Source organism: Bos indicus x Bos taurus, chromosome 25 (assembly GCF_003369695.1).
Source record: "Bos indicus x Bos taurus breed Angus x Brahman F1 hybrid chromosome 25, Bos_hybrid_MaternalHap_v2.0, whole genome shotgun sequence".
NCBI lineage: Eukaryota > Metazoa > Chordata > Mammalia > Artiodactyla > Bovidae > Bos > Bos indicus x Bos taurus.
The window spans coordinates 27,045,422-27,333,779 of record NC_040100.1 but is presented as its reverse complement, the minus strand read 5'-3'; the positions used below and the strand labels follow the sequence as shown (position 1 = coordinate 27,333,779).

Here is a 288,358-nt window from a genome sequence, read left to right as displayed (position 1 = left end):
CATGGATAGAAAAGCCTGGTGGGCTACAGTCCATGGGGTCACAAAGAGTCAGACATGACTGAGCGACTAAGCACCTATACTCTTTTTCATATCCTTTTCCAATATGGCTTGTCACAGGATATTAAATATATCAGTAGGGCCTTATTGTTTATCCATTCTATACAATGGTTTGCATCTGTTAATCTCAAAGTTCCAATCCATCCCTCCTCCAACACCTTCTCCTTTGGCAATCACAAATCTGTGATTTCTCTATGTCTGTGAATCTGTTTCTGTCTCATAAGTATGTTCATTTGTGTCATAGTATCAAAAACTTTTGTTGTTAAAACAATCCTAGACAACGTATATGAGTTGTGCATAAAGGGGGGATAACACATATATGTTAGAATAATTACGACAATCTCAACCTGGAGAACAACCGTCATTCCCTCAACTGTGGCCACTGAACCATTTTTCTGAATGGATTTTGTGTGTATTTCACTGTATTCAGTCTTTCAGCTTTCCAAATATTACAATTTATTAGGAAAATTTTCTGCCCTTGTTACAACAGGGTATACCAGGAACTCTGTGTGTTGGCATGTCTGCAATCCTTTCCCTTTTCTTCTTTTGAAAAGCCATCAGCCTTAGGCTTCAGACAGTGAGAAGGGAAGTTAATTTCTCTTGTTGGATTCATCTTGTTTCTCTCTTCTTCTTTATTTTTCATAAAATAACAGTAAGTGTAAGGTGTTACAGCATAAGACACATGGTAGAGCTTAGATAGGCAAAAGGTTGATGAGCTAACGCTTTCATAGCTGAAATGCCCAAGAAATTAAATAGTACCCTAAGAAGTTTTTAAATGGGAAGGCTGACTTTCCAGATTGTTGTGAGTTCGAGTCATGGCTGCAGTGAAACTAGGAGCCAAGATCTGGGAGGGGTTTTAATGGATAAGGTCTAACCAGCTCATTTGATAGTGGGAAGGTTCACAGAGGGTAAGTAAATCACTTCCAAGTCAAGGAAATTTCTTTCAGCACTGGGAGAAGTAATTTGGTAATGGAAATAATATTTTAAAATATTGCTTGTTTGTTTTCACCATCTACCACAAGAATCAAGACAGCCCTTGTATCATTAGAGCCCGAGGGAAGACAAAAGAAAAAAAATTACCCCAGAAAAGAGCAGGATAAAATATGGGAGAAATCCTCACATGACAGGAAAAAGTGGAATCCCCGTCTCTCTTTTTCTGGCTCAGTATGGTTTGAGCTAAGGAGAAAAAAGATATTGGGAAACACATAGGTTCTTATCATCTCTTTTCAGGATTAAGCCAGGAGGTAGTTTGGGATTTGGGAACTTAGACACCTCCCAAGATGCCCCTACACCAATAGGTAGACTTCCACATCAAAGTGGAACAACAAGATTGGAGGACAAGGGGGAGGCCACGCCAGCATCCTAAAGTCACCCTAGAGGCCCATGATGTAGAATGGACAAAGAGATTTTCCCGTCCATCATGATGGGAGAGGAAGAGTGTGGCTAATAGTATTATCTGGGGTTTACCAGGATGAGACAAATTACCCTGCTACTGGGAGCTATGGCATTCCTAGACCTGGGGTCACATTAAAATCAAATATAGCCAGCCCTTCCAACAGCTAACATGAGGCTGAGTCAGAATTTGGGTCCTGACAACATGGGAAAACAGGTCATGAATTTAGCAGTCCTAGGCTTCTCCATCAGATATTGATGCTGACCAGTGAGCAGTTGGGCACAGTGCGTTGCCATAGAGAAAGAGGGATCAGAAGTATGTAAGCCACCCAGAGTCCTCCTCTTCTTTCCTCTCTTCCCAATGCCTGAATATCTCTTGGGAATGATCGGGAAGAGAGGAAGGAAGTTGGAAAACTCACACTACTAAAAAAAGAAATGCAGAAGTTTCCTATAGAAATTGTTTACAACATTAACCAGCACTGTGCTGTGCTTAGTCGCTCAGTTGTTTCTGACTCTTTGTGACTGCATGGACTGTAATCCACCAGGCTCCTCTGTCCATGGAATTCTCCAGGCAAGAATACTGGAGTGGGTTGCCATGCCCTCTTCCAGGGGATCTTCCCAACCCAGGGATCGAACCTAGGTCTCCCACATTGCAGGTGGATTCTTTACCAGCTGATCTATCAGGGAGGCCCTAAAAAGGACTAAGCTTAGTGTATTTGGATGAACCTTAGCAATCCCTGCCCCAACTCTAGTTTACCCACCAAAGCAAAAGAGGGAATTCTTAAAGAAGTTAAGACAAGTCATAGAAGATAACTAAGGTGCATGTATCTTTGCACACCTCCTTTGCACAAATGTAGTAAGAACACATTTGCAACCTGGCTATAAGTTTTAAGTGCTGTTGCACTATCCATCTGTTTCAATTCAGTTTAGTGCCACAGGCAGGTGCTTACTCACAGGCATTACTTAGTGAGGCTCGTTGGTGAGCCTTGGAGATGCTATACATGCCAGAAAGTGAATAAGTGAAAAAAGGTCATTGATTCAGTCTTTTTGTGAATGAGCTTCTATATCCCTGCCATGAAAAGTGGGCATGATGGACACTTTAATGCCATCTTCCCTTTCTCACACCTCGGAGCTTACATTGAAGCACAACTCCATGTTCCCCTAGAGCAATGCCACTTTTGTTCTTTAAGATAATCTTAAAGATTATCTACTCCAGTCCCTTCATCTCACTTGGGGAAACCAAGGCTTTGTGAGGCAAGATGGTTTTTTGTCCCTGGCCATAAAGAAAGTTGCAAATACAAGGCCCCTGGTGCACCTGCTAATCTATGTTTTCAACCTTCCCTATACATAAAAAGATCACACTCAACCATCTGGTCTACCTGACTGAAGCATTTGCCAGTAGCAGATGGGAGGCTGAACCCGGATGTTTCCTGAGAACTCTGGCAACTCTCTGACCTGAGACTCAATTCCATGCACTTTTCCCTTGAGTTTTGGCACATCCCCAAACGTTGTGCTCCTAAGAAGAAGATGCCACACTGTCACTGGGACTTGCAAAATCCCAAGAAAACACTGACATGTGGACAGCAGGATTCAGTGTTCTCTGTCTTCTCAAATGGAATCCACAGGATGCCAAAAAGACAAATGCATTTTTCTCCTCCAAATTATTCCTCCTACAAATGCTAAGTGTCTCCATCTGGGAGGCATTTAACATTTCAAGCAGCTATCACTGCTCTGTAGGAGGACTCGCCAAGTATCAACTGTCTCCCTAAAATAACTCCCCTTGTTGCTGCAGGAGCCGCTGAGTTCCAACCCAGGCAGGAGGAGAGGCACAGTGTTTCTGGGGAGCCCCAAAGTTAGAGGAAAGCACAGACAACCCTCCCCTCACCTGGGTCCACCCACTGGTATCTCTTCAGAGGTGTGTTTTGAGATAGTGTACAGATGGCATTGCATCCCTCTCCTGGGAGGATGGGTTTCCAGAAAAAATTTCATCAGTGACATTCCCCCAGATGACAGTCTCACGTTTCTTCTGACACCTTAAGTTCATTCAGATACTTACAGGAAACCATACATAGTTCCTGCAAGGCTGAGTTAAAACTCATCCCAGAAAAGGCGGCAGTGAGGAGAATAGCTGAGCTCTGAATAAGATCCAAGAACTTGTCTTTACCACTTCCCCTTCTGCTCAAAGTTTTGAAATCTGACCACAGGAGAATAAACACTGGACTAACAATTTCAAACAACTAATCCTGCATCTATCCACTTATCCTTCCTCAGTTTCTTTATTATCTACCCTGTGATTGTCGCTGAAGAGTCCCCAAGACAGAGGAGACACACAGCCTCTGTCATCAGTCAGTTCAATTCAGTTCAGTCACTCAGTCATGTCTGACTCTTTGTGACCCCATGAATCGCAGCACGCCAGGCCTCCCTGTCCATCACCATCTCCTGGAGTTCACTCAAACTCACGTCCATTGAGTTGGTGATGCCATCCAACCATCTCATCCTCTGTCGTCCCCTTCTCCTCCTGCCCCCAATTCCTCATAGCATCAGAGTCTTTTCCAATGAGTCAACTCTTTGCTTGAGGTGGCCAAAGTACTGGAGTTTCAGCTTTAGCATCATTCCTTCCAAAGAACACCCAGGGCTGATCTCCTTTAGAATGGACTGGTTGGATCTCAAGAGTGCATCAATTAATGAGGGGGGTGTATAAAATATGTTCACAAACATCATTCAATCTGGGTAGGATGGTGTGGGAAATGCTGCTAAAGAACTATAGAAATTGGAAGGAGGAGATGTCATTGCTTGCTGAGTGACCAGAGGGAGACTTCGTGGTGTAGATGGCATTTGTCGTAAACCTTCAAGGAGGGGGATTAGAGCACGTGGGAATTAGTAAGGGAAAGACATCTCAGGTGTGTGGCAAAGGCAGTTCAATGTTGTAAAAGCGACCCGAGCTGAATTTCATTTATTCATTCTTCCCTTATTCATTCATTGAAAGTGACAGATATTTACTGAGCACAGAGTGTGTTCTGGGTCACAGAACTAGGACTTGGGCATATCAAGATATTGTAAACATGACCTCAAAGAATTTTATCAAGTGGCTAATCAGAAAAATTGAGTAGAAAGTACACATAGGGTGATGAGGACAGTAACCAAAGAACCACTGGAGACTGTGGGAGAACAGAGGATGGGCTCTTGACTCAGACTTGGGAGTCAGAAGACATCCTGCAGGGGGAGAAAGCAGCCAAATGCCAGCTATGGAAGGAGAAATGCGTTTCAAGGCATGCTCAGTGTGGACACAAGCTCCGTGGTCAGAGACTAGAGGGCAGTGTGCCAGGTGGGAGGGCGGCAAGAGAGTGGGACTGGATTCAGGAATTTGAAGGCATTTCTTAGCACAGGGAGATCCTCTTGCCCTCCTTCTACTTATGCTGCTGCAGTAGAAAGAGTGAGGGAGTTGATTCACAGCAATGCTGGGAGTCCTGCTGGCAGCCCGTGACGGGTGGGAAGGTCTAGCTCTGAAAATGTGCAAAGCTACTGTCTACCACTTGTTTGTTAGTATGCATATCCCATTTTGTGCTATTGGTTCCCTTTTCCTGATGTGTTGGTCTCAGTTGCCAGTGACTTTATTGAGGACAGGAAATAATCCCTGGGAGCAACTAGCACAGGACTGAGCTATGTGGTAGATGCTCAGTGTGAACTCAATGACTTATTGGCAATTTGTGTGCGTGTGTGTGTGTGTGTGTGTGTATGTGTGTGTAACTGAAGGAGTGCTGGGTATGTGATTCTGTAGGAGCTGAAGTATGGGCTCATTCTTGTATTTCTTCATCTATTATTGTCATTGTTGATTCTTCCTTTATGTACTCAATCCTTTGTTTTCTTCCTTATGAAAGTTAATTGATTGGCTCTGAAGATAAACTTTCAAAGAAGACATTTTTAGATAATATATGTACTTGTGTGCATGTGCTCACTCACTCAATTGTGTCCGACTCTTTGTGACCCTGTGGACTGTGGCCCTCCAGGCTCCTCTGTCCATGGAATTTTCCAGGCAAGAATACTGGATCCGGTTGCCATTTCCTACTCCAGGGGATCTTCCCAACCCAGAGATTGAACCCGTGTCTCTTGTGTCTCCTGCATTGGCAGGTGGATTCTTTACCTCTCTGCCACTGGGAAGCCCAACACGTGTTTAAATGTGGTCACGTGTTGATGAATGATCATCTCAATGTCTGTCACCGGATAATTTAAAAATAGAAAAGTATCTCTTGCAATTTCTTTGGAAATTGAGAAATTTGTTAAATTCTATGTGTCATCTAAAGGATAAAAAAGTATTACTTTATACTAAACATTCAAAAGTATTGTTGAATATTCCAAAAAGATTTTAAAAAGTTTAGAAAAGTAATATCTCTGTGGGGCTTCCTGGTAACTCAGCTGGTAAAGATCCTGCCTGCAATGCAGGAGATCCCAGTTTGAATCCTGAGTCGGAGAGATTCCCTAGAGAAGGGATAGGCTACCTATCCACTCCAGTATTCTTGGGCTTCCCTGGTGGCTCAGAAGGTAAAGAATCCGCCTGCAGTACGAGAGACCTAGATTCAGGCCCTGTGTTGTGAAGATGCCCTGGAGGAGGGCATGGCAACCTACTCCAGTATTCTTGTCTGGAGAATCCCCATGAACAGAGAAGCATGGAGGACTACAGTCCATGGGGTCACAAAGATTCAGACACGACTGAGTGGCTAAGCACAAGACAACAGTATCTCTGTAATATGTTAATATGCTGTTGCATATCTTTTTATTCCTTTATGTATACATATATCATGTTATATACTCATTTACCGGATACATTTTAAAATGACATAAACAGCGTGTAAAGACTAAATTCTTTTATGTAAACATAATTTTCAACATGTAGCTGCATAGTCTGGGAACTTAGGCCTCAAGGGGAGAATAGGCATTAATCCAATAATACTCCAAATAAATATGGAATTCCTGTCATGAGAAATGCTGCAAAGGAAATGCTCCAGTTAAGAGTACATGGCAGGGGATTTGACCTGGAGGTCAGGAAAAGCTTCTACAAGAAGGTGATGACTGATTTGAAATCTCAGTGGTAATTACATGTTGTTGCCCGGCAGGGACGGGCAGAGAGGGAACGAGCAGGTCCTCCAGCAGAGATGACAGTGTATGCAAAGTACCAGCGACAGGTAGCAGGAGGACTTTCGGGCACTTCTATCTTCGAACTGATTCTCACGGCTCCATGTATGTCTTCACTTGCCTCTGGCCATCTTATTAAACTCTCTGTGCTTCTAATTATTTTTCAGTTGAACTCCCCAGGTTTTCTAGAGATACACTCATGCTGTTTGCAGCTAATCATAAGACCTGTCCTGACTTCCGCCTTTGCTGTGTGTCAGGCATCATGCCAAGGGCTCTGCCTGTGTCTGCATGTGTAATCCTCTCTGTCCTTTATCCAGTGGGCTGACTGTACACAAGACGCTGGCCCCCACCAGCTCAGTAATTTGCCAAAATGGTGAGTGAAGCAGCAGGAATCCAAACCCAGGTCTGAGGCCAATGTGTGTGTGTCCAGCCTGGCATTAAACTAACTTTTTTTTTAACATTTAAATAATTTATATTTGATTCTGAACCTTTGTACTGGAAGTCAAAGCATCAAATAATTTCTACTTTCTTGTATCAAGTAGGAGATTATCTTTTCATTGTGGAAAGAACACTTAACATGACATCTACCCTCTTAACAGATTTTTAAGTGTGCAATATCATACTGTTATCTATAGGGAACAATGTTGTACAGCAGATTGCTAGAACTTGTTCATCTTGCAACACTGAAACTTTATACCCATTGAACTGATGCCTCTTTACTCCTCCCCCGTCCCTGGAAACCAAGTTTCTATTCTCTGTTTCCATGAGTTTGACTGCTTTAGATGCCTCCTGTAAGTGGACCATGAAGGGTTTGTCCTTCTCTGACTGGCTTATTTTCACTTAGCATAATGTCCTCAGCTTCATCCATGTTGTTGCATGTAGCAGGATTTCACTCTTTTTTAAGGTGGTGTAAGATTCTGCCACACCTGTACCACATTTTCTTTATCCGTTCATCAGTTGATAGACACTTAAGTGTTTCCATATCGTGGCTATTGTAAATAGCGCTGCAGTGAACATGAGGGTGCAAATACCTCTCTGAAATCCTGACTTTAATTCTTGTGGATGTATGTCCAGAAATAGGATTGCTGGATCATATGGTAGTTTTATTTTCAGTTTTTGGTATATTGCTTATCATAGTGGCTACACCATTTTGCCTTCCTACCAACAATGTACAAGGGTTCCAGTTTCTCCCCATTCTCTCTGACGCTTGCTATCTTTTGCCTTTCTGATAACAGCCATTTAAAAGGTGAGAAGTGATAGCTCATTGTAGTTTTGGTTTTTAAACTAACATTTTCTTTTCTACTTGAATATCTGAACTTTTAAAAAGCAAGGACCCTTGTTTTCCCCCCAGCATTTTAATGGGACTGTTTCTGATGTTTCGTAGCTGGATAAACTGTGTGCTTGTGCATGTGTACTCTTGTGTCTGACTCTTTGCAACTCTTTGCAACTGTACCTCTGTCCATGGAATTTTCCAGGCAAGAATTCTGGAATGGGTTGCCATTTCCTACTCCAGAGACTCAAACCCACATCTCTTGTGTCTCCTGCATTGGCAGGCATCTTCTTTACCACTGTGCCACGTGGATAAAGTGTGGTGTAGCTGTTGATATGTGAGAGCTCCTCTTTACAAGGTTAGCTAAGTATTCCTCTATTCCAAGATTTTTGCCTTAAAAAAGGCAAAAATGTAAGATATGAATATTGAATTTTGTTGAAAACCTTTTTGGTATTTGATTATTGTTTTTCCCCTTTGACCCACTGACAAGATACATTATGTCAATAGATTTCTAAACATTAAATGATTCCTTATATTAAATCATCCTTGGTTTCCTGGAATAAAATCTCTTTGGTCATGGAGAATTACTCTTTGAAGCAAACTGAATTAGGTTTGCTGGTATTTTATTCAGCATATTTATATCATATCAATAAATAATATTTTTCTCCTTCTTTGGCTGTTGTTATTAGATCTTACCAACAGACTCCTGTCAACCCCACTAAAGAAATCAGTTTATCTTTTATCTTTTAATTTTCATTTTATCTTTTAATTTACATTTTATCTTTTAATTTTCTCCTAAATATTTACATGTCATGGGAATTACTTATTTTTCAATTTTTTGAAATAACTAACATTTAAAATAATTTAGGCCTACTATCTTTTTTAGTAATGATTTTTATATGACTTATTAAATCTACCAAAGTTACTGTTATACTCAGATCTCCACTGCATCAATTTTTATAATTTATATTTTTCTAGAAAACCATCAGTATCGTGAAGACTTCCAAATTTATTTGCATATGATTATATTAATATATTTATTATACATTGCCTTATCTTATAAATAGGTCTTTCCAGAAAGAATCTGCCTGCTGATCCAGGGGATGCAGAAGCTCTCTGGGTTGGAAAGATCCCCTTGAAGAAGAAATGGCAACCCACTCCATTATTCTTATCTGGAAAACCTCATGGACAAAGAAGCCTGGTGGGCTACAGTCCATAGGGTCACAATGAGTCAGACATGACTGAGCAACTGAGCACAAACACATCTTTTAAATGATCAGTGTGTGAGTTTTTATTCTGTTATTACTTCTTAGTATTGAGAGGCTATATAAAGCACTGATTAGAATTCAGTCAAGGAGCAGAATGGCAAGATTTTAAGCCCACCTCTGCCACTTGACACTTGGGTGATCTTGGGTGATCACTAGTTCTCCCGTGTCTTCCTCAGCTTCTTCATTTGTAAAATGGGAATAATAACAGTACCCTCCTTTTGCAGCATTGTTAACACCTTAGCCACTGTCAGGCACATACCAGTCATATTAGCCAATTTTCTATTTTTTGAATAATTGTTTTTACAAAGACAAATAGCATTCAGATTACATGTTAACTATACAGGGTGTTCATTTTCTTCCTTACATCGTTGGGATTTTAAAAATATATCCTTCATTTCTTTCTTACACTTTTCTTAGTTTTCATTTGCTGCTTCTGAAAATAAAATCTCCTTAATGTACCTTTCTTAGTTAATTTCTTTTCATCATTTCTTTTTTAATAATAAAATTTCAGGCTGAAATCTTGGACCATCACATTTTCATATTCTGTGTTTTCTCAGATCATTAATTTCTAAATACTCTATAACCAGTGTTTTAATTTTCTCTTTGATAAATATATTATTTAGGAGAGAGATTTTCAATTTGTAAAGGCTTGGGTTTCTCTAGGTTAGTTTGCTTATTTGTTTATTTATATTTTGAAGAGTATTTCATATTATATATTCCCACAAAAGAGTATTTTATATACATTTCTGTATACTCTTCTAAATTAGTGCTTTCCGTATATGCCCAGAGAATGTGACCTGAACTAACTCTTCATATTTTGAATGTGTAGGACCTAATATTATATAAATCTTGAAAATTGTATTAATTGATCTCTTGAAAGAAGTTCCATTATCTTCTTGACATGATGTTTGAGACTCCATTCAATCAGTATTGATTATATTATGCAGATCTCTTATATCCATATTTATTTTTATCTACTCAATCTGTCAAGCACTCTGTATTAAAATTTTTTGTCATTTGTCTCTTTTATTGCTGGTAATTTTAGCTCTAGGTATTTAATGATTTCATCAAGTAAACATTTATGACTGTTGAATCTGCCTTGTGAATTGCATATTTACCAGTATAAAATAATTTTGTTGTTCTATTTTAGGATATTTTACTTGAATTCAGAAGTGTCTAATATTCATTTTTTGCAGCTCTGGGATTAGCTTTTGTTCATATTATATTGGCACCTCTTTGTTAATTCTTTTGCAAGTAACCTAGATATAGAATTTTGTTTTAGAACTGGCCAGTGTAAACAGCATAAAGTGAAAGTGAAAGTAATTCAGTCGTGTTTAACTCTGTGATCCCATGGACAGTAGCCTGGCGGGCTCCTTTGTCCATGGGATTCTCCAGGCAAGAATACTGGAGTGGGTTGCCATTTCCTTCTCCATGGGATCTTCCCAACCCAGAAATAGAACCTGGGTCTCCCACATTACAGGCAGATTCTTTACTGTCTGAGTCATAAGGTTGCATTTAAATTTTTGACAGTCTCAGAGTTTCTGACTTTAATTGAGAAGATTAAAAGATGTACATTTATTGCCGTAAAAGCTTTGTTTACATTTGCTTCTATCACTTTGTTTTCTAGTTTTCCCAGTTTTATCAGCTGCACCTTCATTTATTTTTTTTTATAGGTAGCATGATAATGAAGTAGTTAAAAATAAGCCTGGATCAACCTTCAGCTCTTTAACAAGCTGTGGGTATTGTGTCCAAGAGTCATATAAATTACTGATGGTGCATCCAGAGAACTGTGGCCCCTGTAAAAATTGCAGCATATTCTTACATGAGGATTAGATGAGGAAACTGGCCTGAGGGAAAAGCTGAGGAGCAGCTTGTCCTGTAAAAAAAAGGGGTGGCGAGAGAATGGGGGGAGAGAGAGAGGGAGAGAGAACAGTTTGGGAGTGATTTTGTAGTTTCTGGATCAGAATTCTAAACAATATGTTAGTTCCAGGAAGTCAAGACTATGAAAAAATTCTGAATTTGGACCCTGTTCCTCCATAAATGTGTGAGTTCACAATCATTAAAAGTGAAGTGAAAGTGAAAGTGAAGTGAAAGTGTTAGTCACTCAGTTGTGTCTGACTCTTTGAGACTCCATAGACTGTAGCCCACCAGACTCCTCTGTGCATGGAAGTCTCCAGGTGAGAATATTGGAGTGGGTAGCTATTCCCTTCTCCAGGGAATCTTCCTGACCCACGGATGTAACCCAGGTCTCCTGCATTGCAGGCAGATTCTTTACCATCCGAGCCACCAGGGAAGCACTCACAATCATCAGAGCGATGCAAGAAAAAACTGGACAGCATCAGAATAGATTTTAGCTAATTCATAATTTGAGCAGAGACTGCAACTCATTAATAACCCAAATCGTTCAAAACTCTGAAGGCCTGTAATTACTTGAGAAATAGTGACATTGACAAGACCTTCTAAATTTGTGGTCTTTCAATCTTCGTAGATGGGAATTCTGACTAATCCTATAGAACTGTTTTCAAAAGACAGTCTCATGCCCAAGTATCCCATCTGGACATGTAGTTTGTATGAAGGTCTATATGTATACATGTCTACATAGACAGGGTTCTTTACCTTGGAGTTCAGAATATTAGAACTGGTTGGGGGTGCTTTAAAAAAAATTCCATTGTCTTATCCCCACTCAGGGTATTTGATTTAACTTCTCTGAGGTTGGAGTCTAGACATTCTTTTTTTAAAAAATAATCTCCCTAGATGATTCTAATCTGCAACCAACATTATGAATCACTGGCACAGAGGGTGTTATCATTCATCTTCAGCTGAGCAAACATAGTAAGCATTTGTGCTTTGCTTCTAACACATCCATATCTCCATCTTCTGACCACAGCTCCCTATTTTACTTGAGAATCTGTCACTTCCATCTTCCCATTCATGCAGTTTTGGAGGTGTTGACTCCTTGATTGATTCTGGATGAAACAGAGCTCTCAGATTTCAGTCAGAACCTAGGTTCTCCAAGGCAATCAATAAGCATCAAGACTTTTTAGGATACTTCTTCCTTTCACCTGGATTTAAATGCAGTAAGAGGCTGGAGAAACTGGAGCTAGCCCAGATCCCAAGAATGAAACTTGCACAGAAAAAGGTTGGGTTGAAAGATGGAGAGAGATAGAATTCTGATGACATCATTTGATCTGTTAATTTAGTCATGATTATGGTCATTGTTAGGACTTCCCTGGTGGCTCAGATGGTAAAGAATCTGCCTGCAATACAGGAGACCCGGGTTCGATCCCTGGGTTGGGAAGATCCCCTGGAGAAAGGAAAGACAACCCACTCCAGTATTCTCACTTGGAGAATTCCATGGATAGAGGATCCTGGCAGGCTTACAGTCCATGGGGTTGCAAAGAGACAGACATGACTAAGTGACTAACACACTTCATAGAAAGAAAGAAAGTGAAGTCTCTCAGTCGTGTCCTTACTCTTTGCGGCCTCATGGACTACCAGGTTCCTCCGTCCATGGGATTTTCTAGGCAAGAATACTGGAGTAGGTTGCCATTTCCTTCTCCAGGAGATCTTTCCGACCCAGGGATTGAACCCAGGTCTCCCACATTGTAGGCAGATGCTTTACCATCTGAGCCCCCAGGGAATGCACTTCATGGTCATTGTTATCTCTGTTTCACAGATGAGAAAACCACTGCTGGGTGGGGTTAGATTCATTGTCCCAAATTCCACAGCCCATCAGTACAAGAGATTGAATTTGACTTCTTAAGGTCAGATTTCAAAAGTTAAGGAATTTCTGCTCTCCACACTGCCGCAACTAGTAAACACAACATCTGTCTCCTCTACTTCTGTTAAACTGAATAATTGTGAATTTAAGAAAACAGAAGGTCTGTGCTTGAGACTAAGGAAGCTGCATGCTCTTGGACAACGCTTGTATTCTATGTGCCCAATACTTACTTCCTTTTCTTAGGATAATTCAAGCTTTTTATTTGCTTGCTTTTTTGCTTACTTTCAACAGAAGGGATCCTAACCATTATAGAAATGTGAATACATGTTTTTAAAATCATCCTCTTGGAATTTTTCTTTGGGTATAATCTGGCTGGCTCCCCAAACGTAAGTGCATAGTGGAGAGTGTGTGTGCCTGTGTGTGTGTGTGTGTGTGTGTGCATGTTAAGTCACTTCAGTCGTGTCCAACTCTTTGTGACCCTATGGACTGCAGCCCACCAGGCTCCTTTGTCCATGGGATTCTCCAGGCAAGAATACTGGAGTGGGTTGCCATGCCCTCCTCCAGAGGATCTTCCGCACCCAGGGATCAAACTCATGTCTCTTGTGGTTGCTGCATTGCTGGTGGATTCTTTACTGCTGAGCCAACTAGGGAAACCCAGTGGAAAGTAGGAATTGCTTTTGAAAGATTGGGAAGAGAGACCCAGGAAACAATAAAATGTAGACTACAGTTTGTGGATTCTGTTTTATACTCTTTAGAAGTACGTCTCTAAGGCATCTCAATAGAGCCTGAAAATAACCCTCTGGATAATAAGTGGGATGGGGAAGCTAGGACATAACAGCAACTTGTATTGAACCCTTACTGTGTAGGCAAGTGCCGGGAATGGGATTTGATTTCCAAACACAGAAGCTGTCTGTTACACTCCACAGCTGCAAAAAGCATTTCTCACTCCATCACTTGCTGATAAGCAGAGTTGTTATGAATTTTAAGATGATCAGAGTTATCTTGAAGGTTATCAAGTAGATTTTCTGTTCTTTTTGGTGATGTTTATCAGGCTAACCTTGAAACTACTCAGTAATAGCAGACAGAATTGTTCTCTAGATCTTGAGATCTGGAGAGTCAGGCCTGAGGATTTCTTTAAAAAGAAAGAAAAACAAATCAAGGTTCAGACAGTTCCCCAGCTTTAAGACTCATGGTGTTTAATTCTCATAGGGAATCAGATGAGAAAGGTTGTATCCATAGCCTGTCCCAGCAAGCCCTTTGGTGGGCTCTTCTGGTATTTCACAGTGATAGCATCTAGTGACAACTCTGAGCAAGGCCTCCCTTGAAGCAGTTGTGATTAAAAGTCCAAGAGGCAAGTCCAAATGGTAACACACTCTACTTTACAAACCAATTTAATTAACCTGAGTAGTCATGGGAAGTTCCACTCAACTAGCTGGTCACCAGGATAACGTGGTTAACCAAGGACAAGGCCAAATTAGACCTGGACTCCAGAGGCTAAGTCTCAATTCCCAGCTGTGAGACTGTTCATATTTTCACATTTAATTGAAGTTTAATCCTTTAAAGAATTATGTCCAATTGGTTTCTGTCTGTCTGCATTTGTAAATGTCATTCTGCCCAGCATGTGTTGTACAGATTAGCTGTGTTTCATCGTTTTGTTAGCATGAATCAATAACGTGGGATTCTTGGCTCACTGAGTTTTTAAAGTCATCTGTGAATCAATGTAAGCGATTTGTGCAGCACCCCTTATAACATGCTAATTTGATATTATTGGATAAGATGCCTACTTTTGGAAGACAGTTATTGAAAATTTGAAGATTAGCTTAAAGGTTAGCTTAAGCTAAAGAAAAGAGATGCTGTGGTATGTTACTTTGCTGATACACTTGCATGGGTTCCATCCCTGGGAAAGGGATAAAATTAAATTATCAAAATTGATAGTGGATTATGAATAAAAGCATGATCTGAGAAAATGCAAAACAAAGGCCCCTACAGTGGAACCCTCATGATGGACTCTTCAGAATATCCATCAATGATTCAAAACTGCCTGGCTCTTGTGAGATGTAGCAATGATGCTAGAAATTACAACCTATGTGGAAAACAACAGGAGTGTAATGCATTTCCTGGAAATTGCACTATAAAGGAGGTTCATCTTTCCCCAAAGTAGATGAAAAGCAAGTAGTACTTATATGGTAATGCTGCAAGTTTGTTAATATTTTTTTTTTTCCATTGCAGAAAATCCACAGTCAGATTACATTATGGGCTGAGCTTCAGTATAGCCAAACCCTTCCTCAGCCTGTAGAAATGGGCATTGGTGTAATGTTATTATAATCAATAAAATATATCCTCTGAGAATATTCCATGTCCTTAATTGTAAAACAGAACAATGAAATTTCTCAAACTAGTAAATACTGGAAAATAACATTACAGATGTTGAGGGTGGGTGATTTACTGCTGGGAAGGGTTTAAATTTTTGCCATCTTTCTGACAAGCTGTTTCATAAAGGTATCTGATGACTTAAAATGATCTTACCCTTTTAACCTAATAAATCTGGTTTTAGGGAACATTCAAAATTACAGACAAATGTTTATGCTTAAATATGTTTGTTTATCATTGTGTTAATTCAAATAACAAAAAACTGTGGAAACAACCAAAACATCTAACAAAAATGAATGATTGAAATAATTATCATCTCGCCCTAAGATAAACTACCCAGAATTCATAAAAAAAAAAAAGAAGGTTTGCAAAGAACTTCTAATTTCCTGGGAAAATATGTCAATGTAATGTTAGATGAGAAAGTAATGATATAAAGCTATATGCATCATAAGACCTTACCTATGTGAAAATGCATTTTGGGAAAGCTGCTGGAAGATAATATACAGGGATGTTAATAGTCATTCAATAAACATTTGTTGTCAGGCATTACTTTTTTGGACACTGGTCTAGAACCAGAGATTACAGTGATGAACCAGATAAATCCTTGCCCTGAAAGAAGCTTACATTTTAGTAGGAGGAAGGCAAAAATATTAAGGGACTATCTAGTAGTGGTAAGAGTTATAAAGAAATAAAATATACAATATCCTGAATGGGGCTTTCCCAGTGGCTCAGATGGTAAAGAATCCTCCTGTAATGCAGAAGACCTGGGTTCAATCCCTGAGTCTGGAAGATTCCCTGGAGAAGGGAATGCTACCCATTCCAGAATTCTTGCCAGGAGAATTCCATGGACAAGCAAAATCTGGAGGGCTACACTCCACAAGGTCTCAAAGAGCCGGCCACTTTCACTTTTCAACGTCCTAATTGAAGTTATCACTGAAGGGCATGGTGGAGGGCTTCAGATGGAGTGTCACTAAGCTTCTTTGAGGCCAGAACAAGATATTTATTTATCTTTCTTCCAGTTTTATTGAGATATAATTTTATGTAGTGCTGTAGAAGTCTGTGTACAGCATCATGATTTGACTCACCTACAATATGAAATGATTAACACAAGTTTACTGAACATGCATCATCTCATCTATCTACAACCTTAAAGAAGTAGACAAAAATTTTAATTTGCAGTGAGAACTCTCAGGACTTACTCTCTCAAGAACGTTCATATATAACATGCAGCAGCGTTAACTGTATTTATCATGTTGTACATGACACCCTCAATTCTCATTTATCTTGAATCTGGAAGTTTGTACCTTTCAACTGCCTTCATTAAATTCTCCCTCACTCGACCCTCTTCCTCTGGTTACCACGAATCTGATCTCTTTTTTTGTGTGTGTGACTTTGTTTTTGAAGTATAACTGACCCACAGCACTATGTTAGTTCCTATTACACAACATAATTGTGTATCAACATAATTATAATTCTATATTAATATAAATATAATTCTTTATTTCTATACATTTCAAAATGATCACCAAGATAAGTCTACTTATGATCCATCACATAATTATTTCATAATTATGATATTATGTAATTACTGACTGTATTTCCTCCATTGTAAATTTCATACCCCTGACCCATTTATTTTGCAACTGCACTATCTTGATCCCCCTCACCTATTTCTCTCATAGCCCACCCCCTCCTCTGACAACTACCTGTTTGTATCTATGACTCAGTTTCTGTTTTGTGCTGTTTGTTCTTTTGTCTTGTTATCTAGATTCCACACATAAGTAAAATCTTGTAAGATTTGTCTTTATCTGTCTTATTTCCCTTAATATAATACCTTCTAGGGAAGGAGTTGTCAGCCCCCAGGCAGCAAACTGGTACCTGTTAGTAAGGCCTGTTAGCAAATAGGCTGCACAGTAGGAGAGGAGTGACAGATGAGTGAGTGAAGCTTCAAGAATGCTGTTGCCCATCGCTCCCCATCACTTACATTACCGCCATAACCACCCCCGCTTCCATGGAAGAATTATCTTCCCCTCATCCCTGGTGCTAAAAATGGCTAGGGACCACTGCTCTAGGGCCATTCATGTTGTTGCAAAGGACCAGATTTCATTCTTTTTATGGCTGAGTAATATTCTATTTTATATATACCATGTCTTCCTTGTCCATTCATCTATTGATGAGCATTCAGTTTGCTTTCATGTTTTTGCTATTATAAATAATACTGCAATGAACATATATGGGCAAATATATTTTCATATGAGTGTTCTCAAAATCTTCAAGTAAATACCCATGAGTGGAACTACTGGATCATATGGTAGTACTACGTTTTTCATAGTAACAATACCAATTGACATTTCCACCAACAGAGAATGTCGCTAGGGTTCTCTTTTCTCCACATTCTTTTTTTTTAAAAATTATTTTTAATGGAGGATAATTGCTTTACAGTGTTTTATTGGCTTCTGCCATACAACAACATGAATCAGCCACAAGTATGCCTATGTCCCCTCCCTCTTGAACCACCCTCCCACCCCCTTCCACCCTGTCCCACCCCTCTAGGTTGTCACAGAGCACCAGGTAGAGCTCCCTCTGTTATACAGCAACTTCTCATTTGCTGTTTACTTTAAATATGGTAATGTATATGTTTCAATGCTACTCTGTCAATTTGTCCCATCCTCTCTTTCCCCTACTATGTCCAAAGTCTCTTCTCTATGTTTGCATCTCTATTTCTGCCCTGCAAATGGATTCATCAGTATGGTTTTTCTAGATTCCATGTATATACATTGATATATGAAATTTGTTTTTTTCTCTCTGACATACTTCACTCTGTACAATAGATTCTAGACTCATCCATCTCACTAGAACTGACTCAAATGCATTCTTTTCTGTGGCTGAGTATTATTCCATAGGTACCACAATCTTTATGGCAGAAAGTGAAGAGGAACTAAAAAGCCTCTTGATGAAAGTGAAAGTGGAGAGTGAAAAAGTTGGCTTAAAGCTCAACATTCAGAAAACTAAGATCATGGCATCTGGTCCCATCACTTCATGGGAAATAGATGGGGAAACAGTGGAAACAGTGTCAGACTTTATTTTTCTGGGCTCCAAAATCACTGCAGATGGTGACTGCAGCCACAAAATTAAGAGACACTTACTCCTTGGAAGGAAAGTTATGTCCAGCCTAGATAGCATATTCAAAAGCAGAGACATTACTTTGCCAACAAAGGTCTGTCTAGTCAAGGCTATGGTTTTTCCTGTGGTCATGTATGGATGTGAGAGTTGGACTGTGAAGAAGGCTGAGTGCTGAAGAATTGATGCTTTTGAACTGTGGTGTTGGAGAAGACTCTTGAGAGTCCCTTGGACTGCAAGGAGATCCAACCAGTCCATTCTAAAGGAGATCAGTCCTGGGTGTTCTTTAGAAGGCATGATGCTAAAGCTGAAACTCCAGTACTTTGGCCACCTCATGCGAAGAGTTGACTCATTGGCAAAGACTCTGATGCTGGGAGGGATTGGGGGCAGGAGGAGAAGGGGACAACAGAGGATGAGATGGCTGGATGGCATCACTGACTTGATGGACGTGAGTTTGAGTGAATTCCGGGAGATGGTGATGGACAGGGAGGCCTGGCGTGCTGCGATTCATGGGGTTGCAAAGAGTCGGACACAACTGAGCTGAACTTATTATTTATTTAAACAAAATTAAAATAGAAGATGAGCTTTCTTGGGAATTTGGGAAAGAGATAATGGAGATATTAGAACAGTGGCATTGTAGGCGGAGGGAAGTTGATAGAATTAGGATGTGTTTTATAGCCCAAGTCTATAGAATTTGACTGTGAGGATTAATTGTGAGATTTGAGGGCAAATCTAAGATGATTCCTAGTATTTTAGCTTGAGAAACTGAGTGACTGTGATAATTCTTGGATTGGAGAAGGATGGTGTAAGAGGTAGTTTGGGGGGAAAACACAGAAGTCTTTTAAAATCTTGTTAAGTTTGGGATGATAAAGATGTTCAAGTAGAGATCAGATAGACAATTGAATGTAGGATTCTGGAGATCAAGGTAGACATTGGATCTAGAGATGTAAATTGAGAGTCATCAACGTATAGATGGTTTTTAAAGTCATAGGATTTGATGAGATTAGTCATTGACTGAGGGGTGTAGTGCCGAAATGAGGGCTTCCCAGGACAGAGCCCTGTGATGCTTAATATTTTAAGTTGGGAGGACAAGGGAGATTCAGAAAAAGATATGAAGAATCTAGGCTGTAGAATTAGGAGGGAGACTAGGATTTTTGATGACAGGGTAATCAAGAGGCAAAAATTATGTATTTTGAGAAGGAAGTGATTATCTATGCCAACTGTTGCTGGGAGAGAAAACAAGAACTCAGAGAAATGACTATAGGTTTTGTCAACATGATGACAGTTGTATATTTAGAATAGGGCCACAGTCTGAATAAGTATCTAAAGAAAGATGGGAAGTAAAGAGGTAGAAATAGTAACTCAAAATTGTTCCTTCATGAATTTCAAAAGGAAGAAAAGAATCAGGAAATGTTCAGAGGTCAAGAGCTTTTCTTTTTTGTAAGATGGGAAATACTGGGACATGTTTGTGTGCCAATGGAAATGGTGAAATAAAAAGAGAAAACTGATGCTGAGGAGGGGGAGTACTGATTATTTCAGAACCCAAGATTGGACAAGCCTTTGAGAAGATGAGAGAAGACAGGAGCCAGAGGCAAGTAGAAGGGTTGATCTTTGAAGGAGGCCTCTCTTCCTCCATTTTCAATGTGCCTGTCACTGGAAGATCAGGCTAATGGGGTTGTTATTGCCTCAGTTTTCCTCATCTGAAAAATAGTGAATATATGGTACATACTTCATGAGATAAAATAAAGAACAATGCCTGGAAAGTAGCATACTCTCAGCAAATATTAGCCATTTTTATTATCATATTTATTCTATGTGTTTCAGTGCATTCCATATTAGCAATCTGCTAAAATAATGTTAAAATATATATTAATGTCCTGTCATATCACATTCCCTAGTCAATGTGAGTAATGGAAAAGCAAGAGTGACTCAGAAACCCTTAGGAATCCAAGACTTTTTCAGCACCAAGGACAGCAAACTGCATACTATTAATAATTAGCACACACAAGATTCCAGTGTAGGACTGCCTAGGGCCCAGTCGCTCTCATAAATACATAAATGGAAGGGGGACAAATATAGCAAGTCTTAGACTGAGCCTTGTGGGAAATTCCACTTCACATTTGCAAAGTACAAGGCTAGGCTCTTTCTTTGTGGTGTCTTTGACACTTGCAGACAATTCTGGCTTTGTATGAGGCACTGTTCGCTATCTCCCGGGAACCCAGAGTGTTTGTATGGGCTTAGAGAAAAGCAAGGGAGAGTGGGGGAAATCAGAGGCATGTTTCAGAGGCAGTCTTTCAGGACACCTGCAATGCCAGGAGAATGGCAGATTACATTGGGATGCAACTTGGACCTGAGTTCTGAATGTGTTGACTTTATCTTTTAATAATGCATTTCATTAGGAACAGGGGCTATTGATGTACCTGGCAAATGAAATGCATTCTTCACAGGCAGCCTCACTTTTCAGTAGCTTCTTTAGCAGAGGGAGAACAAGCAATGCTTGACGGCTGTTTCTCTTATTAAAAATCACCCATCTCTGCCTCTGGGGAAGGGGATCAGAAATGACGAGTGAGGAAGGGAAGAGAAACTAATCTCACCAGGCTCTTGTTTTGAGGCAGACACTTCACACAGCTTAGCTCACGTAAGCCTCTTCACTACCCTTAAGGTAGCATCGGCTCTGTTTGTACAAGGAAGAAACCTCTGAAAAATTTTATAACTTACCCATAGTCATAGAGCTGATGAGTAGTTGCCAGTTGATACTTGAGATCAAGACGTTCTTCCTGTGTTTAGCACCTGTTCCCCTGCACCAGGATTTCACAACCTTGACACTACTGACATTTTGTGTTGGGTGACTGTGAGTGTGTATGTGTGTTGGGGAGACAGGACTGTTTTGTTCACTGTAGGATATATAGCATCATCTCAGGTGCAGTAGCACCCCACCCCTATTTGTAACAATCAAGCATATGTTCAGACATTGGCAAATGTTCCCTGGGGGGGCAAAAATCTCCCCAGACTGAGAACCACTGACCTACATCATTACTGCCTGAAGAATGCGTCTACAGATCACAGCTCAGCATCACTTTTCTAGATTGTGGTCATAGATCATATTTGTGTGTTATGTACATTCATTCTTTCATTCTCTCAGTCCTTAAACTGTTCATTGATAGTTTCCTGAGTGTCTACTCTAAGCCAGGCACTTAGCTAGGTACTGAGATAAGAAGATAAATGATACACAGTCCCTGGCCTTGTACTATGCAGTCTGATAGGGAGACAGATAAACACAGCATTAGTGTGGTGAGTTCAATGCCAGTGGCAGCCCAAGGAAAAGACATTTATCCCAGCCTGGGGATTGGGTCTTTGAGTAAGAAGAGTGTACTATGTATGCAGGCTCTTTATAAAACAGAAACAGATTCAGACTCAGAGAGCTAACTTCTGGTTACCAGTGAGGAGGGATGGGGGAAAGAGATAGTTAGGGAGTTTGGGATGGACATGTACACACTATTATATTTAAAATGGATAACCAAAAAGGACCTGGATGGGATGGGAGGGGAGTTTGGGGGAGAATGGATACATGTATATGTATGACTGAGTCACTCTACTGTGTACCTGAACCCATCACAACTTTGTTAATTGGCTATCAGTTCAGTTCAGTTCAGTTCAGTTGTTCAGTCGTGTCCAACTCTTTGTGACCCCATGAATCGCAGCACGCCAGGCCTCCCTGTCCATCACCAACTCCCGGAGTTCACTCAGACTCATGTCCATCAAGTCAGTGATGCCATCTTATCCTCTGTCGTCCCCTTCTCCTCCTGTCCCCAATCCCTCCCAGCACCAGAGTCTTTTCCAATGAGTCAACTCTTCACATGAGGTGGCCAAATTACTGGAGTTTCAGCTTTAGCATCATTCCTTCCAAAGAAATCCCAGGGCTGATCTCCTTCAGAATTGGCTATACTCCAATATAAAATAAAAACCTAAAAAAATAATCTTATGTTAAGGGATTCTGCTTAGGGGTTATTCTGAGTTTCTGTTGAATGAATCTTTAGTGACTCTGAGGACAAGATTTGTTTTGTAAAATATCTTATTGAGTTATACATAGAACAAAGAGTACATTTCTTAGGTGTAAAGCTTGATGAATTTTTACACATGTTCATACCCATGCATGCACCACTCATGGTCAAGATACAGAACATTTCTATCACCCCAGAAGTTTCCCTTATGCTATTTCATAAGTCAAAACCCCTGCAATGATAAACAGTATATAATTTATATCAGATTAATTTTGCCCGTCCTTGAACTTCACATAAATGGAATTGTTACAATGTGTTTTCTTCATTGTCCGTCTTATTTATCTCACCTTTAGATTTGTGAGTTTTTTTACACTGGTATACAATAGTAGCATTTCATTTTTTATAGCTATATAGAATTCCATTGTGTGAATATTGCCAAAATATATTTATTGACTTTCCTATTGATAGATATTTAGGTTATTCACTGTTTTGCTTGTTATTAATAAAGCTGTCATAAACATTTTCACTGATGTCTTTTGATGGACATAAACACTTCTTTCTTTTGAACCTAGGCATGGAATTAATGAGTTATAGGATAGGTAAATGTTTAGCTTTAAGAGACACTTCCAGGCTTTTTCCCCAGAGATCCCGTGCCAATTTATACCCCAAGCAGCTCTTGGGCTTCCTAGGTGGCTCAGGGGTAAAGCATCTACCTACCAATGCAGGAGACACAAGAAACATGAGTTTGATTCCTGGGTGGGGAAGATCCTCTGGAGGAGAAAATGGCAACCTACTCCAGTATTCTTGCCTAGAAAATCCCATGGACAGAGGAACCTGGTGGGCTATAGTCCATGGGGTTGCAAAGAGTCAGACATAACTGTGCAATTGAGTACATGTGCACACAGTAGATCTTAAGAGTTCTAGTTACTGTCAGGTTTTTTAAGGCATCAAAGGTTTATGTCATGCATAAGTAAGGCAAGTATTTTAACCCTAAGGCTGCAGGCAGCAGGAGATGGGTTGGGAAGAAGGGGGACATCTCTTTGTCCACTGGCTTAGTCTCTGTAACAATCCTCATACCTGGCTGTGAGAGAGAGACTTGGGGGTCAGGCCCTCTGATCAAGAGCTGGATGAAGCTGCCTCCCCAACTGTGAGATGCTGGAGAATCATAGCAGCACTATAGGGCTCATGAGAGAAATCAAGGTGAGCATGTGGGCCAGCCCAGTTTCTTTTCTGCCTGGAAGAGACCCAGATCTGAGTTTGGTTCTGTGATGCAGTGAAGACACAAAACTCTGAGGTAACACAGTGTTTGCAAAGAGCTTCAGGGGTTCTGTCTCAGCTCTGCTATGGGACCAGGGGAAACCAACCTGAACTGTCTGAGATCGTTTCCTCACTTTCATACCTGCCCTGCTCACCTCTAAGGGTTGTTGAGAGAGCAACTGATAATATGTACTCAAGGAGTAGTGTTTATGTGAATGGATGATTGTTTTTTCCAGGTTGTACTCTGGCCACCTCTGCTGTTGGTCGCAAGGGTCAAGAGTCAGGGAAAAGCTGTGCACAATGATTGAAGGGGTATGGGACTAACAGTAGTGCCTTTGATCACTTACCCCTGGAGGGTCTGGGTCACCCTGTCTTTCTGCTCCCCAGTGTGCCCACCTGTGAAAACGTATCTTGGACCAGATAATCTCTGATGATATTCCCCTGGGGGCACTGGGTATGTGACACAGATGGTAAAGAATTGGCCTGCAATGCAGGAGACCTGGGTTCGATCCCTGGGTCGGGATGGTCCCCTGGAGAGGGGAATGGCTACCCACTTCAGTATTCTTGCCTGGAGAATCCCAAGGACAGAGGAGCCTAATGGGCTACAGTCCATGGAGTCACAAAGAGTCAGACATGACTAAGCAACTAACACTTTGAAAGGTAAGTATGTAAATGACCTCAAACCACTCCGTATTATCTGCTCAGATCCCCTTAGAGAAAACTGTGTTAGCTAATTTTTACTGAGTGCTGGGAACTATGCTAAGTGCTTTAACACATCATCTTATTTATTTCTCACAACCAAACTTATGAAGACACCATTAATAGTCCCACTTGTCTGATGAGGAAACTGAGACAAAGAAGACTTAAATAAAACTTATTGAGGTCCCACAATGAAGGTAGTATCTCAGCCCACACAGACCGATTCCTGAGGCAAGATATTAAGGTTGTGATAGAACAAGCAGTCTTAATGGGCACCTCCATTTTATGGGAAGGAAGGGAATTGAGTGAAACAACTAAGAAACCAGGTAAACCTCCTTGCTTTTACTCCCTGTGTGCTCTCAAGCAAGTGCCTTAAGCTCCATGGGTCTCAGTTTCTTCAACATTAAAAATGGGGATAATATTTTCTATCTCACAGGAATAATATGTAGGAATAAAATGGTGCCCAAGACAGTACTCAGTAACTATTAGCTCCCCTTTGTCAAGGTAGAAATGAAGAACGGTAATTGATAATGACCTTACTGCCCGTGTTCTTGCCACAAGAGAGTGTTCTTGCCACAAGAGAATGTTCTTGGAACAAAGCCAAGCTAAAAGCCAAAGTGTGATGTAATATGATGAGAAGGAAGAAAACATGAGTCAAACTGGATTTTATTTTTTATTAATTTCCCCAGCCTTTCTACCCTATCATAAAAATAATAGCTGCTTATTTTAGGAAATTGTAAAACAGAAAAAAAAAAAATGAAAAAAGCAAGTATCCATAATCTTGGCATCCAGACATAACTGCTGTCAATGTTTTGTTGTATATCCTTCCAATCTTCTTGCATTTTTTTTTCCAGTAGCTGAAATCATGTTGGGTATAAAGTTTTGTAGTTCGCTTTTCTAACTAAACAATATAACATAAGCATTTTCCTACGAGAATGGCAATCTCTTTATATAATCATCATTAAATGCATCATTTCATCTATCATGATTTACATACTCCCATACTGTTTCTAAACTTCTCACAATTATGAAAATGGTAAGATGACCACAATTTCACATATGGAACTTATCCAAATTTCTAGTCATTTATCTAAGGCGTTTTCAAAGGCTCATGCTACACGTTGCCAAATAGCTTTTCAGAAATGTTTACCCAAGTTATACTCTCACCAAGAGAATGAAATTGTTTTACCACACTCATGTTAACAATGAGAACTGTAGGTTTAGAATCCTTGTTAATATGATTTTTTAAAATATTACTGAAAAAAATTACCTCATTATTTAAATGTACAGTTCTTTGACCCAAAATCTTATTGAATATTTATTAAGATCATTTCATTTTTAAAATGTTTATTCATGTCTGCATGTTCAATTTTTAACTCTTATTGTGACATGTATCAAAAGTGTGTATGTATAATTTAAATCATCATCATAATAATACAATAAACCTAGTTTATCCACTATGCAGCTTATGAAATAGAACATTTCTATACCTTAAAGTCTCCTGGGGCATCCCTCCCAAGTTTATTTTCCTCCTACCTTCCTTCCAAATGTCCATAATTCTAACATTTGTGGTAATTATTTTCTTGATTTTTCTTACAATTTTACTACCCATCCATGCATTCCTAAAACAAAGTTTATCTGTTTTTAAAAAATACTTATTTACTTATTTGGCCACGCTGGGTCATAATTGCAACATGTGGGGTCTTTAGTTGCGGCATGTGGTCTAGTTCCCTGACCAGGGATCAATCCAGGCCCCCTGCATTGAGAGCACGGAGTCTTAGCCAGTGGATCACTGGGGGAGTTCCAGAGCTTATCTGCTTTTGAACTTTATAAAAATGGAATAAACGATTTCAATATTAACCTGTGGCTTATTTCACCCCAAATTGACAGTCAACTGTGTTGATGTGTACCCAAATACCCATTATTTTCTGCTACTGAATAGTATTCCACCATATGCCCATGTTTCTCTAGTGGAGTTGGTGAGTCATTGGCTATGTAGAAGCTTCACTTTTACTTGGTAATAAGTTAGGTCTTAAGCTCATTTTCATATATGTTTTAAATATAACTTCCAGATTATTTGTTTCTTAATTTTATGTAGCCTCTCTCTGACAACTAGAGATTGTTTTTATTCCAGTATGAAAATCTTTTCCTTTTGTGAGCCTTTCACTGACTCAATCTAGAAAGTTCTCTGTTACCCTTAAATAGAATTTTTCCTCATTATGTTCTTCTGTTTTGTTGTTCTTTTCCTTTTCTGTCTTTGAGTATTTTGATATTTGGTGTATGTTTTGGAGAAGGAAACGGCAACCCACTCCAGTATTCATGCCTGGAAAATCCCATGGACTGAGGAGCCTGGTGGGCTACAATCCATGGGGTCGCAAAGAGTCGGACACGACTGAGCGACTTCTGTGTGTGTGTGTGTGTGTGTGTGTGTGTGTGTGTGTTTAACCTTTACACCACTTGGAATTTATTTTGCTGTACAGCGTGAAGCAGAAATGTTTGTTTTTGCTCAGCTGCTAACCAATTCCCTTTCAAAGCATTAGCAAGTGACCCTTCTGTGCCAGGTATTTTCTGAGGACTCTCAGCCCCATAACTGCTACTATGGTACCGTGACTGTGAACCTGAGAACTACATTTCCCAGAATCCTTTGCCAGCTGATGTTAGTGTCTGCTAGTAGGAGTCAATCACAAAGAATTAGCAGGTGGGAGAAATGTAAGAGTTCTTTTTCTGCTGTGACAACAGGAATGCAGGCTCGTAGGCTCTTGATAACACCACCTTCCCTGTTCTCTAGCCCTAGTGGAGGTAGTGTTCCTCTCTGGGCACTATGACCTACTCTCCTTTATTCTTCTGTGTTCTCTATACATTTGTAATGAATTCTCTGTATTAAGTCCCTCTCTGCTTGAAATACCTAGAGTGCTTTCTGTCTTCCTATATGTGCACTGACTGATGCATCTTCCTCTCCTTACTGATTTGCAGTACCAGGTGTGTGTGTGTGTGTGTTGCTAACAAGGAGAGAGAGAACAGGAAGGAATGCGTGCTGTTTGTTTGGGGCTATATGTTTTGATTCATTGATCCTGTACCAGTTTCTGCACATGCATATTTATCATGATAATTATCCTAGCTTTAGCATGCATTTCAGTATCTGACGGTACACATCTTCCCTCATTCTTCTTTTCTCCTGAGGTCTGTCTTCACTATTCGCATCTATTTATCAAACTGGGCTTTTAAGAAAAAAAAAAAACTTTAAATCACAATCGATTGTGCTCTGCCTACCATAATCTTTCCGCTGCATCTTGGTGATGCTAACATTGCTGCACTGTGGAGAATCACAAAAACAGTCGTGCTTGCACCCACACACACAGCGCCTCCCCTTCCCATGGGCAGAGCTGGCAGCTGTGTCTGGGTGCACAGGTGATCCATTTTCTTCCATTCAGAGTGGTTCTTCCCCATCACCTTGGGGTCACCCTTGGAGAAGAAGCTGCAGAAGTGTCATCTCTAACAATGAAAGGGGATCTTATTTTCTCTGAGTCAGCCTGACTAACAATGCCCAAGGTCAGGGAAGATATTTCCTGCAAGACCTTGCAATTTCTCAATAATCCTATTTGGGCTCATTGGATGAAATGGTTGTGGGAAAATGATCTGATCATTATTTTAAATACTTGGGCAGTCATAGCAGGAGATACCTCTGAAACACACAGTTTCTGCTTTGGTAACTACTGAAAAGAAGAGAATTGGGAAGGTACCCCATAGTGCTTCTTTATTTTTTGCAAGAAGAGACTCTCATAATATTTTGAAACAGCCCCAAGTTCTCCCCACCAGACCCTCCTCATGCTCTTCTACTGAGCCTGGTTTGGCTGGAGATGATGGCTTCCCCCATTTTGGTCCCAGCCTGGGGGAAGCCTCTGGCACTCTCCCCACACAGTTGATTCCGTGTGTAGGACCGCTTTGGAACATGAAAGTGCTTTGCAAAACCCTCAGGGCTTGGCACCCCAGAGAGTCAGGCACAATGAGTGAGGAGCAATGAGACTATTTTAGAGGGACTGTGGGGACTGTGCCAAGGCTTGCCTGGCAGGGAATGCTGGGTGAAGGGTGGTGTGACTTTGCACAGACTGGGAGCAGAGCAGGAATCCACCCTCCATCGCATGAGCTTTAGAGTCGGACTTAGTTAAAGTGAAAGTTGCTCAGTGGTGTCCGACTTTTTGTGACCCCATGCACTATACAGTCCATGGAATTCTTCAGGCCAGAATACTGGGGTGGGTAGCCTTTCCCTTCTCCCACAGATCTTCCCAACCCAGGGACTGAACCCAGGTCTCCCACATTGCAGGTGGATTCTTTACCAGCTGAGCCATAAGGGAAGCCCAAGAATACTGGAGTGGGTAGCCTATCCTTTCTCCAGTGATCTTCCTGACCCAGGAATTGAACCAGGGTCTCTTGCATTGCAGGCAGATTCTTTGCCAATTGAGCTATGAGGGAAGCCCAGACTGGGTTAGAATTGTGGTTGCTTTACTGTCAGTTAGCTGAACACTTTCTGTGCCTCAGTTTCCTCCTCTGTACAGTGTTAAAAATAACAATGGCCATTTCAAAGCCTAGATAAGATTCGATGAAGTAATCCATAGAAGGACTTAGAATAGTGCCTGGTTAGAATAAACAGCGTATATTAGCCCCGTTTCCCCATCCACATACCTTCACCCTCTCCCTCCACCCTCAACTCCTAGGTGGTTAACTGTCTGGGCTTGGGAGCCAGACTGCCCAGTTTGTCCCCTGTTTCTGCTCATCCCTGGCTGTGTAACTTTCAGTGAGCTTCCTGACTTCTCTGAGCCTTACTTTGTTCATCAGTAAATATAGATTTAGTAATAATACCTCCTTCCAGTGTTGCTGTGAGGTTTGAATTAATTAATTCACAGTAAACATTTAGACCAATGGTTCGCAACCGAGGGCATGCTTGCCTCCCAAGGTACATGTGGTAATGTCTACAGACACGGTTGTCACGACTGGGGTGTGTGCTATTGGCCTTATGGGTAAAGGCCGGGGATGCTGCTAGACATTCTACAATGTACAGGGTAATCCCCCCATCCCCAAAAAGGAATTATCCCACCCCAAATGTCAAGAGTGCTAAGGTTGAGAAACCATGACAGACTAGATAGATGGATTTGGGGCTAGGAGCAAGGACTCAGTTAAAACCTCGCCTGTTATCATTCCAGCAACAGTTTTGTGAACATACACTGTGCCAAGAATTACACCATGTTCTGGGAATAAAAAGATGAATCACATGCAGGCCCTGTCCTCAAGTGGCTCAGTCTGGAGGGAAGATAGTATGAGGCTCTGGGATTGGTGAGTGGAACAGGGGATTTGGACCCTGGAAGCCATGCAGAGTAACTGGTCAAAGGAGGCCCCCTTTACTTTGTTGTTCCTCTAATTGTAGAAACAGACACCTTTCTGGTGGGACTCCAGGTAAGAAGATAATTGTGATATAGGAAGAAGTGCTAGATTCTATGTACCTGCATGGAAAGGCCTCTGTTCTAGTTGGAGGAGGTGAAAAATGGTTTCCAAAAGGAGGTGATGCTTGTTGCTGTCTCATGAAAGATGAGTAGGATTTTGGAAGGAAAACGTGAGGAAGGGAAGGGCGGAGGAAACCTCCCATGTGAAGAGACAGAGGTATCATTTATTCAGTAAGTGTCTATTGAGCACCTAAGGTGGGCCAGACACAGTTCTAGGCTCTGGGAATACAGCAATGAACCAAGACAAAAACCCACACCCTCATGGAGCTTCTTTCCATGTAGTGGTGGGGGCTGGGCACAGACAGCAAACAAAGAAACACATCAGTAACATGTCAGGTGATGACAAGTCCTGTAAGCAGGGAAGAGGGACAGACGGTGCTTGAGGGAGGGGATTTGCTGTATTAAATACACAGATTAAGAAAGGCCTCAGTGAGGGTGTGACCATCTTCTTCAAACTATGACCCGAAGAAAGTGAAAGAGGGATCCATGTGGATATCTATGTTCCCAGCACAGGCAGTGGTTTGTGCAAAGGCCCTAAGGCAGTGGCCTCCCTGTAGTGATTGAGGATCAGCAGGAAGATCAGTGGAGTGAGGGGAAGAATTGGATTAAAGTGGGAACAGTCGCCAAGGCACGAAGTCTTGAATGCCATAGTAGAGAGTGAACTTTCTTCTGAAGTTTATTTCATTAGCCACCAAGGAAATACCAGCTATTTTCTATAAGGCGTTGACCCTGCCTGAAGCACATAATACTTGCTCAGGATGAATAGGCTGTTTTCTGGGGAGCTGTGTCTATTGAGTACTCCTCCAATTACCCAGCACAAACCCTAGTGCTTATTTGCCTGCAAGATGTTTTCAACACAAGAGGACTCTTTTTGTATCTCCTTCTAATAAAGTTTTCTGGTGGCAACTGAGCCCCTAGTTTCAGTCCCAGCTGCGCTGCTTCAGGCACGTCACTCTGACTCTTTGAGTCTCAGATTCCTTACTGAATGAGGACATTCAGTGATCACTAACTTCCATTCTAACTCCAGGACTATGAATGTCTCAGAGTTCTTCACGGAAGCCTGTAGAACAACTGCTAAACCTTGTGTGGCACTAACTGTACACCCAACATTTTACAGGTATGGGCTGAGGAAATGTTCAACAGGACCCTGGAGGTAGAAGCAGTGTCGTACACTTTAGCAATGAGGAAATGGAGGCACAGAGGGGCTGAGCAAGGTGCCTAAAGTTGCACAACTTCATTGTGACAGTCAGACCCAGCTCTGTCTGTCTGCAAAGCCCATACCCTGTGGGCTCCATGAACAGGAATATCAAAGGCGGCATCAAGTGAGGCTCCCACCGCATGTAGCACACCTGGGAAGAAGAATCCTAGCATTTTGCTTCTTCTGACTCTGCTCTGACACCTGCTCTGCTGATGTACCCGAGGAGGGCTTGGAAGGCCTGATCAGGTTCTCTGGGGTCTTTTCAGCAAAGTCACAGCCAGGGTGCTAAGTCATTGAATAAGGGTTGAAATTTTATACCTCAGACAGTTTTGAGCAATGGGTCAGAGGCTAATTTTGGGGGCCACATTAGGCATCCCCAGCCCTGTCAAGGGGGAGGGGGAGCCAGACTTCAGCCCCAGCAGCCAGGAGACTTGGATCACAAGATGGAAAACACGGCTGACACGTCCACCCTACTGCACAGGGTTGCCTAGCAACCACAAGTGACAAGCTGCCAACTCGGTGATACAATCTCAGTGGGGAGATCAGAGTTAGCCAATTAAAACGTTTATTTATTTATTTTTTGCATTTTCCTGTTTTTTGTTCCCATAATTTCATTTCATCCCAACTGCCCTTAGACATGGATGAAGAAGCCTGCCAGATGAGAGCAGGACTCCTAGGTCTGACAGCCCTTCTCCCTTTTACATGGTCAGAAAACATGCTCATGACATGAGCCATGGAGTGCAGGGCGACTTTAATAAACTGTAGGTTTGTGTACCTGTCTTAGGTACTTAGCTCCACCATAAAATTTAGAATTTGCTTGAGACACAGACGTAGAGAACAAACCAAGGAGGAAAGGAGGGGATGAACTGGGAGATTAGGGTTGACATACATACACTGCTATGTATAAAAAAGATAATGAATGACAACCTACTGTATAATGCAGGGAACTCTATTCGTGCTCTGTGGTGACCTAAATGGGAAGGAAATAAAAAAAAAAAGAGGGGATTTATGTAAACATATAGTTGATTCACTTTGCTATACAGCAGAAACTAACATAGTAACTATCAGTTCAGTTCAGTCTCTCAGTCGTGTCCAACTCTTTGCGACCCCATAGACTGCAGCACGCCAGGCCTCCCTGTCCTTGTCTCAGAGTTTTGTTTTCCAACCCAGCATTCAGGACTGATCTCCTTTAGGATGGACTGGTTGGATCTCCTTGCAGTCCAAGGGACTCTCAAGTCTTCTCCAATGCCACAGTTCAAAAGCATCGATTCTTTGGTGCTCAGCTTTCTTCATAGTCCAACTCTCACATCCATACATGACTACTGGAAAAACCATAGCCTTGACTAGATGGGCCTTTGTTGACAACTATACTCCAATAAAAAAATTAATAAAAATAGTTGCCTGGATTTAGGGCAGAATCTGGTTTTTATTGCTCCATATCAATGCTCCCCCACTGCTAACTCCAATACCTAGGGAAATTCTTGCCACATAGTAGGTGCTCAACAAACCATTGACTGAGTGAGTGAATGAATGAAACCCACCCTGGGGAAAATTGTGAAGCTGACAGTCACACAGATGAATCTAAAGTCACTGAATTATCAGATGATAAATAAAACTGTAGTAATGTTCACTCGATTTTTTTTTTCCATTTTGTCTATCCTATCTTCTCAGCTTTCTGGGTGGACTTTAAGTAGTGATAGAGTCCAATTTCAGAGAAGGCAATGGCACCCCACTCCAGCACTCTTGCCTGGAAACTCCCATGGATGGAGGAGCCTGGTGGGCTGCAATCCATGGGGTCTCGAAGAGTCGGATACGACTGAGTGACTTCACTTTCACTTTTCACTTTCATGCATTGAAGAAGGCAATGGCAACCCACTCCAGTGTTCTTGCCTGGAGAATCCCAGGGGCGGTGGAGCCTGGTGGGCTGCCGTCTATGGGGTCGCACAGAGTCAGACACAACTGAAATGACTTAGCAGCAGCAGCAGTAGCAGAGTCCAATTTTAGACACAAGGGATGGACAGGAGTCAGAAAGGATGCTGTTTCTTATACCATAGTTCTTCTTCCCACTCCTCCCAGCCCTCCTCTCCTCTGGTTCTACACTTCTGCTCTGCCATCACAGGTTCTCTGGGTGTTCTCTGTCTCCCCGCCTGTCCCTCCTCATACCACACAGACAAGATCCTCCTAAGGATACCATGTTTGTGTAGTTTTATCACATAGGTCATTTATTTTACCCTCAAAGTGTCACCTCACTGGGGAACGTGGGTTAAGGAGATGTGGAGATTTGGGATCTTCTCACAGGTATATTTATTTTTGCATGATAAACATGGAACATACATTTGTCTAGGATCCCCCAAAATCGTGGCCCAAGTGAAGCTCTTTCATTAACCCCCTGTGTAAGCTTTGGGCAGTTCTGAACATCCGGGTCCCTCAGGTGCTGTCTTAAGATGTTAGATGAAGGAGGTGCATCTTTCCAACTGTAGGTATCTGTGGTTTTAGTGTGGTGTTTCTCTGCTCCTCCACCCTCCCCCGTCCTCCTCCTCTTTCTTCCTCTTCTTGCTTCCACTTCCTGCAAGGTTTCTTTTAGACATTTTTTTCAGACATTTTTTCCCCTAATTATCCCCCCAAGAAATTTTAACACCATTGATAAACTGTATATATATTACTATATGTATAGTGCTTCTTCATACACAGAAAGCTTTAAAATTGTTTTGCACCACCCCACCCCCTGCCCCAATTTGGAGGTGATACAGGCTTTTTTGAGAAAGCATGTTGTGGAGTAAAGTCCTCAATCTTTTCCTCTGACTTCTGGGGTTCAGTAAAGTAGAAGATCAGTTGGTGCTTTTAAAAGACAACATTCACTGGGGCAGGGGGAGAGAACCCAAACAAACAAACAAGCTCCTTTTTCGAATGAGTTAATTGTAGCCTTTCTATGGCACCACTTTCAGAGCTCAGCACCTTACCTCTCCTGACCAGCATCACCCAAGAGGATTCTTGGGTCAGCATCCTCTAAACATTTATTTTGAGTGTGGTGATCAGGGCAGTGTGATAGTTAATCTTGGTTAATCTTATGTGTTAATTTAAGATTATGTGTTAACTTATGTGTTAATCTTATGTGTCAACTTGGCTGAGCTCAGATATTTGGCTAAACATTATTCTGGGTGTGTCTGTGAGCATGTGTCTGTGAGCATGTGTCTGTGAGCATGTTTCTGTGTCTGTGAGCATGTTTCTAACATTTGAAATGGTAGACTGAGTAAAGCAGGTTGCCCTCCCTAATGTGGGTGGACCTCATCCAATCTGTTCAGGCCTGAGTAGAACAAGAAGGAGGAGTGAGGGAGAAATAAAGAAGTCAGGGAGGAGTAAGGATTGGAACCTTCTCCTAAGAAAAGTGGGAAACCACTGAGTGTTTTAAATCCAAGAATGAAATTTTCAAATTTGAAAACTCTACCTCTTAGTACTAGCATCACTGCTCTTCACTGGACTGGGCTTCTTTCCCCTTCTCTGGAGTGAGTAGACAGACCCCTTGAATTTTCTTATTCCCAGAAGCCAACTGAGTCTTCACAAACTTGGGTTCATGTGTATTTCTGAACTTGAGTGGCCTACTCTCAGACCTCCATCTAATCTACCTCCTTCATTCAATAAATATTTTTGACCACCTACCCTATCTATATATATGTATATATAAAAGTGAAGCTGTTAGTCACTGAGTCATGTCTGACTCTGCGACCCCATGGACTGTGGCCAACCAGGTTCTTCTGTTCATGGAATTCTCCATGTAAGAATACTGGAGTGGGTAGCCATTCCCTTCTCCAGGGGAGAAGGGGGATCTCCAAAGGAGAAGGAGAAGATCCAGGGGATCTTCCCGACCTAGGGATCGAACTCAGGTCTCTTGCATTAGCAGGCGGGTTCTTTACCACTGAACCACCAGGGAAGTCCATATATGTATGGCTACAGTCCCTGAGATGGCAGAGTTGGACATGACTGAATAACTAAGCAAGGAAAACAACAGTATAGCCTATATGTATATGACATTGCTACCCATACATTTAGTCTTAATTTCTTGAACCACCAAACTACTTACTGTCAACCCTCCTGATTTCTGGACCCACACATGGTTCTTATAGCTCTTGTGTGACTAAGGTCTTCAGAAAGTTCTAAGGATACCAATGTACCAATAACATGTAAAGCAGAGTTTTGGCAATGTGCTTCCACAACAGCCATAGTAAACCCCCAGGTGCCTGGAGTACACCCACCTCACTTTCATACCTTGTGATTACTTGTCTTACAGTCAGATGCCAAAGTCACATAAGCAACACTGGAAGGAACTTTTCTCTGGATATCACTGAAGGGCAGCCTAAGAATAGGTTATGCAAATATGCCATCTACACGCTCAATTTATATTTGTTTTGTGCTTTCAAATAAACAACACCTTTTAAAAATTGTTTCACAGACTCAGTGGTGCATTTTTGTTGTTTTTCTTGTTGATCTTTAAAGGCATTGTGTGAAATAAGGTAGTTTGCAACCATCGCAAGACTTAAATTCTTTGGCTATCGTCCTGGCGTGAGTTATAAGTATTTTTTGAAATTTCATTTGTGGCAAAGTGAATTTGCGCCTTTCTTCACCCCCACATCAGGATCCTGAAATGATACAACAGAGACCCACAATAAATATTTCCTCATCGAACAGTGGATCTTTTCCATTCAACCCTGATTTATCCTGCCATATCTCCCTCTTCTGTAATGATTTAGGAATGTGCAGATTCTATCCAATCATTGCTTTTGTGCTGTACAGCTAGAAGCTTCCTGTTTTTTTCAGGAAAGAGCGAAGCCTTAGAATGACAAGCCTCTCTGACGAGTTGACAAATATCTATCAAGACCACGGGGAGAGTGAAATCTTTTTGACAACTCTATTATTTTTCTTTATCTCTGAGTCTGTGGGGGGTAATCTTTCCTTCAGAGAGAGCAAACTCTCTCTCTCCTTCCCATGTTCTATGTGAGAGAATGGGGAGAAACTGGATCGTTTATAAAGATATTTCCAGATATAACTTCTTAAGAGTCTGTGAGAAGACTAAGTGATTTGTAGAGACCTTTTCTGATGTAATTTCTTACAAGTCTCATGCAGATGGGCACACCATTTAAGAGAGAAAGATTTTTAGTTATGAAAAATGGTATATACACCTGTAGAAAAAAACCAATACATGGTGAGCCCATTTTCTCTTTGAGAAGATTTCTCAACTCTCCAAAAATTTTAGCCAATTTACATTTACAACGTATAGTTTTGCGAAATACATAAAAGTGTCTCATTTAATTATTGGGTTGGCCAAAAAGTTTGGGTTTTTCTGTTATGGGAAAAAAAAAAAAAAAAAAAAAAACTCAAATGAATGTTTTGGCCAACCGAGTAGAATACGGAGTTTATTGTTCAGTCACACATTTATTTTAAATTATATATAGAATTATACTTAAGAAACAAGGCTTCCTTTTTCTTGCATTTCAGGAAACAATTTCACTCAAACTTTTCATATGCATTTCCAACATGATTCCCTCTGGCATAACTAGCGTCACTGTTGAGTCATTTCACAGCTTTCCTGAGCAGGCCAGCTTCACCTCCATTCAAAGTATTGAGAGACATCAGTTTTTGAGTTCACATATGATGCTGCAGCAAAACACTCTATTCTAAGCCATCAGTCTTAATTTATACAAATTTAGGACACCTCTTCTTTTATTATGAAACATAGAAAATTACAGAGATATTCATAAAACATAGGAATGGTTCAGTGAATAATTATCAACTAAACACCTTTGTCAAAGCTACTCAGACAGAGAAAAAGAATATTTCCAGATACTCAAAAGATCAAAACTCATTTCTCCTCACTGGAGGTAACTGTTTTAGGCTTTGTGATAAGAAGAGCATGAGTAGTTTTTTGGCTTTGTTTTAATTTATTCTGTGTATGTCTGTTAGCTGCACAATCCAAGCTCTTAGTCTGCTTAATTTTAAAGAGACTTTACGAGCTTTATTTATAATGATAACCAGCACTTGCAAAGGTAAGGCCATCCTCCCAGGAATAATTGTGTTGTTATTGTTGTTCAGTTGCTCAGTTGTGTCTAACTCTTTATGACCCCATTTATTTCAGCAGGCAAGTCTTCCTTGTCCTTCACTGCTGCTGCTGCTGCTAAGTCGCTTCAGTCGTGTCCGACTCTGTGTGACCCCATAGACGGCAGCCCACCAGGCTCCCCCGTCCCTGGGATTCTCCAGGCAAGAGTACTGGAGTGGGGTGCCATTGCCTTCTCCGTGTCCCTCACTATCTCCTGGAGTTTACTCATGTCCATTGAGTCCGTGATGCCATCCAACCATCTCATCCTCTGTAACCCTCTTTTCTTCTTGCCCTCAATCTTTCCCAGATCAGGGTCTTTTTCCAGTGAGTGGGTTCTTGGTATCAGGTGGCCAAAATATTGGAGTTTCAGCTTCAGCATCAGTCCTTCCAATGAATATTTAGGACTGATTTCTTTTAGGATTGACTGATTTGAACTCCTTGCTGTCCAAGGGACTCTCAAGAATCTTCTCCAGCCCCACAGTTCAAAAGCATCAATTCTTCAGTGCTCAGCCTTCTTTATGGTCCAACTCTTACATCCGTACATGACTACCAGTAAAAACTATAGCTTTGAATATACAGACCTTTGTCAGCAAATACCTTTGTCAGTTATATCTCTGCTTATAATACACTGTCTAGGTTTGTCATAGCCTTTCTTCCAAGGAGCAAGCATCTTTTAATTTCGTTGCTGCAGTCATCATCTACAGTGATTTTGAAGCCCAAGAAAATAAAGTTTGCCACTGTTTTCATTTTTTCCACATCTATTTACCATGAAGTGATGGGACTGGATGCCATGATCTTCTTTTTTTTTGAATGTTAAGTTTTAAGCTAGCCTTTTCATTCTCTTCTTTCACCTTTATCAAAAGTCTCTTTAGTTACTCTTTGCTTTCTGCCATAAGGGTGGTGTCATCTGCATATCTGAGATTCCTGTTATTTCTCCCAGTAATCTTGATTCCAGATTGTGATTCATCCAGCCCAACATTCTGCTTGTTGTACTCTGCATATAGGGGCTTCCCAGATGGTGCTAGTGGTAAAGAACCTGCCTGCCAATGCAAGAGATGTAAGAAACACTGGTTTGATCCCAGGGTCGGGAAGATCTCCTGGAGGAGGGCGTGGCAACCCACTTCAGTATTCTTGCCTGGAGAATCCCATGGACAGAGGAACCTGGAGGGCTACAGTCCATAGTGTTGCAAAGAGTCAAACACGATTGAAACAGCTTGGCATGCATGCACTCTGCATATAAGTTAAATAAGCGGGGTGACGATATACAGCCTTGATCTACTCTGTTCCCAATTTTGAACCAGTCTGTTGTTCCATGTCTGTTCTTACTGTTGCTTCTTGACCTGCATACAGGTTTCTCAGGAGACAGGTCAGGTGGTCTGGTATTCCCATCTCTTTCAGAATTGTCCACAGTTTGTTGTGATCCACACAGTCAGGGGTGTTAGCATAGTCAATGAAGCAGAAATATGTTTTTATGGAATCCTCTTGCTTTTTCTATGACCCAGCAGATGTTGGCAATTTGATCTCTGGTTCCTTTGCCTTTCCTAAATCCAGCTTGTACATCTGAAAGTTCTCGGTTCACATACTGTGAAAGCCTAACTTGAAGGATTCTGAACCTTACCTTGCTAGCATGTGAAATAATTGCTAAATGTGTGTTAAATTTACCTGGTTCCTTGTTTACTGAGGACTTCCCTGGTGGCTCAGACGGTAAAGCATCTGTCTACAATGCAGAAGACCTGGGTTCGATCCCTGGGTCAGGAAGATTCCCTGGAGAAGGAAATGGCAACCTACTCCAGTACTTTTGCCTGGAAAATCTCATGGACGGAGGAGCTTGGTGCAGGCTCCATGGGGTCGCAAAGAGTCAGGCACGACTGAGCGACTTCACTTTCACTTTCACTTTTGTTTACTGATACTTCCATGGGGTCTCTATAAACAACCAAAGCTAGCAGTGACTGAGGTCACTTCAGGATAATGTGTTTTCTCCCAGAAGTACCCTGTTCTTCAAAGTAGTAATTGGCAACTATGTCCTACAGTTTCAGAAACTGAAACCGACACGTGTATAAAGTGACTCATGCTTCTCTGCGGCGTAATTTTGAGCCAGTACCTTCCATTGTATGCAGGCCTCTGTGCCATTTTTTAAATTCAGATTTTCTTTCATAGTAAGGTATTGTAAATATGTAAAATAAAAAGAATATTAGATGCAACCATATACTCCATGATATGTAGATTCACCACATAACCAATTACGAAAATAAATAGGAAAAAACAGCTTCAAAATGGTGGTTATCCTTGTGATATTGTGTGAGTATTCGCTTAAATAGTATCATATTCTTTACTCCACAACTTACCTTTTTATTACTCAAATATTCTTTTTGAGATTTATCCATGCTGCTACTGCTGCTGCTGCTAAGTCGCTTTAGTCGTATCCAACTCTGTGCGACCCCAGAGACGGCAGCCCACCAGGCTCCTCCATCCATGGGATTTTCCAGGCAAGAGTACTGGAGTGGGGTGCCATTGCCTTCTCCAGAGATTTATCCATATTTTATCTATAAAACCTCCTTAATTTTAAATGCTATAGAATAATCTATTGAGAAATATACTAATTTACTTATCTATTATCCTATTGGTGAAATTTAGATTGATTTTATTCCAACCTTGTATTTATGAAAAGATTTAACCATACAGACAAATTTATACTTGCTTTATCACTCCATTCATTCATCTTATTTTTTTATGCTTTGCAAAAAAAAAAAAGGTTGTATTTCACTATTAAAACTAATGTTAAGGATGGAGAATAAAATAGTGGTTCCCAGGAGTTAGGTATGGGTGGAAGGAGTAAGGTGAGTGGGATTAGAAAGAGTATCATGAGGGAAACCTTTGTGGTGATGGAATAGCTTTCTATCTTGATTGTAATGGTAGTCTTGCATATCTACATGTATGATAAAACTATATAGAATTATGCACAGACACATGGTACCAATGTCGATTTCCTGATTTTGATATTATATTAAAGTTGCATAAAGTGTAATCTTTGGGAGAAACAACACCTCTTTGTATGATCTATGAAATCTCATGTGCATCTATAACTATTTCAAAATTAAAAATTGACAAGGACAAATGAATGAACAAATAAGGCATGGTGCATAGTATGTTAGCTGCTCAGTCATGTCTGACTCTTTGAGACCCCATGGACTGTAGCCCTTTAGACTCCTTTGTCCACGGAATTCTTCAGGCAAGAATACTGGAGTGGATATTCATTTCTTTCTCCAGGGGATCTTTCTGACCCTGGGATCAAACCTGGGTCTCCTGCATTGCAGGCAGATTCTTTACCATCTGAACCACCAGGGATGCCCCAATGGTATGTTACTCAACCTTAAAAAGGAACAAAATTGGATCATTTGTAGTGATGTGAATGGACCTAGAGTCTGTCATACAGAGTGAATTAAGTTGGAAAGAGAAAAATAAATATTGTATATTAATGCATATATAAGGAATCTAAAAAATGGTATAGATGAACCTATCTGCAGGACAGGAACAGAGACATGGATGTAGAGAATGGGCATGTAGACACAAGAGGGGAAGGGGAGGGTGGGCTGCACTGGGAGAGTAGCAGCGACATGTATCCACCACCATGTGTGAAATAGACAGCCAGTGAGGAGCTGCTGTACAGCCAGGGAGCTCGGCTTGGCGCTCTGTGGTGACCTAGAGGGGCGAGATGGCCCAAGAGGAAGGGATATATGTATATATACAGCTTATTTATTTTGTTGTATAACAGAAGGTAGCAAAACATTGTAAAGCAATTGTATTCCAATAATAATTTTTTAATGAAAAATTAAAAATTGAAGTAAAAAGAAATAGCAGGAAGAAAGAGTAAATTTGAAGCCCCTAGACATTATTGTTGGAGGAGGAAATGGCAGCCCACTCCAGTACTCTTGCCTGGAGAATTCCATGGATGGAGGAACTTTGTAGGCTACAGTCCAGAGGGTCACAAAGAGTTGGACACGATTGAGCAAGTGAGTGAGCGAGCGCAAGACATTATTGCTAAAGAAGAGATGTTGCCACCAAGAAATGAACAAGTGTTAAGAGCAGAGATAAGAAACCCAACCATGGCACAGAAGAGAAATGAAAAGAATCTGGGTTCTTGCGGTCATTATTGAGTCAAAAAATTAAGCAGCTCTCCTAAACTTCTTTTGGGAAAAATATGTTTTTCTCTATTTAAGCCAGTTTATTGATGGCTTAAACATCTTACGGATACAGGAATTAGGGAAACCAACTTCACTAGCTTCTTAGAATGTGTGTCTGTGTGTGTGCACTCAGTCGTATCTGACTTCTTGCAACCCCATGGACTGCAGCCTGCAGAACTCCTCTATCCATGGGATTCCCCAGGCAAGAATACTGGAGAGGGTTGCCTTGTCCTCCTCCATGGGATCTTCCTGACTCAGGGATCAAACCCACACCTCTTGTGTCTCTTGCATTAGCAGGCAAATTCTTTACCAACTACACCACCTGGGAAGCCAAGCTTCTTAGAATAAAACTCTTAAAAAGTTAAAATGCTGCAATGATATATCTTTGTGTACAGGTGTGAGTTTCTACAGAAATATGTCTGAGTCTAATTGCAGCATCAAAGAGTGGAATCATCTTCACCTTTATCGCATATTTTATTAAAGCCATGAGGCCATTTAATGTAAATTGTACTCAAAATGCTATTATTCAAAATCTTAAGAGATCAACAATTATAAGATGGTTTTGGATTTCAGAAATGTTAAAACATAGGGGTGAGAGTAGAGGACAAGGAGAAACATCTTAGAATCAACACAATTCAGCAGATACCTCCAAACTCATTTTGCAAAGTGGTTGTGAAACCTTCCCCTCCCACTAACAATATAAACATTCAAATATACCATATCCTTACAAAAGCTTTGTTAGTTTGATGACATGGCTTAAAAAACTCTGCAGTTCCCTCAGCACCTTTTCAAAATGTTTGTGTTAATTTGTCTTCCCTCTAGTGTAAATTGCTGTTGTCATTTTTCTACTCAATTTTGCCTTTTTTTCTATTGATTTTAGAAGCTTTTTTATATATTCTAGCTTTATTCATTGTGAATATTATCTCTCAAATTCTGAATTGTTTTGTAAATATATTTTTACATTAAAAATTTCTCTCTCCACCAAACCCAGTCTTTTATTAAGTTTTATGACCAGTCTTCACATCTTACAGATGTTTCATCCCTGTTCTTATTCAAAATCGTCTTGCCTATTCTTGTCATCAGCATTTCTTTGTGAATTTTAAGGTCTGCTTGTCAAGTTTTATGAACAAAAATCTTTGAAGTTACATTGGTTCTATAGATTAGTCTTGAACATTTCCATCTTTATTATAGTGCATTATCCTATCCATGAACCTGGTATATCTCTTCAACCAGTTTTTATATCCTTCAATAAAGTTATATTTGTCCTCATAAAGGATTTTCAGATCTTTTGCTAGATTTAGTCCAGGGAATGTTATTTTTTGTTAGCTGCTTGTGTTAAGACATCAGAATTACATTTCCTAACTTACTGTTGGTAGTATTCATACACAGTAATTTTATTTGACTTTGTATCCATAATTTAAAAAAATGAAATAGTTTGTTTAGATAGTGCCTTTATTTTCTTATGTAGATAATCATATCAAATACAAATATTCCTTCAAATGCTTAGAATTTTTCTATTATTCTTAGTTTGCTAACATTTAAAGAAATATATAAATGGGTGTGAAATTTTATTGAATGTTATTTTGCCTCCATGAAATGATCATCACTTTTGTCCTTTGATCTGGTATATGGCAACTTATATTAATAGATTTTCTGATGTCACACCATCCTTAACATTCCTTGAACAAACTCTACTTGTTTATGGCTATACATTTCTTTGTATGCTGCAATGGCACCCCACTCCAGTACTCTTGCCTGGAAAATCCCATGGATGGAGGAGCCTGGTGGGCTGCAGTCCATGGGGTCGCTAAGAGTCGGGCAGGACTCAGCGACTTCACTTTCAATTTTCACTTTCCACTTTCCTGCATTGGAGAAGGCAATGGCAACCCACTCCAGTGTTCTTGCCTGGAGAATCCCAGGGACGGGGGAGCCTGGTGGGCTGCCGTCTATGGGGTCGCACAGAGTCGGACAGGACTGAAGCGACTTAGCAGCAGCAGCAAGTTTTGTTTACTAAATTTTTAAAGTTTTTTTTTTTTTCTAAACCTACAAATGCGATGGACATAACCTTCCTTAACTGGTTTGGATATCAAGTATTGTATTAGCTGTATAAAATCACACTGCCATCTTCTTCTTCTAATCTTTTTTAAATGTTCTATATGAAAATAATTATATATCCCTTGGAAATTAGTAGATTTTACCTAAATTAAATTATATGGGTCAGGAAAGTATTTTATTCTCTGCTTCTCATTTGTTTTTTCTCTAGTTCCTTACATTCTGCTTATTTAAAAGTCTATTTTTCTACTTTCTTTGAAGTCGCTATTTATTTTCTAATATCAAGTTAAGTGTTTAGCTCACATTCTACTTTTCTTCTTTTGTAACAAATATATTTAAGGCTATTCATTTCTCTTAGATAACTTTGTGAATAGAATTCCTTAAGTGTTAATATCCATTCACTCATTCATTTGTCCATTCATTCAACATGCCTCTACTATGACTCAAACAACATTCTATGTATGTGCTAGGAGCAGTGTGTTGAAGGTAGCCCCATGGAACTTGTATGCATTTCAAGAGAGAGAAATATACACACAGGAATAAATCATCTCAGGTAGCACTTGCATTATTTAGAAGCATGTTTTTAAATTTGCAAACATATGGTGAGTTTTTCATGTGGCTGTCAAATTGTTTGGAGGTTTTACTTTTGTTAAAACATAAGTGGTTTTAGAAGGTGTTCTAAATGCTATCAATACTTTATGACCAATATGCAGTCACTATTTGTAAATACTTCATATGGGCTGGAAGAGAGAGTATTCTCTAATTCTGGAGTATAGGGTTGTTAAAGCTTTGCCAAATTCAACTAATTTCTGCTTCTCCTCTAACAGATATCAGATTAACTCATGCCCTGACACTGTGGGATACTTTCAAAGACTTTACTGTTTAACTGCCATCCCAAGAAAGAGTAAATAGCATATTAAAACCAGGAAAGCAAAATATAGGGTACACTCCTTAATCCATGGCAGACATTACTAATCAATCATTGAACTTAACCCAGCAGTCTTGGCAATCATTAATCAGAGTTAATCAGTTAATCATGTGTAATAAAAGTTTTTGACAGAAGTAATAGCTTTGTTGGAATATCGCTTGATATTTTGCCCTAGACTTTTTTTTTTTTTTTTTTTTTACTTTTTCTTGAACTTTATACATTTATCTGGTATGTATATCAGGGGAAATGTGGATTGTCATGTATCTGAGTTAATATTTTTAAAAGTGAGTACATGTTCTGCTATATCTCTATATCAAGCCCATGGGTGACATTACTGATCCACTCCATTATATTTTCTCACCCAGTCTGAACTCAGCCTCAGAATCTTTCTCACCACAGCAGGCCAGGAGACACCAGCAATTGATTTGACTTGACATGTAAAAAAGCTGAGCACTGAAGAATTGATGCTTTTGAACTGTGGTATTGGAGAAGACTCTTGAGAGTCCCTTGGACTGCAAGGAGATCCAACCAGTCCATCCTAAAGGAGATCAGTCCTGGGTGTTCATTGGAAGGACTGATGTTGAGGCTGAAACTGCAATACTTTGGCCACTTGATGCAAAGAGCTGACTCATTGGAAAAGACCCTGATGCTGGGAAAGATTGAGGGCAGGAGGAGAAGGGGACAACAGAGGATGAGATGGTTGGATGGCATCATTGACTTGATGGACATGGGTTTGAGTGGACTCTGGGAGTTGTTGATGGACAGGGAGGCCTGGCGTGCTGCGGTTCGTGGGGTCACAAAGAGTCGGACATGACTGAGTGACTGAACTGAACTCAACTGTAAGGTGAAATTTGTGATAGTCCTTGGATTACTGGGCTTTGATTTGGATGTTTCCCTTCATTTGTGCCTTTGTGCATCTCTCATCCTTAAAATCAATGGTGACTGATCTCCTCTAAAGTAACAGTGGGACATATTCTTACAGGTATATATGAAGAATTTACTCCTTTCTCCTTAAGTAATATTCTGGAAAGGGATATTAAGTAAATGTGCTGGAAAGAAAATCTTAGTCATGTACTAGAAACAACTGAAGATAGCAAAATCTAATTTCCAAGGATGAAATCCAAAAAAAGAACAAAATACGATTCAGCAGAGAAAAAAAAATGCATGCTGTCACTTCTCAGTGGTGAGGGTGATAATCTGAAACAGATATTAAAAGGGCATAAGACATCTGGACATCAGAATTGCTGAAACTGAGCGAGGAGCATGCTGACTCGCTAGGGCTGAGTTAAAATCCTTCTCCAGAGGGAGAAGATAAAGGACAAAGATGGGGTGAAGAGGCCTCACATCATAGTCCAAGAACTGGGATGCCTTGACAAGGCTAGATGAGCACTAGCTGGGCTAACCTTTCCATTTAGGTGATTTTAATATCAGAACTTCCTGGATTGGCTTTTGGAACTTTATTGGGTAATAAAGGATGGGGGAGGAGGAAGGGAATACTGGGCTGATTTGGCAAGAGGAAATGAAAGGACATAACATCTGTTATCTCCTAGACTAAGTACTTAAGAAAGACCACATCAAAAAATGATATAGGGACTTCCCTGGTGGTCCAGTGGCTAAGACTGTGCTCCCAATGCAGGAAGCCCAAGTTCAATCACTGGTCAGGGAACTAGATCCCACAAACTGCAACTAGGAGTTCGCGTACCCCAGCTAAAGAGCCTACATGTCACAACTAAGACCCAGCGGAGTCAAATACATTTTAAAACCACTTATTTTTTTTTTAAAAATGATGTGGTACAAATGAAGTTCATCAACAAGTGTAAAGATGAAAAGCTACTGGGGACAATCGTCTAGGGAAAGGGACTGTACTTGAAAAATAGGAGCTGAATTAGAGGACAAACATCCATGTCCGTGCCAACCTAGGCCCACCAAGGGAAGTAGGAGGCAATAAATAGAGCCTCTTTCCTCAGGACCTTTGGAGCTTGCCCAGAGCAGATGTTACTCAAGAGTCCAGTCTCAGAATTAGATTGAAGTGTGGGCCCCCCTTCTTCTGTTTCTAGTTTCTCCATATTTCAGAATGTATTTTTGGAAAAAAAAAACTTTTAACGATGCCAACTTGCCTCCTTTCAGCACATTAAAAAAGGGAGCGATTGGCTGAGGCTGTCATGATGATGGGAATAATTTTGTCGCTGTGCAATTTGGCTCTTGCTCTAAAGTGAAGTGCACATTTTCCTCCAGTGTATTTTAAGCTGGAGACTTCTAAGTAAATGGGAGGTGGCTGATTTTATTTCCGTATGCAGCCAGCCTTCACTGGCACGAGCTCTGATTTGGCCCAATCAGTTTTGTATTCATGCTGAGAAGAGAGTTTGATCAAGTTCAAGGAACATCTGTATGCATTTATCTGGATTGAGTGCAAACATGAGTGCTGTCCCTCTGAAAGGCTCCAAGCCCTTCAGTGACTGCTGCAAGACACCCGGGCGATGGCCTTCATAACTCCAGCATTTCCATTCTCTCCTTAAATAACTGCCGTGACTCTTCCACATGCCACCTTCTTTGTAATTTACAGGGTTGTTTTTAGAAGTCCAGCTCCGGCAAGTTTGAGAGTTTGTTAAGTAAATCTTCATTAGGTAGTTAAATGGTCTCCAAAAAGTTACTCAGCTAAGTGTGCCCGTGTCAGGACATCAACCTGTACATTAACACGACATTTCCATAGCTGCATCTGTCTTGGTCTTCCCCGTCTCTTCATTTCCCCTCTCTTAGCTGTTGTAAATTTTGTGTGCTAGCAGCTCTACGGCTTGAAGAGGGTTGTAAACATCTTCTTGTTCAATTACATCAGGATTTTTTTCCCTTTATGTCAGCTATTAAATTTATGAGGGAAAAAACTTCACTTTCTCAACCTAAAGACATAGTCAAGCTCAAAGTAAGTAAAGACAGAATGCAATCAACTTATGGTTGTAAAGTATAAACGAAGCAGTGGAAACCCAAAGACCTGATTCCAAATTTCAATGCTATCAATTTGGGGCGGAAGCGACCCTTATTCCTTAAACTATAGTTCCCTACTCCCCAACATGAGTGGATGATTGCAATTTCTTAGAAACTTTGGGAGACTTAAATGAGATGAAGGCTGTGAAGTGGGCTACTCAAAAATGGCCAGTAACCTCCTTTTCTTCTCTGTGTAAGGGGCAAACTCATTGAGTACAGGGCCTATGGTATATATATTGTTGTTTTCCCAAGACATGGGATATCACAGGTAGTATAGAAGGCAATGGCACCCCACTCCAGTACTCTTGCCTGGAAAATCCCATGGATGGAGGAGCCTGGTAGGCTGCAGTCTATGGGGTCGCTAAGAGTCGGACACGACTGAGCGACTTCCCTTTCACATTTCACTTTCACGCATTGGAGAAGGAAATGGCAACCCACTCCAGTGTTCTTGCCTGGAGAATCCCAGGGATGGCAGAGCCTGGTGGGCTGCCATCTCTGGGGTCGCAGAGAGTTGGACATGACTGAAGCGACTTAGCAGCAGCAGCATAGAATATTTAGTGGGAGGATGAGTGAATAAGCCAATAAAGAAGGGTATTGGGTTGTGTTCTTACTCTTGTTTTGGGTCTAAGATCTTGGGATGATGGTGATCTCTGTGGATTGAGGCTTTACTACTGTAGGATAGTAGTCCTCTAAGGTAGTCCTTGACACAGAAGTGTAGGTAGGCATCAGCCATGGGGAGATGGTTAGGGATGAAGAATCTCAAGTCCACCGTAGTCCTACTGAGGATCTGCCTTTTAAAATTTTAATTTTAATTATTACTACATTTTTATGCTGTTACTTTTGTTGTTTAGTCATTAAATGATATCTGACTCTTTTGTGACTCCATGAACTGTATATAACCCACCAGGCTCCTCTATTCATGAGATTTCCCAGGCAACAATACTGGAGTGGGTTGCCATTTCTTTCTCCAGGGCAATCTTCCCAACCCAGTCTGGACTCAGACTCAAATCCGAGTCCCCTGCATTGGCAGGTGGATTCTTTACCACTGAGCCACCAGGGAAGTCCATTGTATTTTTTATATTTTCACCCTCAAAATTCCAGTATAATCGACATGTAACATTATTAGTTTCAGGTGTACAACATAATGATTCTCTATTTATATTGCAAAATGATGATATTGATGATGATCAAAATGATTGATATTGATATTGATGATATTGCACCATAAGTCTGTCATTAAGTCAGTGTCCATTACCAAACATAGTTACTTTTTTTTTTCTTGTGATGCCTTCTAACAAAATCTCAGGTTGATATGTGTGCATGTTAAAATTTGAGTGGTGCTGGCTTACAGCCCTTGATTATGAAGTCAAGAGTGTGAATTGGTTTCCCATGTCAGCTCTACTGACAACAGACCAACATAACCTTGCATTTGGTCTTGAAGGAATCCTGGTGTGGGATGAATCATTGCAAACAAATCCTTCCCACCAAGGGGTGGGAGAAACAACCCAGCTCATGACAGGTTAAGAGTGTCATATTTCTCCCTTCAGCTAGTGTGTGGTAATCCTCCTAGGCTGTATATTCACAACCAGACCCAATAAAAAGCATGCCAGGAACAGAACATCCACTTTCTATATGGTCTTTGCAGAAGTTTGTTTGGCAGCTGAAGCTCTGGGAGGTCCAATCAGCTGCCTAAGGTCACACAGGTAGAAACTGAGAGCTCAGGGTCAAGCTCAGAGCTGTCTGATTCTAAAGGCCTCTATCTCTTAACAAATCTGCTACCCTCTTTCCCTGCCAACCCTCCATGCCAGGCACCTTTTTAAAGTACAGCTGGGAAGGGATCTGTCAAGCAGCCTGTTGCTTTCTTTCCAGTGTGTATCAGTATTGCAGAAGGCAGACACCCTATTGCAGAAATGCCTTGGTTGGAATACAGGAGCTGCATTCATCTTGCTGGTCTACCCTCCTTACTTCATCTGCTCCTACACTTCCCAGTACACTCTATGCCTGGCACTCCTGTGATGAGCCCAGCCAGCTCACGCCTCTGTGCATTTACTCGAATCAGTGCCTCCACCTAGGGACCCCTTCCCTCTGCTCACCCACCTGGCTTACGATTGCATGAAGGCACTGCAGAGCCTCTTTCTCAGTGGAGCTCTCCCTGATGTCCCCAAGTAGAATTCAATTCTTTCTCCCTGGATCTCTCCATCAAAAGAGGTTTCACACTATTAAAAAAGACTATTTGGTTTCTAAGTTCCTTTTCTCTGCTGACCTGTGTGCTGGAGGAGCAAGACCCAGTGAGCAACAATGCAGTAAAGCAGGCAGTGTTGGAGGCAGACTTGCCAGGGTCCAGATCCCAAAGACTGCATGATTTTGACAAAATTAAACCCCTCTGTGCCTCAGCTTCCCATTCTGCAAAAGAGAAATAATAAGAGTATCTACCTCTTTGGGGTTTTGTGAGCATTAAAAGAGTTGATACAAGCAAAGTGCTTAGAACAAGGCCTGGCACAGAGTAGTTTCTAGATAAGAAAACTACCATGTGTTCGTTAAGGAAAAAAATTGTGTTTACCTTCATTCACATCCCAGTCACCTACACAGTGAGTATTTGCAAAAGTAACTTTCAAATGGATGAACGAATGGATGTCTTGGGGCTGCCTTTATTGGCTCTCTCCATGGCCAGGAAAACCCTACAGAACTTTAAGAATTTTAAGAATGGTAAAGTTTCTGCCAAAAAAAAAAAAGTCTCCAGCTCCTATGTTTCTAATCTTTTCCCCTAATACAAGAACCTGCCTTTTCATCCCTTCATTTTCTCTCCCTGGCTGTTGATTAATGATGGTATCAGTCTGTTCTGACTATAATCCCTTGCATTTTCCTAAGTCAGTATGAAAACATGCTGTTTTTGGAGATTCTTCTTATTTGGTTGGGTCAGATGCAGCCCAAGTGGCTGCACCCAGGGTGGGTCAAGTCAAGCCCTGAGCAGAACCGCTGACTCCAGGGACTCCTGAATTAATAGGCTGGGCTCTGCTGGCGGCCACGCAGGTGTCTCGCTCTACTGAACATCTGGCCTTTCTTTCTGTCCAGGCTGCTTCTCTTTTCATTTTGAAGGGAAGACAACCTGTCAGAGCAAACCTGAGAGCCTGGCTGGTTGCAAGGATCTGAAAGGGCAGAGTTTTTATTTTACTTTGCTTCTTTGAAATTCTTTGAAGAAATGCAGAACTATCTCAGTGTTTGGAAAGAGGCAATATAATGTGGTGGTTAAGCAGTTGTGAGGCAGAGGCACCTCAGTTTGAAACCCGAATCTGCTACTTATTAGCTATGTGATGTTGGGTAAGTGCCAGAACCTCTGTGCGCCTTGAATTTTCCCCACTAAACTGGAAAATGGTTCTAATTTTAAAAGAAACACCTTCATAAGCTAATTCACATACTTAGCACTATGCCTTACCCATCATCAGAACTCAATTCTGTTATTTTGCAAGCCTCTGTATGTGTGTAATCACATGCCTTATTTGATATAACTTCTTTCAATCAGCTCTATTTCTAACTTAAATATATTTTACGTAATAAGTGAACAATATATGTTTGAACAGATGGATGGATAGATGAATCAGCTCATGAGAGAAATTGTTTTATATTGCACAAATATACTATATATCAGTCAGGATGAGTTAAGTTACACTGTAGTAACAAACATCCACATCTCCATAGCTTAAACAGAAAGCAGTTCTCCTTTTGTCTCCAGGACACAGGAGCCATGCCTCAGGAGTATTGCTACCACCATGGTAGAGTGGAAAGGTGTAGAAAAATCACACTCTGGCTCTTAAATTTTCCACTCCAAAGTAACATGTTCTATTCTCGCTCACATCATTTGACAAAATAAGTCACAGGCCCACAATTAACCTCAAGAGAGTGAGGAAGTGCAATTTTCTGTGTGCCCTAGGAGAGAGCTGGCAACATTTGGTGGAAAGCACTATCTGATGAACCTGGTACACTCTTATATCCATGAGACCTCAGACCCATTTCTCACTGTCATGACTAAATGGTATACAGATAACTATCTATATATTAAGTCCCTCATTTATAAGTACAGGTACCATAATAATGCAAAGAGAATGATTAAACCATAATGCCCATTAATTGCTCTTTCCAGGGCTAGGGGAATGTAATGGCTTTGTATAGAAAGTATCATTATCCAGGAAGACTACATTTCTTATGCAATGGGGAACCTATTTACAGTTCAGATTTGAAAGAGGAATAACTAACTCTTCTCATCCAAACACAGTAAGTAGCCCTCACTGAGTTCCACAGAAGGATTATTAATTCTGCAGCAAAGACCATAATGTTAACAAGGACAGAATTACAGCAGCAGGACACTTGGGTGAAGGAGAAAGAAAGAGAATGGAGAGAAGGGGAGAGAGAGATAATGGAGAAGGGGAGAGAGAGAAAAGGCGGGGGGGATTGAATGAATGAGGTGAAATGCTGCAGCAGACTGTATTGGGAGGAAAAATAGCATTTGCCATAGAAATACACTACTATGCTGCTGCTGCTAAGTTGCTTCAGTCGTGTCCGACCCCGTGCGACCCCGTAGACGGCAGCCCACCAGGCTCCCCCATCCCTGGGGCTATCCAGGCAAGAACACTAGAGTGGGTTGCCACTTCCTTCTCCAGTGCATGAAAGTGAAAAGTGAAAGTGAAGTCACTCAGCCGTGTCCGACTCTTAGCGACCCCATGGACTGCAGCCCACCAGGTCCTCCATCCATGGGATTTTCCAGGCAAGAGTACTGGAGTGGGGTGCCACTGGTAAATTCAAAAGTGAAGTTAGGGGCTTTAGAATAAAAACAGGGCTTTAGACTAAAAGTGAGACATGATTATTCTGACCAAAAGTGAGACATGACTATTCCAACATAGAATAAAATGATGTGGGATCCCTAAAGAGCATTTAAACAGGCCAGGGTCATTCTCTTAACCACACTGATGAGGTACCTTTGTTACTTCCTTAGCAAAGAAGAACTGAAGGCTGAAATCAAGATGGGGTGCCTGCTTAATCCAGATGGCTTTTGGTGGTATCTGCCTGCCACAGACCCTATCTCATAGTGCTATTTGTACTATGCTATTTGTACAGCATGTCCACCCTGGGGGCCACAGCTGATTGTACCAGGGCAAGTCCATTTGATTCCAGATGAATCAGTTCATTATATATATATTGTCTGGGTTGAGCCAATCAGATTTGTTTTTCAAGATGCTAAAGTATAATACATAGAGAAAATATAGAGGTCACAATCTATAATTTATGTAGAGTTCATTCATTCATTCAACTGATTTTTACTGAATGCTCACTGGGAGACACAGGGCGCCCAAATCCTGATGTCACAGTTTTCATTCCCAGTGGGCCTGGATGCCCTTAAGTTGCCCCTGGTTGTTCATGAGGCTGATAGGAGTATGTTGTTGTTCAGTGACTAAGTCGTGTCCAACTCTTTGCCACCCCATGGACTGCAGCATGCCAGGCTTCCCTGTCCTTCACTATCTCCCAGAGTTTGCTCAAATTCATGTCCATGGAGTTGGTGATGCCATCCAAGCAACTTGTCCTCTGTCATCCCCTTCCTCTCCTGCCTTCAATCTTTCCCAGCATCAGGTCTTTTCTAATAAGTCAGCTCTTCATATCAGGGGGCCAAAGTATTAGAGCTTCAGCTTCAGCCTCAGTCCTTCCAATGAATATTCAGGGTTGATTTCCTTTAGGACTGACTGGTTTGATTTCCTTGCTGTCCAAGGGACTCTCAAGAGTCTTCTCCAGCACCACAATTTGAAAGCATCAATTCTTTGATGAACTCTCACATCAGTACATAACTATTGGAAAAACCGTAACTTTGACTATACAGACCTTTGTCGGCAAAGTGATGTCTGCTTTATAATATGCTGTCTAGGTTTGTCATAGCTTTCCTTTCAAGGAGCCAGTGACTTTTAATATAGAAGTATACTTCACCCAGTTTGATGGTTCTCATTCCATAGCCATACTGTATCTTTCTTAATTGTTTTGCCTTTTTAAGAAAATTAAAAATTTTTAAGTTAAAAAATTTCTTCAGGCAGGTACCATTCTATAAAGGCCTCTGGCTTGAAAGATTATCTTCTTATTATTTCAGTAGAGGGGTGAGAGGAGGGAAAACCAGGACATCTCACTCAATCCTCCACTTCTTTCCAGAGTTCTGCCTTCCTTGTTTACGCCCGGAAGTTCTATATTCCATGCATACCAAGGAGTTCCTGGGTTCACAGCCCCATCCTCATCTATCACAAAGCACATGCAAACACAACTGCTGGCAGATGCTGTGAACCCATGAGAAATGCACAGACGTTAAAATCACTGTGCAGAATACACTAGAGGGAACCCCTGCAGCTGTTGTCATAAGCTTGCACCCCAGATTCTCTAGGGGAGTTCCAACTGAAAATAGACTATCTTAATGTCCCCACAGGCACTTATTTTTGGCAGATTGTGCATCCTAGTTTTTGGTTTAGGAAACACTGTCTCTTTATGTGTACTGTACAATGGAATGGGCTTCCTAGGTTGTGCTAGTGCTAAAAAACCCACCTGCCAATGCAGGAGGCATAAGAGACATGTGTTCGATCCCTAGGTCTAGAAAATCCCCTGGAGGAGGAAATGGCAATCCACTCCAGTATTCTTGCCTGGATAATATACTCTGGGGAGTGTCCCAGCCCAGCTGGATTATATCACATTTCCAGTGAGAGACCTTCCACCTTCTGAAATGGCAGGCAAATAGGTTAAGGAACTGAAAGAAAGGAAGAATAAAGGAAGAGGGTGAACAATGAGGCTAGAAGAGCCCTCCAATTTTAATGATCTCTGAATTTCAAATTCCTGCTCTATGGGATGTTTTCCTAAAGATCTTGAAATGGCCACCTGTTTAAAACTTAGTATTTCTGACCAAGGCCATCTGTCAGAAGCCCTGCAGTTAATGGTGTTCACAACAGCTGGAATCACCAGGTTCATGAGGTGTCTTGTGTCGTTAGATCTCAGTGCTTGGCACAGAGTCGAGGCTCATCAAAGGACTGATGAGCTGAATGTCAAAGCATTAAACTGAATCTTTGAGTTGAAGAGGCAAACCTCACATACAGACTCTGCTCTATGTTTCTTTTACTTTTCTCTGTTTGAGCATGGCCACCCTTAGTTTCTGCTCCTTTCTATCCTGGGTTCTTGCCTAAGTTTGTTTTTAGATCTCTGTAAGCTTACTGGCCAATGAACCCCGTTTTGGTAGTCATGGCTCTCGGGAGTCCTTGTTGTTCGGTCTCTCTGTTGTGTCCGACTCTGTGACTCCATGGATTGCAGCACACCAGGCTTCCCTGTCCTTCACTACTTCTGCCAGAGTTTGCTCAAACTCATGTCGGTGATGCCATCCAACCATCTCATCCTCGGTTTCCCCCTTCTTCTCTTGCCCTCAATCTTTCCCAGCATCAGGGTCTTTTCCAAAGAGTTGGCTCTTTGAATCAGGTGGCCAAAGTATTGGAGCTTCAGCTTCAGCCTCAGTCCTTCCAATGAATATTCAGGATTGATTTCCTTTTATGATGGACTGGGTGGATCTCTTTGCAGTCCAAGGAACTCTCAAGAGTCTTCTCCACACCATAGTTCGAAAGCATCAAATCTTCAGGGCTCAGCTGAAGTGCTGGAGTCCTGGGACAATAAAAAGAAGTCAATGACCACTGTGGCTGGAAAGGGAGATTCTATTCCATGCACAGAGAACTCAGCAGCAGACAACCTATGGCCTCCACTGCTGTGTTTAAGAAGAGCATTTATGGATCACAAGAAGCCCTAGCAGAGTGTGTATGGTCCTCTGCTAGGAGCAAGCCTCTTCAAAACTGAAGCCCTCCTTCCATTCACACCACTCCCCTGGTAGCTCAGCTGATAAAGAATCTGCCTGCAATGAAGGAAACCCCAGTTCAATTTCTGGGTCAGGAAGATCTGCTGGAGAAAGGACAGGCTACCCATTCCAGTATTCTTGGGCTTCCCTGGTGGCTCAGCTGGTAAAGAATCTGCCTGCAATGCTGGAGATCTGGGTTCAATCCCTGGGTATGGAAGATCCCCTGAAGAAGGGAATAGCTACCCACACCAGTATTCTTGCCTGGAGAATTCCATGGACAGACGAGCCTGGCAGGCTATAGTCCATGCAGTTGCAAGAGTCAGACACAACTGAGCAGCTAACACTTTCATTCATTTTTCATTAGTGCCACATGAGTATTTGTGCAAGGATTTGAGTGTCTGTTTATACTTCCCTGGTAGCTTAGCTGGTAAAGAATCCGCCTGCCATTCAGGAGACCCTGGTTTGATTCCTGGGTCAGGAAGATCCCCTGGAGAAGGGATAGGCTACCCATTCCAGTATTCGTGGGCTTCCCTGGTGGCTCAGCTGGTAAAGAATCTGCCTGCAATGTGAGAGACTTGGTTTTGATCCCTGGGTTGAGAAGATCCCCTGGAGAAGGGGATGGCTACCCATTCTAGTATTCTGGGCTGGAGAATTCCATGGACTGTATAGTCCATGGGGTTGCAAAGAGTCAGACATGACTGAGTGGCTTTCACTTTCATGCACTCACACTGTATCACAGAAAAGTGGGTAGAGGGAATGTGATTGAGGTGCATAAGCAGAGTCAGGAATTTTTAACTCTGAAGCTCTGTTTCTGTCTTCATATGGAGATCACTTATACTCTTCAGTTGATTCACCAGCCCTGAGGGGCCTGGATGTCAGGGGACATCATAGTTCAAGCATCCAGAGAATATTAAAATTACTTCAATTTAAAATTTAAAATCATTCTAATCAGTGGGAGTACAGATTCTCCCCAGGCAACTTTATTACAATGTTGCCCAAATCGTGGCCACTTTCATGCCATCATCATTAATCTTTGACATAGCTGCATTCTGTGGTGATTAGAAATTAGTGATTTAAGAATTGGCTTATTTGATTTTTTTAAAGCACATCAATTTTCAAAGGAATTTTTGTATTACATTTGTGTTTTATTTCAGTAAAATTTACCTACTTTTTAAAAAAGAAAACTTCATTTCAAGACTTCAAATGTCAAATCAGTATCAGCTCTCAGCTGTCATTAACAGAAGGCAAGAGTATAAGTGCACTGTTATTTTTACTTATGCTTGTTCTAACTGAATAGGGATTCCCAGGTGGCTCAGTGGTAAAGAATCCACCTGCCAATGCCACAGACGTGGGTTGAATCCCTGGATCAGGAAGATTCCCTGGAGGAGGAAATGGAAACCCACTCCAGTAGTCTTGCCTGGAGAATCCGACAGACAGAGGAGCCTGACAGGTTACAGTCCATGGGGTCGCAGAGTCGAACACGACTGAGCATGCACGAACATTCTAATTCAATAGAATAATTCTTTCAAGAACAATTTTCTCTTCCTGTCTCTGGATGCACAGGGGTCTTTTCCACTCTCTGCCTCCATTTGCATAAATTGTGAGGCATCATATAGTTAGCAAACATCTATATAGCACTCATGATTATCTCCATTCTACAGATGGGAAAACTGAGACACAGAAAGATGAGGTGACTGGCCAGAGGCCACACAGCTAGTAGGTGGAAGAGCTAGGATTCAAGCCCTGATCTTGGTTTAAAAATTCAACTCCCAGCTGAGAGGTGCCACCTTCCTTGGAGAAATGGCTGATTCCAGGTCTGGGGCATGGAAGTATGAGGTGAGCCTTGGTCGTCTACTTGTACCAGGAAGCAGGGAGCTGTCAAAAATGATGGAGGTGTGTCAAAACAGCCCGCCTTGTGATGGCCAAATTTGGGACAATTTTAGCACGAGAAATGACAGAAGTTGATTGTTACACAATGAATGACTAAAATTCCATGAGTTCATATGGACTCTTGAAGGAGAGGGAGAAAGGGAGAAAGCAAGAGAGAGGGGAAGGAGACATAGAAAGAAACAGAAAGAGTTTCTTTAAGAAGACCAGCCAATATAGATAGAATAACAGAATGACTCAGACAAAGCACCATTCTTAAACTTCCCATTTAATAATCATTGCAGGTAGGGATTAGCAAAGGATGCTACCACCTCCAAGAGAAAGGTTATCGGGGAACAGAAATTTTGCCCAGTACCAATGCTTCGGCCATGGACACCTTTTAAGTGGGTGCTTTCACAATGGGTTATCTGGTGTCACCACCTTAACTGAAGGACAGCTTTTTTTCCTTGATGGTGGGACCCCTTAAAGTTGTATGCCACCTGATGTGGTAAGCTGTGAAGGACAGGGCATCATCTGTAAACAGTTGTCCCCAAAAAGGTAAAACTTGAACCTAATTCAAATTAACCAGAATCTAATTTAACTGAATCTAATTTAGGCCTGAATTCCAATTTACTAAAAATATAGGGGACAAAGACACAAAACAGATAACAACTTGAGAAAGCAATCAGACAAATCCAGGATGTGGAACATTCTACAAGACAACTCTCTCCTAGACTACCAAAAGTCAATGTCATACAAATATGTGTGTATATGTTTCTGGGAGGGGTGTATCTAGGTTAAAAGACAGTAAAAAGTACAGTACATGGATCTTGATTGGATAGTGGTTTAAAACAGTTTTAAAATGCTCTCTTGAGGCAAACAAGGAAATTGGAGTGTAGCTATTATATATTCTGGAATCCATTATTTTTCTTAGGTTAATCATGATGTTTTCATACTCTTAGGAGACTGAACTATTTAATGACAAAGAGCTGTGATGTCTGCAACTTTAAATAGTTCAGAAAAAAAAGCAGAAACGCATACAAATAGATGATGGATAGACAGCTGGACAGATCAATGATAGAACAATCATAACAAAGTATTAGGTGTCGAATCTAGGCAGTTTTATTACATTGATTTTGCAAATTTTCTGGACATTTGAAAATGTTTATAGAATCAAGTCGAGGAAGATAAAACAAAGATCCGTGCTCCTCATAGCCCAGCCTGCTGCCTGCAGTCAGATGGAAAGGTGGGAGTGCTCCCAGTCTGTCCCCTGATGTCGCCCCATCTACCATGCAGGGCCTTCGGGTAGCAGACCATGGACTACAGTGGTCCTCATACCTAAGGACATGGGTGCAGCCTTGGGGTTGTGGCATCAGCCCTTTCTGGAGCAGTGACAATTCCTGTCTCTCTCACCTTATGCAGGGACCTCTGCTTTGTTGAAACACCCTGGCTTGCTGCATTGCACTTCCCCATCCCGGCAGGTGTCAGCACCCTACTGTAGACAAAGCTGCAGGGTCACCCTCGCCTCCTCCCTGTATCTCCAGTCTGCCCAGCAGGTTAGAAAGAGGCTCAGAATCACCTGCATCCTGCAGCTTCCTTTTCTGAACTGCCCCTCTTTCCCTCTGAAGCACCAAAGTCCGCTGCGGCATTCGTTTGCAGATAATTTGTTGTAAATCTGCCCCATCTAAGACCCAGTGCAAAGCCATTCAGCAGGTAGAGACATATGCCGCAGGACTCTCGGAATTGGAAGTTAAGACCTTATGTCTGCAGCCTGGATGGCTATCATGAATCTTTCTATCAGAACACGTTTTCTGAGATTAGGCTGTGGGCCACCAAGCATATGCCATCCCCTCAGCTGCTCAGTCAGAATCGGGCTGAGCATCCTCCATAAGCCGCTGATGTCTGGGATCTGGAAATGTGCAGCTGCCTCTGTCTAGGATGATGGTCACAGGTGAGTGGAGACTGAGCTGAATCCCTCACAGGGAGCAACCAGCAGCCGACACAGGCGTTTCATCCAGAGAGAGATGCTCTCGCCTTTCTCCTGGCTCCCGCTGGGGCTCTGAGCTTCCTCCTGGGTTCCAGCTTTGCCTTTTGTTCAGCAACCAAGAAGTCCTGCATGAGATCTCACTTCAGTTAGTTCTGCTGCAGTTTGAATCTATTTCCTCGTTTTCTTTTTGTCTGATTTATCTTAAGAATTAAATTTTACTCCTTTAGACCTTCCTTTTTGGGGTTTCCCTGGTGGCTCAGATGGTAAAGAATCTATTTGCAATGCGGGAGACCTGGGTTTGATCCCTGGGTTGGGAAGATCCCCTGGAGAAGGGAATGGCTACCCACTCCAGAATTCTTGCCTGGAGAATCGCATGGACAGAGGAGCCTGGTGGGCTACAGTCTATGGGATTGCAAAGCGTCAGACACAACTGAGCTACTAACCCACACACAGAACCTTCTTTTAGGTTGAACAACTCATCCCAATTTGCCTGAACTTTCCTGTTTTGCCACCGAAAGTCACATAGGTTAGGAGACTCCTCAATCTGGGGGAATCCAGGATTTCTGGTCATTTTTCCTTCCCTCATTCCCTCCCTCTTCATCCCAGGAGGAATTATTCCTACTGGTTCTCTTCCTTCTCTATACTACCACCACCCAGGAGGTGATTGTCAGTGTCAACAACAATAGCAAGTATTTATTTCATAGAGGCAGTGAAAAGTGAAAGTGAAGGTCATTCAGTCTCATTCAGTCGTGTCCGACTCTTTGAGATCCCATGGACCATACAGTCCATGGAATTCTCCAGGCCAGAATACTGGAGTGGGTAGCCTTTCCCTTCTCTAGGGGATCTTCCCAACCCACGGATGGAACCCAGGTTTCCTATATTGCAGGTGGATTCTTTACCAGCTGAGCCACAATGGAAGCCCTCATAGAGGTAGGGGGATTCTTGATTTTTTTGTGTGTGCTTATTTCAGTCAGTCCTCACTGGCCCTTTGGGGAGGTTCTGTTACCTCTATTTACATTTGAGAAAACCAAGGCAGACCCAGACTGGGAGCTTGCTCCCGGTCATGCTGCAGGACTGGGGGGAGGAATTGGGCTTCTAACACAGATTAGAAGACTTGACCCCCAGATCCCTCTCACCTAACTACCTCCAGACACAAGGTCACAACTGCCTGTGGTTTCAAAAATCAGGACCCAAAGATCTGAATAATAGGAACTTCCAAAGAATTCTTTTTCAGAATGATTTTTAGCAATGTCACATGATTTTAATATTTTTACGGTTAGATGATGACCCCCTTGCCCACTTGAGTGTTACCCAATCTCCTCATTACATGTATACTGGAGTCAGTATAGTGCAAGTCAGTCATTCTGGAGAGAGACGAGTGAAAGATAAGCCTACTTTTAAAATGGTTGTTATTGAAAGACCTGTTTCTAAAAGCCTGCAGGCTGGGCGCCAGGACCAAGGACTGAATGTCAGGAGACTTGAGTTCTAGCCACTCCCCATCTCCACGTGGACAAAGAATAAAATTCTGAGTGAAGCCTCAGCCTTTCACATTCCCTCCAGAACTCTTGTGTCCTGGCCTTGCTTATCCTTCCTCCTCGCCTCTCCCCACCTCTTCATGGGCCGCCCACACCACCCTGAACTTCCTACCCTTTCTGGAAGCCCTGCCTCCTTCCTGCCCTTGCCCCCTCCAACTTGAGTGCCCTCCCCTTGGCTGGCATCTCCTTAAGCTACTGCATGGCTTTCAACAGAAGTACTGCTTTGCCCCTGTCTAGCTTCTTGCACAGATTCCCGACCCTCGCCAGCTCCCAGTCATGAGGTTTAAGTGTCCTAGATAAACCTAGTCCCCTGGTTAAGTCTCATACTCTCTCTGTGCCTCAGTCTCCATGCCTGTAAAATGGGGATGATGATGAGGATCTGTAAAACTGTGGCTGAGTCTGTAACAGAGCTTACACTCAGGAAGGAGATGAATAAAAACAAGGTGATAATAAAACTAAGATTATGGCATCCGGTCCCATGACTTCATGGCAAATAGATGGGGAAACAATGAAAACAGTGACAGACTTTATTTTGGGGGGCTCCAAAATCACTGCAGATAGTGACTACAGCCATGAAATTAAAAGAAGTTTGCTCCTTGGAAGAAAAGCTATGACCAACCTAGATAGCATATTAAAAAGCAGAGACATTACTCTACCAACAAAGGTCCATCTAGTCAAAGCTATGGTTTTTCCAGTAGTCATGCATGGATGTGAGATTTGGACTATAAAAAAGCTGAGCCCTGAAGAACTGATGCTTTTGAACTGTGGTGTTGGAGAAGACTCTTGAGAGTCCCTTGGACTGCAAGGAAATCCAATCAGTCCATCCTAAAGGAGATCAGTCCTGAATATTCATTGGAAGGACTGATGCTGAAGTTGAAACTCCAATACTTTGGCCACTTGATGCGAAGAACTGACTCATTGGAAAAGACCCTGATGCTGGGAAAGATTGAAGGCAGGAGGAGAAGGGGATGACAGAGGATAAATTGGTTGGATGGCATCATTGACTCAATGGACATGAACTTGAGTAAGCTCCGGGAGTTGGTGATGGACAGGGAAGCCTGGCGTGCTGCAGTCCATGGGGTCACAGAGTCAGACACGACTGAGCGATTGAACTGAACTGAACTGAATAATAGTAGTGAATGTCAATCCAGCACTTACTCTGTGCCAGCCTCTCCTATGCAGGCTACACTGATGAACTCATTTAGTTCTCACCAGAATTCTTGGGAGTTAGTGTTATCATTCCCATTTTACAGAAAAGGAAATGGAGGTGCAGAGGTCTCCTGGATATTGAGGGCGGCTCAGAGATCTGAACCCACATGTTCTGGCTTTAGAGTCCAGGCTCTTCAGTACTATGTCAGATGGCAACCATGCTTTCTAGAAAGCAAATGGGGTATTTGGAGAGTAATTCAGTGGGGAGGTTATCAGGGAAGACTTCTCGAAGGTGATGTCTCTGTTCTAAGACTTGAAGGTTGATAAGAAGACAGACAAGGGACCATCTAACTAAGCGGTTCTCAGTCCAAGCTGCTCATTAGCATCACCTAAGGACAGTTTAGGTGACCAACCTAGATAGCATATTGGAAAGCAGAGACATTACTTTGCCAACAAAGGTCCATCTAGTCAAGGCTATGGTTTTTCCTGTGGTCATGTATGGATGTGAGAGTTGGACTGTGAAGAAGGCTGAGTGCCGAAGAATTGATGCTTTTGAACTGTGGTGTTGGAGAAGACTCCTGAGAGTCCCTTGGACTGCAAGGAGATCCAACCAGTCCATTCTAAAGGAGATCAGCCCTGGGATTTCTTTGGAAGGAATGATGCTAAAGCTGAAACTCCAGTACTTTGGCCACCTCATGCAAAGAGTTGACTCATTGGCAAAGACTCTGATGCTGGGAGGGATTGGGGGCAGGAGGAGAAGGGGACGACAGAGGATGAGATGGCTGGATGGCATCACTGACTCGATGGACGTGAGTCTGGGTGAACTCCGGGAGTTGGTGATGGACAGGGAGGCCTGGCGTGCTACGATTCATGGGGTCGCAAAGAGTCGGACACGACTGAGCGACTGAACTGAACTGAACTGAAGGACAGTTTGGGGGGCTTCCCAGGCTGCTCAGTGGTAAAGAATCCACCTGCCAATGCAGAAGACAAGGATTTGATACCTGAGTCAGTAAGATCCCCTCGAGAAGGAAATAGCAACCCACCCCAGTGTTCTTGCCCAGGAAATCCCATGGACAGAGAAGCCTGGTGGGCTACAGTCCGTGGGGTCACAAAGAGTTGAACACAACTTAGTGACTGGACATCAACAGCAAAGGACAGTGTTAGGAAATGGAATGCCTGAGCCCTCCCCTGGGGCAAGTCAGGCAGCACTTCTGTGGGTGAGCCCAGACCCCTGCATTTTTAACAGCCTTCCAGGAGAGCGCAGCCTACAGCCAAGGCTGAGAATCAGGAGTCGGAAGAAGGGAAAGGCAGGCAGTAGGAACACACACCTCCAGCCTTCCAAGGAGTGACGCATCCTCCTCATCCCCCCATCTTTGCCTGTGGCCTCTATTCTCCCCTCTGCATTGCCCTGGTGCTTAAACAAAGAGAAGGAGAGAGGAATTAAAGCTCCATTTAGGGAAAAGGTTAAGAGCAGTTTTGCCTCCTAAGTGAACAGGAGGCCAGCAGGGGGGCCGAATCAATGCGGCTCCCGTCAGGCCCCTGATGACAAATGACATTCTGAACCAGTATCTCCACAGATACTTCTAAGCTGACCCTTGGAGATAGCTAATAAAAGACCAACCTGTCCTCCAAGATTAACGACTCAGGAGAAAGATGGAGGGAGGAGGGAGCAGGCAAGCAGGGCCTCTGGAAACCTTTGCTGCCCCAGCCTCCCACAGATGGCAAGGAGGCCAGAACAAAGGAAGCTGTGGACAGCAAACATCCCCGGCTGGGGCGTTTTGTTTGCAACCTGCCCTTCTGCTGGGATCCCTGTCTGAACTTCCTTCCCTGCCCTGTACTCCCACCCAGGTGTGCACTCCATCTCACCCCCTTCCCTGGTGCTCCAGCATAATCCAGGCTCCCTTTTCCTTGGTTTTCTCTTCGGAATTGTGTCTATGCCTTGCTGTCCACTCTTTTCTGGGCTGTGGTCCTCAGCTATGCCTGCCTGGTTATGCCTTTCCTAGCTTCTCCTCGTGCACTTTCTCTCTCTTCACTCTTCATTTGTCTCTTTCTCTGTTTTGCTTCATCTCTACCAGCCTGCCTTTCCATCTCTCCCTTAGAGGTTGTGTGTGACTTCTTTTTCTCTGTCTCTCCGTCCCACTTCACCCGTCTCTCGGTCTCCCAGTCTCTTCCATCTCTCCGTCTCTGTGCCTCTCTCTGTCCCTGCTCTGACTCTCTAACACCTGGCTGTGTGTATGTCATCCTTTCCATTTTGCAGCCTCCTTGACGACTCTGCTTCTTTCCATTTCCATCTCGTACTCGTCTCTCTTGCCCCTCTGGCTCTCTGCCCTTCTTTGCGTTTCTCTTTCTCTCCTCTCCTTTCCCCAGCTCTCAGTGTCTCAGCAAGCTCCTCCTCATCCTTGCCTTTTCCAGGAGTGTGGACAGAGTCTAGGAGCAGGGTCTCTTCTCACCGTGGATGCAGTCAGTGGTGGGCAGGGCTGGGCTGGAGAATGGCAGCCTACCCCACTCACACTTACCCACCAGCACCCTGGACCCACTTGCTCCCTATGGTGTGGGTCCCAGAATCTGACCTTGTCCCACTCTCTAGCCCCCTGTGGGATCCTCATCACTTCCTACTCTCCAATGCCTTTTCCATAGAAAAATACAGATAGGACCTCTCACTCCTCAATTTCATTCTGTCCCATCACTGTCAGAGAGAGCTTGGGTTCACAACTGAGAAATTCCAAGCCAGTCATGAATCATGCTTATTGCTTAATAACTGCAGCTGTGATTTACTAAACACATGTGGCCTGCCATGTAGTCTGTATATGTAACTCATTTCCACAACAATCCTGCCATGTAGATATCATCATCCCCATTTTTCAGATGAGGAGACCAGGGATCAGAGAGGTTAAGATACCTATTCAAGGTCACACTGCTAGTAAATGGTAGAGGCAGAATTCAAGTCTGTCCTGGGTGGTCCCAAGGGTCATGCTCTTTCTGCTGAATCTTTCAGCACTGTGCTGTCCAATGAGGTGATTGCTAGCCACATGTGGTTATTTAAATTCATCAAAATGAAAGAAAGTTTAAAACTGAGCTTCTCCATCACACTCCCCACTTTTCAAGCACTCAGTGGCCACCATATTGGACAGCACAGATTTGAACATTTTCATCCATACAGGAAGTTCTGCTGCAAAGTGTTGTTTTAGATAAATGTGGAGGAATTTTCTGTGTCGATTTTCTGGGAGAACAAAAGAGAAGAGGTTATTGAAGTGACCCCAGGTCATATGAGAGTTTCCATGGAAGAGCTTGGACTGAAACAGCAGTCCTGTTTCCAGATACCTGCAGGCAGCATCACCTGTGCCTCCCAAACCTGCCTTTATAGCCCTAACGATGTCAGAATCACCACCGAGGAACACTGCTTTCATGAAGGGGATGGGAAGGGTGGAAGTGTATATTCTTCTATAAGGCGGGAAAAGCACAATCTTATGTCAGAAATTGAATTTTCTTATTTCGGTTGGTGTCCAGGGCTTTGAACCCTGACATCAACAGCCTATCTTGTTCCAGTCGATCAAAAACATTTCATAATGCCATCTCCTTCCGCAAGGTCACCTTGAAATCTCTTCCCTGCTCGAAGCATCTCAACTCTTCCTTCCCCTAATAGAAACATTCTTGAAATCTGAGTAAAATGGATGTGCTCAGCCTTGTTCCTTTTTCAAGAAAACTGTATCTTACCCCTCTGGAACAAGTCACTAAAAAGAGGAAAATATTTATACTTTTCTTGCAAGCTCACCAGTCTGGACAATTTGAAGACCCTAGCATCCTCCAGCCCCATTTGCTTACATTAGAAGGTGTGTGTGTGTGTGTGTGTGTTAGTTGTTCAGTTGTGTCCAACTCTTTGCACCCCCATGGACTGTAGCCAGCCAGGCTCCTCTGTCCATGGGATTCTCCAGGCAAAAATACTGGCGTAGGTTGCCGTTCCCTTCTCCAGGGGATCTTCCTGACCTAGGAATCTTACCACAGTCTTCTGCATTGCAGGCAGACTCGTTACCATCTGAGCCATGAGGAAAGCCCCCTTGGCCTTGTGCAAATTTCTCCCCAGGTGGCTCCGAGCCTGCAGTGGTCTCTCTTGGTTGCTCTAGAAGGTGTTCCCTCCCACAGCTCCCTCGTGCCCCTGTGCTGATCTGTGGGCATTAGTCCCTCCTGCTCTAGGGTTCTCCTCCCTGGTGTCTCTGCCTCTCATTTAGGCACCAGAGGATCTCCAGCTCTGATGACTGTCATCCTAAGCCTTTAGATACTAGTATGTGATCTAGCATTAAAACAAAGCTAGCTTGTGGTCTATGAGAGAATTAGTCCCTCCTCTTGACCTTATTTTGATACAGTAAGTCCCCTACATACAAACTTTCAAGTTGCAAGCTTTCAAAGATGTGAACAAGTGTTGGCATGTCCCATCACGTAAGTGAATTCACACGTCTGGTATACATTGTCACGTGCATGCACCCTCTACAAGTGATTGTGTTTTGTGTACTTTACCACACAGTACTGTATAGACTACAGAGTACGGAATCTTTATTTCAAGCCCAGAATGTCTGGAAGCAAGTGTAAAATCAGCAGCAATATAGCTGGTATCACTGTCTTTCTAAGGTACTGCACTGTAGGACTAAAAATGTTTTCTTTATTGTTGTGTGTGTTTTTTATGTATTGTGTGAAAAGCATTATAAACCTATTGTAGCGCAATACTATATAGCAGATGGTGTTAGTTGGGTACCTAGGCTAACTTTGTTGGACTTACAAACAAATTGGACATATGAACACGCTCTTGGAAGGGAACTCGTTCGTATGTAGGGGACTTACTTTACTCAGTTAGAAGTGGCTCCAGGCAATGTTGTTTGGCCCCAAATGTTACTGTATCCTGGAGCCCTTCTTATAAACAGATTTTATTTCTGTCTAATGGTGGAGACTTAGGCGTAATGGTTACAAGCATGTGTGATGGAGCCAGGTAGACTGGTGTGAATCCCAGCTCTGCCACTTACTGGGTGGGTAACCAGACATCAGTTACTTAGCCCCCTTGTGCCTCAGCTTCCTCATCTATAAAATGGGGATAATTCTAACCTCCCAAGTGTGAAGGCTGAATTCGCTGTTGTTGTGGATATGATCTCACTCTGCTCCTTGGATTCAGGAGTGCCTCCTGATGTGGTTCCAGCCTCACTGTGCTCAGATGTCTACTCCCTGATCCATAGAAGATGCTAGCTGCAGCTTCCCCCTTTTTCCTTTGTCTTCTGGGAGGCTTTTCTACACCATTCCTGCTTTTCATTAATAAGTCTTCTATCCAATCCTCCCCACACATGTCTGAAGTCCAGTGAAGGTGACAGAAGGCTCAACTCAAGTGGACACACCATCTCCTCTCAGTCCCCTGTCTGCTCTACCTTTAGAAATGGAGGGGCTGAGGCCCAGTGTGGCAAGAGAATGCACTCGATCCAACACAGATCTTTGATGGAAAGGCTACAACCCAGACCTGGTGTGTTTTGCACCAGAGTCCTCTTCCCCTCAAGACCTCAGGTTATCTCCACTTGAGATGTAAAGCTTCATGAGTCTTAAGAATGAAGTATGGAAATTTGAACTGCTGCCTCAGCAGCCTGCCCTCTTTCTGTCATCTGTCCTGTTTAGCTGTGACCTTCCGACATGAGCATCCAGTTCACCCCGACAATCTGCAGTTCACACCCTCTCACCTTCCTCTGTCATTGCTCCAGCTGCCATGAGACTCCTCACTCTGAGGTTCTCTTCTCTTGCGCCACCTCCCTACTGCTGGGCTGTGCCCAGGTACACTCTCCTGTCATTCCAACTCAAGATCTCACTTTGGACATGGCATCAGTGTTTCCCCACAGCTCAGAAGGGGCCCCTTGACCCTGGCATGGCCCCAGGATGGAAGGACTGGACCTACTCACTCCTGGCTTCTCTCCATGAGGGAGAGCACAGGAAAGGACTCAGGACCGCCTGGTTCCCAAGTTGACTCCAGCAGTACAAGGTGCTGGCAACTTCACGATTTTTTTTTATAGTAACCTCTAAATCCCTTTCCAGGCTGGAAGGACTCATGACTTTTTATTTAATATGTGCTCTCCCTCTCTTTCGGTTCATTGGCTCCAGACTTATTATCTCCCATTTGTCTGCATTATGCTGCCTTTTCCTCTGACCATCTGAATCACCCACAGTAACCCCAGCCAACCCCAGCCCCATCCATTTCTGGGTATGTGTGCCTGCTTGTTCAAGTTCGGGCCTCTGCACTTGTTCCCACTGTTCCCATTAGAGCAGGTCCTGGGACAGAGAGGGTGAGGAAAACTACCCTGAGTCCCAGGCTGGGTTGAGGACATAGAAGGAGGAGCCCAGTATTATAGGGACCGTATTTCTGAGACTCGGTTTGCTAACATGTAAAATGGGAATAATAGCTACATCATAGTTATGAGTTACCATAAGGACAAAGAAAGATGAGTATCAGGAAAATGCCTGTACTGTTATAGTACATGGCATATATGTGCTGTGCTTGGTTGCTCGGTTGTGTCCAACTCTTTGCAGCCCCATGGACTATAGCCCAACAGGCCCCTCTCTCTATGGGATTCTCCAGGGAAGAATACTGGAGTGGGTTGCCATGCCTTCCTCCAGGGGATCTTCCCAACCCAGGGATCGAACCCACATCTCCTGCATTGCAGGCAGATTCTTTACTGTCTTGGCCATGGGGAAGGCCATATGGCATATATAGTGTATGTATATTTCACTGTAGGTAATAATCAGTACTATGTAAAAACTTGCTGTCATTATTGTTGTTGTCATGACAATTGCTCAAGAAGTTGTGGTAGATAAGGCCCAAGATTCCATACTAATAAAATAATGGCCACCATGACCAAGCACCCACTAGGTTCTAAGTACTGTGTGCAAAGTACTTCATTTTTCAAAGCTCCCTATTTCCTTGCTCTGGATACAATAATAATGTTAATGGTAGGGAAAGATATACATACACATATGCCATGTAGAGCCCACTCACTGGAAAAGACCCTGATGCTGGGAAAGATAGAAGGCGAAAGGAGAAGGGAGTGGTAGAGGATGAGAGGATTAGATAGCATCACCGACTCAATGGACATGAATCTGAGCAAATTCCAGGAGACAGTGGAGGACAGAGATACTTGGTATGCTGCAATCCACAGGGTTGCAATGAGTCAGACATGACTTAGCGACTGAAAATTAACAACAAACACACATATGCAGATTACTAGATAAAACTGAAAAGTATGAATGCCTAGCAGAGTGTCTCTGATTCATGTTCAGAACCTCATAAACATTAGCGAAATAGTAGCAAGGCTGAGGGGTTATTAAATGAATCTTTATACACTACCCAACACAATCACTCATTTAATATGTGCATTTCCAGACATTTATCTATACATATGGTTATAGACTTTTTAGATTATTTTATGAAAGCATGATTGTATTGTCCATAATGATTTGTGAATCACATTTTCTTCCCACTGACCAATTTATTGTGGTCCTATTTACGTGCTGGTTACTGGGGTTTCTTTGGTGCTGGGCACATCAGAGTAGACCAGTAGGGAAGAGGTTTTCTCAAACTTACAAGGTTATTGACTGTCTATTTAAAATGCGAACACAGAATTGAAGTTTTAAAGACCCCCCAAAGAAGCACATACTGGTGATTATTGTATGTTATTTGAATTATGTTAATGATAGCCTGCGTGTGTGCCCACGCGTGCGCACATGCACACACACACACACACACACACAATGGGATAAAGACTTTTGATATGCTGTCCCATTAAACAGATGTACCACACTGTATTCCATTTCTCTTTGATGGATACTTAGGTTATCTCAAAAGTGTGATCCATTTGATTCATAAGTCCCAAGTCATTGATGGAAAAACAGAAGACTTTCATTTTTCCAGTAGCTGCCACTAACTCTGCCCTTCATTTCCCCTTTATTGTTACCTAGAGGGCTTCCTCCAGGAGATCCCTGACTTAGATCAGATAGACACACTCTGGTATTAAAGTCTTGCCTGGATTTTTAAGTTTATGTCTTGGTCATCTCACAATCGCAATCTCATATGCTATTTAAAGCCCCGCCCCTCCTTCCATCTTAGGACTCTGGGACTTGAGAGAGCAAGGTGGTTCTTGCCTCCTCCCCCAATGGTCAGTCTGCACCATTACAGTATCTGATACTTCCTCATTCAGCTCAGGGTGCTCTAGATTTGGTCCACAAGCAGGGTGGGAACCTTCTTCAGATAGCTCCAGACTTAAGGAATGCTTTCCCCATGCCTACGTCATTTGCTTACAGGGAGTAGATCCTCTGGAGAAGTAGGATGAGGTAGGGAGATATCTCCAAAAGGTGACCTGGCTCTCCCCTCCTTGTCTTCTTGTATTTTCTTTGGGGCAGTAGAAGGATGGTGCTGGGCTGCTATGGCAGGCCCTCCAGCCCAGGGTCTCCTGAAGCCTGCCCACCTGGGCTTGTGAGCATGAGCTGTTTGTATCTCCTCCAAACTCCATGTCAGGGAGGGCACACTGGTAGCTGGAAATCAGCCTTGGTGGGAATATTTACACCACGGAAATTGGCGTTATCTGAGAAACTGCCCCCAACCCCCACCCCAGAGCTGATTGTTTAACATTTATCAGCTTACCATCACCTCTCACCCATCCAACACTTGGTCACCGTAGTTAAAGTATGGGATGCTTACTACTGTTTCCATCTCAGCCATTAGAGGTCAAAGATAAGAACTCAGCAAAGATCACACCATCATAACAAGCTTTTCATATTACAAACGATGCTGCAATGACCAACTTTTTTATGTTTAACCTGCCCGTTTGAATGAGTATTTTCTTTGGCTAAGTTTCTGGAAATGCTGAATCTAAAAGTATGTATAAGTTTAAGGTTTCGGATATATATGGTTCAAATTGCCCTTCAGAAAAGATGGACCTATTTCTACTTCTATTACCAACATGCCGAACATACTGCACCTTTGCCATAACTAATATGTTAGTCATTCAGTTACGTCTGACTTTTTGCGACCCCATGGACTGTAGCCCAACAGGTTCCTCTATCTATGGAATTCTCCAGGCAAAGATAGTGGAGTGGGCTGCCATGCCCTTCTCCAGGGGATCTTCCCATTCCAGGGATCAAACCCACATCTTCTTCATTGGCAGAAAGATTCTTTACCATCTGAGCCACCAGGGAAGCCTTTGCCAGAACTAAATATGGTTTTTAAATATATTTTTAGTCTTTTATGCAAAAAAATATTTTTTTTTCTGTGTGTGTGTGTCTTTGACCGCCCAGTGTGTTTGGATGGTTTGATGGAATGTTCATTTATTGATGAATAGCATTTCCTACATACCTTCTTCTTTTGTGAATTTCCAAAAAGGCAGAGGAGAGTGTCCCCCAAGAAGAAAGACAGGGAGCAGGAGGACTGCTCTGTCAAGTGGCCCTGGTTTGTCCCCCACCTGCCCTGACTGCCTGAGCAGGGCTCCAAGGTCTGCAAGCCCAAGGCACATTTTTAGAGGCCGCACTTTAATTAAAACCTTTCTTACATGATGCATTATCTATAAAAGCAATTCAGTTAGGTTATTGATTTTGCTGTGTGGTTACAGAGTTCCCATGGGAAGTGTTATTCCACTCTTTGTGGCTTTCTGACCATGGTATCTGTAAGTTTATTTGTGAGGATTACATACTCATCCAGTCATATGCCTGGACACACATGCACACACATGTACACACACACACACATTCAGAGGAACACATTCACAGTCATACCCTTATTCACATATAGACACACATACAGATTCATACTACCACACGATTGCACTCATCTCACCCGCTAGCAAAGTAATACTCAAAATTCCCCAAGCCAGGCTTCAACAGTATGTGAACTGTGAACTTCCATATGTTCAAGCTGGATTTAGAAAAGGCAGAGGACCAGAGATCAAATTGCAAACATCCGTTGAATCACTGAAAAAGCAAGATAGTTTCAGAAAAGCATCTACTTCTGCTTTATTGACTATGCCAAAGCCTTTGACTGTGTGGACCACAATGAACTGTGGAAAATTCTTCAAGAGATGGAAATACCAGACCACCATACCTGCCTCCTGAGAAATCCTTATGCTGGTCAAGAAGCAACAATTAGAACTGGACATGGAACAACAGACTGGTTCCAAATCGGGAAAGGAGTATGTCAAGGCTATATGTTGTCACCCTGCTTATTTGCTTATTTAACTTATATGCAGAGTATGAGAAATGCTGGACTGAATGAAGCACAAGCTGTAATCAAGATTGTGGAAGAAATATCAATAACCTCAGATATGCAGATGACACCACCCTTATGGCAGAAAGCGAAGAAGAACTACAGAGCCTCTTGATGAAAGTGAAAGAGGGGAGTGAAAAACTGGATTAAAATTTAACATTCTGGAAATAGAACTGCCTTATGATCCAGCAATCCCACTGCTGGGCATACACACCAAGGAAACCAGAATTGAAAGAGACACGTGTACCCCAGTGTTCATCGCAACACTGTTTATAATAGCCAGGACATGGAAGCAACCTAGATGTCCATCAACAGATGAATGGATAAGAAAGCTGTGGTACATATACACAATGGAGTATTACTCAGCCATTAAAAAGAATACATTTGAATCAGTTCTAATGAGGTGGATGAAACTGGAGCCTATTATACAAAGTGAAGTAAGCCATAAAGAAAAACACCAATACAGTATACTAATGCATATATAGGGAATTTAGAAAGATGGTAATGATAACCCTGTATGTGAGACAGCAAAAGAGACACAGATGTATGGAACAGTCTTTTGGACTCTGTGGGAGGGGGCGAGGGTGGGATGATTTGGGAGAATAGCATTGAAAGATGTCTAATATCATGTGTGAGATGAATCGCCAGTCCAGGTTTGATGCATGATACTGGATGCCTGGGGCTGGTGCACTGCGATGACCCAGAGGGGTGGTATGGGGAGGGAGGAGGGAGGGGGGTTCAGGATGGGGAACACATGTATGCCCATGGCGGATTCATGTTGATGTATGGCAAAACCAATACAATATTGTAAAGTAATTAACATCCAATTAAACTAAATAAATTTATAATAAAAAAATAAAACTCAACATTCTGGAAACTTACATTACCATATGTAAAATAGATCAGATCAGATCAGTTGCTCAGTCGTGTCCGACTCTTTGCGACCCCATGAATTGCAGCACGCCAGGCCTCCCTGTCCAGCACCAACTCCCGGAGTTCACTCAGACTTACATCCATCGAGTCAGTGATGCCATCCAGCCATCTCATCCTCTGTTGTCCCCTTCTCCTCTTGCCCCCAATCCCTCCCAGCATCAGAGTCTTTGCCAATGAGTCAACTCTTTGCATGAGGTGGCCAAAGTACTGGAGTTTCAGCTTTAGCATCATTCCTTCCAAAGAAATCCCAGGGCTGATCTCCTTCAGAATGGACTGGTTGGATCTCCTTGCAGTCCAAGGGACACTCAAGAGTCTTCTCCAACACCACAGTTCAAAAGCATCAATTCTTTGGCACTCAGCTTTCTTCACAGTCCAACTCTCACATCCATACATGACCACAGGAAAAACCATAGCCTTGACTAGACGAACCTTTGTTGGCAAAGTAATGTCTCTACTTTTGAATATGCTATCTATGTTGGTCACAACCTTCCTTCCAAGGAGTAAGCGTCTCTTAATTTCGTGGCTGCAGTCACCATCTGCAGTGATTTTGGAGCCCCCCAAAATAAAGTCTGACACTGTTTCCACTGTTTCCCCATCTATTTCCCATGAAGTGATGGGACTGGATGCCATGATCTTTGTTTTCTGAATGTTGACCTTTAAGCCAACTTTTTCACTCTCCACTTTCACTTTCGTCAAGAGGCTTTTGAGTTCCTCTTAACTTTCTGCCATAAAGGTGGTGTCATCTGCATATCTGAGGGTATTGATATTTCCCCCGGCAATCTTGATTCCAGCTTGTGTTTCTTCCAGTCCAGCATTTCTCATGATGTACTCTGCATACAAGTTAAATAAGCAGGGTGACAATATACAGCCTTGCCGTACTCCTTTTCCTATTTGGAACCAGTCTGTTGTTCCATGTCCAGTTGTAACTGTTGCTTTCTGACCTGCATACACATTTCTCAAGAGGCAGGTCAGGTAGTCTGGTATTCCCATCTCTTTCAGAATTTTCCACAGTTTATTGTGATCCACACAGTCAAAGGCTTTGACATAGTCAATAAAGCAGAAATAGATGCTTTTCTGGAACTTTCTTGCTTTTTCCATGATCCAGCAGATGTTGGCAATTTGATCTCTGGTTCCTCTGCCTTTTCTAAAACCAGCTTGAACATCAGGAAGTTCACGGTTCACATATTGCTGAAGCCTGGCTTGGAGAATTTTGAGCATTACTTTACTAGCGTGTGAGATGAGTGCAATTGTGCGGTAGTTTGAGCATTCTTTGGCATTGCCTTTCTTTGGGATTGGAATGAAAACTGACCTTTTCCAGTCCTTTGGCCACTGCTGAGTTTTCCAAATTTGCTGGCATATTGAGTGCAGCACTTTCACAGCATCATCTTTCAGGATTTGGAATAGCTCAACTGGAATTCTATCACCTCCACTAGCTTTGTTCGTAGTGATGCTTTCTAAGGCCCACTTGACTTCACATTCCAGGATGTCTGGCTCTAGGTCAGTGATCACACCATCGTGATTATCTGGGTCATGAAGATCTTTTTTGTACAGTTCTTCTGTGTATTCTTGTCATCTCTTCTTAATATCTTCTGCTTCTGTTAGGTCCATACCATTTCTGTCCTTTATCGAGCCCATCTTTGCATGAACTGTTCCTTTGGTATCTCTGATTTTCTTGAAGAGATCTCTAGTCTTTCCCATTCTGTTGTTTTCCTCTATTTTTTTTGCATTGACCACTGAAGAAGGCTTTCTTATCTCTTCTTGCTATTCTTTGGAACTCTGCATTCAGATGTTTATATCTTTCTTTTTTTCCTTTGCTTTTCACTTCTCTTCTTTTCACAGCTATAGATAGCCAATAGGGATTTGCTGTATGGCTCAGGAAAATCAATCAGGAGCTCTGTATCAACCTAGAGGGTTGGATTGGGGAGGAAGATGGGAGGGAGATTCAAAGGGAAGGGATATATGTATACCTATGGCTGATTCATGTTGAGGTTTGACAGAAAAATTATTCTGTAAAGCAATTATCCTTCAATAAAAAAATAAATTAAAAAAAAAAAGCCTCAACATTCAGAAAACTAAGATCATGTCTTCCGGTCCCATCACTTCATGGCAAATAGATGGGGAAACAATGGAAACAATGAGAAACTTTATTTTCTTGGGCTCTGAAATCACTGCAGATGGTGAGTGCAGCCATGAAATTAAAAGAGGCTTGCTTCTTGGAAGAAAAGCTATGACCAACCTAGACAGCATATTAAAAAGCAGAGACATCACTTTGCTGACAAAGGTCCATCTAGTCAAAGCTATGGTTTTTGTATGTATGTACACAATAGTCATGTATGGTTGTGAGAGCTGGACTATAAAGAAAGCTGAGTGTTGAGGAATTGATGCTTTTGAACTGTGGTGTTGGAGAAGACTCTTGAGAGTCCCTGGGACTACAAGGAGATCCAACCAGTCTATCCTAAAGGAAATCAGTCCTGAATATTCACTGGAAGGACTGATGCCAAAGTTGAAACTCCAATACTTTGGCCACCTGATGCGAAGAACAGACTCATCTGTAAAGACCCTGATGCTGGAAAAGATTGAAGACAGGAGGAGAAGGGGATGATAGAGGATGAGATGGTTGGATGGTGTCACTAACTTGATGGACATGAGTTTGAATTAGCTCCAGGTGTTGGTGATGAACAGGGAAGCCTGGCATGCTACAGTCCATAAGGTTGCAAAGTGTTGGACACACTGAGCAACTGAACTGACTGACAGAGTCATACTCATACACAAACATGGACACAAAAGCACATACAGGCACACACTCACTCAGACACACTCACCCATGCTCATATGCCCGGACACACACAGACACACTCATATAGACATGCAGGTACAAGGACACACATGTACACTGAACAGATACAGCCTTTTCTCCCCTTCACACTCAATGCTGCCGCCATATTTAATTTCTTCCACCCCTTTGCACAGGCTACACCTGCTCTCTGCTTGAGAACTCTGTGCACATTATTTTTTCTGCCTAGGACCCTCTTCCTTCCACTTGTCATCTGAATGTCCTGGACTCTGGTCACTGCTTTCAGACACCTTCCCTGGCTCTCTGGGCTGCCTTGGGGCCTCTTGTCATCACTCCTATTGTATGTGTATCCACCTCTTTCATGGCACTTACTGTGCTTCAGTACAGTTATTCCACAAGGCAGGGGTTTCTGTCTGCCCTGCTCCGTCCTGTGTCCCCAGGGCCTAGGAAGTACATCTGGTAGGTGTGCAAGTATAGTATTCAAGGAATGAATAGTCTGGGGAAATGGACGTTTCGGTTGACTATGTGCAGGTAGCTGGTCAGCAACAGAAGCAAGACTCAAATGCCCAGATTCTGACTCCAAAACCCATGTTCTGTATCTTCTGTCCTGGTACTCTTCCCCTCACTGACACTGATTTTTTTTTTTTAATATTTTAAATGTAAATTTTTATTTTTTTAAATTTAATTTTATTTTTAAACTTTACAATATTGTATTGGTTTTGCCAAATACCAAAATGAATCCGCCACAGGTATACATGTGTTCTCAATCCTGAACCCTCCTTCCTCCTCCCTCCCCATACCATCCCTCTGGGTCATCCCAGTGCACCAGCCCCAAGCATCCAGTATCGTGCATCGAACCTGGACTGGCGACTCATTCCATATATGATATTATACGTATTTCAATGCCATTCTCCCAAATCATCCCACTGTCTCCCTCTCCCACAGAGTCCAAAAGACTGTTCTAGACATCAGTGTCTCTTTTGCTGTCTCGTATACAGGGTTATTGTTACCATCTTTCTAAATTCCATATATATGCGTTAGTATACTGTATTGGTGTTTTTCTTTATGGCTTACTTCACTCTGTATAATAGGCTCCAGTTTCATCCACCTCATTAGAACTGATTCAAATGTATTCTTTTTAATGGCTGAGTAATACTCCATTGTGTATATGTACCACAGCTTTCTTATCCATTCATCTGTTGATGGACATCTAGGTTGCTTCCATGTCCTGGCTATTATAAACACCCAAAACCTGTGGGACACTGTAAAAGCAGTCCTAAGGGGAAAGTTCATAGCAATACAGGCATACCTCAAGAAACAAGAAAAAAGTCAAATAAATAACCTAACTCTACACCTAAAGCAATTAGAAAAGGAAGAAATGAAGAACCCCAGGGTTAGTAGAAGGAAAGAAATCTTAAAAATTAGGGCAGAAATAATGCAAAAGAAACAAAAGAGACCATAGCAAAAATCAACAAAGCCAAAAGCTGGTTCTTTGAAAGGATAAATAAAATTGACAAACCATTAGCTAGACTCATCAAGAAACAAAGGGAGAAAAATCAAATCAATAAAATTAGAAATGAAAATGGAGAGATCACAACAGACAACACAGAAATACAAAGGATCATAAGAGACTACCATCAACAATTATATGCCAATAAAATGGACAACATGGAAGAAATGGACAAATTCTTAGAAAAGTACAACTTTCCAAAACTGGACCAGGAAGAAATAGAAAATCTTAACAGACCCATCATAAGCACGGAAATTGAAACTGTAATCAAAAATCTTCCAGCAAACAAAACCCCAGGTCCAGACGGCTTCACAGCTGAATTCTACCAAAAATTTAGAGAAGAGCTAACACTGATTTTTTAAAAGATTCTTTTGACTGTTATTAAACACATGTGCACATATACGCATGCATGTCAACTAAAGGAAAACGTTCTATGACTTTCCACTTGGGATCTTCTACACCCGTCAGCCCATTCATCACCTCTCTGATCCTAGCTCCCAAAAGAAAGGGATTCTCTACCCTGTTTACTGCAGTAATCACCTCTGTACATAACACAGTGCCTGGCTGAAAGCAGATACTCAAAAGTATGTGTTAAACTCACAGATGAGACTGTTCAATAAGACACTGATGTCAATGAGGCCCTGGACTAAATGCTCATGACAGTCAGAGTTGAATGGACCCAGACCTTGACCCCAATATCTTGCTGTGTGGTTTTTAGATAAATCTTTGCCCTTATGGATATGCAGACAGTCTGGTCCTTTGCTGACCCCCCTCACACCTGTGCACAGATAAAACAGAAGCACACACCCAATGGCATGTGTGTGACAGCTGCTCCAATCGCCCTGCTCACATACACCTGCACACCTCGGCCTCTTGTCCACGTAAGGAATAAACAGGCCGTAGTATTTGCAGCCCAACCTGGTTTGTTTCCTGAGTTCAAAGGAGCTTATTAATTTCAGCCCTTCATGTGGAATTAACAAAGCCTCCTGTAGAAGATACCATAGCAACTGTGGGAATCATCTGAAAGGAAGATGTTAACCTTTTGGAGCTTGCCGCCCACTTTGTATGACCTCCTTAGCATATTTTCAGTGTCTCTTAGAATCTCTAAAATAATGAGGCTCTCTGACCCAGAGATGCCAATGCACCGGGAGTGGTGAAGTCTGGGGCGAGGAAGTGCCCCCTTCCTGAGCCCAGGACCTGTGGCCCGTGCAGGCTGGTATTGATGAGGTAAATCTGGTGCCAGCCGGTGTCTCGAGCTGGAGGTGGAGCAAGAGGCTAGGGCCACGTGGACATTAGTCTCGGCTCTGCCCCCAAGCTGCAGGCTGAACTTTCTGAAATTGCCAAAAGGTCTCACTCTGGGTCCTGCTGCCTCCAGTCTGACCTTTTCAGTAAAAGTGAAAAATGTTCAGTGCCTCATCTTTGGGTCAAGAATGGATTGTTTCTTCAAGCAGGTCAGCCATTTCTACTCATTTCATGACCTCTGGCACACCACCCCAATTTTCTGATCTCATCTGTAGGCAAGGGATTCACTGGAGAGTAGAAAGAATGCCTTTCTGTCCAGGGTGATGCAGGTGCTAGGGTACAGCACAGCTTGGGAAGAAGGTACCTCATTTTCTGCTTGGTGAAGAAGGGGAGAAGTTTGGGGGACATTCAGACTGGATTCAAACCCCCAAGTCTATTTACATATTTTCTGTGTATTTTTAAATGAGTTCCTTCTTTATAAGGCTCAGTTTCTTCACTGGCAAAATAGACACAATGATACATACTTTACAAATCTATTGAGAAGATGGAAGGAAATTATATGTGCAAGCAGTTTAGATTTGTGCTTGGTATATGCATGCCTCCTGGCCACCACCCTTGGCCTTGGGAATGTGAAGTCAAGTGGGCCTTAGACAGCATCACTACAAACAAAGCTAGTGGAGGTGATGGAATTCCAGTTGAGCTATTCCAAATCCTGAAAGATGGTGCTGTGAAAGTGCTGCACTCAATATGCCAGCAAATTTGGAAAACTCAGCAGTGGCCAAAGGACTGGAAAAGGTCAGTTTTCATTCCAATCCCAAAGAAAGGCAATGCCAAAGAATGCTCAAACTACTGCACGGTTGCACTCATCTCACACACTAGTAAAGTAATGCTCAAAATTCTCCAAGCCAGGCTTCAGCAATATGTGAACTGTGAACTTCCTGATGTTCAAGCTGGTTTTAGAAAAGGCAGAGGAACCAGAGATCAAATTGCCAACATCCGCTGGATCATGGAAAAAGCAAGAGAGTTCCAGAAAAACATCTATTTCTGCTTTATTGACTATGCCAAAGCCTTTGACTGTGTGGATCACAATAAACTGTGGAAAATTCTGAAAGAGATGGGAATACCAGACCACCTGATCTGCCTCTTGAGAAATTTGCATGCAGGTCAGGAAGCAACAGTTAGAACTGGACATGGAACAACAGACTGGTTCCAAATAGGAAAAGGAGTACATCAAGGCTATATATTGTCACTGTTTATTTAACTTCTATGCAGAGTACATCATGAGAAACGCTGGACTGGAAGAAACACAAGATGCAATCAAGATTGCCGGGAGAAATATCAATAACCTCAGATATGCAGATGACACCACCCTTATGGCAGAAAGTGAAGAGGAACTCAAAAGCCTCTTGATGAAAGTGAAAGAGGAGAGTGAAAAAGTTGGCTTAAAGCTCAACATTCAGAAAACAAAGATCATGGCATCCGGTCCCATCACTTCATGGCAAATAGATGGGGAAACAGTGGAAACAGTATCACACTTTATTTTTCTGGGCTCCAAAATCACTACAGATGGTGACTGCAGCCATGAAATTTAAAGACGCTTACTCCTTGGAAGGAAAGTTATGACCAACCTGGATAGCATATTCAAAAGCAGAGACATTACTTTGCCAACAAAGGTCCGTCTAGTCAAGGCTGTGGTTTTTCCTGTGTTGATGTATGGATGTGAGAGTTGGACAAAAAAGGTCTTCAGAAGGCTGAGCGCCAAAGAATTGATGCTTTTGAACTGTGGTGTTGGAGAAGACTCTTGAGAGTCCCTTGGACTTCAAGGAGATCCAACTAGTCCATCCTGAAGGAGATCGGCCCTGGGATTTCTTTGGAAGGAATGATGCTAAAGCTGAAACTCCAGTACTTTGGCCACCTCATGCAAAGAGTTGACTCATTGGAAAAGACTCTGATGCTGGGAGGGATTGGGGTCAAGAGGAGAAGGGGACAACAGAGGATGAGATGGCTGGATAGCATCACTGACTTGATGGACGTGAGTCTGAGTGAACTCCGGGAGTTGGTGCTGGACAGGGAGGCCTGGCGTGCTGCGATTCATGGGGTCGCCAAGAGTCGGACACAACTGAGTGACTGATCTGATCTGATCTAATCTGATATGCTTGCCTGCTAAGTCACTTCAGTCATGTCCAATTCTTTGTGACCCTAAGGACTATAGCCCTCTAGGCTCCTCTGTCCATGGGATTCTCCAGGCAAGAATACTGGAGTGGGTTGCCATGCCCTCCTCCAGGGGATCTTCCCAACCCAGGGATTGAACCAGCACCTCTTACATCTCCTGCATTGGCAGGCAAGTTCTTGACCACTACTGCCATCTGGTAGATAGTAAGTGCCCATTAAATAGTAGTTTGCTTTCTTCCCAACCCCACTCTATCTGCTGGCCTCCACTCTGTGCCAACTATAGATACAGTTACAAATGAAGCCAGCCCTTAAGGGGTTCCCAGCCTAGCAGACCAGACAGATGAGCAAAGAGTTATAAGACAATGAAGGCAGTGGCTCATTTGACAGAAGGAAGACTGGGTATCTTCCCAGAAGAGGTGATGTTAACTCAAGGCAGAATGACCAGGTAGACTGGGTAGGGATCCATTTCCTGTAGGACAGTAGCTCTTAACTGGGGCAACTTTGCCCCGACACTTGGCAATGCCTGGAGACAATTCTGGTTGTTAAAACTGGCGACCAGTGCTACTAGCATCTAACAGCCATAAATGCTGCTAACATTTTCCAAAGCACCGGGAAGGCTTCTGCAACACAGCATTACCCAGCCCCAAGTGTCAGTAGTTCCAAGGTTAAGAAACCCTGCTCTGGATATTCTTCATCACAAAAGTTCTAATCACTGATGACTGTTGAGTACCCACTGTGTGCCAAACATGGCACGAGGGGCAGTCCACATGCATTATGGCATTTAATTCTCAAAATCAGTCTATAGGATAGTTCTCATGATTCTCTTTTAAAGCCAAGGAATCTGAGCCTCACAGAGATTAAGAAACTTGCCTGAGATCTTGAATCAGAAGTCAAGTTTGGAATTCAGGTCTGCCTAACTCCAGATCCTACTTTTTTTCAAACCTCACCATGCCTACTGTGAAAAGATCTGGGGCTTTCTTTGACCACCCTTTGGACAAGTGGTATGTAGAGTAAGTCTGACTAGCTTAGGGATTCAAAGAAGAGGGACCACTGCTGACTTCAGTGGTATCATCTGGGGTCTTCCATCAGGCAAGGAGGATAACTCTGGCCCAGACCAATAACACGGTGTTTCTATGGGTGGAGAGTAAATAAAAAACCATCCCTCAGGTCTTCATGGTTCTGCTACTGTTGCTGACTGATGCTCCTACTATGATTACTACTGCTACTTTGGCTAATAATTAATGAACACTCATCCAGCTATGCCTTCTATTCACTTGATACTGTGTAGTCTCCCAGCAACCTAATGTAATAAGTATGATTGCTCCTATTTCACGTATACAAAACTAAGGCCCAGAAAAAGGTCAAACATAAGAGGTATGGCTGGTAATTGAAACTATATTGTTCCATCAATGGTTCCCAACTGAGAGAAGATTCCCCCCTTGGGGGAAAATATTATCTGGAGACAGTTTTGTGATTACAACTGGTGTGTGTGTGTGTGTGTGTGTGTGTGTGTGGTAGTGATATTACTGGCATTCAGTGGGTTTGCCACTAAACATCCTACCACAACAGGACAGTTGCCCACAACACAGCATTTTCTGACTCTAAATGTCAGTTGTGCCATGGCTGTGAACTTTGGACTCTATCTCAAAAGTTCCTACTGTGCTCTAAGTGTATGGATTGATGGCTTCTGGTTTGTGTTGAGTAAATGTTCATTTAAAGTTTCCTGAGGACACAAGACTCCTTGCATCATGTCTGGAAGCACAGAAGAGCAGCAAAAGCTACAAATTATTTTTTGATTTATTTTTGACAATAGGCTGACTTTAATGGCAAAAGTATGAGAAGGGCCAGGAACACAAACATTGCAAATCTGCCTGTTTATGGTTATGTGAGGGTTCTTTTTAGAAAGATGGAAATTGGGATGGCTAGCAGTGAGCCCTAGTGAAATATTCATGACCCCCATCTAATTTCTAATTCAATTAAATGGTGCTAATGTAGTTAACTGTGACAACAATTATTTTTGTTAATGAATATATTTAAATGCTTATCAGCAAAGGTAATAAGGAGTGCCCACAAGACCCAGTCACAAACTTGAATTTCAAATTGGTTTCAAAGTTTAAAGGTTGTTTTCGGAAAGCTGTGAACCAATTTCTGAATTTAAAAAATGGATAATTTCAGAATTAGCTATTCATTTCTAAAGGCAGCCTTCCATGTTCTTGAGGATTCAAGATAGAAGTCTTTTAAAGTGCAAGTTCCTCAATTGCATGTTAAATGGGATTTGATTTATAAAAATTCAAATTATAGTGACTTGGCAAGAACTCAAAGACAAGAAACTGGGAAAATACCAGTATTTGATGCTGAGGAGAAAACAGAGTTTCTCTACCTGAGATGCCATAAGATTGTTCCAGGAATGGGAGGTTATGCTCTGGGAGCCCCTTTCAAGTAGAAGTGAACAGTGTCTCTTCCTAAAAACTCAACTTGTCCTGTGGGGTGGAGGGGTGAACCACAGGTGGATGTACTGGAGCTGGTATACCAGATGTCTAGACATAGTCTCTCATCCTTACACTGGCATTTAAACTATGTACTTGAAATTGCCTAGTTTTAAACACAGTCATGAAAATGTGAAATTGCCTGTTTTAAATTTTACAGTGTTTGCGTGACTTTTAGGATAGGTTTCTAGCTTCTGGATGAAAAATGTCTCTTTTCACGTCCTTGATTCTTACTTTCACTATTCTGTTAGTCACAACAGCCACAATGATGGGTACAATGTCGTATTTGTGACCAACAAATCTGGTTTTGACAACTCTACCACTCATTAGCTGCATGATTTGGGGGAAATCAATAAACATGTCTGAACCAGTTTTTTTTTTTTTTTTTCCATCTGTGAAGCAAAGCTTATAATATATTATATACCTAGCCACATTGTTGAAAGGGTTAGAAAAATAACACCTTAAGGAAAGTGCCCCAAAGCTTAAGTGCCTAATACTGTCTTGACATATTTTGTTGCTTTTCAGTTGCTAAGTCATGTCAGACTCTTTGTAATCCCATGGACTGCAACATGTCAGGCTTCCCTGTCCTTCACTATCTCCTGGAGTTTGCTCAGACTCATGTCCATCTCATCCTCTGTCACCCACTTCTCTTCCTGCCCTCAATCTTTCCCAACATCAGGGTCTTTTCCAGTGAGTCGACTCTTCACATCAGGTAGCCAAAGGATTGGTGCTTCAGCTTCTGCATCAGTCCTTCCAATGAATATCCAGGCTTGATTTCCTCTAGGATTGACTGGTTTGATCTCTTTGCTGTCCAAGAGACTCTTACAAGTCTTCTCCAGCACCACAGTTTGAAAGCATCAATACTCAATAGATGGTAGTGATGGTGGTCACGGTACTGGCAGTAGTTTTTGTGTTTATTGTTTAATCTCAAAACATCCTATGGAGTAGATAACATTATTTCTATTTTATCGAAAAGGAGACTGAGGCTTAGAGAATCTTATATCTTACTTGCTTGTTCCATGTCACACAGTTGCCATGAAGTGACAGGACTCCAAAAGTCCTCTGCTGACTCATTGTATAGAATCAATAGCAAGAGTCAAATACTCAAGTCTCTGCCCCTTTCTCTCACTCTTAACATTCTCAAATCTTAATATTACGATTTGAACCAGGTTGGTTTGATTTTAAAGAACATGTTCTGTTCACATAATTTTCCTTCCACTTACAACACATATTCCATCTCCACTAGACTGAAATTTCTGCATACTTTACAAGGCCTAGTGCTTCCAATTTGCTGATAGGTTTTCCCTGGTGGCTCAGTGATAAAGATTCTACCTGCCAATGCAGGAGACACGGGTTTGATACCTGGGTCAGGAAGATCCCCTGGAGAAGGAAATGGCAACCCACTTCAGTATTCTTGCCTGGGCAATCCCATGCATAGAGGAGCCTAGTGGGGCTCTAGTCTATGGGGTCGCAAAAGAGTCAGACATGACTTAATGACTAAAACAACAACAACCTTAAGAGACATCATTTGAGAATAACAATAACCAGTCTCACCATTGTTTTGAACAACAATCACTCATTTCCTGTATTTTTTCTCTTCAAAATAATGCAGAAAATAGGACAAAAAGCTGTGAAGTATATAAAGCAGTAGTGATTTGATGCTCTTTGGAGAAAGATCCAGGGCACTAGTTTCTACACATAGACTTCACTTTAACCATTGAGACCTCTTGGGTAATGTCTGAGGAAACTGTTTATAAATCTAACTCTTTCCCCAAATCTAGCCAGGCACTGAACATGCTGCTGCTGCTGCTAAGTCACTTCAGTTGTGTCCGACTCTGTGTGACCGCATAGACAGCAGCCCACTAGGCTCCTTTGTCCCTGGGATTCTCCAGGCAAGAACACTGGAGTGGGTTGCCATTTCCTTCTCCAATGCATGACAGTGAAAAGTGAAAGTGAAGTCGCTCAGTCGTGCCTGACTCTTAGTGACCCCATGGACTGGAGCCTACCAGGCTCCTCTGTCCATGAGATTTTCCAGGCAAGAGTACTGGAGTGGGGTGCCATTGCCTTCTCCGACTGGACATGCTAAGTTCTTGCAAAAGTTAAGAGTGAGAGAAAGGGGCAGAGACTTGAATATTTGACTCTTGCTATTGATTCTATGCAATGAGTCGGCAGAGGACTTTTGGAGTCCTGTCACTTCATGGCAAATAGAAGGGGGAAAGAGGAAGCAGTGACAGATTTTATCTTCTTGGGCTCCAAAATCATTGTGGATAGTGACTGCAGCCATGAAATTAAAAGACACTTGCTCCTTGAAAGGAAAGCTATGATAAACCTAGACAGCATATTAAAAAGCAGAGACGTCACTTTTCTAACAAAGGTCCATCCAGTCAAAGCTATGGTTTTTCCAGTAGTCATGTATGGATGTGAGAGTTGGACTACCAAGAAGGCTGAATGCCAAAGAATTGATGCTTTCGAGTTGTGCTGCTGGAGAAGACCATTGAGAGAGCAGGGACAGCAAGGAGATCAAATGAGTCACTCCTAAAGGAAATCAAGTCTGAATATTCATTGGAAGGACTGATGCTGAAGCTCCAATACATTGGCCACCTGATGGGAAGAAATGACTCATTGGAAAAGACCCTGATGCTGGAAAAGATGGAAGGCAAAAGAAGGAGGGGACAACAGAGGATAAGATAGTTAGATAGCATCACTGACTCAATGGACATGACTTTGAGCAAACTCTGGGACATAGTAAAGGACAGGGGAGCCTGGTGTGCTGCAGTCAATGGGGTCACAAAGAGTCAGACATGACTTAGTGACTGAACAACAAGCTGGAAATTCCAAGAGGAACTCAGTCCAGAGTTTCACTGGAGATCTCAAGGAAGGAAAAGCATGTAATATTCAACTGTTTCTGGTAAGGTCTCCAGACAGGAACACTGCTGGTGTGGTTCACAATGCCAGTAGGCTCAAAGACTTGTTTGGAAGAAAGAATCCGCCAAAGTAACCCATTGAGGGAATGATGATAAATTTCAAAGCCATTCAAATCTCAACAACATTGTGCTAAATGAAAGAAGCCACTCACAAGAGACCACATATTATAGGATTCCATTCATATGAAAGTTCAGAACAGGGAAATTTATGTAGACAGACAGTAGCTTTGCTCAGAAGTGTTTGCTCTGGGGCTGAAGAGATGGAGGAATAGGCAGGTAATAGCTGCTTTCTGGGGTGATGAAAATGTTCTAAAATTGATTGTGCTGATGGTTGCACATACCTGTGAAAATACTAAAAACCAGAGAAGGAAATGGCAACCCACTCCAGTCTTCTTGTCTGGAGAATTCCATGGACAGAGGAGCCTGGTGGACTATAGTCCACGGGGTTGCAAAAGAGTTGGACACGACTTAGCGACTAACAGTTTCCCTTTCACTACTGAATTATACACTTGAAATGTGTGAGTTGTATGGTATGTGAATTATATCTCAATAAAGCTGTTCTTTAAAATCTCAACAACCGACACAGGCAGTCAGTCTATTGCCTCTGGCCATGCCCTTGCCCTCAGTGCCACCAATCGCTTTCTCAAAGCCTTTGTGGTCCTGCCTTCCTTATCCTACCAGGCTTAACAAATTGATATTATTTGTATGGTCTCAGAGTTCTCATAATCATATGTATCTTGGAAGCTAGAGAACCATCTCTTTCCTTTCTTAGAGCGTGCTCATTTTTCTGATTATCCAAATTTGCTTTTGTGTGTTTCAGATATACCTTTGATAGCTTTAAGGAAATTGACATAGCATCACCCAACAACCATCTGTTCTCATACTTTAAGCCTACTCTCGGAATCACTGCAAGTAGAGAGGGGAACTCTCTTCAGCGTTATGTTGGAGTTCTACTTGGTATCCTCAAGGGAGGCAAAACATGTAGACCTTGGGAGCTCATTTTCTGACAGAATTTGGAACTTACCACTGTGAGATCCAGGGAAAATTACTTAACCTCTCTGAGTCTGCTTTCTCAGACTATTGACTGTGTCTGTATTGGAAGGAGATCATCGTAGTACTTGTTGGGTTTTCTGTGTAAATGAAATAAGATGGTGTCTGTAAATCACTTATCTTGACATGCACTCTGGAGATCCGAGCTATTTATTACAATCGCTATAGTTACATTACAATTGATTGGAGTGTGTATACTTCTGAAGTTCAATCGTTTTGTCTCCCTTATGACCTGTACCCTAAGGAATACCCCAGAAACACCCACATTCTTGTAGACTCTCCCTTTCTTGAAATGACTTACCATCCTAGCCTGACACAGAATTCAGAAGCAGGAGTCTGCATGTCACAAAGGAAACCCTGGTATCCATGATGGGATGGATGGACGGGGGATCTTCATACTAGCTGCATGTGTTTAGATTTTGCAGAACCGCAGACCGTCTGGTAGCCAGAGGTGGTCGTTCCTTTAATCCTTTCATCTTTACATTTTGCTAGTGATTTCTGAGAGCACAAAACAAGAGAGCTCAAACCAGGGGTCCATAAGGCAGATTGTCCACAGGTGTGTGTGATTTGCACCCAGAAGTGGCCCTGCTTTTTTTATTAGTTATCAGCACCAAGTAAAACTCAGACTTCATTTATTCTGTGGATTTCTGATTCCTGGGCAGAAACTCCTGTGCACACATTTCTGCATAGCAACTCCCAGCTGGAACTGAAAAGTAGCTGCCCACCTCACCCCCTTTAGAAGGGATGTGCTTCCTCCTGTTCCCCTAGCCTCTGCCCTCCTTCCTGACTTATTTATGTAACCTGTCTTGTGTCTGGATGCACTCGAGTTTATGATCCCCACACTAAGCCTCTGTGAGCCACAGGAATGAATTGCTCATAGCAGAAGAGATATTGATAGGCTTTCTTGGTGTCCCTAGAAAAATCACAGTCTGTGAAGCCAAGTACAGGGATTAAGGTATTTTGTCTGGAAATACACAGGAGCAGGATCCCAGCTAGGACTGGAAACTCTGGCTCAGAACCCCATTATGATATGTACAAGGGTAGGAAATGAAGCTTCCGAGACAGACAAAGTGTACTCTCTCTCTCCAAGTTTGACACAACATCACCAGTAAACACACCCTCTAAAGGACAATGTCTTGGCATCTGCATTGCTCTCTCTCTCTTCTTTAAATATGTCAGAAGAGGAATAACTCCATAGCTGCTTCCATTGCTACAAGTCTCACGCAGGTCTCTGAGGCCCTCTCCTCCTCTCTAGTCCAGAAGCAGATGAGCTCACATTTTAAATTCTCTATTAGAAGCACAAATGAGGTTTATGAACCATTAACCTTAGGTCAGTTTTCCAAAGTCTCGAAAAGCATTTTAAAACAATTAATTACTTTGCTTCACTGGAAGCAGATTGTAGATCAGTACAATTAGGCAGATGCTTGAGGTGAAACATTTCACTGAGATGGACCATAAGCTCCCACCCCAGAACTTTCTGGGTGGGGAGGGAGAAGCTTATTTCTCACATATGCCCCCTCTCCATCCCTGGCAATGTCATGCTCATTTCTAAGCAAGATCTGTTTGCATTTTCTAAGCACCTTTCTTCTTACAATTTCAAGTATAACCTTGATTTTTCACTGTGCTTGGGGAAAGGACAGTTCTGAGAAAATGAATTTATAGGTTAAGAGGAGGATCCTCTTAAATTCATTCAGTTCTATCAAAAGTTTCTTCTAGAAACTCCTCCATTATTTTGTATCAAGAGGAGCCTAAATAATACAATTATTTTGCATTAAAAGGTGATCAACAAGGCAAATACTGTGCTAAGCCTAAGGTACAGGTGGGTGGAGACACAGACCTTCTCTTATAATTTCTCAGGGTTCTTGGAGCAGAAGACAATGAACGGCCAGCGGCCAGTGTAGAAGGTGAGTGAGGTCCTTCTTTGTTCCAGCTTGCTACCACCATGCTGTAGAGGCTTGGCCAAGCAGGTTCCTTTATATAATTCTCACCCTGTCCATCCATGAAATGATGGACTGGACTGGATCTCAGATTTCCTCTCTATCCCTGACATCTATGGTTACTTATAACACTTATTCTGTAGACACAAAAGGCATAAGGAATCAGGCTATGATTTTCAGTTCAAGATGGCTGACTGAGCACGTCTTGACAGAAGAAATATAAGAGCAAGAATAAATCAATGGTCGTGTTGGAAAATGGGGAATGTTGCCATCAGCAGGCCCAAAATGTTGAGAACTGTGTGGAAGGGATAAAATATATGGCATCAGATTAATGGCCATTCCTTAACAGCCTTTAGGAAACTATAACCCCAAAGTAGATAAAAGAGGAGACAATTGTAAAACTGAGTTCTCCCAAGAACTCTGGAGGAAAAAATCTAAATCAGAGAGAGAGCAGTGTGGGAGAAACAATGGTCCGTGGGTGATAAATCGGAGAACAACAGAACAGTTCCACAAATTCTTCATTCAAAAGAGACTGGTTGCTTCACTTACTCCCAGGTTGACTGTGGAGTCACTTTTTGGTATAAAGTTGTGACTGGAGCTTGGGTGGCCAGAGAGAGACATGGGTAACCTTTGCTGAGCAAAGCAAGACAGAGTACCCACACCTGGAAGTCATGCTTCTCCCCTTTACGCCATGCAGGGAAGCCCACTGGATATGCCTCTTCTCCACTTCAAGCAGGGGACAGTGCCTGCCACTTGTCAAGAGGAAAGCCATTTTAGCCACTGGCACTAATCGGGCTAGACCAGCACTGGACAGTGGAACAGTTTGGGTGATAGAAATGCTTTATGAGGGAGGCATAACCTGGGAGATTAAGACGGACACGTCCACACTGCATGTGTCCTAAGTCGCTTCAGTCATATCTGACTCTTTGCAACCCTGTGGACCGTAGCCCGCCAGGCTCCTCTGTCCATGGGATTCTCCAGGCAAGAATACTGAAGTGGGTTGCCATGTCTCCTCCAGGGGATTTTCCCATCCCAAGTTCAAACCCGAGTCTCTCATGTTTCCTGCATTGGCAGGTTGGTCGCTAATGCTACCTGGGAAGCCCCATGTACACACTACTAAGTATGAAGTAGATAACTAATAAGGACCTACTCTAATAGGCAGGGAATCTACTCAATACTCTGCAGTGACCTCTATGGGAAAAGAATCTAAAAAAGGCTGGATATATGTATATGTGTAACTGGTTCACTTTGTCGTACACCTGAAACTAACACTGTGCTTAATTGCTGTCCTGTGCAACCTTTGCGACCCCGTGAACTGTGGCCCACCAGGCTCCTCTGTCCATGGGGATTCTTCACGCAAGAATACTGGAGTGAAACTAGAGAAACTAACACAGCATTGTACAATAAATCAACTACACTCCAATAAAATTTTAAAAAATAAGTAAAAATAATGTAAATAAATTAAATAAGCTATAAGAATATATTGTACACATATAGCCAATATTTTATATTAATTGTAAAGGGAGTATAGCCTTTACAAATTGTGAATCACTATATCATATACCTAAAACATGTAACAGTCTAGTCCAACTCTTTGTGACCCCATGGACTGTAGCCCACCAGGCTGTCCAGGGAATTCTGTAGCCCACCATCCTCTGTCCATGGAATTCTCCAGCCAAGAATAATGGAGTAGTTTGCTATTTCCTTCTCCTGAGGATCTTCCTAACCCTGGGATCAAACCCAGGTCTCCTGCTTTGCTGGCAGATGCTTTACGGACTGAGCCACCAGGGAAGCATAACATATAACACTGTACAGCAACTATACGTCAGTAAAATTTTCTTAGTATTCTAAAAAAAATGAGAAATACTTTATGAATTTTAGAAAGAAGAATGGTGGTTTCCAGGATGTGGTGGGCATGGGGGTGGGGTGGGGAGTTGTTTAATGGGTATAGAGTTTCAGTTTGGCAAGATGAAAACTTCTGGTGACTCATTGTACAACAGCATTACACAACTGAACCGCACACTTAAAAGTGGTTAAGATGGTATATTTTCTGTTACTTTTTTTTTTTACTGCAATTAAAAGCAAAAACTAAAAAAAGAAAGAAAGAAATTACTTTATGAAACTGTGCTGCCCACTCCCACAGCTGCTAGCCACACGAGGCTACTGAGCACCTGAACTGTGGTTTGTACAACCAAAGAAACTCATTTTCATTTCATTTTAACTCATTTAAATTGAAGTTGAAATAACCACATGTCGTTAGCGGCTACCTCATATGGCTATTGAAGTCATTGCCATATTGGACGGCATGTTCTCTGACGTTCTCCTCTATAGCTGCAAAGAGTTGCATCATCCAACATTTGGGGGAACTAAATGATATCAAAGACAGACATAAAACTGAACATATGCGGTTTCTAAATCTTGACCAAAGTTAATATAGGAAAGAGAAGATGACTTAAAGAATGTCGACTAGTACTCTCAGATCTGAGAAGTACCAGCCATACAACCAATCTGGGGCTAGTCATAAGAATACTTTAATAATACAAACTAAACTTCATAAAATAAAATATGATTAAAAGATAAATAGAAGGGCTAAATATTAAAAGCTAAATAGAAGGTCCGAATGGCAGAATTAAAAATTAAATAAAAGGATTGACTTAGGGATTTGGGATATTACACCAACCCACAGAGTAATAACAAAGGACAGCAGAAAAGTTGGCATATAAAGGATAGATCCAACAGTGCTGATACTCATCAAGGGATGATTATAGAAAGAGAGTAAAGGTATAATGGAGCTAATGAAGGAGCTGAAGAAATACTGAGGACAAAGTGTAAATAATTGCTGAAAATACAGGTGTAAAATTTCAGAGCAACTTTAAAATAGGAGTTAGTAAAATAAAAGAGACATGGAACAAAGGTAAATAGATAAAAATCCATGCATAGCTTCATGAAAATATTATACCTAAATTGAAATACTATGTAATAAGACCTGGGATGTTGCAGGCAGGAGAGTGGAAGGAATGAAGGGAGACTACAAGGATTGTCTTTTCAGAAAGGAGGTTTTAGACCACTGATTACGTTTTGACATTGCTAAGAAAAGCAAGAGAGTTCCAGAAAAACATCTACTTCTGCTTTATTGACTAAGCCAAAGCCTTTGACTGTGTGGATCACAACAAACTGGAAAATTCTGAAAGAGATGGGAATACCAGACCACCATACATGCCTCCTGAGAAATCTGTTTGCAGGTCAAGAAGCAACAGTTAGAACAGGACATGAAACAACAGACTGGTTCCAAATTGGGAAAGGAATATGTCAAGGCTGATACTGTCCCCCTGCTTATTTAACTTCTATGCAGAGTATATCACGAGAAATGCTGGACTGAGTGAAGCACAAGCTGGAATCAAGACTGCTGGGAGAAATATCAATAACCTCAGATATGCAGATAATACCACCCTTGTGGTATAAATTGAAAAAGAACTAAAGATCCTCTTGATGAAAGTAAATGAAGAGAGTGAAAAAAGTAGCTTAAAACTCAACATTCAGAAAACTAAGATCATGGCATCTGGTCCCATCATCTCATGGCAAATAAGTGGAGAAACAATGGAAACAGTGAGAGACTTTATTTTGGGGGGCTCCAAAATCACTGCAGATAGTGATTGCAGCCATGAAATTAAAAGACGCTTACTCCTTGGAAGAAAAACTATGACCAACATAGACAGCATACATTACTTTGCCTATAAAGGTCCATCTAGTCAAAGCTATGTTTTTTCCAGTAGTCATGTATGGATGTGAGAATTGTTCTATTAAGTAAGCTGAGCACCAAAGGATTCATGCTTTTGAACTGTGATGTTGGAGAAGACTCTTGAGAGTCCCTTGGACTGCAAGGAGATCCAACCAGTCCATCCTAAAGGAAATCAGTCCTGAATATTCATTGGAAGGACTGATGCTGAAGCTGAAACTCCAATAATTTGGCCACCGGATGTGAAGAACTGACTCATTGGAAAAGACCCTGATGCTGGGAAAGATTGAAGGAGGGAGGAGAAGGGGATGACTGAGGATGAGATGGTTGGATGACATCACCAACTTGATGGACATGAGCTTGAGTAAGCTCTGGGAGTTGGTGATGGTCAGGGAAGCCTGGTGTGCTGCAGTCCATAGGGTCACAAAGATTTGGACATGACTGAGTGACTGAACTGAACTGAACTGAAGAAAACAGGATTTGAAAGATATTTATTTTTGTAAAAAATAGATATAAATTAAAATGCAGTATTTTAAAAAGGAAAGTAGGCTTTTATTTCACTGGACAAACAAAAGTAAGACCATTTTTCAGTTAGCTAGAATCTGGAAAGGGAAAAACTCGAGAAAAGAGGAAAAATAGATGGCATGAATTAAGATGACAGAAATAAAATCAAACATACAGTGGTTGCAGTAAAGATAAATAACAATTCATCCTATTAAAAGATAAACATTATTAGGATTTTTCAAAGAGAAATCTAACTACATGTTACTTGCTGTTTTGTGTTGTTTAGTTGCTAAGTCTTGTCTGACTCTTTAGTGACCCCACAGACTATAGCCTACCAGGTTCCTCCATCCATGGGATTTTCCAGACATGAATATTGGAGTGGGTTGCCATTTCTTCTCCGGGGGATCTTCCTGACCCAGAGATCAAACCTGCATCTCCTTCATTACAGGCAAGGAAAACTTAAATAAACCATAAAAATAGCAATAAAGTGCTGGCTGCTGCTAAGTCGCTTCAGTCATGTCCGACTCTGTGCGACCCCATAGACGGCAGCCCACCAGGCTCCCCCGTCCCTGGGATTCTCCAGGCAAGAACACTGGAGCGGGTTGCCATTTCCTTCTCCAATGCATGCAAGTGAAAAGTGAAAGAGAAGTCGCTCAGTCGTGTCCTACTCTCAGCGACCCCATGGACTGCAGCCCACCGGGCTCCTCCGTCGGGATTTTCCAGGCAAGAGTACTGGAGTGGGGTGCCATTGCCTTCTCCTAAAGTGCTGGAGAAAGCTATAAATATTGAATTAGTTTCAACTATCTTTTCTAAGAGAAGATTTTCTTTGTTTAAAGATTATGTCCCTCTATTTTTCATTCTTGTTATATTCAAATACTCTTGCTTTATGATATATCAACCTTAGGTTAGCTACTAAATCATTTTAAAAATTTCACTCATAGGAAAAAAATCTCAGATTCTAGAGTTATCTGAGTTAAAATGATAAGAAATCAAGATCATGTCTGGCATTTAAAAACTAATAAAACCTATTAGTTTCAGGTTACGTCCCAGGCCAGGACCACAGTTACTTTAAACCCTTCTTCTCATATTTTTAGTATTAATTTTGGATTAAAAAGTCAAACTTGGTAATTAAAAGAAACTAAAATCATTGAAAGGTATGTGTTAACACTATTAGGATTGTGTTCTTGCCTGGAGAATCCCAGGGACAGGGGAGCCTGGTGGGCTGCCATCTATGGGGTTGCACAGAGTTGGACACGACTGAAGCGACTTAGCAGCAGCAGCAGTAAGGGACATCTAACTATATGTTACTTGCTGCTTTGTTTGTTGTTTGGTTGCTAAGTTGTGTCAGATTCTGTAAGCCCATGAACTGTAGCCCGACAGGCCTCTATCCCCATGAGATTTTCTAAACACATGAACTCCTAACACAGGTACACACACACACACACACACACACACACACACTGCTACACTGGCTCTTTACTGAAATATGTGTGGAGAACTTGTTCCTCTTGAACACTTCAGATAATTTACTCCCTTTCTAGAGAATGTTCCTAGGGCATCTGTGCTAATCCATCTACTTGTCCTAAGTGTCTGAACTCAGAAGGTTCTGCCTGTCTTCTATGAAAATCCAAGTTTAACACAATAATTCAGTCAAATGCCCTAGAATGACCAAGCAAAAATATCTGTTTCAAACAATGACCTCATTTTACAGCTTAGAAAAATCTAGACTCAGAGGGATAAAGAGGCTTCCCCAAGGTCACACTGCTACTTTGTGGCAGAGTTGGGACTAGAGCCTAACTATAGAACTCTTCTTGTTGTTTGTTTAAGGTGGTAGGAAACCCAACCCAAACTGTCTTTGATTCCTATAAATGACAAGTTGAGGATCAGAATTAGGTTCAGGTGGGACCCGACTCAGGTGTTCAAATCATGTCATCATAATGAAGTCTCCCTCCGTCAGAAGGCTTCCTTTCATTTTGGCCTCCTAGTCAGGCTCCATGGGGCGACAAAACGGCTTCCAGCATTCCCAAGCTTAACTCCAATTTCAAGTCTAGGTATAAAGAGCCAGGGCCTCTAATCTTTACCTTCAACTGTATCTTTATGTCTCATTGGCTCAACTTGAATCATGTGACTGTCCCTGACTCAGTATAACCTCCGTAATGTGTGCTCTAATGGGTCTGGACTGAGTCACAGGCCCATCCCTAGAACAGGAAGTAGATTCAACTCAACCTGAAGCACATGGGCTAAAGATCAGAGGGGAGTGTTCCCTGGAGGAAAAGTCAGTTATTATAAGTAGAAAAAGGATGAATGTGGGCTGAGTGGCCGAGTCAAATCTCCTTCCTCCTGGTCCAGTAATTTCACCCTGCACAAGTGTTGAAACACATTCATTCTTCCACTAACAGAAGCAACTGCTATAAAACCTAGGTTCTAGGTTCTATGCTACTTCAGGATCAGGAACAACCAGGCAGGAGAACTTGGACTCTTTTTTTGTTTGTTTTTTTGAGTGCTGCTCGAAGGGCAGTAGTGAAGGATGACGATAGCAAAGCCATTGTTCATTGTTCTGTCATCATCTATTGCAAATTCCAAATCAGCAGAAGCAGCGGCTGTCTGAAGTGACAAATCCTTTGATAAATTGAAGTCCTCCTGGTTGCCAGGCACTGACCCTGTTCCCATCATTGATTGTGAAAAAAATCAATGGAGAATATAGAACCAGAGATAGTAATATTTTCAGCTCTGTATGCTTTCAAAATTGGCTAGCCAGAGGATCAGACTGAGGCACCAGTTCTACAGTTGCTTCTTATAGAATATAACCAGTCTTGGCAGTGCATTTTATGAAGATACATAGAAAAGAGCGGTTCCTGGTAGCCTGGCTTCTCTTGGGCTTGGGATTGTATTGGAGGACTTCTGTAATTTTTGACTGCTCAAAACCAGTGATCTCCTTTTGGGAAAAAACACCCTCCCTAAACACAGTCTTTAGAGAATGTATTCCTTCCTCCTCACACCTCTATATTTGTATATTACAAGTATTTAAATAAGGAAGCATATCCAATGCATGGGGTCCAGGTTTGGGATCCCACATGCCTCAGCTAGGAGTTTTCATGCTGCAACTAAGACCTGGTGCAATTAAATGAATAAATGAAATACATTTTGAAAACTAAAGAAGGAAGCATAGCTTCTTGCCTACAGGACATGTGATGATCTAAGATTGGACAGTCAATATTTCCATTCCTCCTGGTCATAGTGATTAAATCCTAGTTGAACCAATCAGAAATGTAACTAAAATTTTATGTGCAAAGGTGGTAGGAAAAGTCTCCTTTCTTCTTTAGAGTTGAAGTTGTGTATATCTGGTCCCATAGCTGCTGGTGATTATGGGGACTGGGATTTAGAAAAGATGTGTGCAGGAAGAACCAGGAGATATAGGAAGAAAGACTGTCCTACAATATCTAGTAAGACATTTGCACACTTATTTTCAGTTTTCACCCATAAGCCTTATTAGTAGAAGCTTCTTTCTGATTCCAGCAATAGGTTTATGCTGTGTCCTTGTGGAGTGGGATAGCCAAACCAGATTATTTTCCTTTTTTACCTAAAGAAGCTGCCAGGGAAGTGGGAGGGGGATTTAGGATGGGGGACACGTGTACACTGGTGGCTGATTCGTGTCAATGTATGGCAAAAGCCACTACAATATTGTAATGTAATTAGCCTCCAATTAAAATAAATAAATTAATTTAAAAAAAGAAGCTGCTAGATGCTTCTGGTGGGTATAGGAAGTCAATTTAGAGCAGACATTTATGATTTCTTTTCAATATGCAGATATATTCCAAACAGACTCAGATAAAACTATTATGATGAGGCCTTTGGTTTGACTTCGAGAAGCTACCTGTACACTCTTCTTTGCAAACAGAAGGCTGCTTTGCATATGGAAACGGGGAGGTTTCTGGAAGGAAAGATACTAGCATTCCCAAAATACTTGCCCCTGATTATTTTACTTATGAAGCTTTAATGGAAAGGACTGGAGTGGACCTGGGCAAGATTCACTGAAGGAGAAGAGTAATGGAGCCAATAATCGAAGTCATCAAAAGCATAGGGAGATGCAAGACCAATAATCTCTTTCTGGCACTGACTCAGAAAAGAATAGCAAAAGTGGTTCTGGAGATCCAAGATGAAAAAATCCTAGAAAGGCTTCTGATCTAGCATATCTGGCATTCTGTGTTCACTGGTGCTGAGAGCCAAAACATCTATGAATGCTTTTCCCTTTGATGAGATGGTATGGATAGAGGCATCTGCCTGCCATTGTTTTCATCAATGCTACAGCCAGTAGGCAACTGTGTATTCTGAACAAAGCAACTCTTGGGTGCCCACTGATGGTCTCTACGTTTCTAATTTTTGGTGCTGGTAGACCAAGAGGCTACCTAAGTAGAACTAGTCCCAATCTAAGGAAACATATTCCTGCATCAAGTGGGACTTTGCACAATGATTATCACTTCTCTCTGTCTCACTTTCTAAGATAAGGAAGGGAAGGAAACTTGTATATGCATGGACATGTTTGCATGTTTTCCTTGTATGCGTGTGTGCTTAGTCACTCAGTCATGTCCAACTCTTTGAGACCACGTGGACTATAGCCCACCAGGCTTCTCTGTACATGGGATTTCCCAGGCATGAATATTAGATAGATTATCATTCCCTTGTTGCAGAATATGCTGACTCTAAGTTGCAGGACTTAAGAGTGCTTACACCTAGAGGCCATGGCTCCATATGGGTTCAGTTCAGTTCAATTCAGTTCAGTCACTCAGTCGTGTCTGACTCTTTGCGACCCCATGAATCACAGCACGCCAGGCCTCCCTCTCCATCACCAACTTCCAGATTTCACTCAAACTCATGTCCATCAAGTCAGTGATGCCATCCAGCCATCTCATCCTCTGTCGTCCCCTTCTCCTCCTGCCCCCAATCCCTCCCAGCATCAGGGTCTTTTCCAACAAGTCAACTCTTCGCATGAGGTGGCCAAAGTATTGGAGTTTCAGCTTCAGCATCAGTCCTTCCAATGAACACCCAGGACTGATCTCCTTTAGGATAGACTGGTTGGATCTCCTTGCAGTCCAAGGGACTCTCAAGAGTCTTCTCCAACACCACAGTTCAAAAGCATCAATTCTTCGGCACTCAGCTTTCTTCACAGTCCAACTTTCACATCCATACATGAAAAACCATACACTAGAAAAACCATACTCTTGGCTAGATGGACCTTTGTTGGCAAAGTAATATCTCTGCTTTTGAATATGCTATCTAGGTTGGTCATAACTTTCCTTCCAAGGAGTAAGTGTCTCTTAATTTCATGGCTGCAGTCACCATCTGCAGTGATTTTGGAGCCCCCCCAAAAGTCTGACACTGTTTCCACTATTTCCTCATCTATTTGCCATGAAGTGATGGGACCAGATGCCATGATCTTAGTTTTCTTTACTGATCTTTTATTTGAATACATACAATAGTGCTGGAACTAAGGATGCTTATAGTTACTGAGTTGACCGTTGTTTTTAGGAGTCTTCAGAGAATTAACATAATCTCATGGATTCATATTAATATTTCCAGTTTTAAGTGAAGACTTCTTTCATATAAACTCTTCCCATTACATCAACATGTCCTCTTCCAGTTCAAGAATACTGGCTTTCAATTGCACCAGAGGTGATAGAATTGGAATATGTCATAATTTCTCATCTGTATATGTTTTATACAATTTCACATTCATTTTATACAATTTTAAATATATGACAATCTTGGGATAACATTACTCATATCACCTCATTATGATTGTTGAAAATATTAAGAAATTTTGGTCTATAGTCTTTTTACCCCATTCCTTTTTTCAAGTTTATTGAGATAAAACCTACATATAGCAAAGGTTACCTGCTTTAGGTGCACAGCTCTCTAAATTTTGACAAACGTATAAAGATGCCCCCCCCCAAATCTTAATAATTGTACTGTATCTACATGGCTAGAGCGTGTAGCCATTTCATAATACACTCCTGTTATGGGTCCTCATTTGTCTTGGTTTTCTCTCTCTCAGTTGCTAATTGTTTAATGCTCATTAGCAGTCATTATGTCACTGGCTCCTTAGTTATTTTTGGTTTTCTAAAACTCATTCCACGGTAGATTGCTCAGAAGGGGCTTGTGGGAACAATATTTCTTGAGTTCTTATGTTTTGATAAGTTTGTCTATGCCCTTTGTACTTAAAAAAATCAATTTTGCTGCATATAAAATCCCTGGTGCTCTGTTTCTTGAGTGTCTTAAATATATTACTCAATTTTCTCCTGACATAAAGCATGGCTTTCAATGCCTAATAACAATCTAATTTTCTTTCCCTTAAAAGTCACATGCTTTTCTTGCTAGATGTTTTAAATCCCAGATCAGACTAGAATAGTGGGCTTCCCTGATAGCTCAGTTGGTAAAGAATCTGCCTCCAATGCAGGAGACCCTGGTTCAATTCCTGGGTCAGGAAGATCTGCTGGAGAAGGGATAGGCTACCCACCCACTCCAGTATTCTTGGGCTTCCCTTGTAGCTCAGCCTGCAATGAGAGAGACCTGGGTTCAATCCCTGGGTTGGGAAGATCCCCTGGAGAAGGGAAAGGCCACCCACTCCAGTATTCTGGCCTGAAGAATTCCAGAATTGTATAGTCCATGGGCTCGCAAAGAGTCGGACATGACTGAGCGACTTTCACTTTCACTTTCTGACTAGACTATGTCTTGATTGTGATCATTTTAGGTCAGATGTTCTTGTGTGTGTGTGGTACTCTTTTAAAATGTAATGCAAATTATTATTTTTCAACTTCAGGAGTGTTTTCTTGAAATTAAGGTTTTTAGTATTTCTTCTGTTCCCTTGGGTTTCCACCTTCAGAAATTCCTATCATCCGTGTGGTCAATCATTTTTTGCCTACTTTCAATACTTCAATGCTTTCTCTCTTCATATTCTCTTTTAAAATTTCTTTGCATTTGTTTATTTTATTTTTTAATTGTGGTAAAACACATATGGCATAAATTTTCATATTTTAACCATTTTAAGTGTATAGCTCAGTGTCATTAAGTACATTCACATTGTTATGCCATCATCACCACCTTCCATCTCTAAAATGTTTTTCATCTTGCAAAATTGAAACTTGGCATTTATTAAAGAATCACTCCTATTTTCTACTTTCTCCAGCCCCTGACAACCACCTTTCTACTTTCTGTCCCTATGAATTTAACTACTCTTAAGTACTTATATGAGTGGAATCATACAATATTTGTCCTTTTTTCATTGACTTATTTCACTGTCTTCAAGTTTCATTCATATTATAGCCTGTGGCAGAATGTTTCCCATACTATTCCATGGTGAGGACTGATCACATTTTATCTCTTCATATGTGGATAAGCTTTTGGATGGCTTCCACCTTTTGACTACTGTGAATAATGCTGCTATGATCATGGGAGGACAGTACTGGTTTGTGCTCTTTGTTTCTTATTAACTGTGGAATTTTCCTTCCTTTTCATCATCTGCGTCTTTAAGGCATCGTTTCTTTTGTTCTTTCTAATGCCTACAATGGGATTCTATTTTCTCAAGCCAATCAGATCCTGCCTCCATTCCTTCCCTCTTAGTCCTCCCCCACAGACTTCAAGTAGCAAGCATTCCTGTTATCTGTTCGTGGTCTGTCCACACCCTCCTGTCTTTGTTTACTAGGTTTCTTTTGAAATGTTGTTCATGTGTTTCTAGCTTTGCTAGCTAGTTGTTCTGTTATTGTGCAGGGATCGGAAGAGACTGAAAAACAAACCTGACACTGCTTCCATCTGCTGAGAACCCCACAGTTGTTTCTTTCTCTTACTTTCTCCTAATTATATCTTACTTCCTGCATGCTTCAGTTCAGTTCAGTTCAGTCACTCAGTCGTGTCCGACTCTTGGTGACCCCATGGACTGCAGCACGCCAGGCTTCTCTGTCCATCACCAAATCCCAGAGCTTACTCAAACTCATGTCCATCACGTCAGTGATGCCATCCAACCATCTCATCCTCTGTCATCCCCTTCTCCTCCTGCCTTTAATCTTTCTTAGCATCAGGGGCTTTTCCAATGAGTCAGTTCTTTGCATCAGGTGGCCAAAGTACTGGAGTTTCAGCTTCAGCATCAGTCCTTCCAATGAATATTCAGGATTGATTTCCTTTAGGATGGACTGGTTGGATCTCCTTGCAGTTCACGGGACTCTCAAGAGTCTTCTCCAACACCACAGTTCAAAAGTATCAATTCCTCGGCACTCAGCTTTCTTTATAGTCCAACTCTCACATCCATACATGACTACTGGAAAAACCATAGCTTTGACTAGGCGGACCCTTGTTGGCAAAGTAATGTCTCTACTTTTTAATACACTGTCTAGATTTGTCATAGCTTTTCTTCCAAGGAGCAAGCATCTTTTAATTTTGTGGCTGCAATCACTGTCCACAGTGATATTGGAGCCAAGAAAATAAAATTGGTCACTGTTTCTGCCTTTCCCCCACTATTTGCCATGAGGTGATTGGACTGGATGCCGTGATTTTCAGTTTTTGAATGTTGAGTTTTAAGTCAGATTTTTCACTCTCCTCTTTTACCCTCATCAAGAGGCTCTTTAGTTCCTCTTTGCTTTCTGCATAAGGGTGGTATCATCTGTATATCTGAGGTTGTTGGTATTTCTCCCAGCAGTCTTGTGTCCAGCTTGTGATGTATGCAGCCCAGCGTTTCACATGACATACTCTGATGGTCAAGCTGGTTTTAGAAAAGGCAGAGGAACCAGAGATCAAATTGCCAACATCCACTGGATCATGGAAAAAGCAAGAGAGTTCCAGAAAAACATCTATTTCTGCTTTATTGACTATGCCAAAGCCTTTGACTGTGTGGATCACAATAAACTGTGGAAAATTCTGAAAGAGATGGGAATACCACACCACCTGATCTGCCTCTTGAGAAATTTGTATGCAGGTCAGGAAGCAACAGTTAGAACTGGACATGGAACAACAGACTTGTTCCAAATACGAAAAGGAGTACGGCAAGGCTGTATATTGTCACCCTGCTTATTTAACTTCTATGCAGAGTACATCATGAGAAACACTGGACTGGAAGAAACACAAGCTGGAATCAAGATTTCCAGGAGAAATATCAATAACCTCAGATATGCAGATGACACCACCCTTATGGCAGAAAGTGAAGAGGAACTCAAAAGCCTCTTGATGAAAGTGAAAGTGGAGAGTGAAAAAGTTGGCTTAAAGCTCAACATTCAGAAAAAGAAGATCATGGTATCTGGTCCCATCACTTCATGGGAAATAGATGGGGAAACAGTGGAAACAGTGTCAGACTTTATTTTTCTGGGCTCCAAAATCACTGCAGATGGTGACTGCAGCCACAAAATTAAGAGACGCTTACTCCTTGGAAGGAAAGTTATGTCCAGCCTAGATAGCATATTCAAAAGCAGAGACATTACTTTGCCAACAAAGGTCCGTCTAGTCAAGGCTATGGTTTTTCCTGTGGTCATGTATGGATGTGAGAGTTGGACTGTGAAGAAGGCTGAGTGCTGAAGAATTGATGCTTTTGAACTGTGGTGTTGGAGAAGACTCTTGAGAGTCCCTTGGACTGCAAGGAGATCCAACCAGTCCATTCTGAAGGAGATCAGCCCTGGGATTTCTTTGGAAGGAATGATGCTAAAGCTGAAACTTCAGTACTTCGGCCACCTCATGCGAAGAGTTGACTCATTGGAAAAGACTCTGATGCTGGGAGGGATTGGGGGCAGGAGGAGAAGGGGACAACAGAGGATGAGATGGCTGGATGGCATCACTGACTCGATGGACATGAGTCTGAGTGAACTGTGGGAGCTGGTGATGGACAGGGAGGCCTGGCGTGCTGTGATTCACGGGGTCGCAAACAGTCGGACACGACTGAGCGACTGAACTGAACTGAACTCTGCAAAGATGTTAAATAACCAGGGTGATAATATACAGCCTTGATGTACTCCTTTCCCAATTTTGAACAAGTCTGTTATTCCATGTCTGGTTCTAACTGTTGCTTGTTGTCCTGCATGCAAGTTTCACAGAGACAGGTAAGGTGGTCTGGTATTCCCTTCTCTTTTTTTTTGTTTTAATTTAAATTTATTTATTTTAATTGGAGGCTAATTACTTTAAAATATTGTATTGGTTTTGCCATACATCAACATGAATCTGCCATGGGTGTACACGTGTTCCCCATCCTGAACCCCCCTCCCACCATCCCTCCAGAATGGGAGAAAATAATAGCAAATGAAGCAACTGACAAACAACTAATCTCAAAAATATACAAGCAACTCTTGCAGCTCAATCCCTTCTCTTTAAGGATTTTCCAGTTTGTTGTGATCCACACAGTCAAAGGATTTAGCATAGTCAATGAAGCAGAAATAGATGTTTTTCTGGAATTCCCTTGCTTTTTCTGTGGTCCAGTGAATGTTGGCAATTTGATCTCTGGTTCTTCTGCCTTTCCTAAATCCAGCTTGTACATCTGAAAGTTCTTGGTTCATGTACTGTTGAAGCCTAGCTTGAAGGATTTTGAGTGTTACCTTGCTAGCATGTGAAATAAGTGCAATTGTATGGTAGTTTGAACATTTTGTTGCCATTGCCTTTCTTTGGGATTGAAATGAAAACTGACCTTTTCCAGTCCTATAGTGATCTGAGTTTTCCAAATTTGGTGGCATATTGAGTACAGCACTTTAACAACATCATCTTTTAGGATTTGAAATAGCTTAGCTGGAATTCCTTCACCTCCACTAGCTCTGTAATAATGCTTCCTAAGACCCACTTAACTTCACACTCCAGGATGTCTGGCTCTAGGTGAATGACAACACTGTTGTGGTTATCTGGATCATTAAGACCTTTTTGTATAATTCTTCTGTGTATTCTTGGATGGCCGTAGGCTTGGTATTTAGTTACTTGTGCCCCATGAGATTTTGAAAATTGAAGCCTAAGTTAATCAGTTTGGGGAAATGCTTTCAGCAAAAAAAATGGTTCGATACTGTGCTTACCATTCTGAATTTCTGCCATCCCTTAGATTTTGGTTTGATAATTCTTCACCATCAGCATTTTTACATTTTTTTCAGTGGTAATATTGGCCTTCCTTCTGGTCAGAAATGGAAGTTCAACATGATCTTATTCTATGTAGGCTTTTGTGGAAATACTGTCACTCTTTGCAGTCATAAGAATTGCTCATCTTTCTTTCAGTTGGGTATCAGGAGCCATGCCTAGTGAAGTTTCGTTGTCCAGACCAAGTAGGGGCATCCAAGAGCATCTAACAAGATCAAGGAGGCCAGATCCAATCTCAGAGCCTAGATTAGATCTACACACAGGCAAGTCATATTGGAACAGCCCTGTCTTGCCTTCTTCTCTTATAATAGAGTCTCCAGCTTCACAAGACTCATCTCAATTTCTGAGCTGGCATACTTGCTTTTTCTCTTAGTTGATCTATCGTGGACTGGAGATGGGTTCTAGAATAAGACTGCCTGAGTTTGGATCCTGGCTCCATTACTGTCAGTACTGTGACCTTGAGCTTGTAATTTAATCTCTCAAATCTACTTTCCTCACTTCAAAGGTGGTGAGAAAAGAACATGCTTTATTGGGATGTTCTGAGAATTGCATATGATACAGTATTTAACACAATGCCTGGCACATTTATGAGCCCTCAGTAAAAATTAATTGTAACCTTAATATCCCCAGAGTGAAAAGTCTTATGGCATTTTTCCCTTCACTTTTTTTTTAATCTCCTTGTTTAACCATACTCTATCCATCATTTCATAATTTCATCCAGATCTCAATTGTTTACCATGCTACTCTTTGTCATAATATAAATGCTAAAACTAAAGTTTTAGAGGATGATATGGAGAAACAATTTGGAAGCACAAGAACAAAGAATGTCCTAAGTGAATGGGAAAGATGACTGATGGAGAAGATGCCATCCAACAGAGACCACTAGGTCCTGCTGTCTCCATGAGAGTCACAGTGCTCAAGAGACAGGAGCAAGGGATCATTGAAGTGAGGAGAGGAGAAGCCAGACAGGTGTGGGAAAGTCCTGTGCGGTGGAGAGACTGGGTCACTAGTTGATTAACAGTGGAGTGCATGGGTAATGAAGTCTCATATTTACTACACTATCGATTGTAAGAATTCTGCAGACAGTAGCATTGAGTGGACTATGGGGAACTGACCCCTGAGTTTGATCTGGGTTTTCAGAGTTCCTGAAGTTTGCTTTTGGCTGCTTTCTATTTTTTTTTTTAAACTTCACACCTTAGTTCTTCCCATCAAGAGGCCCAGAGCTCTTCTGGTAATTGTGCTGTGACAGCCCGAGGCAACCAAGGAGCCCTTCTCTTTGCCCTGTACCCCCATCAAGACTCACCGCTCCTGTGATCTGTTCTTTCCGAATTTTCTCTGCCTTGCTAACCTGACAAACACATCTGTGGACTAACTTGTTCTCCACTCTAGGAACATTCTAATGAGGGCTTTCTGGAAAGCTGGTTGCTTCAGTCCAAGGATGGCATATTGATTCTGTCATGCATGCCAAGTTCAATCTAGTGCTGGCGAGAATGCCAAGACACAGGATCACCCATTCACTGCCGGTGGGAATATAAAATGGTACAGCCAGCCTAGAAAATAGTTAGACAATTTCCAAAAACACTAAACATGCAGCTACATTATGACACAGCCGTTACACTCCTAGGCATGGATCCCAGAGAAATGTATGTTTACACATAAGTCCACAAATGCATATAATACTTTTATTCTAAAAGCCCCGAATTGGAAACAACTCAGATATCCTTCAGGGACACATGGTTAAACAGTCTATACCATGGGATACATCCATACCATGGAATATAACTCAGCAATGTAAAGGATCAAAAAACTGATTCATGAATCCACCAGAATGAATCTCCAGAGAAATATGCTGATGCAAAAAATTCAATCTCAAGAGGTTACATCCTATATGATTCCCTTTATATAACATTCTTGAAATGGAAAAATTATAGAAACAGGAAACAGATTAGTAATGACCAGAAGATAAAGAGGGGGTGGGGCAGGTGGGAAGTGGGCATGACTATTAAAGGACAATATGAGGGTTCCTGTTTGTGATGGAAATGTTCTGTATGAATGTCAGTTTCCTGGTTGTGATATCATGCAATAGTTTTGTGAAGAATTGCCACTGGGGGCAAGTGAGTAAAAGGCACATGGATTTCTCTATTATTTGTTACAACTGCATGTGAATCTACAATTATCTAAAAATAAAAAGTTTAATTTTGTAAAAACGCTAATATACATTAAGTACTCAGAACAGTGATTGGCACAAAGCCAGAGCTATTAAGCATTTGCTATTATTAGTAGTGATAGTATGTTAATTTTTCAGATATACTGTGTTCCAATCCCATCGATAATAGAGAAATAATCTACCCTTGTAGGATGAAGACAAGGAGGGGATTAAGTGGGCCAGTCCCTGTGGCGGTACCTAGAGAAAGACTCTCTAATATCCATGACCTTCCCTGTCTTGGGATCAAGACAGCCCATCCCTTCTGCTCATCTCTTTCTTGGCCTCCAGGGGGCTTTGCATATCACTGCAGACTAATGGTATGCCGGGAGCCGGCATATTGCATACTGAGTGCAGCACTTTCCACAGCATCATCTTTCAGGATCTGGAATAGCTCAACTGGATTTCTATCACTGCCGGTAGCCAGCGTGAGGAACTCCGCCCATGACAAAGGTCATGAGGAAGGAGGCTCGGCATACGCAAGGGTGGGATCGAGCCTCAGGAGTCCCCCTGGAAATTCTCGAGCATCTACCCCCAAAACCAGAGTCTGCCTACTTTCTGCTTTGGGCTTTCACCTACACCTCTGACTTTACGGGGGGCTGTCCCCCACTACCTCGCTCTGAAAAAAGAGTTAGCTTACAGCTCCAGTTAATAATTCCTGGGTGTGACAGTGTTTCAACTACAAACTCCTTTGGAAATCCTCTAGCCTGCCTGAATAGGTTTTTTTTGGCCACATGTGATTGTTCAGAGCCTCCCAACTGTGAGAGGCAGGAGATGTTCTAAACTGTCTAAACACAGATTCCTTTGAGTAGTTAAAAGATTGATTAGAAATTGTATTGGTGAAGGGTTTTTCACTTATTGGGCCAGAGTTTGCTGCTAAGTCTCCATACCCCTTACCTACTGTGTCCTTGGCAGTGTATTGATTGATATAATGGGTGTATAGACATATAAGTATTAGCTCAATGTTTGTAACCTTGGACCCTTGAGTTAATTCTTTTCTTGATTGGGCCCACCTCACCTTTGCCCTATAGGAATGCAGCTTTGTCCAATGCTTTTTTGGAGGCTGGTGCCTGACTTTGGAATAATCACCTTTAGAGAAAGATAAGTTTCTTAAAATGTTAACAGGCCTCCTGGCCAGAAGATGATGTAATTCACCTGAATTTTGCATATGATAAGTTTGAAAGCCTGGCTTCGATTAGGACCAGGAACTGCTGTCCTTGCATGACTCCACCCCTTCCCTCATTATCCTCTATGCACAACTTAAGGTATAAAAACTACTTTGGAAAATAAAGTGTGGGCCTTGTTCACTGAAACTTGGTCTCCCCATGTTGCTCTCTCTCTCAAATTCTGGCTGAGTCTCCATCTGGAGCGCAGAACCTGCCATGCTTGCTAATTATGCCTGGGCTTCTAAGACCCGACCAGGGAGGCCTCAGTGTCTCCTCTCCTTTGGGAGAATGGAAGGACGCCTGTGGCCTACGTAAGTGGTGCAAACTTCTTGTCTTGAAGTTTTATTGGTCTCCGGCGTAAACCAAGCTACTCAGCCTCTTTTCTCCACTGAATTTTCCTACTGAGCTATCCTCATCCTATTACTCTTTATATCTTTGATAAAATATTTAAATAAATAGGTCGCCGATGCCATCCCCGCTTCGAATACCCTAATCAGCCGGGGCTGGTCCCCGGCAATGGTGGCCTCCGAGAAAGTCATAACTCTCTAGGACTCCCAGTCCTGCAGCTTTAGGGCTCGCCCATCCTTTGGATAAGAAATCTCTTCCCCGGTTCTGTCCAGAAGGATTGAAGCAGATCCTAAGGCTTCATTTGCTTCTACCTACACCTGGATGTCTACTGGACTTCCCTGGTGGTTCAGATGGTAAAGTGTCTGCCTACAATGCAGGAGACCTGGGTTCATACGCTGGGTTGGGAAGATCTCCTGGAGAAGGAAATGGCAACCCACTGGAGTACTCTTGCCTGGAAAATCCCATGGACAGAGGAGCCTGGTAGGCTACAGTCCATGGGGTTGCAAAGAGTCAGACATGACTGAGCGACTTCACTTTCACTTTCAGATGTCTACTCTTTAGACTCATGGGTAGACCAGAAAGATGCCTCATTCAGCTTGCCGTGCTCCCAGAATCTAATCTGATGCTCTCTTTCTTAGGAATGTCATATTATCAGAACCTCCCTCTACTTTCTGTCTCTGAAATGTCATTATGAACCACATTCCCAGCATCTCCTTGGTCTTCTCTTTGCAATGTATTAGGGTGTGCCCAGATTCCCTTTGGCCCTCTCCCTGAAGACCCTCATGCAATACATACAATAATACTCATAGGGAGGGGGAATAGCATCTTCTAGAGAGTGCAGTGATTAAAAATGTTGCCATATTTTTGGCAACTCAAATGAAAACCACAGGTTTTTTGTTTTTTGTTTTCTTTATCACAGGATGATGGGCACTCAGAAAACAGTATTTTCCTTCTCCCATTCCTTGGCATTGCTGAGTAGCATATTTACCACTAGCTTTTATTTTAATTGCAACTACACTACAACGTGATTTAAAATCATGACCTCTGAGCACACATGAATGGAACTTCATGTTGACATCAACTTCTAACCAAGGTGATCCCACACCTCGTATCACTGTTGCCACGCTGCAGGGCAGTTAGGCATAAAACACATGCTCATCTCATAAATAAAAGTGATTCCAATTCCTTTCTTCAAAGCACTGAGTCATGTGCTCCTAGAGTTGAGGGAATGCAGGTTCTGGGAAAGGATCTTGACTCAGCAAGCCCTCCATTGTCACTAGAGGAAGAATTTCCCTTCAGTCCTTACCTGAATCTGATTATCATGTTCCTTGATCTCTAAAGTGAAGTGAGTGAAGTCGTTCAGTCGTGTCTGACTCTTTGCGACCCCATGGACTGTAGCCTTCCAGGCTCCTTCATCCATCAGATTCTTCAGGCAAGAATACTGGAGTGGCTTGCCATTTCCTCCTCCAGGGGATCTTTCTGACCCAGGGATTGAACCTGCATCTCCTGCACTGCAGGTAGATTCTTTACTGTCTGAGCCACCAGGGAAGCCCTTGATCTCTAAAAGGTGGACCTAAATACTTACTTGGCTAAGTTTGAAATCATGTCTATTTAGCCCCTGGTACCTATTAGACACAGTAGCCATGAACTCTAATTATTCATCATGATTTGAACAGAGAGGGCAAACAGAGCCAAAATTCCATGATCATCACCCACATGTGTGTCCTTGATGTCTACTGGGGTTGTTTTATCCTTTGAAATTCCAAAGACACTGGCTTCTCCTTCATCCCACACATGGTGGAAGGGCCCCTGCCCCTTCCTGTCTCTCTCGAGGACTCTCACAGGCCTGATTTGGATCAGCTCTATGCTTCTCTGGTCACTCTCCTGTGTTTCTTTCTTTGTGGAATTAGATTAGCTTAGGGAGTACCTCTGGTGGCTCAAGGGTAAAGAATCTGCCTTCAGTACAGGAGATGTGCAAGAGACCTAGGGTTCGATCCCTGGGTCAGGAAGACCCCCTGAAGAAGGGCCTGGCAACCCACTCCAGTATTCTTGCCTGGAGAATTCCATGGACAGAGGAGCCTGGTGGGTTATGTTCCACAAAGAGTTGGACATGACTGAAGTGACTGAACACACAGGGAGTACCTCACTGTCTTGCAAGCTCTGTCCACAAAAAGTAAAACCTCAGTTTTTTTTTTTTCACTTCCTCCAATCCCTGAGACAAGGTTGTGTTCATCAGATTGTTGGTGAAGCTTTAAGGCAGCCGAGGAGGTTCGTGTGGCAATTTTCCCAAATCCAGGCTGGAAAGTTAGACATCCCTGCTCCTAAATAATGCTCTCTGACCCCTTGCCATTGGGAACATATCACTGATTATGTTTCTCAGCTTCTCTGATAGCTCAGTTGGTAAAGAATCTGCCTGCAATGCAGGAGACCCCAGTTCGATTCCTGGGTTGGGAAGATCCACTGGAAAAAGGATAGGCTACCCACTCCAGTATTCTTGGTCTTCCCTTGTGGCTCAGCTGCTAAAGAATATGCCTGCAATGCAGGAGACCTTGGTTTGATCCCTGGGTTGGGAAGACGCCCTGGAGAAGGGAAAGGCTACCCACTCCAGTATTGTGACCTGGAGAATTTTATAGTCCTGTATATAGAACTGTATATAGAACTGTATAGTCCATGGGGGTCACAAAGATTCAGACACGACTGAGCGACTTTCACTTTCACATGTTTCTCAGAAGGCTCCATTTTCCCACCTGTCACTCAGTACCCTTTGCTTCTCCCTCTTTTCCTCTTCCTTTTCATCTCTCTCATCCCACATGGAGGACCTTCCCACACAAAATATTTTCCTAATCAAACATGGTTCCAGCATATGAGGGTCTCTGGTGCCCACTGTTAAAAAAACGTTTTTTATTCCACAAAGTGGGGGAAACTCAGAAGTACAAAGGTCTTTCGGACTCCAGGTCAAGCCCACCATATAAGGTTTTGTGAGTTGTGCAGTGCACAAAGGTGTCTGGCTGAGAAAGTAAGTAAGGGCCAAAAGGTAGCCAGTTCACTCTCCAAGATGTGTGTCCCTTCATGTTAGGGTACTTCTCCCTAGGTCAACCACTGAGGTAGAAATTGCTTTTTCTTTTTTTTTACATTAGATTTTATTTTATTATTATTTTAATATAAATTTATTTATTTTAATTGGAGGCTAATTACTTTACAATATTGTATTGGTTTTGCCACACATCAACATGAGTCTGCCATGGACGTACACGTGTTCCCTATCCTGAACCCCCCTTCCACCTTCCTCCCTGTACCATCCCTCTGGGTCATCCCAGTGCACCAGCCCCAAGCATCCTGTATCATGCATTGTTCTCCTTGGGTGGGGACGATGGGTGGGTGGAAACTGTTGTGGTGTGTTCTTTTAACTCATCAGTCTCGAGGGGCTCCATTTTCTCATTTTCACAAAGGTACTTGTTAGCAGTGGCCTCGCTTCAAGTCAGGACATTGGCGATCAAGTTGTGTAAGTCAAAGCCCGGGACTGAAGTAGCGCAGTGTCAGTAATTGAGTGGAAACAGCGGCAGGGCTGTGTCATTTTGAGGGAAAGACATCTGCAGTTTTCCCCAAGCTGTCACTGGGAGGTATCATTTGCATATTAAACAAATATTTAAAATTAGCCATGCAGCAAACAATCAGAAGCTGCCTTTACAGACGTCACTCCTTCAAAGCAACAGCAGGCATTGAAATATACCTCTAGGTGTGCTCATCTGGATGGCGGTGGTGTGACTTAAACCGGGATAAATTTCTATGACAGGTGACATTTCCAGGTATGAAAGGGAAAATAAAATGAAATAAAATGACATAAAATAAAAACCATAAAATAAATAAAACACCAACTCCTTTATACTCCAATGGCTATGTTGTTGATCAGCCACTAAATCATGTCCAACTCTTTGTAACCCTTGAACGGCAGCACACCAGGCTCCTCTGTCTTCCACTGTCTCCCAAAGTTTGCTCAAATTCACGTCCATTGAGTCAGAGATGCTAGTTGACCATTTCATACACATCCATGACTGAGCATCGGTTCTACTTTGGCACAGGTGCTTCATTCTTTCTGGAGCTATTAGGAATTGCCCTCCACTCTTCCCCAGTAGCATATTGGACACCTTCAGAATGGGGGGTGCTGCTCATCTTCCAGTGTCATATCTTTTTGCTTTTTCTTACTGTTCATGGGGTCCTTGTGGCAAGAATACTGGAGTGGGTTGCTATTCACTCCTCCAGTGGACCACGGTTTGTCAGAGCTCTTCACTATGACCTGTCTGTCTTGGTGGCCCTGCACAGCATGATTCATAGCTTCACTGAGTTACAAAAGCCCCTTAGCCACAAGGCTATGATCCATGAAGGGGATCTTGGTTGAGAGTTAAATGTGGTGATGCATTTAGAATAGTGGCTAACCATGGTAAATACTCAATAATGTGAGTCACAACTGTCATTATTCGAGGTGACAGCCAACATACTTGTAAATGGACCAATCAGAATGGATGACACCTATGGACAATCAAATTTGGACTTGGACAGGCAAATTTGGCCTTGAAGTACAAAATGAAGCAGGTTAAAGGCTAACAGAGTTTTGCCAAGAGAATGCACTGGTCATAGCAAACACCCTCTTCCAACAACACAAGAAAAGACTACAAATGGACATCACCAGATGGTCAACAGCGAAATCAGATTAATTATATTCTTTACAATCAAAGATGGAGAAGCTCTATACAGGCAGCAAAAACAAGACTGGGAGCTGACTATGGCTCAGATTATGAACTCCTTATTGCCAAATTCAAACTTAAATTGAAGAAAGTAGGGAAAGCCAATAGATCATTCAGGTATGACCTAAACCAAATCCCTTATGATTATACCGTGGAAGTGAGAAATAGATTTTAAGGGATTAGATCTGATAGACAGAGTCCCTGAAGAACTATGGACCTCTGTCCATAGTTTGTGACATTGTACAAGAGCCGGTGATCAAGACCATCCCCAAGAAAAAGAAATGCAAAAAGGCAAAATGGTTGTCTGAGGAGGCCTTACAAATAAGAAGAGAAGTTAAAGGCAAAGGACAAAAGGAAAGATATACCCATCTGAATGCAGAGTTCCAAAGAATAGCAAGGAGAGATAAGAAAGCCTTCCTCAGCGATCAGTGCAAAGAAACAGGAAAACAACAGAATGAGGAAGACTAGAGATCTCTTCAAGACAATTAGAGATACCAAGAGGACATTTCATGCAAAGATGGGCTTGATAAAGGACAGAAATGGTATGGACCTAACAGAAGCAGAAGATATTAAGAAGAGGTGGCAAGAATACACAGAAGAACTATACAAAAAAAAAAAAAAGATCTTAATGATCCAGATAATCACAATGGTGTGATCACTCACCTAGAGCCAGACATCCTGGAATGCGAAGTCAATTGGGCCTAGGAAGCATCACTACAAACAAAGTTAGTGGAGGTGATGGAATTCCAGTTGAGCTATTTCAAATCCTGAAAGATGATGCTGTGAAAGTGCTGCACTCAATATGCCAGCAAATTTGGAAAATTCAGCAGTAGCTACAGGACTGGAAAAGGTTAGTTTTCATTCCAATTCCAAAGAAAGGCAATGCAAAGAATGTTCGAATTACCACACAATTGCACTCATCTCATACACTAGCAAAGTAATCCTCAAAATTCTTCAAGCCAGACTGCCGGGGTCCAGCCCCGGCTGATCCAGGGTATTCGAAGGGGAGACGGCTTCGGCGAGGATCAGGATACAATAGCTTCAATTAGACATTAATTAGAGATGTAAAGAGTAATAGAATGAGGATAGCTCAGTAGGAAAATTCAGTGGAGAAAAGAGGCTGAGTAGCTTGGTTTACGCGGGAGACCAATAAAACTTCAAGACAAGAAGTTTGCACCACTTACGTAGGCCGCAGGCGTCCTTCTGTTCTCCCGAAGGAGAGGAGACACTGAGGTCTCCCTGGTCAGATCTTAGAAGCCCAGGCATAATTAGTAAGCATGGCAGTTTCCACGCTCCAGATGGAGACTCAGCCAGAGTGATAGAGCGACATGGGGAGACCAGTATTTCGAGAAACTGATCCCAATTCTTTATTTTCCAGAGTCTGTTTTTATACACTGAGATGTTATACAAAAGTCACGTGGGGACAAGCAGTCCTGACTTTTATTAAAGTCAGGTGCTTCATACAAATGTATACAGAGGTCTTAGGGGTTTTACATCATCTTCTGGCCAGGGGGGCCTGCTGACAATTTATGACCCTCTCCTTGTGACAGTGGTCAGTCAACCAGAACACTTTTTCCTCCAAGGGTGATTATTCTTAAAACAGATGCCACCCAAATAAAGTTACATTCCTATAGGGTGAGGGTGTAGTGGGTTTTAGTTAAAGAAAGAATTTACTTAGCCTAAGGTCTAATGTGATTTATATCAAAGGTTAATACTTATTTCTTCTATATATTCATTAATGTGTGTAAGGGCAGGGGATGTGGAGTCTTAGCAACAAACATTGGCTCAACAAATTAAAAATCCTTCACCAATACAATTTCTAATCAGCCCACTATACTTATACTAATGGTTTTCTAACTTTTCTAAGGAACCTGTTTTTAGAAGGTTTAAAGCATCTCATGCCTCTCACGGTTGGGAGGCTGTGAGCAATCACATGTGGCCGGACAAGAATATCAGGCAGGCTAGAGAACCTTCAGAGGAGTTTGTAAGTTGAAACACTCCTGTCACGCCCAGGAATTATTATTAACTGGAGCTCTAAGTTAACTCCTTCTCCAAAAGAGGTGGTGGGGGACAGCCCCCCGTAAAGTCAGAGGTGTAGGGGAGAGCACAAAGTAGTAAAATAGGCAGGCTCTGGTTATGGGGGTAGATGCTCAAGAATTTCCAGGGGGACTCCTGAGGCTCGATCCCGCCTTTGCGTATGTCAAGCCTCCTTCCTCATGACCTTTGCCATGGGTGGAGTGCCTCATGCCGGCCCCCAACACCAGACTTCAAAAATACATGAATCATGAACTTCCAGATGTTTAAGCTGGTTTTAGAAAAGTCAGAGGAAACAGAGATCAAATTGTCAACATCCATTGGGTCATCAAAAAGGCAAGAGAGTTGCAGAAAAATATTTACTTTTGCTTTATTGGCTATGCCAAAGCCTTTGACTGTGTGAATCACAATAAACTGTGGAAAATTCTTAAAGATATAGGAATACCAGACAGCCTTACCTGCCTCCTGAGAAACCTGTATGCAGGTCAAGAAACAACAGTCAGAACAGGACATGGAATAACAGACTGGTTCCAAATTGCGAAAGGAGTATGTCAAGGCTGTATATTGTTACCCTGCTTATTTAACTTATATGCAGAGTACATCATGAGAAATGCTGGACTGAATGAAGCACAAGCTGGAATCAAGATTGCCGGGAGAAATATCAATAACCTCACACATGCAGATGATACCACCCCTATGGCAGAAAGTGAAGAAGAACTAAAGGGCCTCTTGATGAAAGTCAAAGAGGAGAGTGAAAAAGTTGGCTTAAAACTCAACATTCAGAAAACTAAGATCATGGCATCTGTCCCATCACTTCATGGCAAATAGATGGGGAAACAATGGAAACAGTGACACACTTTATTTTGGGGGGGCTTCAAAATCACTGCAGATGGTGACTGCAGCCATGAAGTGTTTGCTTGCTCCTTGGAAGAAAAGCTATGACCAACCTAGACAGCATATTAAAAAGCAGAGACATTACTTTGCTGACAAAGGTCCATCTAGTCAAAGCTATGGTCTTTCCAGTAGTCATGTATGGATGTGAGAGTTGGACTATAAAGAAAGCTGAGTATCAAAGAATTCATGCTTTTGAACTGTGGTGTTGGAGAAGACTCTTGAGAGTCCCTTGGACTGCAAGGAGATCCAACCAGTCCATTCTGAAGGAAATCAGTCCTGGATATTCACTGGAAGGACTGATGCTACAGCTGAAACTCCAATACTTTGTTCACCTGATGTGAAGAACTGACTCTTTGGGAAAGACCCTGATGCTGAGAAAGATTGAAGGCAGGAGGAAAAGGGGATGACAGAGGATGAAATGGTTGGATGGCATCACCGACTCGATGGATATAAGTTTGAGTAAGCTCCGGGAGTTGGTAATGGACTGGGAGCCCTGGCATGCTGCAGTCCATGGGGTCGCAAAGAGTCGGACACGACTGAGTGACTGAACTGAACTGAACTGAATGGAAAATCAGATTTTGTCATTATTTGACCTGATTTTTCCCACTTGATCAAAATGTAAAATTCAAATAATAGCTCAGCAATTTTTGAGTAGGCTAAAAGTGTTACACATTTCATTTTATTTAATACTTGTGATAAACCTATGTAGCAGGGAATAGCATTATCCCCACATTACAGATGAGGAAACCAAGGCAAGGAGAAATTAAACAAGTTGGCCAAAGGCACACCTCCAGCATTGAACCTCACACCACAGCTTGTTCCCATGACCCTCTGCCAGACTGTTCCCATCATCCCATTCCATTCTGCTCAAGGCTCTGTAGAGGGACACGCCCATCTTCTTTGATTTAGCAGGTAAGGCTTTTTGGTGATGTAGTCACTGTGCCCCAATAAATAAGTTTTTTAACCACTCTATGCTTTTCTCTATTTTCCAGTTTCCCACAGTTGTTCTAGTTTTTTTTGTTTGTTTGTTTGTTTTTGTTTTTTTATAATTGGACAAAGAGTGGTAAATAAAAGCAAGTGCTAGTTAAATTTAAAGGAGAAGATACATTGATGCTTCCCACTCAACCAAAGGGACTATGGATTTGTGTCATTAATTAAAATGCTTTCTTCAGCACAGATACTGCATCCTCATTAGCTCATCTTGTTTTCACACTGTATGGGAGGGGGAGCTTATATCCATATTAGAGTGAGATTAAACATCCCAGAGGGAAGTGGATGCAGAGAATGTAGTGACAGCCAGCCAGGATGCTGGAGCCCCAATCCTCTAGGGCCTAAATCATTCATGTTGACCTTGTTCAGATGCCCCTCATATACAGGCAGAGCAGGTACAAGCCACTTCTGTGATCTGAAACTACTGTTTATCCTTTTTCCAACTAGAACAACATTTGTTTTTAATTTACTGAGCATGAGAATTATGTGGGGGTACTTGTTAAAAGTGTAGATTCTCCTACTAAGAAATATTACTTTATACCAGCAAGAGCAATTCCAGGATCCTTCATCCCCAAGATATATTTTAGAAGGTGCAGCTGAGAGCATTCCTTCCACTTTGCTTTGGGTGGGAAGTGGGTATGGCCACAGGACACTTTCTCTGGGCCAGGTCTGGACTAAGCATTTCAAAAACATGTTCTCATTTCATCCTCATAACCACCGTCTTTAGCACCATTTTACAAATGAGTAAGCTGAGACTCAGAGAGTTTAACCCAGACTTATCAGTCCCCAATACTTTGGCCCCCTGAGCTGACTCACTGGAAAAGACCCTGATGCTGGGAAAGACTGAGGGCAGGCGAAGAATGGGGTGACAAAGGATGAGATGGTTGGATGGCATCACCGACTCAATGGACATGAGTTTGAGCAAGCTCCAGGAGATAGTGAAGGACAGGGAAGCCTGGTATGCTGCAGTGCAGGGGGTCACAAAGAGGCAGACAAACGCAACAAAAAATCAGCCCCCAGCGCCCTCCCTCTTGTCCAGCATACTAGCAACCATTTCCAGATCCAGGTCTACCAGCTGGTCCCATCATGGTCACTAAGATTTTTGTTAAAATACATATTCCCAGGTTCACCCTAGAATCACTGAATCAGAATCCGAATTAAGGGCCCAGATTCTGAATTTTTAATAAGTGTTCCAGGAGGTATGTGATGTGCAGACAGGCTTACACCCTCTATTTCTGTCCATGCAGGGCTGCTGCTGTACCCTGGCACACTTACCTAAGTCGGTGAAACATCAGCACCTCTCCATCCTGATTGGTAGAAATGTGCTCACCCCAATCTCTGGTGCCCCAGCCTCCTCCTGCACCATTCCAGCCACTCAACAAGAACTCCAGCTAGTAGAGGGCTGTTCCCAGCTCACTCAGGGTCTTCAAGGGTCTGCTCCAATGCTGAAGCCATTGCATGTCCTAATTTGTGGTTGATCGAACATATCTGTTATCAAGGATTTTGAATATCACCATGTACGTGAGTACATCTCCCTCTTGAGATCACCTACCCTGGAAGTCAGCAAAGATGACTGACACGTCTTTCCATTCTAAACGGGACCCTACGCATAGTCAAATATTCATTGAATTGATTTTTTTTTTAATCCCAACTGTATGAGTTTTATTCTCATATGTGTTGGAAGAAGGAGCTGCACAGACAGGAGACAGAGCAGATATGACCCAGAACCAATTCCTGGAGGTGGTGCAGCAGGGTGGACTTTGGGAAGCCTGGGACCAACTTCCAGGGACTCAGGAAGACAAGAAATCAGTGCCATTGCAGAAAGAGAAAACGGGGTGCTCAGCAGACTGGGTCCTCTAAGAGACATTTGTTCAATGTTAGGTGGGTGAACATAATGAGAGAATTGCAATTGGGCTCATTTTTCACATAATCTAAGGAGAAGAAAGGACCCGCGGGTAGAAGTATGTCAGTTCCAATTCCATTGTAGCCGCCACATGTGGAAAAGACATTAAATTCTCAGGAAGGAACCCATTAAGCGAAATAAACGTCACAGTAGCCAAACATTATTGGCTCCCTGACTTCCACAGATAACTTTAGAGATGGGTTATTTCCTTAGTTGAGAAATCATGGCCGGGTATTTTCAATGGAAATGAGTTTTGAAACCTCTAACGTGTTTGAGGAAAAGAAATATTTTTGACACTCCATTCCAATAATAGATAATGCAGAATAATCTCTCGGGTAAATCAGCAAGGTGGAACAATTTGCTTCATCACGGGAAGGCTGGCTCTCCCCCCACCCCCACCTTTCCTTTCTGGAATGTCTGTATCATCTCCCATGCTGCTCTCGTGCTTCAGGAAAGCAATAAGAAACCCAGGGTGATACACTAAATGTGTTTGTAGCTGAGAGCTGCATTTCTGTACCACTGGCACACCCACTAGCTTCCTTGGCACCCGGTCAAGTCCACTGACCGGGGTGTTGCAGCACAATCTAAGACTGTCTAACTAATTGACCCCTGATTATGGCAAAATGGGGTTTTTATTAGAGGAGAGTGTGCCAAGGCTTCATTTGGGAGATGTAGAGGAAAAATAAAAAGTCAAACTGTAACCAAGCCAGCTCAGAGCATGAGAGAGAGAGATCAGCGAAGAATGCAGATGCAAGCAACCAGACTATTCCCATAATCTCGGCTGCAAGATTTCCAAGTTGAGGTCAGCTTTGAAAATAATTTCTTCGACTTGGCTATTCAGGGCAAATTTCAAACCATCCAGGAGCCTCCTGGTTGGAAAATGGATACGATGGCTATTCTTTGTTGTAGGGGAAAATCAGTGAAAGTGAAAGTGTTAGTCTATCGGTTCAGTCTGACTCTTTTCGACCCCATGACGCTAACTCACCGAGCTCTTCTGTCCATGGGATTCTCCAAGTATGAATACTGGAGTGGGTTGCCATGCCCTTCTCCAGGGGATCATCCCAACCCAGGGATCAAACCCAGGTCTCCTACATTGCAGGCAGATTCTTTACCATTTCAGCTACCCAGGAAGCCCTTGTACACTGTAGACATCTTTATTGTGGAGGTGGCCCCCAAGGCAGCCTCTAGACCCTAAGGAACAGCAGTCTTGGTAGAGAAAAGTCATTGATCCCCTAGGTCTCTGCTTCCTGTGTTTCTGCTTTCACTTCCTGGTGGAGAAAACTAAAAGACAAAAATATTTTACAGTAAGGAAGCCTTTCCATTCCTTGTGAACCCAATATTTTCACACAATAGTGAACCCAATATTTTCATTCTTTCCACAGCAGTGAGTTTTTGGTAGAAAATGAAGTCATAAGATTTGCTGATGTTTTAGAAATCACTCAAAGGGATTTCTCAACAAGAAGTCACCATAAGTGTCCAGAGTAACTGATGTCAGGGAGCTATTAATTAAAGATAAAATATATTATATATTTATTAGACATGAGTTTGATCCCTGGGTCTGAAAGATGCCCTGGAGGAGAAAATGGCATGCCTCCAGTATTGTTACCTAAAGAATTCTATGGACTGAGTAGCCTGGTGGGCTACAATCTATGGGGTCAAAAAGAGCCAGACATGACTGAGCATGAAGTGAAGTTAAGTTGCTCAGTTGTGTCTGACTCTTTGTGACCCCATGGACTGAAGCTTACCAGGGTCCTCCCATGGGATTTTCCAGGCAAGAGTACTGGAGTGGGTTGCCATTTCTTTCTCCAGAGGATCATCCCCACCCAGGGATCGAACTTGGGTCTCCCACATTGTAGGCAGACGCTTTACCATCTGAGCCACCAGACTGAGCATAGCACAGCATATATATATAAATAAATACATATATATGTAGAAGCATACATATATTTATACATGCCAAAGAGATCAAGAACAGAGGGAAAGAATACACAAAAGAACTGTACAAAAAACATCTTAATGAACTGGATAATTACTATGGTGTGGTCAGTCACCCAGAGCTAGACATTCTGGAGTTTGAAGTCAAGTGGGTTTTAGGAAGCACTGCTGTCAATAAAGCTAGTGGATGTGATGGAATTCCAGTAGAGCTGTTCAAAAGTCTAAAAGATGATGCTATAAAAGTGTTGCACTCAGTATGTCAACAGATCTGGAAGACCCAACAGTGGCCACAGGACTGGCATAGGTCAATACTCATCCCAATCCCCAAGAAGGGCAGTACTAAAGAATGTTCAAACCATCGGACAATTGCACTTATCTCCCATGCTAGCAAGGTCATGCTTAAAATCTGGCATTCAGCATTATTCGAACCAAAAACTTCAAGATGTCCAAGCTGGGTTTAGAAAAGGCAGAAGAACCAGATATCAAACTGTCAACATTTGTTGGATCATAGAGAAAGCAAGGGAATTCCAGAAAAACATCTACCTCTGTTTCACTGACAAAGACTTTGGCTGTGTGGATCATAACAAACTGTGGAAAGCTCTTAAAGAAATGGGAATTCCAGACCATCTTAACCGTCTCCTGAGAAACCTGTGTGTAGATCAAGAAGCCACAGTTAGAACACTGTATGGAACAAAGGACTGGTTCAGGATTGAGAAAGGACTATGACAGGGCTGTCTATTGTCACCTGTTTATTTAACCTATAGGCTGAGCACGTCATGAGAAATGCCAGGGTGGATGAGTTACAAGCTGGAATCAAGATGGGCGGGAGAAACATCAAAAACCTCAGATATGCGAATGATACCACTCTAATGGCATAAAGTGAAGAGGAACTAAAGAACCTCTTGATGAGGGTGAAAGAGAGTGAAAAAGCCAGCTTAAAACTAAATCTTAAAAAAACTAAGATCACAGCATCCAGCCCTATTACTTCATGGCAAATAGAAGGGGAAAAGTCGGAAGCAGTGACAGATTTCCTCTTCCTGGGCTCTAAATTCATTGTGGACAGTGACTGAAGTCATGAAATCAGAAGACAATTGCTTCTTGGCAGGAAAACTATGACAAATCTAGACAGTGTGTTGAAAAGCAGAGACATTACCCTGTCGACAAAGGTCTGTATAGTCAAGGCTATGGTCTTCCCAGTGGTCATGTATGGTTTTGAGAGCTGGAGCATAAAGAAGGCTGAGCACCAGAGAATTGATGGTTTCAAACTGTTAGAAAAGACTCTTGAGAGTCCCTTGGACAGCAAGGAGATCAAGCCAGTCAATCTTAAGGGAAATCAACCCTGAATACTCATTGGAAGGACTGATGCTGAAGATGAAGCTCCAGTATTTTCATCACCTGATGCCAACAGCAGACTCATTGGAAAAATCCCTGATGCTGGGAAAAATTGAGGGAAGAAGGAGAAGAAGGTGTCAGAGGATGAGATGGCTGATGGCATCACCGATGCAATGGACATGAACTTGAGAAAATTCCAGGAGATGGTGAGGGACAGGGAAGCCTGGTGTGTTACAGTTCATGGGGTCGCAATGAGTCAGACCCAACTGGGTGATTGAAAAACATCATATATATATTTCTTTTTTCTGTCCCTCAAGTACTATGGTTTTCTATCTTAGAATCAGCAAAGAGTTTGGAGTTTGGAACATCTGAGTTCAGATCTCAGCTCCTCTCTCTTGAATGAAGCTGAGCAAATTTCTTACTTTTTTCTGTGCCTCCACAGTCTCAACTGTAAAATGGGAATGATCATTGCTGACTGAGGATGCTCTAGAGAGCTCAGTTCAGAGGAAGGGAAGATGGCCCTCCTCCAGCTTTACTTTATACTTTGTCATCTGCTCCCAAAGAACTCAGAACCCACAAAGTCTAAAGATAAGGCAGTTTGTAAACTTTGAGCTCATAGAAGAGCAGTCCCAGAGCCAGGGAAAGGGAGATACCACGCAGGCCCTTCCATGGTTGTTCCCTTTCTCCCTTTGATGGAACAAAATACTGGCCCCCAGTTCTTCCCTGATTATAAAACAAAAGCCTCCATGTATATCAATGCGTGCGTGTGTGCTAAGTCACTTCAGTCTTGTTCAACTCTTTGCAACCCTATGGGCTGTAGCCTGCCAGGCTCCTCTGTCCATGGGATTCTTCAGGTAAGAATACTAGAGTAGGTTACTGTGTCCCCCTCCAGGAGATCTTCCCAACCCAGGGATCTAACCCACATCTCTTGCATCTCCTACATTGGTAGGTGGGTTCTTTACCACTAGTGCCACCTGGGAAGCCCATGTAAATCAACAGGTGAACATAAATTTCTAAGGAGAAAGAAAAACAACATTCTGTCTGAACATGGTTGGCCAAAACACCCCAACACTTTATAAAACCCACTTGCGAACACCGTGATTCCTGATTATTAACATTATGGTTAAAAAGACATTCCTCCACCTTGCTTTTGGCTGAAGACTGGAGCAGAACTTTCAGAACAAAGAAAATGACCTTCTTCAGAAAAAGTTAGCTTTTTTCCCAAGACTGAACACAGAATGAATACGAACATATTTTCACAGTGAATTTTATAACAGGAATTATCAGACCAACACAACACTATGCTGATTAAACTGGAGACTTTAAAAGAGTGATCTTTCACACCTGGCTACACATTAGAAACATCTGGAGAGCTTAAAAATGAATAACTACCCCCACACACACAATGTCCAGGCACTCTCCCGACCCTGAGATGGTGACTTATGTGGTCTGGGAAGTGTGAAAGTGGAAGTGTTAGTTGCTCAGTTGTGTCTGACTCTTTGTGATCCCATGGACTGTAGGCCACCAAACCCACCAGGCTCCTCTGTCCATGGAATTCTCTAGACAAGAATACTGGAATGGGTTGCCATTTCCTTCTCCAGAGGATCTTCCCGACCCAGGGATCAAAGCCATTACAGGCAGATTCTTTATCATCTGAGCCACTAGGGAAGCCCAGACATCTATGGGCTTCACGGCTCCCACAGAGACTTTAACATGAACTTCAGATTTGGTACCACTGCTCTAAAATTGTTTCCTTTGGGGCTTTTTGTGGCTGCCAGCGCAAAATAAACATCAGAGATTGATGTTTATGTAAATGTAGACACCTTACCCTTTTTGACTCTGAGTTCCAGGAAAAGCTAGCTAAGGTGTCCTGATCCCCAAGGGATACTGGATGTGGTCTCAGATTCAAAGAGACAAAATAAAATCATCATAAAGCTCATTTAACAAATGCAGATTCACTGGGAGAAGGTTTCTAATGGGGAACCTGCCATTGGCCATAGCTGCGTTCTCTGGTGGGATGAAAAGACTGAAAGAGACTTATTCAACAAGGAAGAGGTGAAACTGGCAAGGAAATGCAACCACTCTGTACCACTGCATGCTTCCTCTAAGAAACAGACCTAATGCAGCCAGCGTGACAGAGAGAAACCCTCTGAGCACAGACTTAACCATCTGTTGTGCTGGCTGTGCTTGGTCCATAGTAAGGTGACCGGCGAATCCTCAGAAACAAAAACCATCTATCAATCACCACTAACATTACACCTTAAACTAGTAATTTTTTAAGTGTCCTGAGCACAGTTTTGATCGATAAGGAGTGGGTCTTTACACTGGGAAACCTTCCAACTAGCCATGGCTCATCTGCCTATGTTCATCAGGGTCTGAGAAAAGCAACCTCTGCTCCCCAGCCCCTCCTCTAGTCTCTCATACACATGGCCACTCTATGGGCCCGTCCCCATTGTTCTTATCCAGTGACAAGGACATTGTATCACAACTTGTTTCTCTCATGTGGGGCAGATCCTTACATCACTATAAGGCAAGTTTTATCTTTGGGGCTTATAGTAGATTTAATTATTGGTCTTAATTATGTGCTCCTTTGGAACAGTATTTAGACACCCACCTCCTTGCCACGATTTCCTGGTGGACAGTGTTGCCCTACCATCTGTCTTCAGGCTTGGTCGTGTGACTTGCCTTGGCCAGTGGGGTGATAAAAAGTGCCAGCAGAGACTTGAAATGTGCTTTTGTGATTGATTACACTTGCTGTCTTGTGCGTTTGTCATTGTCATGACATACACCTGCCCTGGCTCATCTGCTGGTCCAAAGAGAATGAGAGCTGTGTGGAACTGACCTGAACCCAGCTTCCAGCTTGGAGCGGAGTGTAACCTAGAGCAGTGGACCCCAGCCTTTTATGCATCAGGGTCTGGTTTTGTGGAAAACAGTTTTTCCACAGAAAGGGGTGGGGAGATGATTCAGAAAGGGGTTTCAGGATGATTCAAGCACATTATGTTTAATTGAGCACTTTATTTCTATTACTATTATATCAGCTCCTCAGATCATCAGGAATTGGATCCCAGAGGTTGGGGACCCCTGGCCTAGTTCACCTATCAATCGCCACTAACATTACACCTTTACTACTTTGTAACGGGTATAGCTAGCTGGCCCACAAATCTCTGCATCAGAAATAAATACTTATTACTGTATGCAACTGAGTTTTAGCATTGCTTGGGACGCATTGTTATTTTGACATTAACTATATATTAAGTGCATGGCCTTCAACTTTGGACCTTTTCCATTGTTGTCCAGTTTCTGAGTTGTGTCTGACTCTTTGCAACTCCATGGACTGCAGCATACCAGGTTCCCGTATTCTCTGCTACCTCCCAGAGTTTGCTCAAATTCATGTCCACTGAGTTGGTGATGCTATTCAACCATCTGGTCCTCTGCTGCCTCCTTCTCCTCATACCTTCAGTCTTTCCCAGCATCAGGGTCTTTTCCAGTGAGTCAGCTCTTCACATCAGGTGGCCAAAGTATTGGAGCTTCAGCTTCAGCATCAGTCCTTCCAGTCAATATTCAGGGTTGATTTCCTTTTGGATTGACTGGCTGGATCTCCTTGCAGTCTAAGGGACTCTCAAGAGTCTTTTTCAGCACCACAATTCTAATTCTCATTCTTAAGCACTCAACCTTCTTTATGGTCCACCTGTCACAACTGTACATGACTATTGGAAAAACCATGTGTGAAAGTCACTCAGCTGTGTCTGACATTTTGTGACCCCGTGGCCTGTCCAAAGAATTCTCCAGGTGAGAATACTGAAGTGGATTGTCATTCCCCTCTCCAGGGATCAAACCCGGGTCTCTTGCATTGCAGGCCGATTCTTTACCATCTGAGCTATCAGGGAATCTATAGCTTTGACTATAAGAACCTTTGTCAGCAAAGTGATGTCTCTGCTTTTAATACACTGTCTAGGTTTGTCATAGCTTTTCTTCCAAGGAGCAAGTGTCTTTTAATCTCATGGCTGTGGTCACCATCCACAGTGATTTTGGAGCCCAAGAAAATAAAACTTGTCACTGCTTCCGCTTTTTCCCCCTTCTGTTTGCCATGAGGTAATGGAACCAGATGCCATGATCTTAGCTTTTGGAATTGTTGAGTTTCAAGCCAGCTCTTTCACTCTTTTCTTTCACCCTCATTAAGAGGCTCCTTACTGCCTCTTCACTTTCTGCTTTGATACAGAAAAATCATCCTTTGCTGCCATTTCATTGTTTATGGTCTCCATTCTGAAATAGTGTCTTCAACCTGCTTGCTCTCCTTGCTGACATGTTCTTCATCTTCCCCACCTTTGTTCCTTGACTGTTGATGGCCTTATCTGCTCCACGGAAATTGTGCTCTTGGCTGCCTCTCTGATTTGCCTTCCGCTCCCTTCTGGCAGGAATTACATAGGTCTCAGTGTTGGCTTTGGTTATGCATCATTTGTGAGTGTGGGACTTCACAACGACACTCAGAGCCTCAAAGGCAGATCCCTACTGGGCTCACCTATTCCTGTGAGTTGGGTCTACACACGTTTTCATTTTCTTCCAAGTGCGCAGTGGAGAAACAGTGTAAGCTACTGGTTAGAGTACAGGCCCAGGAGCCAAAGGGTGTGAACTTGGGCGACCATTTTTATGTCTTTACCTACAAACTGAGGAGGGAAATGCCTGCCTCCTAGGATGGCAGTGAGGATTCATTCCTGGAAAGAACTTAACTCAGAACCTGGCACAAAGGAAGAGCTATGTGCTCTTATTATCCCAAGATCTTATTATCATATCTTTTGCTCTTATTATCATAATCATTACCCTTCATCTTCCTCAAATTACTGCATTTTACATCCAACTCTCAACATCCTACTCTGTGACTGACATGATACACATAAACAGTCAACCAAGAGTTGACTCTCTGAGATGTAAGTGGTGTCTTAATGCTTTAGCACCAGGCTTCTCAAATTGAAGTGCGCATGTCCCTTAGTATACAATTCTGCTAACAAGCACTCAGAAGCCATGGAATAAATATGGTGCAACTTTCTCAAATGTGAATTTTGCTTGACAACGTTATTAGAAACACAACTTTTATGTACTGAAGTTATTTTTTTTTAATCTTATTAGCTTGAATAGAATTTCTCTTAAAGAAGAAATTCCTGGGGTAGAAAGTGAGGACCCTGACGTAAAGAGTCAAAACAAATGTAAAAATGAAGGATATTTTTGGTTTCAAGTGACAGAAAAATGAACTCAAATTGGCATTAAAAACAGAGGGAATTTATTAGTTCTTATACCTAACAGTCAGGAAAATTTGGTTTTGGGTAAGACTTTATCTTCAAATAATTTTACCAAGCACCCAGATTTTGTGTATCTTCTTTGCTTTCTTGCCTTTTGGCTAAGATCAAGTGTAGTGTGGGGACTTCCCAGGTGGCACAGTGGTGAAGAATCTGCCTGTCAATGCAAGAGACACAAGAGGCTCAGGTTCCATCCCTGGATTGGGAAGATTCCCCTGGAGGAGGAAATGGCAACCCACTCCAGTATTCTTGCATGGAAAGTTCCATGGATAGACGAGCCGCTACAGCCCATAGGGTTGCACAAAGTCTGACATGACTGAGGGACTGAGTTTGCATTCGCGTGTGTGCGCGCATGCGCACGCGCACACACACACACACACACACACACACACACACACACACACACACACTTTACTTTCCATGGTGTCTGGCTTCATCCTCAAGTTCTGGTAGTTTCCCATACCCCAGTTCTGAGTTCTCTCCTTGGGATAATAAAGAGGGTGAAGTAGTTCCTATCTCAAAATACATTGTCCAGAGAAAAGGAATTTATCTCTTCTAATATCACCTTCTTAAGACCTGGCTTTCCTTCTCTGTCATTTGCCTGCACTGGGTCATGTTCAACTCTGAGCCAATCACTGTAGCCAGGAAGCTGGGACATGCTGATTGGCTAAGTCTCTCAGAGCTAATCCCTGTAGCTGGGGAAGGGTTCATTCTGCTCACATAAAACTGAGACCGGAGGAGGGGTGCATTCTACATTGAAAATGTAATAGTCTGTTGATGGAGAAAGGGACATGGATGTTTGGGTGATAACCCACAAACACCGAATATCTAATAAAGTAAAGTATTAGTTGCTCAGTCGTGTGGGACTCTCTGCGACCCCATGGATTGTAGTCCGCCAGGCTCCTCTGTCCATGGGATTCTCCAGGCAAGAATACTGGAGTGCGTTGCCATTCCATTCTCCAGGGGGTCTTCACAACCCAGGGATCGAATCCACATTTCCTGCATTGCAAGCAGGAAATACCATCTTTACCATCTGAGCCATCTGGAAACCCCAGTAAAAGATATGATTAAATAGCTCTGCAGAAGATAAAGAAAGCAATTAGTTTTCGCACTGGATAGAGAGGGAGGGAGAAGAAAAATTAACTATTTTTGAGGTGAGAGAGTATACATATATATATATATATATACACACACACACACAAACTCACTATTCAATGTGTTTATATTATTATGGTGGGCTGCTAAATGTTTAACAACTAGCTCTCTGGAGAAACACGTAAGCTTATTCATATCTTTACTGATATGAAGGATGTGTAGCGCACAATTTACAAATGAGAACAAAATACAGGCTATTCTTTCCCATCTAACCACTTGATTCTCACAAAATGCATTCACGGATTTTGTAGAATTCTTGTATCTCTATCTGATCAATGGTTGCAATTCAACCATGATTTGACAAAATGAGGCTAAAAATAAATACTTGATTACAAGTGTAGTTCTGACATGAATGTTGGTTGACATTTTCATTTATGTTGATGAATAAGATGGAAGTGAAACAAGGGTAACAGCCCTGTCAGAACTTCATTCATTTGTCAATGACATGAGTGACTACTTCGTTGACACAGGTAATAGTTTTCAAATATTGACAAAAATTTCTTCAGCCTTTTATGTGAGTCACACATACAACACATTTTAAGTTTAATTGACCTTATTAATATCATCTTCATTAATTTTTAAGTCTAGATAAAGAACAAGATTTGATTTATTGAATTTATCAATTTATGTGATATAAAGACTCTACCATGGCTGATTTCTTTCTACCAATGTAACCACTAAACATAGAATTGGGAAGAGATGTGATAGCAGCTCATTTTTTATATTTCTGCCACCCAAGTGTAGTAGACAACTTCAGTGGTATAGATAATAATGAGATGTAGTGAAATGAATGATAAGTAATGTGGTTGGGATAGTTTATTTAATTATCAGTTCAGTTCAGTCGCTCAGTCGTGTCCAACTCTTTGTGACCCCATGAATCGCAGCACACCAGGCCTCCCTGTCCATCACCATCTCCTGGAGTTCACTCAGACTCACGTCCATCGAGTCGGTGATGCCATCCAGCCATCTCATCCTCTGTCGTCCCCTTCTCCTCCTGCCCCCAATCCTTCCCAGCATCAGAGTCTTTTCCAATGAGCCAACTCTTCGCATGAGGTGGCCAAAGTACTGGAGTTTCAGCTTTAGCATCATTCCTTCCAAAGAAACCCCAGGGCTGATCTCCTTCAGAATGGACTGGTTGGATCTCTTTGCAGTCCAAGGGACTCTCAAGAGTCTTCTCCAACACCACAGTTCAAAAGCATCAATTCTTCTATTTAATTATAAGTTTATATAATTTAATTTTTTTTTTACTTTACAATATTGTATTGGTTTTACCATACATCAACATGCATCCACCACGGGTGTACATGTGTTCCCCATCCTGAACCCTTCTCCCATATCCCTCCCCATACCATCCCTCTGGATCATCCCAGTGCACCAGCCCCAAGCTTCCTGTATCCTGCATCGAACCTGGACTGGTGATTCGTTTTAATGCCATTCTCCAATGAGGTGGATGAAACTGGAGCTTATTATACAGAGTGAAGTAAGCCAGAAAGAAAAACACCAATACAGTATACTAACGCATATATATGGAATTTAGAAAGATGGTAACAACAACCCTGCATGCGAGACAGCAAAAGAGACACAGATGTATAGAACAGTCTTTAGGACTCTGTGGGAGAGGGAGCGGGGGATGATTTGGGAGAATTTAATTTTTAATAATAACTATGTTTACCAACCAGATTGCAAAAATCCTGAAAATTTAATAGCTGGCTCTTGTGAGCTTATATGAGCCTACTCCTGCACATCAGTATTCCTCCTCCCTTCTATTTTGCCCCTGTTCTTTCCTAAATAATCATTATTAGAATGTACTGTACATACCAGTATCTTCTGAGAATTAATTTTAGTGGAAATCAAATATGGATCACTTTCCATGCATCAAAAAGTAGAGATGGTGACAACGGAATGGTGAGAGGGTCCAGAAGTGAATTTAGTGGAAGAAGGAATTTAGAGCCTGGAGATGAACCTGAGGCTGTAAGCACCCACCCTTATCCCACCAGGGATTTTTAGAAATCTGAGAAAAGTCTGTGTATGTGCATTGGCTAGAGTATGGGCTATTCTAGGAAAGGTAGCATATTTTGGAGCCAGCTAATATCTGGGATATGAATATATGCATATATGTATATAATTCTTATTATTAAAGTAGAATCCAAAATTATATCATTTTTAGGATAAACGAGAAAGTTTCAAAGAAATTCCCCTGTGGGAATGTCTAGGCTCAAAGTTCCAACCTCTTGGGAGTATGTTTCATTCTTCTCTGCTATTTGAGACATATAATGTGTTTCTCTTCCCTGAAAGCTTGTGTTTTTCATCTACTCTTGGCATTTTAGAGGGCTTCCCTGGTGGCTCAGACAGTATAGAATCTGCATGCAATGTGGGAGACCTGAGTTCAGTCCCTGGGTCCGGAAGACCCCCTGGAGAAGGAAATGGCTACCCACTCCAGTATTCTTGCTTGGAGAATTCCATGGACAGAGGACCTTGGTGGGCTACAGTCCATGGGGTCAAAAACAGTTGTACACAACTGAGTGATTAACACTTGACATTTTAATCAGATGACTCCCATGTCTGACTAGTATCAGAATCTGCCTGGACGCATTTGAAAAAATACTGATTCCAAGACCCCATTCCTAGATGCTCTAATTCAGCAGACGGAGACTTGGGATTGACAGTCTGAATTCTAAAGACCTTATCCCAGTGACCCAGCCACATGTGACAGTGAAACCACAGGACAGGTCCAGGTCTAGGGTTGAGTCACAGTTCTACCCTTCGTAGGGTCAGTTGGTGGGTCACATCTCCTTCTGGAATGGTTTATGTCTGAAGCTCTGACATTCAAGAAAGTGCTGTGAAGCATGGCAGGGCAAGGGGTCCTCTCCCATCCCTGCTGGTGGGAAGGTCCTTCCCACCTTCACAGCAGTCCAGGCCTGTCTGTATGGCTGGCTTCGCTTTGGGAGAAAGGATTGTGTTTCTCCCTTAAAGTGGCATGTCCTGATTGCAATCCACTTCTCTCTGACAAGGAAAACGTTCACTCCCATTTAATTTGCCTGGACCAGAGGGGCTCTGTAAGTCAGACTTCCTTCCAGATGGAAAACAAAAAATTGGTGTGAACTCTTAAATCAGTTTTTTAAAAATTATTATTAATCTGCCTCATGGAATACAGCACACTCTGACCAAAAGCAGGAGGAGTCAGGGAGCCCCCGAGTATCTAATTTAACACCTGAAAATTCCCAAGGATGATTATACCATGGAAGACATATTAAGGATTGTAAGAAAAGGTTTAATAAAAAAATGTAAATGGAAAGGCCATAAAATTCAAATGAGGTTCATTCCCTGGGTTATAACAAGCTCTGTGCACAGACCTTGTTAATAGCTTTTTTTTAAAAAAAAAAAATAATTTTATTGTAGCTTCTATTTTTTTCTGTCGGTGTAATTAGAGCTTAATTAATTCCCCCCTAAAGGGGAAAAAGAGGACAAAATGGTATTTGATCTGAGACATGTAGAGCGGGCAAAGCAATTAGGATCAGCAAGTTACTTTCTGTTACCCTTTTTTCCTAGTTAGGTCTTCTGAGAGGCAGAAGGCTTTGGACAGAGACTTTAAGCGTCTGTCCCTGGATCAGACTTTCAGCAATGCCAGGACATGCGCCAGGCCAAAACGTTTTATTTAAACAGAGATCATCCAATTAAATATATATATATATATATATATATATAAATACACACAACTGCAAGAGCCTGCTGCATCAATTCTCTGGTAATAGGAAGGGTTAGTTAAGTTCTGAATGTAAAACATAGTTCAAAGTACCAAAACCATAGCTCATGGAGGATATTAGAAAGAACATGAGTTTGGTAATAACTTAGCACTGAGATGAAATCCCAACTCCAGCACTGAAGCTGTGTGACTTTAGAGACCTCTCTGGGCCTTAGTTTCTTAGAGTCTGTAAAGCAAGAAGAGCCATGAATACCATTGTACCTAATGGATGGGCTGATTATGGGAAGAAAAGGAAGCCATGTAACGAAAAGCATCAGAAGAAGTTGCTAAGTGACAGTATGATTTGTGTGTGAGTGTGTGTGCCCTAATTTCACAATACAGTTTAGTGGAATTAGTCGTGAACCCTTCCCAGTGTTAGAATTAATTACCCTGAGCTTTCATCGCAAAGACTTATTATAGCGAGCTTGTTAATTCGACCTCTGGTGGCCTTGTGGGCTCAGGAGAAGTCTCCGGGAGCACAGGTGCACTAGCTAATTAGAGAAGAAATAACATGCAGGACCCTCCGTCAGTTCACACGGCGTGTTGGAAGCCAGGTGCTTGTGGGACCCTGTGAGCAGCAGAAAGTGATTTAGGGTAGCGGGTGTCACAAGAGAGTAGGGAAAGAGACATTTGTCTTCCAAAAGCAAGCAAGCCAGCCCCTAGCTCATTCCAACATTGCTGGGGCCTCCAAGGTGATGAGGCAAAATGAAGCCAAGGAGTAGCTCTTGCTACAACACGCTCTGAGATGAAAGCCTGGAGGCAGAGCTGAAGTCTGCTTTTTGCTTCCTGGCCTCTTTGCATGTTTAGTTTCTTCTGCCTGGAGTACTCCCCTCACCTGCTTCATCAGTTAGCCCCTCCTCTTTCTTTCATATTTCCTCTGGGCAACTAATTCTGATGCCAACCGCCTTCTCCCAACATATTAAATCCAAGACAGTTGTTATAAACTCTTATCTCCCCCTGCAAGCACTTTGTAAATAGATAAGTTTATTTGATTAAGCTCCACTAGAGTGCAGATTGTTTTGTTGTTTGTTTATTTTTGCTCACCTCCATATCCTCCATTTCCAGCCCAATTTAAGACTTTTTAGGCAACTTCTGGTGGTTTCCCACAGACTTTGGCTTGTGACTCCATTGCTCCAACAATACATCTTGTCTGACTCTGACCCTCCTTCCTCCCTAAGGACATTGGACCCACCAGGATAATCCAATATTACTTATCTTAAGATCCTTAACTTAATCACATCTACAATGTCCCTTTTGCTGTGTGAGGTAACATATTCACAGGTTAAGATTAGAACATGGCTGACTTCTTGGAGGGTCATTATTATACCTATCACACTCTCTAAAATGATCTAGTGTTAATTCATTACTTATCACTATCAAAGCTGGACTTTTTTCAGGAACTTTCAAGCTAATATGAAAATCTGTGTATCCTAGAATAGCCAAAACAATTTTGAAAAGAAGAACTAAGTTGGATTTACTGTTCTTGATTTCAAAACATACTTCAAAGCTACAGAATCAAGGCAGTGTGGTATTACATAAGGTTAGACATATAGATCAAGAAAATAGAATTGAGAGTCCAAAAATAAGCCCTCACATTTGTGGTCCATTGATTTTTGACAAAGGTACCAAGACAATTCAATGTGGGAAAGAACAGTCTTTTCATCAGATGATACTGAATACCTGGATATTCACAAGTAAGAGAATGAAGCTCTGTCCCTACCTCACACCAAAAATTAACTCACAACATTTCAAATCACATGTAAGAGTTGTAAGTATAAAACCACTAGAAAAAATAGGGGTATATCTTTGTAATCTTACATTGGCAAAGCCTTTTAGATATGACATTAAACAAAAGAGACCAAAAAATAATTAGAGAAATCAAACTTCATTGAAATAAAAAAACTTTATGCTTTGTAAGACAGCATGAAAAAAGGTTAAAAGGCAGTACTCGGATTAAGAAATATTTGCAAATCTTATGTCACATAGGGACCTTGTGTCCAAAATACATAAAGAAGTCTTACAATTCAACAACAACAACAACAAAAATTAAAAATGAGGAAAGGATTTCAACAGACACTTCTCCAGCAAAGATAAGCAAGCGGCCACTAGGTACATGGATGGGTAGATGCTAAATGGCATTAATCATTAGGGAATGCAAATCAAAACCATAATGAGATACCTCTTCATACCTACATCAATGGTTATAATCAAAGAGACAGACAATAATGAGTAGGTGAGGATCTGGAGTAATGGACCTTAACATATTGTTGGTGAGAGTGTAGAATGATCCAGCCACTTCAGAAGACAGTTTGGTAATTTCACAAAGTGTTAAACATATTTACTCTATGATAGCACTTCCACTCTTAGGTATATCTCCAAGAGATTTGAAAGCATACAGTCATGTGAAAATGTGTATATAATATATATAATATAAACAATGATAGCAGCACTATTCACATTAGCCAAAAAATTGAAATAATCAGAGTATCTATTAATTTATGAAAGCAGAAGTAAAATGTGGCATATCTATACAGTGTAATATTATTCTGTTATAGAAAGGACTGAAGTATAGACATATCCTATCCCATGAGTGAACCTTGAAAACATTATGCAAAGTGAAAGAACCCATCACCAAAGAATGCATATTTTGTGATTTCATTTATGTGAAATGTTCAGAACAAACAAATCCATAGAGACAGAAAGTAGAGTAGGGGTTGCCTCAGGCTGGGGATTGGAGTGACTACATCATGGGTTTTGGCTTTCTTTTGGGGATGATGACAATGTTCTGGAATTAGACAGTCATGATGGTTGAACAATTCTAAATTTACTAAGACCTACTGAGTTGCACACTTTAAAAGACTGAGTTTTATGATATGTGAATTACATCTCAATAAAGCTGTGATTTAAAAAATGAAATCATAAAGAACACTCAATTAACCCAACAAAGGGAAGAAGCAGAAAGGAAATAGATACAAATGGATCTAATAAAAAATGGCAAGACGCTAGACATGAACTTAACTATATTAATAATTATATTAAATTTAAGTGGCTTAAGAATCCTTATTAAAAGGCAAGAAGATCAGTTTGGATTTTTTTTTTAAAAAGACCTAATTATATGCTGCAAATACAAGAAATGTTCTTTAAATGTAGATACATAAATAGGTTAAAAGTAAAAATATAGAAAAAGATATAACATGTTAACCCTATCTTTATAAAAAGCCAGAGCAATATTATTATCAGATAAAAATAGAGCAAAGAATACAGAAGTTTACTTTGTAGTAACAAGGGAGTCGATTACTTCAGAGGACATATGTGTTTATGCATCCAATAAACAGACCTTGAAAAGACTCAAAGCAAAAATAGGAAAATGCAAAGAGAAACAAAGTATTCCACAATTACAGCTCAAAAAATAAAACTCTCTCTCAATAATTGATAGAGCAAGTAAAGGGAAAATCAGCAAGGAAATAGAAGATTTGAACAGCACAGAACTAGCATTACTGAATTAACATTTCCAGAACATTCAATAGTAGCAGAGCTCATGTTCTTTTCATTGTTTTCAATGTCCACACAGAACCTTTAGCAATATAGACTATACTCTGAACCAAAACACAAGTCCCAATATGGTTAAAAGGATTCAAGTTATTCAAAATATGTTTTCTGACTCTCTTGGAATTAAATTAGATATTAACAGAATAACAGAAAGATCTCTGGAAAACTGTAAGCACTTGGAAATTTGGTAGCATACATCTAAATAACCCATGGGTCAAAGAAGAAATGAAAACAAGGAATTAGAAAGTATTGGAACTGAATGAAAGTGAAAACAACATATGGTAAGATATTGAATATTGTTAAGGCAGTAGTTAGGGAGAAATTTGAAGTATTTAAATGCCTTCATTAGCAAGCTATGACAGTCTTAATCAATGAACTCATTTTCCACCTTAAAATAAAAATGAAGAGCAAGTTAGACACAAAGTAAGCAGAAGAAAGGATATAATAATACAAGAGCAGAGACAAATTAAATAGAAAACAGAAAAAAAAAAAGGGGGGAGAAGACTAATACAACAAAACCTGATTCTTTGAGGCCATCAAATATTTGATAAACATCTAGCCAGATTGATCAAGAAAAAGAAACAAGACACAAATACCACTATCAGGAATGAGAAAAGTGATCTTGTTACAGATTCTATAAGAAGGTGAATATTATGAACAGTCTTATGTCCATACGGTCAACAAGTTGGTTGAAATGGACAAATTTCCTGAAGGACGCAGACTAGAAAAGCTCATTCAAGATGACGTTGATAACGTAAATAGTGATATCTATTGAAATGAAATTATAGCTTAAAACTTTTTCACAGGACTTCCCTGGTTGTACAGTAGATAGGAGTCTGCCTGCCAAGGCGGGGGACATGAGTTTGATCCCTGGCCCAGGAAGATTCCACATGCTGGGGAGCAACTAAGCCAGCTGTGGGCCACAACCACTGAGCCCACTCTCTAGAGCCCTCATGTTGCGACTGAAGCCCCAGCTCCCTAGAACCTGTGCTTCACAGCAAGAGAAGCCGCCACGACGGGAAGCCCGCTCCCCACAACTAGAGAAATCCCATGCGCAGCAACAAAGACCTGGCACAACCAAAAATAAAACTAATTAATTAATTAAAAAATTTTCCACAAAGAAAACTCTAGACTCGATGTCCTCACTGGTGAACTCTCCTACACATTTTAGAAGGTAATAATATCAATTCTGGAGAAGGCAATGGCACCCCACTCCAATACTCTTGCCTGGAGAATCCCATGGACGGAGGAGCCTGGTAGGCTGCAGTCCATGGCGTCGCTAAGGGTCAGACAGGACTGAGCGACTTTGCTTTCACTTTTCACTTTCATGCATTGGAGAAGGAAATGGCAACCCACTCCAGTGTTCTTGCCTGGAGAATCCCAGCCTGGTGGGCTGCCGTCTATGGGGTCGCACAGAGTCGGACACGACTGAAGTGACTTAGCAGCAGCAGCAGCAGCAATATCAATTCTACACAAAGTCTTCTGAAAAGTTTAAGAACACTTCTTAATTCATTGTAAGAGTCCAATATTACCCTGACACCAAAACTTTATCAAAGACATTACAAGAAAACAAAATCACATAGTGAAGTTCTAGTCACTCTCAAGAAAGTCCGAATGTGAAAATATGGAAGACCAACCTGGATAACTGGTGACTGCAGCCGTGAAATTAGAAACGATTGCTTCTTGGCGGGAAAGCTATGACAAACCTAGACAGTGCATTAAAAAGCAAAGACATCAATCACTTTGCCAACAAAGGTCTGTATATGATCTTTCCAGTAGTCATGTACAGATGTGAGAGCTGGACCGTAAAAGTAGGCAGAACACCCAAAAATTGACGCTTTTGAACTGTGGTGTTGACGAAGACCTGTAAGAGTCCCTTGGACAGCAAGGAGATCAAACCAGTCGATCTTAAAGTAAATCAACCCTGAATACTCATTGGAAGGACTGATGCTGAAGCTGAAGCTCCAGTATTTTGGCCACCTGATATGAAGAGCTGACTCACTGGAAAAGACCGTGATGCTAGGAAAGAGAACTTAGGAGGAGAAGGGGGATCACAGAGGCTGAGATGGTTGAATGGCATCACTGACATGGACGTGAACTATGGGAGATGATAAGGGACAGGGGAGCCTGGCATGCTGCAGTCAATGGGGCCACAGAGTCACATATGAATTAGTGACTGAAAAACAACAGCAATCTGGATAAAAATTCTATAAGACAATGATTAAGAGGGATCATTCTGTCAGCCCAGTCTAAGTTCAAAAGTCCTTCTCTGACACTTTTCCATCTATGTGACCCTGGACAAGTTGCTTCACATCTCTGATCCTCAGTTTCCTTATCTATAAAATCAAGGTAATAAGAGGACCTATGGCTAAGGATTAGAGTGAAAATTCAACTAGATATTATTTTCCCAGCACCCTCAAACAGTGCCTGGGACATAGCCGGCAGTTCAATAACTATTAACTGTAACAAGATAATATTCTTGTTAAGATAAAGGAGGCTAGTGCCTTTTGTAGTGGGAATAAATGTTTGCAGCCGGTAGTTATTTTCTGATCAATGAAGCCATTTCAAAATTATTGTTTTCCTTTGCATTTAAAGGAAGAATTAGAATCCTCTATAACTATATAGCTTATATGACAACATAACTTATCTCCTAAATAGCAGTGGCCCATCTTTTTTTCCTCCCTTTTTTTCTTTCTGTCATCAGTAGAAGGAAGGATTTTCTGCTCCAATCTAATGTAAAAATTCCTTTTGACCATCTATTTTCCTGCTAGCTGAGGAAGGACTTGACTTCCCCGGATAGCAGTCACAGTTCAAGTCGAGACAAGACCAAGGAAGTCTGCCTGGCTGGAATCTGCTGGCTTCCCCTAGCCCATGAGGATTACAGCCTTGCTTGAGAAAAAGCTTGTTTGGAGGAGAGCTTTAACTGGCTCTGCTCAAAGCCTTGCCTTCCCCGGGGCCTGGGGAATAAAAACAAATAAATAACCCCGAGTACTTATCCTTCTTTATGCCTCACCTCAAAGTCACCAAGACACCCAAATGCAAGGGATTCAAATGCCTTCCTCCCTCTGCTCCAGGTTAACGAAAACTGACATGAAGAGTTGGGACCATGAGCTTTATACACAGTATAGTTTCCATGAGCTTTATTGATGGTTTGCACTCTCCCACTCCCATCATCACCCAATCCTCATCATTCGATAAAACCGTATTATAGAAAGTGGCTTAGACAGGGGCTCATGGACCCCCCCTCCCCAAATCTAAACCCTGAAAGGGACGTGACTTCTGTGTATGGAAGCAAAACTTACCGAACAGACTTGGAGTCCACACTCACAGACACCAGTGAAAGGCAGGCTCCTCCCTCATCCACCGTCTTCCGCAGCAATGCCCTGCTTCTTGTTTTCACTGCAGGGGTCAGCAACGGGACTGGAGAAAGAAGACTTACTGCGTCTGGGGGCAGACGAGATCAGAGGAAGTAGACAGCCTGGCTCTTGATTTTGAAGCTTCTGGAGCCCAAAGATCCTGCCTGCTTATTAATGTGCCTCAATAATTGTCCCATAATCTGACAAACAGGGTTACTCACTCCCTGCCATGGAGAGGACAAGTAAATCCACACAAAGAAACTGAAATTATCAGGATATGTCTTTTTCCTCCTGCAGCATTGCTGGCATTTTGGACCAGATAATTCTTTTGTTGTGGGGTCTGTTCTGCCACTGTCAGATTGGCCTCTACCCACAAGATGCCAAGAGTACCCCCGCCCCACGTCATCACAACCAAAATGCGTCCAAACAATGCTGAATATCCCCTGGGCAGGGAGGGCGTGCAAAACCCCCTGGGGGTCGAAAACCACTGACCTCTGCAGAACCGTGGGAGTAAAAGCATTTCTCATGAGCTCTCACTACAGCTTTCTCCTAGAAAAATGGGAGAAGGAAGCAAATTCCTGAAGTTCACACAGCAAATCAATGGATGACAAGAGAGGGAAAAAATGGGTTTGTAAATGCTGCTTGGGCAGTTAACCATTTGGGCCAGACTTTGTCCAAGTAGGAAATAAATCACCAATTGATTTAGTCAGAAAAATACCAAAACTGTTTTGCAGGATTCTCCAGTGAGGGCCGAGCTAGCAGATTCAGGATGACTGGACAATATTTCTTAGCATCCTATCCCAGCTACAATGTGGGATATCCAGGAATGCAACCCAGACCAGCAACACAGAGTCTGGGGGAGTTAAAGGAAGAGCACATTAGCCTTGAAAGAAGTTCTCTCCTTTCAAGTGAGAGATCCTCACCCCTTAGCAAAACTTGGAATGAGCCAACCAGAAAAACAAACTTGGAGAAAGGAGACAAGGTCTCCTCCTCTGCAACAGTGGTTACCATTCATCTGTGATGTAAAAAAAAATGGGCTGAGGCCAAAAAAAAATCCAAGCCCATGATGGTAGAACCATAGAACCATGGTCCACTGAACAGGGTCCTCCTAAAGTTATTTATGTCCTCTTGCCCAGAAACTGCATCTTACCTTATAAGACAAATGGGATCAAGTAAAGGATCTTGCGATGGAAGATCATCCTGGTGAAAGTGAAAAGTGAAAGTGTTAGACAATCACATCTGACTCTTTTGAGACCCCATGGACTGTAGCCCACCAGGCTCCTCTGTCCATGGGATTCTCCAGGCAAGAATACTGGAGTGGGTTGCCATTCCTTTCTCCAGGGGATCTTCCCAACCCAGGGTTGAACCCAGGTCTCCTGCATTGCAGGTATTTTCTTTACCATCTGAGCCACCAGGGAAGCTCTGGTGAGCCTGATACAATTATAGGGTCTTTAAAAGAGAGGTACAGAAGAGTCAGAGTTAGTCAGAAAGTCATGTCATGATGGAAACAGAGGGAGAGAGAGAAAGAAAGGATTTGAAGATGCTACACTGCAGGCTTGAAGACAGAGGAAGAAGATCATAAATAAAAAGATGCAAAAGAGCCTTGGAAGACAAAAAGGTCAAGGAAACAGGTTCTCACCAAGCCTCCAGAAGGAACATAGCCCTGAGGACTCATTTCAGACTTCCAGCCTTCAGATCTGTAAGCTAATAAATGTGTTTTAAAGTCACTAAGTTTGTGATAACTGGCTAGAGTAACCACAGGACACAAACATGGAACCCTCCAGAGAATCTCAGGGAATTCAGATTTAGAGACCAAAGTTTCACAGCAGCTTAGCCACGGAGGTCTCAGCGTCTCTCAGTCTCTTTTACTCCTCTGTAAAACAACAGATCACTACACTCTGAAAACATTCAGGTAGTTCTCTGGAGGAAATCTGGGGTGAGAGAAAGGAAGAGTGATGGTGTCAAACTCTGCCCTGGGGGTATGATTATAAAGAAGAAAAATCTGGTCTTTGTCTCTGATTCCTGGCACAGAGCTTCAAATACCTTTGGAATTTCCTAAGTGCTAGGAGAACCTTGTTATTCCTAAGGAGCCCCTTTTGAGTGCACCTGAGTTTATGTAAAGAGGTGATTCATGGAGGATAGTTAGTTTCCCTTGAAACTAAGTTTCAAGGGAGGATCTGGCCACATAAGAAACACTGTGTGTGAGATTAGAGGATTGGAACTTCTAGCCCCACTCTGTTATTTTTCTTTTATTAAAGTTTAGTTATAACATAAAACATAAAGGGTGCTGCAGTCGTGTCCGACTCTGTGCGACCCCTTGGACGGCAGCCCACCAGGCTCCCCCGCCCCTTGGATTCTCCAGGCAAGAACACTGGAGTGGCTTGCCATTTCCTTCTCCAATGCATGAAAGTGAAAAGTGAAAGGGAAGTTGCTCAGCCGTGTCCGACTCTTAGCAACCCCATGGACTGCAGCCCACCAGGCTCCTCCATCCACGGGATTTTCCAGGCAAGAGTACTGGAGTGGGGTGCCATTGCCTTAAAACTCCAATACTTTGGCCACCTCATGTGAAGAGTTGACTCATTGGAAAAGACCCTGATGCTGGGAGGGATTGAGGGCAGGAGGAGAAGGGGACAACAGAGGATGAGATGGCTGCATGGCATCACCGACTCAATGCACATGAGTTTGGGTGAACTCTGGGAGTTGGTGACGGACAGGGAGGCCTGGCGTGCTTCGATTCATGGGGTCGCAAAGAGTTGGACACGACTGAGCGACTGAACTGAACTGAATTTAATTTAAAATGCTGGGTTAGTTTCAAGTGTACAGCAAAGAGATTCAGTTATATATGTGTGTGTGTGTGTGTGTATTTGTTACCAGATTCTTTTCCATTATAGGTTATTATAAGACATTGAGCACAGTTCTCTGTTCTTCATCGGAGGCCCTTGTTTGTTTTCTTGTTGTTTACTATTTTAGTATAGTAGTTTGCATCTGTTAATCCCAAATTCGCAATTCATCTCTTCCCCCACCACTTGCCTTTCGTAACCATAAATTTGCTTTCTAGGTCTGTAAGTCTATTTCTGTTTTGCAAATAAGTTAGTTTGTATCATTTTTTTTAGACTCCACATATAAGTGATATCGGGTTTCCCAGGTGGCACTAGTGGTAAAGAACCCTCATGCCAACATTGAAGACATAAGAGACGCGGGTTCAGTCTCTGGGTTGGGAAGATCCCCTGAAGGAAGGCATGGCAACCCACTTAAGTATTCTTGCCTGGAGAGTCCCATGGACAGAGGAACCTGGTGGGCTATAGTCCACGGGGTCACAAAGAGTTGGACATGACTGAAGTGACTTAGCATGCATGCCCATAAGTGATATTAAATGATATTTGTCTTTATCTATCTGTTAATTCACTTGGGATGATAATCTCCAGGTCTATCCATGTTGCTGCAAATGGAATTTTTTTTCATTCTTTTTTGTGGCTGGATAATATTGCATTGTGTGTGTGTGTGTGTGTGTGTATAGGCTTCCCAGCTGGTAAACAATCTGCTTGCCAATGAAGGAGACCCAAGAGACATTGGTTGGATCCCTAGGTCAGGAAGATCCCCTGGAGTAGGAAATGACAATCCACTATAGTACTCTTGCCAGAAAAATTCCATGGACAGAGGAGCCTGGCGGGCTACAGTCCATGGGGTCACACAGAGTCAGACACGACTGAGTGACTGAGCACCCATTTATACACACACACACACACACACCCCACATCTTCTATATTCATTCATCTGCCAATGGATATTGAGGTTATCTTCATGTCTTGGTTATTATGAATAAATCTGTTATGAACATTGGAGCGCATTTATCTTTTCAAATTAGAGTTTTCTCCAAATGTATGCTCAAGAATTTCAGCCCATTCTGCTCAGATCTCCTTGGGAGGGGAGATCTGCTGAAGGTTGAGTTCAGTCACAAGGTCAATGACTTAATCAATTGCACCTAACTAATAAAACTGGACAAAAACTCTGACCAAGAAGACACAGAGGTTCCCTGGTTGGTGACCTGTGGCTGCACAGGTAGGATGGTACATCCCCAGACTTCACAGATTCAGAACCTGCTGTTCTTGGGGTCTTCCCAAACTTTGTTATCTTATGAATCTCTTCATCTGGCCATACATTTTTATCCTTTATATTAAAATAATAATCACAAATGTGTACTCCCTGAGTTCTTTGAGTCCTTCTATTAATAGGTAATCATCACACCTGAAGGGGGATCATTATTGTTGCTGTTCCATTGCTAAGTCGTGCCCAACTCTTTGTGACTTCGTGGACTGCAGCACACAGGATTCCCTGTCCTTCCCAGGGGATCATAGGGACCACCAAATTTATAGCCACGTTGGTCAGGGAGACATGTGGGTGGCTCTTGGGACTTGTGGCCAGCATCAGCAGTTTGAGCAAATTCCAAGCAGTTAGTATCAGACTTGAGCTGAATCATTGGGTACCCAGTTGCTGTCAGAGAATTGGTGTTGGAGTGTAGCCCTTGACTGGTTGGGTGGCCTTGGGCCTAGTTTTCCTCATCTAAGTGAAGAGATTAGTGGAGTTTATGACTTTGAGCAGCAAAATGTCTTTTTCTCTAGATAATATCTTATCCCAAAGCCCACATGCTAGCAAGGTAATGCTCAAAATCCTTCAAGCTAGGCTTCAACGGTACATGAATGGAGAAATTCCAAATGTACAAGCTAGATTTAGAAAAAGCAGAGGAACCAGAGGTCAAATTGCTAACATCCATTGGATCATAGAAAAACCAAGAGAGTTCCAGAAGAACATCTACTTCTGCTTCATTGACTAAACTAAAGCCTTTGACTGTGCGGATCATGACAAACTGTGGAAAATTCTTAAAGAGATGGGAATACCAGACTACCTTACCTGCCTCTTGAGAGATTTGTATGCAGGTCAAGAAGCAACAGTTAGAACTAGGCATAGAACAATGGACTGGTTCAAAACTGGAAAAGGAGTATGTAAAGGTTGGATATTGTCACCCCGTTTCAGTTCAGTTAAGTTGGTCAATTGTGTCCGACTCTTTGCAACCCCATGGACTACCACACACCAGGCTTCCCTATCCATCACCAACTACAGGAGCCTGCTCAAATTTATGCCCATTGAGTTGGTGATGCCATACAGCCATCTCATCCTCTGTTGTCCCCTTCTCTTTCTGCCTTCAACCTTTCCCAGCATCAGAGTCTTTTCCAGTGAGTCAGTTCTTCACATCAGGTGGCCAAAGTATTGGACCTTCAAATACCGCATCAGCCCTTCCAATGAATATTCAAGACTGATTTCCTTTACGATTGACTGCTTTGATTTCCTTGTTGTCCAAGGGACTCTCAAGAGTCTTCTCCAACACCACAGTTCAAAAGCATCAATTCTTCAGTGCTCAGCCTGCTTTATGGTCCAACTCTCACATCCATAAATGACTACTGAGAAAACCATAGCTTTGACTAGATGGACCTTTGTCAGCAAAGTAATGTCTCTGCTTTTTAATATGCTGTCTATATCGGTCATAGCTTTTCTTCCAAGGAACAAGCATCTTTTAATTTCATGGCTGCAGTCACCATTTACAGTGATTTTGGAGCCCAATAAAATAAAGTCTGTCATTGTTTCCCCATCTATTTGCCACGAAGTGATGGGACCAGATGCCATTATCTTTGTTTTTTGAATATTGAGTTTTAAGCCAACTTTTTCACTTTCATAAAGAGGCTCCTCAGTTCCTGTTCGCTTTCTGCCATAAGGGTGGTGTTATCTGCATATCTGAGGTTATTGATATTTCTCCTGGCAATCTTGATTCCAGCTTGTGTTTAATCCAGTCTGGCATTTCACATGATGTACTCTGCATATAAGTTAAAGATGCAGGGTGACAATATACAGCATTGACGTACTCCTTTCCCAATTTGGAACCAGTCCATTGTTCCATATCTGGTTCTACATGTTGCTTCTTGACCTGCATACGGATTTCTCAGGAGAGGGGTAAAGTGGTCTGGTATTCCCATCTCTTTCAGAATTTTCCACAGTTTGTTGTGATCCACACAGTCAAAGGCTTTGGCATAGTCTATAAAGCAGATGTTTTTTCTGGAACTCTCTTGCTTTTTATATGATCCAACAGATATTGGCAATTTGATCTCTGGTTCCTCTGCCTTTTCTAAATCCAGCTTAAACACCTGGAAGTTCATGATTCATATACTGTTGAAGCCTGGCTTGAAGAATTTTGAGCATTACTTTGCTAGTGTGTGAGATGAGTGCAATTGTGCAGTAGTTTGAACATCTTTGGCATTGCCTTTCTTTGGGATTGGAATGAAAACTGACCTTTTCCAAACCCTACACCTAAAGCAACTAGAAAAGGAAGAAATGAAGAACCCAAGGGTTAGTAGAAGGAAAGAAATCTTAAAAATTAGGGCAGAAATAAATGCAAAAGAAACAAAAGAGACCATAGCAAAAAATCAACAAAGCCAAAAGCTGGTTCTTTGAAAGGATAAATAAAATTGACAAACCATTAGCCAGACTCATCAAGAAACAAAGGGAGAAAAATCAAATCAATAAAATTAGTAATGAAAATGGAGAGATCACAACAGACAACACAGAAATACAAAGGATCATAAGAGACTACTATCAACAATTATATGCCAATAAAGTGGACAACGTGGAAGAAATGGACAAATTCTTAGAAAAGTACAACTTTCCAAAACTGGACCAGGAAGAAATAGAAAATCTTAACAGATCCATCACAAGCACGGAAATTGAAACTGTAATCAGAAATCTTCCAGCAAACAAAAGCCCAGGTCCAGATGGCTTCACAGCTGAATTCTACCAAAAATGTAGAGAAGAGCTAACACCTAACCTGCTCAAACTCTTCCAGAAAATTGCAGAGGAAGGTAAACTTCCAAACTCATTCTATGAGGCCACCATCACCCTAATACCAAAACCTGACAAAGATCCCACAAAAAAAGAAAACTACAGGCCAATATCACTGATGAACATAGATGCAAAAATCCTCAACAAAATTCTAGCAATCAGAATCCAACAACAGAGTAAACCCAGACAGGCGCTGGCCGCCTTTCATCTGTATTCGCGTTCTGCGGTGCCTGCTGGAGCCCGCTACCATCGTCCCCAAGACGTGCTGCCCTGCATCCATAGCCATGTGTCGGACCCTGGCCGCCTTCCCCACCTCCTGCCTGGAGAGAGCCAAAGAATTCAAGACACGGCTGGGGATCTTTCTTCATAAGTCAGAACTGGGCTCTGATACCGGGAGTGTTGGCAAGTTCGAGTGGGGCAGTAAACACAGCAAAGAAGGCAAAAACTTCTCAGAAGACGTGCTGGGATGGAAAGAGTCATTTGACTTGCTGCTGAGCAGTAAAAATGGAGTGGCCGCCTTCCACGCCTTCCTGAAGACAGAGTTCAGCGAGGAGAACCTGGAGTTCTGGCTGGCCTGTGAGGAGTTCAAGAAGCTCCGGTCCAAAAAAAAAAAAAGAATCCAACAACACATTAAAAAGATCATACACCAGGACCAAGTGGGCTTTATCCCAGGGATGCAAGGATTCTTCAATATCTGCAAATCAATCAATGTAATACACCACATTAACAAACTGAAAAATAAAAACCATATGATTATCTCAATAGATGCAGAGAAAGCCTTTGACAAAATTCAACATCCATTTATGATAAGAACTCTCCAGAAAGCAGGAATAGAAGGAACATACCTCAACATAATAAAAGCTATATATGACAAACCCACAGCAAACATTATCCTCAATGGTGAAAAATTGAAAGCATTTCTTCTAAAGTCAGGAACAAGACAAGGGTGCCCACTTTCACCATTACTATTCAACATAGTTTTGGAAGTTTTGGCCACAGCAATCAGAGCAGAAAAAGAAATAAAAGGAATCCAGATTGGAAAAGAAGAAGTAAAACTCTCACTATTTGCAGATGACATGATCCTCTACATAGAAAACCCTAAAGACTCCACCAAAAAATTACTAGAACTAATCAATGATTATAGTAAAGTTTCAGGATATAAAATCAACACACAGAAATCCCTTGCATTCCTATACACTAATAATGAGAAAACTGAAAGAGAAATTAAGGAAACAATTCCATTCACCATTGCAATGGAAAGAATAAAATACTTAGGAATATATCTACCTAAAGAAACTAAAGACCTATATGTAGAAAACTATAAAACACTGGTGAAAGAAATCAAAGAGGACACTAATAGATGGCGAAATATACCATGTTCATAGATTGGAAGAATCAATATAGTGAAAATGAGTATACTACCCAAAGCAATTTATAGATTCAATGCAATCCCTATCAAGCTACCAACGGTATTCTTCACAGAGCTAGAACAAATAATTTCACAATTTGTATGCAAATACAAAAAACCTCGAATAGCCAAAGCGATCTTGAGAAAGAAGAATGGAACTGGAGGAATCAACCTACCTGTCTTCAGGCTCTACTACAAAGCCACAGTTATCAAGACAGTATGGTACTGGCACAAAGACAGAAATATTGATCAATGGAACAAAATAGAAAGCCCAGAGATAAATCCACGCACATATGGACACCTTATCTTTGACAAAGGAGGCAAGAATATACAATGGATTAAAGACAATCTCTTTAACAAGTGGTGCTGGGAAAACTGGTCAACCACTTGTAAAAGAATGAAACTAGAACACTTTCTAACACCATACACAAAAATAAACTCAAAATGGATTAAAGATCTCAACGTGAGACCAGAAACTATGAAACTCCTAGAGGAGAACATAGGCAAAACACTCTCCGACATACATCACAGCAGGATCCTCTATGACCCACCTCCCAGAATATTGGAAATACAAGCAAAAATAAACAAATGGGACCTAATTAAACTTAAAAGCTTCTGCACAACAAAGGAAACTATTAGCAAGGTGAAAAGGCATCCTTCAGAATGGGAGAAAATAATAGCAAATGAAGCAACTGACAAACAACTAATCTCAAAAATATATAAGCAACTCCTACAGCTCAACTCCAGAAAAATAAATGACCCAATCAAAAAATGGGCCAAAGAACTAAATAGACATTTCTCCAAAGAAGACATACAGATGGCTAACAAACACATGAAAAGATGCTCAACATCACTCATTATCAGAGAAATGCAAATCAAAACCACTATGAGGTACCATTTCATGCCAGTCAGAATGGCTGCAATCCATAAGTCTACAAGCAATAAATGCTGGAGAGGGTGTGGAGAAAAGGGAACTCTCTAACACTGTTGGTGGGAATGCAAACTAGTACAGCCACTATGGAGAACAGTGTGGAGATTCCTTTAAAAACTGGAAATAGAACTGCCTTATGATCCAGCAATCCCATTGCTGGGCATACACACTGAGGAAACCAGAAGGGAAAGAGACACGTGTACCCCAATGTTCATCGCAGCACTGTTTATAATAGCCAGGACATGGAAGCAACCTAGATGCCCATCAGCAGATGAATGGATAAGAAAGCTGTGATACATATACACAATGGAGTATTACTCAGCCATTAAAAAGAATACATTTGAATCAGTTCTAATGAGGTGGATGAAACTGGAGCCTATTATACAGAGTGAAATAAGCCAGAAAGAAAAACACCAATACAGTATACTAACGCATATATATGGAATTTAGAAAGATGGTAACAATAACCCTGTGTACGAGACAGCAAAAGAGACATTGATGTATAGATCAGTCTTATGGACTCTGTGGGAGAGGCAGAGTGTGGGGAGATTTTGGAGAATGGCATTGAAACATGTATAATATCATGTATAAATCAAGTCACCAGTCCAGGTTCGATGCACGATACTGGATGCTTGGGGCTGGTGCACTGGGACGACCCAGAGGGAGGGTGTGGGGCGGGGGGAGGAGGGAGGAGGGTTCAGGATGGGGAACACAGGTATACCTGTGGTGGATTCATTTCGATGTTTGGCAAAACCAATACAATATTGTAAAGTTTAAAAATAAAATAAAGTTAAAAAAAAAAAGAAAGAAAACTGACCTTTTCCAGTCCTGTGGCCACTGCCGAGTTTTCCAAATTTGCTGGCATATTGAGTGCAGCACTTTCATAGCATCATCTTTTAGGATTTGAAATGGCTCAGCAGGAATGCCATCACCTCCACTAGCTTTGTTTGTAGTGATGCTTCCTAATGTGCACTTAACTTTGGACTTCAGAATGTCTGGCTCTAGGTAAATGATCACACCATCGTGGTTATCTGGGTCATTAAGATCTTTTTTGTACAGTTCTTCCATGTATTCTTGCAACCTTTTCTTAATATCTTCTGCCTTTTTAGGTCCATACCATTTCTATCCTTTATTGTGCCCATTATTGCATGGAATGTTCCCTTGGTATTTCTGATTTTCTTGACAAGATCTCCAGTCTTTCCCACTCTATTGTTTTCCTCTATTTCTTTGCATTGATCACTGAGGAAGGCTTTCTTATCTCTCCTTGCTCTTCTTTGGAACTCTGCATTCAGATGGGTATTTCTTTCCTTTTGTCCTTTGCCTTTAGCTTCTCTTATTTTCTCAGCTGTCTGTAAGGCTTCCTCAGACAACCATTTTGCCTTTTTGCATTTGTTTTTCTTGGAGATGGTCTTCATCACTGCCTCCTCTACAGTGTCATGAACCTCTGTCCATAGTTCTTCAGACATTCTATCAGATCTAATTCAGATGAAGCATAAGCTGGAATTGAGATTGCAGGGGAGAAATATCAATAACTTCAGATATGCAGATGACACCACCCTTATGGCAGAAAGGGAACAGGAACTTAAGAGCCTCTTGTTGAAGGTTAAAGAGACGAGTGAAAAAGCTGGCTTAAAACTCAACATTCAAAAAGCAAAGATCATGACATCTGGTCCCATCACTTCATGGCAAATAGATGGGGAAACAATGGAAACAGTGACAGATTTTATTTTCTTGGGCTCCAATATCACTGTGGACGGTGATTGCTTCCATGTAATTAAAAGACATTTGCTCTTGGAAGGAAAGCTATGACAAACCTAGACAGTGTATTAAAAAGCAGTGACATTATTTGTCAACAAAGGTCCATATAGTTAAAACTATGGTTTTTCCAATAGTCATGTATGGATGTGAGAGTTGAACCATAAAGTAGGCTGAGCACCAAAGAGTTGATGCTTTTGAACTGTGGTGTTGGAGAAGGCTCTTGAGAGTTCCTTGTACAGCAAAGAGATCAAAGCAGTCAATCGTAAAGGAAATCAGTCCTGAATATTCATTAGAAGGACTGATGCTGAAGCTGAAACTCCAGTACTTGGGCCACCTGATGTGAAGAGCTGACTCATTGGGAAAGACCCTGATGCTGGGAAAGATTGAAGGCAGGAGGAGAAGGGGACAACAGAGGATAAGATGGTTAGATGGCATCACCGACTCAATGGACATGAGTTTGCCCAAACTCCAGGAGATGACAGAGGATAGAGAAGCCTGACATGCTACAGTCTGTGGGGTCATAAAGAGTTGGACACGACTGAGTGACTTAGAAACAAAGCCCAATATGTATACACCCAATCCTCAAACAAAGCAGGCCATAGAGGTGCTGACCCCCACACAGTCAAAAATCCACATACAGCTTTCTAGTCCACATACACCCATGGTTCCATGTCCACCGATTCAACCAAACACAGATCACATAGTGTTTTAGAATTTATTTCCTGCAGGAAAAAAACCCACATTTAAGTGCACCTGTGTGCCTTAAGCCTATGTTGCTCAAGGGTCAGCTGTATGTATAATAAATTAAAGCAAATTCCAGGCCCCAAGTGTCTTCCAAAGCTTCCTTCTCCTTATTCCTGAGATGCCTATGTGAAAACCTGGGGTCCTGGTGAGTAATTGGAGAGTCAGTGGCCTAGGTAATCTGAGATCCCCTTTGCTCTCAGGAAATCCTATTATATACTCTCCAAGTCTAATAAGCAGGAATGTGATTTCCCCGAGGCCTTGGATGCCGCTTCAGGGGACCCCTTCCTCTCTTAAGAGGCCCCCAGGGGAACTGATGACAGACGATGCCCGCCTCTCAACTGAGTTGGAAATGAGCCCTCACTCCTGCTCAAGTCCTCTGCCGGGGACCAAGGTCAAACCTATGTGGTCGCAGATCCCAACTCTTTATTATCAGAAATAAAGTAAATTCTACACTTCTCTCCTCCCCCATGCAAGGCAGCAGCAGGCTCTGGCCCTATCTCTGGTAATATCAGGTTTATAAGAACACTTTCTCACTTTTATTCATTTGAGAATTGAATTAGCTTTCACATTTGCCTCCACAGCTTCAAAGAACATCTCCCAGCCATCATTTACCACACTATTAAATCGAGAAGCATCTTGTCGGCACATCTGATAATTTGATTCTGAGTGATGTTTGTGTTGTTGCAAAGGATTTTAGCCAGCAACAATAACGTTACGGATGTGTGGCTGGGCCTTTTAACTACTAACTCAAAAGAGATTTCGACAACTGGCTATAGCACTGGTAATGAAGAGACTAGATTAGTTTGAAAGTTATTATGTTTCAATAGGAGGAACTGGATTCAATTTAAAGATACTCCCAGGTCTGGCCACTGTAACATCTTCAGTTCCTTACACGAAACTAGGTAAAAAATCTGCTGTTGGAGCAGCGGGTGATCTTCAAGGCCCAGCATGCTAAGTAGGTTCGGGATTGTCACTGTCAAGTTCCCTGTTTAGTTCTTCCTTGTAGGTAAGACCTGCCAAGAGTTATAGGCTCAGTAGTAAGAGCAGAGGGTTTCGACCCAAAACTTCAGTGGTACTTGGGCAAATAACATATTTATCAGATTTCTCTTTAGTCTAATCAGGAAAATAATAATAATAATGCTGTCGATGGGATTCATTTAGATCAGAATTTCTCACCCTTGGCACTATTGACTTGGGGATGGACTCATTGTTGCGGGGGTTTGTCTGGCGTATTACGGGATGTTTAGCAGGATCCCTGGCCTTTCCCACTACATACAAGCATTAAACCCCTCCAGAGTGACGATCAAAATTGTGTCCAGACCTTGCCCATCGTCCCTGGAAGCAAAGTCACTCTGAATAAGACCCACTGGTTTGATAATGTCAAGGCTCTTAGCTGGTGCCAGACTCATAGTAAGGGCTCAGTAACTGTTATTAAGATTTCTTTTTAAAAAGTATCTGAGTAGCCTGGACCCTTCTCATTAATAGTGGATTGAATGTGTGCTCATGGGTCTCTGTTATACCTGCTAGACCAGGATTGTCTGTGGATCCAGGGTAGGAGAACATCTAAGGAGATGTGAATTCTGGTGGCTTTTGTGTGACCCGACAGCCTAAATTCCCTAATCTGCACACTCACAATAGTCAGTGTAATCACATATCTTGCTCACAGCAGGATAAGATACTTTTGTGGACAAGTGAGGCTGACCAGCAGAGTATGTCTATATATACCATCCTTTTTTTAAATAAACATTTGCATGCATACTAAGTCACTTCAGTTGTGTCCGATTGTGTGCAATCCATGGATTACAGCCTTCTGGCTCCTCCGTCCATGGGATTCTTCAGGCAAGAATACTGGGGTGTGTTGCCATGCCCTCCTCCAGGAGATCTTCCCCACCCAGGGATCAAACCCACATCTCTTAAGTCTCCTGCAGTGACAGGTAGGTTTTTTAAAACTAGTGCCAGCTGGGAAGCCCAATAAACATTTATTCAGTGTCTATTCCATAATAGATTTGGGATACAATGGATAAGTGTTCATCTTGGTCTTCTAGAAGTTACAGTGTGGCAGAAAATACACACAGAGAGAAAAAATGAATATGGCAGAGAATGATAGAAAAAAAGAAGCAAAGAAAAAGATAGAAAGAAGAAAAGGAAGGAAGGAAGGAAAGGCCAGAGTAGAACTTGACCACCCAACACAACCTGGAATATCGGAAAGACTCCTTTGTGAGACTCAGAGTTTTGAAAATTTAGGACCTAGTTTTTCCTCTCCCAAAACTGGCTGTAAGGATCTATTTCATATTCAATCTTTTTACTTTTCAGACTAGAAAATTTGAGGACAAAGAGATAGTAACTCTTGTTCAAAGAAACCCAGTGAGTCTTCCCTGAGTTCAGAGTTTCTTTATGCTATTGGTCTCGTGTGTGTGTGTGTGTGTGTGTGTGTGTGTGTGTGTGTAGGCTAAGTCTCTTCAGTCATGTCCAACTCTTTGCGACCCTCTGGACCGTAGCCTGCCAAGTTCCTCTGTCCATGGGATTCTCCAGGCAAGAATACTGGAGTGGTTTGCCATGCCTTCGTCCAGGGGATCTTCCCAACCCAAGAATCAAACCCATGTCTTTTGTCTCCTGCATTGGCAGGCGAGTTCTTTACCACTAGCACAACCTGGGAAGCCTTTAGGCCTCCTATAGGAGGCAAATAAATCCAATAAACTGAATGTGGCTGACAAAATGCTCTATTCACCAGAGGAAAATACAGTGATTTCTCAGTTTCTAGTACTGCATCCTGGCCTCTGTGTGTGTTTATGTGTGTGTGTGTCTGTCTGTGTATATGTATGTGCATCTATGTGACTATTGAGACATTGGCAATATCTGTTGTGATATTTGCCCATTGCTGGCTGTTTCAAAGAGAACAGACTGCTCGACAAGGGTGGTCATGGACTTGAAATGGTCTAGAAGCTGCCATTCACTGGCAAGTGGGGTAAGAGTTTCTCTAGCGGAAACAGAAAAGTGTGAGGGGAACGTAGCCGCAGTAGGAGGAGGAATCTTTCCTTTATTCTAAACCAAGAAAATGATCATGACCTGACAGGTAGTGCTCTAACAAGTGTTCAGTGTTTGAATGAATTAATGCATAAGGGAAGAGAAGTAAATAAGTGAGTAAAACTTGAAGCAAGTGAGTTCTTCCTGTGTTTACTTCCAGAAGAGAAGGGTAAATTCCATCTTTGGTTTTGTCTGGCCAGCCTGCCTCTTTTTCTCCAAATTGTCCCTCCACCTACAACATCCATTTGTTTTCCTTTAGAGGGACCATGTTCTCACATGACCCTGCATCTCCTGTCACTGGTAGCTGGTCCAGGAGCAGACATCTGATCCAGAATGGGCCCATCAGAGCATACTTCTCTGCACCGGAAGAACTGAGTGACCAAAGAAGGTGTCCCTGACTCCTGCTAAGCCAGTGAGTCCATTCATGAGGCTGTTTAGACTGGCATTGAGGAAATGAGTTCAGTATCTCTAGAATGACTGACATCATAAGTAGAAAAATCAGGAGTTAGCAGGAGCCATTTTTTTAAACAACTGATTATCAATTTATTGGGGGCTTCTCTGGTGGCTCAGATGGTAAAAGAATCTGCCTGCAACATGGGAGACCTGGGTTTCATCCCTGGGTTGGGAAGATCCTTGGAGAAGGCAATGGCCACCCATTCCAGTATTCCTGCCTGGAGAATTCCATGGACAGAGGGGCGAGAATGGCAGGCTACAGTGCACAGCATCATGAAGAGCCAGACATAAGTGAGCGACTAACACTTTCACTTCTCACTTTCACTTTATCAATTTATTAAAAAGGTTTAAGCATCTGCAATGGTGACTTCAACCTCAACTCCTGACTCAGTGATGATAGAAGTGATCTGTTCGACAATCTCAGAATGTGCAAGTCAATGTTGCTTGTGCATCCTTGCCTGGAAATAATTCCAAGTCTTAGAACCACCTTTTCCAAGTCCTCCTTGTATCCTTGTAGTTGTTCTCAGAGTCTCAGTAGGCATCTGAACCCATGCTTGCAGTTTGAGGTTCTTTTCCTTCACACCTATGGTCAGCTCAGCACTAACCTTCTCCAAAGACTTCATGTTGCGGCTGAGGGTGATTCTAATCTGGTGAATCACCACCACTGGCTCCACGGAGTAGTGTGTGTGTGTGTGTGTGTGTGTGTGTGTGTTCAGTTGCTCAGTCATGTCCGACTCTTTATACCCCATGGGCTGTAGCCTGCCAGGCTCCTCTGTCCATGGAATTTTCCAGGCAAGAATACTGGAGTGGGTTGCCAATTCCACCTCCAGGGATCTTCCCAACCCAAGGATTGAACCTGTGTCTCCTTCATTGGCAGGTGGATTCCTTACCACTGCACCAACTTACAGTATCTTTAAAAGCCACAGGTAAGGTGAGGCTTCCTGACCAACTTGTTCCTGGGGAGAGTGAACAGTGGTGGGTCAGGAACAGAAGCGGGTGGCCTGGGGCTCCACTGCAGCAGCGACCTGCATTTTCCTCAAAGAGCAGGAGCTGTGTTTTTTGCTGTGTAGCTACAAACCATGTACAATGAGAGAGAAGAAAAAAGGAAACAAGCAGACAGATGCTATAGGAAATGGAAGAAGAATCTCAGTGTATCTGAATCTTGGTTTTATGGTTCCTGAGGTCTCCCTGCATCCCTGCCTTTTCCTGGGCTTGATTCATCCGTTCTTCACGAGATCCCTCCGGGTCCTTATAATTCCATTTTTCCTTAAACTATTTTGAGTTGTGTGTCTGTCAGTTGCAGTCAACAGAGTCCTGGCTGAACACACAGGCCAGGCATCAAGATAAGTTCATTCCCTTTGCCTGATTTGTCAATTCTGTGGATTGTATCAGGCAGGCGTACACCTCCACACTGTAAATCATCAACACAAGGCCCTTGGTCTGTAATAAAGCAGCATTCTCCTTCAAATGCATTCAATACACCTTCATAAGAGTAATAGCTCAGAAGTCGCTTTGTAACAAAGATGCCAATATTATAGAAACTCAAGATGGAGAATTTACTGGAGAGAGAAGAGCAGTCTATTGACCTGCTACAAATGTTCTGGCTCTGTCATTATTCAAATATTTCTATTGCCTGGACTCCTGAATTTTTTTCTCTGTCTTCTGAACATGAGGGAGTCTTTCTCCTAAGCCTTTCCTACCTGTATGACTTTGAATTAATGCTCCTCTGTGGAAATGGCAGGCCATGGTGTAACAGTTTGTGGCAGCAAATAGCCCAAGCTGCCAATGAAACCACATAATCTGGAAGCCTCCATTCAGAGAGGAAGGAAAATCACCCTTTATCCACTGCTGACCACTTTTCTAGGCACTGTCCACTTCTTATTATCTGTCATAACATAGCAAATGTGATGCTCACAGCCACACAGCAAGGATTGATACCCTATTTTAGAGGAAGCTGAGGCTCAGATTAGTTAAGGAAGTGGTCCAACTGATCAGCTATGGGGCAGGGCTTGAAATTTGGATTTTTCTGGTTTTTCTGTCTTTATAGCCCGTGTTCCCTCTTTGTTGAGATCTTTGAGGGACACAGAGAGACTGCCCAGGAGAAATTCCTGACTGCCCAGAGTTGAAGGAAGTCGTGGCTCATTCAAACCAGGCTCTCCTTACTGAAACATGAGCGCCTGCAGTCTATAGGACCTACTGCACCCCAGGACACTTCCCTCTTTTTAACATGGAAACTCCATGTCGGAAACCTACCATTTTTGTACAATAACAGAAGAAAATGCTCAACTACCTTTTGTCCTGAAATTCTTGTTCCTGGCTTATTCTCCCCTCTGCTGCTAATATGGACACTCTCCTTCCCACTCAGCTGGGTCCAAAGCCTCGGAAATAGTTTGCTGACTGCTTTCTTTACCAAATTTCTATTTTGTACCCCAGAGCAAAAATGAGATCTGAGAAACTGTGAATCTGCCTGATGTCCCTACTTTGCTTCTTGCGCTGTTGGTGGGAATGTAAATTGATACAGTCACTGTGGAGAATAGTATGGAGATTCCTTTAAAAAAGTAAACGTATGAGCTGGGGTGTCCACTTGGCCATTTTCCAGAAGGAGCTCTGGTCTGAAGAGCTGGGTGCAAGGCCTCTGCTTGAGCAAGTGAAACCAGACTAAGCATTAAAGAAAAAAAAAAGAGAGAGAGAGAGAGACATCACGCCCTGAGCCTTTGGAGTGGGAGTACTGACTCTAAGACCCTAGACTACCAGAGAACTATCCCTAGGGAGTATCAAATAGTGAGAACTCACACAAAGGAACCCACTTGAACACAAGACCCAGCATCGCCCAACCACCAGTAGCACCCTGTGCAGGATGCCTCATCTAAACAACAAACAAAACAAAAATATAAACCCAGTCACCAGCAGACAGGATTACCACCTCACTCAGCCTTGCCCTTCAGAGGAAAAACAAATATACAAAACACTCAGCACAAATCTCACCTTATACAAAGTTTACACAACCACTGGACCAAGCTTAGGAGGCCAGAAACCAAAAGGAAGAAAGAATTCAACCTTGAAGCCTTTGGAAAGGAGACGTCAAACACAATAAGTTTTAAAAAATAATGAAAAGGCAGCGAAATATTACACAAATGAAAGAACAAATTAGAAACACAGAAGTCCAAATAAGTGAAGAGGAAGTAAGCAAACTACCTGGAAAAGAATTCAGAATGATGATAGTAAAGATGATCAGAAACCTTGAAAACAAAATAGAGAAAATGCAAGAATCAATTAACCAAGACTTAGAAGAATTATAGAAACAACACAATTACTGAAATTAAAAATACTATAGAAGGAATCGGGCTTCCCTCATAGCTCAGTTGTTAAAGAATCAACCTGCAATGCAGGAAACCCCAGTTCAATTCCTGGGTCAGGAAGATCCTCTGAGAAGGGATAGGCCACACACTCCAGTATTCTTGGGCTTCCCTTGTGACTCAGCTGGTAAAGAATCCACCTGCAATGTGGGAGACCTGGGTTTGATCCCTGGGTTGGGAAGATCCCCTGTAGAAGGGAAAGGCTACCCATACCAGTATTCTGGCCTGGAGAATCCCATGGACTGTATAGTCCATGGGGTTGCAAAGAGTCTGACACGACTGAGTAACTTTCACTTTCTGGAAGGAATCAATAGCAGAATATCTGAAGCAGAAAAACGAATCAATGAGCTGGAAGATAAAATGGTGGAAATAACTTCTGAAGAGCAGAATAAAGTAAAAAGAATGAAAAGAACTGAGAATAGCCTCAAAAACCTCTGAAACAATACCAAACGCACCAACATTCAAAGTATAGGGGTCCCAGAAGAAGAGAAAAAGAAAGGGTATAAGAAAAATTATAAATGCTGGAGAAAGTGTGGAGAAAAGGGAACCCTCTTACACTGTTGGTGGGAATGCAAACTAGTACAGCCACTATGGAGAACAGTGTGGAGATTCCTTAAAAAACTGGAAATAGAACTGCCTTATCACACAGCAATCCCACTGCTGGGCATACACACTGAGGAAACCAGAATTGAAAGAGACACGTGTACTCCAATGTTCATCACAGCACTGTTTATAATAGCCAGGGCATGGAAGCAACCTAGATGTCCATCAGCAGATGAATGGATAAGAAAGCTGTGGTACACATATACAATGGAGTATTACTCAGCCATTAAAAAGAATACGTTTGAACTAGTTCTAAGGAGGTGGATGAAACTGGAGCCTATTATACAGAGTGAAATAAGCCAGAAAGAAAAACACCAATACAGTATACTAACGCATATATATGGAATTTAGAAAAATGGTAACAATAACCCTGTATACGAGACAGCAAAAGAGACACTGATATACAGAACAGTCTTTTGAACTCTGTGGGAGAGGGAGAGGGTGGGATGATTTGGGAGAATGGCATTGAGACATGTATAATATCATATATGAAACGAGTCGCCAGTCCAGGTTCGATACACGATTCTGGATGCTTGGAGCTGGTGCACTGGGATGACCCAGAGGGATGGTACAGGGAGAGAGGTGGGAGGAGGGTTCAGGATGGGGAAGATGTGTATACCTGTGGCAGATTCATGTTGATATATGGCAAAACCAATACAATATTGTAAAGTTAAAAATAAAATTAAATTTAAAAAAAAGAAAAATTTTAAACAGATTATAGTTGAAAATTCCCCCAACATGGAAAAGGAAATATTAAATCAAGTCCAAGAGGTGCAAAGAGTCCCATACAAGATAAACCCAACAAGAAACATGCCAAGACACATACAAATCAAACTAACAAAGACTAAACACAAAGAAAGAATATTAAAAGCAGCAAGGGAAAAGCAACAAGTAACAAACAAGGGAAACTCTATACGTTTAACAGTTGATCTTTCAGCAGAAACTCTGCAGGCCAGAAGAGAATGGCAGGATATATTCAAAGTACAGCAAGGAAAAAATCTACAACCAAAATTACTATACCTGGCAGGGATCTTATTCAAAATTGATGGAGAAATAAAAAACTTTTAAGACAAGCAAAAGCTAAGAGAATTCAGCACCACCAAACCAGCTTTACAGCAAATATTAAATGGACATATATAGTCAAGAAACACAAGAGAAGGAAAAAGATCTACAAATTCAACCCCAAACAATTAAGAAAATGGCAATAGGAACATATATATCAGTAATTACTTTAAATGTAAATGGATTAAATGCTCCAACCAGAAGACACAGACTGGCTGAATGGATACAAAAACAAGACCCATATATATGCTGTCTACAAGAAACCCACTTCAGACCTAAAGGCACATATAGACTGAAAGTGAGAGGATGGAAAAATACATTCCATGTAAATGGGAAGCAAAAGAAAGCTGGAGTAGCAATCCTCATATCAGACAAAATAAACCTTAAAATAAAGAATATTACAAGAGATAAAGAAGGACAGTATGCAATGTTCAAGGGATCAATCCAAGAGGAAGACATAACAATTGTAAATATTGTTGGGTGCATAGGCGCCCAACATAGGAGCACCTCAATACATAAGACAAACACTAACAGACATAAAAAGAGAAATTGGCAGCAACACAATAATAGCAGAAGACTTTGAAACCCCACTCACACCAATGGGCAGATCATCAAACCAGAACATTAATAAGGAAACACATTAAATACATTAAAATGTATCTTAAATGATACATTAGATGAGATGGATCTCATTGATATCTTCGGGACATTCCATCCAATTGCAGAAGAATACACCTTCTCAAGTGCACATGGAACATTCTCTAGGATAAACACCATCTTGGATCACAAATCAAACCTCAGTAAATTTAAGAAAGTTGAAATCATATCAAGCATCTTCTCTGACCACAATGTTATGAGACTAGATATCAATTACAAGAAAAAACTGTAAGAAACACAAACACATGGAGATTAAACAATACGTTTCTAAATAACCAACAGGTTACTGAAGAAATCAAAAGGGAACTCAAAAAATTTCTAGAAACAAATAACAATGAAAACACGACAACTCAAAAACCTATGGGATGCAGCAAAATCAGTTCTAAGGGGGAAGTTTATAGTAATACAATCCTACCTCAAGAAACAAGGAAAACATCAAATAGAGAACCTAACTTCACACCTAAAACAACTGGAAAAAGGGGAACAAATAAAACCCAAAATTAATAGAAGGAAAGAAATCATAAAGATCCAAGCAGAAATAAATGAAAAAGAAATGAATGAAACAATAGTAAAGATTAACAAAACTAAAAGCTGGTTCTTTGAGAAGATAAACAAAATTGACAAACCTTTCGACAGACTCATCAAGAAAAAAAGAGAGAAAAATCAAATAAACAAAATTAGAAATGAAAAAGGAGAGGTTACAATAGACAATGCAGAAATACAAAGGATCATAAGAGACTATTATGAATAACTATATGGATAAAATGGATAACCTGGAAGAAATAGACAGATTCTTAGAAAAGTTAAATCTTCCAAGACTGAACCAGGAAGAAATAGAAATTATGAACAATCCAATTACAAGTAATGAAACTGAAGCTGTGATCAAAAATCTCTCAGAAAACAAAAGCCCAGGACCAGATGTCTTCACAGGACACTTCTATCAAACATTTAGAGAAGAGCTAATGCCTGTCCTAAAACTGTTTCAAAAATTTGCAGAGGAAGGAACACTTCCAAACTCATTCCATGAGGTCACCACCACCCTGATACCAAAACCAGACAAAGACAACACAAAAAAGAAAACTACAGGCCAATATCACTGATGAACATAGATGCAAAAATCCTCAACAAAATTTTAGCAAACATAATTCAACAACACATCAAAAAGCTGATCAAGTTGGGTTTATTCCAGGGATGCAAGGATTCTTCAGTATACCCAAATCAATCAATGTGATACATCATATTAACAAATTGAAAGATAAAAACCAAATGATAATCTCAATACTTTTGCCACCTGATGTGAAGAACTGACTCATTTGAAAAGACCCTGATGCTGGGAAAGATTGAAGGTGGGAGGAGAAGGGGACAACAGAGGATGAGATGGTTGGATGGCATCACCAACTTAATGGACATGAGTTTGAGTAAGCTTCGGGAGTTGGTGATGGACAGGGAAGCCTGGCGTGCTGCAGTCGATGGGGTCACAAAGAGTCAGATGTGACTGAGCAACTGAACTGATAATCTCAATAGATGCAGAAAAATACTTTGACAAAATTCAGCACCCATTTGTGATTAAAACTCTTCAAAAAATGAGCATAGAAGGAACCTACCTCAACATAGTAAAGGCCATATATGATAAGCCTACAGCAAACATTAATCTCAATGGTGAAAAACCAAAAGTGTTGCCCTAAGATCAGGAACAAGACAAGAATGACCACTTTCTCCACTATTATTCAACATAATTCTGGAAGTCCTAGCTTCAGCAATCAGAGAAGAAAAAGAAATAAAAAGAATCCAGATCAGAAAAGAAGTAAAGTTCTCACTGTTTGCAGATGACATGAAACTGTACATAGAAAACCCTAAAGATAGTATTGGAAAATTACTAGAGCTAATCAGTGAATTTAGCAAAGTTGCAGGATACAAAACCAATTCATAGAAATCACTTGCATTTCTGTATACTAACAATGAAAAATCAGAAAGAGAAATTAAGGAATCAATCCTATTCACCATTGCAACAAAAAGAATTAAATATCTAGGAATAAACTTACCTAAGAAGACAAAGGAACTGTACACAGAAAATTATAAGACACTAATGAAAGAAATCAAAGACAACATAAACAGATGGAGAGATATTCCATGTTCCTGGGTAGGAAGAATCAGTATTGTGAAAATGACTATACTACCAAATGCAATCTACAGATTCAATACAATCCCTAGCAAATTACCGATGACATTTTTCACAGAACTAGAACAAAAAATTTCACAATTTATATGGAAACACAAAAGACCCTGAAAAGCCAAAGCAGTCTTGAGAAAGAATAATGGAGCTGGAAGAATCAACCTTCCTGATTTCAGATTATACTACAAAGCTACAGTCATCAAGACAGTATGGTACTGGCACAAAAACTGAAATATAAATCAATGGAACAAGATAGAAAGCCCAGAAAGAAACCCATGCACCTATGGGCACCTTATATTTGACAAAGGAGGCAAGAATATACAATGGGGCAAAAACAGCCTCTTCAATAAATGGTGCTGGGAAAACTGGACAGGTACATGTAAAAGAATTAAATTTGAACATTTCCTAACACTATACACAAAGATATACTAAAAATGGATTAAAGACCTAAATGTAAGACCAGAAACTATACAACTCTTAGAGGAAAACATAGGAAGAACACTCAATGACATAAATCAAAGTGAAATCGTCTATGACCCACCTCCTAGAGTAATGGAAATAAAAACAAAAGGAAACAAGTGGGACCTGATTAAACTTAAAAGCTTTTGCACAGCAAAGGAAACGGTAAGTATGGTGAAAAGACAACACTCAGAATCGGAGAAAATAATAGCAAATGAAACAACTGACAAAGGGTTAATTTCCAAAATATACAAGCAGCTCATACAACTCAGTACCAGGAAAACAAACAACCCAATCAAAAAGTGAGAAAAAGACCTAAACAGACATTTCTCCAAAGAAGACATACAGATGGCTAACAAACACATGAAAAGATGCTCAACAACACTCATCTTTCAGTTCAGTTCAGTTCAGTCGCTCAATCATGTCCGATTCTTTACGACCCCATGAATCGCAGCACGCCAGGCCTCCCTGTCCATCACCAACTCCTGGAGTTCACCCAGACTCACGTCCATTGAGTCAGTGATGCCATCCAGCCATCTCATCGTCTGTCGTCCCCTTCTCCTCCTGCCCCCAATCCCTCCCAGCATCAGAGTCTTTTCCAATGAGTCAACTCTTCACATGAGGTGGCCAAAGTACTGGAGTTTCAGCTTTAGCATCATTCCTTCCAAAGAAATCCCAGGGCTGATCTCCTTCAGAATGGACTGGTTGGATCTCCTTGCAGTCCAAGGGACTCCCAAGAGTCTTCTCCAACACCACAGTTCAAAAGCATCAATTCTTCAGCACTCAGCTTTCTTTATAGTCCAACTCTCATATCCATACATGACTACTGGAAAAATCATATCTTTGACTAGACAGAACTTTGTTGGCAAAGTGATGTCTCTGCTTTTTAATATGCTCTGAATGGTTGTCATAGCTTTTCTTCCAAGGAGCAAGTGTCTTTTAATTTCATGGCTACAGTCACCATCTGCAGTGATCTTGGAGACCCCCCAAAATAAAGTCTGTCATTGTTTCCACTGTTTCCCCATCTATTTGCCATGACGTGATGGGACCAGATGCCATGATCTTAGTTTTATGAATGTTGAGTTTTAAGCCAAACTTTTCACTCTCTTCTTTCACTTTCATCAAGAGTTTCTTCAGTTCTTCTTCACTTTCTGCCATAAGGGTGGTGTCATCTGCATATCTGAGGTTATTGATATTTCTCCTGGCAATCTGTGAGTAGCATGAGCTATAAACCACCCCATAGAACAACTTACCATTCTTAGTTCCAGTGCAATATTTATGTTCTGTGAATTATTTAAAGAAATATATAGAGATGGAGACAAAAGTGGAGGGTAGAAGGATGTGAGTTCAGTGCTTCTTATGAAAACATCAAACTCATAACTAACTGCTGAATAACCATTGTCAAAAAATTCTGGAATCTATCAAAAAGATAACCTACATCAAAAGATAAAGAAAAAGCTACAGTGAGACTGTATAGGGGGCAATCATGACAAAATAAAATCCTATACCTGCTGGGTGGGCAAACTAGAAAATAATTATACCCCAGAAGTTCTCCCACAGGAGTAGATGTTCTAAGCCTCATGTCAGGCTAACTAGCCTGGGTGTCTGGCAATGCGAAGAGGAGCCCTCAGAGAATCTGGCTTTAAAAGCCAGTGAGGTTTGATCACAGGAATTCCACAGGTCTTGTGTTCACTAAGACCCAGGGTAAAAAGCAGTGACCTCATGAGAGACTGAACAAGACTGTCTGATAGTATTGGGGGGGGGGGTCACCTGCTGAGACAGGGGGAAGTTGTGGTGCACTGCAGGGTCAAAGACATTGTTGGTAGCAGTTCTGAGGAGTATGCATTGGTGTGAGCCCTGCTGGAGATTGTCATTTTCTTACCAAGATTTGGCCCCAACAACAGTCTGCAACAGTCTGCATATATATACATATATATATATATATATATATATATATATATATATATATATACACACACACATCTATGGTTGATTCATGTTGAGGTTTGACAGAAAACAGAAAAATTCTGTAAAGCAGTTACCTTTCAATTAAAAAAAAATAAACGTTTTTTTTAAAAAAGTAAACGTAGAACTACCACAGTCCATACGGTCATGAAAAGTTGAACGTGACTTAGCAACTGAACAGCGACAACAGAAGAGCTACCATATGACCCAGCATTCCCACTACTGGGAATATACCCTGAGAAAACCATAATTCAAAAGTACAAATACACCCCAATGTTCATTGCAGCATTATTTACAATAGCCAGGACATGGAAAGAATCTAAATGCTCAAGGACAGATAAATGGATAACGAGGATGTGGTACATATACACAGTGGAATATTACCTAGTCTCTAAAAGGAATGGAATAAGGTCATGTGTAGATACATGGATGAACTTAGAGTCTGTCATACAGAGTGAAGTAAGCCAGAAAAACAAATATATATTAATGCAAAAATGTGGAATCTAGAAAAATGATACAGATGAACCTATTTCGAAGGCAGGAATAGAAATGCAGACAGAGAATGGATCTGTGGACACAGCTGGGGAATGGGAGAGTGGGACGAATTGGGAGATTGGGATTGACAGATACACACTAGCATGTGTAAAATAGATAGCTGGTAGGAACCTGCTATAAAGCACAGGAAGCTTGGTGTTCTGTGAAGACCTCGAGGGGTGGGATGGAGGGAGTGGAAGGGAGGTCCAAGAGAAAGGGGATAGATGTATGGTTGATTGATTCTTTTGGACTGTAGTGCTGGAGAAGACTCTTAAGAATCCATTGGACAGCAAGGAGATCAGACCAGCAGTCCTGAAGGAAATCAACCCTGAATATTCATTGGAAGGACTGATGCTGAAGCTGAAACTCCAATAATTCGGCCACTTGATTTGAAGAGCTGACTCATTGGAAAAGACTCTAACACTGGAAAGATTGAAGGCAAAAGGAGAAGGGGGTGACAGAGGAAGAGATGGTTGGATGGCATGACTGACTCAGTGGAGATAAGTTTGAGCAAACTCTGGGAGACAGAGAAGGACAGGGAAGCCTGGAATGCTGCAGTCTATGGGGATGTAAAGAGTTGGACTCGACTGAGTGACTGAACAACAATTGGTTGATTCACATCATTATACAGCAGACAGTAACACAACATTGTAAAGCAATTATATTCCAATAAAAAATAAAATAAATAAAAATTTAAGAAACACTTACCTCTATGGCTTATCTTGACCCTAAGAATAAAGTCTAAAATCCTGAGACATGATTTACAAAGCCCTCCAGGATCATCCACATCTTCTCTTGCCTCACCTGACACTCTTAAGCTTTGCTCTTGCCCACCCCAACCCAGTTATATTTTCTTAATTCCCTTCCTTCTTACCCTCACTCATCCACCCCAATCCCCTTTACTCCAGAGATCTGAGCATCAAGGGCTTTCCTGCTGAGAAGTGTATTCTGATCCTTGAGACCAGATTAGGCACCTTCTCTGTGGTCCAAGGGGCATCCTCTTCTTCCCTTTTTAACGTTACGTTAGGACTGGTTTTCCATGTCCATCTTCCTCACTAGACTGCAGAATGATGGGCACGTGGCTGTCATATTCTCAAATACAGCCCAATACTTGGCACCTATAATCATCTAGTTCTTCTTCCTGTGGAGAACATCACCTTCCTTGGTGTTCTTTATTTCCTTTCCATTTATCATTATCCCAAATGTTTTAATACAATACAGTTGGTTCCTGGGTCTCCTCACTCCAGTTCCTCTTGTGCTGCATGGCCCATTCAACTTCTTAACACGTTGCTTTGAACTTAAAGCATCCTTGCTCTGAAATGTTCGTTGGCTTCCTATCGCCTACACACCAAAACAGCAAAATAATATTTGTAGCTCTTCACATATGGTCCAAATTAGATTTCCAGCCTCAATAAGCCCGATTTTTCTTGTGACCCCAAACTAACAAGAGTTTCTTTCCCTTTCCTTTCTTTTCTCTATTTCCTTTGCTTCTTCTCCTTGTATTCTTTTCATCTCTCCCCTTATTCCCCTTCCCTTCTATTGCTTCCTCTCTATTTCCATCCCTCCCTTCCATTCAGTAAGCAAAGATTTCAGCAATGGTCACCTGCTTCTGTGATTATCAACCCCAATTTCACAAGAGATTCAGTTGGGAAGTTTTCTGTTTTTTATGGATGCCCAGATCTCAATCCCTTCACCTCATTCCCTCAGAGATTCCTATTTACTTAGTATGGGGGTCAGATCATGCATCATATTAATAATTTTTAGAGCTCTCTAAGTGAAATGCTGGTATTGAAAACCAAATAGATACATTTACCAGGCATTGGATTGGTTCTTTCCTCATGGAGTCTATAGGACTAGACTGTACAGTGGCGGTTTTCAATGGGGGACTATTTTGGTCCCCACCCACCCAGGAGACCTGGAGTGATGTCTGGAGATATTTTTGGTTGTTCCAACTAAAGTGGGAAGGGTGTGCTCCTGTCACCTAGGCTGTTTTTCAGTTGCCCAGTCATATCTGACTCTTTGAGACCCCATGGACTGCAGCACGCCAGGCCTCCCTGTCCCTCACCATCTCCCAAAGTTTGCCCAAGTTCATGTCAATTGGGTTGGTGATGCCATCCAGCCATCTCATCCCCTGACACCCTCTTATCCTTTTACTTTCAATCTTTTCCAGCATCGGGGACTTTTCCAATGAGTTGGCTATTTGCATCAGATGACAAAAATGCTGGAGTTTCAGCTTCAGCATCGGTCCTTCCAATGAGTATTCAAGGTTGAGGGATGCTGGCAGAAGCAGGGATGCTGCTGAAGATCCTGCAACACTCATTGCAGCCTCTTCCCCTGCACATAGCAAGGAATTATCTGGTCCAAAATGTCAATAGAACCAAGACTGAGAAACTTGCTGTAGAGTGCAGAGGCATTGATGAAATAATCACTCAAATGAAGTTTTATTTACTAATTGAAATAAGGCCAATAATGATAAATACTCAGTGACATTGAGTGTGCATCACAGGGCAATCTGAATGGCCTGGCTCAAGCGGTCTTCCTTAGCTAGAGATCTAAAGGTAGGGTGTAAATTAATCACCACACGAAGGGTGGGGATGAAAGCATTTCCCCAACACGGTGGCCTCCCCAGCACATCTGAAGTTTTGGAGAATTCATATAACTCAGAGAACATGGTGGACTGGAGTGCAAAGAGAGGAGGCAGGAGAAGAATTTTAGCCTAGAGCAATGGGAGACTTATTGGAAGGCAAGTAGGGTATGTCATCAACAGATGAAAAAGATCATTCTAGCAGACAAGTGGTGAAAGGCTTAGAATGGAGCAAAAGTGGTTGCCCCAGGAATCTGGTGAGACATTAGGCTAAGCGGGAGGTGAGAGAACTGGAGAGAAATAGATCTAAGAGATTTTTAGGAGATAAACTTGACCATCTCTCTTTACACCTTGTACTTGTCAGCCTCTAGGTGTTTGATGACACCATTGTCTTTAACGAGAAATACACCGTCTATTTGAAACCTTATGGTCTTCACTTAAACCCCAAGCCAAATAAATACCGTAAGGAACTTCCTGCTTATCTCAGCCGATATCACTGCCTTTGAAATTCTGGGGTTCTCTGTGCCTCTGGAATCAACTTTTACTTGTGATGTACAATTTGCATACACTGGGTTTTGACTTCCTTATAAAAAGATAAGGTCCTTGACAGCTGAAATCTGTCTTAATAATTTTTATTTCCCACATATTTTTCTAGATATTTAGTCAAGGGCTGTTTGATGACAAGAAACAGAAACTTATTGGACTAACTTAAAACAGGTGTTTTTTTTTTTTTTTTTGGTAGGGAGACTAGGATATGGCAGAGGTTCCCTCTTTTTGCTGCCCAGAACCCATGTTCTGGAACAGCACCCTAATATCATTTTGAGTGGCATTCCTTTGCATTCTTTCCCTTAGTCCTCATGGTTTGTGTGGGTCTGATTCCACCTCATGGTGAGTTCTAAGGATGGGTTGATGAGTTAACATATAACTCAGTGTCAGTGTCTTGGTTTCCTGGTGGTTTTATGACCAAAACCATCCAATGGGCATCAGCTTCCCAGTTTTTCTAAACCTCCTGGGAATGTGAGTAGTTCCTCCATCACCATTTCTCAGCCAGAACATCTGGGAGCTTTTGGTGAGCCCACCAGAGAATGAAGCCTACCTCAAGGAAAGCAGAGCTGAAAGCTGGGTAAGGAGGACCCTGATGACATCGACCTGGTAACCGCAGCCCTCATGCCTGGTCTTTGCAGCTCCGTAAGCTAATAGCCTCCTTGGATGCGTGAGTGAGTTTGAGTTGTGTTTCTGGCACTTGCAAGCAAAGCAACCCTGACTAGAATGGCAGGGCATCGTTCTGGACTAAGAGCAGGAATTTCAGCCGTGTCTCCCAGGGGCCTGGAACTGGGACCAGGTACCTGTCTTTCCTGGATGGGGACCCAAGTTTCTCACCCTGTGTCTTTCTGCAGGCTTGTCTGCTTCATTCTTCTCCTTCTCTCTCTGGTAGCAGCTGTGTCTTTCTGAGGCAGGTTTCAGAATTGTGTGGCTCTTCATTCAAGTGAATGACAGCAACGATGCAGAGCTCCTGAGCCACATGCTGTTTTGTTTTTTTTTTTTTAATGAAATATAGTTGATTTACACTATTATATTAGTTTCAGGTGTACAGCAGAGTGATTCAATATTTTATAGATTACACTCAATTTAAAGTTATTACAAAATAATAGTTGTATTTCCCTGTGCTGCACAATAGATTGTTATTGTTTATCTACTTTATACATAGTAGTTGGTATCTCTTAATCCCCTACTTTATCTTCCCCTTTCACTCCCCTACACTGGTACCACCAGTTTGTTTCCTGTATCTGTGAGTCTGTTTCTGTTTTGTTATGTACATTTGTTTGTTTTATTACTTAGACTGAGCTGCATTCTCAATCCCCAAGCGATGCTGCCATTATCCAAATTTAGACTTAGATTTACGTCTACACTTGGCCCAATCTGTAATCAAGGGGCAGGATGCAAGGGTCATTTTCCACTAGGCAGGCTGTATGGAAGCTCACAAAGAGACGGAGTTGGGGAGGTACAGCACACCGAGTGGTCAGCATTAAGTTTACATGAGTGACTCCAATTCACCATTAATAAGTACAGGTGGGAAGGAAATCACACAGAGTTGCACCAACTTCAACTCCAAACCTGACAGGTTGGAATATCAGGTGACCTTTCTAGCAAGAAAGAGGGCTGTATTCTGACATTTTTTGTGGCCCAAATGTTGAGTCCATGGCAAAATCCAATGATATCTTCCTTTTGTCTTATCTAGGGAAGGACCCAAAGTTCCTTCCCCATCTGTCCATTGAGATGTGTATAACAAGCAAAGCAGACAAGCAGGATTCCTAAAAACGGTGCTTTGACTGAGATCTACACCCTGGTGTATCACTCATCTGTCCCCAGTGGAGATATGTGGGCTCCTGCTCAGCAGGGGTTCAGCAAACCTTGTCCTGTCTCAGCTTAACAACACTTCGCACAGTCTAATAGTCTCATCTGTTCCCTTGAGGGAAAAATAATTATGGCACTGTGACAGAAGCCCTTATAGCAGATTTTCCCAAGAGTCCCCCATAATAGTCCTCTAGAGCTGAGTGGGACCCCACTAGAGTCTGGGAAGGTTAAAGGCACAAAGCTCCAAGATGCTGCCCCCAATTCCAATTAGCAGCTCTGCTTTTATTTTGTCCATATAATCAAAGCTATGGTTTTCTCAGTAGTCATGTATGGTTGTGAGAGTTGGACCATAAAGAAGGGTGAGTACCAAAGAATTGATGTTTTCAAATTGTGGTGCTGGAGAAGACTCTTGAGAGTCCCTTGGACAGCAAGGAGATCAAACCAGTCAATCCTAAAGGAAATCAGTCCTGAATATTCATTGGAAGGACTGATGTTGAAGCTGAAGCTCCCATACTTTGGCCACCTGATGCCAACAGCTGACTCATTGGAAAAGATCCTGATGCTGGGAAAGATTGAGGGCAAGAGGAGGAGATGACAGAGGATGAGATGGTTGGATGGCATCGCTGACTCAATGGACATGAACCTGAGCAAATTCCTGGAGATAGGGAAGGACAGGGAAGCCTGACATGCTGCAGTTTGTGGGGGTCACAAAGAGTCAGATATGACTTATTGACTGGACAGCAACAACTTTTGTTTTGTAGATTGAGTTTTTGTTTTTTAATCTATAGAGACACAAAACAGATTAATGGATCCAGGGACTGGGAGTGGGGGATGGGCATGAGGTTTCCTTTGGGAGCGATGAAAATATTTTAAGCCCTATAGGAGTGACGGCTACACAACACTGTGAATGCACCAATTGCTGCTGGATGGACCCTGTGTGTGCTGTGCTTAGTCGCCCATTCGTATTCAACTCTTTGCAACCCCATAGACTGTAGCCCACCATGCTCCTCTGTCCATGGGATTCTCCAGGCAAGAATACTGGAGTGGGTTGCTATGCCCTCCTCCAGGGGATCTTCCCAATGGTTAACGGTTAAGTTTATGTCATGCCAATTTTACCTCAATAAAAAGAGCTGGAAAACTGCTAGTTTAAATAATCTTGTTTAGAAGTCATTTGTTAGCCTGTGTGAATCTCTTTACCTCCCTCAGTCTCAGTTTCCTCATCTGAAAAAGGGGTTAATAATTGTGCCTATATCTTGGGTTGGATGTAAGATTGAAATGAGACAGTGATTTTGAAGGCCTTCATTAAACGTAAGCATCTCTCCCCTCTATACTTTTTGTCCTGATATTTCATGATTCCACTTGATCTGTAGATCACAGGGAATGTTGTTTGGATTTTAACATCCAAACAGGGACGAGATATGACACCAGTGTTTTGTCCTCCCTTTGCACTGAGCTGGAGAATTTTGCTTGCCCTCTTCCTGCCTGCTCCCAGAGTGTCTCTGGAGGTCCTGCCTGCAGAGGCCACATTTTTCTCTCCCAACTTGCTTCAGAGACTGTCAAAGAATGTTGATGGAGGGATGCAGAAGCAGGGATGAATTGCCAGGCTCTAAAGTCGATACCTGTTCAGAGCCTACCCTGAAAGTGAATGATTATGGGCAGGGAGAGTTTGCCGAAGTGGGCTGATGAATTGGGGCACATACAGTCTCAATAAAGATTGCGATGCTGTTAGGAGACCAGATTAGATTTTTCTGGGCTACAATAGGCTGCAATCATCTTGTTATGTCAGCTTGTTTATTGTTTTGGATCCTGACTTATTTTCGGAGTGCAAGGTATCTACAAAAGAACTCTGCTGTAAATACTCAAATAATTTGGGTAGCAGACATTTAATCCCACCAGTGTTCCCCATTAATTAGTAGAATGGGTTGCCCGCCCTAGGGGGATGGTGACCCTGTATTGTTCAGGAATGCTTTCTCATGATATAAATTTCACACCTAGTAAATTGCTAATGAATATGTCATTTTGCTGCTGAGTTTATCTGACATACTATTCCTCTTGCCATTGCTATTAGAGATAGAATTACTGTCAAATCGACTACAAAAAACAGAATTGATTTTTGATTAGAGTTCCTAGAACTAAAGGTTAAAGATGGTTTAAAGAAATGGAGCTGTGACTTTCTCCTTACGTACCCCCAAGATTGCTTCCTTAGTTTGTTGAGAAGCCAGAGCCCTCACCTGCAGAGAGGATGCTCTATAGTTAACCCTTCATACTTTCACTGGAAACAGGAGCGTGAACAAATTCCTCTCCATCCCTGGCTCCAACCCTTTTGCAAGTCAGTGGTGTCAGAGTGTCAAAGGAGAACAGATTGCTTTAGTTTGTGTAACAAGGGTTGCTGAAATTGCAATCTTACCTTCGCAGACGATTCAGGGAAGGCTCCGATAACTTCATGCAGGCGTTTCATATACAAGCAATTATAGGGAGATAGATTAGAGTGTCCAGAAGAATCATAACTTCCCTTTGCCTGATTTATAAGCCATATCCTGATTTTTTACAACACCATTTATAATATCAACACCATCTAGACAGCTGTCTATGGGAGTTGGTTCCTCCAAAGCATATGCTGGTGCCTGGCTCACACAGGAGATGAGATCCTAGAGGCAAACTCCCTGGGAAACCCGATCTCATGGAGAAATCCTGAGCTCAGGTTCTGAGGTCGAGGCCAGATGTGAGCCTGAGCTCTGCCACTCATGAGCTGTGTGATGGTGGGCAAGTGGCTTAACCTCTGTGAGATTTGGTTTCCTCTTCTATAAATACAGGAAACAATAAATCTTACACAGTAGGATTATTGTTTGCAATAAGTAAGCTGAATCTTATAAATGGATTAGCATAGTAACTGGCACAGAGTTGTTGTTCATTTCCTCAGTCATGTCCAACTCTTTGCGACTACATGAACTGCAGCACACCAGGCTCCCCTGTCTTTCACCATCTCCTGGAGCTCGCTCAAATTCATATCCATTGAGTCGATGATTCCATCCAACCATCTCATCCTCTGTTGTACCCTTCTCCTCCTGCCTTCAATCTTTCCCAGAGTCAGGGTCTTTTCCAATGAGTCAGCTCTTCAGATCAAATGACCAAAGTATGGGCGCTTCAGCTTCAGCATCAATCCTCCCAGTGAAGATTCAGGGTTGATTTCCTTTAGGATTGACTGGTTTGATCTCCTTGCAATCCAAGGGACTCTCAAGAGTCTTCTCTAGCACCAAAGTTCAAAAACATCAATAGTTAGACACATAGTTAGCATTCAATAAATATTAGCTACCATGAAGAGGGGGGAATACAGTGTTGGAAGTAAGACTTAAAACTGTGGGGAGCTCTACTTGTAATTCATTCTCCCAAATAGCTGTTAGTTTGTATGATGTCACTGGACACCCTCTACTCGCACTACCTTCAGATAGTCTCAATTATCTTTGCTGTTGTAGGAAAAACCTCTTTACATGGCCTAGCCTCTCTTATTTTTCATGTTTTCCAGTTCTTTCCCTATGGCCAGGCTGAGTGCCCACTTGGCACATTATCACCAGTCTGCCTTTTTTCACCTTGATGCTCCATCCACGGGAAGCCTGGTCCCCAGGGACCCCCTTCCCTTAGTCCTCAGTCTGTGAAGCTGAGAATGAGTAATTGAAGAAGACAAAGGATCTCCACTGCCCCGAGCATTGTGATGGGAAGCCTGGATGCCCTGGAGCAGCAGAAATCCGGTTAGAGGCTCCACCTGCCCTTTGGCTAGCTTCCCATAGGAAGCCAAGACTCGCCCCTGCCTGATAAGTTCTTTATGCTTTAAACAAAAGACATTATTGGAAGGAAGGGCACGAGTGTCTCAAAGTGGTATTTTGGTACTAAAGGATGTCTTAAAATAGCATGCTTACGCTTTCCACTGGGGCAGGAAGGACCTGAGGAGAGAGAACATTAAGTCTGGAAAAGCCAAAATGATTGCCAGGCATTATGGTCCCCTGATGGGTAAGAGGGCTCTCTGTGAGAAGTGGCAGTGTGCTTGGATGATCGGCTGCTGGGAGAGGAGAGGGCCCCGTGATTAAGTGGAGGCCAGACACGCCCTCTCAAAGGACAGTGCCAGGGAGACCCAGCAAGCTGGAGCCCACATAGGCAGTAGGAAGAAGAGAAAGGTGTTGAGTCTGTGTCATTCCTTCCAAGCCTGATCGGAGACCCTGCAGACACTAAACAGGGAGGCTGTAAGTGACCAGATGACTGCCACCCTCTGGTACCCAAGCCTCCACTTCTGCATCCCCTATCTCTGTTTTCAGATGCATTCATTGAGTGCCCCCCACCCCTCCACCAAAGAACCCATAACTCAAAAGTCTCAATGGCCAACACAATAAATCCCCTACATATGAACACTCAAGCTGTGAACTCTTAAAGATACAAACATGCCAGCCCCTGCGTGCCAGCTATTGTACCACACTAGTGTACTTCTGAAGGTATTGTAAGATTAAAACTGTTTTCTTTGTTTTTTGTGTTTGTTTTTAATGTATTATTTGTGTGCAAAGTATTATAAACCTATTGTAGTACAGCACTATAAAGCTGATCGTGTTAGTTGGGCACCTGGGCTAACTTTATTGGACTTACTAACAAATTGGACTCACAGACATGCTGTTGGAGTGGGCCTTGTTCACATGTAAGGGGCTTACTGTACAGAAATAACACAGATTCCCTAGGGGACAGAGAGGGTGTTACACGGTACACCTATTGTAGACAACTTCAAAACCCATGATATATATGTCTACTCCCCAAATTCTGTCTCTGATGGAATCTTTCTCTCTCCTACATCAGGGATCAATAAGCTTCTTCTTCAATGACCATCCATAGTAAATAGGCTTTGCAAGCAAAGAGGTAAAATCGAAGCTATGTCATGGGTACTTATATAATCATTGAAATGTAACCATTAAAAAAATGCAAAACTCATTCATAGCTCCAGGTCATGAAAATAGAGCTGGATTTGGCCTGCGGACTAGTCTGCTGACCTCTGTCCTACATAATTCTCAAATTTCAGGCTCACTGATTTGCCTTAATAGTTCGGTAGCACTTCAGAGAAGGAAATGGCAACCCACTCCAGTGTTCTTGCCTGGAGAATCCCAGGGACGGGGGAGCCTGGTGGGCTGCCGTCTATAGGGTCGCACAGAGTCGGACACGACTGAAGCGACTTGGCAGCAGCAGCAGCACTTCGGAGCCTCTCCCAGTTCATATCCTGAAGCCAAACCAAGTTTACAGAAACAAATCCAGTTTACAGACGCCACGACAGTTAATGGACTCTAAAGAGTTAACACGGAGCAGGAGCTGGCAACTCATTCAGTATTCTCGCCTGGGAAACCCCATGAAGAGAGATAGCTGGCTACAGGCCATGGGGGTCGCAAAAGAGTCAGACATGACTCAGCAACTAAACAAAGACTTAATAGGAACAAACTTGTTTGAAAATGATCAGGTTATGGGTAGATTGTTTTATTTTTTTTTCCCCTGTCATATGAGAAAAAATTGGGGACATTGGTGAAAAGGGACCAGAATCTCAGGATTTCTGCCCGTGAGTCAGTGAAATTAGGTCGTGTTTCAAAGCGAGGGTAATGCCTCTTGGTCTGCTCGGAGGGGAACTGGCCCAGTGATTTGTGGAGAAGGAGCCTGCAATTGCTATATCCGTGTTTATGTCCAGCACAAACATAGGGTACATACATCCACTGGGCAAGATAAGACTCCTTAATACCAGACTTATTTTTCTTCAGAAGCCATCAAAGACAAATCACCCGGCTACCAAAGGACACAGATTTCTCCAGATGCAGCAGTCAAAAAAACTCAGCTGTCATCTATTCACTCACTTGTTCAACAAATATTTATTAAACACCTACCCTCTTCAGAGATTAAAAAAAAAAAAAAAATGAAGCCAGTGACCATGTCAAGTCAAGGTAGGGGAGAGAATTACAGAAATGGATAAGTTGCAGCCCATTTAGTCCAGAAAAGTTGCAAAAGTACTGGGAGAAAGATCTGCCCAGACTAAAATGGGAGGGTACGGGGATATGTAGGCAGAGGGTTGGGGGGACACCTTCCCAGACCGGGAAGGACAGAAAAGGGTTTCAAAAAAGGGACAGTTGGTCCAGGGAATCCAGAAGGCAGAGATAGTGAGAGGTATCCAGGCCAAGCATATAAGAGCAAAAAAGAAACCAATGCATAAGAGAACTGAAAGTGTGGAAGGGGTAGAAGACAGAGGAGTGTCTGTGGGGTGTGTGTGTGTGTGTGTGTGTGTGTGTGTTTATGTTCAGATGGGAACGATACTGCAACAGAGCGGCAGACGATGAGGCTGACTTGTTAGGAGAAAGAAAATGAAAGGCCCTCCCGGCTTTATTTAGTGTTTATCTTTTATGCTTAAAGCAAGGAGATGCCTTTGGGAGACAAACAGAAGAGTGTCCAGATTTGCGTTACCACAGATGAAAAATGCACAAGACCTGTGGCCCCAGTTGCCATCAGAAGGAAGGTCAGTGCCTAAGCATGCCTTTCAAGATCCTTTACAACCTGACTTCTCTCTGCCTTTCCAATTTATCTTCTTTGCCTTCTTTCCATCCCCCTCTGCTAGGCACCCCAAATACTAGACCTTCTGGACCATCTCCTCCTTCCCTCAACATGTCATTGGTTTTGTATTAGTTAATTTTTGCCACATAGCAAATAGTCTAAAGCTTAGCAAAGCTTAAAACACAAACATTTATTACCCCAGTGAATTTCCAAAGGTCGGGAATCCCGGGCTGACTTAGTTGGGTGAATCTGGCCCAGGGTCTTTCAAGAGAGTGTCGTCAAGATGTCAGCTGAGGATTCAGTTATCTGAAGGCTTGACTGGGGCTGAAGGACCTAATTCCAAGATGGTTCACTCCAAAGCAATTAACTAGGTCCTCAACTCCTCACTAGCTGTAGGCTGCAGGTCCCATTCCTCACTGGCCATAGGGCTGCCTGTGTGTTCTCCTGACATAGCAGGCAACCTCCCCTAGAGCACGCACTTTGAGAGAAGAAAGAGGATCCCAAAGTGCCTTCTGTAACTAACCTCATATGTCCCTATGATGTCCACCATATTTCCGTTTCTGAGAAGCAAGTCACTAAGTTCTCCCCATTCTCAGGAGGGTAGGAATTAGGCTCCAACTCTTTAAAGGAAGAGCATGAAAGATCTGGGGAACATCTTAAGGCTTCACCTACTTTCATGTTGGTGTCCTTTTCTTTAAGTCCCCAGTTGGGAGACTTTTGCCAGGGGACATGTGTCAGTGTCTGGAAACGTTTTTGGTTGTCACAAGTGGAGGGGAGTGCGCTACTGGCAGGATGCTGTTAAACATACTACAGTGTAGAGGGCAGCCCCTCCCCACCACAAAGAATTCTCTAGCCCAAAGTATCAGTAGTACTGAGGCTAAGAAACCCTGGAATAAGCTGTTAGCAGCTGCGTGTCTGGGCTAATTAGTTGCTCATTCTAAGCCTTGATTTCCTCAGTGGTAAAATGGGGACACAGTGCATCCACTTGGTAGAAAAATGAGATGATGCATCTTAAGCAGGGGTCCCCAGATTTCAGGCTGCGGACCAGTACCTGCTGTAAGGTCAGTGGTGACATTAGATTAGAAATAAAGTGCATGACAAATGTAATGCACATGAATTATCCCATAGCCATACCCCCAAGCCCCAGATCGTGGAAAAATTATGTTCCACAAAATCGGTCCCTGGCACCATAAGGTTGGGGACTGCTGCTCTAAAACACTTATGTAGTCAGTCAAAGGAGCACCTTCTCTGTGCTAGGACCCCAGGATAGTTCCAGGGAACTTGGAGATAAACTGGCCAGGCCTGGTCCCTGAGCCTAGCATTTTGTCTTTGAAGCCATAATCAATATGAGTCTGCGTTTTAGTATAATTTATCATGCAGAGGTCATTTTTTCCATTTTTGTGAGAAAATCTTGGAGAAAGGAGTGGTCCTCTTTTCAGGTCCAGCCCACTCAGGTGCCTAGCAACATGCTTTGCACAGAAAAGATACTCAATCAATGCTTGTTGAATTGAATTCCACCTGCTTGCTTCATGCAACGACTACTCTTTGTTATGATTTTAAGGTGCTAAAGATTTTAAAATGTACAATCTATTTAATAACATCTTTCGATTTTGTTAGAAAGATTTGGGGAAAAAACCTCTATTAACTGTTTTTTTCCATTGTAAGATACATCCTGATTTGAAAAATGCTAAAATTTGAAAAAACAGGCATTGCAAAATTGAAGAAATAAAAGGTAATATTTGTATGTTGTTGTTTAGTTGCTGAGTCGTGGCAGACTCCTTGCAACCCCATGGACCCTAGCCCGCCAGGCTCCTCTGTCCATGGGATTTCCCAGGCAAGAACACTGGAGTGGGTTGCCATTTCTTTCTCCAGAGGAATCTTCCTGACCCAGGGATGGAACCACGTCTCCTGCTTTGGCAGGCGGGTTCTTTAAGTACTGACCCACCAGGGACTAATCTACTAATTTTGAGTGAAAGGAGACTCTGTGCTCCTCTATTATTCTTCCTATGGACATGGTTTTAATGTCAGTGTACTAGTTTTCTACTGCTGCTGTGACAATACCCCCAGCTATAGACTTAGCAGGGCTTCCCTCGTAGCTCAGTTAGTAAAGAATCTGCTTGCAATGCGGAAGACCTGGTTTGATCCTTGAGTTGGGAAGATCCCCTGGAGAAGGAAAAGGCAACCCACTTCAATGTCTTCCATGGACAGAGGAGCCTGGCAGGCTACAGTCCGTGGGGTTGTAAGAGTCTTACAAGTCTTACAAGACTTAGTGACTAAACCACCACCACCGCTACTACCACAGGCTTAACACAAATTTATGATCTTACGGTTCTGTAGGCTAAGAGCCCAGAAAACGTCATCAGGCTAAAAGGAAGGTATCTACAGGGCTGCCTTCCATTCTTTCAGGGAGATTCAATTTTCCTGGTCTTTTCCAGCTTATAGAGGCTGCCAGCATTCCATGGCTATGGTCCTCTTCCTCCTACTTCAAAGCCAGCAATGGAAGGTCAAGTTCCTTGCACAACACATTCACTCTGCCCTTCTTCATAATCACATCTCTCTCTGGCTCTGCTCCTTTGCCTGCCTTCTACTTTTAAGGACACTTGTGATTATATTGGGGCCATTTGGAGAATTCAGGATAATCTGTTGGTCATAAGGCCAGCTGATAAGCAACTTAATTCCTCTACAACCCTGATACCCTTTTGCCATGTTTCCTCACATAAATTTCATGCTTCCCTGGCAGCTCAGCTGGTAAAGAATCCACTTGCAATGCAGGAGACCGTAGTTCAATTCCTAGGTTGGGAAGATCCACTGGAGAAGGGATAGGCTACCCACTCCAGTATTCTTGGGCTTCCCTGTGGCTCAGCTGGTAAAAAATCTGCCTGCAATGTGAGAGACCTGGGTTCGACCCCTGGGTTGGGAAGATCCCCTGGAGAAAGGAAAGGCTACCCACTCCAGTATTCTGGCCTGGAGAATTCTTTGGGGTTGCAAAGAGTCAGACACGACTGAGTGACTTTCACTTCCACTTCCTCACATAATTACAGGTTCTAGCAATTAAAACTAGGGCATCTTTGGGAGGACTGTTACTCTGCCAACCAGAGTCAGTGATACCAAAGAAACCACAAAATCCTTCTAGACTTGTAAAGGTAACCCAAACCACATCTCATCATATAGGAAAGCTTGAACATGAGTTACATTTTCCAATTTGTTTGGAAAGATTCCAGCCACTGCTTTCAAATGCCAGGATCCAGAGAAATATTGCATTTCCATGCTCCTTGCCACTGGATGAAATGAGACTCAATCCTTTTCTACATAAACAAATGGAACCTATAAACCTCAATTTGGCTACTCCACTGTTCCAGCATAACATGGTTCAGTGTCATGAAATGTGACTCTTCAAAAATCTATTATGTGACAAGCCGGGTGGTTTATGATACAAATATTGTATTTTGCACACTTCATTTGCAGTTAAATTATTGAACATCTGACAACACTGGCCATGTTCTGTTTCTTAGTGCAAATCCATTAGAAGGTATTTTTTTGGTTGTTGCTGTTAAATTAGGGCTTTAACATTTCCAGACATGAAGAGTGAATTTATTTTACAATGATTAAAAATCATTTTGTAATTAGATTTGAATGAACAGGGAGTTAGTGGGAAAGTTGAGCCTAGCATTCAGCTTCTAAAGGAACAATTCTGATGCTCATGCTTTGATGATACTTACTGTTGTATCACTTGGCTATTTTATAAAAGAGGAAATTAAGGCCAAAGAGAAAATGACCAATAAGGGTTGAGACAAGGGAAGTAAGTCTCCAGGAAGATTTCCATTTTCGTGTTTTGAGATAGGTCAATCTTTGTTTTTTTAAATCATGGAATACTTTATCTGCTCTATGATTAGATCATTTATTGCCTACATCATAACATCAAAGTCTATTACTGCTAAGGTGGTTAAAGAGAATAAGAAAAATATTACTGGTGCACTAGAGAAGAGTGAGGAATGTGGAAAATTGGAAAGTATATGTCCTGATAAATAAGTAGCTGCTACTCAGCTCTCACTGATTATTTCCAGAAGGGTATGGGAGATCAATCCTTCCAAATTTTCTAACTTTTTACAAGAAAATAAAATTCTGGATTATTGTGTAAAATCTGATTTCAAATATAGACCATTAATAAAAAAACATTTTAAAAAACTATTCAGGGTGAATAAAACATGTGTACATTTCCCGTAGAGCCCAGAGATCATTCGTTCTAGAATTCTGGATTCTACTGTGCCAGCTAGCCTATATGCAGGAACTGCTTCAAGGCTCAAACCCTGAAGTGAGCCATGTAAGGGGCAGTATAATGAGATATTAAACAGCCTAATAATGGAATTGCTTGTTTCAGCCTAACCTAGCTCATGGTAATGACCTTGGGCAAATCACTTATTACCTCTGTCTCCATTTTGGTTTCTTGTTCATGTAAAATGGAAATAATATCCATCTCATAAGGTTCTTGTGAAGATTTAGGGTTAATGTCTGCTTAATGTCAGTAGTGACTGGATTGTAGGAAGTGCTTGTGTTCTGCTGCTCTTGTTACTGATAAGGACTCTAAGCAACTTATTTATGCTCAAGGTCACATAATAAGTATGACTCTGTGCATTGCCTCTTATGTGTTGCTACTGATGTAAATGTCAACAACTATCTCATAATTTGTTTAAAAGTGGGAAAAAATTAAGTCCATAATTTGGATGCTAAGATTCCCAAAGCCTGTTTCATTAACACTTGATAAATATACCACGTGAATACAAATAAATGCTCTGAGCCTCTGACTCAAGCTGAATGCCTTGTCCTCTTGTTGCTAGAGTTTGGACTGAAAATAGAATCATATCAATTATAATCCTTCAGTGATACTCTATGACCTTAAGATAAATCTCGATTATTTAGCATGGTTTCAGGGACCCTCCGGAGAAGGCAATGGCACCCCACTCCAGTACTCTTGCCTGGAAAATCCCATGGACAGAGGAGCCTGGTAGGCTGCAGTCCATGGGGTTACACAGAGTCGGACACGACTGAGTGACTTCCCTTTCATTTTTCACTTTCATGCATTGGAGAAGGAAATGGCAACCCACTCCAGTGTTCTTGCCTGGAGAATCCCAGGGACAGGGGAGCCTACTGGGCTGCCGTCTATGGGGTCGCACAGAGTTGGACACGACTGAAGCGACTTAGCAGCAGCAGCAGGGACCCTCAATAGTCTGATCTCTCCTTACAGTGTTTGTTCCAGCCTGACTGAACTCTTTTGTGTCCAGAATGCATCACATTCTCTTCCACCTCTGGAAACTGTACTTGTATTATTCTTGTTATTCTCTCTGCCTGCAACACTTTATTCCCATCCTTTTTTTCCCCCCTTTTATTGACTGATTGTTTGTTTATTGGATCCCAGGAGCACAGAGCTGAATTAATCATATTCTCTAGCCCATGGCACATTATCATACTTGGTCAATGGATGGCCCCTGTCTTATTGTATTATTCATTTATTTCTTCCCTTGCACACCTAGTCCCCAATATCATTTGCCTCTCTCATCTGTTTGATAGATATTGGTAAATATTCTAAAATATGCAGAGTTATTTTGATTGTGAATGTGTTTTTAATTAGCATAAATAGCATTGTGTTATAACCCATATCCTGAGGCTTTCTTCACTCAACACTGTTTTAAGATCTATCTGTATTGCTTTCTATATATTTAGCTTGAGAATTCCCTATGTTGTATGCTTTTTTTGTAACATGCATTTATCACATTTTATTTACCCAAACTCCTAATGATGGACACCTGGGTTCCCTCCAATTTCTTAATAGTACAAACAAACCTGATGCTATAAACTCATCCCTTTATGAATCTATGTGAGAACTCTCCCAGGGTGTACATATAGGAGAGAACCAGACAGCTTTGCTGAATGGTTTTGCCAGTTTACATCCCCACCAGGAAGGAAGGAGGGTTCCCAGCTCCATGCCCCTTGGCATTTGCCTCCTGTCTTACTGCGCTGCTGTTCTGATGGATAGGTGGCAGCTCAGGGCTTCACTTTGCATTTCTTTGGATAGGAAAGTGTCTGAGCTCTGCTTCCAATCACAGAGCTATTCAGGTTTCTCATTGTCTGAAGACTCTGTTCATGGGCTTTATTTCTTTGTTTGCATCTTTCCATTGGGTTCCCTTTTGATTCTGATGTTGTCAGTGCCTCTCCAGGCCTCATGCTCACCTCCCTCTTCCTGGGGCTACCTGACTCCGCTTTCCAGGATTCTCCAGGCTCAGCCTGGACATCCCTTCCTCCACGAGGCAGTGCCCAAGCTCCCTGGAGTCCATGTTATCCATCTCGTGTTCACTCCTCCAGCCCCCTCTACTCTCCTGCTTCATGCCTATCACTCTATCCTAATTGCCTGTTTGAGTCCCAGTTACCCTACCGTGATGCTGGCTCCCTGAGGCTATAGGTCACGTCTTATTCCTTGAAGCATCTTCAGCTCCTATTTCAAGGGCTTAAGATGAAGAACCAGGACAAATATCTGTTGAATCAATGAGAAACAAACTCGTTTGTGAAATACTTTCTGTACATCAAACCTTCGTCTATGAGTGTGGTAGGCAACGATCCATTAAACTATCCCAAAGTGAAGTGAAGTGAAAGAGTTAGTCGCTCTGTCATGTCCGACTGTTTGTGACCCCATAGACTGTAGCGCGCCAGGCTCCTCTGTCCATGAAATTCTCCAGGCAAGAATACTGGAGTTGGTAGCCATTTCCTTCTCCAGGGGATCTTCCCAACCGAGAGATTGAACTCTGATCTCTCGCATTGTAGGCATATTCTTTACTGTTTGAACCACCAGGGAAGCCAATAACCCTGAAATGGAGGCTTTGTTATCCCCGTTTTACAGATGAGGAAACAGGTGATGTGTGGTAAGTATAGTAGGGAAGATGGATAACCACAGTATTTGCTATTTTCTACACTTATTGTGTATATACAATCCCATCACTCAAGCTGCCAAACTAGGGTTTCAAAAGTTCTTGCCCAAAGCCTAATTATTTATTTGCCTTCAAATATTTCTTTTTTGCTCACGGTGGCTATGAGAATCTGATGGAGTCTGCCCCTGCCTCTTCTCTCCAACCTCATCTCTACCATCACCACCAATTCTTTCTCTCCAAGTTCTAGGAACACCCAACCTTCCTGGCAGTCCCTCAGATGCTGTTCATTCTCTTCAGAGAAGCACTTCTCAGCCTTCAGTGCAAATATAAATCACCTGGGGATCTTGTTAAAAACTTCAGATTCTTATTTACTGTCTCCAGAATAGGGCTTGCGATTTTGCGTTTCTAATCAATTCCCAGGTGATGCTGCTGGTCTGAAGACCACATTTGGAGTCGCCAGAATTTACAACACTGTTTACTCAGCTCTCCCTTCATCTCCTGACTATTCATGCTTCAGAGCTCAGCTTAAATATCACCGCCTCAAGGATTCCATCCCTAACCAGACTAGACCAGGAAACATCCCCATTGCTCCCTGTCCTTATATTTTGAAGCTCTTCACACCATCATATTCATGAGCCACCAGGTGAATCATTTAATGTCTGTGTCTCTAACTCACATGCAAGCTCCATAAAAGAGGGAGCATCAGTCTGATGCCCCATAATAGTCCTTTCACCTGACCTGGACTCCCCCATAAGAAGAATTAGTATCTGCTAAGGTAAAAAAGGACTGAATGGACGTGAATGTCCTAACATTTGATTGAGAGACCCCACAACAGTTGGTTTTTAACCTCTTAGGGGCTACAGATCACCTTGAGAATTGGAGGAAATACAGCCCCAGGAAAAATCTCTCCTAAGAAATTGGAGCATACAAATGAACTTTTGCCTAACATTGTATTGCATTTCAGGAGGTGAAGAATTACTGTCCTATGTAAATATAATCATGGTACATCTCTTCCAAGGAGCTCCAGGTGCCCACGGGATCTTTCCTCCTCTCCTCTCACTTCAATCTCACACTTGAGGGCATGGTGGGAACTCCTGGGATCCTTGTGGTATCTTCATTCCAAAGTCACTCTGCCACACAAGCAGTGGCAAAGGGCAGGTAAATATGGCCAGAAGAAGGCAGGTGTGTGTGTGTGTGCTGCTGGGGGAAGACCAGGCTTTGCCAAATGAACAAATGAATCAGCTAGATTCATTAACAATAATGAATAAACAAATGAGTGAACTGAGACACATCATGAGCTAGAAATTGCTTCACCCAGAAGTGGACTAATTTTTAATGCAGTTCAGTTTAGTCGTTCAGTCTTGTCCATCTCCTTGGGACCCCACGGACTGCAGCACGCCAGGCTTCCCTGTCCATCGCCAACTCCTGGAGCTTGCTCAAATTCATGTCCTTCAACTTGGTGATGCCATTCAGCCATCTCATCCTCAGTCCTCCCCTTCTCCTCCTGCCTTCAAACTTTTCCAGCATCAGGGTCTTTTCCAATGAGTCAGTTCTTTACATCATGTGGCCAAAGTATTGGAGCTTCAGCTTCAGCATCAGTCCTTCCAATGAATATTCAGGACTGATTTCCTTTAGGACTGACTGGCTTGATCTTGTTTCAGTCCAAGGGACTCAAGAATCTTCTCCAACACCACAGTTCAAAAGCATCGATTCTTTGGCGCTCAGTTTACTTTATAGCCCAACTCTCACATTCATACATGACTACTGGAAAAACCATTGCTTTGACTGGACAGATTTAATCCAGGGACTGAAGCAAATGAACCTGATCCTAAAACATCTCAGAGACCTACCTGTCTCACCATCATTTCTGTGACTCTCTGTTTCCTGGAGATGAAAACACCTTTCTAGAGGACGAGTGACAGGCTTCAGTGACAGAGGCAACTGCTTTCACATCCTGCCTACCAGGGTGTATTGCTTTGGGGACCTGTTGGCAAAAGAGTTACCTTCCTTCTACCTCAGTTTCAACATCTGTGAAATGGGTGCCCTCAGAGTATCCTCAAAAGTCCTGACACATAGTTTCCAGGATTGAAACGCTGTCACCAGTGCTTTTAAACAGAAGCTTCCCCCTCTTTCCCACTGCTCCCCACCCCCGTACAAAAAGACAGCTTACAGGGGCTTGCTTTGCCCTCTCAGACTGATGATCTAATCTTTCTGCTCACTTCTTCCAGGCTTCTGGGGATAAAGCACATTAAAATCTCTTATTGGCACTGCTGTTTACTTGGAGCCAGGGACATTTCATCCTTTTCCAACTTGTACAAACCTGGGCTTGGCTTCCATCCACAGCCAGACCTAGAAATTATAATGCATTACCAGGTAGGTATTCATTTCCTGGTATTATTCTGAAAGACTTCTGGGGCTCAAGAGATTTTGAGCAGTGAATCTCAGGAAGACACCCTGTAGGTTGCAGTAAAAGCGTGTGAAGGTAATAGTTAGGGTGTTTTTTTTAAGTTCTTTAATATTCTTTCAGAGGTTCAATTATTTACTGTGCTAGCTTCAGGTGGAGAGTAATTTGAATATCACTGTCAGGAGGAACTGAGGGTGGAGAGGGGAGCAGTTTGCAAATCACACAAGTCAGCCTGGGCTTTGGTGAAGATCACCAAGATGCAGAAATGAGGCTTGCACCATATCCCATGTTACAGTTTATTGATTTATTTTTAAATTACATTATTAAACACATCTCTGTCTTTAGGGGCGATATTCAGAATACACAACTATGATAGACAAGGGCTCAAAGCCTGAGACTGGAACAAGGATCTGGCAGACAAAGCAGTAACCCTTTCCCTGCTGGATCGTGGGGAAGGCTGCAGGGAAAGAAAGGGCCCTGGATGGTCAGGATAGCAAGGACGTTCTTTCCTGACTGGTACAAAAATCAGTATTTTCTCAACTGCTATAGCCCAAAGGTTGCCTAACTGCTGAATATCAACTGTCTTAGTTGTAACATTTCAATAGTGAGACTATAGTGATAAAGTGATTCATCTTCCCCTTTAAATCTCATTTGTCCTAAATCTGGTACATTGCCCCTCATTCAAACACTAGGAACATCTATATCTATGGGTAGGTTTTTTTTTTTTTCTTTTTAACTGCATCACAAAAAGTGGAGTTATGCGTCATGAATAATAACACCTAACAATTGTTAAAGCTTACTGGGTACCAGACACAGTTCTAAGCAATTTACATAATAAGTCTTCTAATCTCCTCAGTAGTTTTCCCAGCTGACAGAGGGAACCTAGGCACAGTGACGCTAATTACCTTACAAGCTAATAAATGACAAAGTGAAAGCGTTAGTTGCTCAGTCGTGTCCAACTCTTTGGTGACCTCATGGACTGAGCCCACCAGGCTCCTCTGTCCCTGGGATTCTCCAGGCAAAAATGCTGGAGTGGGTTGCCACTCCCTTCTCCAGGGAATCTTCCCAACCCAGGGATTGAACCCAGTCTCCTGCATTGCAGGCAGATTCTTTACCATCTGAGCCATCAATGCTGAAGGAGAGAAGCAAATCCAGGTGGGCTGGCTCCGAACCTCCATCTTCAGTATCAGGAACTAAGCTAAATAAATCGTTTCCTCTTTGCTCTTTGTTATAGTCTGACTCATTCTTCTAAATGACTACTATCATATTGTTTTGTAGGGTTTACTATATTTTATTAAGTCTTCTTCCTTTTGATAGGCATTCAGAATGGTTCTCAGCCTCTCTCTGTCTCATTCTCTCATCTGCTTCTGTGTCCTTCTACAAATGAACCTTTGTACAACTTTTATTTCTGAAATAGGTACTTCCAGAAAAGAATTGCTGGCCCTAATGGTAAAAATATATTGAATTCTAATAAATATTGCTAGAATTATATTGCAAAAGACCTATGCAGTTTAAATCAGTTGTACATGTGCTATGCTTAGTCGCTCAGTTGTGTCCGACTCTTGTGACCACGTGGACTGTAGCCCACCAGGTTCCTGTCCAGGGAGATTCTCCATGTAAGAATACTGGAGTGGGTTGCTGTGCCCTCCTTCAGGGGACCTTCCCAACCCAGGGATTGAACCTAGTCTCTCACAAGGCAGGTGGATTCTTTACCATCTGAGCCGCCAGAGAAGCCCCCCGCTGCACATCAGTTCAGTTCAGTCACTCAATTGTGTCCGACTCTTTGCGACCCGATGGACTGCAGCATGCCAGGTTTCCTTTTCCATCACCAACTCCTGGAGCTTACTCAAGCTCATGCCCATTGAGTCGGTGATATCATCCAACCATCTCATCCTCTGTCGTTCCCCTTCTCCTCCCACCTTCAGTCTTTCCCAGCATCAGAGTCTTTTCCAATGAGTTGTACATGGAGTTGTGTAATTGCATTCCTCCACACCCTTACCAGCTGGTGGCACAGTTGGTAAAGAATCCGCCTGCAATGCAGGAGACCTGGGTTCAATCCCTGGGTTGGGATGATCCCCTGGAGGAAGTGATGGCAACCCACTTCAGTATTCTTGCCTAGAGAATCCCCATGCACAGAGAAGCCTGGTGGGCTGCCGTCCATGGGGTTGCAAAAAGTCGGACATGACTGAGTGGCTATACACGCACACACACCCTTACCAACACTGGCACATGACAGTCTATCAATTATACCACAAATAGGAGATGGGTGATGCCACATGGTTGTCTTAATTTACCTTTTTCTGATTATCAGTGGGATTGAGCCAATGTTCGTAGGTTTAATAGCCTCCTGCTCACAATTTGCTTGTTCCTGCTCATGTGTTTTGCCCAGTTTTAAACTGGGTTGTTTATTTCCTTTCTTATTGGGTTATAGAAGCCCTTTAGCTGTTAGGAATATTCACCTTTTGTCAGTCACATGTATTGCAAACGTGCAATTTGTCTCTAATATTGCCTTTTGTTTTCATGTGGTCTTTGGTTGAACAGGTTTAAAAAAATTGTAATCTGTTTTTCTATCATCTATTTTTCAGCTTCTGGACTTTCTGTCTAGCTTAAGAAGGTCTCTCCCATCACAAGTTTATACATATGGTCTCTTATTTTCTTTCTGATTTCTTTTATATATTTACATATTCAATTATTCAGAATTGATTTCTATATCTGATTTGATGTGTGAAGCAGTGTTTTCATCCAGATGGAGAACCAAATATACAGTTCCGTTGATTAAATTAACCATAACTTCCCCATCAATCGAAATGCCACAGCCGGCTCTGAGGACAGAATCACAGGCCTGGGTGGAAGCTTGGAGAAGCAGAGTCAACTATGACTCTTAATTCCTCACTCCTCTGATGGGCCACATGCGCTAGACCTGGCTGGCTTCTCTCTGGAAAAATGCCTGCTACAACCATCTGCTCCTCTTTAAAAAGCAGGCAGTGTCTAGAGTGAGAACTAAGTGAAAGAGGGCCATGGAGTCTAAACGAAAGGACTGTCTCTCCCCACAACCCCCAGGTACACAGGATCTGGTCCAAGTCAGAAGTACTTGGGCCTCAAACCCATCACTGTTGAGAGCATCTGAAGGACTGCACCCCAAAGACCTATAAGCCTTGGAGTTGCCCAGCCTTGAATCTGAAGGAGGAGCCAGGAGACGGCAACAGAGACATGAACAGTTTATTGAACAAGTATTACATGTCTTACACATCTAAATCTTACATGTCGAAATCACAGTTCCTGGAGAGACACCTCACCATGCATGGCAGACAGCATAAGGACATGGCAGCAATCTTCACTACTGGGGAGAGAAGGAGGTTACCATTTATGGGGGAATCGATGTCTCATTGGTTCAATAGTTATTAGGAAAACCAATGTCTGGGACAGGGGACAAGCACATAGGCATTTACTGAATGTTGTTCAGTCACTAAGTCGTGTTCTACTCTTTGTGACCCCTTGGTCTGCAGCACATCAGACTTCCCTGTCCATCACCAACTCCCGGAGCTTGCTCAAATTTATGTCCATTAAGTCAGGGATGCCATCCAACCATCTCATCCTCTGTCAGGTCTCAACATACAGCAACCTATGAAGAAGTTAAAAGGCTAGAAGTGCTCAGCATTTGCCAACAAAACTGGAAAGCTAGTTTGGCCACCTTTTTCTTTCCTTATCCTTTTTGTTCTTTTCCCTCCTTAACCCCCTCCTTCCCCCTCCTTTTTCCTTTTCTCTTTCCTGTCCACTTCCTTCTTTTTTTTCCTCCCTTTCTCTCTCTCTTCCTCTCTCTCCATCTCTCCCCTTTTGCGGGAAAATGCGATCCGGACAATCCCACTGAGGGCTCATCAACAAGACAGAACCAAGCAGCCTGCCCTGTGTCTGATCAACAGTTGATGTGGCTGCAAATACTCTCACTTCTCATTTAAATGTGTATTGATCTCCCAAATGGAAAACAGGCAACCAAAGTAAATTATATCAGTATAAATAGAGTTGATCAGGAAGGAGGCAGTGCACGAGAGGAACCCGGTTGCTAGAACCACCGATTGTGCTGATATGGAGACGCTGCAGGAATGAAATATAGATGCTTTGGAGAGAAGAAAATAAACAAAAGCTAGTCCCCGGAATAACTGAGAAGTGAACCAGAGTCTCCCAGAACAGACTTGCTCCGTGACTGGCAGTTCTAGAAGTGGAAGTACATGGATCATTAAGGACCACCGCCTCCTTGAGAAGAGGCTGCAGAAATCCTCTGTGGGGAAAGAAAGATCCACTTAAAAATAGGTATATGGGTTTCTTCAAATCAAGCCATTTTGAGCCAAACAAGCCATGCCTCTAGGAAGAAAAAAACCAGCAGGAAGCCTGATAATATTGTTCTTTTCAGTTTGTGGCTTATAGAAAGTACCTGTAGCTTTTGTCTAATTTTTCCTGATTTGGACTTAGAGAATCATCTCAAGAGAAGTAGACCTGCAGCACAGGTTTAGCCAATCAGCTTTCATCCTCCCCGCCCCCAGTGATTGGTTCAGAGATGGAGCCAATATTGTTAATATCGATGTTTTGTTTTGCTACAACTGTTTTGATTTGTTGGCTTGTTTAAATATTTAGTTGCTGACATCTAAACAATGGATATATTTTATGTAAAATCGTGGATTGTTGGCTCCACGCCCAGCCCATGTCATTCACTCACCCAATTCCTTCTTGACTTTGAGTTTCTAATTTAGCACTTATCTCATTTCACATCAAACGTCAAGAATAATAGAGACCTCAGACAATACCTGTTCTCAATTTTCTCCTTACAGATGGGCAACTTGGTCATAAGAAGGGAAGAAAGTTGTTTAAGGTCACACCACGAGTTGAGACATAAATGGGAAAAGGACCACGAACATTTTTATATTAGCTCTCAGGAGCAGACCATAGTTCCTACATTTCCTGCCAGGGAAGGTCTACTTGCCCAAGGAGGCCTCTGAAGGTAATATTCTATGGTGCAATCATTTAGGTGTTAATAGTGAGATTTCAGATCCAAAAGATGGTGGATATTTTTAGGCAGTGGGACTGGGAACTGAGTGTTCTCTCTCAAATAGCTTTTCACAGATGGGTGCCAACTCCTTTTATGACCAGAGTTGAAGGTTGGTTGTATAAGACTGTTCTTTTCCTGACCATTAAAAAAGATATGACAATATCCCTTAGTCTTTCTGAAGTGGGTGTAACTTATAAGCTTATAGATGGGAAAAATATGTCTTTATTCATTTGTTCTTTTAATTGTTTGTCTATCCATCCTACATTTACTGAGCATGACATACACCATATATGATGCTAACTTCCAGAGACACAAAGATTGGCCCATGGAGTACTCAACTGAGCTATAAATTGTAAGGCAGACACAGAGAAGCAATGGCTTCACTAAGGAGGCTCTCTGTTACTAACTTTCCATGACAAGGAAGAGTTTTGGGTAAGAGTCAAGGATCAACATCTGCGATCTATGCTTAGAGCCCCGATCCACTATGGTTGCCCCTCACCCCACCACAATCTTAAAAATTAAATTAATAAGTAGTTTCCCACATTTAAAAAATTGGAAGATTTCAAATAAAAATTCAGATTCCCAACTTCTCTTGAAAAACTGTGAATCTGAAAACACTGGGTCCACACCCCAGTGTGCTGCAGTTAGGTGTGGCAGAGTGGTAGCTGTGCCTTTTAGAAAGGGCAGGCATTCTCCAATTTGTTGCACGCCCCACCACTCCCTATCACCTTATGCATGGCCCCCATCATAACGTTATGTAATTTGCCTATCCTCTCTAGGGATTTGAATCGGTAGTCTTTGATCAAGCATCTCAAAGCATACATGATGGGCACAGGGCAGAGGTGGAGAAGAATGTGTAGGCAGAAACTTAGAGGTGGGAAACATGGAGTCCCTTCAAGGCACTGCATATCATTTCATGGCAGTGGCAGGCAGATGATGAAGTGAGACAGAGAGGAGGCAGACAAGAAGCTGGAGAACAGGTGAGGGCTGAATTACTCATGGAGGGCCCTGTGGGTCATGCAAAGGATTTTGTCCTGAATCCTGAAATCACTGGGGAAACTCTGGATTCTCAGCAGGGGATTGTGATGATGATACCTGTGTTTTTGAAAGACCACCGTGCAACCATGAAGAGAATAAAACTGGCAGAGTCATGAAGAGGCTGGGAGACCATTTGAGCAGCATTAGCACAGACCCAGATAGAGATGAGGGATCTGGTAATCTTTTTATTTTTTTTTAATTAATTTATTTTTTATTGATGAATAATTGCTTTACAGAATTTTGCTGTTTTCTGTCAAACCTCAGCATGAATCAGCCATAGGTGTACATGCATCCCCTCCCTTTTGAAACTCTCTCCCATCCTCCTCCCCATCCCACCCCTCTAGGTTGATTCAGAGCCCCTGTTTGAGTTTCCTGAGACATACAGAGAGTTCCCATTGGCTATCTACTTTACATATGGTAATGCGAGTTTCCATGTTACTCTTCCCATACATCTCACCTCTCCTCCCCTCTCCCCATGCCCATAAGTCTATTCTCTATGTCTGTTTCTCCATTGTTGCCCTGTAAATAAATTCTTCAGTACCATTTGTATCCAGTAATCTTTAATCCATGCCTGGCATAGGCACTTGGCTAATAATTTTCAGTGATTGAGATGCATGATGAAGTCTCAGGGGTCACTTGCCCCTTTTATCAACCAAGGGTCACCATGACCACTCTCTAGGCTTCCTGTAGCCTAAGTTAAGCACACGGTCACAGGCAGGACAAATCAGTACTTTCTTGTCTGGAAAATGCTTTTTGGCAAAGTACACAGGAATTTAGACTTTCTTAGTAGTAATTACACTATCATGTCCCAGGGACCCCCAGGGTGTGCTCAGAGAATCAATGGACCTACCAGTCTCATTTACTCCTTAGGGTCCTAGGGTCTCCTTCCACAAATGAGCATTCCCAGTGCACCAAATGGAACCCTGGAGGGCTGGAAGAGCGATTGCTTCTCACAGAGGTGAGCTGGAGGTGAACGTCAGCCCCTGGAGGATGCCTGTGGCCCATTGATGGGGAAATACTGCAGCGACCGAGGCAGAAGTTGCTCCAAACACGAAGAACATTATTCCAAGCAGATGAGGGAACCCAGCAATTATTTCCACTCAAAAGTTGGTAATGAATAGGCACGTTATTTATTCATTCATTAAACGTAGGCAAACAAGCAACCAAAGAGGAAGCCGTCTGGCCATTCTTTTAATGAATCTGCCCCATTTCTGAGTGAAATGTGGGCTGTGTGGATGAAATGCTGAACTCCGGAAATATATTACCCACTCAGGAAGCCATCCCTCCAGCCTTAATTAAAGAAAATCAACAACTCCCACTTGCAATGGATGATGATGGAAATCAAACCGAGGAACTGAAATACAGGCTTGCCAGGCTGGCGGGGCTGGGCTTGGCTGGGCTCCCAGAAGCCTGGGAACCTCGTGAGTTGGTCTGAAAGATCGTGCCTTGGGTGTCCAGGCAGGCCAGAGCATCAGAGGGGCCAAGATGTTGTGGGGAACTGACGTCATACACGACACCTGGTCCTTTTGGCTGAAGCTGTTGCCGACTCATTCATTCCCTCAGTTTTTCATTCATCCACTCAGGAGACATTTATTGAGTACCTACTATGTGCCAGGTCTGCACTGCAGATATAAAATGATAAGCAAAACTAAACATCGTCTCAGTATTACTACAGTTATATTTTAGTGGAAAAGATGTTTATTAAGTAGATAATAATGTTATAAATTATGATCAGAACTCAGACGGAAAAACACAAAATACTCTGCAAACACATAAAAAGGATCTCTGAACAAGCCTGGGGAATCAAGGTAAATATCGGGGGCGGGGGTGGGGCAGTGGGCCTGGGATGGGATCCTAAGGAGGTCAGAGGAGGTCATATTGTTTCCTCTGAACAATCCAGGTAGGGCCAGCATGTGCCAATATTCAGAAATGCCCCTTGGGTATGATTTTGCCTCACTCTTATATACAAGTAATGGACTCTGTTTAAATGACTGAGAAATAATTGTGGCCTGGATACTGTCATGAGAGCAGGAGGACTGGTTCAAGTGTCTTGGTTTAGATGCATAGACTAGTGAGAGCTGTGTTTTCACCCTATTAGCCTCTTAAAAGGAGGACTGAGCTTGCTTTCATGCAACAGTATGCATCTCCAGATCTCTCATCCTGGCAGCACTTCCTGCCAGGTGAGCTGTCCCCACCTTGGCTGAATCCAGAGCCCTAGAGACCTCTCAGTTCTCAGGAAAAGCTCCCATGCCCTTTTTCCACAAGGCTGGCTATAGCCTGAACTCCAGAGACTAATCATGTATGGGCTTCCCTGGTGGCTCAGCTGGTAAAGAATCTGCCTGCAATGCGGGAGACCTGGGTTCGATCCCTGGGTTGGGAAGATTCCCTGGAGAAGGGAAAGGCTACCCACTCCAGCATTCTGGCCTGGAGAATTCCATGGACTGTATAGTCTATGGGGTCGCAAAGAGTCAGACACGACTGAGCGGCTTTCACTTCCTGCTTTTTATAAGTTCTGTAACCTTGACTGATTCACTTAACCTCACCATGCCCCTGTTTTCTTGTCTAAAAATTGGGCATAATGATAATGCCTACCTTAGAGTAGAGGGCTACTTGGAGGAGGGACTAGATGGGAGGCATGCGGCAGCTCCCGTCCTGTAGGAGGAGCAGCAAGAAGACCTATATGATTATTACTCAGAGAATCTTCCTCACTTCCATTTCAGGCAAAGGGATAAAAAGAAGCTTGCTGTTTAACATCAGGGTAGGTGGATGGATGTGTGTATGTGTGTTTCGTGCTGCTATGCACAACTGAGAGGTAAACGTTCCCAAGACAAAGGTGTGAAAGGTGTGTAACTCAAGCAATTGTCTTTGGCCACGTTTAGAGGGACTGCAAAGTCAGCATGGCCGGAGTTGACAGATCTTGAAGTACCAGGATTCTTCTGATGGTTTCTGGGCATCAGCTTGGGACTGTCTGCCTTAAGACTGTGCTTCTGAAAGATGATAATACTCCTCAACTCTCCATCTCTTCAACACCCTCACCCACTTTTCAGGCTTAGCTAGTCATGGTGTGCTGAAATAGGAAGTGAGTATATTACCTCCATTTTATACCCAAGCTGCTCTTTCTGCTCTGACAGCCTTTTTTCTCTTCTCTCCTCCTTTATCAACAGCCATCAGGGAAACCATTTACCTTCCAAGACTTAGCTTATGTGTCATGCCCCTCAAAATGTCTCCTAGACTCATCTTCCATCCCCACCCTCATAAAGTCAGTGATTTCCTTCTTCATTCCTAGGTGAAATATATATATATATATAGCTGTCTTGGCATCTGTAATACTGTATTGTCTCATTAAATGTATGTCTATCTCCCCATGCAGACTCTAGAAAATCCCCTACAAGGTGGAGCCCTTTAGTGACTCTTGTATGCCCAGGACCTAGAACAATGCTAGGCATGCAGTTGATATTTCAAAAAATATTGGTTGAATTAATAAACAAATGAAAGAACATGTGAAAGCCTAGCTTATTGCCTCTTGAATATAAAAGAATTCAATTAAGCCACTATGATTGTTTGGGAAAGAATGCTTATTCTCTTTTCAAAAGCTCTTTCATGGAATGCTACTCAGCAATTAAAAGGAATGATTCTGACACATGTAATACTTTGGATGGCCCTCAAGAGAATTATGCTAAGTATAAAAACTGGTGGTCCAGTGGTTAAGGGGCTTCCTTCGTGGCTCAAAAGGTTGAGTCTGGCTGCAATGCAGGGGACTCGGGTTCAATTCCTGGGTTGGGAAGATCCCCTGGAGAAGGGAATGACTACCGACTCCAATATTCTTGCCTGGAAAATTCCATGGACAGAGGAGCCTGGTGGCTACAGTCCATGGGGTCACTGAACAATAACAACCACCTGTGGTTAAGAATCCACCTTCTAATGCAGGGGACATGGGTTCAATCCCTGGTTGGGGAACTAAGAGCCCATGTGCTACGGGGCAACTAAGCCTACGTGTCGCAACCACTGAGCCCACACACTCTGGAGTCAGTGCACCGCAAATAGAGAAGAAACCTATGCGCTGCAACAAAAGATTCCAAATGCTGAAACTAAACCCCAATGCAGTCAAAAATAAATAAGTAAATACTTTTTTTAAATCTCAAAATGTTAGATACTGTATAACTCTATGTATATTGTTGTTCATTCTCTAAATCATGTCTGACTCTTTGTAACCCCATGGACTGCAGCACACCAGGCTCCTCTGTCCTTAACTGTGTCCCAGAGTTTGCTCAAACTCATGCCCCTTGAATTGATGCTGCCATCCAACCATCTCATCCTCTGTCATCCCCTTCTCCTCCTGCCTTCAATCTTTCCCAGCATCAGAGTCAGCTATTCGCATCAGGTGGCCAAAGTATTGGAGCTTCAGCTTCAGCATCAGTCCTTTCAATGAATATTCAGGGCTGACTTCCTTTAGGATTGACTGGTTTGCTCTCCTAGTCCAAGGGACTCTCTAGAGTCTTCTCCAACACCACAATTTGAAAGCATCAGTACTTCGGTGTTCAGCCTTCTTTGTGGTCAAACTCTCACATCCATACATGACTACTGGAAAAACCATAGCTTTGGCCATGTGGACCTTTGTGGGCAAAGTGATGTCTCTCATTTTTAATATATTATCTAGTCATAGCTCTCCTTCCAAGGAGCAAGTGTCTTTTAATTTCATGGTATATGTAACATTCTTGAAATAGCAAATAAAGAGATGGAGACCAAATTAATGGTTGCAGAGGAGAGAGTGTGAGAAAGGGAGGGAGGCAGCAGTGGATATAAAAGGCAGCAGGAGAGACCCTTGTGATAGACTATTCTGTGTTCTGACTATGGTGATGCTCAATGAGTCTATGCATATGGTAAAATTACATAAAACTAGACAACACACACACAGATAAGTACAAGTAAAACTGATGGCATCTGACAAATGTATCAATGTAAAATTGTACCAGCGTCAGTTTTCTGGCTGTGATATTGTGCTATTGTCACACAAATGTCACCACTGGGGGGAAATGAGTAAAGAATATGTGGGATCTCTGTATTCTTTCTTGCAACTGCAAGTGAATCTTCAATTTTCTCAAAATAAAAGAAACACACACACACACACACATGCATGCAATGAGATCCCACTACACACTTGCCAAAATGACTAAAGTTAAAAAGACAGACAACATTAAGTGTTGACAAGGATACAGAGCAACTGGAATCACACTCTTGCTGGGTGTATGGATTGATATAAACACTCTGAAAATTTTTTGGTAGTTTCTACCTAGGCTGAAATATATGTAACCAGCATTTCCCTTCTTGGGGATATAATCCAAAAGAAAAACATACATATTAGATGATTTGAAGCAGTACATTTCATAATAGCTCCAAACTGGAAACTGCCCAGTGGATTGAGGGTGGAACAGATAGGTGAGTTGTGGTATATCCCCATGTCTCAGTGTGGGCTACGTTAACAAACCACCATAATCTGGGTGTCTTAATCAACAAGAATTTACCTCTCACAATTCTGGAGGCTGAGAAGTCCAAGATCAAGATGCAGATAGCTTTGGTGTCTGGTGAGGGCCTTCTTCCTGGTTTGCAGGCAGCCGTCTTCTCTTATATTTTCATATGGTCTTTCCTTGTTCAGGCTTGAGGCCTTTTTATAAGACATTAGTCTCATCCTGAAGGCTCCACTCTCATTACCTCATCCAACCCTGATTACTTCCCCAAAGCCCCACCTTCAATTACCATAAAACTGGGGATTAGGGCTTCAACATATACAGTGGGGGCATAAACCACATATTGATTCCATAGCATCCATATAGAACATGCCATCACAGAATAAGCAAGTAGTAACTGCATACATCCATAGGAATGAATCTTAGAATCATAATGTTGAATGAAGGAAATCATAAAAGAAAACATACTCTATGATCCATTTATATAAAGTTCACAATAAGCAAAATGTATCTATGCTATTAGATGTCAAGATGGTGGTCATATCTGGAGAAAAACAATTAGAGAGGGACATAAAGGAGACTTCTGGGGTCACAGAACTCTTCTGTGTCTTGATTTGGGCTCTGGTTATGCAGGTGAATTCAAAGTTTGTAGAAATTCATCTAACTGTACATTTAGGATGCATGCCTGTTTGAGTATGTACAATAGTATACTTCAATAAAACATTTTTAAAGAAAGTTTATTCATTTTGTTCTATAGTCAACATCTACTAGGAGCCAACTTTATTCTGGATGTGCTACTAAGCTCTGCATGCATTTGTGCTCAGTCGTGTCTGAGTTTTACAACCCTATGGATTGTAGCCCACCAGGCTCCTCTGTCCATGGAATTTCCAGGCAAGAATGCTGGAGTGGGTTGCCATTTCCTCCTACATACTAAGCTCTGGGGAGACCCATATAGCTGAAGGAACCCCTGGTCTTGGGGCTCCAAGTCTATGGAGAAGCTGCTGATTTTCTTCTTTCTCCTTCTTTTGCAAAGAGTTCTAAGTAACCCGATAAGATCAGGAGAAACTTTTCTGTTGGTGGTAGCTGTGATTTTAATTAGTTATCGAACTAAAAGGACTTGCATAAGAGAGATTTTCTTGTCTTTACAGCAGAGCAGAGAAATCTTTTTTATAAAGTACTTATTGAGTTCTAAATTGTGAGCCCCAGCATCCCTCAGATAATTCCTTTTAAGACATCCTCAAACTAATTTTCAATCTAAGGAAGGAAAAAAAAAAAAAAAAACCCAAATGTAATTGCTATAAAAGAAAAGAAATCCCCTTATTAGGAAATCTATAAATGCCTTAAGAATTCAAAAATAAAAATTCTCAAGTGAAGGAATTGTTGCTTAGCTTTGCCTGGAAATATCTCAGCTGAGAAGAAATTCTACATCTGTGTTTGTAGCCCTCGAGCTTTGGTGAAACAGACCACCCTCTGCCCCCTAAGACAGATTATTTCCCACCATTTAAATGAAGGGCAGTTCATGGTTTTCACTGTGATTTGGTGAAAACAGTACTTCTTGTCATTCTATTCATCATAATCTTGTAATTTGCAGAACACAGGGGGCATTAAAGCATGGATAGGATCATCTCCTGATGCCAAAGATGGAAAAGAGAATTAATGAAATCAATAAAGCTACTCTCGAAGGAAAAATAGAAACACAGATGGGAAATGGTACCGGAGTTGGCAAGCCTGGGAGAGAGCTGGGGAATCTGCTTATGGCCCTGTCTTAAAGCCAGAACTGTTACAAGGAACACGTGAGCTGGACCATCTCACTGCCACACCTCCAGCAGAGCCCCACCTTGGTAATACTCAGGGTTCTGGCCAGGATGAGAAATCAGTCAACATGGTCAGCGGGTATTGATGGAACACTGCCATATGCATGGCACCAGGTTATGCAAAGAATTATGAAATATTGCCCATGTATCAAGAAGCTTATGTTCTACTATGAAAGAAAGTCAAATGTCCTCATCTCTTCCACTATATGTGTGTGTGTGTGTGTGTGTGTGTTATATGTTAGTCACTCAGTCGTGTCCAACTCTTTGCAACCCAATGGATTGTAACTCACCAGACTTCTCTGTCCATGGAAATTTCCAGGCAAGAATACTGGAATGGGTTGCCATTCCCTTCTCCAGGAGATCTCCCTGACCCAGGGATTGAACTCCAGTCTCCAGTATTGCAGGTGAATTCTTTACCAAATGAGCCACCAGAAGTAAGCATGATATATGGAGAGAGACATTTGATCAATATTTATAATAAAAATTGTGTCAAAGTTTATCCAAGCTTCTCAAAGAATTGAACACAGAGGGTAGAGAGACAGAAGCTCCGATCAAGGCAATAAACATACAGCCTAATACATCCTTCAGGGCCTCAAAGCAACCCTTAGAAAGATAGATGTAATTACACCCTATGTACAGATGGAAAAACAGTGGCTTCAGAGAGAATATGAACTTTTCCCAAGGTCCCAAAGTGAAGCCAAATCTGATTGTGATGAGTTCAAAGCCCATGCCTTCTCATCCCAACTTTGTTTCCTATAGAGAGAGGCAAGTAGCACCTGGATGGGCATTTTAAGGCTGAGTCATCATGGGTTTATATTAATATTTATAAGAAAAAGTACACATGGTTAGTATAACAAAGCCTTGGTTTCAGATATTTTTGCTTCGTGTGTGCGTGCTAAGTAGCTTCAGTCATGTTCGACTCTGTTGTGACCCTATGGGCTGTAGCATCCAGGCTCCTCTAGTTCATAGGATTCTCCAGGCAAGAATACTGGAGTGGGTTGCCATGCCCTCCTCCAGGGGATCTTCCTGACCCAGGGATCAAACCTACATCTCTTAGGTCTCCTCCATTGGCAAGTGGGTTCTTTACAACTAGCGCCAGCTAGGAAGCCCATTTTTACTTTAGATTAGCCTAAAATATGTAAATATTTTAAATACTGCCTCAGATGAGGCTACAGTATTTTAATACTCTAAAATATAATGCAATTTCTTAGAGCCATATTAATAAATCACCCTGCGGGTGATAAGTATTTGTAGCAAAAAGCATGAACAATTAAAGTTTGGACAGTTTTCATTACAGAAAGCAACTATCTCTATCATGGGGAGACTTAAGAATGTTTTATGGAGTCCTAGATGAGGACTGAGGAGTTTAGAGGTTACTAGGACACATAATCGGAGAAGGCAATGGCACCCCACTCCAGTACTCTTGCCTGGAAAATCCCATGGATGGAGGAGCCTGGTAGGCTGCAGTCCATGGGGTCGCTGAGGGTCAGACACGACTGAGCAACTTCACTTTCACTTTTCACTTTTCACTTTCATGCATTGAAGGAGGAAATGGCAACCCACTCCAGTGTTCTTGCCTGGAGAATCCCAGGGACGGGGGACCCTGGTGGGCTGCCGTCTCTGGGGTCACAGAGTCAGACAGGACTGAAGCAACTTAGCAGCAGCAGCGGGACTCATAATTCCTGCCTGGGACAAAGGGAGTTAGTCTACAAGGGGTGGAGTCAGAGTGAGAAAGTCCAGAGTGGAGGGGACACCGCATCCAGAGGGTCTAGGCTAATATAAACAAACTGAATGTCAATCACTATCAATTAGCATCAATATGAAAAACATAAGCTCATGCTTTTCATTACCAAGTTGAAGAGACAAGGAAATACACATAATTTCTGAGAACTTGAAGTAAGGGACATCAGGAACCCAATCCCCTGGGACAGCCTGGTGACTTCTGTTCACCTTGGTGATCCTGGCAGCTGGTTTAAAGGGTGAAGTTTAGACAGATGATCAGACAGCAGCAGGCTAGGGAGGGCCTAAGGCACATTCTAATTTTCTCCTAGTTTGTCATTGGCTCTTAGGAATTATCACATCCAAGACAAAACATCCTCATCACCACCTCTGACTTCCATCTTCTCTTCACACTAATTTTCTTTTTGATATTTTAGTTTATTGCATTTCATTGGTCCCTCTTTCCCTTTAAGGCACTGTAATTAATGGGCAGTCTAATTTCCTTTTCGACAATGTTCTTAATTGCCGTAATTCTCACCTACATCTTTTAGGCATCCCTGTTGGCGGTGATTCATTCGCATTTGCATTCTCCAACTCTTCAATTATAAATACACTGTCGATACAGGCAGACAGTTTTCCTTCCATCCGACACAATGCTTCGTGGTGTGTGCGGGCTCTGGGGCTTCTGTCTACCTTTTAACATCTCATTTATAATTGAAAATCCTCTAAGTCTTGGAGTACGTTGGAATTTTTATGAACTTCTGTGAAGAGGTTGGATTGAGTTTCTTTTTGTTTTTGTTTGCTTTGGAAAGTCAGTCCTCTGTTTTAATTACTTTCTTGTTGCTGGATTTAAATTTGCTTCAGTTTTCTGTTCTTTTCCTTTTTAAACCAGTTTTTACAGAATATGGGCTAGGCACTTACTAGATGAGTTACCCTAAATGACTGAGAGAGAGAGAGAGAAAGAGGAATTGAGATTCTCATCTTTACCCAGGAAGTTCACACGGGTTTATCAGCCCCTGGCAGCCACTGATTTTGTTCTTTATCAGCATAATTTTGACATTTTGAGAATGTCATATACATGGTGCCCTTATACTTTTTTTAATTGAAGTATATTTGATTCACAATTTTGTGTTAATTTCTGCAGTATAGCAAAGTGATTCAGTTGTACATGTATATATGTATATACATTCCTTTTTATATACATACACACATATACATTCATTTTTTAATATTCTTTTCCATTATAGTTGATCATAGGATATTGAATATATTTCCCTGTGCTCTACAGTAGGACCTTGTCATTTACCCCCAAACTCCCAGTTGCTTCCCTCCCCCATCCCCTCCCCCTTGGCAATCACAAGTCTGTTTTCTAGGTCCGTGAGTTTGTTTCTGTCTCATAAATAGGTTTATTTGTGTCACATTTTAGATTCCGATATGAGTGATATCACATAGTATTTGTCTTTCTCTGTCTGACTTAGTTCACTTAGTATGATAATCTCTAGATCCACCCATTTGCTGCAAATGGTGGCTTGTACTTTGATGCTAGTTTTTGGTTATGCCTGTTTCCCAGTTATGTCTACTTATTTTTAAAGTACCCTTACACTTATCTTGACTCTGTAATATGTTATATTACTATACAATCCATTATAATTACATTAATTAATACATTATATTTTCCTTTATTTTACTCTCCATTACATACAATGACACCCCTCTCCCTTTTAAGTGAAGTGAGCTCGCTCAGTCGTGTCTGACTCTTTGCGACCCCGTGGACTGTAGCTCACCAGGCTCGTCTGTCCATGGGATTCTCCAGGCAAGAATACTGGAGTGGGTTGCCATGAAGTAATGCACAAAAGAGTTGCAGAAAGCAAGACCCATAAAAAGGCTGAAATGCAAAAAGGCAACCATTTAGGTTTCTAATCCTTGTGGTCCGCCAGCCCTGCCTTCTAAGCTCATAAGCAAGGAGGAAGGAAAAAGGTTTGATCTCCATGAGAGTAAACTCAATGGTGTCGACGATAAACTGTATGACCTTGGGCAATGGATTTTGCTTCCCTGAACCTCAGTTATTCTACTTTTATTTATTTACTTATTTTTAATTTTATTTTATTTAACTTCACAATATTGTATTGGTTTTGCCATATATCAAAATGAATCCACCACAGGTATACATGTGTTCCCCATCCTAAACCCTCCTCCCTCCTCCCTCCCCATACCATCCCTCTGGGTCGTCCCAGTGCACCAGCCCCAAGCATCCAGTATCGTGCATTGAACCTGGACTGGCGACTCATTTCATATATGATATTATACATATTTCAATGCCATTCTCCCAAATCATCCCACCCTCTGCCTCTCCCACAGAGTCCAAAAGACTGTTCTATACATCAGTGTCTCTTTTGCTGTCTTGTACACATCTTTCTAAATTCCATATATATGTGTTAGTATACTGTATTGGTGTTTTTCTTTCTGGCTTACTTCACTCTGTATAATAGGCTCCAGTTTCATCCACCTCATTAGAACTGATTCAAATGTATTCTTTTTAATGGCTGCGTAATACTCCATTGTGTATATTCTACTTTTAAAATGGGGATGACAGTACCTACTCTCAGGGGTGATGGTGAGGATTAAATGAGTAGGAATGTGCAGTGTGCTTAGAACTATACCAGGCACACCTACACTGTTTCTGAATTTGCTGCTCTCATCAGTTTCATCCCCCTCATCATTTCAACAGTCAAGCACCGCAAAAAAGGAGTGAGAGCGTCCACCATATCTTTGATCCCAGTGCAAAACCAGTCCCTCAAAGATACTGGTATTCGGTGTAGGGAGTCAGCAAGCACCGGTGGTGCACACAGGGGTCCGGGAGAGAGTCCTGCAGCACCCCACTGTCTCCAACACCCACACTTTGGCTTGGGTGCTTATGCAAAATCTGAAGCCCTCTCCTTTCTGCTTCCTGTGCTGATTCTGCCCAAATCTGCCTCACGTTTCCAACAGGACCATGTGCTTCATCCCAGAAAGGTCCCACAGAACCACTCCCCCAGGCCTCACTTCCCGGGTGACTGCCCTATTGTGGCAATCCGCGGGTGGCATCTGGTGTCTGTGGCCACTCTGATGCCCACCAAGTCTGTCACTCGATAACCTAAGGTAATTTGTTTCCTTTCCATTGTGAACCACCCCATTCTGAGTCTGTGATCAAATCTACTGGAAACATTGAGAATTTACTTTATATTATATCTGATACTCACCTGTTACTGTTAAAAGGATAGTTTTAAGCTTTCTACTGCTATTGGAATTTTGTAACTTTTATCTTGAAACAATTTTCAATTCATAAGAAGCAGTAATATAGTAAAAAAGAGTTGCTGCGTACCCTTCACCAAGCTTCCCTGATGGTAACATCTCACATAAGCAGACTACACCATCCAAATCCGGAAAGTGACTCTGGTATAATACTGTCAACTAGACTGCAGGTATTATTTGATTTGGATTTTGTTCAACTGAGCGACTTCACTTTCACTTTTCACTTTCATGCATTGGAGGAGGAAATGGCAACCCACTCCAGTGTTCTTGCCTGGAGAATCCCAGGGACGGGGGAGCCTGGTGGGCTGCCGTCTCTGGGGTTTCACAGAGTCGGACACAACTGAAGTGACTTAGCAGCAGCAGCAGCATCTTTATATGTTTTCATCCGTGTGTGTGTGTGTGTGTGTGTGTGTGTGTGTGTAGACCTATGAAATTTCATCAAGTGAATAAGTCCACGTGACCACCACAAGCAGGGTACAGAACTGTTTCACTGGCACAAAGAAATTCCCTCACTACCCTTTCCAGCCACACCCTGAACCTTAATCACCTGTGACCATTGATTTGCTTTTCATCATAATAATTTTGACATTTTGAGAATGATACACAAAGAGTGCCCTAATTTTTTTATTGTTCTCGCTTGTGGTTATGCCTCCTGTCTACTGTTTTCAAAGTATCTAGAAACGTACTTTTATATTTTATTTTATTCCCCATCACCACCACCCCCCAGGTACAACATCATTCCCCAGCTTGAGTATTGTATAGAATAGTTGGTGGGGACTTCCCTGGTGATCCTGTGGTTAAGAATTTACCCACCAATGCAGGGGACATGGGGTCAATCCCTGGTCCAGAAAGATTCCACATGCCGTGGGGCAACAAAGCCCATGCACCATAGCTACCGAAGCCCTAGTGCCCCAGAGCCAGTGCTCTGCAAAAAGAGAAGACACTGCAGTAAGAAACCTGAGCACTGCAACTAGAGAGTAGGTCCTGCTCGATGCAACTAGAGAAAGCTTGTGCACAGCAACGAAGACCAAGGAGCCCAAAATAAATATTTTTAAAAAATGACCAACCTCAAAAAAGAAAAAAATACTTAGGATAAACAAAAAAATAGGCTAAAAACCAAACTGATAACCATTAAGCTTTCTAAACAGGATCTAGTCACGAGATTACCAACAGTAGCAGTGATAACAGCTCACATTTACCGAGCCCACACCTTGTGCCAGGCACTGCTATGATACTTGATGAACATCATCTCACTTAATTCTTACAACCCCCATCATGGGGGAGATGTTGTTATCATCTTAATGGTGCTACAAGTATTTCATGTTTGAGGGAACTGAGGCCCAAGGAAGTTGTCTAAATTGTTCAAAGGTAATGCCACAAAGTCATGGAGCCAGGCTGGGACCCCAGGCAGGATTCACCCCGTCCCCTGAGTCCCACCACAAACAAGAATTCACTTGATTTCTTTCATTCTGTAGCCAGGACCCACCCACACTTTGTGAAAAAGCATAAACTCCTTAGGAGTGAGAGAGTCTCAGAACTGGAGGGGCATCTGAGACCACATGATTTAGTTCCTTAATTTTACGCAGAGGAAATGGAAGTCTGATCACCTCTGGGGCTGGGACAAATGATAGAGAGGCACAGCCAGGATTAGAATCTTGGGCTACTTGTGTCTTTCATTTGTTAACAAATATTCCCTTTTTTCAGCTTTATTGAGGTGTAAGTGGCAAATGCAAATTGCATATAATTAAGGTGTACAATGTGATGATTTGATAAAGGTATATAATATGACATGGTTACTGCTACTGCTGCTGCTAAGTCACTTCAGTCGTGTCCGACTCTGTGCAACCCCATAGACGGCAGCTCACCAGGCTCCCCCGTCCCTGGGATTCTCCAGGCAAGAACACTGGAGTGGGTTGCCATTTCCTTCTCCAGTGCATGAAAGTGAAAAGTGAAAGTGAAGTCGCTCAGTTGTGTCCGACCCTCAGCAACCCCATGGACTGCAGCCTTCCAGGCTCCTCCGTCCATGGGATTTTCCAGGCAAGAGTACTGGAGTGGGGTGCCATTGCCTTCTCCAGACATGGTTACGATGAAGCTAATTTATATATACACCACCTCACACTACTCAGCCTAGCATTCTTGCCTGGAGAATTCCATGGACAGAGGAATCTGGTGGGCTATACAGTCCATGGGGTCACAAAGTTGGACATGACTGAGTGACTGATCATGTGACTTCACATAGTTACCCTTTTCTTGGTGAGAAAATTAAAATATAAAGTATATACAATGCAGTATTGTTAACTATAGTAACCATGCACTGCATTAGATTTCCAGAACTCGTTCATGCTGCATAACTCAGACTGCATAGATTTGAATACCTTCTTAGGGACTTTCAGGGTTTGGGTGAAAGTCAAGATGAGAAGGCAATGGCACCCCACTCCAGTACTCTTGCCTGGAAAATCCCATGGACAGAGGAGCCTGGTAGGCTGCAGTCCATGTTAAGGGTCAGACACGACTGAGCAACTTCACTTTCACTTTTCACTTTCATGCATTGGAGAAGGAAGTGGCAACCCACTGAAGTGTTCGTGCCTGGAGAATCCCAGGGACGGGGGAGCCTGGTGGGCTGCCGTCTATGGGGTCGCACAGAGTTGGACATGACTGAAGCGACTTAGCAGCAGCAGCAGCAGCAAGATGTGGAACCAGTTACCTTCTTTGGTTTTTACTTCACTTGTCTTGCTGCTGCTACTGCTCCTGCTTACTTGCTCAGTCATGTCGGACTCTGTGCGACTCTATGGACGGTAGCCCTCCAGGCTTCTCTGCCCGTGGCACTCTCCAGACAAGAATACTGGAGTGGGTTGCCATGCCCTCCTCCAGGGGATCTTCCCAACCCAGGCAACCAGGGTCTCCTGCATTGCAGACAGATTCTTGAAAACTGATCCACCAGGTAAGCCCCACTTGTCTTGCCATCCTCTCCCAAATACAGCATTTTTTGTGATCAGTATAACCTTGTCATCTTATGATTAGTCGCTGCTGCTGCTGCTGCTAAGTTGCTTCAGTTGTATCCGACTCTGTGTGACCCCATAGACGGCAGCCCACCAGGCTCCCCCATCCCTGGGATTCTCCAGGCAAGAATACTGGAGTGGGTTGCCATTTCCTCCTCCAATGCATGAAAGTGAAAAGTCAAAGTGAAATCGCTCAGTTGTATCTGACTCTCAGCGACCCAAAAGTCAATTCATTTGTTCAATTCATACTAGCCAGGGTTCTCCAGAGAAATAGAACCAACAGCATGGTGATATATATATAGATAGATAGATAGATATACAGGAATTTGTTATAAAAAATTAGTTCATGCAGTTTCAGAGGCTGAGAAGTCTTAAGACCGGCAGTCAGCAAGCTGGAGATCACAAACACACACACACACACACATACACACTTCTACTCTGTTACAGCCATTGTGATCTGGGGGCTTAGTTGTTACAGCAGCTAATATGACCTTAATCAATACACGGCACTGGGTCTGATTTATTTGAATCCAATTCACCCCAACAAGTCACTGAGCATTCATACACAGGGCAGTGGAGTCCCAGCCCCTAGAGCTCAGGTCTGATTCCAGGGGTCTGGTTCCCTGCTTCTGGCCTCTCCCAGTGTTCCGTGCTTTGTCTACCACAACACTTCCCGTGTTTCATCATCAGCATCTGTTTACCAGTCCATCTTGTGAAAGGCGAGTTGCTTGAGCGTTAGGTATCTTGTCTTCATTGTGTTTCTAGCACTGTGGTACCAGAGACACAGTGCAGGTTGGTAAACATTTAATGCTCCACCTGCTGTTATCACATTTTGCCCCTTTAGCCCCAGTTAGTAGAGAAGGGCCATTCCAGGTCCTTTTTGGGTCTTACTGGCTTTTTTCAGAACCATATAGAGGTCTTTTGCCTCACAAGCGAGGCAACTTCATTGAATCCAAAGGGAGATTTTATGCCTCACTCCATGGCATCCCCCTCAATGAGAAAATAAAATATTTGACCATTTTCTCCATTGTCTTCCGACTTTGTTTTGAATTGGGCTGCATTTTGCGGTGTTTCTCCTGCTCAGAAATGATGAATACCCTTTAAACCAACACAGTGTTGTTTGCAAATGAACTTAAAGAGGAACAAAATTGCACAGGGCCAAAGTGGGCTTCAGCAGCAGCTTGGAAAAACGTATTTTTCAAGGTACCAACCAAAAGGAATTTATCCAATTTAATTTTCAGGTAGGTCTATAAAATTAATAAGTATTCTGACTGAAAAGCATAATTAAACCAACAGTGAATGTAAATGAGGAAGGGAAGTATCTTGCTATGACTGGAATGTCATTTTGCAACCGAATGGCCCATACCAAGAAAACAAATTATTAATGCAGTCTTATTTCTGGAGAATATTCGGGGAAACAAGAAAGCTCTCGCTGTTCTGCATAATCATCTTCTTGGAGATGTATGAGCAAAGAACAGCAGGCTCAGCTGGAACAAGAGGTCCTTTCCACAGCACTGAAGCCAAGGGGGAGCTGCCATTTTTCATTTCCAGGTGGAGACAGTTTATATAAAACTGAAGCCCACCTCCCACCTTATGGCAGACATTGCTCAACGCTAGGCCTCCTAGTAACAGAATCTTAATTTTGTTGAAAGGAGGCATTCTGTAAGCTCTAGGGCATGAATCATGACTGGTCTAAGCCATTCAGATACCCCTTTTTGCCTTTGCTGGGTGCCTGATTTCTCAGCTCACCTTGCAACTAGGAGTGATCATTAGGACACTGTCCTAGACACTGTTCTGGAGACATCAGCAGATATCTGCTGGGAAACTGGAAAATAGTCCCTCCTTAATAAAAAGAGAAAGAATGATCCTTTCTCAATACCCTGGCTCACCCATCTTAACCTCTTGTTCTTCTCTTGGAAGGCAGCCATAGTGCTTGGAGCTGTGGCAGCCATTTCGCAACAAACAGGAGCATAAAAAAACCATTAATCTAGAGACTGGAGTCCTTACTGGAAGAGATCTGGATCTTTAGGCATAATTGAGTTGCTGAAACAAACCAGGAGTGTCTGCCTCCAGCCTTCTTGTTAGTGAGATAAGGGATGTTTACATTGTTTAGGCAACTGTTGATTAGAATTCTATTACTTATAGCCAAACAGAATCCTAACTCTTTCAAATTCAATCCCCCTGTAATGTTGCCAGAAGCTATCTCTTCCTCACCAAACTCTGTTCCTTGCCACTTCAGACCTGCTTATCTTTCTCATCTGAGCTTTTGCTCCAGCCACTTAACCAGCCTCCCTGCCTCCATTCTCACCCAGACTATCTCCCACTCAGCAGCCTCTGTGATATAATGTTCCTTCCCAATTTGTGCATCTGACAAATGCTTATTCATCCTTTAGGAGCATTTAGGGTCAAAAATCAATCGCCATGTCCTTTGAGAATCCATCTCAGTTTTCCCAGGAAAATTCACAGCTCCCTTTTCCTGTTCCACAGGTGGTACTATTCCCATATACATTTCAGAGTCTTCCTTCCTCCTTCTCTCCTTCCTCCTTCTCTCCTTCCTTCCTCCTCTCCTTCCTTCCTCAAATAGTCTATGTACCAGAAAGCACATCCAGTCTTGTCTCTTCCACTATGGTACCTGTATCTCAGTAGAGACCTGTTTGTCCAAGTAGCCTGTGGTCAGAGACTACTTCTTATTCCTTTTGTGAACTTAGCATCTAGCACAGCCTTTGGCACCTCCTAAGAACTCCATAAATATTCATGGAAAAAACTCAGCCTTCGAGGCACAGGAGATAAAGTAGTGAACAAGACAGAATGGCCCCTTCTACGCTTCTGGTTTACCAACTCCAGCTCAAGAGACTCAGTAAACAAATGATTGCAGACATTTAGGCTCGGAAAGTGTGGGGGATGCTACAAAGGGAATTAGCAGATGCTGTGAGGAGTGTAACACAGGATCTAATTTAGACGGTGGAAGGAGAGGTCAGACTAGGGCTCCCTGAGGAAGACACTCATGTATATTAAAACCCTCAAGGCCACGCAAGGGGAAGAAATTGAGTTTTTCCAAAGAGCTGGGAAAGAGTCATTGGGGCTGCAACACAGTGAGGAAGGGGAGGAGGGATGGGAGAGGTTGCAGGGAGGTGACTAGGGGCCAGACCACAGGAGGCTTGGAAGACTGTGGGAAGGCTTTTTCTTTTTAATATAAAAAGTGAATTTTTTCATGTTAAAAATGTCCAATTGTGTCACACGTGGTGTATGTTTTAAATAAATTTAGTCCAATAATCCTGACATACAGAAAACTTTGATCATCAAATTATCAACTCAATAATACCTTTCCAGAATTTTTTAATAATGTGCACATGCTGCTGCTGCTGCTAAGTCGCTTCAGTCGTGTCCGACTCTGTGCGACCCCAGAGACGGCAGCCCACTAGGCTCCTGTCCCTGGGATTCTCCAGGCAAGAACACTGGAGTGGGTTGCCATTTCCTTCTCCAATGCACGGAAGTGAAAGTGAAAGGGAAGTCGCTCAGTCATGTCGGACTCTAAGCGACCCCATGGACTGCAGCCTACCAGGCTCCTCCATCCATGGGATTTTCCAGGCAAGAGTACTGGAGTGGGGTGCCATTGCCTTCTCCGATCTTATTATTGGAATGAATTAGCGTCTATTTCCCAGATGAACTGGAGCACACAAAACCTTGGTCGTTCATCTTAAATTTAAGTTTTAAAATAACGGGCTGTGGTGACATGTGGCTTGATTTTTTTAAAGTGTTTTTATGGTAGACTTCCCTGGTGGTCCATGGGACCATGGTTAAGAATCCACCTTCCAATGCAGAGGACACAGGTTCAATCCCTGGTCCAGGAACCAAGATCCCATATGCCGTGGGGCAGCTACGCCCGTGTGCTACAACTACTGAGCCAGAGCGCCTAGAGCCCTAAGAGAAGCTACTGCAACGAGAAGCCTGTGCACCACAACGAAAAGTAGACCCCATTCACCGCATCTAGAGAAAGCCTGAGCGCAGCAGTGAAAACCCAGCATAGACATGAATAAATAAAGTATTTGATGGTGGGAAGACCACTTAAAGTGAGATCTGGCCTCTTAACACAACTGAATTGTACAACAAAGGATGATCAATCATAGGTGCCACATTGCACGGCAGGTCTTCAGAGCCGATCCATGTGACTTCACGGAAACCTCGAGCCGCTGATTAGCAACTTCCTGTTTCCTTCCCCACACACCCTGGAACCATTATGCCATTCCTTGAGTCTATGAATTTGCCTATTTTCGATGCCTCCTATAAGTGGTCTTTCTGTGCGTCTTTCTGGGATGGGCTTATATTTTGCTTAACACCATATCCTCAGGGGTCATTCATGTGATTGCAGAATTGCACAGTGTCCTGAGTTACGGCTGAACAGTATAGTGATGTTTGCCTCTACCACATTTTCTTCGTTCATCTGTTGAGGGACATCTTGGTTGTTTCCACCTGCAAAGGACTTTTGATGTTTCTCTCAAGTGCAATGGGGAGTGACTGGATAGTTTCAGGAAGATGGGGTGACAGTGATCTAATTTACATTTAAGAGAGTCACTCTGCTGGCTCTGAGAAGTTATTGGAAGGAAAGAAGAGTGAAAGTTGAAGGTCAAGTTAGGAGTCTATTTCAGGGAAAGATGACAGCTTGAGTTGGGGAGACCGCAGTGGGCTAGGCAGATAGGAGGGAGGTTTGGGAGTCAAATTGACAGGACTTGGTGACAGGTTGGATGGGGAGCTTGGGGAGCAGGTGAGACAGTTTCAGACATGCAGCGCTGTCTCTACCTTCACCCTCCTGCTTGGCTGCCTCCTGACTTCTCTTGGGACACGGAGCCAGGGTCATCCGTCTCTGAGTGGCTGCCAGGCTCCTCCTTGCAAACAACCTGCTTTGTGGGAACAAGGTCAAAGGGACGCCTTTCCTTCTAGAAAAATCAATGAAACTCATAAACCAGAAGAAAAAATATTAAACCTGCCTGCCTTTCTTTCCACACATCTGTCTGTACAGAAAGATGCATGTGGCATTTCCTAGTAATTAAATCATATGGTTGAGAGGAAATGCAAGGGATCATTCAATTCTCCAAAGTCTGTTTCCCAGGGAAGATGCTTCTCCTCTGCCTCCCACCCCCACCCCCAGGAGCCAGGTTTGTGCAGAGCACCCCCAGCCTCCCTCTGCAAGCCCTGCTCCTCGTGGCTGTGGTTCCTCTGACCCAGCCTCAGTCAGGGCTTCCTGGTGTGACCTCTCAGAGCCCCGTACACCTTCTAGCACTTATCACTCTGTATTTAAATAATTAATCATGTAGGCAGTTGCGCAATGCCCCATTAGGATGGGAGACATGGCTGGTGTGCTCAGGCTGCTTTCAGAGTTCAGACTTATTTAGCAGTGCTGAATTAACTCACTCCTGGGGCTCACCCAGACCCCTGACACCCCCTGAATCATCTCATGTCCTTGTGAAGGGCACTCTGAACCCCAGCCAGCACCCTCACGCACCAACTCAGAGGAAATTCTCCCATCTCAAGTCTCTGCTCTGATGCTTACAAGCTTGCTTAGCTGAGCTCTCCACTTCTCTGTTTCTTTTTTCTGCAGTGAGAACTGTACCACTCACCACAACGTAGAGGTTAAGACCCTGGAGTCAGTGTGGTTCAGGCTCAAATCCCAGCTCTGCCACTTCTCTGCTGTGTGACCTTGGGCAGGTCATTTAACCTCTCCGAATCTGCTCCTGCTTTTCTAAATTGAGCCTCAAGAATATCCATGACACAGGAATGCTGTGAAAATTAGATGAGGCTTTTTTTGGTTTAGATTGCCTCAAATTTGGCATTTATTTGACGCCCAATAACTGTTAACTGTTATCATGATTATGGCTTGTTTATCATCTCACATAACTGTTGCAAAGAAAGCACTTTAGTGTGTGAAATAGATGCTTAAATGGCATCATTACCAACACCAGGGACAACAATGGCTGGCCCTTGTTGAGTGCTTACTAGATGCCAGACATATTCTCAGTGGTTTACTTACATAAACTCAGAAACTTTGAGCGGTGTTGATAATATCCCCATTTTAATATAGGGAAATTGGAACAACTCAACAAACATTAGATAATGGTACCATCAACAAACAGTCAACCAGCACCTGCTATCTGGCACATACTATACTCAGCACTGAGAATACAAACATTCCCTTCTAGAAACTAACAGACCAGCAGAAGAGGTAAATAAACATGTAACTAACTTAAAGTGCTCTGCTCACAGTATGAATAAAATTGTATGCAAATACTGAGTTAATAAGCAATTTTTCTGAGACGCAGGAGAGAGGATTAAACTGAAAGTATAGAAGAGAACTGTGTAAATATGAATGCATGCACAAAAAAAGGAAAATTGTATCATTAGCAGTTGGCAATAGCTCCTCAGCTATCTGACCAGGTAAGAAAGAACATGCCTCAGGTCAAACGGTAAAGAATCTGCCTGCAATGCAGGAGAGCCAGTTTTGATCCCTGAGTCGGGAAGATCCCCTGGAGAAGGGAATGGCAACCAGCTCCAGCATCCTTGCCTGGAGAATCCCACGGACAGAGGAGCCTGGTGGGCTACGGTCCATGGGATCGCAAAGAGTCGGATATGACTGAGCAGCATTAAAATTTAATGGACTTGATGGTGATGGGTGCTAACAGAGGAAAATAGAGCAGGATAAGGTGGGAAAGATGAGTCTTGGGAGGGAGAGTGGAATTATTACATATATAGTATGTTGTATTCACAACAAAGCACCTCAGCCTGGGGATCCTAAACCACAGACATTTATTTCCCACAGTTCTAGAGGCCAGAAGTCCAAAATCAAGGTGTCGGCAAGGTTGCATTCTCCTGAGGCCTCTATCATTGGCTTGCAGATGGTGACCCTTTGCTGCCCCGTCACATGCCTCCTGGGGTCTCTTTTCGTGCCCTAATCTTTTCTTATAAGGACACCTGTCAGACTGGATTAGGCCCCACCCTAACAGCCTCATTCTAACTGCATTACCCATTTAAAGACTTCATCTCTAAACACAGTCACATGCTAAGGGACTGAGGGTTAGAATGTCAATCTACGGATCTGAAAGGAGGGGAATGGACACCATGCAGTCTGTAACAGGTTACGGAAGGCTTCATTCATATGCTTACACATGATGGGAACTTGAGGGAAGCGAGGAGTCACATGGACATTGGGAAGAGTCTTCCAGCAGAGTAACAGCAGGGTCGGCTTTGGGTAGGAAGTGACTGGGTGACTCTGAAGAACAACAGGAGACAGGAGCGACTAAAGCTGACTGATGCCATCAGAGAGACCACCAGGGAGGATGAGCCTTATAGTCTGTGCTTAAAACATGCATTTTATTCTTGGTGCAAGGGAAGGGATTTTGGAGAGTTTTGAACAAAGGGGTGATACAGATTGCATTGCTCTTGCTTTTAGATGATTACTCTGGTTGCCACGCTGAGAGTAGAATTCAGGGAGGCAAAGGAAGAGAAAGAGAACTGGTTATGAAGCTGTTGCCAGAATCTGGGCAAGGAATAAGGGTGCCTGAGTCCAGGTGTCAGTCCCGCAGTAGGTGGCAGGTAGCCAGGTAGAATAGGAAGGTTTTGAAAGTAGAGCTGAGAGGCCTTGCTGATTGGTTGGATGTGGGTCAAAGAAAAGGAGGAGACAAGGAGACCCACGTGTTTTGCTTGGACTGCCAGAAGGATGGAGCCTTATTTTCTGAGATGGGAGAGGCTACAGTTGCACAGGTGGGAAGCAGGTAGATTAGAACCCATTGGACCATTTGGTGTGAGCTGCCAACAAGGCACCTGCAGAGCTACTGAAGGAGTTTTGGCAGAGACATCCAGATTTGGAAGCAGAAACTTGAGAACCATCAATGTATATACACCTTGGCCACCTGATGCAAAGAGCTGACTCACTGGAAAAGACCCTGATGCTTGGAAAGACTGAACGCAATAGGAGAAGGAGCTGACAGAGGATGAGATGGTTGGATGGCATCACCAACTCAATGGACCTGAGTGTGAGTGAACTCCATGAGATAATGAAGGATAGGGAAGCCTGGCATGCTGCAGTCCATGGGGTTGCAAAGAGTTGGACATGACTTAGGACTTAGCAACTGAACAGCAACAATGTATAAACAAATACTCTGCAACCCTTGAGACTAGAAGATACCTTGGACCGGATGAAGACAGACAAAGAAGAAAAAAGCTCTAAGGAATTGCTCCCTGGACCACTGCAATGCTAAAAGCAGAGGCTTCTAGCCAGGAAGGCCATGAACTCAGAAGGGGGTAATAAAATGCATCTTCATTTTCACCAACTCCTAACTGAAATTTGATATGTCCCTCAATTATGAATGAGGGAATAAAACACAGCAGCATTAAGTATTAGTGACCACATCACCAATAGGAATCACAGCTAATTATGTTACTAGTGTTACCAATATTTCAAAATATCATTCACACATCACTATTTAAAAATTAGGAAGTCTTTAGACTTGCCACTGAATCTTTTCCTTTAATGTGTTAATAAAGAAGCCCATATATTACCATTTCACACATTTGTTTCATTAAATATTTTGATAACTATTTTTAAATGAAATTAGTTTGTTTGCAAAGGCAATGCCTTTTATGGATTTTTTAAAAATCATTATTCTGCAAAGATATCCACAAGCTTCATCTGCCAGCCAAAGAGGTCCAAGCCGCCAAAAAAAAAAAAAAAAGGCTCAGTTTTCTGGTTTAATGGCTGAAGAATCAACAAAGAAAACTGAAGAGGAGCCAGGCCCAGACTGATTCTGCAAACCTGGTCCTTCTCCCTGCCTCCACCCTCCCTCCCTGATGACCACATCCTATTTATCTGGCCCTTGTGTTCAGTGCAACTTGGATTCTAAAATGAGCAAGCCAGAGCCTCTTCTCCCAATGACCCTGTTTTCCAGAAAGGGCACAAGTACCCAAACAGACATTATACTCATCAGACACTCTTGCAACTTACAAATGATACTCAGGCGCTCTGTGCAAGCTCCCGAGACTATACTTTATAGCTTTCAAATGCAGGATTTTACTGCCAGGGAGCAGAGAATTGACACTGTCATTGTATTCTTTTGTGGCTTACTTTCTTCTAGAAGTATTCAGCTCAAAGAGGAGATCTCTTTGGAAAGGGTAGTCTTTCTGTGCTGATTTCATCACAGGAGTAAGTCGCTTAAAGAACACTTCTTGCCTCACCGGCCGCTCAGGGTAAAAAGCTCCTTTCCTCCGGTGACTCCTCTGTTTTCTCCTCCCTCACTTCTGTCCCTCCCCGGCCCTGGCTGGAGTTAGGGATGGGGGAGGGGACCAACAGCAAGAGCTATTTTCATTGTTCTTTTGCAGATTTTCTATCCAGAACCTCATGGGTGCCATTTACTCCGCTCCACCTCTGAAAATAGAAGCACCAGAATGTTCAGATCCACATTTTGGGCCCTGTAGCTTGAGGCCTTCTATCTCACTGAAGCCATTTTTGGAGCTAACAAATGGCTGAGTAGATTTTCCTGGCTCACGCCCACTGTCTCGAAGCAGCAATCATGTGGGGAGGGACATCTCAGAGCATCAGCTGCACCACAAGAGGAAACCCAGAGCGTCAGAGAGCAACATCGTGGCAGTACAGCTAGGTGTGTGCTCAGTCGCTTCAGCTGTGTCTGACTCTGTGTGCGACTGTAGCCCACCAGGCTCCTCTGTCCATGATTCTCCAAGCAGGAATATTGGAGTGGGTTGCCATGCCCTCCTTCAGGGAATCTTCCTGACCCAAAAATGGAATCCATGTCTGTTCTGTCTCCTGCGTTGGCAGGCAGGTTCTTTATCAATAGCACCACTTGGGAAGCCCTGCACTGCTGGGAGATGTCTTCATATCCCATTTCCATGGCTTGCAAAAGAAATATAGAAAAGAGTTTACTGCAATAAATAAATCAATATATATATGTCTATTAAGAATCTAGGGGACATACTGGGCCAGCTTCGATTTCTTCCATTGTTAAAATGGGGGAGATGTTCTCAACTGCACGAAAGAATGTATGTGTGAGGAGTGGGATGTATGAATTTGCCTTAGTTGGGAGAAGACTGTCTCATCTCAGAGAAAATATCTTGGTAAATATTTTAGATTTAAAGGGCAAGGGCAGAAGGCATGAGACTACAGAATCTCCAGTGATGGAAGACTTGGCTCAACTGTTTGGTTTAGAAATAGACAAGAAATAGAAAAGAATAGACATACTCTTTAATAAACAATGGGAACTTTCTTTTAACAACATACAATGGAGTGGGAAAGGCCTTTCTAACCATCTATCTATTCAACAAGCATCTTTAAGTGGCAGGCACTGCTCTAGGTGCAATGATGCGTGTTTCTATCTTCAGATGACTTTCCATGAATATAAATGAAGAAATAAGGTGTAAAAATAAGGCAGCAAGAGGGGCTTCCCTTGTGGCCCAGTGGTAAAAAATCTGCCTGCCAGTGCAGGAGATATAGGTTCAATCCCTGATCTGGGAAGAGTCCACATGCCACGGGGCAACTAAGATCGTGTGCCACAACTACTGAGTCTGTGCTCTCAGAGCCCTGGAGCCCCAAACTACTGAGCCCACGAGCCACAGCTACTGAAGCCCACACACTTTAGAGACCGTGCTCTGCAGCAAGAGAAGCCACCACAATGAGAAGCCTGAGCACTGGAGCAAAGAGTAGCCCCCACTCGCCGCAACTAGAGAAAAGCCCAATTGCAGCAATAAAGATCCAATGCAATGACAACAACAAAAAGCTGGTGGTATTAGTAAAATTGAGCCATTCTTTTCTCTGCTTCCCTAGAATAAGACAGGGTATTTTGATCATCTGTGGATGCGCAGTCAGTCATAATGCCTGGGGACAGTTTGTCACACCTGCATGTGAGGTTTCTACCAGCATCTGATGGGTAGAGGCCAGGGGCACCGTTAAATGTGTACAACAGCCCCTACAGCAGAGAACTATCTGGCTGAGACGTCAATAGTGTGGAATCTGAGAAGCCCTCCTGTGGAGGGAGTTGGCAATGTGTACTCCCGTGTCCACTCTTACTCACGCATGCATCCTTTAAACCAATATTTGTTGAAACCACACTACATGTCCAACACTCTGCTGCATGACAGAAAGGAGCAGTGACCAAGAGATGAGCCTTACTCTTATGGAGAGTAGTTGTAAGCTGAGGAGAAAAAGTAACTCCACAAATACTGACTTAACAGTTATGGTGCAGGACACCAAAGTACATGGTCCAGTGTGGGAGCCGGGAAGACTGCCCTGCGGATGTGGCATCTGAGCTGATGCTGGGAGGATCTGGTGGTGTTTAACCTATGACCTCAGTATTCTAATCATTGTGTGTTGGGCCACTGGGTTCAGCAGTTCCTTGGCATGATTATTTGTGAAATCAGAGACAGATGGAACAGCATGGCAGATAGGAACATGGATTCTGAAGCCAAGCTACCTTGGTTTGTTACCACCTTGGGTGACTTCTCTGCCTCAGTTTTCTCATCTGTAAAATGGGGATGAAAATAGCACCTACCTTGTTGGTTCCTGGCGAAGATCAAATGAGTGAAAAAAAAATAACTGAATAATGGGAAACAGGCATACAGTAAACTCTACATAAGCACTGGTGATTATTAGAGTAAATACTGTTATTTGGAAGGATCAGGTCTTCTCCACTGAAATCTGTCCCACTTCTCTGGGAAATGGTAAGAAACCACGTGCCTCAAATGGGCTAACCACTCAAGTACTCACCTGCTCACATTTTCTACGTAATCTCATCATTTTGAAGTGAATTTGACCATCTCACTTTAATAGCAACAGCACCTGAGGCTGGGGATAGGACCTACATTCCTCTTAGAAAACTGGACAGTTAGTGTTTGACCTGCAGGGGGCAGAATATCAAAGATGCAAAATCCACTTGCTCTCCACTGGTAGTATTTTTGACTCACTTTCATAATCTTGATTCTTTAAATCCCAAAGAATCCCAAATTCTTTGGATAAACACATCCACATTTTCCCTTCTATGAAGCTTCTACTCCATAAAAAGGAGTGACATGTTATTTTTATAGCAGGTACTAAAATACTCTTTAGGGGATCCTATCTTTTTTGGAAAAACATTTTGATAAGCTTTAACTGTAGAAGGACAGTTTAAAAAAAGAGAGATAGATGACCAGGCTTGTACCCCAGACATTTTGAGTTGGGAAAAGTGAGAGAGAGGAAATGGGAAAAGTCACAGAAGAAATCCTGAAAAGAGTCCAGGAATGGTCAATTTAAAAAAAAAAAATCAGAAATAGGCCTAACTGAAGGATTTTTTAGATCACATGTGCCTGAGAGTCAATTTTCAAGTTGTGTGCTGGGTAGAAATCATCCATCACCTTAAACTTTCTTTTTAGATGACCACACACCATATTAAAAAGCAGAGACATTACTTTGCCAACAAAGGTCCATACAGTCAAAGCTATGGTTTTCCCAGTGGTCATGTATAGATGTGAGAGTTAGACCGTAAAGAATGCTGAGTGCCAAAGAATTGATGCTTTTGATCTATGGTGTTGGAGAAGACTCTTGAGAGTCCCTTGGACTGCAAGGAGATCCAACCAGTCCATCCTAAAGGAGATCAGTCCTGAATATTCATTGGAAGGACTGGTGTTAAAGCTGAGACTCCAATACTTTGGCCACCTGATAAGAAGAGCTGACTCACTGGAAAAGACCCTGATGCTGGGAAAGATTGAGGGCAGGAGGAGAAGGGGACAATGAGATAAAATGGTTGGATGGGATCACCGACTCAATGGACATGGGTTTGGGTGGACTCTGGGAGTTGGTGATGGACAGTGAGGCCTGGTGTGCTGCGGTTCATGGGGTCGCAAAGAGTCGGACATGACTGAGCAACTGAACTGAACTGAACATACCATATAGACATTTTTTGTGAATTCTGGGTGCATAAAATTAAGGAAAAGTTTCTGGTGTCCATATCTTCAGAGTCATCCTCAGAGTGAGACTGTGGTGAGATTAACAGGTAACTAGAGGTAGCTTCCCTAGTGGCTCAGATGGTAGGAATCTGCCTGCAGTGAGGGAGACCCAGGTTTGATTCCTGGGTCGGGAAGATCCCTTGGAATAGGGAATGGCTCCACTATTCTTCTCCAGTATTCTTGCCTGGAGAATCCCATGGACAGAAGAGCCTGGTGGGCCACAGTCCATGAGGTCACAAAGAGTCGGACACAACTGAGCAATTAACACTGTCACTCATTTTCAAAGATAACCTTAAGAATATATGACCCTGGAATCTGCAGAAATCTTGGAGCAGAGATTAAATTTTCCAGCTGAGTGTGGGATGGGATTGGAGATGGGGGTGGGGGTTTGTCTCAGTAGTAAGAAAACAGGGCAGGATGTTCTCAGATGAATTGTGAGTCACATGCTCCTTTCTTTTGTAATGTTTCACACTGCAATACATGGATCACAGGAGGAAATAGACTAGGGACCATTCTTAGGATTCTTTGGGGCAGTCAGACATAGAAGACAATAGAAGAAGATGTTAGGTGCTCAAAACAAAGTAAGTGAAAGCATAAAAATCTCAACCTAAAAACTTAGAGCCTAACTAGGTTAAAAAAAAAATCTTGCTAACTGAAACAAAGAAATCAATAAAAAGGCAAGAATGCACTGGTTGTACTGATTTAAGACTCACAAGGTATTATTTATTTATTTTTGGCATTATTTTTTGAATATTTATATATTTATATGGCTGTTCACGGAGAAGGCAATGGTACCCCACTCCAGTACTCTTGCCTGGAAAATCCCATGGATGGAGGAGCCTGGTGGGCTGCTGTCTCTGGGGTCACCCAGAGTCGGACATGACTGAAGCGACTTAGCAGCATGGTTGTTTTGGGTCTTAGTTGCAGCATGCAGGATCTTTGGTTGCAGTACATGGGACCTACTTCCCTGACCAGGGATCGAACCTGGGCCCCTTGCATTGGGAGCTCAGAGTCTTAGTCTCTGGACTGCCAGGGAAGTTCCTAAAAAGATATATTTAGATTTTTATAAGAACTTAGTCTTATCTGAGGGTGTCTTGTTTTGCCTGGGCTCATCATCCTGTAGTTGACATCTTTCTGAGATGAGAAGAGATAGAAACAAGAAAAAGCTGCAGGTATCCCTTGTTTCCTTGAGCATCATTTTACCATGCTTCCCAGATGGTTTGTTTATTTGTTTTGTAGATTGAAGGTTTGTGGCAATCCTGCGTTGAGCAAGTCTATTGGCACCATTTGCTCAGCATTTGCTCACTTCACATCTCTGTGTCACAGGTTGGTAATTCTCAAAGTAGTTCAAGCTTTTTTTGTTATTATTATCTTTGTTATAGTGACCTGTGATCTGTGATGTTATTATGACTCACTGAAGGCTCAGGTGATGGTTAGCACTTTTTAGCAATAAAGTATTTTTTAATTAAGGCATGTACGTGGGATTTTTGGGGGGAGAAGGAAATGGCAACCCACTCCAGTGTTCTTGCCTGGAGAATCCCAGGGATGAGGGAGCCTGGTGGGCTGCCGTCTATGGGGTCACACAGAGTCGGACACGACTGAAGAGACTTCGAAGCAGCAGCAACAGCATAGGACTTTTTTTAGACTTAATGCTTTCCCACACTTAATAGACTATAGTACAGCGGGAACATACTTTTGTATGTGCTGGGAAACCAAAAAATTCATGTGACTCAATTTATTGCAATATTCACTTTATTACATTTTTCTGGAACCACATCCACCATATCTCCGAGGTATGCCTGAACCCCAATTTAAAAATGAGGTGCTTTCGAGTGTTCAACATGATTCAATTCAACCAGAAAATTCTGGAATCAGCAAAACTGTATGGAAAGAGCGTGGATGATTCATTCTGGCAGTGCTGCATTGGACTTCTGGTATTGGGTGGCCGCAGGCAAGCTGCTAACCTCTGGCTCCTGAGGACTCGGTGTCTCCCCAAATGGTGCCCACCTTACAGGCTACTAGGAACATCAAATGATACCAAGGAGCGGGGGCCGGTGGGGGGGGGCATGTATGCGTCTCCAGGTGATTCTCATTATTCGCAGGAGTCAGGTGCCATAAAGTTGTAAGAAAACCGATTCAGTGAACACTGACCGTTGCTGTTAGGGGAAATACAGATTAGGGTCCTGTGAGACTCTGGTCATGGCATTTTCATCAAACCATCAATGTATCACTTTGTTTTCAGTGTGTGTGTGTTTAAAACACTTGAATATTAATGGTGATCCAATAATGTTGCTCTCAGGGCCGGCAGCACTGTGACCCCAGCATGTCATCCAGCCATTCTCTCTGTAAGGCACATCCACGCCTTCTTGCTCACCAGATAGCACCCCAGCTCGACACGTGGGGATCACTGTAAACAGTAAAATCCCCAATAAAAAGTGCAAAACTGCAAGCAGCAGTGGTGCTAAACAGGCTTCAAAAAGAGCACTTGTTTACAGCATAAGAATTGAAACAACAAAACCTGGCTGTTGGAATCTGCATATGGAGTGACGAATTTTTTGCAACTCTGTGCATGGTTGTGAAGGATCACCAAAGTATTGCACGTTTTGGTTTGGGGATGATGGGTACACTGTCTTGGACAACAAGATCAAACCAGTCAATCTTGAAGGAAATCAACCCTGAATATTCACTGGAAGGACTAATGTTGTGAAGCTCCAATCCTTTGGCCACCTGATGCTAAGAGACAGCTCATTGGAAAAGACCCTGATGCTGGGAAAAATTGAGGGCAAGAGGAGAAGGGGGCAACAGAGGATGAGACGGTTGAATGGCATCACTGACTCAATGGATGTGTGTTTGAGCAAACTCCAAGAGATGGTGAAGGACAGGGAAGCCTGATGCGCTGCAGTTCATGTGGCTGCGAAGAGTCAAACACGACTTAGCCAGTGAACAACAAGTAAGTTGTAGCAAGTAGGCAAATTTGCAGATACACAATACGGAAATAATGAGATTGTGTTGAAATAGGTAGATCTGCGTGTGTGTACTCAGAACTGAATACATGCTTAGTTTCCCTCTTTCTCTTTTCTCAATAGTGTGCTAGATATGGCTGGGAAACCAAGGAAATTTGAGACAAGCATGTACAATCCCAGGTTGTCAACAGCGGAATAAAAAACAACAAACAAACACAAACAGCAGCTGAAAATTAATTAAGATGAGAATTATAAGCAGCCCCTCACAGCCTGAGGGGTGCCACAGGAAGTGGGTGATTAACGGCCACCTGCCTGATTCAGGCAGTAAGGACTACAGCTGGAATGCAGGCAGGTCTTAGCATAAGCCTTGCCTCCCTCCTCCGAGGAACGTGGTCCCGGACAAACAGAACGTCAGCAGTTCTTCTTACGGCTTCTAGAGTGGAATTTGTCTCAGTGGTCATAGGCAGAGCTCTCTCACCAGCTATGTGACCTTAGGCACGTGGCTTAATTTCTCTGAACCCTGGGAGCTATGTGTGTGAAAGTCGCTCAGTCGTGTTTGACTCTTTGCGACCTCGTGGTCTATACAGTCCATGGAATTCTCTAGGCCGGAATACTGGAGTGGGTAGCCTTTCCCTTCTCCAGGGGATCTTCCCAACCCAGGGATCAAACCCAGGTCTCCTTCACTGCAGGCAGATTCTTTACCAGCAGAGCCACCAGGGAAGCCCTGGGAGCTATAACTTAGATGTTAAATTCCACTCTCCATCCAAAGGAATGCCCCATGATCTTTTGGAAAAGCACTGATGGATCAGGAGGGGAATCTTGTTTCCTGAGCATTGAAATCATCAGAGAAAGGATTTGGAAGAGATCTTGTGAATGGCTGTATCAGCAGTGGACACATGCGTGCTCTCTGTGACCAGCCCCTAACACATAGGTACTGTTCAGATCAGATCAGATCAGCCACTCAGTCATGTCCGACTCTTTGCGACCCCATGAATCGCAGCACGCCAGGCCTCCCTGTCCATCACCATCTCCCAGAGTTCACTGAGACTCACATCCATCGAGTCAGTGATGCCATCCAGCCATCTCATCCTCTGTCGTCCCCTTCTCCTCCTGCCCCCAATCCCTCCCAGCATCAGAGTATTTTCCAATGAGTCAACTCTTCGTATGAGGTGGCCAAAGTACTGGAGTTTCAGCTTTAGCATCATTCCTTCCAAAGAAATCCCAGGGCTGATCTCCTTCACAATGGACTGGTTGGATACTGAATATTTGTGTCCCCTCAAAATTCATAAGGTGACACCTAACCCCCAAGGTGATGGCATCAGGAGGTGAGGCTTTGGGGAGGTGATTGTGTTATGAGCATGGAGCCCCCATGAATAAGATTAGTGTCCTTATAATAAGGACCCCAGGGCTTTCCAGGGGGTGCTATGGTAAAGAATCCACCTGACAATACAGGAAATGTAAGAGATGTGGGTTCGATGATGCCCTGGAGTAACAAATGGCACCCCACTCCAGTATTCTTGTTTGGGAAATTCCATGGACAGAGGAGCCTGGTGGGCTACAGTCCATGGGGCCGCAGAGTTGGACACGACTGAGCGACTGAGCACACTGAACATACGATAACGACCCCAGGGAGCTTCCTCCCTGTTACAGCAGCCTGGACAGACAGACAGGCACTTGGCTTCCTTCTCTGTGAAGCAGAGGTAATATTAAGGTCAACTGCAGGTCCTTTGTGGAGTTGTTGTCAGTCATTACATGGCAAGCACCGGAAACAAGGCTCTGGAGGATCTCAGCAAACACCAGTCACTAGCAGTAGTCATAACCACAGTGGCAGTAAAAGCAATGTGAGAGTGTTGTTCCCTTCCTTCCCAAGCCTCAGCTCATGCCCCAGGTCTGGAAACAGCCACCTGTAGATGGCTAAACTCCAGAAAAAAGGTTCTAATTCCTGAGCCCCTTCCATGAGCCAGGAGCCAGGCCAGCTCTTTGCAAGCATGATCTCATAACATTTGCTCTTTTCATAACAAGGCTTTCTCAACTGCAGCCCTACTGACATCAGTGCCAAATATTTCTTTGCTGGGGACCTGTCCTGTGCACTAGGAAGCTGAGCAATATCTCTGGCCTCCAATCATTAGGTCCCAGGAGCATCCCATCCTCCCCAACTGCCATTGCAATCATAGATGTCTCCAGACCCTGCCACGTGTCCCCTAGGGGGCAAAGTCTCCCCGTATTGAGAATCTCTCTGCTTTACATCATTTTTGTTGTTGTTCAGTCACTCAGTCGTGTCTGACTCTTTGCGACCCCGTAGACTGCAGCATGCCAGGCGTCCCCATCCTTCACTATCTCCCTGAGCTTGCTCAAACTCATGTCCATCAAGTCGGTGATGCCATCCAACCATCTCATCCTCTGTCACCCCCTTCTCCTCCTGCCCTCAATCTTTCCCAGCATCAGGGTCTTTTCTGATGAGTCAGTTCTTCAAATTATCTTTACAAAGCTGTAATTCTCATGGCTACTTTTCAGATGAATAAATGACATTTAGAGAGTCAAGCAACCACCCCACCTGCTAGGAAGTGAATTTATGACCAGAACCTCTTTTGCATGCCCAGGGTGAGAATTTATGAGTTACTGATTTCCATGCCTTTCTACTGAGCCTTTGATACTGTTGATTGTCACAGAAGTCTGGGGCTGGCAACTTGTTTCTGAGAGATGGTGCCCTGTTTCACGAACCCTTCCAGGAGGCCAGATAGCCCTGCAGAGGGGCACGGCACCCCAAGGTCCTCCTGTCTCCCACCTCCTCTCTGGCCACAGTTTGCCCACCAAGATTTTTCAATGTCATTTAAGTCTGTTCTTACCCAGCCTGCAGTTCCTCCAGCTGCCGGAGCATCTGTGACTGGAGGCTTGACTTTCCTGTGTTTGAGGATTTCATCTAAAGGATTCAGACAGACAACAGACAACTGCCTTCTTTCCTCCTGTGTCTGGTTGACAGAATCTGTGCATTTCCTCCATAATGGATAGGACAGTGCTTTGAGACTCTGGACCAAGGACCGCCAGTTTTATCTAACCCAAAGGCCTTTGTTATAATAAGTAATATTAATGGACTCCTTACTGTCCCCAAATGAAACTCACACGTAATAGAGCCTATCCCTACTCATAACTATTAAAAATGTCATGTACATAAAAATAATCTATTAGACTCTGTATTTCGATGTGTAACTACTCAGACATGATTACAATTAGAAAGCTTAGGGAAATAATGAAATGTGTAAACCTGCACGGGCTTCCCACATGGCGTTAGTGGTAAAGAACCCACCTGCCAATGCATGAGACATCAGAGACACGGGCTCAGTCCCTGGGTCAGGAAGACTCCCTGGAGAAGGAGATGACAACCCACTCCAGTACTCTTGCCTGGAGAATCCCATGGACAGAGGAGCCTGGGGGGCTACAGTCCATAGGGTCGCAGAGTCAGACACTACTGAAACAACTCAGCATGCACAGACACACATAAGCCTGCATACACCAGCACCATGACTGTGACAACTGCAAACACAAGCGTCAGGGGGCTTGTATCTGGTGATTCAAATTCACGAGCAGTGTGGCCAGTGGTAACATGACTTTCTGAGATGGTGAATAACTCTTACTATGGTTCTGAGCTTATAGAGTACACAGATGCCTTGATTTTCACAGTATCTTTAGAGTGTTTAACTTTCTGGAAAATTTGATACATATTAAAAGTGCAAAAGATACCATGTTTAAATTTAAAAGAGCTCTCTTAGCAATAGACTTAGTAATAAATGGCTTTTTTGCCTTTACAAATTGCTGAACGTTGAGCAGGATGGCAGGATGGTCCCAGGCATCACTGGCGGTCTCGTTTCCTGGACTCTCCCTACCAAATATGACTAGGGCCCTTCCTTCACCATCAGGATAACAAAAAATGCTCCCCAAGTCCTCCAAATGTCCCCCAAGGGCCAAGGGGCAGTGCTACTCCGAGGAGCACCACTGGTCTTACCTGCAGGTAGCATTCTCCCAGCTTTCCATCAGCCTCAGTTCACCTCTTCTTTTCTGGTTCAGACCCCCAGGCCCAGTACTCATTTCCTGTAAGCAGGTCTCAATATCCACTTCCCAAGCACTGCCCTTACCTTCATCTCTGTCTTCATTTCTGGCCACTGGTGAGTTTCCTCTTGGGCTGTTAAGTTTGAGTGGGTATCCTCGTGTTTTCATGATGTGTTGTCCAGCCTAACTATGCATCTGTGGCAAGAATTTGCTGTCAGCCTCAGCTTCACCCGATAATTCACTGGAAATCACGTATGATTCCATTTTCTCCCTGTCTCACGGCAGCTCCTGTCTTCATGGTGACGTTGTTCAAGTATGGCCATTGCAAGTCCACCCCACACATCCGCTGGTCATTGATCCCAACCACCCCAGACTGGGGTTTCTCAAGTCCAGCATTTATAGTCATCACACCCCTGTTAGGACAACACCTGTTCCAAGTTTTTCATGACCGGGGCCTTGGTTCCTAACTCATCCCTGCAGTGTCAGGGCATCTGGTTCTAGAAAGGTCTCAGTCATGGCCTCATACTCGCCTGGAACCAACCTGCCCCCTGTGACAACCTGGTCTCAGCCCCCTCCCCAGCCCAGCTTCTCCCCTTCTGCGGTGAGTCTCCCAACTGCCCACCCCCAGGGCATCCCTCGGGATTTGTGGTGACATCAGGTAGGACCACATGAGTTAGGATTTCCCTGGTGGTCCAGTGGTTAAGAATCTGCCTTCCAAATACAGGGGACATGGGGGTTCAATCCTTGATCAGAGAACTAAGATCACATACACCGTGGAACAACTAAGCCCACGTTACAACTACTGAGCCTGCGAGCCACAACTAGAGAGTCTGTGCACCACAGCAAAATAAATAAAATACTTTTAAAAAAACAACACATGAGTCAGCAGAGATACCCTATAACCTTGACCCTCAGGTACTCAGGGGTCAGAGTGTCAATTTCTTTCTCCCCAGAAGGGGTCTCAGCCCCCTGGACAGCTGTGCCCTACCCCCTGTAACAACCCTCTGTATTAGTTTTCTGTTGCTTCTGTAACAGGTGGCCATACTCTGAGTGGCCTCAAACAAATGAATTCTCTATTGTTCTGGAGGTCAGACCTCTGCATTGAGTCCTGTAGGCTAAAGACGAGATGTCAACAGAGTTCATTTCTTCTGTTGCCGCCAAGGAAGAGTCTGTTTCCTTGCTGTTTTCAGCTTCTAGAAGCTTCCTCAATCCTTGGCTCATGGCCCTGCATCATATGGTCTTTTCTCCCTCTGCTTCCAACATCATCCCACCTGTTCCTCCTCTGACCTCCTTGCCTCCCTTCCATATGATTACATTTAGGGCCCACCTAGATAATCCAGGGTCACGCCGTCCCCAGCAAGATCCTTACCAGGGCTAAAGAGCTCCTCCTGCTAAATAAAGGAACATTCCCTGGATCCAGGAATTAGGACTTGGGTATCTTTGGGTGGGTGAAGGGGTATCAGTCAGCCCACCACACTCTCCACCACTTTATAAAAGAGAGTGGGAGTGCTGAGGTCATCAAACTAAAGAAGAAAAATGTTTACAAGCTGTTGCACACATCTAGGGTTTCCACAATGACTCAGCAGGTAAAGAATCCACCTGCAATGCAGGAGACACAGGAGATGTGGGTTCAATCCCTGGCTTGCGAAGATCCCCTGGAGGAGGAAATGGCAACCCACTCCAGTCTTCTTGCAGCCCTCTCCACCACTAGACAGAAAAGGAGCTAACAAGGTTTGCGTGGAAGTTTCTTGTCTTGTATCAGTAATCATTACAAGAATGGGTCTCACCTTACCATGAATCTTGCTGATAAGAAGTACAGAATTCTAACAACAAATAGAACACACTTTCTGTGCCAAGTCTATACGTGCTTCATCTCCTTTGAATTACCCTTGAAAGCCTACTAGTGGTACCTTTCCTATTTTCTGGACAAGGTAACCGAGGCACAGCTAAGTAGCTTGTCCAAGTTTTCCAAGTTAGTGAGAGGCAAATCCACGATTGGGAGCCACACACATTTGGACTCAAGAGCCTGCTTCTAACAAGCCTGCTGATCATTCTGCTGCCCAATTCTACCACCACATTGCTGTGTGACCTCAAGTCAGCCCCCTTCCCTCTCTGGGTGTTGATTAAAGCAGAAATAATAAGCTAGGTCAGGATTTTTCAACCCTCGCTCTACTGACATTCCGGTGGCGGGGGCTGTCCAGAGCACCGTAGGATGTAGAGCAGCATTCCTGGCCTCCGCCCACTAGATGGCAGGAGCATCCCTCCTCTCACCCCCATCTCCATTGTGATAACCATAGACGTGGAGGACAGACTCTCCCCTGGTTAAGAAACACTGAGCAGTCACCCATCAGGACTTGCCAAACTTAAAATATTCTGAGATAATTTCTTTCATTCTTTCTTTAGCTTTAATTTAGGAATCGCTTTATATTCAGGAAGCTCTCTCAGCAGGCAAGAGTTCAAATGCAATGTGCAAGCTAACCAGTCTTATAAATTAGTACAAACATATGTCAGTGGTAATTAATTAAATACCTCCATCGCATCACTAATAGCACTGACTGAGGACAATATTACCATTCAGAGTATACTGTTACCCATTTCTCAGTTTCGTATCACATGAGGTATAAGAGTAAACAGTTTGTTTAGAGGTTTAAACAAAAGCTGTTGCTTTTCATGTTGAAGGAAAGAGGAATCTCCCCAAATAGAATCAGAGTCTGCTCACCCTCCAATCCTGCCACTTTCTGCAAGATCTTCTCAAGAAGTCAATTTACATACAGCAGACAAAAAAAAAAAAAAAAAGACTGGCCCTCAGAGTCAGCTTATCTTTTTCCTTCTCCCTGTGGTCTCAGGATTGTGAGCATGCCTCTTAGCTTCAAGTTTTTCCACAACATTGTTATAGAAGCTCTCCAGCCCTACTTCTACCTGGCACATATATACCGTGTTCATATCATTTGACTTCATCTCCCATTTAAATCAGTTTGGGGGTTCTTTGGGTACTGACTGAAGCAACGAAAAATACAGACAAATGTCCAATTTTGTATTCCAACTCTCCCACTAGTTGTGTGAGTCTGGGAAAGTGGTTTAATGTCTCAGCCTCTGTTTTATCATCTTTAAAATGGGAGTGGTACCACTTATCTCATGGGTTTCCATAAAGATTAAACTAAACTATTAAGCATCTAGATAGTGCCTGGCACGTACTGGTGGCTCCCTTTTGCCAAAGTGATGAGTCAGTAAGCAGAGAAGTGGCTTTGGGCTTCTCGCTTAGCTTCTTGCTCTCACAATTGAAGAACAGAGCTCATGTACAAGTCTCTCAGTAGTGTCTGACTCTTTGCGACCCCATGGACTGTAGCCTACCAGGCTCCTCTGTCCATGGGATTTTCCAGGTGATAGTACTGGAGTGGATTGCCATTTCCTTCTCCAGGAGATCTTCCTGACCCAGAGATCGAACCTGGGTCTCCCACATTGCAGACAGATCCTTTACCATCTGAGCCACCAGGGAAGTCCTTATATTAAGAGAAGGAAAGAGGTAGAATAGTCAGTCTGTGAATAATGAACATCTGACTATGTATAATCACTTTGAGAAACACAGATCCTCTGAGTCCATGCTGGCTTTAAGCAGGATCAAGTGTCCAGCTCAGTCTGGGAAGCTTCACCACATACAATTCACATGCACATGTGGTCAGCCGGAAAAATCAGATCCACTGGGCTACCAAACTCCTGAATCAGAGGAAAGAACAGAAGCAATATTCCAAAGGAGTAAGTTTAAGTTTAGCATGAGAAACTAATCTGTGTGTGTGTGTGTGCTAAGTCGATTCAGTTGGATCCAACTCTTTGCAACCCTATGGATTGTAGCCCGGCAGGCTCCTCTGTCCATGGGATTCTCCAGGCAAGAATACTGGAGTGGATTGTCATGCCCTCCTCCAGGGGATCTTCCTTCCCCAGGCCTCTCTTAAAATAGCTATCAGCTCTTTGGCTAATGACCCCTTTCACCTCCTGTATCAGTAAGCTTTTACTAGGTTATGCTATGTAAAAGCAACCTATAAATCTCAGTGGCTTACAGCTTAGCTTTATTTCACCATTTCTTTATATTCTTGGAGTCACAGATCTTCTTCAGCTCTATTCCATGTATATTCTCATTTCAGGATACAGGTTGAAGGAACAGCATCTGTCAAACAAAGCCTCATGACAATCATGGGGCAAAGGGAAAGAGAAAGAGATCTGACTGAAACACACAATTTTAAAACTGTTCTTTGAACATGCTTTGCATTACATCTACTCATATGCCATTGGGCAGAGCAAGTCATGTGGATAAATCTAACATCAATGGGTCAGACAACACAAAGAACTAGTAAATATGTAAGGATACATCTCCGAATTATGTGTGGGGTAGAGGTGGCTTATGCTCCAAGCATTTCCAAGCCTTCTCTGATTTCAAACAAATTTTCAATTTTGAGACGACAAACCAAGTGAAAGGCTTCTTATACACACAATGAGAAGGGGCACTCTCAAAGTTCCTCCTGAAGGTTCTTAAGGTCTATGGACTCCAATTAGGCTCTTTCTAACAGATTTCCAACAGATCCTGCAAATCTCTAAATTTATTTTGCTAGAGCAGGGAGGTATTTGTTTATGGGGACAATAACCCATGACAACATCTTTTTCAGGTATCTTTGTGGCTTTTAGGCATTTCCAGCAGAGGACTATTACAATTTCTTTATAGACTTGCTACGGCTATGAAAAGAATCTGCCTGCAATGCAGGAGACCCAGGTTCAATCTCTGAGTCAGGAAGATCCCCTGGAGAAGGGAATGGCAACCCACTGCAGTTTTGTTGCCTGGAGAATTCCATGGACAGAGGAGTTTGGTGAGCTATAGTCCATGGGGTCCCAAAGAGTCAGAAACAACTGAGTGGTTAACACTTTCACTTTCTTTCATGGCTATGGCAGACTTCACATTAGTAAAAGATGAAAGGACATATAGTGAATATGTATGCACCTTGGGAGGAGCGGGCCCCAAAGGAATATAGAAATGCTGTCACCAAATAATAAAAAGGATGGTGAACAGCCAAAACTACAAGGATTGAGGAACACCAGTTCTTCCACTGGTTCCTGAAATTTCTTCCACATCTAAGATGCTTTAAGTCTAAGTTTAAAAATTAATTTCTTTACCCAGACTTCAAACCAACTGCAAAATCATTTTCTAAGTATGATACTTTCCTTTACACCACTCACTCTCCCCACTGTCACTAAGAAAGAAGCTCCCAAGCTGTCCCTCATTAACTATTTTATTCAAACAAAGGACCCTTTTCTTCCAATTCACTAGCTCCACCACCACGCCAAATCCCATCATTCATCTTCCTAGTTTTCTGATTTCCCTCATTTTCCCAGTGACTTTCCTTGGAAAACTTTGCTGTCCTTGCAGGTCTAAGGCAGCATTCTGAACATTCTTGCAGCAGCAGTATGAATGTTCACATTGAACATTGAATGTGTTATGTTCACTAAAGGAAAAAAGCTCACTCATCTTTGTGATCACCAATAACTATCTATCATATTGGCTATTTATGGAGTCCCTGATAATGTTCTAGGCTCTGGGCTCCAGAGTTTTCGCTTATGAGAATTACCTCTGAGTATAGGAGAGAATATATTATGACTCCAGGTGAAGAGGTGAATCAGATAGGGGCTCAGAAATGTGAAGTGCCTGCCCAAGGTTGCAGAAGCTAGAAACTGGCAGAGCAGGCATTCAAACTCAGTTTTGTCTGATCTCAGTGTCCATGTCTTCCTTCTATATCATGCTTGCCTCCAACTAAATACTGAATGAAACAAGCATTATGAAGGGCATGCCACGCGGGGCCAGAACAATGCCCATTAAGTGGAATTCACACCTACCTTGTACTTCCTGCACACTTCGATTCACTCAACAGACTGAGGAATGGAACAGGAGACACTTATTCCTCTCCAGACAATAAATCATTGGCTTTCTATCTGTCACCAGCTCGATTTTCCAAAGATTTGTTTTCGTCACTTTAATTAATTATTGGATCACCTGGAAATTGCTCAGAATTAACCTGTGGCTGACATTAATGGATCTGCAACACAAGTGTCAAGCTCTCTCTAACCAGTCCTATCCATCCTTTTACAAAGAGACCAGCTGCCTGGCACAAGGCGGTTCATTTATTCTGATGCTGCATCTGCCCGGGTCTGCTGTGGGGAGGTGAACGGGCGCCGGAAGAGCCTGCGGAGAACAAAATGGCGTCCTCTAGCCCAGGGGCCCCTGGGCGCTGCCTGCTGCTTCCGCCCTGCCATGCGGGTGGAATCACCATAATCCCATTATAACTTGTCACACCATCCTCAGTTCTTTGGAGAGCCTTAGCAAGCTTCCAGCTTCTTTACTAGAATCCACTCTGTATCTTAAACATCGTTGAGTCCTCTAAGCTTTTAACTCCAGATCTATCCCAAATTCAAACAGTTCTATCTCCGATACTTCCAGCCTTCTCAAGCTACCGCTACTTCACACCTCAAGAGCTAGCACAAAGCAACTTCTTTGTTCTCCCTGCTCCCACTCTCAATCTTCAATATCCATTCACTACAGAGTGGCTAGAGTGATCACTTTAAATCAGATCATGCCAACTTCCACTAAGCTTAAAGTTCCCCGTGTCTTCCCACTCTACCTGACAGAAAATCCCCAAGAGCCTCCAAGACCTGGCTCTGTCCTCCACACCAACTCCTTATCTAGTACCTTGCTCCAAACTCTCCTTTGGCTCCCATCACTTGGGCCTTTGTCCCTCCCACATCTCACTCTCCTTTTTTAGTCTTGTTTTGCTAACAGTCCATCCGCAGCACTATGACAGAGCTAGGCACATAGCAAGTACTTACTGTGTTGACTTGATCAATTAATTGGTTATTTTCAGAGTCATAAGAAGATGGTGGAGAACAGGGAAATTGAGGGCCGCTGATCCCTTGTGAGTGGTTTTATGACAAAGCTCCACTCACGAGAAGCCCCATAGCTCACTGAGCTCCTCTGCCCCCTCCCTTTATGCTCTGGTGTTAATTTCCAGGGTGTCGGTCGACTCTCTAGATGAGGAAGTGGTACACTTTTCCTGCAAAGGGCTGGATGGTAAACATTTGCCCCATTCAGTCGTTGTGACAGAGAACCCATGCTGCCTTTTCCAGGAGGCCTTCAGTCTCTGTCACAACTACTCTATGCTGCCATTGTCATGCAAAAGGTCATAAACAACATGTAAAGGAACAGGCCTCGTATTGACAGTAAAACTTTATTGACCTGGAGCTGGTCCACTGGCTATAGTTTTCTAAACCCTGTTTAAACTACAAGTTTCAGGAGTAACCTTGATACAAGGCTGGCCACCACTCATTAAGGGCCCACTGAAGAAGGTCCAATATGGTAGAGATGAGACTCTACCCACTGCTGTGGCAATCAAGAAAGCCCTCTCCATGGTCTTCCTTTTCTGAGAGAAGTCTTTCACATCATAAATGTTTGAATCAAGCCTTTCATCTATTACATCTTCCTCCACAGACAAGGTATGCAGCCATAAGTGTGTGTTAGTCACTCAGTTGCATCTGACTCTTTGTGACCCCATGGACTATGGCCCACCAGGCTCCTCTGTCCATGGGATTCTCCAGGCAAGAATACTGGAGTGGGTTGCCAGTCCCTTCTCCAGGGGATCTTCCTAACCCAGGGATCAAACCTGGGTCTCCCGCACTGCAGGCAGATTGTTTATCATCTGAGCTACCAGGGACAAGTTACCAAATTATTTCTCATAAAATGGAACAAAACCCCTTAGGGTTTTTTTTTAAAGAGCTAAGGAGACAATGTTAAGTGATTCCAGGTGAAGTGAGAATCACCCAGCAAACATGTAAACACATGTGCAGGCACATGCCCTGCAAATACAGTTTTGATTGTCAGTGCTCAGCCAACAACCTGGCTTTTGTTCTCCCAAGTGATGTTTACAGTCTAGAGGCACAGCTGAATTGCTCAGGACAACAGATGACATTCTTTGTAATGCTTTAGGGAAAGAGGCGAGAGAAAGATGAAGCAACTGGCAAGAAGAGAAGATTTTGGTAAAAAAAAATAAAAACAGGTATTTGAAAGGGATTTTCATGCTGTATGTGATATCTGATATAAAATCTCTCTCTTCACTACCCATGAGACTTTCTTATTACTGCACTGGGGAGTTGGATCCATTTGTTTTTAGGGGGCTTTAAGGCATGAGCTGAGGACAAGTGATCCCTTGCCTGGCACATTCAAGGTTCAGTAAATGCTAGTTGGGCTTCCCTGATAGCTCAGACAGTAAAGAATCTTTCTGCAATGTGGGATACCTGGATTCGATCCCTGGGTCAGGAAGGGAATGGCAACTCACAGTTAGTTCCCTTCCCCTTCTACCTTCATCATTTTGCCTTTACAAAAAAAAAAAAAAATCTTAGTAATTCAGACTCAATACCAAAAATCAGTAAGTCTCAAGTATGGATGTTTGTTAAAGGACGAGAGTAATTCAAATGAGGCTTGCCTGATAGAGATTCCCTCAAGGACGCACAAAGATGGCAATAGAGATCCCTCAAGGACACATAAGAATGGTTTGCAATTAGCATACTCATTCTTAATATATAAATGGGTTATTCTAAAGTGCTGAAGTATGCTTAAAAGCAATTTGATTCTCAGTAGTTCAGGCATTCTCTTTGCAGCCTTTCCTCCATGCTGTTTACATTTCTCAAGAATGGGGAAACCAGAGACCAACCGTTTGCCTGAATTATAACAAATTACAAATTAATAATTATCCCAGCACTCCCTGGGAGAGAGAACTCAAATTTGAGCCCTGGGAAAGAAAACTCAACCGGGTTCCAATTGATATTTTCCCGTATGTGTTTGTTTGATCTTGAATAAATCACTTATTCTGTCTGGGTTTCAGTATCTTAACATATTCAAAAACATCTTGTGTGTATTGATTGGAAAATTTAATACTGTTAAGATGTCAATATACTGAAAATGATCTATACATATTCTTGACATTGTCTAACATCTGAGCTGTGATTCATCTCCTGGGTGAGGTGCTCCAAAAAGCTATTATTTTTGTCATTTGTCCTCCCCTTGTCCTGGAAATATGTGTATGCATGCGCGCGTGCGCGCACACACACACACACACATACACACAATTTACCTCTTTTCTTGCTAATGTTTTTGGTATCATATTTAAGAATTTGGTGCTAAAGCTGAGATTGTGAAGTTTTACCTTTATGTTTTCTTCCAAGGGTTTTATGGTTTTAGTTCTTATATTTAGGTCTTTGATCCTTTTTGAGCTGAACTTTGTCTGTGGTGTGAGGTTGGGATCTAACCTCATTCTTTTGCACGTGAAATTCCAGTTGTCGCAGCACCAGCTGTTGAAGAGACAATTCTTTTTCCACTGAATAGACTTGGCACCCTTGTCAAAAATCAATTGGCCATAGATTTATTTCTGGACTTTCGATTCTATTCCATTGGTCTATATGTCTATCCTATGTCAGAAGCACACTATTTTAATTGTTATAGCTTTGTAATAAGCTTTGGAATGGGGAAGTATGAGTTCACCAACATAATTATTTTTCAAGATTGTTTTGGCTACTCAGGCTCCTTGCAAATCCATATGAATCTGAGGAACAACTTTTTCATTCCTGCAAGAAAGTGAAGTGAAGTTGGTCAGTCATGTCTGACTCTTTGTGACCCCATGGACTATAGACTACCAGGCTTCTCTGTCCATGGAATTTTCCAGGCAAGAATACTGGAGTGGGTTGCCATTTCCTTCTCGAGGAGATCTTCCCAAACCAGGGATTGAACCTGGGTCTCCCACACTGTAGGCAGATGCTTTACCATCTGAGCCACCATGGAAAGGCCATTATAAAACTTATAGGCTATTGAATCTGTACATCACTTCTATATATTGACTTCTTAACAATATTAAGTTTTCCAATCCATGAACACAGGATGTATTTTTATTTATTTAGATCTTCTTTAATTACTTTCAGTAGTTAAAATAATTACATTTTTTGTAGTTTTCAAGACATAAATATTTACCTTGGTTAATTTTTTTCCTTTGATATTTTATTCTTTTAGATGCTATTATACAAGGGATTGGGCTTCCCAGGTGGCACTAGTGGTAAAGAATCCACCTAAAATGCAGGTGATACAGGACACTCAGCTTCAACCCTTGGGTCAGGAAGATCCCCTGGAGGGGGGCATGGCAACCCACTCCAATATTCTTTCCTAGAGAATCCCATGGACAGGGCTATAGTCCATAGTGTTGCAAAGAGTCAGACACAACTGAAGCAATTTAGCAGGCATGCATGCTTTCTTAATTTTCTTTTTGGATTGTTCATTGCAGGTGTATATATTCAATTTGTGTTAATTTTGTTCCCTGCAACTTTGATAAATTTTATGTTAGCTCATCAGTAGCTTCTTTGTAGACTCTGGGAATTTTCTGTGTATGAGGTCATGTTGTCTGTGAACAGAGATAATTTTCCATCTTCTTTTCCAATTTGAATGCTTTTCATTTCTTTTTCTTATCGAATTGCTCTGATGAGAATTTCCAGTACAATGTTGATTATCAGTGGTAAAAACAGGCATCCTCATCTCATTCCTCGTCTTAGAGAAAAAGTTTTCAGTCTTTCATCATTGAATGTGTTAACTGTAAGTTTTTCAGGAATGCCCTCTATTATGTTGAGGACATTTCCTTTATTCTATGTTTTTTGAGATTTTTTTAACCATTAAAGGGTGTTGGATTTTATCAAATGCCTTTTCTTTATCATCTGAGATGATCTCATGTTTTTCTTCATTCTATCAGTTTTGTGTTATATTGATTGACTTTCTTGCGTTGAGCCACCCTTGCATTCCTGGGATAAATCCCACTTGGCCATGATATATAACCTTTTTAATATGCTGTTAGATTCTATTTGGTAGTGTTTGTTGATTTAAAATAACATTTTTAATAAAAGTCAAATCCTCAAAAATCCACTGTAGCCATATTGTAATGAACAGGAGCTCTCTGTCTCCTGCCTACATATAACTAACTTATCCTCCTAGCAATTGCACTCGATTTTTACTTTGCAGTATACATGATAGCTTAAATAACTGATCTTTTATATTCTTAAACATATATATGTTCTTGCATGTGCCTGTGCCCATGTGCGTGCGCGCGTGTGTGTGTGTGTGTGTGTGTGTGTGTGTGTGTGTGAGGCAGTACAGCACAATAGTCTACTCCAGGTTTTGGGAGTAAAAATCTCCCAAAGTCAGAAAGATCTGCACTCAGCTCCCAGTTCTGTCACACACCATTTGTGAGAGCCTTATCAATGTCTTAGCTTCCCTGAGCTTCAGTTTCATCACAGGAATAGTTTCATCTCTAGCTCTCAGAGCTGTTGGGAAAAAAAAAAGAACAAATGAGAGTCTGTATGCAAAATACTTAGCACAGTGCCTAGCATAAGACAGAAAGTCTCAATAAAAAGAGCAATATGCTTATCAGAATAATTTAGATTTAACAAATTACAAGTGTGTTATGTTTATGCATTTTTTTTCTCCCTGGGAGGTTAGTTTTGTTGGGAAAAGCTGCTCAGTTAACACGAACTTGAAGTGGCGGCTGTGGTTACACCTACTCAGCGAGATGTGCCAATGAAATAATTCCATCGGGCATCCAGATATGTTCACAGAGAAGACTGACTGGAAGTATGGACATCTTACTCACATGCTGAGTGCAGTGATTCTGCTTTATCAGCATGGGAAAGGGGGCAGTGCTCAGCCTCATCTAGCCTGTTATTTCCCCTCTGATCTCCATTCTGGGCCAAGGGGAGGTGCATTCCATCACTAAGGTGGTGGGTGACTTCCCAGGAAGGAAGCATGGCTGAGTGGGTATCCTAGACTAGAAGCTGTTGGAATTAAAAAAAAAAAAAAAAAAAAATCAGGTATTTGAGCTGCAGTCTAAAGTCATGGCCTTGATTGCAGACTAATAGAAGAGAAACTAATATCACTGCCTTGTTTCTCGGCTTTTTCTCAAGAATGGTACTCTGTTTAGGGTAGACTCACCTTTCTGCAACACCCCATATGAAAGAAAAAATTGCATCCAATTCCAGAAATGATGCAGTAACTGTAAAAGCTGAAGTAAGTGCAAAGAATCACTATGACAAAAGTTCAGCATTGGGGTGATTGTATGCTGGCTAAGAGCAAGGTCTCAGCCAATGGAGTGCCTCCCCTGAGGTCCAGAATGTTCCACCAGTGGCCTGTTAGCTGTGTGATCTTGGACAGGGCACTTCCTCTCTCTGCACCTTAGTTCTATCCTCTGTAAAATGGTATAATAATAAAAGCTCTTGGGGGAGGAGTAGATGAGACTATGTGTTCAGCTCTGAGAGCAGTGCCCAGCATGCCATAAGTATTCAATACATAAGAGTGATGATTCATTTAGCTAACATTTATAAGAGTTCATGACAGTAACTCCCCAAAGTGTGGTTGTAAGAAACAAATGAGATTACACAGCTCAAGTGCTTGGAACAGAGTCAGCACTCAAATCAAGGTTTACTATCAGTATATTAAGGGGAAGAAGTTTACAAAATACTGATATACAGCATGATCTCATTTTTCAAATATGCAGAGGAAGGGGAACAGGTCCAAAGCTCCTTCTTCTCCTTCCCCTGAACCACTGGGTGCTGTTCCAGAAGACCTCACATAGCTAACAACACATTCTACCCTGGAGTGTTAGGAAGAGCATGTTGCAGGTGGTTGAGAAGCTTTCAATACCCAAAGGCAAGAGTTTCCTAATGGGATCTTGGGCACCTCCACCAGCTGTGCCAGATTCTGACCCTCATTTAAGACCCAGGTCTCCTGGAACAGGGGTCTTCACCCTGCAAGTCATGGACCCCTTTGCAGTCAGAAAGCCCATGACTCCTTCTTACAATGATGTGTTTAAATGCATAAGACAGACTACATGGGATTACAAAAGAAGCCTATAACTTGACATAAGCTATGATTTTTATAGGGCTTGTCTGATAGCTCAGTTGGTAAAGAATCTGCCTGCAGTGCAGGAGACCTGGGTTCGATCCGTGGTTTGGGAAGATCCCCTGGATAAGGGAAAGGCTACCCACTCCGGTATTCTGGCCTAGAGAATTCCATGGACTGTACAGGTCACAAAGAGTCGGACATGACTGAGCAACTTTCACTTGCTTCATGATTTTTATAAATGAAAGTCACAGATACTACTAATACCATTATCATTTTTGTTCGTATTCATAACTGATTGAAATGCTAATTTTTAGTGGAAGTTAGTTAAAACTGAAATGTAAAATTTCCTCTTTCAATGCACAGATTCCTGAATTTCATTCACAGATATCGTGGGTCAGTGGGCCAGAGGTGAGAACCCTTGCTGGGACAAATATCCACTAGGCCTACCCTCTTAGGCTTCCCTGGTGTCTCAGACAGTAAAGAATCTGCCTGCAATGCAGGAGATCCGGGTTCAATCCCTGGGTCAGGAAGATCCAATGGAGAAGGAAATGACAACCCACTCCAGTATTCTTGCCTGGGAAATCCCATGGACAGAGGAGCCTGGGGGGCTACAGTCTGTGGAGTTGTAAAGAATTCACGACTGAGAGACTAACATTCAGGTAGGCTGACTGAGTCGTTAAGATTTTGTAGTTTATTTCAGGAACAGCAGACGTTCCATTATGCTCCTTGAAATCTAAGTGAATTGATTCAGAACACATAGCTTATCACCTTCTTTTAATTATGAGATTGAGAAAAACTGCAAGTGCACCTTATGTTGAGGGAAAAATCCATCTAATTGGAATTGAATGGTATCAACAGCTAATTTTTTTTTTTTTTAACACAGTGATTCTACATAGAGTAAATTGGTTTGGCTGATCAATGGAAAAGAATACTCTTTTAGGGCTTAATGAGAATAATTCCTTCTTTCCTTACAAAGTTCTCACAACTAGATGGATTTTCCTCTTATCAACAAGTTTGGAAGTGATGCTGCATTGCTTTTCATTACAAAAAAACAAAACACACAACCTTTTCTGAACCTTTTTAGCACCACAGATTTTATATGCACACACGTATGTGCACATGGATACGAGTACATTTTATCCCAGAGTTATGAAACTATGATAAATAATTCTGTACCTAACAGAGAAAGCCTTTTGAGATTGTTTCCAGCAAGAAACAGCTAGAAGAGGTGAAGGACATAAGAGACTAGAGAGAGTGAGAGGGCAAAGCGATTCTTGGTTCCCCTGAAACAGACATATTTCCTTTTTTATCTTCCATTATCGGATCGGTTATGGTGACTTTGCTATCAGGGAAACCATCCTTAGAACATTTACCCCAGTTTCAAGGATCAAAAAAACAAAAAGGTTTACAGAATGTCCCTCTTTTGATTTTTCCCTGCCTATGATTATCAATTGCTTTTCAAAGCAGAATCCTGAATATAGTCATTTCCTACTGTATCTGCAGTGCATACCCAGTGCAAACACTTTTCCTTCATATATGCTATTTAACAATTTAGCTAAGTAAGGGCATATCAGAATAGCCTGGTATAGGTTGTGTGCATGTGTGCTAAGTCACTTCAGTCATGTCCAACTCTTTTCAACCCTATGGACTGTGTGGCCCACCAGGCTCCTCTCTGTCCATGGGATTCTCCAGACAAGAATACTAGAGTGTGTGTACCTGGCAGTGCCCTCCTCCAGGGGATCTTCCCGACCCAAGGGTTGAACCCGCATCTCTTACATCTCCTGCTTTGGCAGGTGGGTTCTTTACTATATGCATCACCTGAGAAAGCCCCCTGGTATAGGTTGGGCTGTGGTTATTTCAACACAAAACCAAGTCAAAAGTTCCATTTGGTCAATTCTAGGAAGATAAAAAGGAATAGAACTACCTATGAGGGTGAAGATTCTTACCTCTTCTTATTAAGCATCAAGCTACTTAAATCATTCAATTTTATCTTCCAGGACAGTCTAAAGAAGGAATTGAAAGCCTACTTGAACTTAAGACCAAGAAATTCCATGTGTTTATGGATGTTTGCCTCGTATATGTCTATACTATGCATGTATTTACAATGATCGTGCCTGTATGTGTCTGATCCTCATGTCTATGTGTATGTCAGTGCTGATGTGCATTATGGGTTAAATGACCAGCTGATGTTGCCTTTGCCTGGTCTCCAAGATTATGTTTTGTGGGTTGCTTACAAATGCCAGCAAGGAGAACTCAGCCATGCTTAGTATAGTCAAGAGCCCTAGATGTTGAGAATCTGAATTCCTGAATCAATGAGATACTGTGACACTGCATTTAGATGAGCAAAGGTGGAGAAGTTGAGTTACAAGTAGGAGTTTTGGCAGCAAAAATATCATTTTAATATTCTGCTGGCAACTCTTTACAATGGAGTTGAAAGCAACCCTAGGATGGATTTTTTTTTTTAAGATAAACCTTGAGACATTTTGTCTAGTGAATGAACATTAAATAGAAAAGTATAGGAGACACGGATGTAAAAGCTGATTGGTACCAGGCTGGGGAGGGCCCTGAATACCAGGTTGAAGCAAATGGCCTTGGAGAACCTGTCGGTGACTCTGGCCAAGCAAGGCATGGCACAATGGGGGGCAGATGTGCCACAACCAGGGAGGTTCTGGCATTGCCCATGGACCAGTGTGGGTGCATTATAACAGGTACACTGGGTGGGTCTTCATGGAAACGGAACTGAGTCAACATGAGTCCCAGTCCCCCACTGACTGCCCAGCTCCAGACTCTGCGGGGCTCTCAGCTTCTAGAATTGTCTAAATGCTTATTCCCATTTATTCTTCCATTAGTTCATTTAACCCCTGTTCATTATGGGTCTACCATGTTTCAAGCTCTCTCATCAGCACTGGGGTTGATGGAAGCAGTAAATGGAAGCAAACCAAATACTTGTCCTTGTGGGGTGTTCATTCCTACTGGGAGGAGATAGAGACAAGACATACATTAAACTAATAAGTTATATACTATATGAGGTGAAAGTAAGTGCTTGGGAGAAATCTGATAACATAGACAAGGGAGTTGGGAAGAGATGGGCAGTTGAGAAGTTTAGATCAGGGAAGATCATGATGTTCCAGGGAAATGAGAGGATGTAAGGAGCAAGCATGTGTCTGAAGAAAGAGAACTTTCAGCAGAGGAAACGGCAAGTTCAGAGGCCCTGAATTGGGAGCTTGTCTGCCACGCTCAAGAGATTATGAAGAGATCAGCGTGTCTGGAGTGAACGTGGGGGAGGTGAGGTCAGAGAGATGAAGGAGCTCACAGTAAAGGCATTGATTCTATCTGACTTCTAGAAAAAGTGAGCTACGGGAGGTTGGGAACAAAGCTCGCATTCTTCAAACCAGCATTAGGACCAACAGGACTAAAGGAAATTGCAGTTGCTGGCATGTTTGCTTGGAGCCCTACGCGGTTGGTAACAACATTGACAAGTTGTATGGTGAGCAGGGTTCCTTGTGTAGTTTCCAGATAGTCTGAACTTAGACCCCTGAAAAAGCAGAATCCAGTTGGCTACAATCTCTGTTCACCTTAAAGGACCTGAGGTCTGTGGTCCAATATCTGCCAACCCTTTCTCTCCAGATGATGGACTCGTCATCCAGTTGGATTGATCCACTAGGCACTGAGGACCCGGGGTGGGGGCAACCCAAAATACCAAAAACCTGATTTTGAGGGAAACTGTGAGGCTCAGGCTCCCCTTCATGCTGCCCTGGTTCTGCCTTCTTTTCAAACACATCTGGATTTCAAAGGAAATTGAAGCCACATGGCACCGGTGAGTCACAGATGTTGAACGCATCAGATGGATTTTACACAATCCATTTGCTACTTCAGTTTTTTTTTTTTTTTATCCTAATATCTCCTTCCTTTTCTTCCTTTTTCCTCCTCCTTCTTATAAATATTCTTCTTACATGCATAGATAGAAAGTGTTTTGGTTGTTTTACTTTTTGGCCAACCAGAGCCCTACCTAGGCTTCCCTGGTGGCTCACCTGGTGAAGAATTTGCTTGCAATGCAGGAGAACTGGGTTCCATCTCTGGGTTGAGAAGATCCCCTGGAGAAGGGAAAGGCTACCCAGTCCAGTATTTTGCCTGGTGAATTCCATGGACAGAGGAGCCTGGCGGGCTACAGTCCATGAGGTCACAAAGAGTCAGACACAACTGAGTGACTAACATACACAGATAGGACCCTACTTTCCTCTTCCTGCTGATGCCACTTGGCACAACCTCCAAACTGGCTTCTTGTCCAATCAGTCCCCTTCCTCACCAAGAGGAAGACATCTCACTCCATCTTTCACCCTTCCAGTCCCACGTCTGCCAGACCCACAACAAACAGTAGGTGAGGGTCTTTGTGGTTCTTATGGGAGAAGCTATAATTCGGCAGATTTTGTAATTTGGGGATTTTTATCTTTATTCTGTAAATTAGCTCAAAGGGGATGTCCCTTAAAGAGAAGCGGTGCATTAATAAGGCTGCACAGTGTGGAACAAGTCACCACTTGCCTGTGTGCTCAACTGCTGCTTGAAGAGTAATGCTTCTTGCTTGGAAAGTGTATTTTGGCAGGGTGTATAGTATACTAGACATTCGAAAAGCCTGATTCAATCCAGTTTGGCATTACTTGAGAGCAATCTGGCTTGAAAAGATTTGAGAGTAGCTATGAGTTTGGCCTTGTCCACCTTAAGAGTCCTTGGGCTTGGTGAGACTTTATGAGCATGTAAAGTTATCCTCACTAAAATATCTCCTTTCTCATCACAATAACACACTGATTCTCTCTGTTCCTCAGAGGGCCAATAAGTCCATATCTCATTTTTGTTTGCAGTTAAACACTTGCACATCTTTGCTCCACTTAGGACCAACCTCAGTGGTCCTAAAACTTAGGTAGCTTACCCAATCCAAATGGAGTCAAGCATCTTCGACAAGGAGCAGAGTATTGGAACCTCATTAGGCCATCGCTGTTGTTGTTGCAGCTACAAGATATCACTGTTGGAGATCAGTTCTGCACAGCTCCGAGATGCTCCACGTTGGAATGTAAACCCCAACAGAAGCTTCAGTGGTTCTTTGAGGAAAAAAAATCCCACTTCTGTAAGTTTCAGCATAACCAATGGTGTTTTATGCTCAGTTGTTTTTTTAATATAAATTTATTTATTTTAATTGGAGGCTAATTACTTTACAATATTGTTTTGGTTTTGCCATACATCAACATGAATCCACCCAAACTGCATCTCTTTAACACTCCAGAAATCAGCCACTGGCCTCAGGAACAGAGCATGATATTAGGGTGTCTCAGTTGGTGGGAGCTTACTGCACCCACCAAGGCTATACCCAAAGTATCTCTTCTTTATAAAACCACAGGCTCTATTTTTGAGCTGAGCACTATAATGATTTCAGGGCTGTAATGCAGTTAGGACTTCCCCTTTCTTTAAAGTAATCTAATTTCAGCAGTCTTGTTCTCACCTGCCCATTTGACTTGGTCAGAGCCTCCTGTCAACCTGGTCAGATCTGCTTAACTGAGAGTGGAATAGCAGAGATGAGCTACCTGCTGAATAACACCCTTCAACAACACACACACACACACACACACACACACACACACACACCTCTAATTTGCAGGAGGACCCTCGATCCAGGTGAAAAACTACATTTCCCAGCTTCCCTTGCAGGAAGGAGCAGCCAATGAGGAGGGAGTAGAGGCCATTGGGTGAGATTTAGAGGAAGACTCTTGATCTTTTCTCCTTGCTTCCATCTGGAGGCCAAACTTGTGAGGTGAACCCCACACCCCACCAAAGTTCTCTTGGATCATGAAGTGACCTTGAGGATAGAAACCATTAATTAGATAAGGATGTTAGAGTGAAAAAATAGGAAGACTTTGGGTCCCTGATGACCAGGAACTTCTGGAAGACCTCAGACTGCCTTTAATTCATCTTTTAGCTGGACTTCTCAAACTTTAATGTACATACTAGTCATATGCTAAAATGCAGACTCTGATTTGGGAGATCCAGGGAGGCATGAGATTCTGCAATTCTGACATGATTCTAGGTTAGGGTTCCCAGATAAAACACAGAAAAGTGAAAGTAAAAATCATTCAGTTGTGTCTGACTCTTTGAGACTCCATGGACTATACAGCCCTTGGAATTCTCCAGGCCAGAATACTGGAGTGGGTAGCTGTTCCCTTCTCCAGGGAATCTTCCCAACCCAGGGATTGAACCCAGGTCTGCCACACTGCAGGCAGATTCTTTACCAGCTGAGCCACCAGAGAAGCCCAAGAATACTGGAGTGAGTAGCTGTTCCCTTCTCCAGGGGATCTTCCCGACCCAGAAATTGAACCAGGGTCTTCTGCATTGCAGGTGGATTCTTTACCAGCTGAGCTATTAGGGAAGCCCTTAAAACACAGAGCACCCCATTACATATAAATTTCATATAAACAGGTAAGTTTTTAGTATAAATATGTTCTAAATATAGATGCATGAGATATACCTATGCTCAGAAAAAATTGTATAAGTATGACCCAAATATCACACAGTGAGTTAACAGGGGAACATCCTTTTAGGTACAGCAAAAAATGCATATCAGCTCTAAGGAACTGAGACTTCACAAGGTGGGTGGATTTCTAGTGTTTTTATTTTTTATTTTTGTATTGATAGCAAAGAAAAAAAAGCACCCACTCTAAGTCAGATTTTTAAAACATCAGTGGAAAATGTACTTGGGAATCTCCTGGACTGCAAGATGAGATGTCCAGCAGGTCAGCATGAGCAGCAGCTGGGGCATTGGCAGTTTGAGGCCAGGGGACTCTCTGCCTGTCTCCCTGACGTTGGCTTTTGTCCCATTTGTGCCTCTGTCTACTCACTATGAACCAACTTCTCCTTTTCCCCACTGGTTCCTAATCCTTCTCTATTTTCACCTTGTCCAAATTTTCACCACGATGCCAGCCCCAGCCCCGGGTCTCCTGGAGTAAAAGAGGCACCATGACTCAGGGCATGGGCTCAGATTCACAGAGTGGTACTGTCACTGTTGCTGTTAATACAATGGTAGGGATGTTGTCATATTCTCTGTGCATCAGCTTCCTTGTCTGTAAAATAGGGAGACAGGGGTACCCACTGTGTAGGACTGTTGTGAGTTTGAAATAAGGTGAAATGTGCAGAAGGCCTTAGACCAGAAACTGACACAAAGTAAGCACTAAGTAAATCCATACTGGCTGCTATCACAGCATTGCCTTGACCTCAAATTCTCATTAGTTTTAAATCTCTGGGTGGGAGGAAGAGGATCTGGCTTCCTTGGCTCCCTGGGGCTGTGAGGAGGTTAATGGTGCCTCTGGGAAGGTGAGACCTTGGTGCTGTGGGAACCCAAAAGAAGAGCATCAGCCTTGCCTTATTTGGGAACAGCATCGCAGAGAGGTGAGACTGAGCATCTTGAAGACATGCAGGGGGTTTCCAGGAGGGAGAGGGCAAGAGCATTCCAGGCAGAAGTGTAGCAGAGCAGGATGAGCACAGCCCTTAGCACACAGCTATTTCTGTGCCTCATTACTCCACACTGCATTACTTGGCAACAGGTCTTGCTCAGCCATTGCTTGGTCTCTCAGTGGGCCCCGCCCACAAGCAACCACCTGTCAATGAGCGACCATTACTTGTCATGCTCAGCTATTGGTCAGTGCTGCAGTGGGCCCCGCCCAAAAGCAGCCACCTGTCAATCAGCGACCCTTAGTTGTCCTGCTCAGCTATTGGTCAGCGCTGCAGTGGGCCTTGCCTATCGGCAACTGTCAGTGAGGGACCACTGGGGGAAATGATTCAGTCAAGGGTCAGTGGTGTGGTGGTCATCAGGTGGAGAGTGAGGTTAGAGGCATATTCAGGCCTGCTCCCAAGAGGCCCTACAGCTCACCCAGCCTTGGGCCAGTGGGTGAGCTGGAGGGCCCAGGAACAGACTGGGGAATACGTCCTGCAGGGATCCAGCGCCCTCACTAAGGCCCGCCACTAGCCTTGGCCCAGGCCTTGAGGCGGTGGTGAACCTCTCCCTCACTCCTGTCTCTGTGACCTAATAGCAGAGGCCATCTGCCTGGGTCACAGTCTGCGAAACTGGTCTCTCCATTTAGGTGGCCGGGGAGACTGAGGGCCAGTAGGATTGGGCGCCTGGCTCCCTCGGGGATGACAGCTGGGCAGGAGGTGGGAACCTGGCCCTGAAGGAGCTGCCAGTTGAGATCTGCCTGCACTTAACCAGGATTGGGACCTTGGAGGGTGAAAGCTGTGCCTTGGGACTTTGTCCTTTCTTGGTCAGAACAGAGAATAACACTTGTTTTGTAGAGATTTACAGGAAAATCATTACCTGACCATGACCTGACCTCAAGAACAAAGGTTCTGACACCAAAGAAGTTAGCAACAACTAACAGGAGTGAGACAGGAGGGAGGGAGAGGTTCACTGCTGCCTCAAGGCCTGGGCCAAGGCTAGTGGGGGCTTAGTGAGGGTTCTGGAGCCCTGTAGGATGTAGTCCCCAGTCTGTTCCAGCTCACCCACTGGCCCAGGGCTGTGTGAACTGGAGAGCCTCTGGGAGAAGGCCTGAATCTGCCACCAACATCACTATCCACCTGATGACCACCACACACTGACCCTTGACTGAATCACTTCTCCAGTGGTTCCTCATTGACAGTTGCCAGTAGTTGTACCCCCTCACCTTTTGCTTTTAAAAAGGTGCTTGCTGAAAGGTTCCAGTAACTTTGGGTTTCTTAGGCCATGAGCCACCCATCTCCTTGTATGCTGCTGCTGCTGCTAAGTCGCTTCAGTCGTGTCCGACTCTGTGCGACCCCATGGACTGCAGCCTGCCAGGCTCCCCCGTCCCTGGGATTCTCCAGGCAAGAACACTGGAGTGGGTTGCCATTTCTTTCTCCAATGCATGAAAGTGAAAAGTGAAAGTGAAATCGCTCAGTCGTGTCCAACTCTTAGCAACCCCATGGACTGCAACCTACCAGGCTCCTCCATCCATGGGATTTTCCAGGCAAGAGTACTGGAGTGGGGTGCCACTGCCTTCTCCCATCTCCTTGTATAAATCTGTAATAAACCTTTCTCTATTCCAGACGCTATAATGTTTTAGTTTTGATGGGCTTCACTGTGCATCAGACACATAGACTTGAGATTCGGTACCGGAAGGAAGACCTTTAAACAAAAGGAACAGAAAGTGTGGCAGAGCTTGATACCCTCTTGGAGCTTCACTAGCCCAGCAGTAAAGACATGTTATGAGATGGAATAGCAAGAGGTTAAGATGAGGTCAACAGGCAAGATAAAGAAGGCCCTTCATTGGCAAACTCAGGAGTCTGAACTTCATTCGACTAGTAATTGAACTAGTGATCCCAGCCTGGAGTCCAGGAACTCCTCAAGATCCCTTATGCTTGATCAGAGGTCTGTGAGTTCACTTTGAGAATTTTTCTTAGAAAACTTCTGGTGGGATAATTAGGGAAAAGTTAATGTCCCCTTTCTGAGCCTCATTTCTCTCATCTGTAATATGACAATAATAATCACCATTGTTTGTTGTTCAGTCACTGAGTCATGTCTGAATCTTTGCAACTCCATAGACTGCAGCATGCCAGGCTTCCCTATCCTTCACTATGTCCTGGAGTTTTTTCAAAATCGTGTCCACTGAGTTAGTGATGCCATCCAAACATTTCATCCTCCATCCCCTTTTCCTTTTGCCATCAATGTTTCCCAGCATCAGGGTCTTTTCCAGTGAGTCAGCACTTCCCATCAGGTAGCCAAAGTATTGGAGCTTCAGCTTCAGCATCAGTCAGTCCAATGAGTATTCAGGGCTGATTTTCTTTAGGATTGACCAGTTTGAGCTCCTTGCTGTCCAAAGAGATTCTCAAAAGTCTTCTCTAAGACCACAGTTGGAAAGAATCAATTCTTCGGCGCTCAGCCTGCTTTATGTCCAACATCTGTACATGAATGACTCCTGGAAAAACCATACAGTCCTTTGTTGACAAAGTGTTGTCTTGCTTTTTAATATGCTGTCTAGGTTTCTTATAGCTTTTCTTCCAAGGAGCAAGCATCTTTTAATTTCATGGCTGCAGTCACTGTCCGCAGTGATTTTGGAGCCCAAGAAAATAAAATCTGTCACTCTTTCCATTTTTTCCCCATCTATTTGCCATGAAGTGATGGAACTGGATGCCATGATCTGAGTTTTTTTGAATGCTGAGTTTCAAGCCAGTTTTTTCACTCTCCTCTTTTACCTTCATCAAGAGGCTCTTTAATTTCCCCTTCACTTTATGCCATTAGAGTAGTATCATCTGCATTATCTGAGGTTGTTGATATTTCTCCTGGAAATCTTGATTCCAGCTTGTGAAACATCCAGCCCCTCATTTGACTTGATGTACTCTGCATATAAGTTAAATAAGCAGGGTGACAATATATAGCCTTGATGTACTCCTTCCCCAATTTTGAACAAGTCTGTTGTTCCATGTCCAGTTTTAATTGTTGCTTCTTGACCTACATACAGGTTTCTCAGGGGGCAGGTAGTTGGTCTGGTATTTCCATCACTTTAAGAATTTTCCACAGTGTGTTGTGATCCACACAATAAAAGGCTTTAGTGTAGTCAATGAAGCAGAAGTAGATCTTTTTCTGGAATTCCCTTTTTTTTCTGTGGTCCAACAGATGTTGGCAATTTGATCTCTACCTTTTCTGAATCCAACTTGTACATCTGGAAGTTCTCAGTTTACATACTGTTGAAGCCTAGCTTGAAGGATTTTTGAGCATTACCTTGGTTGCATGTGAAATGAACACAATTATGTGGTAGTTTGAACATTCTTTGGCATTGCCCTTCTTTGGGATTGGAATGAAAATTGATCTTTTCCAGTCCTGTGGCCACTGTTGAATTTTCCAAATTTGCTAACTTATTGAGCACAGCACATTAACAGCATCATCTTTTAGGATTTGAATTAGCTCAGCTGGAATTCCATCATCTCCAATAGCTTTATTCATAATAATGCTTCCTAAGGCCCACTTGACTTCACACTCTAGGATGTCTGGCTCTAGGTGAGTGACCACACCATCCTGGTTGTCTGGGCCATTAACACAATAATAATAGTGCCTGCCTTACTGGGTTTTAAGGATCAAATAAGTTACTATATGGCAAGTACTAACAACAGAGCTTGGCATATAACAGTTGCTTAATAAATTCGTTATTGTTATTCTTATTAGTTCAGTGAAGTTTAAAAAATGAATCTGGGCACTTTTAGGTCATTTGGGTGGCCCACTTATAGCCTGGGACAACAATGGGATTATAATACCTGTGTTTTCATTAGTATTTGTGATCCCACTGGCACCACTTAGCATATCTTTCATCATCGTGGATTAATGGAGAAAGAACAAAGGTGGATTTTATCCATCAAGTGTGTTTTTTGTAGCAGGTGAGGTTCCAATAGTGTCAGGATATGGTGTTCAAAAAAGGTGCCCCATCTTGTTCATACAGAGGAAAGTAATGGGAGGACTGACTCAGGACCAGAGCACAAAGCAGAACCTCCACGAGAAGGAATCTACATCACTGCAGCCAGCAGGGTGTCATAATCTCTCTGCCAAGGGCACTTGAGTTTTGGCACAACATCATCCATCCCATTAAATTAATGTTTTTAATTTAAATGTTATGGGTTTCATAGTCTTACATTTTTAAATTTATAAATTTGGCTTTTGTTGAATAAGAGCTATTAGCATACGAACTATATGCCAAGCTTTATGTTGGTACATATTTAAATAACAATATATTAGTAAACATAATTTAGGTCAATACTAGGAGTGTGCAATTTTTGTATTATCATTATTACTCACATTTGAGAATATTGTGGACAGCCGGGAGGGCGTTGAAGAGCTGAAGTCTGTGTTTCAGAAAATTCAGGAAGTGTAAGGTTCTGTTGTCTCAACAGCACAGGTTGCTATGAGAAACTAACAACCTTGTGGAAATAACACTACGTTTTCTTGTCTGGACTCCACATCTGGAGTAGGTAACCAGCAGTCGTGGTTTGCTTGGGAGCAGGGCCAGTTTCATGAGCCAGCGACATGTGCAGGGTCCCACACTCAGAAGGAAACCACATTTCCTTTAATGCCCTGTTGTCACAGTCCTGAAATTCTTCATTCTGAACAAGGACCCTGGACTTTCGTTTTGCATCAGGCCCTGAAAAATTACATAGTCGGTTCTTCCTGGACGGAGGGGATTCCCTGAACATGGAGCATTCAGTGCTAAAATCAAGACCATCTCAGCAAACTGGGAGGGTTGGTCACCCCAACAGGCACCTGGTGGCTTTACTCCCAGTCTCCTGGCTGCTTCAAGGGGGCATCTGGCAGGGGATCTGTTGAGCCCTCAGGTCAGGAGGATGCACACACCAGGCTCAGCATTCAGTTTCCCAGGGAGCTGCTCACTGCAGAGCTGGCGGGTGACTGGAGATGGCTGTGGAAGCAGCTGGACCTCATTTGGCACTAGGAGTGAGTCAGCTGGGGAGGAGATGGCCTGGCTCCTTGTAAATTGTTGGGACACACCAAAGGAAACAATATCTGCACGTGTCTCCTGGCAGGCTTACTTTTTCCAAAGTTAACAGAAATCCCCTGACAACCTCAAGAAGTAAAAGATGCTGCTTCATCTGTAGCAAAATCCCCAGCAGGATAAGGGCCTGACTTATCCATAGCCAGCTTCCAGATCTAGCCCAGCTTTACAGTCTGCAGCTTAATCTCAGGTAATGGGTATTCAAGGAAGAAAAGAAAAAAAACAATTACTATTTTAGCGTCAGGCCCCCCTCATCCAACTCAAGGAAGATTCAAGGAACAGAGAACAGAAATGCTAAGGTCATGGAGAGCCACAGAAGTAGAAGCCTCAGGCCAAATACTTCTCTGCCATTGCAGCAAAATGCCTTGCCTTTCCTCAGAAGGTACTCATGGCCATTCAATGGGGACTAGAAAGAGTCATCCCTCTCTGGAGTTTAAGCCAGTCTTTAAACAGCATCAGGCTACATGATCCACTGGACTTCTGAATACAGAATCAGTTCAGTTCAGTTGCTTAGTTGTGTCCCACTCTTTGCAACCCCATGGACTACAGCATGACAGGCTTCCCTGTCCATCACCAACTCCCGGAGCTTGCTCAAACTCATGTCCATTTAGTTGGTGATGCCATCCAACCATCTCATTCTCTGTCATCTGCTTCTCCTCCTGTCTTGAATCTTTCCCAACATCAGGGTCTTTTCCAATGAGTTAGTTCTTTGCGTCAGATGGCTAAAGTATTGGAGTTTCAGCTTCAGCACCAATCCTTTCAGTGAATATTCAGGACTGATTTCCTTTAGGATTGACTGGTTGGATCTCCTTGCATTCCAAGTGACTCTCAAGAGTCTTCTCCAACACCACAGATCAAAAGCATCAATTCTTTGGCACTCAGCATTCTTTACAATCTAACTCTCACATGACTACTGGGAAAACCATAGCTTTGACGGTATGGACCTTTGTTGGCAAAGTAATGTCTCTGCTTTTGGCACCCCACTCCAGTACTCTTGCCTGGAAAATCCCATGGACGGAGGAGCCTGGTGGGCTGCAGTCCATGGAGTCGTTGGGAGTTGGACACGACTGAGCAACTTCGCTTTTACTTTTCACTTTCATGCATTGGAGGAGGAAATGGCAACCCACTCCAGTGTTCTTGCCTGGAGAATCCCAGGGACAGGGGAGCCTGGTGGGCTGCCATCTATGGGGTCGCACAGAGTCAGACACGACTGAAGCGACTTAGCAGCAGCAGCATGTTGGTCATAGCTTTTCTTTCAAGGAGCAAGCGTCTTAATTTCATGACTGTAGTCACCATCTGCAGTGATTTTGGAGCCTGTGTCTCATGCTTTTTAAGAGCTCTTTTTCATATGTGAATTGTTATTTGGAGAGTATAATATATATACTCTCTTATATATATATATATATATATATATATATATACATATATATATATAAAGTCCCTTCAGTAGTGTCCGATTCTGCGACCTCATAGACTGTAGCCTGCCAGGCTCCTCTGTCCATGGGATTCTCCTGGCAAGAATACTGGAGTGGGCTGCCATTTCCTTCTCCAAGGGATCTTCCTGACCCAGGGATCAAACCTGCATTTTTTTTTTAATTTTATTTTATTTTTAAACTTTACAATATTGTATTAGTTTTGCCAAATATCAAAATGAATCCATATATATATATATATATATATATATACATATATATATGGCATGCCTGTCAACTTTTCTTTGAAGGAAGTGTCCATGATCAAACATATTTGAGGACTATTGGCTCAGATGTTTTAAGCCTTGAAAGTGAAAGAAGCTGTGAGTTTCCATTCAGGCTCTTTTCTCCTTCCCACCATTCAGTGGACTATGTGCACTGGTTGTGCAGATGACGTCACACAGATACAATGAAGAAAGGCACACAACTGATGTCCCCCTGAGATCAGCAGTTTGATGCAAGAGCCAGGGAGACACACAGAAGGGTTTAATCCATGTTGTTTAGTAAAAGACGGAGAGTGGGATTTAAACAATGGGTAAGGAGTTATTGGGTGAATACAGAGCAGAAGGATACTTTAGGCAAAAGAGAGAATTTGAGCAAAAATATGGAGAGAATAGTATTTAGTTTGTGGTTTAGAGAAGGATGCTAGTGGGGAGAGTGGAGAAGAATGTTCTTTGGCTGATAGTAGTGAGGACAGAGGAGGTGGAAGAGGACGAATGGGCTGTTGCCTACAACCGTGCTTGCAGCCTGGTAGTGAAAATGAAAGTCGCTCAGTTGCATCCTACTCTTTGCAACCCCAGGGACTGTATCCCTCCAGGCCCCTCTGTCCACGGAATTCTGCAGGCATGAATACTGGAGTGGGAATATAAGGGAATATTGGAGATGCCCTTCTCCAGGGGATCTTCCTAACCTAGGAATCAAAGCTGGATCTCCTGCATTGCAGGCATATTCTTTTCTGATAAGGGTTCAATAAATATTTTTGAGTGAATAAAGAAAGAAATGAATGAAAGACAACCTTGAATGGCAGGCTAAGGACACGAAATTTAACTGTAGGCAATGAGAAGTCACAATAATAATACTAATTAACATACATTATCTTCAGTAGTTTTGAGAACAGGAGGTGAGCTGCTCAGATCATCACTTAGGGGAAAACAGGGCACAATATACAGCGTCACAGCATAGATTCTGGGTTGGATGGGAGATATTAACGTCCAACTTCTATGGGCTTCCCCGGTGGCTTAGCAGGAAAGAATTCACCTGCAATGCAGGAGACACGGGTAGATGCAGGTGCAATCCCTGGGTCGGGAAGATCCACTGGAGGAGGAAATGGCAACCTACTTCAGTGTTCTTGCCTGGAAAATCCCATGGACAGAGAATCCTGGTGGGCTACAGTCCTTGGAGTCACAAAGAGTTGGACATGACTGAGCACAGTGTACATTATATTGTATCTACCCTGATAGAGCTTAAATTAGTTGGTGGAAACTGAGGTTGTAGAAACGTCAATGCCAGAAAAACAAGGAAACGTAGAGCCAGGAAGGAAAAAGCAGGGTAGTGTGAAATACAACATGGGGGAAGGCTTCCGTAAAGAATTCCTACTTCAGGTGAGAATAGAAGGCAGTTCACCAGGCAAAGGGAGTAAAGCAAACATTTCAGGCAGAGGGACAGTTAATGCAAATGCCCTGAGCTAAGAAGGGCTTTGGTGAACCAGAGAAACAAAATGAAACAAGATGACAACAGTAGCAAAGCTGGTGGGACAGCAGCGTTGTGAGTCAAACTGAGACGTGTGGGCCATGACCAGGCCGGACACAGGCAGGGGCCAGTTTTAAGCCAGGCCTGGAAGACTTTGTTAAGGATTTCCATTCTCAACCAAAGAGCAAAAAAGGGCCATTACAGGGTCTAAGCAAAGGAGTGATGAGCTTCTATTTATGACTTTTAACAGATTACATTCAAGGGCATGAGTCCAGATGATTCGCCCCTGGATCAAAGACCTGCTTATCTTTCTTTGCTCAGGACAGTCAGATGACGTGCTTTTGTTTGCTAGTAGTATAACTCTGGAATAAAAGGGTATTAACCATATAGATTATGGTTAGGTGATTCCAGAGTTCACTCAGCAGCTCAACAATAGCTTCTCTATGATTCTTTGTTCCTTTCCTCATTGTCCTAAGTTGGCTGCCACAGCTCCAAACATCACATCCTCACCTGAAAATATGCAAAACAGAGAGAGAGGAGAATGCCTTCTGCTCACATCTCTTCCCTTCTCTTTTATGAACCAAAGGTATATTTTCCAGAAACCCCTCTGCAAATTTCCTCTAGGGAGATTTGGTCACTGGCTACACCATCATGTCAAGGGGGATGGTGAGGCAGTGATCAGGGAAGGAAGGAGGAAAAGATAAGGATTACACAATGTTGCATTTCACCTCTTTCCCTCATTGCACAAGGGGGTGATTATCTGCTTTTGGACAGCTTTGCTGTGGGGGAAATTCAGGAGGCAGATATACTTGTCTATCTGCATACTTAGCCAGCTTGTTGACCTTAAATAAGGCATTGGGGAAAATAGTATAAAGTAATGTAATAAATACTCACCCAGCTTAAGGAAAACAACTCGGCAACCATGAGACCCCTGATTACTCTCTATAAAATCATCTCTATCCCTTCAACCACAATTTTGTATTTGAAGTTTATAATCCCTTGAATTTGAGCATGCCTATTACATGTTTATATCCTGAAAAGATGGGCCTTCCTGGTGGCTCAGCTAGTAAAGAATTTGCAATGCAGGAGACCCCCATTCAATTCCTGGGTTGGGAAGATCCCCTGGAGAAGGAATAGGCTACCCACTGCAGTATCCATGGGCTTCCCTGTGGCTCAGATGTTAAAGAATCCATCTACAATGCGGGAGACCTGGGCTCGATCCCTGGGTTGGGAAGATCCCCTGGAGGAGGTCATGGCAAACCACTCCAATATTCTTGCCTGGAGAATCCCCATGGACAGAGGAGCCTGGAGGGCTACAGTCCATGGAGTCACAAAGAATTGGACACGACTGAGTGACAAAGCACAGCTCAGCACATCCTTAAAAGACACATGGTAATCTTTGATATATTGTTGAAACCTGATATGAAATGATCCTATACTAATACACTCTTTGGCAGTTATTTTCATCCACACTGCTTCCTCCTCCACATTAAACATGGTATGAATATCTCTAGTTCATTCAGTTTAACTGACATATACTCTTTCAATGTTTAAATATTTCAGTTTTTTTTTTCATCCTTTCTCTCACTGATAGATTTGGGATTGATACCATTTGTTTCCACTATTACAAATGGATATTTTTGTATATGTTTTTGTATATTCCTCTGTGTACATGAGTATGTTTCTCCAGGGCATATAATGGGAGAATCACTGTATGGAAAAAGCAAAAAACTGAGAGTCAAACCTGCTAAGACTGGATCATACCAACAGTGCCACCTTCTCACCCCGTAGGTGAGACCTCCAACTGCTCTCCCCCAGGTTCTGCATCTATGAACCACGGGATAATGATGTCGTTATGAGAATCATTATGAAAATTAAATTAAATCATGTCCATTGAATACCTAACAGAGACCAGGCACAGAGTAGGTTTGTGTCCCCCTGCTACCTCCCTCAGCTATTTCCCTCAGTACTTCTGCTGCTTCATTATTTATAAAAAGGTGATTGTATTCCTCATCTTGCTAACTACCCAGAATCAAAGGGGATATGGTAGTAGGTAAAAATCTTATGAAATTGCTGCCTTTATAAGACAAAAATGTTCTAATAGCAGCAATCTGTCACACAATTCAGCATGCTATATTGAAGTGCTTTGAAAGTGAAACCCAGCGTTCATTCATTCATCAGATACTTTTTGAGATCTGCTTCAACACCAGGCACCGGGTCATCAAAGGCTGAACAGACCCAGAAACGGACTCCCAAATACATATAAAATATGCTAAGCGTGAGGAAAGAAAATAATAGCTAGTAGTAATAATAACAATGGCAAGTAATCTTGGCACTACCCGTCCTGCCCGGGAGCTAATGTAATTCTCACAACAACCCTGTGAGATTGATATTATTATTGGGTATAATATCAATTATTATATTGATATAATAATAATATAATGTCATTATTATAGCAGGAAGCAAATGGCCTAATCCAAGGAGCAACCGAGATGAGTGCAATGAAGGGGATATTGACCAAGGTGTGGGCAGGGCTGAAGGAAACCCACCAGGGCAGGGAGACTGCCAGGGGCTGGCAACATCAGGGAGCTGTGACCTCCTTGGTGCTAAGGGAGTATTGTTGGGGGCGGGGGGTGGGCACTTTCTAGAACTTAGTGCACAGCTGCCCATCAAGAGCCTGGAGAGGGAACAGAGCCACCACCTCGCAGGCAGGGAGCTGGCTGAGTAAACTGCATGATGTCATCTCCATCTGTCTTTCATTGACTAAATCCAGCCAGAGGACAGGGCAAAACATTGACCAGCCCAAGGGAGCACAGAGGAGAGCGAAAAGGGTGGCCAGACAGAGAACCTGCAGTACCAATCATTATCCATATTAACAAATGACGGTGAGGCACAGGGAAAGGAAAAAACATGGTTGAGATCAAGGATAATCACAAGCAACCTTTTGCTGCTATGTGTGATCTGGGAGGGCTTCTCAGAGGAGTTGACCCACCCAGTGAGCAGGGACCAGCAGAAGAAAGAATGTCCAGAGAGGATGTACACTGGTAAAGATCCTAAGTGAGGGAAGTTCCAGTTGTGCTGGGCAAATGGAAAGAAGGTCAGCTCAGAGTGACTGCAGGGTTGGAGTCAGATGAATAGAGGCACGTCACTGAGTATTACTATTATTGCAAGCGGACTGGCTCCGGAGGAACATGGCTGGAAGGCCCCTTACCACTTTCCTCTCTAATCTGGATTCACAAAGGCCTGCTATGGACACCGGGCTAGTTTCTCCTCACTGGGTCACACCGCCAGTGCGTGGTCACCTAAGAGTGGCCAGCTCCTCAGTGGGAGGTTCTTGGCAGGATGCCCAGGCCAGACCAGCTGAGCTTGGCTGGAGCCTGCAGGACCCTGCCACGGGGCCGTCAATCTGCTCAGCGACGAGCGCTGCCTAATGGCACGGAACGTGTTTAAAATGCAACCCAGGTGCCAGACCCTATTCTACATGCAGTACCATTAGGGAGGCTCCATCCTCGGCCGAACAGGACTCCCGTATCCACAAGGGCACCGCTTAGAGTGAGACTGGACTGAAATTGACTTTGGAGGAGGGTGACCTCCCTGAGTGAGGAGCAGAGGGAAGGGAAGCAGGGAGCATCTCTGCTCTGGGCACTGCCAGGCAGTCACTATGGGTCTCAGTTACCACTGGTTCCTCACTCTTGCTGGTGCCCGCAATGGACAAGGCACCCTTCAGAGGGGAAAACAAAGTCTTTCAGCTGTTAGTTTGTTGGAATCCAGGTGTGGGCCTTGTCTAATTTACATATTTGTCTTAATAATTTGTATGCATGTATATATCCACCCATCCACTCATCTATGTATGTATGCATGTATCTATCTATCTATCACAGAGAACCACAGGGCTCACATTTTTTTTTATCACATATTCCATTCAAGGAATGGTTGTAATCACTTTAATTTATTTCTTCCTCATAAAACCCGTGTGAGCTAGGTACTATAATAGTTTCCATTTCATGATGGTAATATAGAGGCACAGAGTATTGATGTAGCTTGCCTAGAGGCATTCAACAGCTAGTAAATTAGAAAGTGGAGATTTGAACCCGAGAAATATGACTTCAGAGAAAGGCTAAAGGATCTGTAAGTGACCACATGCATATCCTCCACCTTAGATTTATAATCGTTGCTACATGGAAATTTCCGCGCTCTCTCCTTCCTCTTTGTCTCTTCCTCTTTCTCTCTCTCTCCATACAATACAATGCTATATGTAATTGTATCTCAATGAAGCTAGGGAATAAACAGAGTTAGATGAGAATATATTGCTCACGGAAGATGCATGCTGAGACATTTGGGTTGAAGTTTCATGCTATATAGAATTTATTTGCAAGCAGTTCAGAAAAATATACAGAAGACAAAAAGACGGCCAACAATCACAAGAAAAGATGGTCAGCCTCACTAATTCTCAAAACCACAATGAGATATCACCTCACTCTGGTCTGAATGGCCATCATTAAAAAGTCTACAAGTAGTAAATACTGGAGAGGGTGTGGAGAAAAGGGAATCCTCCTACACTGTTGGTGGGCATGAAAATTGGTGCAACAACTATCGAAAACAGTATGGAGTTTCCTTAACTAACTAAAAATAGAACTACCATATAATCCAACAATCCTACTCCCGGGCAAATGTCCAGAAAAGGTGAAAACTCTAATTAAAAAAGCTACAGGCACCCCAGTGTTCACAGCAGCACTATTTACAGTAGCCAAAGTATGGAAGCAATGTAAATATCCAATAGATGAAATGATAAAGATGTGGTGTGTATCTATATCTATATATGTATATACATATATACATACTATGGTGTATATATATAATACATATGTACATATATACATATATTTAGATATATATATATATATATATACACACATATGAAAAGTGGAAGTGTTAGTCACTCAGTTGTGTCTGACTCTTTGTGACCCCACAGACAGTCCCAGGCAAGGGACTGTCTCCCTTGCAGTATGATACTGTATGATACTGGTATGATACAATCCAGTATGATACTGGAGTGCTTTGCCATTTCCTACTCCAAGGGATCTTCCTGACCCAGGGATCAAACCAGCATCTCCTGGATTGGCTGGTGGATTCTTTACTGTCTGAGCCACCAGGGAAGCATATATGATAATATTATTCAGCTACAAAAAAAGAATGGCTCATGAAAAGAATGAAATAATGCCTTTTGTAGCAATATGGATGGATCTAGAGATTATCATGCCAAGTCAGACAAAAACAAATAAATGAAATCACTCATATGTGGAATCTAAAAAAAAAAAAAAAAGATACAAATGAACTTGTTTACAAAACAGAAATAAACTCACAGACATCAAAAGCTAACTAATGGTTACCAAAGGGGAAAAGGGGAGAGGGATAAATTAGGAATTAAATTTGGGGTTAACAGATACACACTACTATATGTAAAATAGATAGACACCAGGGACCTACTGTATAACACAGGGAGCTATTTTCAATATCTGATAAAAACCTGTAATGGAGAAGAATCTGAGAAAGAATTTTTATGGGAATCACTTGCTGTACGCCTGAAATGAGGCAACTAAACATCAATGAAAGAAAGACAAGCATGTGTGTCAGTGTGTGTGATGAAAGCTTTTAAGATCTGCTCTCTTGGCGACTTTCAGCTATACACCATAGCACAGTGAACGACGGTCGCCACGCTGTGCACTGCACCCCCAGAACTCGCTCATTACACAGCCGAAAGAGTGTGCCTTTGACCTCATTCCCCACAACCCCACCCCAGCCTCTGGCAACCGGTTCTTCGTTTCCATGAGTTCAGTTACTTTAGATTCCACATATAAGTGAAACCATCGGGTGTTTGTCTTTTCCTGACTTATTTCACTTTCCGTAATGCCCTCAAGGTCCATCCTTGCAACAAACAACGAGATTTCTGTCTTTTTTATGACTGACTACTATGCCTTTGTGTATATGTACCACTTTTTCTTTATCTATTCATCCATCTGCAGACACACATCCATATCTTGACTGTTGTGAATAATACTTCAATGAACATGGGATAGTGATTTCATTGCCTGTGGATATTTACCCAGAAGTGGAATTACTGGATCATACTGTAGTTCTTAATTTTTTTGAGGAATATCCATATTGTCTTCCATAGTGGCTTACCAATTTTTATTGTCACCAACAGTGGACAAGGATTCTCTTTTCTCTCCATCCTCAGTAGCACTTATTTCTTTTCTTTTTGATGATGACCATCCTAACTTGTGTGCAATGATATCTCACTGTGGTTTTAATTTGCAATTCCCTGATGATTAGTGATATTGAACATCTTCTCCTGTATCTTTGGCCATTTGAATATCTTTTTTTTTTTTTTGGAAAAATGTATATTCAGGTCCTTCCTCCATTTTTAATTGCATTAATTGGATTTTTCTTCCTTTTTACTGTTGAGTTACATGAGTTTGTATTCTCAAACCTTGCCAACTACAGGTGAACACACTGTCTTGTGATTTCCTTTCAGCTAGTAATCAGTTAAATCCTCAGGGAAGTGAGGGCTTTAAGTGGTTGTGGTCAATAAAAAAGACTCAGAAAATCTGAGCAAGAGAAAGTCCTTTGCAAGAGACAAAAAGGAAGTAAAACCCAATTTCACTGAAGGTGAACTATCTTCAGCTGAGTGGTTCTACACTTTTCACCCTGATTATTGAAACTTGCAATGCATGAAGGTAAATTTCAATCCCACCTTCCCTGTCTCTGCCTAAAAAATTCAGCTCACTCTTCCAGCTCACCATCAAGATGTCCACAAACATCAGATAATTTTCTGCCTTAGTTGATTCGTCTAGAAATTTCTCTGCCACTGCTGCAAGGCCACTCAGATATGATCCTATTTCCTTCCCTTGGCATTTTTTTACATTTTCTCTAGCCATGAGTGGAATATTTTTCAAGTCCTGTCTGCTATTTGTTTTCTTTTTTTTTTCCTGCCCCAAGCCCATCTTCTTGTTCCTGATAGGTGGCAGGAAAGCTGGTCTTTCTGACAGCTGGATAGGCTTAAATAGATCACAGCCCATAATGGGACCCTACAATAAATAGCTTTATTGCTCTGAGCGATGGCCTTTCTCAGAATGAGTTATAAAGCTGGCTGATGTAAGTAGCATGGCACATTTGTACACCATAACTCCTGTTCAGTATGTTGTATTCCACGGGGAGCATCCAGAGACAAAATACGATATTTTGCAAAATCCTGCATGAACTATTTGTGCAGAGTTTTAACAAAAGTTCCTTCTTGAGCCTTGCATGGAGCAGGGGTTTGAAGATGATAATGCAGTAGCAATATTTATTGAGTTCTTACTGTACGCCAGGCACTGTGCTGTTTTGCATGCCTGTATCTCACTTAATCCTTGCAACGTGTCTCTGAAATATAGGTACTGCTATCATTTTAATTTCACCAATGAAAAAATTGCGGGTTGGAAAGAGGAAGTCATCTGCCCCACCCCCAGAATTTCTAATTCAGTAGAAACTGAGATAGAGAATTTGCATTTCCAACAAGTCTCCAGGTGATGCTGCTGGCCTGGGCCATACTTGGAGAAGCACTGAGAGTTTTTTTGATGTTGCTTTTCATTTTTAATGTTTTTATTGGCCTATAGTTGATTTACAATGTCGTGTTCATTATCACTGAACTTTTGATTAGCTCTTCTCCTGCCAGTGCTTTTTCGCCTTTTCACCCAGGTGGACCCGCACCACAACTCAGACCAGAAGTTGCCTTCTCCCCATTTAAGATCTGAGATCCCCAACAGGGAAGTGGCTTACTCAGGAAGGACCAGATGTGGCTGACTTCATGTTCACCCGTCTCTACACTAAAGTGCAGCTACCTTCTGAAGTAAGAAGCTCCCATGGACCTAGATGCACGGAGGGTTTCTGAAATAAACTTTGTTGGAAGATTCTTGACATGGATTTTAAAATCTGTGGTCAGGCAGAGAATCTTGGTTAGGATTTACCCATTGCTATCCTGGGATCAGGATGCTGTGTAGAGCATGAATAAAGCAGAGACATTTATAGTGCTTCTTAATCCAACCTGGATATTTTCCCACGTGGAGCTGGGGAGGAAGGTCGCAGACACTTGCTCCTCCCCGTGTATTTGAGGGTCCCTGACTCCGCTGCCCCTGCCCAGAATTGAGAACCCTATTCCTTCTCAGCGCTGTGAATGGCCCTCTGGTGGACTGAAAGAGTTAATGCAATTTCTGAAAGGTTTAAGCTGGGAAGCACAGAGCAGTAGAACTTGTCTGCATGGAGAAAGCCTCAATCCTGGCTCTGCATCGGAATCACCTGAGGCAGGTGGGAAATGCCAACAGCCAGCCCTGACACCAGAACTGCTCATGAAAGTGAGCTGGGGGAATCTAGCGTCTCAGGCATCCTGGCTTTAAAAAGCGTTCCAAGCGAATTCTAAGATCAGTCTGGCAGGGGTAAGAACTGCTGAAGTGTGAATCAGAATCCCCTAGAGAGCTTGTTAAAACATAAATTTCAGGGCACCACACCCAGAGACTTCAATTCCCTGGGTCTGGGGAGGAGGAAAATAATTTGCATGTCTCACCCACTACCAGGAGATGCTGACACCTGTCTCTTCGCCATACCCTGTGGCGCAGTCATGCTCATCCGTGTCAGTTTCAGAGAACTGAACTCAGAACACAGAACTGAGCACCTAACCAGTTACTGGCACATTCAAGATGAGAATTCAGGTCTTCTGACTTTCGCCTGAGGCATGCTTTGCTACTTTGCCCAGAGTCTTCATTCAGCCATTCAGCAAACGTTAATTAAGGACCAAATAAGTAGTAGGGGCTATTTCTAGATTCTGGAGGTTTAGGATGAGAAAGATAGACACACTTTCTGTCTTCCCAGAGCCTGTAGTCTAGTGAAGTGGTTCCAACCACAGGTGATTTCACGCCTGCCCCCATCTGGGACACTTGGCAACGTCTGGAGACATTTCTGGTTGTCACAATGGAGATGGAGCGGGGAGGATGCTACTAGTGTCTAGTGGGAGAGGCCAGGGAGGCGGCTAAATATCCTCTCTGCATAAGAGAGCCCCTGCCACACAGGGACCAAAATTTCAATGGTGCTGAGATTGAGGAGCCCTGAGATAGTGGGTAAGACAGACGCATAAACTGGCAACTAAAACACACGAGAGGTAGAGAGTAGGCAGAGTAGGAAGACACTGCACCACTTACCTACATACACCGAATTATAGCTACCTATGAGAATGATCTGAAGGCTAGCAGAAAATATTTTCCACAATTAAAGATATGAAGAAGGAACCACAATGAGATGGGTAGGAGGGACTGAGAAATGATATAGTCAGGACCCTTACCCCCAGATCAGCAACCCACAAACAGGAGGAACATCACAGTCCTAGGTGCCCTACCCAAGGAGCAAGGGGTCCAACCCCCACATTGGGCTCCCCAGCCTGGGGGTCCTGCACCAGGAAGGGCAGCCCCCAGAATGTCTGGCTTTGAAAACCAGTGGAGCTTGTGTTTAGGAGAGCTGGAGGGCTGTTGGAAACAGACTCCACTCTTAAAGGGCACACGCAAAATTCTCATCTGCTCTGAGTCTCAGTGTCAAGACAGGAGCTTGAAAGGAGCCTAGGTCATACACACTTGGCCATCTTGGAGAGCCGCCTGGAGAGACAGCAGGCACTGAGACTCCCCTTGGGGAGACAGACATGGCAGGCAGCCATTTGGGGGAGTTTTTCTACTGCAATAAGGCCAGCACTGGCAAACATCATTTAAAAATACTCCCTTTAGTGAATTAGCACCAGGGACCCGGCCCTACCCACCAGTGGACCAGTCCCAGTGCTGAGTACCCCAGGCTGTACTAACAGCCATACAGGGACCTGACCATGCCCAGCAGTGAGCCAGAGCAGGCCCATGTCTCCCAGACCACACAGCCAGCCATGCAAGAAGCCTATCTGGCCTTCCAGTGAGCCCACAGTCCCTGAACAGGGCACAAGCTCATAGCTTCCCAGGTGGGGGGCCTGCTCCTCAGAAATCAGCCCCACCACAACAGAAGGACACAAGCAGCCCACATAGGCACCACTAAAGCACACAGGTCTGAAGACCAGAGACGAGCGTGCTGCGGGGCCCCATAGAATGTCTCCTGTGTACGGCTACTTCTTCAAGATTGGGAAACATAACTAACCTTCCTCGCACACAAAATAAACACAGAGAATTGGGCAAAGTGGAGGGACAGAGGAATGTGCTTTAAATGAAGGAATAAGACATATATACCCAAAAAGAACTAAACAAAGTGTAGATAAGCAATCAACAATACATTAAAAGGATCATACACCATGATCACGTGGGATTTATCCTAGGAATGCAAGGAGGTTCAATTTTGTAAATCAATCAATGTAATATACCACCTTAACAAACTGAAAAATAAAAATCATATAACCATCTCAATATGCATAGACAAATCTTTTGACAAAATTCAACATCCATTTATGATGAAAATTGTCAACAAAATGGGTATATAGGGAACATACTCTCTAATAATAAACATAATAAAGGGCATACCTAACAAGCTCACAGCTAATATCACACTCAATGGTGAAAAGCTGAAAACTTTTCCTCTAAGATCAGGGACAAGACAAGGATGTCCACTCTCACCACTTTTAGTATTGGAAGTCCTTGCCACAGCAGTTAGACAAGAAAAAGAAATAAAAGAAATCCAAGTTGGAAAGGAAGAAATGAAAATGTCACTATTTGCAGATGACATGATACTATACACAGTAAATTCTGAAGACACTACCAAAAGCTATTAGAACTAATAAATGATTTCAGTTAAGCCTCAGGATATTAAAATGATACACAGAAATCTGTTGCATAGAAATACACTAGTAACTTATTCTCAGAAAGAGAAACTAAGGAAAAAATCTCACTTACAATTACATCAAAAAGAATAAAATACCTAGGAATAAATTTGACCAAGAAGGTAAAAGATTTGTACTCTGAGAATTATAAGATGTTGACAAAAGCAATGAAAATGATTAAAACAAGTGGAAAGATACAGTATACCATGCTCATGTTTTGTAAGAATTAATATTGTTAAAATGACTGTATTACCCAAGACAATCTACAGATCAAAGTACAAAAAGCATTTTTCACAGAACACAAACAAGTCATTCTAAAATTTGTGTGAAAACATAAAGACCCTGAATAGTCAAAACTATTTTGAAAAAGAAGCAAAGCTTGAAGTACCACACTCTCAAATTTCAAACTATACTACAGAGTTATAGTCATCAAAACAGTACATTACTGGCATAAAAACAGACACACAAATCAGTGGAACAGAATACAGAGTCCAGAAAAAAAGTCACACTTACATGATCAATTAATCTATGAAAGGGGGCTCCCCAGGTACCTCAGTGATAAAGAATCCACCTGCCAATGCAGGAGATGCAAGAGATCAGGGTTCAATCCTTGGGTTGGGGAGATCCCCTGGAGTAGGAAATAGCAATCCCCTCCAGTGTTCTTGCCTGGAAAATTCCATAGACTGGGATCCTACATAGTCCATGGGGTCTCAAAGAGTCGGGCACAATTAAGCACGCACGCGCACACACACACACACACAATCTACGACAAAGAAGGCAAGGATATACAATGTAGAAGAGACTGCCTCTCCAATAAATGATACTGGGAAAACATGCAAAAGAATCAAATTGGACTGCTTTCTCATACAATATGTGAAAATAAACTCAAAATGGGTTAAATACTTAAATGTTAATACCTGAAACCATAAAACTCTTAGAAGAAAACATAGGCAGTATACTTTTTAACACTGATCTTAGCAATATTTTTTTGGGTCTCAGGCAAAAAACCAAAAATAAACAAATAGAACAGCATCAAACTACAAAACTTTTGCACAACACAAGAAACTATCAGCAAAATGAAAAAGCAGCCTCCTGAATGGGAGGAGACTTTTGCAAGAAATGTATCTGCTAAGGGGTTAATATCCAAAATTTACAAGAACTAATACAGCTCAACATAAAAAAAAATTTTTTTTAATGGGCAGAGGACTCAAATAGACATTTCTAAAGAAGACATAAGATGACCAACAAACATATGAAAAGATGCTTGATATCACTCATAATCAGAGACTCCAAACCAAGAGCACAATGAGATACTACCTCACACCTATCAGAATGACTATCATCAAAAAACAGCAAACAGCAAATATTGGCGAAGATGTGAAGAAGAAGGGATCCTTGCGCACTGTTGGTGGAAATGTAAATTGGTGTATCCACTGTTTTCCAAAGAAGATTCCCCCCAAAATTAAAAATGGAGCTGCCATACAGTTCAGCAAGTTCATTCTGGGTATTTACTGGAAGAAAACAAAAACACTGAAAAAAGACATATGCACACCAATGTTTATTGCAGCACTGTTTACAATTGCTGCACTATGGAAGCACCTTAATTGTCCATCGACTGATGAGTGGATAAAGAAGATGTGTGTGTGTATATATGTGTGTGTGTGTGTATATATATGTATATATATGCGATGGAATGTTACTTGGCCATAAGAAAGAAATATTGCCAACTGTGACAACATGGATGGATCCAGAGGGTATTATATTATTTTACTACATGAAATAAGTCAGACAGAGAAAGACAAATACTGGGTGATCTCAATTATGCTTGTGTGCTCAGTTGCTTCAGGCATGTCCAACTCTTTGTGACCCCATAGACTGCAGCCCTCCAGGCTCCTCTGTCCATGGGGATTCTCCAGGCAAGAATACTGGAGTGGGTTGCTATGTCCTCCTCTAGGGGGTCTTCCCAACCCAGGGATCAAACCTGTATCTCTTATGTCTCTTGTATTGGCAGGCGGGTTCTTTACCACTAGCACCACCCGGGAAGCCTAATCCCACTTATACTTGGGGTCTACAAACAAAACAAAATACAAAGCAACAGTCTTATAGATACAGAGAACAACGGGTGGTTTCCAGACCAGAGGAGGATCGGGGTGGGAAACAGTGAAGGTGATAAAGAGTATAAACCTCTAGATATAAAATAAGTCATCCATGGGGATGTGACATACAGCATTAGAAACATGGTCAATAATGTTGTAATAACTTGTTATGGGAACAAAGGGTTACTTTGTCATTTCATAATGTATGCAAATGTCAAACCACAATGTAATACACCTGAAACATTACACTGTGTGTCAACTACATGTTTTTTTAAATGTGAATGTTTGCCAGCTGGAATTATCTCTCTCCAGAGGAATTTATTGTATTTTCAGGTAATTAAATATGTATCTGTCCCATTTAACTTTAATTGTCACATTATATTCTATGTAACACATGGCTGTAATTTTTGAAGCATTCCCAGCTGACGGGCACACACAATGTTTTCTCTCCTGTTTCTAATACAAACTGTAATATGGTACAATCTTTAAAAACTTTCTATGGATATGTACTCATTTTTGCCATTAGAAATACCTTAATCTATGCAATAATTATTTGTGCTAACGGTAAAGTCATTTTTGAATTTTATGTATGCCAATGGGCAGGTCATTATGCAGTGGAAATCCTCTGAAAAAAGTCTTTACGAGTTTGCTCTCCAGCCTGGGATGCTGGCTTTTGCCAAGCCCCCTAGTTCTCAGTGCCCAGTCAGGAGACTGTGGAACTGGGGATAGAGCTGATGACATAGACCGTGTTAGACTCATCCGTTCACTGAAGGTTTTCTGGCTTTTGTTTCCTTCTCCTGCTGATGAGTTTCACATTAGCCACAAACAACATAGATAGACTTCAACATCAGATCAGATCAGATCAGTCACTCAGTCGTGTCCGACTCTTTGCGACCCCATGAATCGCAGCACGCCAGGCCTCCCTGTCCACCACCAACTCCCGGAGTTCACTCAGACTCATGTCCATCGAGTCAGTGATTCCATCCAACCATCTCATCCTCTGTCGTCCCCTTCTCCTCCTGCCCCCAATCCCTCCCAGCATCAGAGTCTTTTCCAATGAGTCAACTCTTCGCATGAGGTGGCCAAAGGACTGGAGTTTCAGCTTTAGCATCATTCCTTCCAAAGAAATCCCAGGGCTGATCTCCTTCACAATGGACTGGTTGGATCTCCTTGCAGTCCAAGGGACTCTCAAGAGTCTTCTTCAACACCACAGTTCAAAAGCATCAATTCTTCGGCGCTCAGCCTTCTTCACAGTCCAACTCTCACATCCATACATGACCACAGGAAAAACCATAGCCTTGACTAGATGAACCTTTGTTGGCAAAGTAATGTCTCTGCTTTTGAATATGCTATCTAGGTTGGTCATAACTTTCCTTCCAAGGAGTAAGCGTCTTTTAATTTCATGGCTTCAGTCACCATCTGCAGTGATTTTGAAGCCCAGAAAAATAAAGTCTGACACTGTTTCCACTGTTTCCCCATCTATTTCCCATGAAGTGGTGGGACCGGATGTCATGATCTTCGTTTTCTGAATGTTGAGCTTTAAGCCAACTTTTTCACTCTCCACTTTCACTTTCATCAAGAGGCTTTTGAGTTCCTCTTCACTTTCTGCCATAAGGGTGGTGTCATCTGCCACTCAGTAACACGGGAATCATTGATCCAGGAAACAATGTGGATGAATCTCAGGAAGAGTTACCCTGAGTGAAAAACTTCAAACCCAGAGTGTTACATATTTGGTCATTCCGCTCATGTGACACTTCAGAAATGGCACGTTTATAGAAATGGAGGACAGATGACAGCTGAATGGTTGCCAAATGTTAGGTGGTGGTGATAGCTGGAGGTAAGCGATCATGGCTATAACAAGGCAACCGGAAGGATAATTGTGATGATGGAAATGTGTACCTTGAACCATATCGAGTCGGTGTTCTAGTCTGTAGGGACGACAGTTTGACACTGGGGAAACCTGGGCGAAGGACACAGGGGACCTTTGTGTATTATTTTTTGCGGTAGTGTGTGAACATAAAATTATCTTGAAATAAACATTAAATAATACACTTGGCATGACACCTGTGATGGAAAAAGTTGAGAGTCCTCTTGGATCCAGAGAAAGACACTTAACCCACAGATATGGGATTTGGAAGGATTCCAGGGAGAGGAAACATCTCAACAGAAAACAAAAAGATGAGTCCACTGAGAGAATAAGGGATTGGGGCAGAAAGAGTGATTCAGACAAAGCAAATGGCATGTGCAAAGAAAAACAAAGCATAGTAGGGGAATAATACCTCCCACTTACCTTTTCTGAGCACACAGCATCCATCAACCCTTTTGTTGGAAGCACTGTATGGTCATCATGCATTTAAAACTGGTGGGAGAGGGGTTCAGGATTGGGAACACGTGTACACCTGTGGCGGATTCATGTTGATGTATGGCAAAACCAATACAATATTTAAAGTAATTAGCCTCTAATTAAAATAAATAAAATTTTAAAAATATACAAAAAAAATCACCTTATACAGTAAACACTTCTATTATCCTCTTGTTAAAGACATGGCACCTGTGGCCCAGAAAGGTCAAATGACTTGCCCGAGGTCACACAGCTGATATGTATTGGAGCTAGAATTAGAATCAGACATCCTAGTTCCAAGACTACATAACTTTGATCACTCTTCTACATGGAGATGATGATTCACTATTTGAGAGCTTGAAGATAAAGGGGTTGGGGGTATGGATAGGTATGGGGAGGGTGGGGCCAGGATGTAGGGGACAGGCTGACATGGTCATGTGAGACACCTGAGCGGCAAAGGCACCAACTAACAGCAGTAGGAAGTCACTGAAGGGTTTAGCTGGAAAAAGGGATGTATTTAGATATTCAGGAAGTAGCATTGGTCAGGGAAGAACCAAGATTAAGAGTGAACTGAGGCTAAGAGTTGGGCACAACTGAGCGACTTCACTTTCACTTTTCACTTTCATGCATTGGAGAAGGCAATGGCAACCCACTCCAGTACTCTTGCCTGGAGAATCCCAGGGACAGAGCAGCCTAGTGGGCTGCCGTCTATGGGGTTGCACAGAGTCAGACACGACTGAAGCAACTTAGCAGCAGCAGAAGCAGAGGAAGCTTTTAAATTCATGATCCTAGAGCAAATACTGGCACCCTTTGAATTCCAGGAAAAGATGTGCATTTCCAGGTTTCTTGAGACGTTTCATCCATGCAGTATCTCTCCCCATGAGTGTCAGTAGATCACCTGTCAGCCTGTGACAAGATCAGAACAAAGTGGGGAACAGGCTTCATTGCTACATTTCAGAAGGAGTCTTCTCCGTGGCCAGCCCCCAAGTATCATTTAGCCCGCTCGCTAACTAGAAGCTTTAAAATAACAGAATTGTTTAGTAGTAGAAAAACACAGTTATTAGCTCTGATTATAGGGGAATCTGATGGGGCCATGAGCGTGCTCTGCCTGTCTTCTCCTAACTGGCAATTTCAAGCTGCCTCTTTTCCCCCAGATTTCAGAGAAGGAGGCACCCAAACCTTGCAAACAGCTCCGCATTGTTTATTTGTTATTTTTAAACAAATCAAATGGAAATTGATCTGCCTTCTTGGGAATGCGCAGTGGCTGCCAAATGGTCTGGCTCTCCGACAGGTTTTTGTGGCGAACACCATCCGTTAGCCGTGATCGCTCCAATTGTGAATAATCAGGGAACTAATTACGGGCCTTGTGGCATCGCCCTCACCAGCAGGTAACATAATTCACTACTAAGTGGGGTGAAAATGAGCCTCCCGTGCTTTGAAGGAAGCTGTCAGTCCCCATAACATTCCAACACTTCGCTACTGCAGGTTTCCCTCAAGGAAGATCTAGTGAGCCTCAGCTTCAGGGAGAACGCTGACCATCTGCTCGTCTGTCTGCCTGCCCATCCCTTCCTTCTCAACATGTATTTATTGAGTCTCTAAGTCAGGCAAGCCAATGGAGCTTGTACCCTACAGGCTAGCCAAGTAAGTAGGTAAAGGACATCACTGTTTAATGGTGATAAAGCCTGGAAAGAAAGGCAAACACACATTCCCATAGAATAGATTCCTTAGAAGGGAGGCGACTCCCAAGAGACAGCATTTCCCAGGGACCTGATGGATGAAAAGGATGTGGTCCTGCTAAGATCAAGGAGCAGAAGATTCCAGCAAATGCAGAGGCCTGAGGAAGGAGCAAGCTCGAGGTTCAAAGGCTGGAGTAGGTTGAAAGCGGACCAGGTTGAAAGCAGAGAATGTAGGGAACCAGGCAGGTCGTGTCTGCTGTGCAGCCATCACCAGGAGCTTGGGTATATTCTGAGGGCAGTGGGACACTGCTGGAGAGTGTCAAGAAACAGAAAGGCAGGGTGAGTGTAAGAACAAAGTGGAAGATGGGGAGCAGGGCAGGAATCCCGGGCGTGTTCTGGAGGTGGAGCCCAGAGGCGCTGGTGATTTTGTTTGGATGATGAGCATCCTAGGTCCTTGGACACATCACTGCACTTCCTCTCTATAAAGCATCATGCCCCTCACCCTGTGTTTCTTAAGCATCTGCTGAGCATGTGGGTTGAAATTCTCCTTTTAGTGCTCTGTCTACTGCAATATTCAAAGGCAAGAGGTTGTTGTTTTTTGTTTTTTGAAAATCACGGTGGTTTCCAGAAAGCCTGCCGTACAAGTAGGAAAAAATACGAATTGTTTTTGGTTTTAATTTATTTCCGGGTCACAAAGACCTCACAAATTCTCATGAGAAGTGATATGGACTGCCTTCCAGAGAAGCACATATGCTTATAAGATCTTCATATGGATATTTCTCTGAAGACAATCTGTGAACACTCTGGGGATCCATGAGCCCCTGGTAAATATTCCTGCCTATCAGTTGACAGGACACTGAGCCCCTTAATCTGGCAAATCTTTAAGTAATATCCCTATTGTCAGCAGGCCTGGCCACCAAAAGTTCTTGCCTAAAGTAACAGAATCAAGGGCAATGCCTCAAGGGTATATATTATCTCATCCAGTTGAAAATGGAGATAAACTCTCACTGTTGAAAACAAATGTGGACAAAAAAAAAGTCAAGAGCTAGAGAAGGTGTCGGGTCTGTCTCGGCGCCACATAGGACAGACTAGTGATCACAAGTGTCACCTGAGCATCAGGCAGCCAGGGCTCAAGACCAGCTCTGGGGCTTGCTAAGCTGCGTGAGCTTGAGTGAGGCAGTATGTCTTCTAAAGTTTCATTTGTCTCTGGAAGGGGGACGACCATAGCACTTCCCTTCCAGGTTTTGGGGGAAGATTAAATAAGATCATGTTGACAATGTGAACTTCCCACGGTGGTGTCATTATAAGCTGAGCAGATTTGGGCGAGTCAAGACAGCTTGGAGCATCCTGTAACACCTCCCCTACTGGGCTGGGGTTTTTGGATAATCAAATAGGAGAATGTACACAGAAACCCCCTTTATATCCCTAACAGACAATACTTACACTGCTGTTGCTCTAAGGAATCATCAAGACAGGCTTCTGAAGCTCCCCTGCTCATAAAAGGAAGGGTCTATGATTTAAAGCAAATAAACAAATTTTCCTTTTAGTCTGTTGCAACTGCCTTTGAGATCATTGATGACATCCTAAGCAACTGGGGCTGGAAATTTTTTGCCTACACTCATAAAGCAGGTTGAATAGAACGATTGTTGAATTCAGCTGAGGAGCTGATGAATCACAGCTTGCTGTTGGGTATGTTCCAATATGTGGCCACATCTGGATAAGCAGGATCTGCATAAGGGAGACTCGGATCTGGAGACGTCTGGTCATGTGAAGTTTCCCCTTTGATTCTTGCCTTTGTGTTTAAAAGGCTTCTGGAAGAACTTGAGTCTACTGTCCTTTGTCGTCAGTGGGAGCAGGGGACAGTGGGAGCTTTGGTGAGTTCAGACCATGCCGGCATCACTGGTGTCAGGGTGACAGCCCCTGTCACTGCAGGGGCTGGACAAGGACAGGTCACAGGTTACATATTTAGTCTAAAGCAGGACTGATCTCTGAACATTTATATGCCCATAGGGAAGTTGCTCAGTCGTGTCCGATTCTTCGTGACCCCATGGACTGCAGCCTACCAGGCTCCTCCGTCCATGGGATTTTCCAGGCAAGAGTACTGGAGTGGAGTGCCATCGCCTTCTCCGTATATGCCCATAAGGAGAAGCTAAAGGCAAAGGAGAAAAGAAAAGATAGACCCATTTGAATGCAGAGTTCCAAAGAATAGCAAAGAGATAAGAAAGCCTTCCTCAGGGATCAATGTAAAGAAATAGAGGAAGACAATAGAATGGGAAAGACTAGCGATCTCTTCGGAGAAGGCAATGGCAACCCACTCCAGAATCCCATGGACAGAGGAGCCTGGTAGGCCGCAGTCCATGGGGTCTCGAAGAGGACTGAGTGACTTCACTTTCACTTTTCACTTTCATGCATTGGAGGAGGAAATGGCAACCCACTCCAGTGTTCTTGCCTGGAGAATCCCAGGGATGGAGGAGCCTGGTGGGCTGCCATCTACGGGGTCGCACAGAGTCGGACACAACTGAAGCAACTTAGCAGCAGCAGCAGCAGCAGAGATCTCTTCAAGAAAGTTAGAGCTACCAAGGGAACATTTCATGCAAAGATGGGCTCAATAAAGGACAGAAATGGTATGGACCTAACATAAGCAGAAGATATTAAGAAGAGGTGGCAAGAATACAAGAACTATACAAAAAAGATCTTCATGACCCAGATAATCACAATGGTGTGATCACTGACCTAGAGCCAGACATCCTGGAATGCAAAGTCATTGGGCCTTAGGAAGCATCACTACAGACAAAGCTAGTGGAGGTGATGGAATTCCAGTTGAGCTATTTCAAATCCTGAAAGATGATTGACTGTGCAAGTACTGCACTCAATATGCCAGCCAATTTGGAAAACTCAGCAGTGGCCACAGGACTGGAAAGGTCAGTTTTCATTCAAATCCCAAAGAAAGGCAATGCCAAAGAATGTTCAAACTACTGCACAATTGCACTCATCCCACACGCTAGCAAGGTAATACTCAAAATTCTCCAAGCCAGGCTTCAACAGTACATGAACTATGAACTTCCGTATGTTCAAGTTGGATTTAGAAAAGCCAAAAGAACCAGACATCAAATTGCTAACATCTGTTGAATCATTGAAAAAGCAAGAGAATACCAGAAAAACATCTATTTCTGCTTTATTGACTATGCCAAAGCCTTTGACTGTGTGGATCACAACAAACTATAGAAAATTCTTAAAGAGATGGAAATACCAGATGACTTTACCTGCCTCCTGAGAAATCTGTATGCAGGTCAGGAAGCAACAGTTAGAACTGGACATGAAACAGCAGACTGGTTCCAAATTGGGAAAGGAGTACATCAAGGCTGTATATTGTCACTCTGCTTCTTTAACTTCTATGCAGTACATCATGAGAAACACTGGGCTGGAGGAAGTGCAAGCTGAAATCAAGATTGCCGGGAGAAATATCAATAACCTCAGATATGCAGATGACACCATCCTTATGGCAGAAAGTGAAGAGGAACTAAAGAGCATCTTGATGAGAGTGAAATAGGAGAGTGAAAAAGTTGGCTTAAAACTCATTATTCAGAAAACTAAGATCATGGCATCCAGTCCCATCAGTTCATGGCAAATAGATGGGGATGGAAGCAGTGGCTGACTTTATGTTTTGGGGCTCCAAAATCACTGCAGATAGTGACTCCAGCCATGAAATTAAAGGACGCTTGCTCCTTAGAAGAACAGCTATAACCAACCTAGACAGCATATTGAAAAGCAGAGACATTAGTTTGCCAACAAAGGTCCATCTGGGCAAAGCTATGGTTTTTCCAGAAGTCATGTATGGATGTGAGAGTTGGACTATAAAGACAGCTGGGAGCTGAAGAATTGATGCTTTTGAATTGTGGTGTTGGAGAAGACTCTCGAGAGTCCCTTGGACTGCAAGGAGATCCAACCAGTTCATCCTAAAGGAAATCAGTCCTGAATATTTATTGGAAGGACAGATGCTGAAGCTGAAACTCCAATACTTTGGCCACCTGATACAAAGAACTGATTCACTTGAAAAGACCCTGATGCTGGGAAAGATTGAAGACAGGAGGAAAAGTGGACGACAGAGGATGAGATGGTTGGATGGCATCACCAACTCTATGGACATGTGTTTGAACAAGCCCCAGAAGTTGGTAATGGACAGGGAAGCCTGGCATGCTGCAGTCCATGGGGTCCAAAGAGTTGGACATGACTGAGTGACTGAACTGACTAAACTGAAAATAGAATATTTTCTCAATGTAGCCACTATGGAAAACAGTATGTGTGCACGCTCAGTCTCTCAGTTGCGTCCAACTCCTCGAGACCCTATGGACTGTAGCCTTCCAGGTTCCTCTGTCTGTGGGATTTTCCTGGCAAGAAAACTGGAGTGGGTTGCCATTTCCTTCTTCAGGATATCTTCCCAACTCAAGGGATCGAACCCACATCTCTAGTGTCTCCTGTGTTGACAGGTGGATTCTTTACCACTGAGCCACCTGGGAAGCCCCAAAGAATAATACGGAGCTTCCTAGAGAAAACTAAAAATAGAGCTGCCATATGATCCAGCAATCCACTCCCGAGTATATACCTGGAGAAAACCATAGTTCAAAAAGATACATTCAACCCAATGTTCATAGAAGCACTATTTATGATAGGCCAGACATGGAAACAAGCTAAATATCCATCAACAGATGAACAGATAAAAAAGATGTCTATTATATATATATATACATATATATCAATGCAGTATTACTCAGCCATAAAAAAGGATGAAATAATGCCTTTCATAACAACATGGATGAACCTAGAGATTACCATACAAAGTGAAGTAAATCAAAGACAAATATCATGTATCACTTATATGTGGAATTGAAAAAAACTGATGCAAAAGAACTTATTTACAAAACAGAAACAGACTCACAGACATAGAAAATAAACTTATGGTTACCAAAACGGAAAGGTGGAGAGGGGGGATAAATTAGGAGGTTGGGAGCAACATACACACACTGCTGCTGCTGCTAAGTCGCTTCAGTTGTGTCTGACTCTGTGTGACCCCATAGACGGCAGCCCACCAGGCTCCCCCGTCCCTGGGATTCTCCAGGCAAGAACACTGGAGTGGATTGCCATTTCCTTCTCCAATAATATACACACACTACTATATATAAAATAGATAAACAACAAGGATCTACCATATAGTACAGGGAACTACAGTCAATATCTTCTGATAATTTATAAGGGAAAAGAATCTGAAAATATATATATATATATATATATATATATATATATATATATCTTTGTACTTTGCTGTACACCTGAAACAAATACATTTTAAGTCAACTATACTTCAATTTTAAAAACTTATATTATGAAACTATATTGAGGGCTCCCTTGGTGGCTCAGTGGTAAAGAATCCACCTGCCAGTGCAGGAGACATGGGTTCGTTCCCTGGTCCAAGAAGATCCCATGACTCGTGGCAACTAAGCTCCTGTGCCACCTCAAGTACTGAGGCCTGTGCATCCTTGAGTCTGTTCTCCATGAGAGGCCATCGCAGTGAGAAACCCGTCACCGCATCGAAGAGCACACCCTTTTCTCTGCAACTAGAGAGAGCCCGAGAGCACCAATGAAGACCCAGCACAGCAAATAAATGAACTAATTAAATGATTTAAAAAAACAATATTGAGTGGCAAGAGAAGCTATTATGAATTATGTTCCCTCCCCCCGTCAAAAGCCACATTGAAGTCATAATTCCCAGGACCTCAGAACATGACTTTGTTTGGACACAGGGTTGTTGCAGACCTCATAGTCAAGACGAGGTACATTAGAGTCAGGCCACGTGAAGACGCAGACACACAAGGAGAATGTCACACGATGACAAAGGCAGAGTGATACAGCTGCCAAGCAAGGAACACTAACAATGGGCAGCCTCCTCCAGAAGCTAGAAAAAGGCAAGGAAGAATTCCCTGTAGGTTTCAGAGGGATCATGGCCCGGCAGGCACCTTGATCTCAGACTTCTAGCCGCCAGACTGTGAGACAATATATTTCTGTTGCTTTAATCCACCCAGGTTGTGGTACTTTGTTTCGACAGCCCTAGGAAATGAACGCAGGGAGCTGTTAATGCTATATTGCTAAGTGAAAAAGCAACTGATAAATCAGAGCACAGACTATGATCTCATTTATATAAAAATCATGGTTATGTAATTTTAAACAACAGGAAAGATATACAATAAAACACTAGCAGATTTATCACTAGGGGATGGAATAGCAGGTTTAAATTTTTATTTATTCTTCTAGTCCATATTTTGAAAATTTTCAAAACAAATAGATGATTAGTATAACAGGAGGAAAAGATTATTTTTTACAGCAGAGATAAATTGCCCCTGGAAATATGCTCCTCACACATACACCTTATACCAACAAACAGCATATTGAATTTGCTTCCTAAGGTCTCAGCCTCTCTTGCCCACACATGCTCAGACTATGACTGTTCGCTGAGAGAGGAGCAGAAGGAGGAGGGTTTATCCCTCTTCCTCTTATAATCAGTGGCTCCCCAGTACCATCAGAGTACAAGCCAAGCAATATCTATCATTCCCAACTCCTGACAGCATCTCCACTCTTGTTTCCTATTCACAACCACACTCTAATACTGATCAGCTTAAAACACACACACACAAACACACACACACATATCACTTGTACTTATCCGGGTAGTAATATTTAGCCTCCTTTCTTAACGAATCTTGTGTGTTGTTGTACAGTCACTTAGTCATATCTGACTCTTTGTGACCCCATGGACTGAAGCACACCAGGCTTCTCTGTCCTTCCCTATCTCTAGGAGTTTGCTCAAACTCATGTTCATCAAATCAGTGATGCCATCCAACCATCTCATCCTCTGTCTTCCCCTTCTCCTTTTGCCTTCAATCTTTCCCAGCATCAGAGTCTTTTTCAGTGAGTTGGCTCTTCACACCAGGTGGCCAAAGTATTGAAGTTTCAGTTCAGCATCAGTCCTTTCAATGAATATTCATGACTGAGTTCCTTTAGGATTGACTTGTTTGATCTCCTTGCTGTCCAAGGGACTCTCCAGAGTCTTCTCCAGCACCACAGTTTGAATGCATCAATTCTTCAGCACTTGGCCTTCTTTATGAGCCAATTCTCACATCCATACATGACTACTGAAAAAAACCATAGCTTGGACTATATGGGCCTTTGGTGGCAAAGTGGTGTCTGTGCTTTTTAATCTGCTGTCTAGGTTTATCATAGCTTTTCTTCCAAGGAGCAAGCATCTTTTAATTTCATGGCTGCAGTCGCCATCTGCAGTGATTTTGGAGCCCCCCAAAATAAAGCCTGTCACTGTTTCCATTGCTTCCCCATCTATTTGCAATGAAGTGATGGGACTGGACGCCATGATCTTAGTTTTTCTAACATAAAACCATGCTCTGCCATACCTTAGTGCCTTTGCTCATCCTGTTTTCTTTGGCAAGTATGACCTCTCCAGCTAAGTTCCAGTCATCCTTAGATCCTCGACTTAAATACTAGTTTATCCAGGAAGCCCTCCTTGATGCCTCTGCCTCTTTAGGTTTTCTTGGAGTTCCTACCCTGTGTCATCACATCATCTGGATATCCTGATGCCCCATCTCTAGTCGTAATCCTGGCTTCCTTCTGTTTCTCCCACTGCAGCTTCAATTTCAGGAGGACAGGAAACAGTCCCTGATCATCTCTGTGCTCAGAGTGACTGGGCCTGGTACATAGTAGTAGCTCAGTAAATTCTTGTTAAACTGCGTAGAAGCCCAGACAGCTGAAGGCAATATGACTGTTGGACTGTGTTATCTAGAGACTGCATCTCCTTGCTCCTGCTTTGCCCCCTTCATCCCACCAACCACAAACCAAACATATCATTTTCACTTAAGTTTAGGCCACCCTACATGGGTCCCCATTACTCTTAGAATAAAATTCAAATTCCTTGTCATGGAAAATAAGGCCCTACAGGATTGCCTTCTGACAATGCCAGCCTCAGCTTATATGGCAGAGGTGCTATGAAATTTGCTGAATGATGAAATAGATGGTAGGTAGGTGGATAGATGAATGGATGGATGGAGGGATGGAGGGAGTATAAACTTACAGGAAGTACAACTTGAGTATTTATTTCTCTTCAAAGAAACCCTTTGAAAACATTCCATAGCAAGGGAAAAGTAGAAAGGGCATTCGATTTTTAGTTTTACCACTTACTATCACCTCTTTTTGCATGCATTTTGCCGCTCTGGGACTCAATGGTCTTGTCTTTTCACAGGGCATTAAGTTAGATGGTTCAACAAAGTTCTCTGGAGATGCTTCTCTGGCCAGGTCCCCGGGCATCCACAGGGTTTGCCTAATGATGCCTTCCTCATCTACTCTCATCTCTTTTTTCTCTCCTCCAATCCCACACTGGTGCCTCAGACAGTAAAGAATCTGCCTTTCATGCAGGAGACCCAGGTTTGATCCCTGGGTTGGGAAGATCCCCTGGAAAAGGGAATGGCTACCCACTCCAGTATTCTTACCTGGAGAATTCCATGGACAGAGCAATCTGGCAGGCTAAAGTCCATGCAGTCACAAACAGTCGGACATGACTGAGTGACTAACACAAACCCACACTAGGGAAAATTCTGGATAACCATTAAACTTTGCTTTAGTGGACTTTGCTTTTATTGACTGAGGACTACAGTGTCTCATTTCTTCCTCCCAGCTGCCCGTCAAGGTGTCTTTCTAAAAAAAAAAAAAAAAGTTTCATTCCCAAGAGGAATTTTCAAGCCAGCCAGCAAGATAATGGAAATTTCCCTACAAAACAACATCCCTACCAATCACTGAGCAAAGAGAATGTCTGAAGAAATTTTCCATTGCAGGATTCAAATGTCCCTACTACATTTCACTTCAAAGTCAGATCATAGCTCCCTCATACAATTTTTTTCTCACAGCTAGAATTCCACCTGAAGTTTTCAATTGCAGGTCAGAGGTCCCCAGACACTCCAGAATCCATCCACTTTCCCTCACCTCATGTTCTGCTGATGAAATCTTGGCCAGAGTCACCTCCTCCCTGGACAAAGGGGATGACCTCCAAATTGGTCTCCATGCCTCTTCCACTTCCCCTCGAAGATATTTTGCCACACAACTGGCAACTCATTCTTTTTTTACTTAACAATGCAAATCAGGGGACTTCCCTGGTGGCCAGTGGTTAAGAATCTGCCTTCTAATGCAGAGGACACACCCTGGTGGGGAAACTAAAGTCTCACATGCCAAGGGGCAATTAAGCCTTGGTACCACAACTGGTGAAAGCTGGCATACCACAACAAGGGGCCTGTGCAGCCAAAATAAAATAAGTAAATAAATATAAATATTTTAAAATAAAAATTAGCACATGAGAATATAAATTGAGCCGCCATTGTGGAAAATAATTTGTCTGTTCCTCCAAACAGGAACTATGCTCTATGTGCATTAGACATAGAATGCCCATGCTTCTCTGCATGCTAAGTCACTTCAGTCGTGTCTGGCTCTTTTCAGAGAGATGGACGGTAGCCCGCCAGGCTCCTCTGTCCATGGGATTCTCCAGGCAAGAATACTGGAGTGGGTTGGCATGCCCTCCTCCAGGGAATCTTCTTGACCCAGGGATCGAATCTGCGTTTCTGATGTCTCCTGCATTGGCAAGTGAGTTCTTTACCATTAGTGCCATCTGGGAAGCCCAGAATATGCATATGACTCAGCAATTCCATTCCTAGGTAGAGATCTTCAAGAATTGAAAACAGGTATTCAGACAAAAACTTCTGCAAAATGTTCATAGTAGCACTATTCACAAAGTTGGAAACTATCCAAATATTCATCAACTAGTGACTGCACCAACTTATCATTCAGCCATGAAAAGTATAGGTCACATATTGTTGGATCCCATTTCTATGAAACATCCAGAATAGGTAAATGAATAAGAGACAGAAAGCAGATTAGCAGTGAGCAGGGCTGGGAGAGTGATTACTTAATGTCTACAGCTTTCTTTGGGGTGATGCAAATGTTTTGTAACTAGAGATGGTAGTTACACAACATAGTGAATGTACTAAATGTCACACAACTGTGCACTTTAAAAATTAGTTAATTTTATGTTAGGCAAATTTTACCTGTATTTACAAAAAGTGCAGATCAGCCTATGTCACCAAATGACAACTCTCCAGTGGCTTCGCCTGAGAATCTGAGTCAAGCGCATGCTTCTTCTCTTCAGGTTAGTTTCCAGGATCTGGTTCCTACCTACCTCACACTCCCAGTTTTTGTCTTCCCCCTTGTAACCACAGCCTCCAGCCACACCGGCACCCATCGGGCCCAGCTCCTTCCTTCCCCAGGGCCTTTGCTCTTACTCTTCCCCCGCCTGTAAAGTTATTTCCTGATCTGCAAAGTTCCCCCTCCAGGCAATTGCCTTAAACATAGTCCCTTTGTGGACACCCTCTTTGATGATTTCTCCTAATAATGCCTTACATTTCATCTCTGTTGACCTCATTATCCTGCTTTATTTTTCTATTAGCTCTTCTCATCTGAAATTATTGTATTTACATGTATTTTTTAATTAAGGTGAATACACATAACATTCCCCGGTGTCTCAGGGGTAAGAATCTGCCTGCAATGCAGGAGACTCAGGAGACTCACGTTTGACCCCTGGGTCAGGAAGATCCCCTGGAGGAGGGCATGGCAACCCATTCCAATATTCTTGCCTGGAGAATCCCATGGACAGAGGAACCTGGCAGCTACAGTCCATAGGTTCAAAAAGAGTCAGACACGACTGAAGCAACTTAAGATGCGTGCACACATAACATAAAATCAACCCTTTGACATGTATAGCATTGGCATTAGGCATTTTCACTGTATTGTACAACAACCACTTCTGTCTAGTTCCACAATATTTTCACCACCCCAAAAGGAAACCCCGTACCCGTGAAGCAGTCACTCCCATCTCCCCTCTTTAGCCCATGCCTCTGACAGTCTATTCTCTGTCTCTATGGATTTGCCTATTCTGGATATTTCATATAAATGGAATCATACAATATGTGGCCTTTTGTGTCTGCCTTCTTTCACTGAACATAGCGTTTTCAAAGTTCATCTGTGTTGTAGCAAGTATCAGAACTTCATTCCTTTTTTAAAAAAAAAACACTGGAGTGTAGTTGATTTACAATGTTGTGTTGTTTTCAGATGTACAGTAAAGTGAATCTGTTATACACGTATAGATATCCATTATTTTTTAGATTCTTTTCTCATATAGGCCATTTCAGAGTTGGAGAAGGCAATGGCACCCCACTCCAGTACTCTTGCCTGGAGAATCCCATGGACAGAGGAGCCTGGGGTGCTGCAGTCCATGGGGTCGCTAAGAGTCGGACATAACTGAGCAACTTCCCTTTCACTTTTCACTTTCATGCATTGGAGAAGGAAATGGCAACCCACTCCAGTGTTCTTGCCTGGAGAATCCCAGGGACGGAGGAGATTGGTGGGCTGCCGTCTATGGGGTCGCACAGAGTCGGACACGACTGAAGCGACTTACCAGCAGCAGCAGCATTACTGAGTATTGAATAGAGTTCCCTGTGGTACACAGTAGGTCCTTATAGTTATCTATTTTAGTATTTATATGTCAGTTCCAATCTCCCTATTTATCCCTCCCCCTCCTTACCTCCTGGTAGCCGTAAGTTTGTTTTCTACATCTGTAAATAAATTTCTATTTTGTAGATAAGTTTTTTGTAACTTTCTATTAGATTCCACATATAAGTGATATCATACAATATTTCTCTTTCTCTGTCTGACTTTCTTCACTCAGTATGACAGTTTCTAGACCCATCCATGTTGCTGCAAATGGTATTATTTCATTTCTTGTATAGCCAAGTAATATTCCATTGTGTATATGTGCCACATCTGCTTTATCCATTCCTCTGTCGACGGACATATAGGAAGGAGAAAAGGGTGGTCTTCAGTTCAAAGCAACAGTGTCCTTTGCTACATTAGTGGCCCTTCAGTTGGGCTCCAGCTTAGGCAAAATTCTCCCCCAGGACTTTCTGAAAATAGCTCACTTCACTGAAGGAAATCTAGTGTGCAGGAAAATGTTTTGGAAAAACTGCGAGCTTCCAAGGAGCAGGAAAGAAGCTTGGAAAGAATGTGGATGCATCTTGCAAAAGAGTGGGATCCACATTGACCCTCACCCAGCTCCACGGAGCCCCCACAGCGCTTGGTGTCACCATCCCCCTACCCGGGGCAGAGAGAAAGGAAAGCTTTTTCCATCACAGCCTCAAAGCCACGCAATCAAGGATGTCGCCAAGATGATACACCCCCTCAGGATCTTAATCCCCGGGTGGATGAGAGCAGACTTAACGACTCCAGGACCAGAATTAGAGCCTGAGCTATTAAGTGCTTCATGACTCTGGTGAGGGAACAGATCGCTTAGTCCGAGTCTATTAAAATATGCAATAAATTACAGCAGCTGGTAATGGCTCCAATATGGCAACTTTAGCGAAAAAGAGAGAGAAGACATTTTACAGTTGGATATTGTCCTGTCTCTTTTTCTTTCTGTGTGCCTCCCTCCTCTGCCTACACATATGTATGTACATGTGTGTACACACAGATGCACAGACACACACACACCCTCACACAAACGCATACATGCTCCTTTACTGGAACCCCATGACACGTTCCTCTGCAGAGATGCCATAGAAAGAGCACTATAAAGTCAGACAGAATTGTGTCAGCATCCCATCTTTTCCACTAATCAGCTGTGTGAGCCCAAACAGCTTACTTCACCTCTCTGAACCACTATTTCTTTTCTTGTAAAACAGGAAGCTCAGTAATGCTTAGGCCAATCACCATGACAAGATGACACAGGGGCTGGATCAGGTGCACCCCTGCAGTTTGTAGGGTGAGTAAGCCTCCTTTTTCATCCCAAGGAGCCTAGATGTCAGGCGAAGCAAGGGGCCCAGGGCTCAGGATGCCATTTTTCAGAGTCATGGCAGCCATGTCCAGGGAAAGTCATCTCAAAAAGAAGACCAATTGGAGGCATTTGGTGATAATTAGAAATCACAAAGAACAATGTGTAACCCAGCAATCTTTGAAATCCATTAGCACAAACCCTTAAGGAAAAAGCAAAGAGAGCCACAGCATCATTCAGCACTAGAATGCAGACTGACACGCTTTAATCCAGCTCTTACATTTTTAATTATATTAATCTAATTTTAGACAGTAATGAGATTGTGGTGCACAGCCTTTATTTCCATTTCAGGTTGTCTCCTTTCCTTCTCAATCACCCACACTCTCCAACAGCGCCAGGCACTGGAGCCAGCCAGCTCCCTCTTCCCCGGAACACTGGTGATAGCTTCCCAATGCCTCTGCCTGGCAGCTCAAAGCATGGTCTGCCCAGCAGCAGCAGCAGCGTCACCTGAGAGCTTGTTAGAAATGCAGACTCTCACACACACTCACACAAAAAGAAATGCAGACTCTCAGGCCCTGCCCCGAATCAGAACCTGCAGTTTCAAAAAATCTGCCAGGAGTCCATTAAGGCATGAACTACTGCATTTGAGGACCCTCTAGACAACGGGTGATCTTTCTAAACACAGCTGGACCCTGGAGCCCCGGGGCCACGGTAGGCTCCAAATCTAACCAAAGCCAACTCCTCATGCTTCCTGAGTTTCTGTAGTTGTTCTTATTTTAATCAGGCATGGAGATGTGAGTAAGCACACCATCCTTTGGCAGCACAAGACTAGTTCTTTCCCTGTTGGCAGCTGCAGCCAAAGGGGCCCTGGTAAGAATAAATCTAGTGCACCTTTACTGTATGTTGACTGTGCCCGGTCTTGTTCTCAATGCTTTGAAAGTTAGTCACTCAGTCGTGCCCAACTCTTTGCAACACCATGTACTATACAGTCCATGGAATTCTCCAGGCCAGAATACTGGACTGGGTAGCCGTTCCCTTCTCCAGGGGATCTTCCCAACCCAGGGATCGAACCCAGGCCTCCCACATTGCAGGCAGATTCTTTACCAACTGAGCCACCAGGGAAGCTAAAGAATACTGGAGTGGGTAGCCTATCCCTTCTCCAGTGGATCTTCCTGACCCAGGAATTGAACCAGGATCTCCTGCAGTGCAGGTGGATTCTCTACCAGGGGAGCTACCAGGGAATTCTCAATGCTTTATTGGTAATGAAGTATCCCTTGCAGCATCCCTGGGAAGTGGGTGCCACTATTATCCCCATTTCACAGATGAGGAAACAGAGCCTAACCAAAGTAGGTGAATTTCCCAAGGTCACAGTCAGGCTTGGAACCCAAGAGTTTGATTTCAGAGCCTGAACCTTATCAATTGTGTGCCCCTACAGGGGCCTCAACCCATGTGAGACCCTGATTCCTTCACTCAGCAGAGATTTTCCGAGCCAGGAATGTGCCAATCACTGGGGGGAGGACTGTAAGTGAAGACAGAGATTTCACCTCAGGGATCTAGGTCTAGTAGGAAAGAAGGACATTAACCAGATAATTACGCACACACACACAGTATGCATATGTGTCCTTACAAATGGAGAGGGTGTTAGATAGAAGAGGCACACAGTGCTCTAAGAATAACTAGCTGGGGGAAGTGCCCAGTGTGGGTGTCAGGCTGGGCCCCCACCCAGGAGACCTTTGAGCTCAGGGATGTTTGAGCACAGGGCTCATGGAAACATTAGCTAACAATGGGACATGAACAGTCCGAAAAGAAAAGATGTGAGGGTATAGGACGCAAAGGGGATGGAAAGAGGCCCCAGCAGGAATGCCTCAGGGACCATGCTAAGAACATCATTATCCCTGGCATCCTTTTCTTCACAATTTCCTCCCAGCACAAGTTTCCCTCTCCTGCCTCACCATACCCCTGCTTCCTTGCCCCTTCTCCAAGGGTTTCCCTTCCCTTCCTTCTCCTCCTTCTTGTTCCAGCCCTGCTCCATGTCGGCACTGATTTGTGGCTATAATCATCAGGTCAGGGCTAGTTACAGATGACAGGAGTCTAATTCCAACAGGCTTAAACCTGAATGGTTTAGCTTCAGGAGCAGTTGGATCCAGGTGCTCTACATGGCATGGGGAATTCCTCCTCTCCATATTTGGACTCAGATTTCTTGAGTTGGCCTCATCTCCAATGAGTTTGACGGCCTCCTGCAGCTCCAAACCTAGATATCCCATTGGCTTGTTACCAGCCAATATTACAAGCTAATATTTTCCTGGCTTGGCAAATATCTCTCCTAATGGTTCTGTGACCTTTCCAAGGAGAAGTCCAGCGGCCCAGCTTGGATGACACATCTGTCCCTAAACCAGTCACTCTAGCCAGGATACATTAATGCTTTAGTTTGCCAAGCCAGGGGGCCATCCCTGGAGCCCAAGGTACCTAAAGGATCATAAGAAAGAATTTGAATAGCTGATATTTCAGGCATGATGACATGTGGGGAGGGGCTAGAGGAAAAAGAACCATGGCTATCTTCTGCGTGCCTTTCAATACTTTGCTTGCGATCATCTTTGACAGTTCCTAATAGCAGGGGCAACTGAATCATTCTTTCTTATTGGAATTTGCTTCAATTATAAAATGCCATTGGTTATTTTTATCAGTAAAATATAAAAAGTAGACTTTTATCAGAAAACACAGGCTTGCTTTAGAAATGTCAGCAT

The 288,358-nt window shown here is 42.6% G+C and overlaps 2 pseudogenes; one reads left to right on the top strand and one right to left on the bottom strand.

The window, feature by feature from the left end:
- Window positions 1-146,018: 146,018 nt before the first annotated feature.
- Window positions 146,019-154,020, top strand: LOC113883384 (annotated as a pseudogene).
- Window positions 154,021-154,422: 402 nt separating this feature from the next.
- LOC113883383 lies at window positions 154,423-283,034 on the bottom strand (annotated as a pseudogene).
- Between the last annotated feature and the right edge of the window lie 5,324 nt (window positions 283,035-288,358).